We start from the raw sequence: 243,793 nt of genomic DNA on the forward strand, positions 1-243,793 counted from the left end.
CAAAAAGTGGAATTATTTAAATGTTGACATAAATACATATACAGTATAAATGAATAAGGAAATAAATGTATAATTGAGGGGGGGGGGGGGGGGGGGTGGGTAATACGTGTAATACGTGTGCCGCACTGTTGAAGTTTAAGCAAAAGCTGGCACATCGCATCTTTTAAACTTAAAGCACACCAGGTCATGTGGTAAAAATGTTTTGACCCAATCTTCAGTGGCACTTTTTCTTAGATTGGCTGTAGTTCCAAAAAAAGCACAATTTTGGAAAAATGCACTAAAGTCTGCGCAAAGGATTTAAGGGCCTTCAGCATGTTTAAACTCCCGCGTTCACTGACTTGGTGTAGACAATATTAGACACGGGAAAACATGGCCGGTGTGATGTGAAGGACTTACTTCTATCTCGTGTGACGGTGTCTCATTTCACAAAGGAATAAATATGAACGTCTCAGAACAGAGCTCCTGCCGAAAGAAAGGAAAGCCACAGCTGAAGGAATGGCATGTGGAGCATCCACAGATATGTGGACAGATGACCAGAGGAAGGTCAGTTACACCTGCATCACACTGCATTATATAGAAACCTGAAGACAGAACTGCTCAAGCAACTAGGTGAATTTGGTCTGGTCCCAGATGAGATCGACAGGCTTGTGTTTGTCAGTGACCAAGGTGTAAATGTGCAGGCAGTGCTCTCCTGATGGATGCACAAAAGCTGTAGAACACATGTACTGAATACAGTGCTGAAGCACACCTTTAAGAAGTCTAAGGAAGGTGATGAAGAGCATGATGAAGATGAGGAAGAAGTACTGCCTCTGGATTACAGCTATGACTTAAGCAGTCTTTGAAAGAAGAATGTGAAACAAGATGGAATACTAAACTGGAGATGGTCAAATCTGTGCTTAATGCATTTGAAGACATTCAGTCCATTCTGCTTGAATGAGGAGAGATGCATCGCATGAGTCACATATCCAAATACATTCTTCAGATACTCGTCCAATTCCTGTAACCTTTTAAGCAGGCAACTGAAGAGCTCAGTGGCTCAAAATCTAGTGATCCAGTGCTGCTCAGGATACTGAAACACAGGTAAGTGTCTAATAATTACTCTTCTAATTTTCTAACAGATTCCCTGTATATGTACATGTGCTCTCTAAAGAAATTTTTATTATATGATCATTTTATTTTTTTACTGTTTGCTATAGTTGGACCTAATTCAGTGTTTTTTGATGGATTATTCAACTAATTCTATTTTATTATATTCTATTTAATAGGTGCATAGGATTTTTGGCTGAACGGATAGTTCTAGGACACCATGAAAAGCTTGCTGTGCTGCTCTGGCCAAAATTCAAGAAGCTTTGGATGTTCACTGCAAGAGAGAGGGCGCAAACATATGAAAGTGCATGTGGAGAGTTGGCCAGCTTCCCTAAAAGAGCTACAACTGAGGTGAATGCCCATCAGATGCAAGAGGAAGATACAGAGGAGATGTCTGGGCCAGCACTTGGACCAGTGCAACACTTTAGCCAGTGGGACACAATGACTTCGACCGCCAAACCGCGCTTTACATTTTCTCCCATTTTTATAATAATGTATTGATCTATTATAATAATCTATTGGTCACATTCAGACTCGACTCGGGGGAGCAGAGAGCACAGAGATGATAGCAAATAAATAACGTCAGCGAGCGATCGTTGTTATAGTTCAAAAGGGCAAACAGTCGAAGTTATTATGCAAGCTGTGCACAACAGATTTATAGACAAATAATAGACGGGTCCAGGTCTTTTCAAACAATAGATGGGTCCGGTTCAGTTCGCTGTAGTACATTACGGGTCTCTTTCGGTTTTGGGCACGGATTTTTGGACTTGTGAAGACCTAAAATCCAAGCATGTTAACAGAAAGTTGAGTGGAAGGAAAAGTGTGGAAGAAAAAGATGCACAACGAACCGAGAGAACTGCAGCCTTATCAGGATTGTCAAGCAAAATCAATTCAAGAATTTGAGTGAACTTCACAAGGAATGAGGCTGGGGTCAAGGCATCAAGAGCCACCACACAGGAGAAGGAGAAGAAGAACTGTACTGTTGGCATTGGTCCAAAGTCCTCTTTTCAGATGAGAGCAAGTTTTGTTTTTCATTTGGAAACCAAGAGTCTGGAGGAAGGGTGGAGAAGCTCATAGCCCAAGTTGCTTGAAGTCCAGTGTTAAGTTTCCACAGTCTGTGTTGATTTGGGGTGCAATGTCATCTGCTGGTGTTTGTCCATTGTGTTTTTTGAGACCAAAGTCACTTCACCCGTTTACCAAGACATTTTGGAGTACTTAATGCGTCCCTCTGCTGACCAGCTTTCTGAAGATGCTGATTTCATTTTCCAGCGGGATTTGGCAACTGTCCACACTGCCAAAGGCACCAAAAGTTGGTTAAATGACCATGGTGTTGGTGTGCTCTACTGGCCAGCAAACTCACCAGACCTGAACCACAGAGAGAATCTATGGGGTACTGTCAAGAGGAAAATGAGAAACGAGATTAAAAAAAAAAATGCAGATGAGCTGAAGGCCACTGTCAAAGAAACCTGGGCTTCCAGACCACCTCAGCAGTGCCACAAACTGATCACCTCCATGCCACGCTGAATTGAGGCAGTAATTAAAGCAAAAGGAGCCCTACCAAGTATTGAGTACATTTACAGTAAATGAACATACTTTCCAGAAGGCCAACAATTCACTAAAAATGTTTAGTCTTCAGTCTGTGTGCACTGAATTCATTTAATACACAAGTTTCACAATTTAAGTTGAATTACTGAAATTAATTAACTTTTTTACGACTATTTCATTGAGAAGCAACTGTATATAAACAATACACATCATGTCATGAAGTCGGTAGTTGTTATACTGCAATGCTGCTGTTTCTATTTGACATAAAGAAAGTGAGATACATAAAAGTATAAAGGTTTTAAAAACCTCAATTCGAGACAAAGGTGACAGACGCTGTTTGTCGTTGGCTGTCAGACGATCAAGTGATAAACCAGTGACACACATTCATGGTTTTGGTTTAGCACTTCAGTTGAGTTTATCAGTAATTTTATTCAACACCTACAAACCTGAAAACTTTAACTTAAAACATTGTTTAATTTGTAACTTTGTTATATTGAATTGTTTGTGCTATTGCTTATAATTTGTATATGCGTTCTTATTTTTTTAACTGACCTTTTTTTTTTTACTGAATATTCACTTTAATATTTTTTTTAACTTTATATTTGTTAGGCTATTATTTTTCCTGTGGCATCGAAACTGGAATCGAGTATTGTAAAATTATGGTGTCATATCAACTTATAGTGTATAATAAAATGCAAGACAACATGGGTGAAAACAACAATTTTATTTATTTATTTGTTTATTTAGTGCAAAGGCCAGTGAAAATGTTGGCAGGGAGAGTAAAAAATTGTAACCATGGCCCGACTGAACCAGTAGAAATTTTACCATTGAGCCCTGAATATGTATGAAATCTGTAACAATGTTTTTCTTCTTCTTTTCTTTTCTTTTTTTCTGAACACAAACTTACATACAGAAAAAAACAGCATTATATAGAGCAAAAACTAATTAAAGTTACAAAAAAAAAAAAAAAAATCCTTACAAAAAATTGCTTTCCCACAAAATAATATTTTACCATTTTAACAAATATCATCATTAAAACTATAACATTGAGAATTAACCATTAATAAGAATAACGTCTAGAAGTCTTTGACCTCTTTTCAGTTAATTTATTGTTACATACAAAACTATTTTAAAGGCTATTTGCAAATGAATCAGATCAAAAACTTTACATCAGACATGATAACTTAAAAAATGTTTAGGCCTATACAATGAATCCAACAATGATGCTTAATGTGTATCTGTGTAAACTCCTCAGCTGTTTATTTGCACTGGCTGGTAATTGTGGAAATATACAATTTCATTCAAATAATCAATATTTAGTAAAATTTACTGAATAGTCATTTGTATGCAAGTTTTATGTCTATACAGAAATGTTCTAAATGATATATATATATATATATATAACTATTTATTTTTCAGGATAATTCACATCATATAAGAACATGTTATATAATCACACACAGATGCTGTTGGCTTGATGACTATTTTTTATAGTAAAGTCCACCGCGGTGTCCTGAAAGAGTAATGAGGAAAACAGTTAGCATTTCAGCCGCAGTTAAACCAAAATTAAACTGAACAAAAGTCTACTATTGTTTGTTGAACTTACAGAAATAAAAACCATTAGTATTCCTAAATAATTTAGTAATGATTTTAATATTATAACATATTTAGGGCCCGAACACCGCAGTGCGAGGACCCTATTGGAATTGCTTCGTTTTTACCTTATTGTACTTGTAATAGTTTTGGACCTTGAGGCTGATACATAACTTTTGTCTTCAGATCAACATCATGTTTTTCCATCCGTTCTGTTTTTCCAACAGCAAAAACTAAGAATCAAACAGAATTCAGATTCATTATTTTTAAGGTTTAACAATATATATATGGAGAGAGATGCATGCCAAAATAACAATCAAAAGACTAAGTAATACAAAATATTTCCACCTCCGTACTGCAGAAGAGCATCATATTGATATTTTCAAATAACACCACTATTGTTTATTTAATTTACTAATTTGATTTAAGAATAACTCACCGATCAGCAGAATGAGCAGAAGTCCATTCATCAGAGCAGATATGATGATAATAATCTGTGATTGTGTTTGATTCTGATCAATAAACTCCAGAACTGTGTGATTGTGACACTCAGTCAGTTGAGTTTCTGTAATGAAAGTTTCCAGTCTGTTACTGTCAGTCTTTTACTGGAGATCAGTGACAATGATGCAGATTTGGAGAACTGAAGTAAATATCTATATCTTATTCATCTTTATGTGTTTTAATAAAACTGTATTAATAAATACCAAATATAAATAATTACACTGATAATCAGGATGTTTTATTACTACAGGAGTAAATGAACTCACCGGTGAAGTATATTCTGGTGCTGTTACTGAGTTTTGGAGGTGTTTCTGTGTTCATACAGTAATAAACTCCTAATTCATCAGCAGTCACATTATTAATAACCAGACCATGTTTAAACTGCACTGAATATTTGTTTCTGAATGATTTATTGAAGTAAAAAGGTGTTTTTGGTGTCGTATGTTGTATGTTGTATAATGTTCGTAGAATCAGTGTCGGAGGATCTGCTGTTTTCAGTAAAATCCAATAAACCTCATTTTCATCAAGATCACAGTTTATGATCACATTTGATCCCAGATCAGTCAGTAGATCTGAAACTGCAGCTTTACAGCAGATTGATACCACTGTGTGGAAAATTAAACAATTTATTATAAAGTTAATAATAACATTTGCAAAGTTGGTGAATGTATGTTAAAATATTTATAGTATGTAACTTACGGAGCTGAAGCTGTATGATCTTCATGTTGTCTTGATCACTTCAATATAAAATCTGGTTCCCTCCACGCTACATGAGCGAAGAAGAAAGAAAGAAATGAAGAAGAGGAAGTCTTTGACCGCATTGTACACAGGTATTTTTTTTAACGCACAATAATCCACGACCTCAATAACAAATTGCTTCAGTACTTCATTGAACATGTGCGACAAAAATTTAACAAAAATCAGTTACTGAGAGCATAAAAATCTGTGTTCAAAATGCACTCATTGCTTTAACCCTGATTTTCAAGTTCCTTCTTTTTTACAAATCATGAACCTCCATTCTAAAATAAAACACTGGGTTACACTTTATTTTTATACTCTACTTAATATATCCTTCTAACTATATATAAATTTACTTCATAAATTGAAACTACATGTCGACTAACTTTCACTAGAGTATTAGCAGGGGCACATTAACACACGGGCGTCAGCGGGCTGAAGCGCAGGGGCACACACTGGGGAGAGGACTACTGGCTGCAGGTAAATTATATTTGATGAATAATTATTTGTATATTTGGGAGTTTACAGCAGAGAAAACAGCATTCTATAGAAGTTATGATGCTCTGCTCTTTTTAAGCGCTGATCTTGTTGTCTTTTGTATAACTTGTTTGCACATCACTGACATCACTGCGTTGCTGTGGTGCGAAATGCAGATGGAGTGATTTTCTTCATATAAACACTATCACAATCCCAAAATGCAAATGATTCGTGTCACTTGTGGTTGCTTAAATTGATCAAACTGAGAAACCACAAGGAGCTTTTATCATGTACCAAAAGTTGATGTTCATAAGGAGGAAAAAAGGCAAGAAAATGACTGGAACCCACTGGAAAAAAATGAAGTAACACTTTATAATAACTTTCATTTATAAATCATTATCAGGCATTATATTGCTCAACAGATCATTAAATAGAGCAATAGAAATATGAGATAATATTGTTATTAGTGTTAGCTAATGAACTAAGTAAACATTACTTAATTATTAAAATATGATTATTTCAAGTAAACTGAATTGATTACAAATGTCAGCAAACTTTCAGTTCTTCATTTGTTCGTTTTTGTTTGTTGTGTAGACCTCTATTTACACATCTTAAGAAATAATCTGTATATTATTTGTTGTATATTAATGTTTGTTAATGACTTATCAATTGAAGTTATTATAATGTGTTACTAAAATTAAATTCAACAAATTATTAAAATGATGTGGTGTAGTGGGGCCTACAAGGCTGTAGCCCGGGGGTCTCTGCTTATCTTAAGGTGTCCCTGAGTTGCTGATGATGTCATTTGGAGCCAGAGTCTGTGCAATAGTGATCGTGAGGTGAAGCTGCAGAATCAAACTCCCACGGACAACACAGCCAAGACAAGTGCCCTTAAAGCAAGCCATCTCACTCGGCGGCCATCTTTCAAATGTCTCTCGGGCGACTATCCCACTCATGCAAGTAGAGCTCCTATCTCTTTAAATGGGGAAGCATACAATTCTGTTTACCAAGCTTATGATTAAATGTCATATTTAAAATCATCAGGGAGATCTGATGTCTGTTGTTTCTTATGCTTAATAAAAAGTTTATTTTTTCAGGCTAGACCAGCCAAAAATATGAACTTAATGTGCTAAATGTGGTAAAACACTGAAAGCATTCAAACTGCAATGTTGCTCTTTCATTTGAGGTTAAGACGACTGTGAGAACTTAAACATAAAGGTAGAGAAAAACACTGCACTTGTTTCACAGTTAAACCTCCACTGTAGACAAAGGTGAGAGTTGGTTGTCAAGTGTCAAAGCCAGTGGAACATGTTTCTGGTTTGGGTTTAGCACTTCAGTTTAGTTGAGAAAAAAAGAAAACAACAGTTTTGTTTATGAATATTTAAAGATTATGACATCAAAAAAGTAGCACATTCATATTCAAGGTGTGATTCATGCCTGGCCATTTTAATTTGTAATTTTTATTTTTTATTTTGATGTGATGAATATGGAAATGGTGCTTATTGTTTGTTTGTGTTCATACAGTCATAAAGTCCTAATTAATCAACAGTGTGACATTATTTAAACTGATGTTGAAATTGTTTTGGTATTGAAGAAAAATGCTGTTTACATGATTAAGTGTAATATGGTTTTATAATAGATATTCTGTCATTCATTTTTGGGATTTTTCAGATTTCTATTTTAATTTCTATTTGAACACATATTTAAAATTCCGAGCAGACAGACTCTTCACACTTTCATTTTATTAAAACACAGGCAAAGAATATATACACACATGACAAGCCATGACATTTCACACTCTCAGACTTTATTATATTATTCTCAATTAACTGAATATTAAACAAATCATAAACTAACAAAATATTAAACAGTTCTTTATATATAACATCTAGCCTCTTCTTGTTCCAACAGCATGAGAAACTCAACCAGTCAGGCCTAAAAAATATATATATAATTAATTTGTACTTTTCTTTCAAGGTCAAAGTGGTAGAAAAAGAAATGTCCATGTCGACCACTTTTCAGCAGATAAAGATGAATACAGCGATTCCAAAACAAAGTCTTCCAAATGACAAAGAGACCAACTAGGAAACATCAATTTCCTGAACACAAATTATATCTGAAGCAGGAAGGGCAAAATATGATCATAGACTTATGAGACCCACTAAAATACAAAGGCTTTTACAAGAAGAAAAATATAAAATTATAGCTTTTAGTTCAAGAAACTAATAGACATTAATATCATGACTTCCAACTATTCTTTAAAAGCAGAAGAAATAAGTTTCATCATTGAGGTAGGTGCTGTTGATTTGGTTGGAGCTAATATTATCTTATAAAGATCCACATGAAATCCTGAAAGAGCAATATATTCAGCTGCATTTGATCAAATATGAATCAAAATGAAGAGTTATGAAACACTAATTTACAGATCAGCAAGAATCCTCAATAATTATCGAGACAGAAATGAATTTTAGTAATGAGGCTGGATTCACATGTTTTGAAGTGTAAATGCTCCTGATGTTGTTCTGTATCTTGTGTCTGATGCTGATCAGCTTCGAGTCGGGATTGTTCTGCAGAACATTTCAATAAACCTAGAATTGGAGCAGTTTATTAGATTCTGTGTTTTAAAAAGTTTCTAAAAAAAAAAAGAAGTCAAAAGCTTAAATAATGAATATTTACATGTTTTATTCACTTTAGCATACGGAGAAAGCATCATAGTGATATTTTTACAGATGGCTGAAAATAACTCACCAATCACCACAATGATCAGAAGTCCATTCATCAGAGCAGATATGATGATAATAATCTGCCACTGTGTCTGATTCTGATCAATAATCTGCAGAACTGTATGATTGTGACACTCAGTTTGATGAAACGGTTCTGTAAAGAAAATGTTCACAGTCTGTCACTGTTACTGTACTGTAAGTGCAATGGTTGCAGATTTGTAACACTGAAAATACTGATATGATTACATAACGAACAGAACTGTGCTTTCATAAATATTAAAAGATTTAATCAGAAAATGCATCTATGTATGTAAGTAGTGTTCATCAGTGTCTTGATCACTGAATGAATAAATGAACTCACCGGTGAAGTATATTCTGGTGCTGTTGCTGAGTTTTGGAGGAGTCCGTGTGTTCATACAGTAATAAACTCCTAATTCATCAGCAGTCACATTATTAATAACCAGACGATGTTTAAACTGCACTGAATATTTGTTTCTGAATGTATTATTATAGTAAAAAGGTGGTATTGGTGTCGGAAATGTTCGTAGAATCAGTGTTGGAGGATCTGCTGTTTTCAGTAAAATCCAATAAACCTCATTTTCATCAAGATCACAGTTTATGATCACATTTGATCCAGGATCAGTCAGTAGATCTGAAACTGTTGCTTGACAACAGATTAATACATCTGTAAGATAAATAAATAAATAAAATAAAACATTACTCATGTAAACCCCCTGTGATGCATGACCTAAAACTATTTATAATTGTAATAAAGTTAGAAAGCATGTAAATATACTGCTATCATGTAAAAACTCACAGAACTGAAGCTGAATGATCTTCATCTTGTTGTCGTGTTTTCTTCCACACAACACTGAAGATGAATCTAAAGCAGAGACAGGAAGACAAAAGAAGCTCTTCCTTCATCAAGCAGAGGAAGTCAAATCAAATTTGTTCTGAGCACAACAGCTTATAAACCTCACCATCATCACTGCTTTAAGTTCAGCACTCTTCATATTTGATCATGTTAGATAGTTTTTCTAATAGCTTAGTATATTTCTCAGATCACAACACAAATGTTCTAAAGTATTGATGAACCTCCACATCTTCTCTTCACTCTGCTCGTGTGGTGTGTTGTGTGTGTGTTTGTTGAACCTCCACATCTTCTCTTCACTCTGCTCGTGTGGTGTGTTGTGTGTGTGTTTGTTGAACCTCCACATCTTCTCTTCACTCTGCTCGTGTGGTGTGTTGTGTGTGTTTGTTGAACCTCCACATCTTCTCTTCACTCTGCTCGTGTGGTGTGTTGTGTGTGTGTTTGTTGAACCTCCACATCTTCTCTTCACTCTGCTCGTGTGTTGTGTTGTGTGTGTGTTTGATGAACCTCCACATCTTCTCTTCACTCTGCTCGTGTGGTGTGTTGTGTGTGTTTGATGAACCTCCACATCTTCTCTTCACTCTGCTCGTGTGGTGTGTTGTGTGTGTTTGATGAACCTCCACATCTTCTCTTCACTCTGCTCGTGTCGTGTGTTGTGTGTGTTTGATGAACCTCCACATCTTCTCTTCACTCTGCTCGTGTGGTGTGTTGTGTGTGTGTTTGTTGAACCTCCACATCTTCTCTTCACTCTGCTCGTGTGGTGTGTTGTGTTGTGTGTGTGTTTGATGAACCTCCACATCTTCTCTTCACTCTGCTCGTGTGGTGTGTTGTGTTGTGTGTGTTTGATGAACCTCCACATCTTCTCTTCACTCTGCTCGTGTGGTGTGTTGTGTGTGTTTGTTGAACCTCCACATCTTCTCTTCACTCTGCTCGTGTGGTGTGTTGTGTGTGTTTGTTGAACCTCCACATCTTCTCTTCACGCTGCTCGTGTGGTGTGTTGTGTGTGTTTGATGAACCTCCACATCTTCTCTTCACTCTGCTCGTGTGGTGTGTTGTGTTGTGTGTGTTTGATGAACCTCCACATCTTCTCTTCACTTTGCTCGTGTGGTGTGTTGTGTGTGTTTGTTGAACCTCCACATCTTCTCTTCACTCTGCTCGTGTGGTGTGTTGTGTGTGTTTGTTGAACCTCCACATCTTCTCTTCACTCTGCTCGTGTGGTGTGTTGTGTGTGTGTTTGTTGAACCTCCACATCTTCTCTTCACTCTGCTCGTGTGGTGTGTTGTGTGTGTTTGTTGAACCTCCACATCTTCTCTTCACTCTGCTCGTGTGGTGTGTTGTGTGTGTTTGTTGAACCTCCACATCTTCTCTTCACTCTGCTCGTGTGGTGTGTTGTGTGTGTTTGTTGAACCTCCACATCTTCTCTTCACTCTGCTCGTGTGGTGTGTTGTGTGTGTGTTTGTTGAACCTCCACATCTTCTCTTCACTCTGCTCGTGTGGTGTGTTGTGTGTGTGTTTGATGAACCTCCACATCTTCTCTTCACTCTGCTCGTGTGGTGTGTTGTGTGTGTGTTTGTTGAACCTCCACATCTTCTCTTCACTCTGCTCGTGTGGTGTGTTGTGTGTGTTTGTTGAACCTCCACATCTTCTCTTCACTCTGCTCGTGTGGTGTTGTGTGTGTGTTTGTTGAACCTCCACATCTTCTCTTCACTCTGCTCGTGTGGTGTGTTGTGTGTGTGTTTGATGAACCTCCACATCTTCTCTTCACTCTGCTCGTGTGGTGTGTTGTGTGTGTGTTTGTTGAACCTCCACATCTTCTCTTCACTCTGCTCGTGTGGTGTTGTGTGTGTGTTTGTTGAACCTCCACATCTTCTCTTCACTCTGCTCGTGTGGTGTGTTGTGTGTGTTTGATGAACCTCCACATCTTCTCTTCACTCTGCTCGTGTGGTGTGTTGTGTGTGTTTGATGAACCTCCACATCTTCTCTTCACTCTGCTCGTGTGGTGTGTTGTGTGTGTTTGATGAACCTCCACATCTTCTCTTCACTCTGCTCGTGTGGTGTGTTGTGTGTGTTTGATGAACCTCCACATCTTCTCTTCACTCTGCTCGTGTGGTGTGTTGTGTGTGTGTTTGTTGAACCTCCACATCTTCTCTTCACTCTGCTCGTGTGGTGTGTTGTGTGTGTTTGTTGAACCTCCACATCTTCTCTTCACTCTGCTCAGTGTGTTGTGTGTGTTTGAAGTGTGATATCTGGATCTTGAGGCTCCTGTCTGGTTTGGTTTCAGTTCAGTGTTAGAATTCAGATGCTCATGCTCAATATTTAGTTTTGTGTTGTCCTTTGTTTTAACAACACTTTAATGATGTTTAAATCTCAGATGATGTTTAAATCAGTGATCATAAGCCACTGTGTATTTAACTGTGTATTCGTGGAGAAACCCACAGGGTCTCTGTGCATGTAATTGTGAGCACCTAAAAGACAGACGAATCACTTTTTAAATACATTTGTGAGTCCATGTGTTTTAAATATGTGTACTGTTATGATGTAACAATGTGCATGTGTAGCAAATATATATAATTCATGCAAGCTCGTTTATGGATTAAACTCATGGCCAGGAGAAATGGATGTTGTTCCGTCTATATAAGATCTTTAGGCCATGACTTCACATTGCGTGGCCACAACATAAGGATGCTGTTACCTTGACAAAATTATCTCATGGCCACGACACTTTATCACTTTCCCACAAGTTAATATGTCATGAACGTGACAAAACTAAGTAAAGTGAACATGTCTCCTCCTGATCACCATACTTGTGAGTCTGCTACTGTTACAGTTAACACATGAAGGGTTAAAACATTCCAGGCAGAGAGTGGGACGATGTAAACAACACAGCTACAACAAATAAAACTGATAATAAGTCTGTTAGATGTATAATGTATGAATAATCAATAATTGACAATAGTCAATCATGTTGGCAGCAAGCCACAACAAGCTGCCAATTTTTTTTCTGAAAAAACAATTAAATACTTCATAAATGTCTAAAACAACCTGTCATCTGAAATCAAATCTGGTTGTGTTTTGAAGGTAATAAAATTTTTATTATTTTTATTTTGAAGACATGTTGGTGTTGGAAGCAGCATAATAAGGCTTTGAATAACTATAGGGAACAAAGTAATACATAATAATAATAATAATAATAATAATAATAATAATAATAATAATAATAATAATAATAACTTTCTTAAGGAAATTATTAGTTAAGCAAACAATATTTAATGTTCAGAAGAAAACTCCTGAAAATGTGTTGTGTTTAAGAATGTGCAGTAACCCTGTCCAAATAAAGAGATTTCCTCAATGCATCAGTAGTACAGCAGATAAACTAAATATTATACTCTTTTGTCAACATTCTGCAGAGTCGTATAATAATCTCAACCATGAGCACTATGTTTTACCTTTGAGCACACTGTACGTAAACAGAAATAATTAAAGGGATCATATGATGTTGATAAAAAGGACATTATGTTGTGTATTTGGTGTAATGAAATGTGTTCATGTGGTTTAAGGTTATAAAAACACATGACTTTCTACATACTGTAGATTATTGTTTCTCCTCTATGCCCAGCCTTCTGAAACATGTCATGTTTTTACAAAGCTCATGGGTCTGAAAAGCGAGGTGTGCTCTGATTGGCCAAGTGTCCAGCACTGGCTGAATACCTCAAGCGGTATTTGTTACACTCCTTAACATACTGTGATGCGTGTCCCAGTCAGAACACCAGCGCAAGACAAAAACATATGATCCGTTTGTTGCATCCATTGGGAACATAATTACAGATTATAATGACTCATACTGTCTTTTGCATCGCGCCACGTAAACATATAATCACATCTGCATTTGTGATCAGAGAAACGACAAACAAGCTCTACTTTACACTGCTCAAAACTCACGTTTGAATCATCAGTGGCAAATTATTTAAATATAAAAAAAACGTACTTCCAGACTGTGAGTCAGAACAGTCAGCATTGTAGTCTTCTCTCCCAGGATCAGGAAACAGTCCTCCATAAAATGTGCTTCACACATCTGAATTTTTGGGCTGAACTGTTCTGGAACAGTGTTGTAAACTCAAATACAAGATTTGTTTTTTCATACAGCAATTTCTTGTCACATTCAAACTGATTGTCACAGTAATAACACTAATTTCAGCACATTGTGTGTTCTACAAATCTGAATGCATTATTTGTAAATTGACTGATAGGATAAACATTTTGCCCAATTTCTTAGCTGTAATATCATTGTGTTGCCACTAGATATCTCCACAGCCCTATATAACAATCCCTAGTAGCTAAGAGATCGCACATCATTTGCACATACACACATTTTATTACATTTGGATTTGGATAAATGTTTGGATATTATCAGTGGCTACTTTTGTATTTATTTATTTATTTATTATTATTTATTTATTTTTGTTCAATTATTTTGGTTTTTGTTGCTTGAAACATTTATTTAAAGTGTCAGTTATTGAATTATTATTTCAGCCCATCCTATAAAACCTTTTACATATAAAACCCTGATCAGTGGCATAACAGTGATCAATGCAGCTTAATCCTTTGCTACTCATGAACTTCCTCTTTAAATAATGTGACGCTCTGCCCTCTATGTGAATGATGCTGTTACCATTAAGTGCTGTTAGATTAAACTGGACAAAGCAGTTTAATAAAGGAGGTATTGATCTCGTGAATTTGCTAATTTTAATATACCATAATTTTTAATTTGCTGTTAAAGTTTATATGGGAATATTACATGACACACTGATCCTTTAACTATTCATTGGGGCAAAAATGCACAACTTTTGGACAAATCTCGCAACATGATTCATCAACTGCCATGAATACTGCCTAGACAAAATACTGATTTTGTGCACTTTATTTACTGTACCAATATTTAAAATTGGCATTTGAACTAAAAAAAAAAATGAAAAAATTACAAATAAAAATAATAATAAAAACCTTGTCTTGCCAAATCACTGACACAGCCCATTGATCTAATGACACTGATGAGTGCAACAAATGCTCACTTCGCATGAAAAATCAGGCAGAAATTTACAGCTGTCTGGTCCAATGGCGTACAGGCATCGTCAGTTTGACAGTACTCTAGCCCAATGATGTTGGGGGATCCGGTGGGGGCCGCAGGCAAATTTCAGGGTGACCTTTCCACTCTTTAAAACATAACCCTGATGAAATGTAGCTATGTAGTGCCAGGATGAGTGCTAATTGGAATGAGTAAAAATTGATATTGCATCATTTGACCCCTTCAAACTGACTGATTTGTAACTAGGAATTAATGAATCAGATTTGTAACTGATGTGCAGTAATAATATTATCAATCAAGAAATGCATAAAAAATTACTCTGTCAAACACACCTTAGTACTGCTTGTGTAGAATTAAAGCAGCAGAATACTTACAGGATTGACTGCAGTTTTCTTTATTTTTCAGTGTTTCAAAATCTCACACTGTTTCTTTCAGCAACAAGAATGAATCTGCATCAGGAAATGTGACTTTGATTTGTTAACATGGGGGCCAGAAAACGTGGGCTGCTCATATGCTGTAGATGCAGGCAGTGTGCAACAGGACCTAAATTTGAGATTTGTCCTTCTATAAGGGAGCTTGAGCTCTTCTTCTCCAGCGAATCAAGAAATATGCTATAGACAGGAAAATTATTACAGATAAAGCAATGCAAACACAGATTAATAATATCTTCATCCAGTCTGTCTGTGTTTCTGGTACTTGGTTTTCTTCTTCAGTGGATTGGTTTCCAGTTTCTACTGTTGATTCTGCAAAAAAAAAAAAAAAAACAAGTTAATTTAAAATACAATTAAAAAAAATAGTTATTACACTGTTATAAAGACATCAGATCCATCATTTTACCCTATACAGCAATATTCAGAGTATTTTAATGAAAACTTCAATAGATTATTTTTCCACACCGTTAATGAACAGCCGTACAGTTTCCTGTTTAGAATAAGATGTGTGTGTGATGAAGCAGATGAACTGTCCTTCATCAGCGTGAGTGAGATCGATGAGTTTGATGGAGAAGTTTCTTCTCTCATACTCCTCAGGGAAGGTTTCAGCTCTGTTCTTGTACTGTTGGTCCTGTTGCTCTACTAAATCTTTACCGCTAATTATATCATAAACCTTTTTGCTGCCATTGTGTCTCCAGTGCACAGCAATGTCTTGAAGTTCAAGGTCATGTTTAGTTGAAGAACACGGCAGGACGACAGAACCACCGATAAACCCCTGGACTGTGACCTGCGGACAGACTGAAATCACACAAACTTTAACTGTGAACAAAATGTGGGATTAATTTATCCTTAAAATGTAGGTTGTTTTGTGCTTACCTTTATTCACCACCACTGTGATAAATACACAGAGAAAGCAACAACTGCAGAAACAGAAAAAAAAAAATAATAATAATTACCTTTGAGTTTCTCAGACAGTATCCTCACCTCAAGTAAATCATGCATATGAGCAGAAAATATTGTTTTATTTTGAAGTGACTTGTTAAAATGGAATCACTGGGACAAGACACTCATCAGAACTGGGGAAGAAAGTCTTTATAATTTAATCAATAATTGTCATAATTGTAACAAATTATGGAGTTATTAGTTACATTTTAATTCTTGGTTTGTTAATAAAATATTGGTCTTTATACAATACTTATATTTATACAGTATAACCTAAACATCTCTGTTATTCAGTCATTTGTTAGTCCTTGATCAAATACATTTCCAAAACTGGCAATTTACCAAACATACTTCCATTTATTTCTCATAAGAATGTATTGGCTGTTGCATCATCATCATCATCATCATCATCATCCTGCACCAGCTAAACTTATCTCTAAATATGTTACAGTTTAGGAGTAAATGGTAAAATGTCAACACTGAATATGAAATACTAATGGCTAATAATCATTTATCAATCAATCCATGTTTAATGTACTAATTAATAATGCATAAAAGATGTATCAGTAACTGTTTTAAACGAAGTAGTTTAAGTAGAACCAAAACAAACCAGGCTAAAGACGAACTGACGGAGACTGGAAACAAACTAGATAGAGGTCTAACACTTCGCCAAAACGATGTTTGATAAACACACTGTACCTGATGATCATTATGCCTAGATACTATTCAATTATGTTGAATTATTTGAAATATTTCAGGAATATAGTAATACACTACAAACTGTAGAATTAGCGCAGAAATTCTGCGTCAGCATGCGCTTCTCGATGACATTAGGTCACGTGGAATGATCAGACATGCGCACAATGTGTTTGTATAAATTGTCTTTTTTTTTGTCATTTGCTCTAGAGCGAATGTCTGATCTCTTACTCTTGACCTTCTACTGAATCCTATTTATTATACTCTATATATTGTGCATGCTTTGACTAACCTTTACCCATACAATGAAAACTATAGGCTCAAATTTAAAAGAAAGCTGTGCAATTTCTACACCTTATCTTCAAAAAAAAAAAAAAAAAAAAAAAAAAAAACATAAAAGATGGCTGAAGAGAAATCTAGTGGCTTCCTTGGTCAACTAGAATCACAAGAAAGACCGTGACAGTTGCCAGATCCAGTTAAAACCAGACTAACATCAAACCAGCACAAACTAGAAAAAGAAAATCTTACAAACCTCAGATAAAGATGAGAGGGAATCTTCTTTTCATCGATTCCTCTGGAAAAATGTGTTCTTGATATGGATCCTCAAGTGAAATATTTCTCTGAATGATGTCTTGTACACCTGCTATCACTGAGTCTTTACTGCTCTGTCGTGTCCTGACTTCTGCTTATCGTCTGTAAGAGAAGGACGATAATGCAGATCTTACAGTTACACCCATAACCATGAGCTGAGGAGAAATTTAGTTTAATGTTATGCAGTTCTAGACTCTAGGGGCCAGTGGGTGGAAATTAGTGTTGTTCACAGTCAGGAAGAGAAGAGAAGAAACTCAGTGTATCTGAGCAGGGCGTTCATGATAATTTTGTGTCACAACCACACAGAAAACAATGGAAAACATCGGATTTGATATGCATTAACATATGTACAACCTAAAGCTTCAAAATAACTGTGTGCCAACATATATTCGTTTAAGATTTGTCTGTTTTTAAGTCCTTGGCAAAAACCTATTTGTTTTCTTTGTACTGATTACTGTTATATGGTCATTTTTAAACGGGCTGTTTCATACTTTTGTCTGGTTTGCTTTCTGTGTATGCTTTTATTATTTTCTCTTCTGTAAAGCACTTTGGTCAGCCTAGTGGCTGTTGTAAATGTGCTATTCAAATAAAACGAACTTGAACTTTCCTGTGGCATGTTTGTAGGGCTTTGTAATTCCCTGTGCTTTGTTCACAGATGTGTCTAATTCATTGGTTCTCTGTGCTCTTTTGTTCCTTTTATATATATTTTGTTTGTTTTATCAAACACCCATCACAGTCAGATCCTCATCTCTGCTTGCCTTCACATGCTCATCAATGGAAACATTACAGGTTAGAATAATCATCAATCTGAAGAGACATTTAATGCATTAAACGCTTTATCAAGACATTTAATTCTTAAAATATCCCAGTGAACACTGAAGACACATGATTGTTACAGACATATTTATTTAGGAAGGTTCTTGGCTTCTATATTATTCAGTTCATGTACATATACAGTACTGTGCATTTGAGTAAACTTTTCAGTGTACTATAGATTTGCAGCTAGATCTTTCCACAGTTCTTATAGTGTCACGCGTGCCCACTCACTTTGAATGGGCATGACGCCTCTGCACGAACTGTCGAGTCAAGTGCCAGTGCAGGGGAAGATGCGCGAGTGTGTGTGTGTGTGGGATGCGGGAGAACAAAATGTCTCACATAACTACCGAAAATAGAAATATCTAAACATAAAATCTCCAAAAACAAATAAATGGTAATTCATCTATTGCACAAATGCAACATGAACTAATAAAAAATATAAACGATTAACTGCTGCAAGCGTATTTGCAGAGTTCCTATTTCGGCTATAAAACACATTTGCAGTGTTGAGCAATGCAGTGCTGAAATGTGCATGCTCACAAATCCTCTCATTATAATACGCGAACTGTAGACATTATGAAAGATTCATTATGCATATGTTTCTTGTGTTAGAAATGAGATTTGTGAGATTGTGATCAACTGGGATGTCTTTTAGAGATTATAAAAGCAACGCTATTTGTGGGCATTCTGGCATCCAAACCATACACGCAGAAGCCTCTTGCTTTAGTTAAAAATAACTGTTCTGTGAATGTTGATGCTTTAATAACAAACATTTATCAGGAACGTGTATGCTGGAATTTCATAAATTTCTTGGAGAAAAAAAATAAATGTAACAAGTAATGTAACTAATTACTAATTACTTTTGAAATAAAGTAATAATAACGTGATAACTTTTAAAAGGAGTAATCAATAATTATTAATTTGATTACATTTTCAGAGTAACTTGCCCAACAGTGGCCATTAGTCATCTTAAACTCAACACATTTCCAAGAATAGACTGATGGCTTGTCTTCTGAATTCATCAGATAGTTTGCTAAAAATGTACTCTTTTCACAGAAGGAAATATGAAAGGTTCACTTCCTCTACACTTACTCAAGGCATTAAGTAACAAGGGTAATATGTCTTAACAACAATTACAACATTTAAGCCTCATACAAGATGAAATAATAGATACCAGTATGTTTATATATATATATATATATATATATATATATATATATATATATATATATATATATATATATATAAATTTTCTGGAAGGTATACACATTTTTTATACTAGAGAACATGTTAGATTTCCATTCTAACATGTGAGCTCCAAGATACTTCCAGTTTTTCCGGATGCCGGTGCAGAGATCCAGAGAAAGACAAAAATGTTTTACACAACATCACTTCAAGTACTAGCATCAGGTGAATGAATGAAATACAATTCACTGTCCAGAAAGAGAAAACTGTCTTGGACTCATGATCTACATTCCTAAATTAAATACATTTCCTACTTCCCATTTCTGAAGATTACCAGCTCGTCACATTCACATGCTTTGTTGTCGGAAAATAAACCCAGATAACAACATTTCTTCGTTCCAGATCCCGCCCACACTGAATGCGTTAATCAGATGTTCCGATGCCTTTGTTATCCCACAATACTGTGCATTCAATTCCATGATGGATGAAGTAAGAAAAAATAAAATATTTAATTGTTCGTTCATATCTTTGCCAGTTGGCGGCTTTGCCATCTGGTGGAAAGTGAGGGGTTTTTATGATAATGGTATTTCTTTGCAGTTACAGTATATGTCTTGATATGAAACTTGACATTTTTCAGCGCCATCATGAGCCACATCTCATCTGATCTCTTCATTCTGAAGCTGGAAGGACAGTGAGATGTTAATCAGAAAAAACATGATACAGTGAGTTCATATTTTTAGCTTCTGTCAGAACAGTGTCTTTAACACGTTTCGGTTTCTCAAAACATTAGCATAGAAAAAAAAAAGTTATTTATGAATTGTTCATTGAGTGTTTATACCTAAAACTGGATGTTCATGTTGGATGTTCAAATGTTACTTGTTTCAGAAGTACAATTCCCATTATGTTTGAAGAATGGTGGAATGTAATGTACCTTAATGTTCAAATAAGCAAGAAAAAAAAGTTTTTAAACCGTACATTAGGTTTCAAAAAGTTCAACTGAATTAAAACTAGCCATCAAACCTGCATGCTGATACTGTAGTCTGCCTATTAACAAGCCTTGTAAGGCAATTTCAAGAGAAGGCTGTGCGTGTGAGACTCTTGCTCTCTGTGGCGGCGGAGGCGTGGTTCAGCGAGGTCTGCGACGGGAGATAGAGTGAGGAGACGAGCGGTGGTAAGTGGCTCAAGTGAGAAACAAGTAACACCTGCTTCTCGTTGCAGTGATTGGCGTGGGGAATCGGCATTTAAGCCACCCGCGAACCGGCAGAGACCGAGAGAGCTGAGGACTCGTGGGAGGAAGCAGCAGACGTGCGGGAGAGACCGTAACCCAGATTAGTGTTCAGTGAACGTGATTGATGCGCATGTGGCGCGAGTTTTGTTTTCTTTTTGAACTAATAAATATTCCCACGAGCCTCAGAACGCCGACTCCGTCCTCTTTCCTTCTCCGCTGATCCTGAGCTTAATATCTCTACACTGGTGCCGTAGCCCGGGAGGGAAGGAGAATCACCCCGCCATGCAGACTCCGCCAGGAACATCGGGATCGCCGTTTGCGGAGATCATCACGTCGCTCGCGGGCCTGCACCAAGAACACCACCAGGCCCTGCTGGACTTGCGGGCCGACCACGATCGCCGTTTCCAGGCGATGATGCAGGCCCAGCAGGAGGACCGCGAGCTGTTCCGGAGCTTGCTGGACCGGGAGGTTCGGACGCGGCCGGCAAGCCCTAGTGCCGGCCCCGCTGCCCACATGCCTCTCACGAAGATGGCGCCAACCGACGATCCGGAGGCATTCCTGGACTTGTTTGAGAGGACGGCCGAGGCATGTGGGTGGCCATCAGACAGCTGGCCGGTCCGGCTGATCCCACTGCTGTCAGGAGAGGCCCAGAAGGCGGCCCAACAACTGCCCGTCCCGAACCTCCTGGTGTATGCCGACCTAAAAAGAGCTATTCTCCAAAGGGTCGGCCTCAGCCCCGAGCAGCATCGTCAGCGCTTCCGGTCGCTGGACCTGGCCGAAGCGGGCCGGCCCTTTGTCCTGGCCCAGCAGCTCCGGGACTCATGCCGCAACTGGCTGTTGGCCGGAGGAAGCGACGCCGAGAGTATCATCAACACGGTGGTACTGGAGCAGTTCGTCTCCCGAAAAAGACTGCTCAGTGGGTCCAGAGCCACCGGCCGGCATCGCTGGATCTGGCCATCCAACTTGCGGAGGACCAGCTGGCGGCTTGTTCCGGGGTCGGCGAACCCCTTCCAGCTATCTCTCTCTCTCTCTCTTCCCCTACATCTCTCTCTTCCCCTACCCCAAAGTCTGTTCCTTCTCCTAGGACCCGAGTCGGGGGGCCACCGAGGGCCGCGCCGCGTTGGAGGACGGGGACGGAACTGGCGGCCGGGTCGAGGGGCCCTGCCAGGGGGGCGGGGCCGGCACGCTGGGAGGGGGGCGAGGAGGCTCCTGTCACTTCCCCACGCCAATCACCTGAGCCACTTCCGGCCACTAGGGCGGCGGGGAAGCCTGGGCCAGCCTGCTGGCGTTGCGGGGATCCGGGCCATTTTGTGGATAGGTGCCCGGTCATGGAGGTGGGGACGTTGGTCCGGATCCCGGATGACCCGCAGGCTGCCCCCGATCAAGCTGGGTTGTACCAAATACCTGTGAGTATTAAGGGGGGTATCTATCGGGCTTTGGTGGATTCAGGTTGTAACCAGACCTCCATTCATCAAAGCCTGATACAATCTGGGGCATTGGATATGGGCCGCATGGTTAAAGTGAGGTGTGTGCACGGGGATATAGTGGAATACCCCGTAAAAGCCATAGCTATTAAATTTAGGGACCAAAAGCATTACGTGGAGGTGGCCGTTAGTCCGCGCCTCCGGCACCCGCTAATTTTGGGAACCAATTGGCCAGGCTTCGAACAACTATTGGGGGGTTTAACCGTGGGTGCCTCGGGGGATAAGAATCGGCAGGACGGGGGAGCGAGCGCTCAGGTGGGAGAATCTGTGCCAGGACCCAGCGGGACAGCTCCAGGGGAACTGAGCGGCTTGGCGAGCCTGAACCTTGCTAGTTGCAATGACTTTCCCCTGGAACAGTCCCAGGATGAAACCCTCAAACATGCGCTTGAACAGGTCCGGACTATTGATGGACAGGTCCTCCATCCTGACCGTGCGCTCTCCTATCCGTATTTTGCCATTATTAAAGACCGGTTGTATCGCGTGACCCACGACACGCAAACAAAGGAGGATACAACCCAATTGTTAGTACCTCGGAGCCGTCGGGAAATGCTATTCCAGACGGCACATTGCAATCCTATGGCAGGGCATTTTGGAATGACAGCGACACTAAATCGTCTAATGACCGGGTTTTTTTGGCCGGGCATTCACGAGAACGTTCGCAGATGGTGCGCGTCTTGTCGTGAATGTCAGTTGGTAAACCCACCGGCCACCCCAAAAGCGCCATTGCGCCCTCTTCCTCTAGTGCAGGTCCCCTTCGAACGAATTGGCATGGACCTCATCGGGCCATTAGAGCGATAGGCACGCGGACATCGTTTTGCGCTAGTCATAGTCGATTACGCAACCCGATATCCCGAGGCAGTGGCGCTCCACAACATCTCGGCAAAGAGTGTGGCGGACGCCCTGTTTCGTTTAATCTCCCGCGTGGGAATCCCAAAAGAGATTCTCACGGACCAAGGCACCGCGTTTATGTCACGCACGTTACGCGAATTGTACGAATTATTGGGCATTAAAGCGGTACGTACCAGCGTCTATCACCCACAAACGGACGGACTGGTCGAACGCTTTAACCGCACTTTGAAAACGATGATTCGTAAATTCGTACAAGAGGACGCGAAAAATTGGGACAGATGGCTGGAACCCCTCTTATTCACTGTGCACGAGGTCCCCCAAGCCTCCACAGGGTTTTCCCCCTTCGAGCTTCTTTACGGACGCCAACCCCGGGGGGTTTTGGACGTCCTGAAAGAAACTTGGGAGGACGGACGTTCGGAGAGTAAAAACGAAATTCAATATGTCTTGGACCTGAGAGCAAAACTCCATACACTGGGGCGGCTCTCTATGGAGAATTTGCTGCAGGCCCAAGGCAGACAGAGCCAGTCGTATAACAGGGGAACTAGGCTACGAGAATTTGCACCGGGAGATAAAGTGCTCGTTTTACTACCCACCTCTAGCTCCAAATTATTAGCAAAGTGGCAAGGACCCTTTGAGGTCACACAGCGGATAGGGGATCTCAATTATGAAGTAGTACGAACGGATCGGGGCAACGCGCGCCAAATTTACCACCTCAACCTCCTCAAAAAATGGAGTGCGGAGGCGTCAGTGCTGTTAGCGACGGCAGTGAGCGGAGAGGAGGATCTCGGGCCAGAAGCGTTTGTCAAAGAGAAATCCCTCGCCCTGGCCCCAGGGGGGGATCACCTCTCGCCCTCGCAGCTCACTGACATCGGGCGGTTGCAGTCCGAATTTGCCAACGTGTTTTCGTCTCTGCCGGGTCGTACTAATTTGATTCAGCACCATATTGAGACCGAGCCGGGCGTGGTGGTTCGCAGCCGGCCATATAGACTACCTGAACACAAAAAAAAGGTAGTTCAGGCGGAATTAGAAGCTATGCTAGGGATGGGAGTAATCGAGGAGTCCCACAGTGATTGGGCGAGCCCGATAGTTTTGGTGCCTAAAACGGACGGCTCAGTGCGCTTTTGTGTGGACTATCGCAGGGTGAACGCAGTGTCAAAGTTTGATGCTTATCCAATGCCACGGATTGACGAGTTGCTCGATCGGTTAGGCACGGCTCGTTTTTATTCGACACTGGACTTAACAAAGGGATATTGGCAGATCCCCTTATCTCCCATGTCCAAAGAAAAAACAGCCTTCACCACGCCGTTTGGATTGCACCAATTTGTGACGCTTCCGTTCGGTTTGTTCGGGGCACCGGCTACGTTTCAGCGCCTCATGGATCGGGTGCTAAGACCCCATGCTGCATATGCCGCGGCCTATCTGGATGATATTATCATCTATAGTGGAGACTGGCAGCGGCATATGGAGCATGTGAGGGCCGTACTTGGGGCGCTGAGACGGGCGGGGCTAACGGCCAATCCGAAGAAGTGCGCAGTTGGGCGGGTGGAGGTAAGGTATCTGGGCATCCACTTGGGTCACGGGCAGGTGCGTCCCCAAATTGACAAGACGGCAGCGATTGCAGCCTGCCCCAGGCCCAAGACCAAAAAGGAGGTGAGGCAGTTCCTGGGGCTGGCGGGATATTACAGGAGGTTTATCCCTGACTATTCGGACCTCACCAGCCCGCTGACTGACCTCACTAAAAAGGGGGTACCAGATACGGTCCAGTGGACGGAGCAGTGCCAACAGGCTTTCACCCGGGTTAAGGCTGCCCTGTGTGGCGGACCGCTCCTGCACTCTCCTAACTTTTCTCTCCCCTTTTTTTTTGCAGACTGACGCGTCGGACAGGGGGCTGGGCGCAGTCCTGTCCCAGGAGGTGGAGGGGGTGGACCGTCCGGTGCTGTACATTAGTCGAAAGCTCTCAAAGAGAGAGACTAAGTACAGCACCATAGAAAAGGAGTGTTTGGCCATCAGGTGGGCGGTTCTCACCCTTCGCTATTACCTCCTGGGGCGGGAGTTCACCCTCTGCTCGGACCATGCGCCCCTCCAGTGGCTCCACCGCATGAAGGATACCAACGCGCGAATCACTCGTTGGTATCTGGCTCTGCAGCCGTTTAAGTTCAAGGTGATTCACAGGCCGGGGGCGCAGATGGCTGTGGCCGACTTCCTCTCCAGGAATGGGGGGGGGGGGGGAGCTGCAGGCCGGATGGCTCCCCGGCCTGAGTCGGGCGGTGGGGGTATGTGGCGGCGGAGGCGTGGTTCAGCGAGGTCTGCGACGGGAGAGAGAGTGAGGAGACGAGCGGTGGTAAGTGGCTCAAGTGAGAAACAAGTAACACCTGCTTCTCGTTGCAGTGATTGGCGTGGGGAATCGGCATTTAAGCCGCCCGCGAACCGGCAGAGACCGAGAGAGCTGAGGACTCGTGGGAGGAAGCAGCAGACGTGCGGGAGAGACCGTAACCCAGATTAGTGTTCAGTGAACGTGATTGATGCGCATGTGGCGCGAGTTTTGTAGCCTAACTAATAAATATTCCCACGAGCCTCAGAACGCCGACTCCGTCCTCCTTCCTTCTCCGCTGATCCTGAGCTTAATATCTCTACACTCTCTTTCTCTCTCTTTTAGTTTCTTTGTAGATCAGAATGAGGATGTCTTGGCGAGATTATTCTATTTTATCTCTCTCTCTCTCTTTTTTTTTTTTTTTTTTTTTTGCTCTGTAGGTCAAAATGAGGATATTATTGGAGACTGCATTCTTGTGGTGTATTTGTGGTGACAAACTGAATTCAAGACATGACATCGTATTAAAAACTCAGTGACAGCAGGGATATATAAGAAAGGATTCAGAGAAATGTTTGATTCGAAGATCAAGATCAAGAATATAAATTTTCCCAGAGGCGTTAATGAAAGAAGCTTCAATTTCACACTCAAGTAAGTTTGTGTTCATTTATTCATTTGTTTCATTTGCTGCAGTTCATTTCGTTCATAGGATCAAACATCAGATTTAAGGATGGCTATAGCTGCCAGCTCAAAAAACAAACAAACAAAATAGCTTATTTTTTTTATTATATATAAGCTTAAGCTTATAAATAAGCTTTTCTTATGTTTTTTATTGACAAATTAAAGTCTAGACATGATAGACAGGTGATGTGAAAGTTAACTCATCTCTTTAGAGAAATTAATAATCTAATATATCTAAACGCGTTTCTGTTCACCCGGTTACTGTTGACGCCATTTTGAAGACCTCTGCTTCAGAAGCGGGACACGTGGAATTGAATAGGTTCACGAGGTTCAACTGTTCTTTAACGATAAACAGGATTTTTATGTATAACACATATTAATTATATCTGGAGACCATGATCATCGGGTATGTTTAAGATTTTAGAAATTATGTCTTTACAAAATAAGCCATACTTTTCGTCTTTAAACACATTTCGTCTTTAAACGCTACACGTGTAAAAGGTGATCAAGGTTACATGCTCATGTTTGCATTCTTCACTTAAAATAGCATTAACAAACAAACCATTTTAACATCATTAATGCATTAATAATGGTTTGATTAATGAATGAGTTACAGGTTTATACTCAAAGAAATAGCTAAAACTATTCTTTTGATTTAGCCATTAGCATTAGCATGTTGTATTGCCTTTTCTTGTCCCGGTGCATGTGCAATTGTTGTTGTTTTTTGGCAGTAATTTGACCGAACAAGTCTTACAGTGCTATAAAGATGCTCGTCTGAGGATAAAATTTACAGCTAATCATATTTAGAGTTTAGCATCTACGGGATAAATATGCAACACCTAGCATATTATTAAGGGAAATGCATGGAAATATTTGTTTATTTAGTTGATAGTATGCATTTTGACAATTTAGTTGAATGGTGACATTTGACAACAGGAAAATTAAATCCAGTTTAACCTCAATCCCATTTAAAGCTTACCTTGTAAATATATGAAAGAAAGATTGTTGTAATGGCAACAGGCTTTTAATTCAGACCGAATGATTTCACTCAACCGGCCTGAAGAATAATGAATATGCCATTAAACAATAACTGCATGAAATATAATAATTATTGAAGTAAACAATAAAACACCAACAGCAGCTTGCCTCAACTGTGAGGGGGCATCCCTAAACGTCTCACTTTAACTTTCCACATCAAAATAAATGATAATTATACTTTTAAAGTCAGAATTAATAAAGGGGTAATTTTTTTTATAATTGTTTGTAGATTTAGTGACATCAGAGTTTGTTTAGTTTAATAAAGGACATGTTTTCTGTTTCTGCAGTCACTGTTTCATCATTGTGTTTGCAGTGCTGATAAATAAAGGTGAGTATCTGAACTAAAAGATACATTTATGCCACATGTATAAATGCCAGACTGTGTTTTCAGTAAAGTTTGTGTGATTTCAGTGTGTCTGCAGGACACAGTCGAGGGGGTTATTCGTGGTTCTGTTGTTCTGTCATGTTTCTCAACTGAACATGATCATAAACTTCAAGATATTGAAGTGCACTGGAGACACAATGGCAGCAAACAGGTTTATGATATAATTAAAGGAAAAGATTCAGTAGAGCAACAGAACCCACTGTACAAGAACAGAGCTGAAACTTTCCCTGAGGAGTATAAGAGAAGAAACTTCTCCATCAAACTCAACCATCTTCAACACACTGATGCAGGAAACTTCCAATGCCTCATCAAACCATCAAATGAATGGACGACTATAATGCTGATCATCAACGGTCTGTAAAAATATGTTTACAGTTTAAAATTAAACACATGCTGAATTCCTGCTTGAATGCTTCTATATGAAATATGAATTATAGACAGATCTGTGGTCTTTATCACAGCGATGTTGTTGTTTTATGTCTGAACTTGTTTTGTTGCAGCATCAACAGTAGAAAAACAAGAATCCAGTGAACAAGAAAACAAAGGACCAGAAGCACAATCAGAACATGTGAAGATATTGGTCTCTGTTTGCACTGTATTTGTTCTATGTATTTATTTATTTATAATTTGATGGAGAAAATGAGCTCCTGCAGCCTTATAGAACGGACAGTGGCAAACAAAGTTTTAAAAGTTTTATTAGACTAACTTTCCCTCATTTTATGACTATATTAGCTAAAGTTATACAGCTTTCTTATGGCCTGTTACACCTCAGTGGTATCTTTCTTGCACTCATGTTAAGTCATAATTAATTGCATTTTCTGCAGACTGATGTCACTGTCACACTCACACTTGCAATGTAAAACAAGTTCTACACTGTTTTTGTACTGTTATATTATTGCCGTTTTAAAATAAGTTGACAGAAAACAATGTGCACCGCTTGTTCTTATTGTATAACAATGAGATCTTGAAACACTGAAACAGGAACACTTTGCTGTAAATCCTGTCACTATGTTTCTGGCTTAATTCCGATGTTTCTTAATGTTGTTTTTGCATGAATAAATTTATCTTTATGAGAATGTAAAAAGATGCAAAGGAAGCCTCTTTATTTTGATGAGGTTACTGGAACCATTAATCTTTTTAAACTCGACACACTTCCAGGACTGAACAGTTTTCTTCTGAATTCTACATATAGTCTGCTAAACATTGAAATCCTTTTCTTTTGCAAGTTTTCATTGCAAGAATTATGAAAGCTTCTCTTCCCCTGCACTTACTCAAGGCTTTATTACGTTACTCCCAAATCTAAAATGCCTTAATGATTACAACATTTAAACCTTAGTTTTCATCTCCTTAAGAATCAACTAAATGCTTAAATAGATCCCAGTTTATTATTATTATTATTATTATTTCTGTTTCAATACATATTTTTTTTACATAATTGATTTCAGACAAGTGATTTATTTAGAAAAGCATTTATTTAAATATTGATTTTTAAAAAGCAAATAATTATTTTGAGCATTTTTTTTTCTCTGCCTTAGAAAAAATTCTAAAAGATAGATAAAATCATTTATCTGGATTTCTATGACTAAGGAATAGATGTTTTGACAACTTTTCTCCTGTTATTGAAAGAACAGGAACTAAATATGTGGTAACAGAAACTTCTTTCCAAATTTGCTTTCTAAACCTGAGACTCTCGTCTGGTTTATTCTACTTCTCTCTGAAATCAAGAGATGTTGAGAAAAGCTTTCCAGTGCATGTTAAATAAAATAGATATTAAATATAATTTGTTACTAAAATTTAACATTTTGCACTATTTATTGGTGCAGAGATGAGTACAAATAACAATAATAATAATAATAATAATTGTAAAAATAGGGCACAGTGTACTGTATTATTATGACTTTTTAACTATTTTTATCACTTACTTATAAGCTTCTTTTACAAGGAGGTGTCAGGGTTGGTAAACCGTGATCTCGGGTTTTGCATGTGGCTGTGTGTTTCGCGTCAGCACTGATTGTTTCATGTGGGTGTCTCCGCTAATTGTTCATCAGCACCAGCTGCCACTCATTACCTTCCCTATATATTGCCCTGTCTAGTGTCTTGTGTTTGTCAGAGCGTTGTTAGCTATTCCATGTCTCATGGTCTGCCTTCCTTGTGTTTGTTTCTCGTCATTGGATTGTCCTGTCTTCCTGGAACCCCTTCCACTCACCTCATCACTGGATTACACCACTTACCTTCACTGCTCCTTCCTCCACAGTTCCTGTGTCACACTCTCCTGCTGCCAGCTCACCATCGCACCCCGGATCATCTGAGAGCTCTGCCTCCTCCTGGACTATGCATCCCCCATCAAGAATCACCAGTTCCCCTGTCTTCATGTTCATTGTTTGTTTGCCCTCATTAAATACTGTTTTACTCGCAATTGCTTCCTTCCCTTCCTTTACGAATCATTACAGAACGCTCTGACCAACATGGAAGCAGCGAGCACCACTTCTCTCTCTGACTTCATCCACCACAGCGTCACCCGTATGGATCAGCAGCATGAGAGTATTGTCAACACTGGACGCATTGTCCAAGTGCTGGTGACACAGGTGTCCGAGCTTACCCAGCAGATCCACCAACGGAGGAGATGAAGAGAGTCTTCGAACGGGCCGCGGACCTGTCTGTAGCGGATTATTCCTCAAGTTCCGCACCTTGGCGGCTGCGTGCCAGTGGAACGAGGAGGCGCAGTGGGATCGATTCCTGCATGGGTTGGCCGACCGTGTTCATAAGGAGATCTACCTCCTCGAGTAACCAACCAGTCTCAATGGCCTCATCGACTTGGCGCTCCATGTGGACGCCCGGATTAACCGTCTGGGAGCACAGGCCAGTCACTCACATCTTCTCAACTCCCAGAGAGTGGTAACTCGAGTCGAGAGAACATGGTCGGTCCCGTCATCGATCACGAATCCATGCAGATGGGTAGAGCTCGACTATCCCAGGAGGAAAGAGAGAGGCGGAGGTCCCGAGGACTGTGCTTATACTGCAGTGACTTGGGTCATATCCTTCGTACATGTCCAGATAAAAGAGCCAGCCCGGTAGTAAGTTTGAGGCTACTATCGGGTGGGATCTCCACTGGGAAGTCCTCAACAACATCATCAACTCTCTTTCCGGTGAAACTGCGGTGGGGCAACCACACTCACATCTGTTACGCCCTTCTGGACTCTGGAGCCAAAGGTTATTTCATTGACACTGTCCTTGCACGTCACCTGAACCTTCCTGTCCTTCCTCTGTCCCATCAGATCCACATCACCGCACTCAATGGCCAGGAACTGCCACACGTCACCCACACCACTGAACCCATAACCTTGCTCACCTCAGGCAATCACACCAAAACCCTACCCTTTGTCTTAGGCCATGGAGAAATAAATTTCTGATTCTTTGGCATTATTTATTTTTTATTTTTATTTATCAGTTTATTTAATAGGGACCATGCATATTCATGTACATTGTTGTATGAAAATACACCATGTAAATATGCCAGAATTAGTAAAAAGATACTATTTTTCATCTGCAGTCCCTAGGCCGGTGATATAAAAACTAACAAAAAAATAAATAACCAACAATCATATAATATTCATTCACTATGACAACAGTACACATAAATAAAAATATACATCAACAATACAAACAAACAAGACAAAAATGCATAATAACAATGACATTATACATTCACCACTATACTACATTAACAGTGAAAATTGATGACTAATAATAACTAATAGTGCTAAAACAAAACAAAAAATCAAATCGCGGCCAACCGCATCTAAAACAATAGTCCGCGCCCGCACAATACACATGCGTGCACCATTCACAATCATCCCGCATACATAAATACACACACATGCACATACACACTCAAGATCTTCTTATCCATACATAAATTATTCACACCCATATACAACACAAACCATGTATAAATGTACATACAGCATATACATGTAAATACTTATTAAATAAATAAATCCATATGTGTGCATTCATATACACAAAACAACTACACAGAGCACACACACATACACCATGCAAACACAAACATCCACTCCGGACGCGATCAATCGTGACCAATCCCCCCCCCCAGCATTAATGACTAATGTTACAGTTAAAAGTGAGTACATGTCTGATTGTCTAAGAGCAACTGTTTTAATTGAGTTTTAAAGGAGGTGAATGAAGGACACTCGAGTATCACAAGGGGCAAGCTATTCCAAAATTTACCACCTATTATTGATATTACATTTTGTCCAAAGGTTGTACGTCTAAATGGTATCATACAGTCCCCTTTTATAGAGGCCCGTGTACTACCTCTGCTTGCAAGCCTTTGAAAAAAGGCATGCAGTGGAGGTGGAGCAAGATTATTTAACACCTTATAAACTAGACAAATGTACTTGAAACATTTGAAATTGTCAAAACTTAAAAAATTATGTCTCTCTAAAATATCGCAATGGTGAAATGACAATGCCTTTTTATCAAAAATGTTAATGGCTTTCTTGAATTGAATAGATTCAATAGTTTTAAGACTCAATATGCTAGTTAATGACCAATTTATGAAACAATACTCGATATGTGAAAAAAGCATAGTATATAAAAACAACTTGGCTGCTTTGGTGTTAAGAAATGGCCTGACTTGTTTAAAATTCTGCAAACTGAATTTAACTTTATTTGCCACCTTTTTTACATGATATTTGAATGTTAAAGTGGAGTCATATATAACTCCTAAATACTTAAATTCATTGACAACCTCAAGCTCCTGTCCTCTAAGAAACACATTAGAATGTGTCACCTTCATACATTTTTTGGTGAACACCATAAAGACTGTTTTTTTGGTGTTTAAGTAGAGATACGACCTAGTGAGCCAGTCATCAATGTGAGCCATTGCTGATGAAAGTGTGGATGCTATCTCTAAGTAGTTTTTATCATGTGTAAAGATTACAGCATCATCTGCATACATCTGGACATCAACATTTTTACATGCCTATGGCAGGTCATTAATATAAAGTGTGAACAAGATCGAACCAAGTATAGAGCCTTGGGGGACCCCTACTGGACATTCACTAAATGGAGACTTTGAGTCATAATACAAACACATTGCTTTCTACAGGACAAGTATGATTTTATCCAGTTGAGAGCTTGCTCAGAGAAATTAAAATATGCCAATTTAGATAAAAGAACTTCGTGATTTACAGTATCAAAAGCTCGCTTTAGGTCTAGGAAGACAGCACCAACATAAGAACTCCTATCCAGGTAGCCTTTAATCTTTAACCAAAAACAAACAATTAGCTGTTTCTGTTGAGTGATGGGCCCTGAATCCAAATTGCATAGGGTGGAGTAGATTATTCCTTTTATTGAGATGTTGAATCAGTAATTTAGCCACCCATTTTTCAAGGATTTTAGAAAGAACAGGTAGAATACTGATTTGCCGATAATTGTCCATATCCAATCTTTCCCCTGATTTAAAAATGGGTGTGACCAGGGTCGTCTTCCATGCTGATGGCACCATAGTTTGACTTAAAGACTGATTAATCAGATGAGTAATAGGCTGTATAAGGATCTCTTTATTCCTTTTTAAAAAGTTTGTATCAAGGCCATTGATATCCATGGCCTTTGAATTTCTTTAAGTTATTGATAGTGTTTAATACCTCTAATTCAGTTATTTGTTGTAAGTAAAAAAAAAAAAAAATTGGCTGTGCACAACTAATGGAGCGAATACAGTTGCTAGGTGAATTAAAAAGTTTAGTTATTTCATAGACCGAGTCTAAAAAGAAAGTATTTAGTTCAATAGCTATGATAGTTGGATCTGTAACTAATTCATTGTTAATTTTCAACTCTAAAACTTTGTTATAATTCTGTTTTCTGCCAATCAGCTTGTTGATGGTTTGCCATATCCTCTTCCCATTTCCTCTAGCCTCTTTGATAGTATCAATGAAAAAGTTAGCTTTAGCTTGTCTCAGCATTTTTATTACTTTATTTCTTTATGATGTACATTTTTGTCAGTCTGTTGTAAGACCGGATTTTAAAGATTGTTTCAATAATTGATGTCTTTCCTTCATAAGTTTCCTACATTCTACATTTAGCCAGGGCAATGTGTCCCTGCTTTTCTTATGGCTCCGCTTTCTGAGGTAGGGTCCCATAACTTTATTAATTGTTGACGTAAACTGATCACAGTCACTTTCCAGATCTCCTTTAGAGAGGACCCCGTTCCATTCAATCTCTCCTAATGCTACCCCAAGGTTTTCCTGTTGGCCAGTTGGAGCTGATTCATATTTACATATTGTTTTGGCTGAGGGAAGAAAACGATATTTGTTTAGCTTCCTGGCAAAAAAAAAAAATAATAATAATATTAAGATCTGACAGCCCTGTCATTAAATTTAAGGTCTTAGTAATGCTTTCTGGTCTATTTGTGAGCAGTAAATCTATTTTAGTTTCAGATCGATTAGTTATTCTTGTGGGTTGTTCAATTAACGGTGTAAGATTAAAATAGTCTTTAATATTTTTGAGCTTTTTTCTACCACCCTTATCACTCCAATTGACATTAAAATCCCCCATCAATATAACCTCCTTGTTAAAATCCAGACTATGGAGGAGATTTTGTAATTGATCATAGAACTCAAGCTTCGCTGAAGGTTTTCCATATAGACAGATTAAACTAAATGTCATTTCAACTGAAAGTGAAATATTAACACCAACACATTCAATATCAGTTTCACCAAACCATTCAATCTGTTTGCAGTTTATAGTACTTTTCACATATAATAAAACTCCCCCTCCCTTCCCATGATCTTGGTCTTTCCTAAAAACATTATATCCTGGCATAAAAATAAGTGCCTCCGGAGATGAACGAGTTAACCAGGTCTCTGACAGTCCAAGAAAATCAATATTAGAATTTACAAGCAGGTCTTCCGGTTGTTCACATTTGTTTGTCATACTCCTAATATTTAAATGTCCACCAAACAGCCCTTTAACTTTACATCGAGGATCCCACACAGTTCGAGCCTGATTAAGCGTTTGGAAAAACTTTGTGGTGCGATGTTTTTTCATCACAGGATTCCTAGATCTAGTTGAAGGCATAGTCAATGTTAAACCTACATCACGATCCGGAATGTTTCGGGACTCACCACTGGAGATGTTAATATTCCGCTCTTGAAACGAGATGGCCTTCTTCACCTTGCCACTGAAGTTTGTCGAGCTAGACCTAGCCCTCAGCTTTAAACGCTCCGAGCCAGTGGCCAACGCCACCTCAGAAGACTCCATCACAGCCCGCAGCCCTTGGCCGGTTGCCACCGACGGCCCCATCCGAGCAAATCCCGCTAAACATCACCAGCAAGAAGTAACAATATGGTGAGTTGAACGAGCCCATGGCGTGGGTTAGATAACATTTCACGTGATGTAGAAGACACCTTTGGCTTTGAATATCCATTGATGTTAATTCTGGAGTACAACAGGTGCTGGCTGCTGCTAACACAGGTGTTTTCTTTTTTAAAGCAATGTTGCACAGACAGCAACAATAGTGCCACATTGTATGGAACTATGATCCAGTGATGTAATGGAAATTTGGGCTTAGATGGTTTAGACAAACAGCGCAAACAACACGCAGCATCTGCCAAGCTACATGCGTGCACGTCCGAGTCCGCCATCATGCCGTTCATGATCTAGAACACATTGAGGTTCATCCGCCCTTCCTCTTCTCCAGCGGGGGCGGGATTCTTTTTTGTTGGTAAGAAGGATGGTTCTCTGCGACCTTGTATTGATTACCGACAGCTGAACAACATCACGGTAAAGAATACCTATCCTTTGCCGTTGATGTCTTCCGCATTCGAGAGGTTACAGGGAATATCCATCTTCACAAAATTGGATTTATGTAATGCTTATCATTTGGTCCGCAATAAGGGGGATGAGTGGAAAACCGCCTTTAACACCCCTAGAGGGCACTTTGAAAATTTGGTGATGTCGTTCGGGCTCTCCAACTCGCCAGGGGTTTTCCAAGCACTCGTTAATGACGTGTTGAGAGACATGGTAGATCAGTTTATATATGTTTACCTGGATAAAAAAAGTGTAGTAAATGATAATACTGTTTGCAAAACAAACCAGTGAGTTTATAATTAAGATAATAACATAAAATAATATGGTAAGACACAGCAGCTTGCATTATTTAACAGCAAAACCAGCTGTTTCTGCAGCTAAAAAATAGCTGGAAACGAATGGCACTGGAAGCCAGACACATAAAGTAAAATGCCCCCCAAACATTCTTAAGAAAAAAAAAAAAAAAAAAAACGGAGGTATTTCTGTGTTCATACAGTAATGAACTCCTAATATATCAGCATGTCACATTATTAACCAGACGATGTTTGAACTGCACTGAATATTTGTTTCTGAATGGTTTATTTGGGTAAAAATGTAACTTTTTTTTTTAACATGCAAGAAAAAAGAAGAAAATTGTTCGCACAATTTACTAATTCATTCATACATTTATAAACTGGAGCTTGACAACAGATTAATAACAATGTGAAGAATACAACAATTTACGTTTCACATTTGCAAAGTTGTGAATGTATTGTAAAAAATATTCCTAATATATAAACTCACAGAGCTGAATAAATGATCTTCATATTGTTGTCTTGATTAAAGCACAAAAAGACTGCCACATCCAAACAAAGTCTTCTTTTGTTTGTTTTATGGTGGCTTGTTTAAACAGGCAAATAAAAGACTAATAACTATTACTATTCTTTACAATTACACAAAAGTCTTCTTAAGATGTTTACAAATTCATAGAACTAATCTGACTGTTACACGAATCCATTCACATAAAAATTCAAAAATACAATAATTGCTGAATTTCTGGATCTGAAAAATGTCAATTGTTTGTTAATTATTTGAAAAACTATTTCAAAAGCCAGGCCATATTTCTCTGTCTTAAGTTCTCTATTTAATCTTATTTTTTTTTTTTTTTCTCTTGGTCTGAATGAGGGTGTTACTAGAAGCCCTGGATCCTTGTTCTGCTCTTTAAGTGATAAAAAGTGACATCAGCAATATAAGACATGATTAAGAGAAGTTATTCACTTGAGGATCAGGATCAATACAATCTTTTCCCAGAAGAGTCGACTTCACCTTCATACTCATTAACTTCTATTCGTTTCACATCCGATGTGAGGACACCTAAAGCTACCTGCTTTATTAAGATTATTTTATTTATTAAGATAAATCAAATTTCATTATTTTTCAGTGATGGAGAGAGAATGGCTGAAATCAAAAACATGTTCGATACTAATAACGGGGGGAAATTCAGTAGATTATAATGCATGTGAAAACGTGTGAAAGTCGACTTGTCTCAGGAGTCCAGATTATACAGATTTTTTGAGAAAGATCATTATAACATAATTGTTTCTGATCATTATACCTGGTTACTGTTGACGTCCGTATGTCAGACATCGTAGCTTGTGGAAGTGGAAGAGATATGATATGTTATGCTGAAAAATAAGTATTTCACACTTAATTGCAGAAGCATTTATATTGAATATATTCAAATGAAACATTGATAATACTGGGGCACAATGATGAACAGGTACGTTTGATGAAATCTGAATTTAATTCTATTTGGATGAAGGCCTGCTTGTATTTGTTTTGATCTGGTGTCTTTTGGTTGTAAAATGCTTTATTTAAAAGGAAAAAGGAAAAAAAGTGTCAATTTATAATTAATTAATGATTATCAGGTTTATTTGCTGTAACTTATATTTTGATTTAATCATTCGCAGTTCAGCATTTTGTACCCTCATGTAGTGTTGCTTAATATTACTTTGATTTGCCTAGTCTTACGGTGGATTTAAGGTTTTACCAGAAAGGTAGAATGGATGAGAGTAAAACAAAAGCTACAAAAAAAAAAAAAAGTCATAAATTATTTTATGTAATATTTTCCTGTTAATAACTTTAATATTTTTTGGTAAGACTTTCTAATGACTTAATTCAAACCAAGCTTAATATTTTATGAAAAGTAAACTTTTATATCTAACTGTCATTTATGGTCTTCTTATCTGTTCATTTGTTTGTGAGGCAGCTTGTTTTCGTTTTCTCAAGTGAATTATGATTAAAGAGACTATAAGCCCTGTGTGATCCCAGAAGTGTCTCTTAGGAAGCTTCTTAACACGCTGCCTCTTACGTTTGACATTTCACAGGCGCTGTCCCGAGTGAAGGCGCAGGTCTGAGAAGGTCCAGCAGCTCCATAATGAGTTGTCTTGGGAGGCAATTATTTTTTAATATAGCTACGTCAGGCAAAATGTCAAAAGGGCTTAACTTTTGCCGAATTAAAAAACATGGACTAAACGGCTCTGTGGCCGGCACCATGTTTGATTCAATACATGGATCACTGCCATAGTTGGTCGCTCGCTGGACACCACCATGCTTACCCTTTATAGATCTTAGCCATTTAGAGCCAAATTGTTTGCCCGATTGTAATTATCAAAAGTGATTGACAATTTAAACTTAATGACATTACGAAATAGCCTGGCTAATTAACAACATATTAGTTCTGATTCCACATAAAGTCAACTTCATAAATAGGCCTGTATCCATTGCGAACATATTAGTCTTAAAATGTCCATAACATAAAATCATTGTTGAGCCACAACATTGTCAAACATACCATTGACTTGTACTGCGCTGCACTGATGGCGGTGGCGGCGACTAGAGTCTTGAATTTTTAACACTTTCATTTTACAGAGTGTAACATTTACATTATCAAAGAACATTTTCATTCAGTCTAGCCAGAGTTCAGGCACTCTCAAAAACTCCCATTAAAATCACTGAAGCACTTTCCATTACGAAACGAATATCTTACATTCATATGTAACACTTTTTGATGTTTCTGATGAGAGAATTCGCCAAAAAATTCAGTCAGCGAGCAAGAGAACAAAACACCGCGTGTCAGTGATGACTCTTCTGCACGTCTCTGATTGGCCATTGAATCCATGAGCGCAACAGAATCGTTTCTGATTGGTTATCCTGAAGCGTTGCATGAACGCGTCTGTCTCTGGCTCAGTGCCAGCCAGCGAATGCAGATTTGCTGTGTCACACTGTGATTGTATCAAATATATAACAAATATTAATCGGCAATTGTTTAATTAATTAATTAAATTTAATTAATCCTCATGTGTGTTTTTTTTTTTTTTTTTTTTTTTTTTGTGTGTTTTTTTTTTTGGTCGTTTGGAAGCTGCATTTAAAATCCACTTGGCTCAGAAATCTGAATGGGCATGACGCCTCTGCACGAACTGTCGAGTCAGTGCAGGGAAAGATGCGCGAGTGCTGGTGCGAGAGGGTAGACACTCTGTGTGTGTGTGTGTGTGTGTGTGTGTGTGTGTGTGTGTGGGATGCGGGAGAACAAAATGTCGCACATGACTACCGAAAATAGAAATATCTAAACATAAAATGTCTAAAACAAAGAAATAATTATTAATCTATTGCACAATTGCAACATGAATATAAAATATAAAAGATTAACTGCTGCAAGCGTATTTGCAGAGTTCCTATTTAGGCTATAAAACACGTTTGCAGTGTTGTGCAATGCAGTGCTGAAATTTGCATGCTCACAAATCCTCTCATTACGCGAACTGTAGACATTATGAAAGATTCATTATGCATATGTTTCTTGTGTTAGGAATGAGATTTGTGAGATTGCGATCAACTGGGATGTATTTTATAGATTAAAGCAGCGCTATTTTGCAGCCTCTTGCTTTAGTTAAAAATAACTGTTCTGTGAATGTTAATGCTGTAGCCTAATGACAAATATAAGCAGCGTGTATGCTGGGATTTTTTTTGTATTTACTAATTATTAATAACTAAAGTAATCATATAGTAACGTGATCACTTTTAAAAGGAGTAATCAATAATTATTAATGTGATTACATTTTCAGAGTAACTTGCCCAGCAGTGGCCATTAGTCATCTTAAACTCAAAACATTTCCAAGAATAGACTGATGGTTTGTCTTCTGAATTCAACAGATTGTTTGCAAAAAAAAAAAAAAAAAAAAAAAAAAAAAAAAAAAACGTACTCATCACAGAAAGAAATATGAAAGGTTTACTTGTTCTACACTTCAATCAATCATCCTTTATTTATATAGTGCTTTATATAGTATTTATATAGTGCTTTAAACAAAATACATTGCGTCAAAGCATTGAAAAACAGTGTCTCACTAATGCAAAATGATAGTTAAAGGCTGTCAGGAGAAATGGGCAGGATTCAGATGCGGGTTTACACAAGGCTTTATTTAAAGCAGAGGAGGCAGATCAGATGAGTCACGTTCACAGGATTACTCGTAGTGACTGGAAGAATAGTCGAAACAGATGAATCAAACCGATGAGTAACGTTCCACAGTTATTTGTACGACCACTGAGACCGGAGAGATGACACTGAAGCTTCCAAGAGCTCTGCGCTGGGGAACAGGGGGCAGAGAAAACAGCTAAACACACTGGAGCCTGAGGACAAGACACGACAAAGGTGAGTGCTAAGAACAGCTAGAAGATCCGAGCTATTGAAACGAGTAACAACAGTCTGACAATAGGCAGAGAAACACAGGGAATGATAAAGGTGTAAAATTAGAAGAACATAGAAAACAGGTGGCGAGCAATTAAGGTTCACAACACAGAAACAAGGAGGGCGGGGAAAACTCAAACAGGTAGACACGGTGAGCTGACAAGTGATAAACACACACACACCAAAAAGGCAGGTGATTAGCCCCGAGACCCGACAGTACCCCCCCTCCCAGGAGCGTCACCTGACGCTCTAGGAAGGGCCCTACCTCGATGTCGCCGGAAGTCCTCAATCAACGAGCGGTCCAGAATGTCCCGGGACGGCACCCAGCACCTCTCCTCTGGGCCATACCCCTCCCAGTCCACAAGATACTGAAACCCCCTGCCGCGGCGCCGCTCATCGAGTAATCTCTTAACCGTATAGGTGGGAGATCCATCCACAAGACGAGGGGGCGGGGGGGTGGGCCGACTACAAGCAGGATTAAGGGGGGAAGAGAACACCGGCTTGACCCTGGAAACATGAAATACCGGGTGAACCCGACCAAAAGTTGGGGGGAGCTTGAGCCTGATCGCCACCGGACTAACCACCTTGGTGATGCGGAATGGCCCAATGAATCTGGGTGCCAGCTTACGAGAAGGCGCCCGGAGAGGCAGATCCTTGGTAGAAAGCCAAACCCGCTGACCACACACATAGGCAGGAGGAGAGGACCGGCGACGATCAGCTGCGGTCTTGGTTCGGCCAGAGGTTTGGATCAGAATCCTCCTGGCTTTCTCCCAGGTGCGACGGCAGCGCTGGACGAAAGCCAGGGCGGATGGAACCGCTGCGTCGGGTTCCTGTGAGGGGAACAAAGGTGGGTTATAACCAACAGAACACTCAAAAGGGGACATACCTGACGCGGCCACCGGAAGTGTGTTGTGAGCGTATTCTACCCATGAGAGCTGCTGGCACCAGGAACTCGGATTGTTGGATGCTAGACAGCGGAGCATTCTTCCTAGATCCTGGTTGGCCCGCTCACACTGCCCATTGGTCTGGGGATGAAACCCTGAAGACAGACTTGCGGAGGCCCCAATCTGTCTACAAAATTCCCTCCAGAACTGGGAGACGAACTGGGGACCCCTATCAGAAACCACATCCACCGGAAATCCATGGAGACGGAAGACGTGGTCCACCACCAGTTGGGCGGTCTCCCGGGCGGAGGGCAGCTTGGGCAGGGGGATAAAATGAACAGCTTTGGAAAAGCGATCCACCACCGTGAGAACCACAGTGTTACCCTTCGACGGAGGAAGCCCAGAGACGAAATCAAGGGCAATGTGTGACCAAGGACGGGAAGGGATAGGGAGAGGGGTTAGCAGACCATCAGGAGGACGATTGACCGGCTTACTTTGGGCACATGTGGGGCAGGCCAACACAAACTGTCTAACATCGGCAGCCATAGTAGGCCACCAGAAACGCTGTCGGATGGCAGACAACGTTCTCCGAATACCTGGATGGCAGACTAACCTGGATGAGTGACCCCACTCAAGGACCTCAGAGCGCAGCGCAGCCGGCACCGACAACCTGCCCGCCGGGCACTCTCCCGGCACCTGCACCCCTCGACCGGCCTCCTCAACTCGCTGCTCGATACCCCACGAAAGAGCCCCGACCACCACCCCCTCAGGAAGGATGGCCTCGGCCGCAACCTCCCCCCCTGGAGCATCGAACAGACGAGAGAGGGCATCAGGTTTGGTGTTCTTGGAGCCCGGCCGGTACGAGAGGGTGAAGTTGAACCTGGCAAAGAAGAGTGCCCAACGGGCCTGGCGCGAGCTCAGCCTCTTGGCCGAACGGACGTATTCCAGGTTCTTGTGATCCGTCCAGACCAAGAAGGGCTGCACTGACCCCTCCAACCAGTGACGCCACTCACCCAAGGCCAATCGTACCGCCAACAGTTCTCTATTGCCGATGTCGTAGTTACGTTCTGCAGGGCTGAGACGACGAGAGAAGAATGCACAAGGGTGGAGCTTCCCATCGTGGAGGGAACGCTGAGATAGAACTGCGCCAACCCCGACGTCCGAAGCATCAACCTCCACAATGAACTGGGCCTCAGGATCTGGAACCAACAGAACAGGTGCAGAGACAAAACGGGACTTTAAAATGTCAAAGGCTACCTGCGCCTCCCGGTTCCATCTGAAGGACACCTTGGTGGAGGTTAAGGCTGTGAGTGGTGCAGCGATCTGACCAAAATTTCTGATGAATCGCCGGTAGAAGTTGGCAAAACCCAGGAATCGCTGCAGAGCCTTCCGGGAGTCAGGGACCGGCCACTGGGCGACAGCTTCAATCTTAGCGGGATCTGGCTTGATCCCCTCCGTGGAAATAATGTGGCCAAGGAACGTAACTGACTCAGCGTGGAATTCGCACTTCTCCGCCTTGACAAACAACTGATTTTCTAGTAAGCGCTGGAGAACCCGTCGGACATGCTGGGTGTGTAATTGGAGAGAAGGGGAGAAAATCAAGATATCATCCAAATACACGAAGACAAATTGATTGATCATGTCACCCAACACGCTGTTGACGAGTCCCTGGAAAACGGCTGGAGCATTGGTAAGACCAAACGGAAGAACCAAGTACTCGTAGTGTCCCGAAGGAGTGTTAAACGCCGTCTTCCACTCATCCCCCTCCCGAATGCGCACCAAGTGGTAGGCGTTGCGCAGGTCTAACTTGGTGAAGACGCGAGCTCCCTGTAATAACTCAAAAGCAGAAGACATTAAAGGTAGGGGGTACCTGTTCTTAATAGTAATGTCATTCAAACCTCTGTAATCAATACAGGGGCGCAGGGAGCCGTCCTTCTTCTGAACAAAGAAAAAACCTGCACCAGCGGGAGAGGAGGAATGGCGGATGAGCCCAGCTTGAAGTGACTCACGTATATATTTGTCCATGGCCTCTCTTTCAGGACCCGAAAGGGAATATAAACGACCCTTAGGCGGAGAAGAGCCCGGGAGAAGATCAATGGCACAGTCGTAGGGGCGATGCGGGGGTAGCGAGGTGGCCCGGGCCTTACTGAAGACCGCCCGAAGATCATGGTACTCCGCAGGAACACCGGACAGGTCAGAGGGATCCTCCTGAGGAAGACAAGACACAGAGACAGGAGGAAAAACAGCACCCAAACATGACACGTGACAAGACTGACTCCAGGCTAACACGGAATTGTTGACCCAGTCAATGTGAGGATTGTGTTTGTGCAGCCATGGGTGTCCCAGAATTAAAGGGGCCTTAGGGGAATCAATAATAAACAACTCAATCAGCTCGCTATGGCTATCAGCAATATGAAGGTTTAACTTGGGGGTGATGTGAGTGATGGTGGTAAGGGGACGGCCAGCTAATGACCATGCTGATACGGGACTAACTAAGGGGATAAGTGGTATTCTCCATCGTTGGGCAGAAGCAGCATCGAGGAAGTTCCCCTCAGCCCCTGAATCCACAAGGGCGAGTCCAGCGTGAGATTGACTCTGGACGGAGAGTTGGAACGGCAGCTGAGTCCGTGCTGCAGGAGAGCTTGAACTAAGAACCGTGCCCACCAGGACGCTCCGCCTCACTGGTGGCCCCTGGCCCTTTAACGAACAGTGAAGAGCGAAGTGACCTCCCCCGCCGCAGTATAGACACGCCCCCGACGACAGACGCTCCTGCTTCTGTTGTGGTGTAAGCCGTAAACGACCCAACTGCATGGGCTCCTCCTCCGAGGGCTGTCGGTCGGCTGAACTGGCTGAAGAGGACTCTAGGTGGCGCCACGGGGCGGGAGTTTGCCGTTGCTTGCGGCGGCGGCTGAGACGGCCCTCAATACGGAGCGCGAGATTAATGAGGTTATCCAATTCCCGCGGGAGCTCTATGGCCGCGAGTTCGTATGAAATGGCGAAATCCAACCCCTCAAGAAAGCGGGCGCGCAGCGCGCTCTCATTCCAGCCACAGGCCGCCGCTAAAGTCTGGAACTGGATGGCGTAGTCCGTGACAGAGCTCCTCCCCTGAGTCAGACGCGATAACTGGGCCGCCGCCTCGTCTCCCTGAGCTGAGCGATCAAATAATTTTGCCATCTCATGACTGAAGTCCGCGAAGGTTGCACAACAGGAAGCCCGCGATCTCCACACGGCAATCCCCCATTCGCGGGCACGGCCCGAAAGAAGTGTAAGTACGTACGCAACTTTGGCCTCTTCTTTTGCGTAACGCCGGGGCTGCAGAGCGAACACCAGCGAGCATTGGGAGAGGAACGCTTGACAGGCGTTAGGATCGCCATCATAGACCGGCGGATTGTTGGCATGAGGTTCGGGCTCGTGGAACATACCGGTGTGAAGAACGGATCCGCTCGTTGCCTCTCGCCGAAGACCGTCCACCCGTGCGATGAGCTCGGAGACCCGGGCAGTGAGAGTGTCCACTTTCCGCGCGGTGGTGCCGAGCTGGGTGGCATGCTGTCCCAACAAAACTCCCTGCTGAACGAGAGCCGAGCGGAGTGGATCAGATCCCGCTGAATCCATGATCTGGTCAGACTGTTATGTCAGGAGAAATGGGCAGGATTCAGATGCGGGTTTACACAAGGCTTTATTTAAAGCAGAGGAGGCAGATCAGATGAGTCACGTTCACAGGATTACTCGTAGTGACTGGAAGAATAGTCGAAACAGATGAATCAAACCGATGAGTAACGTTCCACAGTTATTTGTACGACCACTGAGACCGGAGAGATGACACTGAAGCTTCCAAGAGCTCTGCGCTGGGGAACAGGGGGCAGAGAAAACAGCTAAACACACTGGAGCCTGAGGACAAGACACGACAAAGGTGAGTGCTAAGAACAGCTAGAAGATCCGAGCTATTGAAACGAGTAACAACAGTCTGACAATAGGCAGAGAAACACAGGGAATGATAAAGGTGTAAAATTAGAAGAACATAGAAAACAGGTGGCGAGCAATTAAGGTTCACAACACAGAAACAAGGAGGGCGGGGAAAACTCAAACAGGTAGACACGGTGAGCTGACAAGTGATAAACACACACACACCAAAAAGGCAGGTGATTAGCCCCGAGACCCGACAAAGGCAGTTCATCATTGAATTCAGTTATGTAATCTCTGTTCAGTTTAAATAGTGTCTGTGCATTTATTTGCAATCAAGTCAATGATATCGCTGTAGATGAAGTGACCCCAACTAAGCAAGCCAGAGGCGACAGCGGCAAGGAACCGAAACTCCATCGGTGACAGAATGGAGAAAAAAACCTTGGGAGAAACCAGGCTCAGTTGGGGGGCCAGTTCTCCTCTGACCAGACAAAACCAGTAGTTCAATTCCAGGCTGCAGCAAAGTCAGATTGTGCAGAAGAAACATCTGTTTCCTGTGGTCTTGTCCTGGTGCTCCCCTGAGACAAGGTCTTTACAGGGGATCTGTATCTGGGGCTCTAGTTGTCATGATCTCCGCTGTCTTTCTGGGCAGTAGAGGTCCTTTCTAGGTGCTGATCCACCATCTGGTCTGGATACGTACTCGATCCGGGTGACTGCAGTGACCCTCTGATCTGGACACAGACTGGATCTCATGGCCACGGTGACCTCGGAACAAGAGAGAAACAGACAGATATTAGCGTAGATGCCATTATTCTAATGATGTAGAAAGTGCAGTGTTGTGTGAAGTGTTTCCGGTTCCAGTTTACCTAATTAATGCATCCTAAAAATCCTTTAACGGATTTGGAAATTAAAAGCATATTAGTATGTTATGTGTATGCCAGGTTAAAGAGATGGGTCTTTAATCTAGATTTAAACTGCAAGAGTGTGTCTGCCTCCCGAACAATGTTAGGTAGGTTATTCCAGAGTTTAGGCGCCAAATAGGAAAAGGATCTGCCGCCCGCAGTTGATTTTGATATTCTAGGTATATTCAAATTGTCTGAGTTTTGAGAACGTAGCGGACGTAGAGGAGTATAATGTAAAAGGAGCTCATTCAAATACTGAGGTGCTAAACCATTCAGGGCTTTATAAGTAATAAGAAATATTTTAAAATCTATACGATGTTTGATAGGGAGCCAGTGCAGTGTGGACAGGACCGGACTAATATTGTCATACTTCCTGGTTCTAGTAAGAACTCTTGCTGCTGCATTTTGGACTAGCTGTAGTTTGTTTACCAAGCGTGCAGAACAACCACCCAATAAAGCATTACAATAGTCTAACCTTGAAGTCATAAATGCATGGATTAACATTTCTACATTTGACATTGAGAGCATAGGCCGTAATTTAGATTTATTTTTCACATGGAAAAGTGCAGTTTTACAAATGCTAGAAACGTGGCTTTCTAAGGAAAGATTGCGATCAAGTAGCACACCTAGATTCCTAACTGATGACGAAGAATTGACAGAGCAACCATCAAGTCTTAGACAGTGTTCTAGGTTATTACAAGCAGAGTTTTTAGGCCCTATGATTAACACCTCTGTTTTTACTGAATTTAGCAGTAAGAAATTACTCGTCATCCAATTTTTTATATCGACTATGCATTCCATTAGTTTTTCAAATTGGTGTGTTTCACCGGGCTGCGAGGAAATATAGAGCTGAGTATCATCAGCATAACAGTGAAAGCTAACACCATGTTTCCTGATGATATCTCCCAAGGGTAACATATAAAGCGTGAAGAGTAGCGGCCCTAGTACTGAGCCTTGAGGTACTCCATACTGCACTTGTGATCGATATGATACATCTTCATTCAGTGCTACGAACTGATGGTGGTCAAATAAGTACGATTTAAACCATGCTAATGCACTTCCACTGATGCCAACAAAGTGTTCAAGTCTATACAAAAGAATGTTGTGGTCAGTTGTGTCAAACGCAGCACAAAGATCCAATAAAACTAATAGAGAGATACACCCAAGATCAGATGGTAAGAGCAGATCATTTGTAACTCTAAGGAGAGCAGTCTCAGTACTATGATACGGTCTAAATCCTGACTGGAAATCCTCACATATACCATTTTTCTCTAAGAAGGAATATAATTGTGAGGATACCACCTTTTGTAGTATCTTGGACAGAAAAGGGAGATTCGAGATTGGTCTATAATTAACAAGTTCTCTGGGGTCAAGTTGTGTGTTTTTTTTTTATGAGAGGCTTAATAACAGCCAGTTTGAAGGTTTTGGGGACATATCCTAATGACAATGAGGAATTAATAATAGTCAGAAGAGGACCTATGACTTCTGGAAGCACCTCTTTTAGGAGTTTAGATGGTATAGGGTCTAACATACATGTTGTTGGTTAAGATGATTTAACAAGTTTATACAATTCTTCCTCTCCTATAGTAGAGAATGAGTGGAACTGTTCCTCAGGGGGTCTATAGTGCACTGTCTGATGTGATAATGTAGCTGACGGCTGAATGGTTGCAATTTTATCTCTAATAGTATCGATTTTAGAAGTAAAGTAGTTCATAAAGTCATTACTGTTGTGGTGTTGGGAAATGTCAACACTTGTTGAGGCTTTATTTTTCGTTAATTTATCCACTGTATTGAATAAATATCTGTGGTTATGTTTGTTTTATTCTAAAAGAGAAGAAAAGTAATCAGATCTAGCAGTTTTTAATGCTTTTCTATAGGATATGCTACTTTCCCGCCCAGCAATACGAAATACCTGTAGTTTTCTTTTCCTCCAGCTGCGCTCCATTTTTCGGGCTGCTCTCTTTAGGGTGCAAGTATGCTCATTATACCATGGTGTCAAACTGTTTTCCTTAACCTTCCTTAAGCGTAAAGCAGCGTACACTCCTACACAAGCGTACACTTATTCAAGGCATTAAGTAACAAACATCTAAGCCTACAGGATGATATAATAGATACCAGTATGTTTATTTTATTTTTATTGTTTTGGAAGGTATACACATTTCTATCGCTAGATAACATGTTAGATTTCCATTCTAACATGTGAGCTCCAAGATACTTCCAGTTTTGCCGGATGCTGGTGCAGAGATCCAGAGAAAGACAAAAAATGTTTTACACAACATCTTTCAAGTGCTAGCATCAGGTGAATGAATGAAATACAATGTACTGTTGAGAAGGAGAAAACTGTGATGAACTCATGATCTACATGCTAGCAGAAATTTCCTACATCCCACTTCTGAAGCTCTGAAGTTTTGTTGTCGGAAAGATAGAAATAATCCCAGATCACAACATTGCTTCCAACCAGATTCCGCCCACACCGGATGCGTTCGTCAGATGTCCCGATGCCTTTGTTATCCCACAATCATGTGCATTCAATTCCATGATGGATGAGCTAAGAGAATAAAAATCTTTCATCGTTCAGTCATATCTTTGCTAGTTGCCAGCTTTGCCATCTGTTGGAAAGTGAGGGGGTTTTATGATAATGGTATTCCTATACAGTTACATTAAATGTGTTGATATGAAAAAAAAATTATATATATATTTTCAGCCCCATCATGAGCCACATCTCATCTGATCACCTCATTCTGAAGCTGGAAGAACAGTGAGATGTTAATCACAAAAACATGATACAGTGAGTTCATATGTTTCGCTTCTGTCAGATCAGAGTCTTTAATACGTTTCTGTTTCTCTAAACGTTAGCACGAAAAAAAAAAAATATATAAAGTTATTTATGATTTGTTCTTTGAGTGTTTAAACCTAAAACTGGATTTTAATGTTGGTTGTTCAAAAGTTCAACTGAATTAAAACTAGCAACCACACTATCATGCTGATACTGTATCCTATAAAAAAAAAACAAGACATGAAGGGTAATTTCAAGACAAGGCTGTGAGTGTGAAATTTTTGCTCTCTTTCTCTCTTTTAGTTTCTTTGTAGATCAAAATGAGGATGTCTTGTGGATCTGAATCAAAACCGCAAAAACACACTATACATTGCCACTTGCCTGCTCATCTCTGGCAGATGCCCACAGTCTGTATGATTTCCTCCTCCCAAGAGAACATCAGTAAATATTACCTTTGTCAAGTCTGTTTTATTGTCAATTCTTCCACATACAGTACATACATAGAGAAATTGTTTCACTCTCAGACCCTCGGTGCATACAGATAACACTAACAGCTTAAAAATCTAGATCAAATACAAAATATAAGATACAACTATACAATAAGCGCATGTAGAAAAGACATACAGTATTATAAAAATAAAAATAAAGTTAAATAAAGCAGCACAAGGCACATGTCAGATATAGTGCAAACCAGTGAAGTGAACAAACAGTGCATATAAAAGATGATGGATGAAACTGTCCTTCAGCTGCTATCACTATGATCCTGACAGAGTGTTCAGCTGCTGTGTGACACATGGAGAGCATCCTGATGAGCTACATCACTGTGTGATACGGCACCTGCAATGCGTCCTGTCAGAAGACTCTGCAACGCATAGTGATAGCAGCTGAGAAGATCTGTCTCTCTCCGCTCCCTCCAGGACATTTATTGAACCAGTCTCATCCGTAAAGCCCTCTCCATCACAGGTGATCCCACCCACCCATCACACAGCTTCTTCAGTCTGAAGGACAATTCAGTCCAGATCTGAAAAACAGGTAATGTTATATAAAAATGTAATCTGTTTGTTTATATATATATATATATATATATATATATATATATATATATATATATATATATATATATATATATATATATATATATATATATAAACATTTAAAAAGCAAATTTGTCACTGTATATTTTCCTGTTTTATTAAATTTTCTCTCTCTCTCTTATTTATTTATTTATTTATTTATTTTTTACTCTGTAGGTCAAAATGAGGATATTATTGGAGGCTGCATTCTTATTATTGGAGACCGCATTCTTGAGGTGTATTTATGGTGGCAAACTGAATTCAAGACATGACATTGTATTAAAAACTCAATGACAGCAGAGATATAAAGAAAGGATTCAGAGAAATGTTTGTTTTGAGGATCAAGATCAAGAATACAACATTTTCCCAGAGGAGTTAATGAAAGAAGCTTCAATTTCACACTCAAGTAAGTTTGTGTTCATTTACTCATTTGTTTCATTTGCTGCAGTTCATTTCGTTCATAGGCTCAAACATCAGATTTAAGGACGGCTATAGCTGCCAGCTCAGAAAACAAACAAACTAAATCACTTAATTTTTTATTATATATATATATATATATATATATATATATATATATATATATATATATATATATATATATATATATATATATATATATATATAAATAAGCTTTTCTTATGTCTTTTATTGACAAATTAAAGAAATGATACACAGATGATGTGAAAGTCAACTCATCTCTCAAGAGACATGAATCACCACAGTCACCACTTAAAAAGCTACTACTAAATATTGTAAAACGTAATTTTCTGTAAAGTTGCTTTGTAATGAATTTGTATTGTAAAAAGCACTATACAAATAACCTTGAATTGAATTGAATGAATAATCGAATATATCAATGCATTTCTGTTCACCGTTTGATCTGTTCTGTTTACTGTTGACGTCATTTTGACGATCTCAGAACCCGGAAACTGTTCTTTTACGATAAACAGGAATTTTATGTACAACACATTAATCTGGAGACCATGATCTTCGGGTATGTTTAAGATTTCAGAAATTATGTTTTCACAAAATGAGCCGTAATTCCCACATTTCGTCTTGTAACTGCCGCTACATGTGTCAAAAGTGATCAAGGTTACATGCTCATGTTTGGATTTGGACTGGTTTGATATGATCACTTAAAATATCATTAACAAACAAACCATTTTAACATCATTAATGCATTAATAATGGTTTGATTAATGAATGAGTTACAGGTTTATACTCAGAGAAATAGCTAAAACTATTCTTTTGATTTAGCCATTAGCATTAGCATGTTGTATTGCCTTTTCTTGTCCCGGTGCATGTGCAATTGTTGTTGTTTTTCTTGACAGTAATTTGACTGACCAAGTCTTACAGTGCTATAAAGATACTCGTCTGAGGAGAACATTTACTGCTAATGATATTTAGAGTTTAGCATCTACGGGATAAATATGCAACACCTAGCATATTATTAAGGGAAATACATGGAAATATTTGTTTATTTAGTTGTATGCATTTTGACAATTTAGTTGAATGGTGACATTTGACAACAGGCAAATGAAATCCAGTTTAACCTCAATCCCATTGAAAGCTTACCTTATAAATATATGAAAGAAAGATTGTTGTAATTGCAGCAGGCTTTTAGTTCAGACCGAATTATTTCACTCAACCGGCCTGAAGAATAATGAATATGCCATTAAACAATAACCGCATGAAATAAAATAATTGTTGAAGTAAACAATAAAACACCAGCAGCAGCTTGCCTCAACTGTGAAGGGTCCATCCCTAAACGTCTCACTTTAACTTTCCACATCAAAATAAATGATAATTATACTTTTAAAGTCAGAATTAATAAAGGGGTCATTTTTTGATAATTGTTTCTAGATTTAGTGACATCAGAGTTTGTTTAGTTTAATAAAGGACCTGTTTTCTGTTTCTGCAGTCACTGTTTCATCATTGTGTTTGCAGTGCTGATAAATAAAGGTGAGTATCTGAACTAAAAGATACATTTATGCCACATTTATAAATGCAAATGTGCGTTTACAGTAAAGTGTGTGTGATTTCAGTGTGTCTGCAGGTCACAGTCGAGGGGGTTATTGGTGGTTGTGCTGTCCTGCCATGTTCTTCAGCTCAACATGATCTTAAACTTCAAGATATTGATGTGCACTGGAGAGACACAAATGACAAAATTGTTTATAGTATAATCAAGGGTAAACAATCAGTAGCGGGACAAGACCAACGGTACAAGAACAGAGCTGATACTTTTCCTGATGAGTATCAGAGAGGAAACTTCTCCCTTAAACTCAACAACCTTCAACACACCGATGCAGGAAAACACACCTGTTTCATCACACCCTCAGACGAACAAGAGACTGCAGTGCTGATTCTCAAAGGTGTGTGAAACCAGTTTATAAATATATGGTGATTTTTAATTTAAAAAGTAAAAAAAAAAAAAAATATATATCAATTCAATACTCATCCAGCAATGACATGTGGGACCCGGATGAGTTAAGTACGGGTTCCATGGTTACTGTGTGGGCATGGGCTTTAACTGGGTGAAATCAGCGGGTCGCATGTAGGTTTTGTAGTTTGAGTCCCACATAGGAAGCCCATATGAGCTGATTAAATGAGCCCCGCAAGGGACAGGCATGGCCAGTTGGGCATGGGTTTGAACTGAGAACACATATATGGATCCTGCATAGCATATTTATGGTCCAAGTGGGCATGGGTTTGATCTGGGAACACATATATAGGTCTTGAATGGCATATTTATGGTCCAAGTGCACATGGGTTTGAACTGGGGATGCTTATATGGATCCTGCATAGATTTTTTTATGGGCCAAGTGGTCATTGGTTTGAACTGAGAACACATATATGGGTCCTGCATGGCATATTTATGGGACAAGTGGCGGATATTGGCTTTAAAATTCAATATCGGTAAATATCGGTATCGGTTTAAAGATCCTTACAGAGCCCACTTTAAGCCCGTATTGTCATTCACGGGTGAAAAAAAAAAAAAACCTATACTATAAAATTACTATAACTATAGCATAACATAAATAGCAATTGTAAGTCGCTTTGGATAAAAGTGTCAGCTGAATGAATAAATGTAATGTAAATGTAAACCCCTTTAGGCAGGTGGGCCCAAATCGGTCTGACATGAATTACCCAGTTAATACCCACATAAGACCCATACAGGTCCCACTTAAAACCCATCTTGGCATTCAAGGCTGGCCCCCGGGTGCAAGCCCATTTTAATTTTAAACGCCCTTTAAGCAAGTGGGGCCCAAATAGGTCTGTCATGAATTGCCCGGTTAAGATCCCACATAACACCCTTACAGATCCCTTTTAAAGCCAATCTGGGTACCATGGCTGGATCCTGGGTGCAAACCCACTTTAGGTGGGGCCCAAATGGGTCTAACATTAATTGCCCAATTAAGACCCATGCAGTACCCTTACAAGTCCCACTTTTAGTATGTCTGGGCTTCCACGGCTTGCCCCAATATGGATCCCGAGTGCAAGCCCATAATTGGGCCCACATTTGCCACCCATGAAGCCATCATCTGGGCCCTACATGTCATTGCTGGCTGGGTAAGTGTTTGATCAATTACTGATATTCCAGGGTGAATGCTGCTGTAAATAAATTATAGACAGATCTGTCATGTTTATCACATGCAGTAATATTGTTTTCTTCACTTTTTGCTGACAGCAGAAACAGGACACAACCCCAGTGATCAAGGAAACCATGGAGAAGATTCAGGAGCAAACAGTGTGGGCAAATCAGGGCCTTTGCTCTGGGTTTGCATTTTAGCTATTTACTACTATTATCCTTAACAGGGCTTATAGTCTGTTTAATCAAAATTCACTTGAGAAAAAAAATTTCATTTATTATATTAAGATTAATTGGGTCTGGTTTATTATTCATTCATTCATATTTTAATATGCTGTATTGATTTTTTATACAGTATTGCAATTCCATAGGCTAATGCAGACGGTCCAGAGTGTCCGGTTCACAAATGAATATTCTTTCGAACTGGTTCTTTTTAGTGAACTAGATCGGACTGGATCAGTCCACAGCTCAAGCAGATGTACAAACTCCCATGTCAAAATTTACTTTCAGATGTGCCACATAGTCGCCTCGACTGAAAATATAAACTATAACAAAAAAAGATAGAAAGTGTGCATGGCCATTTGTCAATTTAATGTGTCTGGCTTCCAGTCTCCTCCACTTACAGCTATTTTTAGATTTACAAAACAGCTCATTTTGCTTCTTGTTCTTGCAAACTGGTGTTTCTTACCATATTATGTTAATGTTTTATCTTAATTATCAACACAGTGGTTTTGTCAGACTCTGCTCCGTGTTTTTCTCCTCGTGTGCCTTCCTTTCCCTTATTTGGTTTTACTGTTCCTGTCCTTGTTCAGTTCTAATTTCCAGGTGTATGTCATTAGTTATCTCATAAGTATCTGTACATTTAAACCCTGTGTTTCCGAGTGTTTTCTGTCGGCTCTTAAATGTCTTCTGAGTTCCTGAGTTTACCCATTGTTAATTAAATTCCATGTTTAAAGGATTGTCCAGCATCTCCTTGCTCCTTGTACCTCGTACCTTCCTCCCCGAGGGAAACGTGACCGGTTTGTAATGAGCCAGAAGTCTCGCACATTCACAGAAAGCAGCTTACCTCCGAATTGAAGAATAAGATGGATAGAGAATGTGAGGATACATCATGCAAGATTGCATGCTGGGACACTGCTACAAATGTTGAAGTGAATACAGATATCTGTCTTTAAATCAAAGAAAGATCGCAGATCACATCTGACCCTGTGTTCACATTCCAGTTTTTGTTCTCTGTTGACATGTCATGACTCAAATTTGTTCAAAATAAAAATTTAAAAGGCAAAATATAAAATAAGTCGGGACCAGCCGAGCTGATTTTATGAGCAGCATTTCACTTGGCCTATAAGGAGAAAACTGTTCAAACGTACTGGCTGTAGGAATCAGTGGAAGTCGTGGCCTAGTGGTTAGAGAGTTTGACTCTTAACACCTTGAAAACCACCAGGCCTGTTCCTTTTTGTTGTCACTTTAAATTGGCTTTCTTCTGCCTCCATTTCAATACCATCCCAAAGTAAATCCGACTGCAAAACATTAATGCTTCCATCATCTCTTTGCATGTCTGTCTTCTTAACAGATTTAGAAATCGGAGTCTTATTGGCTGAACTGCTTTTCTCAACCACAATCTCGAGGTCAATAACCTGAGCTGTTAAACTCTTACTCACAGGCAGACTCATGTCATCTCTGGATTTCCTTTTATCTGACTCTGTCTGAGATGGAGCATTTGATGGTCTGGCCTCAGCCGACTCACCAACATTACTCACACTATCGGCAACCACTGACCTGCTTTCATTATTTTTACTAGGACATGTGCGAATTAAATGGCCCACCTCCTTGCAACTGAAACATTTCTTTTTTCCCATTGTGGCATAAATAACAATCACAATCATCAATTTTAAGATGAAGTGACAAATCGAGTTCTTCATCTTCTTTTAAGATCATGATAAAAAATGGCTAAATGAAAAATAATGTTTCAAGAGAGGGGACTTGCAGCCAGCTGATATCATCTTGATAGGTGACACCAGTTTCCCATATCTAGACATGATTTTTAATAACATTTAATTACTTATGAACGGCAGGACATTAGACAATAACACTTTTTTTAGACGGCATGGAAAGTGAGCAAAGAGCAAACAAAACGGAAGTGAGAGAGAGCGAGAGAGAGATAGAGAGACATGACTAGATATGATAACACACAACACACTTGCCCAGTAGTCTGTTTGTCTGGATATAATCTGTCTTCCGTCATAGATCATTATCCTTGAGTCTCTATAGAGCATTTGAACAGTCTGTCATACTGAAAACAGCAGAAAGGAGCTATGAGGAAGATCTTTCTGGATTGAGCGCAGATATAAAATATAATTTCTTGTTTTAGAATTTTTTTTTTTTTAATAATTTTTAAAAGCTAGGCTGTATTACCTTGTTGTTTTCATTTTTTATTGATTTATATTTTTTCCTGTAGGTCAGAGTGCGGGTGCCATCAATTCTGTTGATTCTGCATTCTTGAAAAAAATATATATATATAAAGAAGATGAAGAAAAGAAAATCTGATGGTATCAGGAATATATGCGACATCATTCAGAGAAATGTTTCACTTGAGGATCAGGCTTTGAGAAGTCACGACAGAAACCTTCACTCTCATACGATTGTAAGTTCATGCTTTTTCTTAACTTCTGTTCATTTCACTTAAGACGTTAGGACAATTATAGCTACCAGCTTATTTGTATTATTATTTAAAACAATCATATATATATATATATAATTTATTTATTATGATGATGATGATGATTATTTTTTTATTTTTTTTGTGCAAAACTGTAACACAATATTTTATAGTCTAAACAATGAAGAAGAGAAATTAAACTAAGCTTTTGCCATGTATTTTATCGAAGAACTAAAGTCCAGATCATGGAGATACAACAACTGAGATCATAAACATGTTCGAGAATACTAATGGTGAACATTTATTAGAAGATCAGAGAATATCCAAAAATAATGTGAAAACGTGTGAAAGTCAGCTGGTCTCTCAGGAGTCTTGAATACACTGAAGTAAATTTCAGAATGTTTAACGAATATCTGGTGCACATGTCTGATAATGTGACTGCTGATGTCACTACATCTGACGTAGTACGTAACGTGGCATATCAAAGCGGAAGAGCTACGATACTTCATTGAAAAGTAGTATTTCAACCAACTTTAAGAGTTCTTTATATTTTATATATTCAAACAAAACATATTGATAATACTTGGACGACATGATTTTCAGGTACGTTTTAGGAATTCTGAATTAAGCGCCGTTTGGACAAACTCCTTAAGCTTCCTTGTTGAAGATCTGATTACGTTTGTTGCTCGTATTTGTTACGGCCTGCTTAGTTAACAAATGCTTTATTTAAACTGGACAATGGGAACTTTTTAAGCATCAATGATGCATTAAACATGAATTGGATAACTATTTATTACCAGGTCTATCTTCATGGTTGACCTGTTATAACTTAGTTTGATTAAGTCATTAGCTATTAGCATTAGCTATTAGCATTAGCTATTTTTATTGCCCTCGTTTTTTGTCCCATGTGTAGTTAGCTTTATTGGATAGTAGGCTAATTTGATGTCCTTAATCTAATTGTGTTTATAAGATTTCACCCATGTAGGGTAAGATAGGGAAGATGCTGTCTTTCAAGAAATATTACACATTTAAAGTTAAGTTAACAGGTAGATGGTCCCCTAATGATGCATCCTGTATATTATTAAGGGCAATAAATAGATACTGAATGATTACTTGTAAACTGATGGATTTTTGTCAAACGATCAATGAGTTCAGATTGAATTATTGAGTTAATGAGTTTATCTGAATAGGTGCTACACACCACATTTTAATAACTAAATATAAAAGGCAAGGCAAGGCAAGGCAAGTTTATTTATATAGCACATTTCGTACACAATGGTAATTCAAAGTGCTTTACATAAAAGAAAGTAAAATAATCATGAAGAAAAAATAATAACAAAAATAAAACAAGTAATTAAAATTTTTTTAAAATGATTAAAACATTTAAAAACAGTTAGAAAATGATTTTACATAAAAATAATAATAATAAAACAATAATAAAACATAAAACAGTGAAAATATAGTGCAATCAGTTCGGACATTGCACAGTGCTCATTCAACAAATGCACAGCTAAAAAGATGCGTTTTGAGTCTAGATTTAAATGTGACTAGTGTTTTAGCACATCTGATCTCTTCTGGAAGCTGATTCCAACTGCGGGCAGCATAGTAACTAAAGGCAGACTCCCCTTGTTTTGTGTGAACCCTTGGTATTTCTAACTGACTCAATCCTAGTGATCTAAGTGCTCTGTTAGGTTTATATTCAGTGAACATATCTGCAATATATTTCGGTCCTAGGTCATTTAGTGACTTATATACGAGTAAAAGTACTTTAAAATCAATCCTAAATGTAACTGGAAGCCAGTGTAAGGACCTGAGGACTGGTGTGATGTGCTCAGATTTTCTGGTTCTATTCAGAATCCTGGCAGCAGCGTTCTGGATGAGCTGCAGCTGTCTAATGGTCTTTTTGGGAAGGTCAGTGAGGAGCCCATTACAATAGTCCACCCTGCTGGTGATAAAGGCATGAACAAGTTTCTCCAAGTCTTGACTGGAAACAAAACATCTAATTCTTGCGATGTTTTTTAAATGATAGTATGCTGATTTAGTTACTGCTTTGACATGACTACTGAAACTAAGGTCTGTCTCTATAATCACACCAAGATTCCTGACTTGATTTTTAGTTGTTTGACCCCTAGAGTCAAGATATGCATTCACCTTGAACACTTCATCTTTGTTTCCAAATGCAATGACTTCAGTTTTTTCCTTCTTTAACTGAAGAAAGTTCTGGCACATCCAATTATTAATTTCATCAATGCGTTTGCAGAGGGAGTCAATGGGGCTGTAGTCATTTGGAGATAAGGCTAGGTAAATCTGGGTATCATCAGCATAGCTGTGGTAGGCAATTTGGTTCTTTCTCATTATTTGACTTAGTGGAAGCATATACAGGCTAAACAGGAGCGGTGCAAGAATTGACCCTTGTGGGACTCCGTAAAAACTCTAGTATCCAACATAACTGACAAATCACTATTATTAACTGACAAAACATGAGATAATTTAACCAAATTTAATTTATAATTTAGTCATATCTTATCTTATCTGTGTGGGAATCAAACTTTGATGTTTTTTATTTTATTTTATTTTATTTGTTCAGTTTCTGCAGTTACTGCTTCATCTGTGTGTTTGCAGCTCTAATAAACAAAGGTGAGAGCAAAACAAGCATAGTTTTGAGAGATAAATTTATGCCACATAAATAAACAAAAATCAGACTGTGTAAAGTTTGTGTGATTTCAGTGTCTCTCCAGGTCACAGTCGAAGGGTTTATTAGTGGTTCTGTTGTCTTGACGTGTTCTTCAACTCAACGTGATCTTAAACTTCAAGATATTAATGTGCACTGGAGACAAAAGGGCGGCAAAATTGTGTATGATGTAGTTGGAGGTAAAGATTTAACAGCAGCACAGGATCAGCAGTACAAGAACAGAGCTGAAACTTTCACTAAAGTGTATGAGGAAGGAAACTTCTCTCTCAAAATCAGCAATCTCACTCAAGCTGATGCAGGAAAATACATCTGCCACATCACAAACTCATCTGAACTTCAGACTGTAGAGCTGGTCATCAAAGGTGTGTAAAACTGGTGAATAAAGTATGATGATTATTGTACAGTCCAAATACAATGCACTAACTACAATGTCCCAGACTGAATGTTGCTGTAGATAAATATATTGTGTTTTTCACAATGTAGTAACATTGTTTGTTATGTACTGTTTTGTTGCAGAGAATGAACAAGAAAAGCCTGATGATGAGGGGTCCACATTGCACTGGGTTTACATTGCTGTACTGTTAATAGTAATAGCTTGTTTCCTCATATTTCTCTGTATTAAAAAAAATCTGTCTGGTGCAGGAACACTGAATGAGATCTTGAAACATCAGTACATTGCTGCCTCAAATGTTGCTTCAAATGTGTTTCTGTAAATGTTATTTCAAATTTGTATTTGAATAAAAACTGCACATTTAACAAATTTGATTCTTTATATATCAGACTTGTCTTTCAGTGAATATACAGATAAAACATGATGATTAGGGGTGAGATCTGCTGTGCAGCTCTGTTATAACACTAACCTCACTAAAGAGGACCTCAAGATGCCTCATGTTGGTTGTACAGTGTGTTTGGCGCCCTCTATTGGATAAAGACATGAACTTTGAGAATTACAGTGACACTTGAGTCAAGACTTTTTTTTATGCAATCCTATTTCACATTCTGAAAGCTTTTTTTAACTCTGAACTATGCAACCTGATTCAGATATTCATGTGCATTACATTAAACCCCATGCCGCGTGCCTATAACGCATATTTTCTGGGATTTGTGATATCACCAATATTGAAGAATGGGACGAGACCTGGTTGAGCTGCACTAGAGAAGGCAATGAGTGTTATCACTTTGTTAGAGACATGCTAGCTTTCCCAAGGCAGCAATCTGGTTACAATCAGGTATAAATAAAACTCAAATTTATTTGATTTTGATGCAATATTTAAAGTGAAGCTCGTAAGCAGCTATAGTAAGTTATGATATTTCCCAACTGGAGTGGCTAACTGGCCCAGCTTATTAACTTATTTTAATATAGATTTCATTTCATGAATGAACATGTGAAGGCAAGCAGAGATGAGGATCTGACTGTGATGTGTGTTTAATAAAACAAACAAAATATATACAAAGGAACAAAAGAGTACAGAGAACCAATGAATTAGACACATCTGTGTACAATGAAGACTAGTCAGCAGGGAGAACTACAAAAAAAAAAAAAAACACCATCAGTTTTGACGGGATGATATTTTGAAGCAGTTTGTTATAATAAAACTTGTGTGAATTTTTAGGATCATCATGGATGTAATATTATTGGCAACTGAGAATTTGTCTAAATGCACACAATTTTTTTTTTTACATTAAGTGTAAAAAATATGTAATGAAACTATTCAGCTTAATTGTTCTTATACTTTATTGTAATGTTTTTTAAAATATTATTATTATTATTATTATTGCCTCATCCAGGAACAGGGGCGATTCTAAGATTTTGATTTTAGGGGGGCTCAGCCCCCAATAAGGGTATGATTAAAAAATATTATTTTACTATTAGGGTAGGGTTGTATACTACTAACCTTATTGCAATCCACTATTCCATTGTATTCCCTGTATTTCATATATGGGAGTAGGAGTACTGACTGAGCCATATACAACACTGTAAAAAAAAACTAATACAGTTTTTTTAGATGTGACCAGTCACTGGAAAATTTTGAATTGGGAATGTAGATTTTTTTTATTTATTTTTTTATTTTTTTTACAATAAAGACTTCCTGATTCAGTATTAGGACATTCATGTTTATCCTTTGATGATACCACTGCTTTTTCTTATGAAATGTACGTGGAAATTGGCAGAAAATTAAAACAACATAAGGGTTCAATGACTGCAATGAATCTTGGGAACACAGTGGTATTGTGTGTGTGTGTGTGTGAGGCTGTCTGTTCTATTCTCACCTGACTGTTGCTCATTTGCAGACCTACTCCCGCACGACAAAAAAAATGTTGTATATCCATCTACAATGAAATATAAATTATTATATTTTATTTGTATTATTATTATTATTATTATTAATTTTTAGCTTTTTAGCCTTTATAATCAACAATATGGTTGGTTATACATCAAGTCAGCCCCTGAACATTTATTTCATTTCAAATCATTTAACTAACCAGCTAATATTCATTAAGAATATGGACAAAACATGTATTAATGTAATTGTCTATTGGCAATATGTTTAATCTGTTCTATATTTATTTATATTTATTAAAAATAACATCATTATCAATTTGCCACTTCTATAAATCAATTACTTAAAAAAAAAAAATCACAGATCCCTTTAGCCTACTCTTACTCTAATATATGTATCATGATACACTAATGATTAATTATTACTTAATACAAAATTATGTTTAATAATAGAAAACAAAATAACTCCACATGATGTTTCTCTCTCTGTGCCATTTAGTACTTTCAGACAATGATGTGTGTCATTAATAATTTATTTTGCATGGCTGCATAATGTAATGCCGAAATACACAATAATATGTTTTCAATTTCAAAAAGTAAATTAAAATAAATCATGATCGTTTTCTAAAGTATGTTTTCATGGGTGTTAATCGCTTCATTTTTGTTGGAAGAAAAAACAAATCTGTCACACTGTGATAAAGGCTGAAAGTGAAAGCAGCGAAGACGTACTGGTATTGGATGCGAGAACAAACACACGCACGCACACACACCTTGTACTCTCTGATGTTCGCTTTGCTCGGCACCCCTGTGGATTGAAAAACGCGCTGAATCCATGCAGACTCAGATCAGGGGAGGAGCCGGAACTTGATGCAGCTTGCCACCGTCTCAAATGAGATTTTAAAGGGGACTGAAGCGATCACTAATTAATTAATCAAATAATTTTTAGGGGGGCTGGGCATAAGTTTAGGGGGGCTGAAGCCCCCCTAAAAAGGGCCTAGCGACGCCCCTGTCCAGGAAGCTCTTTTTTACAGGATAAAGTCTGCGTCATTACACTAGTACGTTTGCACTCATTTACAGATTTTGCCCGTTGCTTGAACACATTTTGAACACATGCAAAACTTCTCTCATTGTGCCAAAACTCTACACACAAGTAAACATGAAACAACACTGGAAAATATACCATTCACATCTGTGTCAAATTGAAGCTCTACTATCAAAACCTAACATTCCTTTGTCAAAATATAACTCTGATGACAAAATGACACATACTTGCATCATATGCATACACTTTCAGATCAGGGGGAACACACTAGTCTACTTTATAGAAAACACTTAGATTTTCTTTGATTTTCACTGTTTATTCAGAAGGAATATTTTCAAACAACCAAAAAAAATAGGCCTGCTCAATATTGTACATTGCAGCACTGTACATTGCAGTAACATGAATTCAGATAAAGCAAAAAAATATATATGATTTAAAAAACACTATACTGTAAACACAGAAAATCATGGCAATTGTGCATTCGTGGGCTCATGGATTCCGCCGTCTGTTGGCCTCATCGACATTGCAAGCAGGCACCGGGGAAAATATCCCGTTGCACGTCGAAACCATCCATGGATTGCTGTCACCTGAATGTCACCACAGGTCCATTACCTGCAGCTTCCCTCAGTCAGGCCATGGTTGATGACATGGTCCACCAAAGTTGCTCTTATATCATCCTCTTCCTCCTCCTCCTCTTCCTGCTCTTCCTCCTCCTCTTCCTCTTCCTGCTCTTCCTCCTCCTCTTCCTCTTCCTGCTCTTGCTCTCCCTCCATCCATGCTTGTAAAGTTCTTGAAATGGCTAAACTGAGGGCTTTTTGTAGCTGGCTGATTGGTGTTCAGTTTTGCAAGTAAGTGCCTTCAGTTGTGTATTTGAGTGGTAGCAATTACCCGATGTGTTTTGTATTTTGGATACATGTGTTTTCCAAACGGCACTCTGAGATTTCATTTTTGAACGAAGTGTCTTATGTATGAAATAGAGTGTAGTATGCAGGACCAAGTGTGTTGCATAAAGGAGTAGGTGTGTTGCAGAATTGCAAATAGAGTGCAAAGCAGTGCTTTTGTTTAAGGTAAGGGTACATGTGTTTGAGGTATGGTAACAAAAGCTTCAAGTTGTGTTACTTTAGTCTAAGCATGGGTTTATAGTGTTCAAGCGATGGGCAAAAACTGTAAGCCAGGGAATGATCGCCCCCTGCTGGTTGGACTAAAACCACCTGCAGCAGCAAGCTACTATTTCACAAATGTTCTCCCATCAGTCGTTCAACCACTACCTCTAACTACCATATGGACAAATAAATGTATAAATAAATGTGAAAATAAATTAACAAAAAGTGAAATTATTTAAATGTTGACATAAATACATATACAGTATAAACTAATAAGGAAATAAATTTATAAATTAAGAAATGTGTGTGTGTGTGGGGGGGGGGGGGATGCAATTATACATAAGGTAATGTAGTTTCCAGAGAAATACTCATTTATTAGTTCATTTATTATTTTAATATTTACTGGGTCTTGATTATTATTCATTCCTTCATTCATATTTTAATATATTGATTTAATATACAGTGTTGCAATTCCATAGGACAGATTAATGCTAATGGTCTGGAGTGTCTGGTTCACAAATGAATCTGTCTTTCTAACCGAAAGGTGTTTTTTTTTTGTTTTGTTTTTTGTGAACTGGATCGGACTGAACCGTCTGAAACAGTCCACTGCTAGAGCAGAAAGTTACTAAATCAAAACTTACTTTCAGAAATGCCTAACAGCCCGAATCGAAATAAGGCAAAAGATAAAATATATAATCTATAAAATATATAATATATCAAAATATATATTTTTTTTTTTTCTCAACTCATTCAGTGCTTCAGTTACTCCAACATTAGTCTCAGCCTCAGATAAACGTCTGATGCATATGGTACACAAAAGTGGAAACACTTCAGGAATTCTGAAGTCATCTTTGGATTGGTTGAATTATACATTATTTCCAGGAGACGTGTATCACGTTCTTTTAATGTCCCATCTGGAAGCAAAGATACCATGGAGTCAAGAAGAAAGGCATCATGTAAACAGCTGATTGGTTGTTTGAGATGTCAGTCAGACGGCCTTATGGGCGGGTCTTGGCCAATGAAAGCTGCCAATAGACACATTTGAGATGAGCAAAATCTGTGCAGAAGTGATTACCTGTGATCACCGCAGACCAGATAATGTGTCTCATATTCCCTAAATGTCTTGAACCTTTGATGGTGTTAAACATAGTGTCATGTGGATGGGAGTATACATGGAAATGATATGCAGATGAGGTTATGCATAATAAAACTAGGTGTTGTAAGCTCCATAAGGTGATTTTGAGGATGAGTCGTGGTGGAGATGCACGTACGCACAATCTTCCCCTGACTCGGTTTAAAAAAGGATTTTTTCATAGTTTCTGGAATAAGCAAAAACCTTTGTGCATACGTGCACTTTTAGAATGAAATCTACAAGAGTTTTATAAATGAAACCCCTGGTGCTTTCAGTAAAATCCAATAAACCTTTTCATCGAGATCACAGTTTCTGCTCATATTCATTTCCAGATCAATCAGTAGATCTGAAACCGCAGCTTGAACTTGAACTTATTCTACATCCCTAATCTTACCCAATAACTAAACCTAACAACTACCTTACTAACTATTAATAAGCAGCAAATTAAGACTTTATTGAGAGAAATGTCGTAGTTAATAGTCAACAAGTGTTACCTATTCTAAAGTGTTACCGAGACTAAAACTACTCTTCCTTTTAATTATACAAATGTCTCATTAAAATGTTTACAAATGTATAGAACTGATCTGAGCTGATCTATAATCAGGTAGACACAGGTTCAGTACTTTGCCGCCGGGGGTGATCTCAGTGATTTTATCATACTTTTTTTCTTCTTTCTTCTTCTTTCTTTATTTATTGTGTGTTGTCTTATTTTAATAGTTCCACTGCTCTAGATATTTAAAGACTTTCACGATGCCAAAAGGCACTTAAATCCCCTTGAATCTGAAATCCATTCACATTATAACTTTGTAAAATAAAATAATATAGCTGTATAAAGTAAAACAAATGTCTGTGTGTCAATAAATTTCAAAAAGTTCAGCAGACTAAAAACAAGCTACACACACAACTGAACTATGTCTACAAACAAACATAGATTGCATGACAAATTCATGACTAGGTTAGGAGATTGAGAGATTTTTTATTGTCTTTCAGTTTTTCTATTTCTGAATGAGATAACTGCTGATAGAAATCATAACTCAAGACATGATGGTGAATTTTTAAGACACCTGGCCACTCAGCGCTCGTCTGACAACAGTCCTTGCACGTCTTGGATTTTCAGAGATCATGATAACTGAGTCTCTATAAGTCTTGCTAGAATGAAAACAGGAGAGAGGAACTATGAAGCAGATCGCTTCTGGACTGAGCCCAGATACATAAAAAGAAAACAGGTATTTATTTATTTTTAATGTCACCTACAGCTATACCTGCTGAAAAGACCAGCTTATTTTTTATTACTATATATATAATTATAGTGTTGTTCAGTGAAACTGTCACATATTTTGGAGTCTAACCAATGAAAATGAGAAATAGATCAAAGCTATGGCATGTTGTTTTCTCATTGATGAACTAAAGTTCAGATCAGAAGAGATACGATGACTGAAATCAGAAAACGGGTTTGATTAATAATGTTGAAAATTCAGTAGAAGATCAGAATACATGTTAAAACGTATGAAACAAAACTTGTGTCTAAGGGGTCGTGAATAAACTGAAGAAAATGTGAGGAAAATGTGTTCTGACCATTTCACCTGGTTACTGTTGATGTCAGTTACAGTATGACGTAGTCCCGTAGTGTCCGTAGCTTACGGAAGTGGAAGATTCACAGTACGTTCTGCTGAAAAAGTACTATATAACCCTGATTTCAGGAATATTTCTGTGTAATATATTCAAAGAAAACATATTGATAATATTGGGTCACCACGATGAACAGGTACGTTTGATGAGTTCAGAATGAGAAACAGTTTGAATAAATGTGTCATACTTCCTTAATGAGGGCCTAATGGTGTGTGTGCTCGTATTTGTGTTCAGCCTGCTGTGTTTCAGTTTTCAGATTCTTTATTTAAACTAGAAAAGGAAACTATTTTACATGTCAAATTTACAGTAAACATGAACTGGTTTATGATAGCTTATCAGGTTCATAGGTAGGGTTTAGTTGTTTTGAATATTATCTTGATTTGGTTGCTAACAACTAGCATTAGCATTCTGGATTACCGTCTTTTGTGTCCTGGTGTTTTAGTTAATAGTAGTTTGGTTTGATTTACCTATAGTCATATGGTGGATTTAAGGTTTTACATTGAGGGTAAAATGGGTGAAGATGTTGCCCTTCAAGAACCTTTAATGGCAAGTTGTAACTTATTTAGATGTGACAAATTTTCTGAATATTTATTAAAACAATAATTAATATATATATATATATATATATATATATATATATATATATATATATATATATATTAAAATAAAATATATACATATATATTTTAATAACACTATATATATATATATATATATATATATATATATATATATATATATATATATATATATATATATATATATATATATTATAAATAATATTTTATAAATATATCATTTCATTTAACTGTATGCATTTATTTATTTGGATTTATTTATTTATTTGGATTTATTTTATTTCATTTATTATTATTATTTATTTGTATTTTTTTCTAATATATCCAGATTGTTGTAGGAATCCATTTAACTGTTCCATGGGATATAAGTATTATTTATATTATTTTAAATTCTGAAAGTATTGCAAAAATAATTCCTAACTTGGATTAACTGCTGACCCATTTCTTATTGTGTTATCACTTAAAAAAAATAATAAAATAAAATAAAAATCATGAAACATAAAAACTATGCAGAATTTTTCTCATTATTTTTCAATTTAATTTCAAAAATAGTAAACAGTGTCCTCATTTAACAAGCAACTACATAAAATGAAAAAAAAAAAAAAAAACATTTTCAGTCAATTTAGCCGCTTAGATATCAGCCCAAAGAAAGGGAAGTTGATTTCTGTAAAAGAGTTTAAATTCAGCACAACACAGGTGAACCAGTTTGGGCAAGCCTCCTTATCTCATCATCATTCATTTTTTTGTGTTAATAAATACAATAATCTTTACTGAATTCATGTCTAACTATATTAATTAAAATTTTTAATTTTTAATCATTTATTTGACATTGACCAGGCAGCAAACAGCTGGCAGGGACTTCTCCTTGACCCTTTTATACAGTACACCTACAATTACCTTGCAGAGTCTGCGTTTAAGCACTTAAATGTGATTATCATTCCTTAAAAGTGTGTGTGTGTGTGTGTGTGTGTGTGTGTGCTGGTATTCACTACGTTATGGGGACTAAATATCCCTACAAATATAGTAATACAAGAAAATTTGAAAATTTTCTTGTATTACTAATAAGATATTTTCCTAATGGGGACAAAAAAAAAAAAAAAAAATATATATATATATATATATATATATATATATATATATATATATATATATATATATATATATATTTTTTTTTTTTTTTTTTTTTTTTTTTTTTTTTTTTTTTTTTTTGTCCCCATTAGGAAAATATCTTGTTAATTATACAGAGTTAAGTTTTTATTTTATTTTGTATTTATTCATTTATTTTTAGGGTAAAGGGAAAGCCCTATATGTGACCCTGGAGCACAAAACCTTAAGGTTTAAGTCACTGGGGTATATTTGTAGCAATAGCCAAAAATACATCATATGGGTCAAAATTATTGGTTATACGAATGTCACAATATTGCTTGAGTTGTGAGAATTTATTATATATTAACATTTGTTGTTCTGTTTCTGCAGCTTCTGCTTCATCTGTGTGTTTGTGATTCCAGTGCTGATGAACAAAGGTGAGCAACTGAACAAACTAAACAAGACTTAAAATCATGCTGTGTGTTTACAGTGTGTGTGATTTCAGTGTGTCTTCAGGAAACAGTCAGGGGGTTTATCGGTGGTTCTGTCGTCCTGCCGTGTTCTTCAACTGAACATGATCTTAAACCTCAAGACATTGATGTGCACTGGAGACACAATAACAGCAAGATTGTGTTTGATGTAGTTGAAGGTAAAGTTTCAGTAGAGTTACAGAACCCACAGTACAAGAACAGAACTGAAACTTTCCTTCAGGAGTATCAGAGAGGAAACTTCTCCATCAAACTCATCAATCTTCAACACACTGATGCAGGACAATACATCTGCTACATCACAACCCCATCTCATTCTACAGAGAAGATTGTGCGTCTGCACATTGAAGGTGTGTACAACTGGTTGCTTAAATTGTAGTGTAATTTGTAGCTTAATTTCATATAAAAAGTTTTATCAAATCTAAATGGAAGAAGGATTGTGATGTTCCAGTATGAATGCTGCTGTTTATAAATTACAGACTGATCTATCGCCTTTATCACAGTGATGTAATTTTTTTTTTTTTTTTTTTTTTTTTTTTTTTACATTTCTGTCGCAGATGCGGAAACAACTCAAAAAGGAAACAACTCAAATAATCCAGAAAACCGAGGAAAAAAAATCAATGTGATGACATCATTTCCTTTGCTCTGGGTTTACATTGTAACACCTGTATTATTTATTTGTATTTTTATAGCTTATATAAGAAGAGTTATTAGAACACAAACTGACTCATTCTCTTCTGTTTCAACTGAAGTAGAAACAGTGCCATAAATGTATATACATAATATTCCCACTATCTATGTTGTTATTATTATTTACTTTTTGCATAATTTAACAGGTTAATAACAGGTTTCATCGGTCCTCTCTGGAAAATACACGTTTTTGTACAAGTATTCACACATGCATTGTTCTTATTGTATAACAGAAAAAGCTGAAGCTAAAGAAAGCTAAAGAAAGCTAGTAGAAATTGTCTGTCAACATGTTGATGTCTTATTCTCTACCACAAGTGTTCTCTCTCATGTTGTTTGACAATATTAAATTGATTTTGTTTCGTCTTTCTTTATATATCCTTTTATGTTTATATTAAAATTATGAAATGCTAAAATGTGCTTAAATGTTGTTAACATGAAAAAAAAAAAAAAATGCACATTCACTAAAAAGAGACGTTGCTCATTAATAAATAAACTCAAGTCCAACATCTTTGTAGATGACTTTTTATTGTAAATCCCATTTTTTCATCTTTGACCAAGAGGAATGCAGCTGCTCAAAACATCAAGATTGTTTTTAACAATTTTATGAACATTTAAAAATGTACATTTAATACAAAACATTTAATACACATTTACAGTTTATAAATGTGTTAATTTATCTCATGATGGTTATTTTCCATACACTGGATGCTGTAACAAATGTAATAAAGTGTTGGTTATTATTATTATTAACTCTCTTTCTGACTCAGATTGCATAGGTTAAAGCTCATGGAAATGAAAGATGAAAGAACGACTAAAAAAACCTGAAGACTCAAAAGAGATGAACTAATTTCAGTACAGAACCTATTGGATGCTGCGCGTGCTCGACTGAATGAATCACTTCACGAGACGACTCGTTCATTCAGTCACATTAAAGATTCATTCAAAATGAACGAATCGTTCAAGAATGACCCATCACTCCAAGTCTGATAGACACAGGGTTAATAAGGTTAACTAAATAAAGGGTTAACTAAATGAAGATCAGCTGTGAATATGTAATAACAGAAATACACATATTCCAAAGCTGAATTGTTTAGATGGATGTTTTACACTGAACATCATTCAGGTCTTTTGCTTTTTTTTTTAAACTTTAGACCAAAAATCTGGAATAAGTTTGAACATTTTTGAACAGCAGTTAATGAAAGAAAATGTAATGCACATTCACAGACATAAAAACTTCATTATCAAGTGTGAAGCTGCTTTACATGTTTTCTAATGGTCTAATATTGAACATGTAAATACAGGTGCTTCTCAATGAATTAGAATGTCCTGAAAAAGTTCATTTTGTTGCAGTAATTCAACTCAAATTGTGAAACTCTGGTATTAAATAATTCAAATGAACACAGACTGAAGTAGTTTAAGTATTTGGTTCTTTTAATTGTAATGATTTTGGCTTACATTTAATAAAAAACAATCTCAATAAATTAGAATATATTGACATGTCAATCAGCTAATCAACTCAAAACACCTGCAATGGTTTCCTGAGCCTTTAAAATGATCTCTCAGTTTGGTTCACTACACAGTGATAGAGAAGACTGCTGATCTGACAGTTGTCCAGAAGACAATCACTGACACCCTTCACAAGGAGCCACAAACATTCATTGACTAAGAAGCTGGCTGTTCACAGAGTGCTGTATCCAAGCTAGAGGTCTTCACAGTGAACACGAGAAACGTCGACCCGGGACCTGTACGGTTCCGGGTCTATATTTTAAATGATCAGCCAGGTCCGGGTCGGGTCCTAATCTATTACTTCGGGTCCCGGGTCTGTTTAACATTGTGTGTAATACCCGTGCGATAGGAGTCATGGGACTCAGAGAACACCTGGCCGTGATCAGATACTGCTTGTCTTTTTTGTAACTTTCAACTTGTAAAATTAGGAAAAGAAAAGTGTGAGCCAAAAAAAGTAAAAAGGGATCTCTCTCTCTCTCTCTCTCTCTCTCTGCCGTTAGAAGCCGAGCGTGCAGACTCAGAGTTAATGTAAGTGATAATGGTAATAATGGATACATTCATGAGCAATGTGCGAAAAAGCTCAAAAACAACGAGTATAAAGAGTTTAAACCTCCGGGCACCTCTTCTGTCTGCATGGGCATCTGTCATGCATATTGTAGACAAACATCAGAAAAAAGTGACACACTGTTGAAGTTTGATTAAGCAAAAACTGGCACATCGCATCTTTTAAAGCACACCAGGTCATGTAGTAAAAATGTTTTGACCCAATATTTTCTTAGATTGGGCGTAGTTCCAGGCTGGGGTCAAGGCATCAAGAGCCAACACACACAGACGTGTCAAGGAATTTGGCTATAGTTGTTGTATTCCTCTTGTTAGCCACTCCTGAACCACAGACAACGTCAGAGACATCTTACCTGGGCTAAGGAGAAGATGAACTGGACTGTTGCATAAGCATCGTGCCATGAAGTATGGCAGTGGTTATACTGCAATGCTGCTGTTTATATTTGACATAAAGAAAGTGAGATTCATTAAAGTTTAAAGGTTTTAAAAACCTCAATTTTTTTTTAACTGACCTTTTTTTTTTTTTTTTTTTTTTTTTTTACTGAATATTCACTTTAATCATTTTTTAACTTAATATTTTTTAGGCAAGTAGTTTTTGCTGTGGCATCGAAATTGTTATTGAGTATTGTAAAATTATGGTGTCATATCAGCTTATAGTGTATAATAAAATGCAAGACAACATGGGTGAAAACAACAATTTTATTTATTTATTTTTTTATTTAGTGCAAAGGCCAAAAAATGTTGGCAGGGAGAGTAAAAAATTGTAACCATGGCCCGACTGAACCAGTAGAAATTTTACCATTGAGCCCTGAATATTTTTTTTTTAAATCTGTAACAATGTTTTTCTTCTTCTTCTTTTATAATGTTTTTTTTTTTCTGAACACAAAATTATATACCGAAAAAAAAAATTCCTTACAAAAAATTCCTTCCCACAAAATTACATTTTACCATTTTAACAAATATCATCATTAAAATTTAACATTAAGAATGAACCATTAATAAGAATAACATCTAGAAGTCTTTGACCTCTTTCTCAAGCCAACTTAAAGTCTGTCTTGACGAACTTTTTTATGTAGCTGTATGATCTTCATGTTGTCTTCAATTTAAAATCTGGTTCCCTCTACACTAGATGTGTGAAGAAAACAAGAAAGAAATGAAGAAGAGGAAGTCTTTGACCACATTGTACACCCCCTTTTTTTAACACACAATGATCTTAATAACGAAGGGCTTCTTCACTTTATAAAACATGTATTACAGAAGATTTCTGGTTAAAATTTAACAAAATTATAAAAGTATATACATACTTATATACCTATATATATATATATATATACCCTAGCAACCATCCCAGATACCATAGCAACCGCATAGCAACACTTTAGCAACCACTCAGGGTACCCTAGCAACCGCATAGCAATACCTTAGCAACCACTCCTGGGGACCCTAGATCTATCTATCTATCTTCTGACTGTGTCTATCTATCTATCTATCTATCTATCTATCTATCTATCTATCTATCTATCTATCTATCTATCTATCTATCTCATCGATCTCAGACTGAATACCATCAAACTTAAAACTTTTCAAACTTTTCTAACTTTTTCAGACTTTCTGGTCAGGCTTTCTCAAAGTATATACATCAAGTTAGTCATAGTATTGCACACTGAGCAGTCTGAGTAAAGTGACTGTCTAGTGCTGCCCATTGACATGAAACATTAAAGGGTACATAACATACACAGTTTCACCTACCATATTTTTCGGACTATAAGTCGCATTAGTCCAAAAATACGTCATGATGAGGAAAAAAAAACATATATAAGTCGCATTCATTTAGAACCAAGAGAAAACATTACCGTCTACAGCCGTGAGAGGGCGCTCTAAGAGGGTAATGTTTTCTCTTGGTTCATTTCTATCGGTTAATGTCAAATTAATTTTGATAAATAAGTCGCACCTGACTATAAGTCGCAGGACCAGCCAAACTATGAAAAAAAGTGCGACTAATAGTCCGGAAAATACGGTAATTACATGTTAATCTTGAGTACCTAAAGAGTAGTACTGCATCCTTCATATATCCCAAAAGTCTGTAGTTTGATCATATTTATTAAAGAAAAATACAGCTTTTCGATTCTCTCCGGATAAAGCCGAGCTGCTGGAGGAATGCCGTGAGCGGAGCTATAATACTGATGTGTCGTGTTGTTGCCATTAACATATATTCACTTAAGTGCTGATTTCCAAAAATAAAAAATAAATACAGAAATCTGATGCAATTGTACTTACATGAATGGGGTCTTTTATCACAGGGATGGCTCCATGTTTTAACAGCAAACGATGTGCAAATCCAACATCGACTTGGGCCTAGTTTACATTCGTTACTCACATGACCAGAACACACAAAGGCGCTTGATACACTTTGTTGCTTCCCCGGAAAAACAAACTGCATCCACTGTTCATGTAACGCTGGGTTCTTGGGGAAGCTGAACACAGTAAACTTTCCCTCACATCCAAAAACGCAAGATTTGGACGCATTCTCGAACAAATCCTATGCAGCGCTGCTGACGATTTTGAAGTGCGTTGATGTGCGCAGTCTTGCTCTCCTCTGGTGAATGTGTGTGCGGGCGCACTTTCAGAGAGAAATACTCATATAAGGAGTTCCGTTCTCATCTACATCATTAGATCCACGATCGAAAAAAAAAAAACAGCCGTAACTTGTACCAACCCAGAAGTAAGATTTTCAGCACAGAAATTTCTCAGTCATTCTTTTAAATTATGTTTTTACAACTTTGCCCATGTTTAGCATGAGAATCCATCTCTTTAACACTGTGAACAACTCTGAATACACGAAACACCATTGTAGCCCCCCTTTATATACAAAAAGTACAAATGTAAATAGAATAAGTGGCAATAGTGAATATTGACCAGATATAGTTTTGTACATTGACATGCCACTTATAGTACATTTATAAAAGTCCTGATAAATAAAGTGACAAGGTGATCATATTGCACATTGATGTTCTGTTAGTTTAATGGAAGCTAGAAAAAACTTTAAGAGCAATGAGAAATATTTTAAGCATTTCAGCTGCAGTTAAACCAATATGAACCAAAATAAAGGTTTGGGAATGCTACCTTTAAAATGCATCACTTCCAATTAAAAAAATACATGCTTTAAAAAGTAATTTATATCTAATTTAGTTTCGATTCCACAAGTTTTGTAACTTAAGAGAAAGAGAAACGTTTCTAAGCAAAAACAGCAACAACAACAAAAATTCAACTCATATGCCCACACTGGATTTCAGAGATTATTGTTATTCATGTGTTTGTTTATATTTTAAGTTATTTAACATTATTAATAATATTATTATTTATATTACAATTAATCAAAATAATAGACAGTTAATTGCTCGAAATATATTTTTTACAGATATACTTCCCTAAATAATAGGCCCTTCTAGAGGACCTTTAATCAAGTGATCTTTTATGTCAGTGAATCTTTGAATGTGGCATGTAAGTGTGATTTTAAGGTGATAAACAGAGATGTAACACCTGAACAAATGAGACACATTATTATTTGTTATATTTCACAAATAATACAAAAGACCCCTCATCCAACCACTGGACTATGTGCTAGCATGACTGTGAAGCCACAACTAACAACCAGAGGCAGACCATAGCGTCAAGGACACATTACAAGAAAAGACTGCTTTTATGGCCCAGTGGTATTCACCTCACCCCACTGGAAGTCACTTTGAAACAGACACTTAGTGCCAATAGGAATGGACTTCTTTCTTTAATTCACAGCCAAACCATTATATGCATATCCCCAGATCATTGTGTGTATTATTACTGTTCTTGTATATTGTATTTTGTATGTGGAATGAAACACTCGTTAAAGTACCCTCACCTATACCATGTTTGGTGTCTATGAATTTGTGTTTTGATGTTCTGAATGGCCCGGTTGATACCTATGCAACATATTAGTATTATAAGAATCTTTAATAGTTTTTCCATTAACAAAATCCAGTAACTTACGCAAAACACCATGTTCAAAGACAAAGAGTCTTTCCCTCCGAAATATACCCTGTTGTAAAACAGCGCTGATTGGTTTCAACCAGTTGGATAACTGACTCCTTTTCAATAGCTCCATTCACTGTTTGTCATGGTTTCACATTTTCAGTTTTTGAATTTAACTGAATTTAACAGAGTTTCTGATTCTGTAACTGCTTGTGGATAGTGTCCCTTCAACGATCCCTTCTTGTTAGATGCTTTAATGCATTAGTACTGTAAGAAAGAACCATTAACAAACCGATCTTTGTCGGCAATCCTCATTTCATCCAGACTCAGCTAGAGATGGCCTTTCTGGACCACAAGAGTGGACATCACACGACCCAGGGAACTCACGGTGACCTTCGTCGCTCGGAGCACAAGGTCAGTGGCGGTTCGGAGTTCCTTCAAAACTGCTGGATCGTGACCACCCTCATGCAGGTCCTTCAGTGCCTTGCTCCTGGTGCACCTGCAGTAATGCCATAGTGTGTAAGGCAGAAGCATCTTCCCCGCAAGCCATATTGGCACTGCCGGTTAGACCAGACAAATGCCTATAGGCCCGGGAAGGAAGCACTGGGTGTCCCCACCAGCAGGAAAACAGACATGGGACACAATTGCGTCGGTACTGCCCGCTCCACTGGGGGAATCAACGAATACCACTTCACTGCACCGCTGTCGAGGGTGATGAGGGAGGAGCCCACCAGCCGGGTTCTGGCAGTAAAAGGTGCTGTCCATGACCTGGTGAGCTCGTCATGCACTTCTAGGAAGAAAGGCACCGTGATGGGGTGCTGAGAACCAGCTCAAGCCACTTCGAGAAACCAATCATCCCGCCTCGAGGGCTCGGGATGCAGTGGAGATTTCCACTCGAGCCCTACCCTCTCTGTGGCCTCGGAAAGCATTGCAGTCATCTCCGGGTCTGATTCAGGCTTTTGAGATCAACATCTGGACGGGGAGAGGCCCACTAGATACCCCTGTTAAGCTCTTTTAAGAGTGCCCAGCATGTTCTGTGAGTTGCTCCACTAGACCTGAGGTGCAAGAGGAGTGATGGTCCCCAGATTCCCTGCAGGGTTTGCCACCACTGAAATCCTCAAACCATCTGTGCTACCTGTAAAATATGTACGAATTGCTGTGAGATCGGGCTGCACGGGCGTCAGCGGGCTTAAGCGCAGGGGCACACACTGGGGAGAGGACTACTGGCTGTAGGTAAATTATATTTTTTGTATAATTATTTGTATGTCTTGGAGTTTGCAGCATTGACAATAGCATTCTATAGACGTTATGATGCACTGCCCTTTTTAAGCGTTGAGATTATTGTCTTTTGTATAACTTGTTTGCACATGACATCACATCACTTCGTTGCTGTGGTGCAAAATGCAGGAAGGGCAGGAAGTGATTTTCTTTATATAAACACTATCACAAACTCAGAAAGTGAATGATTTGTGTCATTTGTTGTTGCTCAAGTTGATCAAACTGAGAAACCACAAGGAGCTTTTATCATGTACCAAAAGTTGTGGACTGAAAACGATGGAAAAAATGGCTTGGAAAAAACTTGCGTTTACGTCTGCGAACAAAATAGCAATGTCACAAAGCAGCATTATCTTTCCCTTGAGCAAGTCATTCAGTGTCCACAGCTCATTACTTTGCTAGGAAAACTCAGGAGAAAAACACTTCGCTAAATATTTGCACTAGATTATAGCCTACAATCTATACTAAATGTGTCATTAATTATCCTAATTTGCTTGTGTACTTAAGTCACCTGGGTATAATCATCTACGTTATGTGTGTTCAACGCCTTATCTTTGTTTTGATTAACCTATATGTGGATTTATTTAAGTTATTTTTTTTACCTAAAAATAAACTCTGTTGTTACTTGCCGGCTTTAATATTTATTTTTATTTATTTATATTTAATATATATATACTGTCTATACCATGACTTCAAAACCTGAACTATCATTTTTTGTGTACTGTTAACCCCTTAATGTTTTTGTAATGTAATGGTTTACTTGTGAAACAAAAAGTAAGTACTCAATAATTTATCAAAACAATATTATATAAACAGACCGAACCGTGTTCCCTTATACATTCTCAGAAAAAAAGGTACAAAAGCTGTTACTGGGCAGTACCTTTTCAAAAGGCACACCTTTGTACCAAAAGAGTCCATATTGGTACCTTGAAATACAAAAGTGTACCTTTTGAAAATATATCACCAAAGTGACCACTTTTGTACCTTTTTTTCTGAGAGTGCATTGATCAAATCGACCCCTGTACACTGTTGACCTTTTAACCCACCCATAAACCTTCCCAAACCACCATACAGCCAAGTATGGTGACCCATACTCAGAATTTGTGCTCTGCATTCAACCCATCACTCAGTTGGGGGTTCGGTGCCTTGCTCAAGAGCACCTCAGTCACAGTATTACTGGCCTGAAATTCCAACCCAAAACCCTAGGGTTAAGAGTCAAACTCTCTAACCAGTAGGACACAACTTCCCATTTTTTGCAACTTACACTTTTTTTGTTTGTTTATATCTCATCGTTTAAATCTGCATCTTACAATAATGCAAAAGTATGACTTTATTTCTCTATCTGTTTTGAGTTTGTATCTCACAATTTAAGTTTAGCCAACATCTCACAATTCAGACCATTTTTTCCTTTTTCTAAATTTAGATCTTTGTTAATTCAAACTGCTGAACTCTGAGAAATAACAGCAGAATTTGAGTTTACGTCTCGCAATTCACATATTAATAAAAAATTGTGAGATTTACACTAAGAACTTTAATTAATTAATTAATAAATTTTTAAATTTTCTTCATGTCAGAATGTGCTTCCACACAAACCAGATTCTGTATGATCTATAGGTGTTCAAATGTGCCAACATTTCTGTGCCCCATCAAGCATGAATGATGGGGCACAGCTGATAGTGCCTGCTGGGCTGTAGTCAGGATTTATTGATTGGGCCCTGGAGAAATGAGGAAGTGTGGATGTTGATAAATGTCCTTAAGGAAGATGATAAACGCAAGAATGGAGAATATTAATTTTTGGGCCTCCTCTGACCTCTGCATCTGCTGAAATAATCAGTACATCCCTGACCCATCTTCTCTTCACTCATAATTATATCCAGATACATTGCTTGTTTGTTTGGAAGAGGCTGTTATCAGAGCAGGCCACATTTAGAAGATGAATGAGGAATAAACACACAAGCCCTTCAGCCATGCAAGTATTCACCAAGATGACCAGTCATGTTTCATCCAAAATCTTTCATCTTGGCATACATGATTCATGATTGGGATTCTGGTTTATGCATGAAAATCTTGCCAATCAGCCCAAGCGCAATCATCTCTGTTTGTGGTAGCCAAGCCAAAGCCCCCTCAGACAGCCATCTGCAATGTTGCTCTTTCATTTGAGGTTAAGACAACTGTGAGAAATTAATCATAAAGATATAGAAAAAACACTGCACTTGTCTCACAGTTAAACCTCCACTCTAGACAAAGGTGAGAGTTGGTTGTCAAGTGCCAAAGCCAGTGGAACATGTTTCTGGTTTTGGTTTAACACTTCAGTTTAGTTGAAAAAAAAAAAAAAAACACTTAGTAGTTTTTTTTTGTTTGTTTATTAATACATAATTTCTAAATTAATATGACATTAAAACAATAGCAAATTCAAATTTGAGGTGTGACTCATGGCAGGCCATTTTCAATGAACCACTTTTTACTTTTTCCTCTATTTTTTATTTTAATTAGATTGGTGATGAATATGAAAATGGTGCTTATTGTTTGTGTTCATAGAGTCATAGTCCTAATTAATCAATAGTGTGACATTAAAATGATGTTGAAATTATTTTGGTATTGAAGAAAAATGCTGTTTTCATGATGAAGTGTAATATTATTTTAGTGGACTTTAATCTTTCATTTTTGGGACTTGTTTTCAGATTTCTGTTTTAATTTATATTTGAACACATTTTAAAACTCCCACCAGACAGACTCTTCACATTTTCATTTTATTCATACACAGGCAAAGAATATAAACACACATGACAACCATGACATTTCACACTATCAGACTTTATTATATTATTGTCATTTAACTGATTACTAAACAAATCATAAACTAAATAAACAGTTCTCTATATCCTATAAAATCTAGCCTCTTATTGGTCCAACAGCAAGAGAATCTCAACAAATCAGGCTTAAAAAAAAGAAAGAAAAAGAAATAATAATAATAATAATAATGAGAAATGTCCATGTCGAATACCACTCATAACATTTTTCAGCAGATACAGATGAAATATACAGTGATTCCAAAACAAAGTCTTCCAAATGACAAAGAGACCAACTTTTTAATTTTTTTTTTTTTTTTATGCTACCGAGACCAAAATATGACCAAAATTTGACTTGTGAGACTTACTAAAATACAAAGGCAGGTACATGAAGAAAAATATAAAATTATTGGTGTTAGTTAAATAAACTAATTGACATTAATCTCATGACTTCCAACTATTCTTTAAAAGCAGAAGAAAGTTGTTTCACTTTTGAAAAAAACGAGTTGAACAAATTTGAACAAATTAATCATAATGAAGAGTTATGGAACACTGATTTGCAGATCAGCAAGAATCCTCAATAATTATCAAGACAGAAATGAATTTTAGTAATGAGGCTGGATTCACATGTTTTGAAGTGTAAATGCTCCTGATGTTGTTCTGTATCTTGTGTCTGCTGCTGATCAGCTTCGAGTCGGGATTGTTCTGCAGAACATTTCAATAAACCTAGAAATGGAGCAGTTTATGAGATTCTGTTACAAATGTATCTGCAAAAAAAGTCAGCCTTCAGAGAAAGATAGCTTCAAATCTCCCCTATTTGTTCTTTCAGCTTGGCAAGACAATGGGGAAAAAATTTAAATATTAATTATTAAATAATTAATATATATTTTTTTTTTTATTAACTACATCTGCCTCTGGAGAAAAGCATCATACTGATATTTTTACAGATGGCTGAAAATAACTCACCTATCACCACAATGATCAGAAGTCCATTCATTAGAGAAGATATGATGATAATAATCTGCCACTGTGTCTGATTCTGATCAATAATCTGCAGAACTGTGTGATTGTGAAACTCCATAAGATTAAATTGTTCTGTAAAGAAAAAGTTCACAGTCTGTCATTATAACTGTACTGTAAGTGCAATGGTTGCAGATTTGTAACACTGAAAATACTGATATGATTACATAATTAACGAACAGAATTGTGTTTTCATAAATATTAAAAGATTTAAGCAGAAAATGGCATCTATGTATGTAAGTAGTGTTCATCAGTGTCTTGATCACTGAATGAATAAATGAACTCACCGGTGAAGTATATTCTGGTGCTGTTGCTGAGTTTTGGAGGAGTGCGTGTGTTCATACAGTAATAAACTCCTAATTCATCAGCAGTCACATTATTAATAACCAGACGATGTTTAAACTGCACTGAATATTTGTTTCTGAATGTTTTATTATAGTAATGAGGAGGTATTGGTGTTGGAGATGTTCGTAGAATCAGTGTCGGAGGATCTGCTGTTTTCAGTAAAATCCAATAAACCTCATTTTCATCAAGATCACAGTTTATGATCACATTTGATCCCAGATCAGTCAGTAGATCTGAAACTGCAGCTTGACAACAGATTAATACATCTGTAAGATAAATAAATAAATAAAATAAAACATTACTCATGTAACCCCCCTGTGATGCATGACCTAAAACTATTTATAATTTTAATAAAGTTACAAAGCATGTAAATATCCTGATATCATGTAAAAACTCACAGAACTGAAGCTGAATGATCTTCATCTTGTTGTCGTGTTTCCTTCCACACAACACTGAAGATGAATCTAAAGCAGAGACAGGAAGACAAAAGAAGCTCTTCCTTCATCAAGTAGAGGAAGTCAAATCAAATTTGTTCTGACCACAACAGCTTATAAACCTCACCATCATCACTGCTTTAAGTTCAGCACTCTTCATATTTGATCATGTTAGATAGTTTTTCTAATAGCTTAGTATATTTCTCAGATCACAACACAAATGTTCTATAGAATTTTTGAACCTCCACATCTTCTCTTCACTCTGCTCGTGTGGTGTGTTGTGTGTGTTTGATGAACCTCCACATCTTCTCTTCACTCTGCTCGTGTGGTGTGTTGTGTGTGTTTGATGAACCTCCACATCTTCTCTTCACTCTGCTCGTGTGGTGTGTTGTGTGTGTTTGATGAACCTCCACATCTTCTCTTCACTCTGCTCGTGTGGTGTGTTGTGTGTGTTTGATGAACCTCCACATCTTCTCTTCACTCTGCTCGTGTGGTGTGTTGTGTTGTGTGTGTTTGTTGAACCTCCACATCTTCTCTTCACTCTGCTCGTGTGGTGTGTTGTGTGTGTTTGTTGAACCTCCACATCTTCTCTTCACTCTGCTCGTGTGGTGTGTTGTGTGTGTTTGATGAACCTCCACATCTTCTCTTCACTCTGCTCGTGTGGTGTGTTGTGTGTGTTTGTTGAACCTCCACATCTTCTCTTCACTCTGCTCGTGTGGTGTTTTGTGTGTGTTTGATTAACCTCCACATCTCCTCTTCACTCTGCTTATATATATATATATATATATATATATATATATATATATATATATATATATATATATATATATATATATATATATATATATATATATATATATATATGAAGAGTTCAGATGCAAAAACCTCTAAATGCCATCTGAAATTTTTCATTTTTACATTTAGAGGTTTTTGCATCTGAACTCTTCATATATATATATATATATATACTGCCACTTCCTTTTCAGAAGAGGGCGGAGCTTCAAGATCTTATGCTCAGGCACAGCACTTAAGAGCGTTAAGAGAGTAACTGACAATATGGGGACACTTCTCTCTTTCAGAAATAATCAAGTGTGAAGAACATCTGGCCAATGATGTTCAAGTGTGTAAAATAGATGTGACTATAGACTGCTATAGATGTACTGAATAGTAATTTCTCCTTAAAGTCAGCTAATGTCTTCACACAAAATTAATCTATCATCTCTTCAACTCGTTTTTTTTTTTTTTTTTTTTTTTTTGTGCTAATAGTTGAAAACTTTGGGTAAAACCCCCAAAAAAACCTGAAGCACTCAGAAGTCGTGGCCTAATGTTTAGAGAGTTGGGACTCGCAATCGACAGGTTGTGAGTTCGAGTCTCGGGCCGGAAGGAATTGTAGGTGGATTTACAGTGCTCTCTCCACTCTCAATACCACGACTGAGGTGCTCTTGAGCAAGGCATTGAACCCCGGGCGTTGCAGCATAAATGGCTGCCCGCTGCTCCGGGTGTGTGTTCACAGTGTGTGTTCATTTTGGATGGGTTCAATGCAGAGCTCAAATTCTGAGTATGGGTCACCATACTTGGATGAATGTCATGTCACTTTCACTTTACTTTTTACCCAGCTGTGTAATCAGTGAGCGAGGGTCGGGACAAATACCACACTGACCAAACCAACTTGTTGCCACCAACTGGCCATTGTCAGAAGAACAGCTGGCATTTTTTCAGCTGGCAAAAATTTTTTTGGTGGACAAGTTAACATGTTAATTAAATATATATTGATAGGCCTATGGTCTATTAGATTACACATATCTATGTATTTGAGAACAGGCTTCGATGTCATTACATCGATTTAAAACAGAAACACAATACAACAATAATATAATCCATACAATACAAAATGATCTTATTTAGGTGCCCGGTATTTGTTGGATTGATAACAATGACAAATAATAGATTTACAACTAATGTGGGCCAAAGAGTTCAATTTGATTAATATAACCACAATGGAAACACACAAAACGTCTCGGTTATATACGTAACCCTCGTTCCCTCCATGTCGAATGACATATGGGGTCTCACTTGGGAGGCTAATCATCTCTGAATTTAAGAGAAAACGCCAATGAAAATTGGCTAGTGGATCAACATACCTGAGCCACTCCCCGTGCCAACGGGTATAAATTGGGGCGACAGGTGCATCCACTCATTATGTTTTACGCTGAGGAGCCGAGAACATGTCCCGGCAACAGCGAATGGTTCAAGGTTGTGGCACGGGGACATAACGTCTCCATTCCCTCCATCAGCGAACGAGGGTTATGTATGTAACCGAGACGTTCCCTATCTGTCGGTCACTACGAGTTATGTCGAACGACATATGGGGTCCTATGGAAAACACCACAACCTGAACACTGTCCCAACCCTGTGGTGCAGCAATTGTCGACAAGCCCTGGCGTGCCACAAAAGCTACGCTTAAGGTCGTAACCTTCCCAAAGCCCCAGCGCAAATTCACTGACCTTGGTACCGAAGGGGCCAAAGGGAGAGTACATCGCAGCTGGAGAAGGCCACGCTGCTGTTTCGCCCACATAAAGTTCATGGAAGGGATTTCAGCCTTCAGAGAAAGATAGCTTCAAATCTTCCCTATTTGTTCTTTCAGCTTGGCAAGACAATGGGGAAGCGAGACTTAGAAAAGGTCGCTACGGAGACCACATCCTACCTGTAGGGAGGTGACATGTGGAGATACTGATATGGACTGACCCAGGGGGCAGTACTACATATGTAAGGGGTCTCTAAGGCAGGTCCTACCTTAGAGTAGGGATGGAACGGCTGCCAGAAGAGACTGACAGAACAGGTCTATCAAGGGAAGACATGGGTTTGCCAAGAGGGAAACCTTACTGTGGAAGAATACACATATGGGGTTACCCGTAGGGAACCAAGCCATATGAACACCTAGCCCAGTACAGGGGCTGACCGGAACTCCGGGCATGCTAACACCAGTACTGGGCCTGGCGACAGACTGCTCCGCCAAGTCTGACTTCCGAGGGTGCTGGAGGATGCTAAACCAGGGTGCGCCAACCGGGGAACTCTACTGGGAGAAGAAAGGCGCTCGCATCCCTGTGTTAGGGGGAATGGTGCAGAAAGCATGACAACCAGCCAGCCCTTCCCGTTAATTACCTGTTACCCAACACACGGGAAGAAACTGGCTCTACACGGAGGTTGTAAAACCTCGCAAAGGTGTTGGGTGTCGCCCAGCCCGCGGCTCGACAGATGTCTGCCAGAGAGACACGGCTCGGCTCGCCTTGGGAATTGTATGCCAAGGCGATGGCCTCCACTATCCAGTGGGCCAACCTCTGCTTAGAGTCAGCCTTCCCCTTCTGCTGACCTCCAAAGCAGACCAGGAGCTGCTCAGAGCTTCTAAAGCTCTGGGTGCGGTCCACGTATATGCGAAGCGCTCTTACGGGACACAGCAACGGCAAGGCCTGATCTGCCTCCTCCAGGGGCAGCGCTTGCAGGTTCAACACCTGGTCTCGGAAGGGAGTGGTGGGAACCTTGGGCATATATCCAGGCCAGGGTTTAAGGACAACGTGAGAGTAGGCCGGCCCGAACAAAAGGCACTCTTCACTTACTGAAAATGCTTGGAGGTCCCCGACCCTCTTGATGGAAGTGAGCGCGATCAGGAGTGCTGACTTGAGAGACAGGAACTTAAGCTCGACTGAATACAGCGGCTTAAAGGGACCCCTCTGAAGTCCTGCCAGGACAATAGAGAGGATGATGTACGAAACAGCCGCGGTGTTGTCCGTGCGGACCAACATGTGCTTGTCCAGCAACCAAGATACGAGATTCTCTGCACAGGGGAGAGCTTGCTCTTCTCCCGGTTGACCTGAAGCCCCAACTGACTGAGGTGCCAGAGCACCATGTCCCTGTGATCGCACAACTCCTCTCGGGACCGGGCCATAATGAGCCAGTCGTCGAGATAGTTAAGGTTCCTGATGCCCTCTTCCCAGAGTGGGGCAAGGGCGCCCTCCGCGACCTTCGTGAAGACACGGGGGGACAGGGAGAGCCCGAAGGGGAGGACCTTTTACTACCATGCCTGACCCTCGAAGGCAAACCACAGAAACGGTCTGTGATAAGGGAGGATCGAGACATGAAAGTACGCATATTTCAGGTCGATCTCTGCAAACCAATCCTGGGGCTGGACGCATTTGATAATGCGTTTCTGCATCAACATCCTGAACGGGAGCTTGTGCAGGGCCCGATTCAAGACTCGCAGATCCAGGATAGGTCGAAGGCCACCGCTTTTCTTGGGCACGATGAAGTAAGGGCTGTAAAACCCTATCCTCATTTGGGCTGGAGGGACCGGTACGATTGCATCCTTCAACAGCAGGACAGCGGCGTCTCGGACTGCCACCGAAGTCTCCAGCACTGGGAGGTCGCCGGGCAAACTAATTCGCGTAGCCCTTGTCGGACCGTCCGGATAAGCCAGCGTGACAGGTTGGGCAGCGCAAGCCACGTTCCCAGACTCCGTACAAGTGGCACCAAAGGGACAGTCGACATACCTGCAGTGGTGCAGCGATGGGGAGTTGTGTCGGAAGGCCCAGAAGGCATTGCGTCCTGAGTCATCACAGCCACACTCCCAGTGTTCCCGGAGGAACTGTCCAGAGATGCGTGGAGAGGCGTTGCGTCTCCGAACCACGACCTCTTGACCGCTGGCGAAAGGGGGCGTCGTGGGTGAGAGTGAGGAAGCTGTGCATCGCTCATTGTCAACCCACGAGCCTTGCAACTCGGAGGAAAGGGAATTTGCTCTTTTATTGAAAAAGTGGGTGCCACTGGCCGTTTGACCAGCGGCGGAACAGAAAGAAACATAAACTGAAGATTTTCCACCCGGCCCTCCTCCAGGGGAAGGAGTGGCGCTGTCTTCGCCAGCTCCTGAAGAGCAGTTCCCCACATCTCCGAGTTGCCCGTGTCAGGGCCGCTTAGTCGACTTCCTTGAGGACTTCGCAGCCGGGAGTGACACGGGGGCGCTGCTCTCCTGCGCATGGCTCGACACACCGGCCTCGAAGAACTCTCAGCATGGGGCGAAGCTGGTGTGGAGGACGCAGGGGGGCGCCCACGGCGACGAGCAGGATGAGGCGCTGCCCGCGATGGAATGGTGGCAACCGGAGGAACACGTCGGGGCAAGATGTGTTGGATGGCCTCAGTCTGCTTTTGCACCGCTAAGAATTGCTGGGCAAAGTCCTCGACAGTGTCACCGAAAAGGCCTACCTGGGAGATGGGAGCATCGAGAAAGCGGGCTTTTTCCATGTCCCTCATCTCAGCCAGGTTCAGCCAGAGATGCCGCTCCTGGACCACCAGCGTGGACATCGCCTTCCCGAGGGACCCCGCCGTGACCTTCGTCACCCGTAAGGTGAAGTCAGTCACCGTGCGCAGCTCCTGCATCAACCCTGGGTCAGTACCACCCTCGTGCATAGCTTTAAGTGCCTTGGCTTGGTGTACCTGCAGGATAGCCAATGCATGCAGGGCGGAGGCAGCTTGGCCCGCAGCACTGTAAGCCTTGGCAGCGAGCGCGGCCGACAGCTTACAGGCCTTGGACGGGAGACACGGACGATTCCGTATAGTATATCTAATAAATATATCATAGTATATCTAATAAAATGGTAAACATGAACATACACAAACATAGACATGAGTGAAAGGCACTAAGATATTAAAGTGCCATTCCACATGCAGAACAATAAACACAGACAGAGTAGTAAATACTAATAAATAAATAGAAATCACACCCGTGATTTTCCCTGTATTGTTATGTTAAAGGGAAATCGTTTCTAAGCATGGTTAGTACACATGTATAAATGAATGCGCACAATTAGTGGACTAATATAATTATTTAGTTGCCTAGTAGCTTTCCTGGCAACCTTTAGTAAATTAAGAGTCTAAGAAAATTAGTCATAAACATAGAGCTGTGTATAAATATCTGCTGGCCCTTTGTTAGCCAGGACAACAGTACATTATTTTTTTCACTGATACAGTTCAAAATGAAAAGACTGCATCAATCAAAGCTGAACTTTGGGAAGGGAATATATAGCTAAAGGGCAAGATAAAGAGACTGAGAGAAAAAGAAAGAGAGAAGATAAGTGCTGTCTGCTGTGCCCAGGATGAAATGTGCTTTATTACAATCAGTTAATATATTAGATTATGATATTAGGATCAATTAAACAACAACATTGTATCACCATAATATGCATAGTATTATTGTATACTTGAAATGTTTAACCTGTTTAACGTCTATTGTGACCCAGAAAGGCACATATATAGATCAGGGAAATCAAATCACATTTGGGATCTCAGTATAGAAACCCTCCATACTCCTCCCAGTTTGCTTGATCACAGTATAGATTATATTCAGTCAGAAACGTAAAGCAGCACTTTGGATCTAAATAAACCACATGATTAAATAATTAACTGAAGGAGAAGATTCAGAGACAAGAGACCAGAACCAAGACTGACAGACACAGAGTTTTATTCAAACTCCTAACTCAGTGAAGATCAGCTTTGAATATGCAACAGACAACAGTTGAAAGGAATATTCAGAAGCTACCTTTACACTAAAAATAAGCAAAAACAAAACAAACAAAAAAATCCAGAATTATAAATAAAAGAAAATGTCACATATAACATGCAAAAGTTATTTAAACAGTCCATTAGCCGTTGCACATTCACAGAAATATAAACTTCAGTAAAAAAAAAGTTGCTTTACATGTCATCTAATAGTCTGATATTAAATATGTAGACATGCACAAACAATAAGAATCATGTCATGAAGTACAACAGTGTTTATGTTCTGATGCTGCTTTTTCTCAGTGAGAACTGAGTTACAATAATGTATAAAGGTTTTAGAAAACCTCTTCTCTAGACAAAGGTGACAGACTCTGTGTGTGAGCAAAGTGAGCCAACAGTGGAAAATATAAACACTTTTTTTTTTTTCATTTTTAGCTAATAATGACATACAACACAAATGTATTGTAATAACCTAAACAGTTAACAAAGTAAAGTAATATGAAAAAGAGGTAAATTGGATGTTCAGAATAACTATTCTTCATATAATAATAGAAAATAGTTTATATGATATTGTACAGATATTGATATCTGCAATTGAACATCCACAAACCTGACAAATGAAAGCATTGTTTAATATATATATTTGTTCTATTTAACTAATTTCTGCCCTTGCTTGCTATTTGTGTGTTTCTTCTTTTGTAATATTGTTCTCTTGTGTTTAATAATGTTTGAACTTTATATTATAGGCTAGGCATTTTTGCTGTATTATTGAAATTTGAATCTAGAATTGCAAAATATAACTGGTATTTAAACTTTTCTGTGTGTGCTAGGGCAAAATAAAATACTTTTTTTTCTGAATACAAAATTACATAAGGCAAAATATATATTTCAGAAATAGTTAACAAAGCAAAATGAAGGAGAAGTATATTGGTAAAATCTTATGCATGAGAACATTCTTGGTTACAGAATACTTTCCCTTTTTAATTCAAAACATAATATGATGTTAAGAATTAGTCACTTTTCTTAATATTTACTATAACGAGGTCTAACCTTTGACCTCTTTTCAGTAAATTTATTGTTACATGCTAAAACATTTTAAAGTCTAAATGCAAATGAATCAGTTCAAAAACTTCCCATCAAACTTGATAACTAGATCGATTTTCATCAGTGAATCTGACAAAGAAGCTTAATGTGTGTCTGTGTAAACTCCTCAACTGTATCTTTTCCCTGGCCAGTAATGGTGGAAATATTAAATTTTATTAAAATATTCAATATATAGGTTAATAGTTTTATGTATTTTTTTATTTGTATAAAAGACTCCAAATTTTATGTCTATACAGAAATTTAGACATATGTTTATTTTATTTTATATTATTTTATTTATTGGAGAAGTATGACAACTAACCCCAGTTCTCACAAATACTTTTGATATTACAGAATAAATCTTTAGGCAAATTCACATCATATAAGAACATGTTATATAATCATACACAGATGCTGCTGACTCGATGACTATTTTTTATAGTAAAGTCCACCGCGGCGAACTGAAAGAACAATGAGGAAACTATTAACAATTCAGCCGAACCAAACTTAAGCTGAACAAAAGTCTACTATTTGTTGAACTTAAAGAAGTAAAAACCTTCAGTATTGTTAAACAATTATAAAAATAATAGTAATGAATTCTATTAAATATTTTAAGATTTTAAATTGTTTAACATATTTACCTGATTATACTTGTGATGGTTTTGTGTCTCGAGGCTGAAACATAACTTCTGTCTGCAGATCAGCATCATAAACATGTTTTTCCATCTGTTCTGTTTTTTCAGCTGCAAAAACTACTGAAACTTCAAGATTCAATATTTTAATATGGAGATTCAATATTTTTATACTGTAACAATATATGGAGTGACATACATGCTAAAATAACAGTCCAAAGACTAAGAAATGAAAAATATATTTTCATCTCCGTACTGCAGAAGAGCATCATATTGATATTTTCAGACAACACCAAGTGTTTAAGTTGCTTTTTTTAATTTTTCTTCAAGAAGAATAACTCACCGATCAGCAGAATGAGCAGAAGTCCGTTCATCAGAGCAGATATGATGATAATAATCTGTGATTGTGTTTGATTCTGATCAATAATCTCCAGAACTGTGTGATTGTGACACTCAGTCCGTTGAGTTTCTGTAATGAAAGTTTCCAGTCTGTTACTGTCAGTCTTTTACTGGAGATCTTATTCATCTTTATGTGTTTTAATAAAACTGTAGTAATAAATACCAAATATAAATAATTACACTGGTGAACAGACTGTTTTATAATTACTACAGGAGCAAATGAACTCACCGGTGAAGTATATTCTGGTGCTGTTGCTGAGTTTTGGAGGAGTGCGTGTGTTCATACAGTAATAAACTCCTAATTCATCAGCAGTCACATTATTAATAACCAGACGATGTTTAAACTGCACTGAATATTTGTTTCTGAATGTTGTATTATAGTAAAAAGGTGATTTTGGTGTTGAGAATGATCGTAGAATCAGTGTCGGAGGATCTGGTATTTTCAGTAAAATCCAATAAACCTCATTTTCATCAAGATCACAGTTTATGATCACATTTGATCCCAAATCAGTCAGTAGATCTGAAACTGCAGCTTGACAACAGATCGATACCACTGTGTGAAGAATAGAATAATTTATGATAAAGATTTGAGTTTGCAAAGCTGGTGAATGTATGTTTAAATATTCATAATTTGTAACTTACGGAGCTGAAGCTGTATGATCTTCATGTTGTCTTGATCACTTCAATATAAAATCTGGTTCCCTCCACACTACATGAGTGAAGAAGACACGGAAGAAATGAAGAAGAGGAAGTCTTTGACCGCATTGTACACACAGTTTTTTAACACAGAATGATCCACGACCTCAATAACAAAGGGCCTCAGTACTTCATTGAACATGTGCGACAGAAGATTTATGGTTAAAAATGAACAAAAATCTGTTACTGAGTGCATAAAAATCTGTTCAAACTGCTCTCATTGCCTTAACCGTGATTTTCAAGTGCCTTCCTTTTTACAAATCATGAACCTCCATTCTAAAATAAAATATTGGGTTACACTTTATTTTTACACTCTACTTAATACATTTTTATAACTATATGTAACATGTCGACAAACTCTCACTAGAGTATTAGCTGGGGCACATTAATGCACGTGTGCAACGCTATCTCACGGCAGTTCATAAGTGTTTTACAAGGTGGCTAATTCGTACAAATTTGTACAACCTTACTTGCACAATTTTATATGATTTGTCTAAATCCCTAGTGTCGGTTAGGTTTAGGGGTGGGGTTAGGTGTAGGTCATTCATACAAATTCATACAAATTGTGCAACTCGTAAAATACGTATGATTTGGTCATTCATTGGGGTTAGCCATGGTCAAAAATGACTGGTGCTAACTTGTTACCGCAGTCGGTAGAGCGATATGAATGTTTGTGATGTACGGCATGATAAATGCTCGTCACTTCTGCTTCCCAAACTTTGTCAGACTGTGGGTCACTTGGTTTATTGTAAAACGATTGCACTGATTTGCGTGTTTCTTGATTATATGCTTTTTTCTGTGGTACTCACATGCACCATGTCGGGACGGGACAGATGCTCAATTTGAATGAGGCGGGACAAAGGGTAAAATTGCTGTACAGTACAAGAAAGCGGGACAGTTGGTCACTCTATTCGCGCCAGTTATTCAGCCAATAAAGTGTAACATTAGGCCTATATATTTCTCAATTGTGTCTAGTTCTATATAAATTACAAAGGTATTTCAAACGACCCGACCGACCGCGACCCGAATATCATTAAAAATATTTTTGGACCATGGGTTACCGAGGGTGACCGCAGGCACCCGCTCAATTCAGATCAACCCGCGCATCACTGGTGTCCACAGCTCATTACTTTGCTAGAAAAAATTAATCTGGAGAAGACCATTTCACTAAAATTTGCAGTACATTATAGCCTACAATCTATTTTTGTAATGTTTTATATAAAGTGTTACTAAATATTCAATTCAACAAATTATTACAATTATCTGGGGTATTGGGGCCTGGCAAAAGGCTGTATCTTAGGGGTCTCTGCTTATCTTAAGGTGCCCCCTGAGTTGCTGATGATGTCATTTGGAGACAGAGTCTGTGCAATAGTGATCGTGAGGTGAAGCTGCAGAATCAAACTCCCACGGACAACACAGCCAAGACAAGTGCCCTTAAAGCAAGCCATCTCACTCGGCTGCCATCTTTGAAATGTCTCTCGGGCAGCTATTCCAGTGATGCAAGTAGAGCTCATATCTCTTTAAATGGGGAAGCATACAATTCTGTTTACCAAGCTTATGATTAAATGCCATATTTAAAATCATCAATGAGATCTGATGATAATTGTCTCAAATAAGTTGTTTCTTATGCTTAATAAAAAGTTTATTTTTTCAGGCTAGTCCAGCCAAAGTACATGTGCAGTCATGAGCGCACATCTCAGAATGATGAGCATTTGATGAATTGATCAATTGAATTGATGTTTTGATTATTTACATGGAGAGAGCAAGTTTATGATGCATACTACGATGAGTCACACTTTGGCAGGAAGATAAGAGCTTGAGATAAACAGTTTTATGTTTTAGATCCGTGTTGTATTGATTTGATTTCACATTTTTATTGGCTGGTCAGTAAACGTGGGTCGTAGCACCAAACCGACCTGACCCCAGGTACGAAACTAAGGATCATAGAGCCAGCCACAGCGAACGACACAGAGACTAGCATTTTATGAATCGCCAAGAGCCATGGTTTCAGCTAAAAATCTTTTTACTGTTCTACTGAAAGAAACAACAACAACAACAACAAAAACATCTTGATTTGCCTGAGTGTGAGTAAATTAACAGTAAATGTTTATTTTTGAGTGAACTAAATGTGCACTAAATGTGTAGAGCTAGTAAAACACTGAAAGTGTTCATACTGCAATGTTGCTCTTTCATTTGAGGTTTAGACGACTGTGAGAACTTAATCATAAAGGTAGAGAAAAACACTGCACTTGTTTCACAGTTAAACCTCCACTCTAGACAAAGGTGAGAGATGATTGTCAAGTGCCAAAGCCAGTGGAACATGTTTCTGGTTTTGGTTTAGCACTTCAGTTTAGTTGAAGAAAAAAAAAAAAAAACGCTTAGTAATTTTTTTTTTGTTGTAATTAATACATATTAATTTACAAATTATGACATCAAAACAGAAGCAAATTCATATTTGAGGTGTGACTCATACCTGCCCATTTTCAAGAGAAGAACCACTTTTGACTTTTGCCTTTATTCATTTATTTATTTATTAGATTTGTGATGAATATGGAAAAGGTGCTTATGGCTTGTCTATGTTCATACAGTCATAGAGTTCCAAATAAAAATAAATAAATAGTGTGACGTTATTTAAAATGATGTAGAAATGATTTTGGTACTGAAGAAGTGTAATATTTTTTTTAGGGGACTGTAATACTCAGCTATCTTATTGATTCATTTTTTAGATTTTTTTTTTTTCAGATTTCTATTTTAATTTCTGTTTGAACACATTTTAAAATTCACATCAGACAGACTCTTCACACTTTCATTTTATTAAACACAGGCAAATAATATACACACACATGACAAGCCATTACATTTCACACTCTCAGACTTTATTAAAAAATGTAGCCTCTTCTTCATAAAAAACTCAACCAATCAGGCTTAAAAAAAGAACGATAAAAAATAAATAAAATAAATACAAAATAATAATTTTCACACTCTTCATTCAAGGTGAAAGTGGTAGAAAAAGAAATGTCCATGTCGACTACCACTCATAAAAATTTTCAGCAGATACAGATGAATACAGCGATTCCAAAACAGTCTTCCAAATGACAGTGAGACCAACTAGGAAACATCCATTTCCTTAACAAATTTAATCTGAAGCAGAATTATTATTATTATTATTATTATTATTATTATTATTATTATTATTATTATTATTATTATTATTATTTTTGATGCTACCAACACCAAAATATTATGATAGACTTATGAGACCCACTAAAATACAAATGAAGACAAATATAAAACTATAGCTGTTAGTTCAAGAAACTAATTGACATTAATCGCATGACTCCAACTATTCTTTAAAAGCAGAAGAAATAAGTTTCACAATTGAACATCAAGAAAAAGTAACTATGTTTAAATGTTCATTACTTCGGTGGGTTTAGAGCAGCAGAGGTGCTGTTGATTTGGTTGGAGCAAATATTTTCACGCAGTTTGTAGAGATCTAGAATGGCATACTGAAAGAGCAATGTGTTCAGATGTATTTGAACAAATGAATCAAAATGAAGAGTTATGGAACACAAATTTACAGGTCAACAAGAATCCTCAATAATTATCAAGACGGAAATTAATTTTAGTAATGAGGCTGGATTCACATGTTTTGAAGTGTAAATGCTCCTGATGTTGTTCTGTATCTTGTGTCTGATGCTGATCAGCTTCGAGTCGGGATTGTTCTGCAGAACATTTCAATAAACCTAGAAATGGAGCAGTTTATTAGATTCTGTATTTACAAAAGTTTCTGCAAAAAATTATGTTGTCGAAAGCTTAAATAATGAATATTTACATGTTTTTTTTTTTTTTTTTTTACTTCAGCTGCCTCTGGAGAAAGCATCATAGTGATATTTTTACAGATGGCTGAGAATAACTCACCAATCACCACAATGATCAGAAGTCCATTCATCAGAGCAGATATGATGATAATAATCTGCCACTGTGTCTGATTCTGATCAATAATCTGCAGAACTGTGTGATTGTGAAACTCCGTTTGATGAAACGGTTCTGTAAAGAAAATGTTCACAGTCTGTCATTATAACTGTACTGTAAGTGCAATGGTTGCAGATTTGTAGCATCAAAAATACTGATATGATTACATAATTTATGAATAGATTTGTGTTTTCATAAACATTTAAAAGAATTAAGCAGAAAATGTCATCTATGTATGTAAGTAGTGTTCATCAGTGTCTTGATCACTGGATTAATAAATGAACTCACCGGTGAAGTATATTCTGGTGCTGTTACTGAGTTTTGGAGGAGTGCGTGTGTTCATACAGTAATAAACTCCTAATTCATCAGCAGTCACATTATTAATAACCAGACCATGTTTAAACTGCACTGAATATTTGTTTCTGAATGTATTATTATAGTAATGAGGTGATATCGGTGTTGGGAATGATAGCAGAATCAGTGTCGGAGGATCTGCTGTTTTCAGTAAAATCCAATAAACCTCATTTTCATCAAGATCACAGTTTATAATCACATTTGATCCCAGATCAGTCAGTAGATCTGAAACTGCAGCTTGACAACAGATTAATACATCTGTCAGATAAATAAATAAATAAAATAAAACATTACTCAGGTAACCCCCCTGTGATGCATGACCTAAAACTATTTATAATTTTAATAAAGTTACAAAGCATGTAAATATCCTGATATCATGTAAAAACTCACAGAACTGAAGCTGAATGATCTTCATCTTGTTGTCGTGTTTTCTTCCACACAACACTGAAGATGAATCTAAAGCAGAGACAGGAAGACAAAAAAAACTCTTCCTTCATCAAGCAGAGGAAGTCAAATCAAATTTGTTCTGAGCACAACAGCTTATAAACCTCACCATCATCACTGCTTTAAGTTCAGCACTCTTCATATTTGATCATGTTAGATAGTTTTTCTCATAGCTTAGTATATTTCTCAGATCACAAAAGAAATGTTCTATAGTATTGATGAACCTCCACATCTTCTCTTCACTCTGCTCGTGTGGTGTGTTGTGTGTGTGTTTGTTGAACCTCCACATCTTCTCTTCACTCTGCTCGTGTGTTGTGTTGTGTGTGTTTGTTGAACCTCCACATCTTCTCTTCACTCTGCTCGTGTGGTGTGTTGTGTGTGTTTGTTGAACCTCCACATCTTCTCTTCACTCTGCTCGTGTGGTGTGTTGTGTGTGTTTGAAGTGTGATATCTGGATCTTAATGCTCCTGTCTGGTTTGGTTTCAGTTCAGTGTAAGAATTCAGATGCTCATGCTCAATATTTAGTTTTGTGTTGTCCTTTGTTGTGACCACATTGGATGAGGAAGAAGTTGGGTAGGGATACCAAGTTCCTTAGTCAAGGATAGATCCTGGAAGTGACCTGCAGCAATGGAATCGACCATGGCCTGCACTGGATACTGGTAGTCTTCCCAGGTCAGAGTGGCTGGAACAGCTAAGACGGTGAAGGAAGAGCTTTAATTTTCCCCATCACAGCCCTCCCGTAGCTGGGCGGGGATAACCATTTCTCGAGAGCTCGGAACAAGTGGAGCGGAAGTAGTGGGAAGCACCACATTAGAGGCAACATCGCACCCTCATCCAGTGTTCCCTCTCATTGGGAGAGAGCCTGGAACAACCCAACTGCATGTCTTACGGGAAATCATGGGGCTGTTCAGGAGCCGAGGATCCCTATATGCAGGAATATGAACTGGGGACACAGAGCTGCTCACAGGAACTTGGGACTGAAATGCCTTGTGACAAGCCATCCTCCACTCTCTCAGGCGATTGTTTAGGCGCCTTGTCTGAGAGAAGGATAATTATGTAAGTGATCTTGGAGTTGTCTGTGTGAAAACTCTAGGTTTGGATCTCGAAGATCGGGGAGCATTGGTTGAGGAAACTCTGGCAGGAACTAGGATCTCCAGCAAAGGGCTTGGGAGGTTGTAATCAAGGCTTTGCAACTGAAGTAGGCCTGTTGCCACTTGGGGATGAAACAGAGGGAGGTGAAGCACCTGGGAGCCGTTCAAAGAGCTGAAGAACCCATCACATCGGCCAGGAGTTGAGAGTGATTGGTTATTCGCTCCTCCTGATGGCTAAGAACAGCTTCATGGTGTTTGAAAGATGACTCATGTTGGGCAATCACTGCCAACAGGTCTGTGAAGGCAAGTGATTCTGGGTCCATGACTGACTCGTTTTTTTCAGGCACAGGTCAGGTTCAAACTCGGGTCTCTCGTGTGGTGGGTGATAGCCATGCGACCACTGAGCCATGGGAGCAGTAACCTTGGAAACCAAAAAAAAAAAAAAAAAAAACCCTTGAGCCAGTTTCCCAGGAAATGTATATTTAATAATAATAATAATAATAATATTAAAAAAAAAATCTTTGCAAGAAAAAAATACATCAAAAATTCTTCTAAAATAAAACCAAGAAAATAAAAACTCCTCTTGGGGAGAAAACAAAACCAGTAAAAAAATTACTACCAAAGAATGGAACTCAGGAAACCTTACTTGGTTTAGCTAGGAAATCTTAAGCAAGACCAGACAGGAAACACAGGGTAAAGACTCAGAAACCAAGTAAGGAGCCAAAGGAAAAATCTTTTTTACTAAAATACACTGGGAAAAACAAGGCAAAGGTTTCCTGGATAACACTAACAAGGCCAAACGAGGAAGAACTAAGGCAGAAGAGAAAACAGGGGACCTCTAGAGGCCTGGAGACAAACTACAGGAGCTAGTCTGTTGTGAGTGCGTTCACGACGCTGCTGAAGTGTTTTCTGGTGCTAGTCTGTTGTGAGTGCGTTCACGACGCTGCTGAAGTGTTTTCTGGTGCGCCCAATAACTAAGATAACACGTCAGCAGTGTTGTACGTCAGCAGTGTTACTACAGTCTTGTGAACGTGCTCACAACAGACCCTAGAAAACAATGCTGTATAAAGTCCTAATTTTTGGACCAAAATGTATTTTCGATGCTCCGGCAAATTCTAACTGACCCTCTGATGTCACATGGACTACTTTGATGATGTTTTTCTTACCTTTCTGGACATGGACAGTATACCGTACATACAGTTTCAATGGAGGGACTGAGAGCTCTCGGACTAAATATAAAAACATTTTAAACTGTGTCCCGAAAATTAAATGAGGTCTTCTGGGTTTGGAACAACATGAGGGTGAGTTATTAATGACATAATTTTCATTTTTGGGCGAACTAACACTTTAATGTAATTTAATGCATCATTCATAGAGTAGATATTTTCCCGATACTTGATTAACAGGAAGTCTTCTGATTAGTGATTGTTTTCTTGAGATGATAAGAGATACATATATAAACCCATTCACAGACTGTAATAATACACACACACATAAACAAGCACACGCGCGCACACACACACACACACACATACATATATATATATATATATATATATATATATATATATATATATATATATATATATAAATAAATAAATAAAGCTAAAGGAATGACAGTAAAGTGTTTAAGAATGTTTATCATTAATCTTGTAAATAGATTTAGGTTTGTTGTTTATTTTCTTTTTATTTATTTTTTTAATTTTTATTTACCAGGAAATAATCCCATTGAGATTCAGAATCTCTTTTTCAAGGGAGTCCTGAAGGTTAGTTTTATTCTGTGTTAAAAAAAAAATCTCTTTCTGTTTCTCAAACAACAAAAACAACAACAATAGGCTAATAATTATAAAATAAAACCATTTGTCAGAGAGCAGAGAGACGTGCATGTTGGGTGACTTAATACAATTACATTTGTATGTCAGTGTTGCTATAGTTAGCTAAACCTTTTTAAAGGCTAAAATAACCTAAAATAAAATTTAAAATAAAAATGTAAATTTAATTTATTAGATTTAACTTAAGCTGCAAAAAAGGATGCAGCCTCGACAACAAAATGAGTTAAATTACTTAAATAACAAAATTAAAAAAGTAAAAAAAAAATCTGTCAAATACAGAGTTTTAAACAGTATAAGCGCCACAAAATATGCTGTTGTGATTACAAACACCGTGAGCAAAAATATGTCAGTGACGCTGTATCTGACAGTGTTTTAGTGTGCATGGAAAACACAGTTTTTTAATCCGTTCTTACACTCTAAAAACTGCTGGGTTGAAAACAACCCAATATGGGTTATTTTGACAACCCAGCGCTGGGTCAAAAAGGGACGAACCCAGCGCTGGGTTGTTTTAACCCAACCAGTTGGGTTATCATATTTAACCCAGCCTGCTGGGTTGCCTTTTTTATGGTTTAAAATGACTATATTGCAGGGTTTAAAAAAACAGAGCGGGTGTTTTTTTATCACTGTATTTCAGAAGGAAAACTACTGTATTTAGAAAATGTTCGATATCATTTCGCATGTGCTTGATAAGGCAGCGTTTGTGAGCTCAGCGCTGCTCCGCAGCCGTTACCGGAGAAACCCTTACCTCTCTCGCTCTTAGCGCCTCCTGCTGGCAGAACATAAACTCGCAGAGTGCAGCCATGTGGGGAAACAATGCATTTCTAGGTTAAAATTAACCCAAATTGAGCTAGGCATTAAACCTACAAATGTTATTCATTTTAAATATCACTTTTACACACAAATAATAATTACCAAAAGGAAAATATTTATTAAAAACAAGAGAAAAGTCAAAAAGTAACATGTTAGAAGAAATGCAGAAAAGGATGGCATTAACAGCTACAGAGTTCATAAACAAAGCATTGAACATTTGATGAATATAACTTAAGATCAAATTGGACTTTGTTCATTTGTATATATTGTATAAAAATATACGAAAACACATACAATAAATTTACAATTAATTAGGTTTTTTTCCAACTATTCTGGCATGACAGTACACAAATAAATCACATTAACTTTGATATTATAACATTTAACAGACGCATGTGTGTGTGTGTGTGTGTGAAAGAATGTGAGCAGGTGTATGAATGACAGAGTGTAAACTCTTCTACTAAACAACACAGAAAAAGCATTTAACTTTTTTTTTTTTTTACAAATTATACACTTACAGTTTGTTTCATAGTCCATGAATACAGATCATGCATCACAGTCAATTTTCATGATCTCTTTAGCATAACTGATGTAATCATGAAGAAACCCCATCAGCACAGCATGTGACATCTTCTACATCATCCAGGGCAGCGTCCTCCTTTAAAACCACCGCTGCATCGGTTTAGGGGAAAGAAGATTCTCCTCTCTGAGCAGCATTCATCCCAGTCACCGCCTGTTCTTCATCAGTGGCCTAAAAAGAGAAACACATTTGAAAAAAGAAAACATTTAATTAAACTATCCATTTTCAGGTAGAGGTGTATTCACATCCATAAGGATAGGTAAATAATCTGTTTTAAAGTTTCAACACTTTGTGCGGTTGTTTAATGTCTCAGTCCACCACAGCGCTCCAGGAGGCTATAATGGCAGCACTAGTGTGAGGGCAGGCGATATTGTTTGAATAAATATTGCTTTCAGAAAGCTTCTTTACTGGAACATTAAAACAGACATTCACATACCTCACAATATTCATGTACATGGAGGGCTGCTCTTCAAACCGTTAGTTCACCAAATAATTAAAATGTTCATAATTTACTCTCCTCATGTTTTTCCAGACTCATACAAAATCTGCTAATTTTTTGGAAAACGTATGAATATATTTAATATTCTCTTTTTGTGTCCTCCATTGCTGGTCTGGGAGACCAGTATTTTATTTTGAACATACATGTTTGCTATCATATAATTTAAGATGTATTCATATATAAATATCAGAATTTACATCTACAATAACTCTATATTTATGAAGCTTGAAAATACTGATTATCTAAACTATAAATGGATTAACAAATATTATGAGAAAACTAAAAATATATTAATTTATGTTGTAAAGACAGACAAAAGTCTTATAGGTTTGGAATGACTTGAGGGCAAGTAAATTATTTTTTGTGTGAACTTTACCTCTAAGAGCGAAGACCAAGAATAATGACTCTCCAAATCAGACAACTCCAAAGTTGGTTTGAGTTCTGCAATAAAACACACAGACATCAATGGTCTTAATGAAATGAGCACGTAATCACACTGTTGTTGCATCAAAATGTGAAGTAAACTGGCAGGAGACGACAGAAAAATTTATTTTCTAAAAATAACTTACATAAAATCTCAAAGGAATGATGCTCTCCCATGTCTCTTGCTTTTAACATCTACAAAAACAAACATTATTTTACTCTTAGTAAAAAAACAACAACTGATAACATGAAATATGAAGTTTACTTGCCTTAAACGATATTTCCCTCTCTTCAGAAGTAGCTGAGAAAACCTCCTCCTCACACAAGCAGACTTCTGTGTCCTTAACTTAGTTTGAGTTCTGCAAAGAGGGACATCAATGGTTTCAATAAAATATTAACATATACATACATATATAAAATCACATTGTTTTTGCATCAAAATGTGAAGTTAACAGGCAGGACACAACAGAAACATTAATTTTCTAAAAAAAAAAGTAATAATTTAACTTACATCAGTCTCAAAAGAATGAAGTTATCTTGTCTCTGGATTGCAACATCTAAAAAAACAACAACATTATTTTAGTCTTAGTAAAAATAAAGATAACTTGATGTTATTCTGAAGTTTACTCTCCTTAAACCGTCTGTCCCTCTCTTCAGAAGAACACCTCCTCCTCATCCTCACACAGGTCTGTGAGTCCTCACACAAACAGCTTCTGTATCTTTAACTCTCAGCGCGAGGACAATGAAGACAGGAGCTGGACAAGTCTGAAATATTACATGTAAAACATACTTTTAACAGTTACCACTTCAACAGCCTCAAAATAATTATGCTAGTCTTTACTACACAATGCCGTTTCCTTTAGGAGACAAACATACATTCAGTTTAACCGCGAAAAAAAAATACAAATTCACATGAGCGTAACCGTGACCATAACCGTCTGTTAACGCCTCAAAGAGAACAGATAATGTAAAATCTTATGTAAATATGACAAAATACATTCACAGACGTTATATTAAAAGTACATCCTCCGTTCAATAACGTTACATGAGGCAGTTAAGACCTCCGTGTCTGAGGCGAAAACCGCGTCCGTTTTTTATATATATATATAACGTTAAGCTCCTTTGTTTCCGCCTTTCATAAAACCTTCCGCCTTTCATACAACCGGGTAAACAATAAAAGATAACTTTACATTTTGAATATTTAACGTTACTTACCATTGTCTTTCACTCGCTTCTCGCTTCTATCACGCTGAGAAAATGGCGGCTGCTCGCACTGGAGACGTACGATTTTGACGTGACGTGCGTGCTCTCCTTCACGTCCGCGTCCTCAACCCACCCCGCTGGGTTAAAGAAAAGAGTTATTTTCAACCCAAACTTGGGTTAAAACATCCCAAAGTCCTATCCAACGGCCTCAACCCAGCAGTTGGGTTGAAAAAACAACCCAGCGTTTTTTAGAGTGTACTGCCATATGACGGTGTAAAAAAAAAACACAGTTTTGGTTGCACAGAGGGCGCGTCATTTATAGTGTTTTGCTAATGGTATAATGAGCCACGGCCACTGAAGTGAAGTGACATACAGACAAGACCCATACTCAGAATTCATGCTCTGCATTTAACCCATCCAAAGTGCACACACAGTGAACACACACACACACCCGGAGCAGTGGACATCATTTATACTGCGGCACCCAGGGATCAGTTGGGGGTTCAGTGCCTTGCTCAAGGGCACCTCAGTCACATTATTGCCGACCCGAGACTCAAACTGACATCTTTAGGGTTAAGAGTCAAACTCTCTAACCACTAGGCCACGACTTCCACTGATTCCTACAGCCAGTACGTTTGAACAGTTTTCACCTTATAGGCCAAGTGAAATGCTGCTCATAAAATCAGCTCAGCTGGTCCCGACTTATTTTATATTTTGCCTTTTAAATTTTTATTTTGAACAAATTTGAGTCATGACATGTCAACAGAGAACAAAAACTGGAATGTGAACACATGGTCAGATGTGATCTGCGATCTTTCTTTGATTTAACACCTTGAAAACCACCAGGCCTGTTCCTTTTTGTTGTCACTTTAAATTGGCTTTCTTCTGCCTCCATTTCAATACCATCCCAAAGTAAATCCGACTGCAAAACATTAATGCTTCCATCATCTCTTTGCATGTCTGTCTTCATAACAGATTTAGAAATCGGAGTCTTATTGGCTGAACTGCTTTTCTCAACCACAATCTCGGGGTCAGTAACCTGAGCTGTTAAACTCTTACTCGCAGGCAGACTCATGTCATCTCTGGATTTCCTTTTATCTGACTCTGTCTGAGACGGAGCATTTGATGGTCTGGCCTCAGCCAACTCACCAACATTACTCACACTATCGGCAACCACTGACCTGCTTTCATTATTTTTACTAGGACATGTGCGAATTAAATGGCCCACCTCCTTGCAACTGAAACATTTCATTTTTCCCGTTGTGGCATAAATAACAATCACAATCATCAATTTTAAGATGAAGTGACAAATCGAGTTCTTCATCTTCTTTTAAGATCATGACAAAAAATGGCTAAATGAAACATAATGTTTCAAGACAGGGGACTTGCAGCCAGCTGATATCATCTTGATAGGTGACACCAGTTTCCCATATCTAGACATGATTTTTAATAACATTTAATTATTAATGAACGGCAGGACATTAGACAATAACACTTTTTTTAGACGGCACGGAAAGTGAGCAAAGAGCAAACAAAACGGAAGTGAGAGAGAGCGAGAGAGAGATAGAGAGACATGACTAGATATGATAACACACAACATACTTGCCCAGTAGTCTGTTTGTCTGGATATAATCTGTCTTCCGTCATAGATCATTATCCTTGAGTCTCTATAGAGCATTTGAACAGTCTGTCATATTTAAAACAGCAGAAAGGAGCTATGAGGAAGATCTTTCTGGATTGAGCGCAGATATAAAATATAATTTCTTGTTTTAGAATTTTTTTTTTTTTTTTAATAATTTTTAAAAGCTAGGCTGTATTACCTTGTTGTTTTCATTTTTTATTGATTTATATTTTTTCCTGTAGGTCAGAATGCGGGTGCCATCAATTCTGTTGATTCTGCATTCTTGAAAAAAATATATATATATAAAGAAGATGAAGAAAAGAAAATCTGATGGTATCAGGAATATATGCAACATCATTCAGAGAAATGTTTCACTTGAGGATCAGGCTTTGAGAAGTCACGACAGAAACCTTCACTCTCATACGATTGTAAGTTCATGCTTTTTCTTAACTTCTGTTCATTTCACTTAAGACGTTAGGACAATTATAGCTACCAGCTTATTTGTATTATTATTTAAAACAATCATATATATATATATATATAATTTATTTATTATGATGATGATGATGATTATTATTATTATTTTTTTTGTGCAAAACTATAGCACAATATTTTATAGTCTAAACAATGAAGAAGAGAAATTAAACTAAGCTTTTGCCATGTATTTTATCGAAGAACTAAAGTCCAGATCATGGAGATACAACAACTGAGATCATAAACATGTTCGATAACACTAATGGTGAACATTTATTAGAAGATCAGAGAATATCCGAAAATAACGTAAAAACGTGTGAAAGTCAGCTGGTCTCTCAGGAGTCTTGAATACACTGAAGTAAATTTCAGAATGTTTAACGAATATCTGGTGCACATGTCTGATAATGTGACTGCTGATTTCACTACGTCTGACGTAGTACGTAACTTGGCATATCAAAGCGGAAGAGCTACGATACTTCATTGAAAAGTAGTATTTCAACCAACTTTAAGAGTTCTTTATATTTTATATATTCAAACAAAACATATTGATAATACTTGGCCGACATGATTTTCAGGTACGTTTTAGGAATTCTGAATGAAACGCTGTTTGGACAAACTCCTTATGCTTCCTTGTTGAAGATCTGATTACGTTTGTTGCTCGTATTTGTTACGGCCTGCTTAGTTAACAAATGCTTTATTTAAACTGGACAATGGGAACTTTTTAAGCATCAATGATGCATTAAACATGAATTGGATAACTAATTATTACCAGGTCTATCTTCATGGTTGACCTGTTATAACTTAGTTTGATTAAGTCATTAGCTATTAGCATTAGCTATTAGCATTAGCTATTTTTATTGCCCTCGTTTGTGTCCCATGTGTAGTTAGCTTCATTGGATAGTAGGCTAATTTAATGTTCTTAATCTAATTGTGTTTATAAGATTTCACCCATGTAGGGTAAGATAGGGAAGATGCTGTCTTTCAAGAAATATTACACATTTAGAGTTAAGTTAACAGGTAGATGGTCCCCTGATGATGCATCCTGTATATTATTAAGGGCAATAAATAGATACTGAATGATTACTTGTAAACTGATGGATTTTTGTCAAACGATCAATGAGTTCAGATTGAATTATTGAGTTAATGAGTTTATCTGAATAGGTGCTACACACCACATTTTAATAACTAAATATAAACGGCAAGGCAAGGCAAGGCAAGTTTATTTATATAGCACATTTCATACACAATGGTAATTCAAAGTGCTTTACATAAAAGAAAGTAAAATAATCATGAAGAAAAAATAATAACAAAAATAAAACAAGTAATTTAATTTTTTTTTAAATGATTCAAACATTTAAAAACAGTTAGAAAATGATTTTACATAAAAATAATAATAATAAAACAATAATAAAGCATAAAACAGTGAAAATATAGTGCAATCATTTCGGACATTGCACAGTGCTCATTCAACAAATGCACAGCTAAACAGATGAGTTTTGAGTATAGATTTAAATGTGACTAGTGTTTTAGCACATCTGATCTCTTCTGGAAGCTGATTCCAACTGCGGGCAGCATAGTAACTAAAGGCAGACTCCCCTTGTTTTGTGTGAACCCTTGGTATTTCTAACTGACTTGATCCTAGTGATCTGAGTGCTCTGTTAGGTTTATATTCAGTGAACATATCTGCAATATATTTCGGTCCTAGGTCATTTAGTGACTTATATACGAGTAAAAGTACTTTAAAATCAATCCTAAATGTAACTGGAAGCCAGTGTAAGGACCTGAGGACTGGTGTGATGTGCTCAGATTTTCTGGTTCTAGTCAGAATCCTGGCAGCAGCGTTCTGGATGAGCTGCCGCTGTTTAATGGTCTTTTTGGGAAGGCCAGTGAGGAGCCCATTACAATAGTCCACCCTGCTGGTGATAAAGGCATGAACAAGTTTCTCCAAGTATTGACTGGAAAAAAAACATCTAATTCTTGCGATGTTTTTTTAAATGATAGTATGCTGATTTAGTTACTGCTTTGACATGACTACTGAAACTAAGGTCTGTCTCCAGAATCACACCAAGATTCCTGACTTGATTTTTAGTTGTTTGACCCCTAGAGTCAAGATATGCATTCACCTTGAACACTTCATGTTTGTTTCCAAATGCAATGACTTCAGTTTTTTCCTTGTTTAACTGAAGAAAGTTCTGGCACATCCAATTATTAATTTCATCAATGCGTTTGCAGAGGGAGTCAATGGGGCTGTAGTCATTTGGAGATAAGGCTAGGTAAATCTGGGTATCATCAGCATAGCTGTGATAGGCAATTTGGTTCTTTCTCATTATTTGACTTAGTGGAAGCATATACAGGCTAAACAGGAGCGGTGCAAGAATTGACCCTTGTGGGACTCCGTAAAAACTCTAGTATCCAACATAACTGACAAATCACTATTATTAACTGACAAAACATGAGATAATTTAACCAAATTTAATTTATAATTTAGTCATATCTTATCTTATCTGTGTGGGAATCAAACGTTGATGTTTTTTATTTTATTTTATTTGTTCAGTTTCTGCAGTTACTGCTTCATCTGTGTGTTTGCAGCTCTAATAAACAAAGGTGAGAGCAAAACAAGCATAGTTTTGAGAGATAAATTTATGCCACATAAATAAACAAAAATCAGACTGTGTAAAGTTTGTGTGATTTCAGTGTCTCTCCAGGTCACAGTCAAAGGGTTTATCGGTGGTTCTGTCGTCTTGCCGTGTTCTTCAATTAAACGTGATCTTAAACTTCAAGATATTAATGTGCACTGGAGACAAAAGGGCGGTAAAATTGTGTATGATGTAGTTGGAGGTAAAGATTTAACAACAGCACAGGATCAGCAGTACAAGAACAGAGCTGAAACTTTCACTAAAGTCTATGAGGAAGGAAACTTCTCTCTCAAAATCAGCAATCTCACTCAAGCTGATGCAGGAAAATACATCTGCCACATCACAAACATCCGTTCATCTGAATGTCAGACTGTACAGCTGGTCATCAAAGGTGTGTAAAACTGGTGAATAAAGCATGATGATTATTGTACAGTCCAAATACAATGCACTAACTACAATGTCCCAGACTGAATGTTGCTGTAGATAAATATATTGTGTTTTTCACAATGTAGTAACATTGTTTGTTATGTACTGTTTTGTTGCAGAGAATGAACAAGAAAAGCCTGACGATGAGGGGTCCACATTGCACTGGGTTTACATTGCTGTACTGTTAATAGTAATAGCTTGTTTCCTCATATTTCTCTGTATAAAAAAAATCTGTCTGGTGCAGGAACACTGAATGAGATCTTGAAACATCAGTACATTGCTGCCTCAAATGTTGCTTCAAATGTGTTTCTGTAAATGTTATTTCAAATTTGTATTTGAATAAAAACTGCACATTTAACAAATTTGATTCTTTATATATCAGACTTGTCTTTCAGTGAATATACAGATAAAACATGATGATTAGGGGTGAGATCTGCTGTGCAGCTCTGTTATAACACTAACCTCACTAAAGAGGACCTCAAGGAGCCTCGAGTTGGTTGTACAGTGTGTTTGGCGCCCTCTATTGGATAAAGACATGAACTTTGAGAATTACATTGACACTTGAGTCAAGACTTTTTTTTATGCAATCCTATTTCACATTCTGAAAGCTTTTTTTTAACTCTGAACTATGCAACCTAATTTAGATATTCATGTGCATTACATTAAACCCCATGCCGCGTGCCTATAACGCATATTTTCTGGGATTTGTGATATCACCAATATTGAAGAATGGGACGAGACCTGGTTGAGCTGCACTAGAGAAGGCAATGAGTGTTATCACTTTGTTAGAGACATGCTAGCTTTCCCAAGGCAGCAATCTGGTTACAATCAGGTATAAATAAAACTCAAATTTATTTGATTTTGACGCAATATTTAAAGTGAAGCTTGAGTGCTAACTGGCCCAGCGTATTAACTTATTTTAATATAGATTTCATTTCATTATATATATATAAAATATTTCATTTTCATCCTACATACTCTATGCACTACTGATATTCAATTAAAACAGACACAGTAATTTCCAAATATCAAAATCTTTATTTACAACATTGAATATTTAAAACTTCTTCAAATTTTCTCCTGTCTTAGGACATTTTGCAGTGCTGTGCATTATGTTAAATATTTTGTTTTATTTATATATTATTTAGTTTTATATATTATGTATGTATTATAAATTATATATATATATATATATATATATATATATATATATATATATATATATATATATATATATATATATATATATATACAGTACAGACCAAAAGTTTGGACACACCTTCTCGTTCAAAGAGTTTTCTTTATTTTCATGACTATGAAAATTGTAGATTCGCACTGAAGGCATTAAAACTATGAATTAACACGTGGAATTATATACATAACAAAGAAGTGTGAAACAACTGAAAATATGTCATATTGTAGGTTCTTCAAAGTAGCCACCTTTTGCTTTGATTCCTGCTTTGCACACTCTTGGCATTCTCTTGATGAGCTTCAAGAGGTAGTCACCTGAAATGGTCTTCCAACAGTCTTGAAGGAGTTCCCCGAGAGATGCTTAGCACTTGTTGGCCCTTTTGCCTTCTGTCTGCGGTCCAGCTCACCCCTAAACCATCTCGATTGGGTTCAGGTCCGGTGACTGTGGAGGCCAGGTCATCTGGCGCAGCACCCCATCACTCTCCTTCTTGGTCAAATAGCCCTTGATGCCTTCAGTGTGACTCTACAATTTTCATAGTCATGAAAATAAAGAAAACTCTTTGAATGAGAAGGTGTGTCCAAACTTTTGGTCTGTACTGTATATATATATATATATATATATATTAAAACTATACATCCTTTACACAATCTGATTCATTAATTTTCTAAAACAAAGAGGTTCTCAACTCTGACCCTTGAGGTCCACTTTTCTATATATATATATATTCAAATTTTGAGGGGATTTTAAGATATTATGCAATATTTATACAATTTTAATTAGCTATTTTCCTACCGCAATTATTCATATATTTTTAATTATTTAATTATTTTTCGATTCATTGATTCCTTTTTTTAAACAAAATTTCTTCATTTTATTAGCTTTTGCTTTTAGATATATATTAAGACATTCTATAGACCACTTTTTTTTATCAAGGTTTAGATAATTTTGTTTAGATAAATATCAGGTTTTTCATTATGATTACAATCAAACATTCTCTCTGTGTGTGTGTGTGTGTGTCTAGACACGCAAACTAAATGAGATGCAACATGTATTTGAGAAACAATCTGATCAGCGTGAGGAAAAAAACATCAGTGTAATTATAACCATACAGAAACACAACAATGATACATACATACAATACAAAATACTCTGCTTTGAATGCCAGGTATCTGTTGGATAAATAATATGATAAACTGATAATTAAATGTTAACATGATAACAATGAAAACGAATAGGTATAAAACTAATGTGTGCCAAAGAGTTCAATTTGATTAATATAACCATAAAGGAAACACACAAAACCAAATATGTGTGCTGATATGTCTATAAACCAATGAATGAAATTTGAATGAAAATTCATGAATGAGCTGCATGTTAGACATTTGTTTCACTTTTTCAGGTCAACATGATGACATCACTGGAAGATCTGCATTCCTGCCGTATCTGACAGTGATGATGAACTAAACAGTGTATTGAGACACGATGACAGCAGGAATGTGAGTTCAGAAAATGAAGTGTTAAATGTCTCGATAAAGTGCTTAATGCATTAAATGTCTCTTCCGTTTGATGATTATTCTAGTCTGTAATGTTTCCATGAATGAACATGTGAAGGCAAGCAGAGATGAGGATCTGACTGTGATGGGTGTTTAATAAAACAAACAAAATTAATACAAAAGGAACAAAAGAGCACAGAGAACCAATGTGAATTAGCCACATCTGTGTACAATGAAGACTAGACAGCAGGGAGAACTACAAAAAACTACAAACATGGCACAGAAAACAGGAAGTATGACAAAAGTCCCAAAGCAACACAAACACAAAAAATAACACTGTGAGGGCGAGTGGATATTATCTCTAATCAAATGTGCTTTAATGTCTTAATTTTCAGTTTTGACGGGATGATATTTTGAAGCAGTTTGTTATAATAAAACTTGTGTGAATTTTTAGGATCATCATGGATGTAATATTATTGGCAACTGAGAATTTGTCTAAATGCACACAATTTTTTTTTTTTACATTAAGTGTAAAAAATATGTAATGAAACTCTTCAGCTTAATTGTTCTTATACTTTATTGTAATGTTTTTTAAAATATTATTATTATTATTATTGCCTCATCCAGGAAGCTCTTTTTTACAGGATAAAGTCTGCGTCATTACACTAGTACGTTTGCACTCATTTACAGATTTTGCCCGTTGCTTGAACACATTTTGAACACATGCAAAACTTCGCTCATTGTGCCAAAACTCTACACACAAGTAAACATGACAAAACACTGGAAAATATACCATTCACATCTGTGTCAAATTGAAGCTCTACTATCAAAACCTAACATTCCTTTGTCAAAATATAACTCGGATGACAAAATGACACATACTTGCATCATATGCATACACTTTCAGATCAGGGGGAACACACTAGTCTACTTTATAGAAAACACTTAGATTTTCTTTGATTTTCACTGTTTATTCAGAAGGAATATTTTCAAACAACCAAAAAAAATAGGCCTGCTCAATATTGTACATTGCAGCACTGTACATTGCAGTAACATGAATTCAGATAAAGCAAAAAAATATATATGATATAAAAAACACTATACTGTAAACACAGAAAATCATGGCAATTGTGCATTCGTGGGCTCATAGATTCCGCCGTCTGTTGGCCTCATCGACATTGCAAGCAGGCACCGGGGAAAATATCCCGTTGCACGTCGAAACCATCCATGGATTGCTGTCACCTGAATGTCACCACAGGTCCATTACCTGCAGCTTCCCTCAGTCAGGCCATGGTTGATGACATGGTCCACCAAAGTTGCTCTTATATCATCCTCTTCCTCCTCCTCCTCTTCCTGCTCTTCCTCCTCCTCTTCCTCTTCCTGCTCTTCCTCCTCCTCTTCCTCTTCCTCTTGCTCTCCCTCCATCCATGCTTGTAAAGTTCTTGAAATGGCTAAACTGAAGGCTTTTTGTAGCTGGCTGATTGGTGTTCAGTTTTGCAAGTAAGTGCCTTCAGTTGTGTATTTGAGTGGTAGCAATTACCCGATGTGTTTTGTATTTTGGATACATGTGTTTTCCAAATGGCACTCTGAGATTTCATTTTTGAACAAAGTGTCTTATGTATGAAATAGAGTGTAGTATGCAGGACCAAGTGTGTTGCATAAAGGAGTAAGTGTGTTGCAGAATTGCAACTAGAGTGCAAAGCAGTGCTTTTGTTTAAGGTAAGGGTTGTGTTTGAGGTATGGTAACAAAAGCTTCAAGTTGTGTTACTTTAGTCTAAGCATGGGTTTATAGTGTTCAAGCGATGGGCAAAAACTGTAAGCCAGGGAATGATCGCTCCCTGCTGGTTGGACTAAAACCACCTGCAGCAGCAAGCTACTATTTCACAAATGTTCTCTCACCAGTCGTTCAACCACTACCTCTAACTACCACATGGACAAATAAATGTATAAATAAATGTGAAAATAAATTAACAAAAAGTGAAATTATTTAAATGTTGACATAAATACATATGCAGTATAAACTAATAAGGAAATACATTTATAAATGAAGAAATAAATGTGTGTGTGGGGGGGGGGATGCAATTATACATAAGCTAATGTAGTTTCCAGAGAAATACTCATTTATTAGTTCATTTATTCTTTTAATATTTACTGGGTCTTGATTATTATTCATTCATTCATTCATTCATTCATATTTTAATATATTGATTTAATATACAGTGTTGCAATTCCATAGGACAGATTAATGCTAATGGTCTGGAGTGTTTGGTTCACAAATGAATCTTTCTTTCTTTTTTTTCTTTTTTTTTTTTTTGTGAACTGGATCGGACTGAACCATCTGAAACAGTCCACTGCTAGAGCAGAAAGTTACTAAATCAAAACTTACTTTCAGAAATGCCTAACAGCCCGAATCGAAATAAGGCAAAAGATAAAATATATAATCTATAAAATATATAATATATCAAAATATATATTTTTTTTTTCTCAACTCATTCAGTGCTTCAGTTACTCCAACATTAGTCTCAGCCTCAGATAAACGTCTGATGCATATGGTACACAAAAGTGGAAACACTTCAGGAATTCTGAAGTCATCTTTGGATTGGTTGAATTATACATTATTTCCAGGAGACGTGTATCACGTTCTTTTAATGTCCCGTCTGGAAGCAAAGATACCATGGAGTCAAGAAGAAAGGCATCATGTAAACAGCTGATTGGTTGTTTGAGATGTCAGTCAGACGGCCTTATGGGCGGGTCTTGGCCAATGAAAGCTGCCAATAGACACATTTGAGATGAGCAAAATCTGTGCAGAAGTGATTACCTGTGATCACCGCAGACCAGATAATGTGTCTCATATTCCCTAAATGTCTTGAACCTTTGATGGTGTTAAACATAGTGTCATGTGGATGGGAGTATACATGGAAATTATATGCAGATGAGGTTATGCATAATAAAACTAGGTGTTGTAAGCTCCATAAGGTGATTTTGAGGATGAGTCGTGGTGGAGATGCACGTACGCACAATCTTCCCCTGACTCGGTTTAAAAAAGGATTTTTTCATAGTTTCTGGAATAAGCAAAAACCTTTGTGCATACGTGCACTTTTAGAATGAAATCTACAAGAGTTTTATAAATGAAACCCCTGGTGCTTTCAGTAAAATCCAATAAACCTTTTCATCGAGATCACAGTTTCTGCTCATATTCATTTCCAAATCAAGATCTGAAACCGTAGCTTGAACTTGAACTTATTCTACATCCCTAATCTTACCCAATAACTAAACCTAACAACTACCTTACTAACTATTAATAAGCAGCAAATTAAGACTTTATTGAGAGAAATGTCGTAGTTAATAGTCAACAAGTGTTACCTATTCTAAAGTGTTACAGAGACTAAAACTACTCTTCCTTTTAATTATACAAATGTCAAAAAATGTATAGAACTGATCTGAGCTGATCTATAATCAGGTAGACACAGGTTCAGTACTTTGCCGCCGGGGGTGATCTCAGTGATTTTATCATACTTTCTTCTTCTTTCTTCTTCTTTCTTTATTTATTGTGTGTTGTCTTATTTTAATAGTTCCACTGCTCTAGATATTTAAAGACTTTCACGATGCCAAAAGGCACTTAAATCCCCTTGAATCTGAAATCTATTCACATTATAACTTTGTAAAATAAAATAATATAGCTGTATAAAGTAAAACAAATGTCTGTGTGTCAATAAATTTCAAAAAGTTCAGCAGACTAAAAACAAGCTACACACACAACTGAACTATGTCTACAAACAAACATAGATTGCATGACAAATTCATGACTAGGTTAGGAGATTGAGAGATTTTTTTATTGTCTTTCAGTTTTTCTATGTCTGAATGAGATAACTGCTGATAGAAATCATAACTCAAGACATGATGGTGAATTTTTAAGACACCTGGCCACTCAGCGCTCGTCTGAAAACAGTCCTTGCACGTCTTGGATTTTCAGAGATCATGATAACTGAGTCTCTATAAGTCTTGCTAGAATGAAAACAGGAGAGAGGAACTATGAAGCAGATCGCTTCTGGACTGAGCCCAGATACATAAAAAGAAAACAGGTATTTATTTATTTTTAATGTCACCTACAGCTATACCTGCTGAAAAGACCAGCTTATTTTTTATTACTATATATATATAATTATAGTGTTGTTCAGTGAAACTATCACATATTTTGGAGTCTAACCAATGAAAATGAGAAATAGATCAAAGCTATGGCATGTTGTTTTCTCATTGATGAACTAAAGTTCAGATCAGTAGAGATACGATGACTGAAATCAGAAAACGGGTTTGATTAATAATGTTGAGAATTCAGTAGAAGATCAGAATACATGTTAAAACGTATGAAAACAAAACTTGTGTCTAAGGGGTCATGAATAAACTGAGGAAAATGTGTTCTGACCATTTCACCTGGTTACTGTTGATGTCAGTTACAGTATGACGTAGTCCCGTAGTGTCCGTAGCTTACGGAAGTGGAAGATTCACAGTACGTTCTGCTGAAAAAGTACTATATAACCCTGATTTCAGAAATATTTCTGTGTAATATATTCAAAGAAAACATATTGATAATATTGGGTCACCACGATGAACAGGTACGTTTGATGAGTTCAGAATGAAAAACAGTTTGAATAAATGTGTCATACTTCCTTAATGAGGGCCTAATGGTGTGTGTGCTCGTATTTGTGTTCAGCCTGCTGTGTTTCAGTTTTCAGATTCTTTATTTAAACTAGAAAAGGAAACTATTTTACATGTCAAATTTACAGTAAACATGAAATGGTTTATGATAGCTTATCAGGTTCATAGGCAGGGTTTAGTTGTCTTGAATATTATCTTGATTTAGTTGCTAACAACTAGCATTAGCATTCTGGATTACCGTCTTTTGTGTCCTGGTGTTATATGGTGGATTTAAGGTTTTACATTGAGGGTAAAATGGGTGAAGATGTTGCCCTTCAAGAAACTTTAATGGCAAGTTGTAACTTATTTAGATGTGACAAATTTTCTGAATATTTATTAAAACAATAATAAAAAAAAAAAAAAAATATATATATATATATATATATATATATATATATATATATATATATATATATATATATATATATATATATATATATATATATATATATATTAAAATAAAATATATACATATATATTTTAATAACACTATATATATATATAAATAATATTTTATAAATATATCATTTCATTTAACTGTATGCATTTATTTATTTGGATTTATTTATTTATTTGGATTTATTTTATTTTATTTATTATTATTATTTATTTGTATTTTTTTCTAATATATCCAGATTGTTGTAGGAATCCACTTAACTGTTCCATGGGATATAAGTATTATTTATATTATTTTAAATTCTGAAAGTATTGCAAAAATAATTCCTAACTTGGATTAACTGCTGACCCATTTATTATTGTGTTATCACTTAAAAAAATAAATAAATACATAATAAAATAAAATAAAAATCATAAACATAAAAACTATGCAGAATTTTTCTCATTATTTTTCAATTTAATTTCAAAAATAGTAAACAGTGTGCTCATTTAACAAGCAACTACATAAAAATGAAAAAAAAAAAAAAAAAAAAAAAAAAACATTTTCAGTCAATTTAGCCGCTTAGATATCAGCCCAAAGAAAGGGAAGTTGATTTCTGTCAAAGAGTTTAAATTCAGCACAACACAGGTGAACCATTTGGGCAAGCCTCCTTATCTCATCATCATTCATTTTTTTTGTGTTAATAAATACAATAATCTTTACTGAATTCATGTCTAACTATATTAATTAAAATTTGTAATTTTTAATCATTTATTTGACATTGACCAGGCAGCAAACAGCTGGCAGGGACTTCTCCTTGACCCTTTTATACAGTACACCTACAATTACCTTGCAGAGTCTGCGTTTAAGCACTTAAATGTGATTATCATTCCTTAAAAGTGTGTGTGTGTGTGTGTCATACCTGTCAAGTTTTGGATTTGAAAATAAGGGAAATTTTCCAGCGCCCATTGCGAGCAGTCCCACCACCCCAACAAAGCTCCAGTATCCCTTACATTTTAAGACAGGTGTTATAGCCCAAATGAAAACACAAAAGGGTATATATGAAGAGCATTTATTTAAAGGCTTATTTGCATATTTTCTGTTAATTTAACATTGATGTCTTTACATTTACATTTTATTTTAATTCCACACATTCTTTTCATTTCATATTGCTTTTCTTTAACAGTTTTTCTTTTCATTTCACATAACTTTTCTTTTACTCTTTTAGTGAGTTGTTGTACCAATTTGTTGCAGACTTTGCATTCTTTAAAAAAGTAAATTCGCTGTCCCATTTATCCTGGTATTTACATATGGGTTTTGGTTCTTTGGCAGGTGTGCCTTCACTCTCTATCGTAGCATCCATCATCCGTCTCTGTTTTTTCTTTTGTTGTTGTTGTTTTTCCCACGTTATAACTCATGTCATCTGACCTCACACACCCCTCGCGACAGGACAGGCTACTACAGGTGGGAGTAATCGCGAGACTAGTGACAGAGCTCAGATTGGGAATGTTTTTATTATTATTATTTTATTAATAACGCAGGTAAAAAAATAAATAAAAAAAAAATACGGGAGATTTACGGGAAAATACTAATACGGGAGGACGGCGGGAAAGAAGGGTAAAATACGTGACTTTCCCGGCCAAAACGGGATACTTGACAGGTATGGTGTGTGTGTGTGTGTGTGTGTGTGTGCTGGTATTCACTACGTTATGGGGACTAAATATCCCTACAAATATAGTAATACAAGAAAATTTTAAAATTTTCTTGTATTACTAATAAGATATTTTCCTAATGGGGACAAAAAAAAAAAAAAAAAAAAAAAAAAAAAAATATATATATATATATATATATATATATATATATATATATATATATATTATTTTTTTATTTTTTATTTATTTATTTATTTTTTATTTTTTTGTCCCCAATAGGAAAATATCTTATTAATTATACAGAGTTAAGTTTTTATTTTATTTTGTATTTATTCATTTATTTTTAGGGTAAAGGGAAAGCCCTATATGTGACCCTGGAGCACAAAACCTTAAGTCTTAAGTCACTGGGGTATATTTGTAGCAATAGCCAAAAATAGATCATATGGGTCAAAATTATTGGTTATACGAATGTCACAATATTGCTTGAGTTGTGAGAATTTATTATATATTAACATTTGTTGTTCTGTTTCTGCAGCTTCTGCTTCATCTGTGTGTTTGTGATTCCAGTGCTGATGAACAAAGGTGAGCAACTGAACAAACTAAACAAGACTTAAAATCATGCTGTGTGTTTACAGTGTGTGTGTGATTTCAGTGTGTCTTCAGGAAACAGTCGAGGGGTTTATTGGTGGTTCTGTCGTCCTGCCGTGTTCTTCAACTGAACATGATCTTAAACCTCAAGACATTGCTGTGCACTGGAGACACAATAACAGCAAGATTGTGTTTGATGTAGTTGAAGGTAAAGTTTCAGTAGAGTTACAGGACCCACAGTACAAGAACAGAACTGAAACTTTCCTTCAGGAGTATCAGAGAGGAAACTTCTCCATCAAACTCATCAATCTTCAACACACTGATGCAGGACAATACATCTGCTACATCACAACCCCATCTCATTCTACAGAGAAGATTGTGCGTCTGCACATTGAAGGTGTGTAAAACTGGTTGCTTAAATTGTAGTGTAATTTGTAGCTTAATTTCATATAAAAAGTTTTATCAAATCTAAATGGAAGAAGGATTGTGATGTTCCAGTATGAATGCTGCTGTTTATAAATTACAGACTGATCTATCGCCTTTATCACAGTGATGTATTTTTTTTTTTTTTTTTTTTTTTTACATTTCTGTCGCAGATGCAGCAGCAAAAAAAGGAAACAACTCAAATAATCCAGAAAACCGAGGAAAAAAAATCAATGTGATGACATCATTTCCTTTGCTCTGTGTTTACATTGTAACACCTGTATTATTTATTTGTATTTTTATAGCCTATATAAGAAGAGTTAATAAAACACAAACTGACTCATTCTCTTCCGTTTCTACTGAAGTAGAAACAGTGCCATAAATGTATATACATAATATTCCCACTATCTATGTTGTTATTATTTACTTTTTGCATAATTTAACAGGTTAATAACAGGTTTCATCGGTCCTCTCTGGAAAATACACGTTTTTGTTTATTTTTATTTTTTAAGTATTCACACATGCATTGTTCTTATTGTATAACAGAAAAAGCTGAAGCTAAAGAAAGCTAAAGAAAGCTAGTAGAAATTGTCTGTCAACATGTTGATGTCTTATTCTCTACGACAAGTGTTCTCTCTCATGTTGTTTGACAATATTAAATTGATTTTGTTTCGTCTTTCTTTATATATCCTTTTATGTTTATATTAAAATTATGAAATGCTAAAATGTGCTTAAATGTTGTTAACATGAAAAAAAAAAAAATGCACATTCACTAAAAAGAGACGTTGCTCATTAATAAATAAACTCAAGTCCAACATCTTTGTAGATGACTTTTTATTGTAAATCCCATTTTTTCATCTTTGACCTAGAGGAATGCAGCTGCTCAAAACATCAAGATTGTTTTTAACAATTTTATGAACATTTAAAAATGTACATTTAATACAAAACATTTAATACACATTTACAGTTTATAAATGTGTTAATTTATCTCATGATGGTTATTTTCCATACACTGGATGCTGTAACAAATGTAATAAAGTGTTGGTTATTATTATTATTAACTCTTTCTGACTCAGATTGCATAGGTTAAAGCTCATGGAAGTGAAAGATGAAAGAACGACTAAAAAAACCTGAAGACTCAAAAGAGATGAACTAATTTCAGTACAGAACCTATAGGATGCTGCGCGTGCTCGACTGAATGAATCACTTCACGAGACGACTCGTTCATTCAGGCACATTAAAGATTCATTCAAAATGAACGAATCGTTCAAGAATGACCCATCACTCCAAGTCTGATAGACACAGGGTTAATAAGGTTAACTAAATAAAGGGTTAACTAAATGAAGATCAGCTGTGAATATGTAATAACAGAAATACACATATTCCAAAGCTGAATTGTTTAGATGGATGTTTTACACTGAACATCATTCAGGTCTTTTGCTTTTTTTTAAAACTTTAGACTAAAAATCTGGAATAAGTTTGAACATTTTTGAACATCAGTTAATGAAAGAAAATGTAATGCACATTCACAGACATAAAAACTTCATTATCAAGTGTGAAGCTGCTTTACATGTTTTCTAATGGTCTAATATTGAATATGTAAATACAGGTGCTTCTCAATGAATTAGAATGTCCTGAAAAAGTTCATTTTGTTGCAGTAATTCAACTCAAATTGTGAAACTCTGGTATTAAATAATTCAAATGAACACAGACTGAAGTAGTTTAAGTATTTGCTTCTTTTAATTGTAATGATTTTGGCTTACATTTAATAAAAAACAATCTCAATAAATTAGAATATATTGACATGTCAATCAGCTCATCAACTCAAAACACCTGCAATGGTTTCCTGAGCCTTTAAAATGATCTCTCAGCTTGGTTCACTACACAATGATGGAGAAGACTGCTGACCTGACAGTTGTCCAGAAGACAATCATTGACATCCTTCACGAGGAGGGTAAGTCACAAACATTCATTGACTAAGAAGCTGGCTGTTCACAGAGTGCTGTATCCAAGCTAGAGGTCTTCACAGTGAACACGAGAACCGTCGACCCGGGACCTGTACGGGTCCGGGTCTATATTTTAAATGACAGCCAGGTCCGGGTCGGGTCCTAATCTATTACTTCGGGTCCCGGGTCTGTTTAACATTGTGTGTAATACCCGTGCGATAGTAGTCATGGGACTCGGAGAACACCTGGCCGTGATCAGATACTGCTTGTCTTTTTTGTAACTTTCAACTTGTAAAATTAGGAAAAGAAAAGTGTGAGCCAAAAAAAAGTAAAAAGGAATCTCTCTCTCTCTCTCTCTCTCTCTCTCTCTCTGCCGTTAGAAGCCGAGCGTGCAGACTCAGAGTTAATGTAAGTGATAATGGTAATAATGGATACGTTCATGAGCAATGTGCGAAAAAGCTCAAAAACAACGAGTATAAAGAGTTTAAACCTCCGGGCACCTCTTCTGTCTGGGCATCTGTCATGCATATTGTAGACAAACATCAGAAAAAAGTGACACACTGTTGAAGTTTGATTAAGCAAAAACTGGCACATCGCATCTTTTAAAGCACACCAGGTCATGTAGTAAAAATGTTTTGACCCAATATTTTCTTAGATTGGGCGTAGTTCCAAAAAAAGCACAGGATGCAATTTTGGAAAAATGCACTGCGTAAAGGATTTAAGGGCCTTCAGCATGTTTGAAACTCCCGCGTTCACTGACTTGGCGCAGACAATATTAGACACGGGAACACATGGCCGGTGTAATGTGATGGACTTACTTCCATCTCGTGTGATGGTGTCTCGTTTCACACAGAATAAATATTAACGTCTCAGAACAGAGCTCCTGCCGAAAGAAAGGAAAGCCACAGCTGAAGGAATGGCATGCGGAGCATCCACAGATATGTGGACAGATGACCAGAGGAAGGTCAGTTACACCTGCATCACACTGCATTATATAGAAACCTGAAGACAGAACTGCTCAAGCAACTAGGTGAATTTGGTCTGGTCCCAGATGAGATCGACAGGCTTGTGTTTGTCAGTGACCAAGGTGCAAATGTGCAGGCAGTGCTCTCCTGATGGATGCACAAAAGCTGTATAACACACGTACTGAATACAGTGCTGAAGCACACCTTTAAGAAGTCTAAGGAAGGTGATGAAGATTGATGATTACAGCTATGACTTAAGCAATCTTTGAAAGAAGAATGTGAAACAAGATGTAATACTAAACTGGAGATGGTCAAATCTGTGCTTAATGCATTTGAAGACATTCAGTCCATTCTTCTTGAATGAGGAGAGATGCATCGCATGAGTCACATATCCAAATACATTCTTCAGATACTCGTCCAATTTCTGTAGCCTTTTAAGCAGGCAACTGAAGAGCTCAGTGGCTCAAAATATTGTACAATCAACTCTGTAAAAAAAAAAAAAAAAGGCTGATGAGACTCACAGTCCCAAGCTGATCCAGTACTGCTCAGGATACTGAAACACAGGTAAGTGTCTAATAATTACTCTTCTAATTTTCTAACAGATTGCCTGTATATGTACATGTGCTCTATAAAAAAGAATTATTATTATTATCCATTAAATGTTTTGCTGCGCTGCTCTGGCCAAAATTCAAGCAGCTTCAGATGTTCAACACTAAAGAGAGAGAGGAAATATATGAAAGTGCACGTGGAGAGTTGGCCAGCTTCCCTAAAAGAGCTACAACCAGTGCAACACTTTAGCCAGTGGCCTGACATCGAGGATAAAGACATTATTAGTTTTTGGAAACAAAACCAAACTATGTTTCCATCAATGGTACAACTGGAAATAAAAATACGTTGTGTGGCTGCATCTAGTGTGAGATGTGAGTCAGCCTTCAGCATCTCTGGTCGCACGGTGGAGAATCGTCGGACCTGACTCAGCACTGCTAGTGTAAATGCTTTGCTGTTTCTGAATAGCAACATGTAGGCCAAGCATTAAAATTAAAGGAGCCCTACTAGACCTCTAAGCACCACATTATTAAAGATAAAGACAAACACAGCTTAGAGCGCTCATGCCTTTTTTGTTTTATTTTGTTGCATTGCATATTTAGCATTTAATATTTAATTTTTTTTTTTTGTTTAGGGCAAGGCACAGAGTGCACACTTCAAGATGTTTTATGTTTGTTTAGTTAAGTCAGATAGCCTGCCATGCATAGTTTTGTGTGCAGTGGGCAATCAGATCATTATTTTCTATATAAGTTTATTTTATTTCTATGTTTTATGTTTTAAGTGTCATTTTGAGTTCCTGTTCCTACTTTGTGACATAGCAGTAAATAAAAGTTCAAATCTCAATAATGCTTGCAGACTTGACACACTCATATTTAATATATTTCAAATCAGCAACAAAATGTGAGGTGAACTGTCACATGAATGTTTCCTATGACTCTCAAATTGTGTTAAATTGTGTTAGATTTATTGACAAATAATAGACAGGTCCAGGTCCAGGTCTATTCAAACAAAATACGGGTCCGCATCGGGTTCGGGTAGCCATTTTTCGGATCTACACGGGTCCGGGTCCAACTTTTGAAATAATAGTTCAGGTCAGTTCGCTGTAGTACAGTTCTCTTTCAGGTTTGGACATGAATTTTTGGACCCATGAAGACCTCTAATCCAATCATGTTAACAGAAAGTTGAGTGGAAGGAAAGAGTGTGGAAGAAAAAGATGCACAACGAACCGAGAAAAACACAGCTTTATGAGGATTGTCAAGCAAAATCAATTCAAGAATTTGAGTGAACTTCACAAGGAATGGACTGAGGCTGGGGTCAAGGCATCAAGAGCCACCACACACAGAAGTGTCAAGGAATTTGCTGAACCACAGACAACATCAGAGGGGTCTTACACGGGCGAAGAAGAAGAAGAACTGTACTGTTGCCCAGTGGTCCAAAGTCCTCTTTTCAGATGAGAGCAAGTTTAGTATTTCTTTTGGAAACCAAGGTCCTAGAGTCTGGAGGAAGTTGCTTGAAGTCCAGTGTTAAGTTTCCACAGTCTGTGATGATTTGGGGTGTAATGTCATCTGCTGATGTTGGTCCATTGTGTTTTTTTGAAGACCAAAGTAACTTCACTCGTTTACCAAGAAATCTTGGAGCACTTCATGCTTCCTTCTGCTGACCAGCTTTTGAAGATGCTGATTTCATTTTCCAGCAGGATTTGGCACCTGCCCACACTGCCAAAAGACCATTGTGTTGGTGTGCTTGACTGGCCAGCAAACTCACCAGACCTGAACCCCAGAGAGAATCTATAAGGTATTGTCAAGAGGAAGATAAGAAACAACAGACCAAACAGGCCACAGTCAAAGAAACCTGGGCTTCTGTAGCAAGTTGGGAAGAGAAAAGTATTGATTGTGTCTTGGGTTTGTATGATGAACTTCCCAAAACTATTTTTCTTTGTGGTTGGGAACTATCGGTTGGGGTGTTTGTTGTGTGAGACATTTATCGGTGTTGCGCGCTATGGTTTGGACTGCGTGAGTTATGTCATCCTCAGTTTGCGGATGGACGCTGGCGAGGAAAGACGCACTTATTTTCTCTCACTCTTCCTACTTAATGTTGGTATGTAAGAGGAGTCCATTCAATTAAAGTTCATTGATCATTGAGTACAACGTTATATTGAATCGATTGTACGCATGCATATTGTGTATTATGAATTTTGTGTGAGCTTTATCGGACGCACGTGGATTGAACTAACTGTTGATTTGTGCACAGTGTGTGATGTGGAAAGAGGTTGGCGCAATGAAAAATATTGATCAAATTGTCCCAAATGTTTCCAGGGCGGGTCAATAAATTCAGCTGTTCCACACTGAATTGAGGCAGTAATTAAAGCAAAGGGAGCTTCTACCAAGTATTGAGTAAATGTACAGTAAATTAACAGAACTTCCAGAAGGCCAACAATTCACTAAAAATGTTTAGTCTTCAGTCTGTGTGCACTGAATTTATTTAAAACACGAGTTTCACAATTTAAGTTGAATTACTGAAATAAATGAACTTTTTTACAACACACACATCGTGTCATGAAGTATGGCAGTGGTTTCAATTTGACATAAAGAAAGTGAGATACATAAAAGTATAAAGGTTTTAGAAATCCTCCATTCGAGACAAAGGTGACAGACGCTGTTTGTCGTTGGCTGTCAGACGATCAAGTGAGTAAACCAGTGACACACATTCATGGTTTTGGTTTAGCACTTCAGTTGAGTTTATCAGTAATTTTATTCAACACCTACAAACCTGAAAACGTAAAACATTGTTTAATTTGTAACTTTGTTATATTTAATTATTTGTGCTATTGCTTATAATGTGTATATTTGTTCTTAAATTTTTAACTGACCTTTTTTTTTTTTTTTTACTGAATATTCACTTTAATATTTTTTTTACTTTGTATTTCTTAGGCTAGTAGTTTTTGCTGTGGCATCGAAATAGGAATCGAGTATTGTAAAATTATGGTGTCATATCAGCTTATAGTGTATAATAAAATGCAAGACAAAATGGGTGAAAACAACAATTTTATTTGTTTATTTGCTTATTTAGTGCAAAGGCCAGTGAAAATGTTGGCAGGGAGAGTAAAAAATTGTAGCCATGGCCCGACTGAACAAGTAGAAATTTTACCATTGAGCCCTGAATATTTATGAAATCTGTAACGTTTTTCTTTTTCTTCTTTTCTTTTCTTTTTTTCTGAACACAAAGTGTTATACAGAAAAACTATATACAGAAAAAACAGCATTATATAGAGCAAAAACTAATTAAAGTTACAAAAAAATCCTTACAAAAAATTCCTTTCCCACAAAATAACATTTTACCATTTTAACAAATATCATCATTAAAAATATAACATTGAGAATTAACCATTAATAAGAATAATGTCTAGAAGTCTTTGACCTCTTTTCAGTTAATTTATCGTTACATACAAAACTATTTTAAAGGCTATTTGCAAATGAATCAGATCAAAAACTTAACATCAGATGTGATAACTTAATAAATGTTAAGGCCTATACAATGAATCCAACAATGATGCTTAATGTGTGTCTGTGTAAACTCCTAAACTGTATTTCACTGGCTGATAATTGTGGAAATATACAATTTCATTCAAATAATCAATATTTAGTAATATTTACTGAATAGTCATTTGTATGCAAGTTTTATGTCTATACAGAAATGTTCTAAATTATATATATATATATATATATATATATATATATATATATATATATATATATATATATATATATAACTATTCATTTTTCAGGATAATTCACATCATATAAGAACATGTTATATAATCACACACAGATGCTGTTGACTTGATGACTATCTTTTAAAGTAAAGTCCACCGCGGCGAACTGAAAGAGTAATGAGGAAAACAGTTAACATTTCAGCCGCAGTTAAACCAAAATTAAACTGAACAAAAGTCTACTATAGTTTTTTTTGAACTTATAGAAATAAAAACCGTTAGTATTCCTAAATAATTTAGTAATGATTTTAATATTTTAACATATTTACCTTATTGTACTTGTAATAGTTTTACACCTTAAGGCCGATATGTAACTTTTGTCTTCAGATCAACATCATGTTTTTCCATCCGTTCTGTTTTTCCAACAGCAAAAACTAAGAATCAAACACAATTCAGATTCATTATTTTTAAGGTTTAACAATATATATATGGAGAGAGATGCATGCCAAAATAACAATCAAAAGACTAAGTAATGAAAAATATTTTCACCTCCGTACTGCAGAAGAGCATCATATTGATATTTTCAGACAGCACCACTAGTGTTTATTAAATTTACTAATTTGATTTAAGAATAACTCACCGATCAGCAGAATGAGCAGAAGTCCATTCATCAGAGCAGATATGATGATAATAATCTGTGATTGTGTTTGATTCTGATCAATAAACTCCAGAACTGTGTGATTGTGACACTCAGTCCGTTGAGTTTCTGTAATGAAAGTTTCCAGTCTGTTACTGTCAGTCTTTTACTGGAGATCAGTGACAATGATGCAGATTTGGAGAACTGAATTAAATATCTATATCTTATTCATCTTTATGTGTTTTAATAAAACTTTAGTAATAAATACCAAATATAAATAATTAAATTGATAATAAGGATGTTTTATTACTACAGAGCAAATGAACTCACGGTTGAAGTATATTCTGGTGCTGTTGCTGAGTTTTGGAGGAGTGCGTGTGTTCATACAGTAATAAACTCCTAATTCATCAGCAGTCACATTATTAATAACCAGACGATGTTTAAACTGCACTGAATATTTGTTTCTGAATGTTTTATTATAGTAATGAGGAGGTATTGGTGTCGGAAATGATCGTAGAATCAGTGTCGGAGGATCTGCTGTTTTCAGTAAAATCCAATAAACCTCATTTTCATCAAGATCACAGTTTATGATCACATTTGATCCCAGATCAGTCAGTAGATCTGAAACTGCAGCTTGACAACAGATCGATACCACTGTGTGAAGAATTAAACAATTTATAATAAAGTTTATAATAACATTTGCAAAGTTGGTGAATGTATGTTAAAAAATATCCATCATTTGTAACTTACAGAGCTGAAGCTGTATGATCTTCATGTTGTCTTGATCACTTCAATATAAAATCTGGTTCCCTTCACACTGCATGTGTGAAGGAGACAAGAAAGAAATGAAGAAGAGGAAGTCTTTGACAGCATTGTACACACTGTTTTGTAACAGAATGATCCACGACCTCAATAACGAAGGGCCTCATTACTTCATTGAACATGTGCAACAGAAGATTTATGGTTAAAAATGAATAAAATCAGTTACTGAGTGCATAAAAATCTGTGTTCAAAATGCACTCATTGCTTTAACCCTGATTTTCAAGTTCCTTCTTTTTTACAAATCATGAACCTCCATTCTAAAATAAAACACTGGGTTACACTTTATTTTTATACTCTACTTAATATATCCTTCTAACTATATATAAATTTACTTCATAAATTGAAACTACATGTCGACTAACTCTCACTAGAGTATTAGCAGGGGCACATTAACACACGGGCGTCAGCGGGCTGAAGCGCAGGGGCACACACTGGGGAGAGGACTACTGGCTGCAGGTAAATTAGATTTGATGAATAATTATTTGTATATTTGGGAGTTTACAGCAGAGACAACAGCATTCTATAGAAGTTATGATGCTCTGCTCTTTTTAAGCGCTGATCTTGTTGTCTTTTGTATAACTTGTTTGCACATCACTGACATCACTGCGTTGCTGTGGTGCGAAATGCAGATGGAGTGATTTTCTTCATATAAACACTATCACAATCCCAAAATGCAAATCATTTGTTTCACTTGTGGTTGCTTAAATTGATCAAACTGAGAAACCACAAGGAGCTTTTATCATGTACCAAAAGTTGTTGTTCATAAGGAGGAAAAAAGCAAGAAAATGACTGGAACCCACTGGAAAAAAATGAAGTAACACTTTATAATAACTTTAATTTATAAATCATTATCAGGCATTATATTGCTCAACAGATCATTAAATAGATCAATAGAATTATGAGATAATGTTCTTATTAGTGTTAGATAATGAACTAAGTAAACATTACTTAATTATTAAAATATGATTATTTCAAGTAAACTGAATTGATTACAAATGTCAGCAAACTTTCAGTTCTTCATTTGTTCGTCTTTGTTTGTTGTGTAGACCTCTATTTACACATCTTAAGAAATAATCTGTATATTATTTGTTATATATTTATAATGTTTGTTAATGACTTATCAATTGAAGTTATTATAATGTGTTACTAAAATTAAATTCAACAAATTATTAAAATGATGTGGTGTAGTGGGGCCTACAAGGCTGTATCTTAGGGGTCTCTGCTTATCTTAAAGTGCCCTCTGAGTTCCTGATGATGTCATTTGGAGACAGAGTCTGTGCAATAGTGATCGTGAGGTGAAGCTGCAGAATCAAACTCCCACGGACAACACAGCCAAGACAAGTGCCCTTCATACAAGCCATCTCACTCGGCGGCCATCTTTCAAACGTCTCTCGGGCAGCTGTCCCAGTCATGCAAGTAGAGCTCATATCTCTTTAAATGGGGAAGCATACAATTCTGTTTACCAAGCTTATGATTAAATGTCATATTTAAAATCATCAATGAGATCTGATGTCTGTTGTTTCTTATGCTTAATAAAAAGCTTATTTTTTCAGGCTAGACCAGCCAAAAATATGAACTAAATGTGGTAAAACACTGAAAGCATTCATACTGAAATGTAGCTCTTTCATTTGAGGTTAAGACGACTGTGAGAACTTAATCATAAAAGTGTTGGAAAAACACTGCACTCGTTTCACAGTTAAACCTCCACTCTAGACAAAGGTGAGAGTTGGCTGTCAAGTGCCAAAGCCAGTGGAACATGTTTCTGGTTTGGGTTTAACACTTCAGTTTAGTTGAGTTAAACACACACACACACTTAGTATTTTTATTTTATTTTTCATTAATACATATTAATTTCATAATTATGACATCAAAACAGAAGCAAATTCATATTTGAGGTGTGACTCATGGCAGGCCATTTTCATAGAACCACTTTTTACTTTTTCCTCCATTTTATTTTTTATTAAATTTGTGATGAATATGGAAATGGTGACTATTGTTTGTTTGTGTTCATACAGTCATAAAGTCTTAATTACTCAATAGTGTGACATTATTTAAAATGATGTTGAAATTATTTTGGTATTGAAGAAAAATGCTGTTTTCATGATTAAGTGTAATATTGTTTTAAGGGACTACTTTCTATTTGAACACATTTTAAAATTCCCATCAGACAGACTCTTCACACTTTCATTTTATTAAACAAAGGTAAAGAATACACACTCATATGACAAACCATGACATTTCACACTCTCCAACTTTATTATATTATTGTCATTTTATGGATTACTAAAAAAAAAAAATCATAAACTAACAAAATATTAAAGAGTTCTCTATATCCTATAAAATCGAGCATCTTCCTGGTCCAACAGCATGAAAAACTCAACCAATCAGGCTTAAAAAAAATGTAAAAAATAATAACAGATACAGATGGATACAGCAATTCCAAAACAAAGTCTTCCAAAAGACAGGCACCAACAAGTAAACATAACATTTCCTAAACACAAATTAAATCAGAAGCAGGAGTGTTTTTGTTGTTGTTGTTGTTGTTGTTGTTGTTGTTGTTGTTGTTTATTTGTTTTTTGATGCTACCGACACCAAAATATGATCATAGACTTATGAGACCCACTAAAATACAAAGGCAGGTACATGAAGAAAAATATAAAACAATAGCTGTTAGTTCAATAAACTAATTGACATTAATCTCATGACTTCCAACTATTCTTTAAAAGCAGAAGAGGTTTCACGGTTGAACATCAAGAAAAAGTAACTATATACATAAGTATATACATATATACATATATATATATATATATATATATATATATATATATATATATATATATATATATATATATATATATATATATATATATATACACACAATAAACCATACTCATGTGTTTATGACTGCGTCAGGTTTAGAGCAGTTTGTAAAGATCCATGTGTCATACTGAAAGATCAATATATTCAGATCAATTTGAACAAATATGAATCAAAATGAAGAGTTATGGAGCACTAATTTACAGATCAGCAAGAATCCTCAATAATTATCAAGACAGAAATGAATTTTAGTAATGAGGCTGGATTCACATGTTTTGAAGTGTAAATGCTCCTGATGTTGTTCTGTATCTTGTGTCTGCTGCTGATCAGCTTCGAGTCGGGATTGTTCTGCAGAACATTTCAATAAACCTAGAAATGGAGCAGTTTATTAGATTCTGTATTTAAAAAAGATTCAGCAAAAAAAAAAAAAAAAAAAAAAAAAAAAACTTAAAATCGAAAGCTTAAATAATGCACAATTACAATTTTTACTAACCTTAGCATACAGAAAAAGTATCATAGTGATATTTTTACAGATGGCTGAAAGTAACTCACCAATCACCACAATGATCAGAAGTCCATTCATCAGAGCAGATATGATGCTAATAATCTTCCACTGTGTTTGATTCTGATCAATAATCTGCAGAACTGTGTGATTGTGACACTCAGTTTGATTAAATGTTTCTGTAAAGAAAAAGTTCACAGTCTGTCATTATAACTGTACTGTAAGTGCAATGGTTGCAGATTTGTAGCAATGAAAATACTGATGACATACTTTACTAAAATGTAATACTTAAAAACAAAAAAGTAATATAATTATCTTAAAAAATTGAGCATAAAATGGCATCTATGTATGTAAGTAGTGTTCATCAGTGTCTTGATCACTGGATTAATAAATGAACTCACCGGTGAAGTATATTCTTGTGCTGTTACTGAGTTTTGGAGGAGTGCGTGTGTTCATACAGTAATAAACTCCTAATTCATCAGCAGTCACATTATTAATAACCAGACGATGTTTAAACTGCACTGAATATTTGTTTCTGAATGTTTTATTATAGTAATGAGGAGGTATTGGTGTCGGAAATGTTCGTAGAATCAGTGTCGGAGGATCTGCTGTTTTCAGTAAAATCCAATAAACCTCATTTTCATCAAGATCACAGTTTATGATCACATTTGATCCCAGATCAGTCAGTAGATCTGAAACTGCAGCTTGACAACAGATTAATACATCTGTAAGATAAATAAATAAATAAAATAAAACAGTACTCATGTAAACCCCCTGTGATGCATGACCTAAAACTATTTATAATTGTAATAAAGTTAGAAAGCATGTAAATATACTGCTATCATGTAAAAACTCACAGAACTGAAGCTGAATGATCTTCATCTTGTTGTCGTGTTTCCTTCCACACAACACTGAAGATGAATCTAAAGCAGAGTTTGTTGAACCTCCACATCTTCTCTTCACTCTGCTCGTGTGGTGTGTTGTGTGTGTTTGATGAACCTCCACATCTTCTCTTCACTCTGCTCGTGTGGTGTGTTGTGTGTGTTTGATGAACCTCCACATCTTCTCTTCACTCTGCTCGTGTGGTGTGTTGTGTGTGTTTGATGAACCTCCACATCTTCTCTTCACTCTGCTCGTGTGGTGTGTTGTGTGTGTTTGATGAACCTCCACATCTTCAATCAATCAATCAATCAATCACCTTTATTTATATAGTGCTTTAAACAAAATACATTGCGCCAAAGCACTGAACAACATTCATTTGGAAAACAGTGTCCCAATAATGCAAAACGACAGTCAAAGGCAGTTCATCACTGAATTCAGTTATGTCATCTCTGTTCAGTTGAAATAGTGTCTGTTTTAATTTGCAATCAAGTCAATGATATCGCTGTAGATGAAGTGACCCCAACTAAGCAAGCCAGAGGCGACAGCGGCAAGGAACCGAAACTCCAATCGGTGACAGAATGGAGAAAAAAACCTTGGGAGAAACCAGGCTCAGTTGGGGGGTCAGTTCTCCTCTGACCAGACGAAACCAGTAGTTCAATTCCAGACTGCAGCAAAGTCAGATTGTGCAGAAGAATCATCTGTTTCCTGTGGTCTTGTCCTGGTGCTCCTCTGAGACAAGGTCTTTACAGGGGATCTGTATCTGGGGCTCTAGTTGTCCTGGTCTCCACTGTCTTTCAGGGCAGTAGAGGTCCTTTCTAGGTGCTGATCCACCATCTGGTCTGGATACGTACTGGATCCGGGTAACTGAAGTGACCCTCTGATCTGGACACAGACTGGATCTGGTGGCCACGGTGACCTCGGAACAAGAGAGAAACAGACAAATATTAGCGTAGATGCCATTCTTCTAATGATGTAGAAAGTACGGTGTTATGTGAAGTGTTCCGGTTCCAGTTTACCTAATTAATGCAGCCTAAAAATCCTTTAACGGATTTGGATATTAAAAGCATATTAGTATGTTATGTGTATGCCAGGTTAAAGAGATGGGTCTTTAATCTAGATTTAAACTGCAAGAGTGTGTCTGCCTCCCGAACAATGTTAGGTAGGTTATTCCAGAGTTTAGGCGCCAAATAGGAAAAGGATCTGCCGCCCGCAGTTGATTTTGATATTCTAGGTATTATCAAATTGCCTGAGTTTTGAGAACGTAGCGGACGTAGTGGAGTATAATGTAAAAGGAGCTCATTCAAATACTGAGGTGCTAAACCATTCAGGGCTTTATAAGTAATAAGCAATATTTTAAAATCTATACGATGTTTGATAGGGAGCCAGTGCAGTGTGGACAGGACCGGGCTAATATGGTCATACTTCCTGGTTCTAGTAAGAACTCTTGCTGCTGCATTTTGGACTAGCTGTAGTTTGTTTACCAAGCGTGCAGAACAACCACCCAATAAAGCATTACAATAGTCTAACCTTGAAGTCATAAATGCATGGATTAACATTTCTGCATTTGACATTGAGAGCATAGGCCGTAATTTAGATATATTTTTGAGATGGAAAAATGCAGTTTTACAAATGCTAGAAACGTGGCTTTCTAAGGAAAGATTGCGATCAAGTAGCACACCTAGGTTCCTAACTGATGATGAAGAATTGACAGAGCAACCATCAAGTCTTAGACAGTGTTCTAGGTTATTACAAGTAGAGTTTTTAGGCCCTATGATTAACACCTCTGTTTTTTCTGAATTTAGCAGTAAGAAATTACTCGCCATCCAATTTTTTATATCGACTATGCATTCCATTAGTTTTTCAAATTGGTGTGTTTCACCGGGCTGCGAGGAAATATAGAGCTGCGTATCATCAGCATAACAGTGAAAGCTAACACCATGTTTCCTGATGATATCTCCCAAGGGTAACATATAAAGCTTGAAGAGTAGCGGCCCTAGAACTGAGCCTTGAGGTACTCCATACTGCACTTGTGATCGATATGATACATCTTCATTCACTGCTACGAACTGATGGCGGTCATATAAGTACGATTTAAACCATGCTAATGCACTTCCACTGATGCCAACAAAGTGTTCAAGTCTATGCAAAAGAATGTTGTGGTCAATTGTGTCAAACGCAGCACTAAGATCCAATAAAACTAATAGAGAGATACACCCACGATCAGATGATAAGAGCAGATCATTTATAACTCTAAGGAGAGCAGTCTCAGTACTATGATACGGTCTAAATCCTGACTGGAAATCCTCACATATACCATTATTCTCTAAGAAGGAATATAATTGTGAGGATACCACCTTTTCTAGTATCTTGGAGAGAAAAGGGAGATTCGAGATTGGTCTATAATTAACTAGTTCTCTGTGGTCAAGTTGTGGCTTTTTTATGAGAGGCTTAATAACAGCCAGTTTGAAGGTTTTGGGGACATATCCTAATGACAATGAGGAATTAATAATAGTCAGAAGAGGACCTATGACTTCTGGAAGCACCTCTTTTAAGAGCTTAGATGGTATAGGGTCTAACATACATGTTGTAAGTTTAGATGATTTAACAAGTTTATACAATTCTTCCTCTCCTATAGTAGAGAATGAGTGGAACTGTTCCTCAGGGGGTCTATAGTGCACTGTCTGATGCGAAACTGTAGCTGACGGCTGAATGGTTATAATTTTATCTCTAATAGTATCGATTTTAGAAGTAAAGTAGTTCATAAAGTCATTACTGCTGTGGTGTTGGGAAATGTCAACACTTGTTGAGGCTTTATTTTTCGTTAATTTAGCCACTGTATTGAATAAATACCTGGGGTTATGTTTGTTTTCTTCTAAAAGAGAAGAAAAGTAATCAGATCTAGCAGTTTTTAATGCTTTTCTGTAGGATATGCTACTTTCCCGCCAAGCAATACGAAATAGCTCTAGTTTTGTTTTCCTCCAGCTGCGCTCCATTTTTCGGGCTGCTCTCTTTAGGGTGCGAGTATGCTCATTATACCATGGTGTCAAACTGTTTTCCTTAACCTTTCTTAAGCGTAAAGGAGCAACTGTATTTAAAGTGCTAGAAAAGAGAGAGTCCATAGTTTCTGTTACATCATCAAGTTGTTCTGAGGTTTTGGATATGCTAAGGAATTCGGATACATCAGGAAGATAACTTAAAAAGCAGTCTTTTGTGGTAGAAGTGATGGTTCTTCGATACTTGTAACAAGAAGTAGAATTTACAATTTTGGCTATATGAAGTTTACACAGAACTAAATAATGATCTGAGATATCATCACTTGGCTGAATAATTTCAACACTAGCAACATCAATTCCATGTGACAGTATTAAATCTAGAGTATGATTTCGACAATGAGTAGGTCCTGAAACATGTTGTCTAACACCAATAGAGTTCAGAATGTCTATAAATGCTGATCCCAATGCATCTTTTTCATTATCGACATGGATATTAAAATCACCAACTATTAAGACTTTATCTGCAGCCAGAACTAACTCGGATGTAAAATCAGCAAACTCTTTAATAAAGTCTGTATGGTGCCCTGGTGGCCTGTATACAGTAGCCAGTACAAACATAACAGGGGATTTATCATTAACATTGGTTTCTCTGGATAATGTTATATGAAGCACCATTACTTCAAACGAGTTATACTTGAAGCCAGCCCTCTGAGAAATCCTGAAAACGTTGTTATAAATTGAAGCAACACCTCCACCTTTGCCTTTTAGACGCGGTTCATGTTTATAACAGTAATCTTGGGGGGTGGACTCATTTAAAATAATGTAATCATCAGGTTTTAGCCAGGTTTCTGTCAAGCAGAGCACATCTATATTATGATCAGTTATCATATTATTTACAAAAAGTGTTTTCGTAGAAATGGATCTGATATTCAATAAGCCAATCTGTATCATTTGTTTATCCATATTGCATTTGTTTTTTATTTGTTGAACCTCAATTAAATTGTTAACCTTAACTTGGTTTGGACGTTTTTTGTATTTTCTAGTTCGGGGAACAGACACAGTCTCTATAGTGTGATATCTAGGTGAAAGAGTCTCTATGTGCTGAGAATTAACTGACCTCTGTGACGGGAGGCATCTAGCAGACGGTCGGTTTAGCCAGTCTGTCTGCTTCCTGACCTGGGCCCCAGTTAGTCAAGTATAAACACTAAGACTATGTGCCATATTTCTAGACAGAAGAGTGGCGCCACCCCAGGAGGAATGAAGGCCATCTCTTTTAAACAGGTCAGGTCTGCCCCAAAAGCTCGTCCAATTGTCTATATAACCTATGTTATTCTGTGGGCACCACTTAGACATCCAGCCATTGAGTGATGACAATCTGCTATGCATCTCATCACCACGGTAAGCAGGGAGGGGACCAGAGCATATTACAGTGTCTGACATCGTGCTTGCAAGTTCACACACCTCTTTAAAGTTATTTTTAGTGATCTCCGACTGGCGAAGTCGAACATCATTAGCGCCGGCATGAATAACAATCTTACATCTTCTCTTCACTCTGCTCGTGTGGTGTGTTGTGTGTGTGTTTGATGAACCTCCACATCTTCTCTTCACTCTGCTCGTGTGGTGTGTTGTGTGTGTGTTTGATGAACCTCCACATCTTCTCTTCACTCTGCTCGTGTGGTGTGTTGTGTGTGTTTGTTGAACCTCCACATCTTCTCTTCACTCTGCTCGTGTGGTGTGTTGTGTGTGTGTTTGTTGAACCTCCACATCTTCTCTTCACTCTGCTCGTGTGGTGTGTTGTGTGTGTTTGTTGAACCTCCACATCTTCTCTTCACTCTGCTCGTGTGGTGTGTTGTGTGTGTTTGATGAACCTCCACATCTTCTCTTCACTCTGCTCGTGTGGTGTGTTGTGTTGTGTGTGTTTGATGAACCTCCACATCTTCTCTTCACTCTGCTCGTGTGGTGTGTTGTGTGTGTGTTTGTTGAACCTCCACATCTTCTCTTCACTCTGCTCGTGTGGTGTGTTGTGTGTGTTTGATGAACCTCCACATCTTCTCTTCACTCTGCTCGTGTGGTGTGTTGTGTGTGTTTGTTGAACCTCCACATCTTCTCTTCACTCTGCTCGTGTGGTGTGTTGTGTGTGTGTTTGTTGAACCTCCACATCTTCTCTTCACTCTGCTCGTGTGGTGTGTTGTGTGTGTTTGATGAACCTCCACATCTTCTCTTCACTCTGCTCGTGTGGTGTGTTGTGTGTGTTTGTTGAACCTCCACATCTTCTCTTCACTCTGCTCGTGTGGTGTGTTGTGTGTGTTTGTGGAACCTCCACATCTTCTCTTCACTCTGCTCGTGTGGTGTGTTGTGTGTGTTTGATGAACCTCCACATCTTCTCTTCACTCTGCTCGTGTGGTGTGTTGTGTGTGTTTGATGAACCTCCACATCTTCTCTTCACTCTGCTCGTGTGGTGTGTTGTGTGTGTGTTTGTTGAACCTCCACATCTTCTCTTCACTCTGCTCGTGTGGTGTGTTGTGTTGTGTGTGTTTGATGAACCTCCACATCTTCTCTTCACTCTGCTCGTGTGGTGTGTTGTGTGTGTTTGTTGAACCTCCACATCTTCTCTTCACTCTGCTCGTGTGGTGTGTTGTGTGTGTGTTTGTTGAACCTCCACATCTTCTCTTCACTCTGCTCGTGTGGTGTGTTGTGTGTTTTTGATGAACCTCCACATCTTCTCTTCATTCTGCTCGTGTGGTGTGTTGTGTGTGTTTCAAGTGTGATATCTGGATCTTGAGGCTCCTGTCTGGTTTGGTTTCAGTTCAGTGCTAGAATTCAGATGCTCATGCTCAATATTTAGTTTTGCGTTGTCCTTTGTTTTAACAACACTTTAATGATGTTTAAATCAGTGATCATAAGCCACTGTGTATTCGTGCAGGAACCCACAGGGCCTCTGTGCATGTAATTGTGAGCACCTAAAAGACAGACGAATCACTTTTTAAATTACATTTGAGAGGCCATGTGTTTTAAAAATGTGTATATAAACTTCCTAATCATCCGGAAGAAGGAAGTGGGAACCAGCTCACAATCAAATTGAAACTTTAATGACAAAAATAAACACCAAACAGCGCATCAGCCCCTCACGGACGACTGGTGCGCACAAAATAAAAAGCAAACATAAAATATTGCCCAGGCCTGGTCCTCTCTCGTCCTTCACGGTCGTCGCTCCAGTTTTATATCCTTCCATCTCCTACGTGGGACTCGAGACCGGTGGTGGGGCGCAGGTGCAGCTCATCTCCAATCACTACACCTGGCCTCACTCCTCGTTCCCACTCCTCTCGGCCCCGTCCCACTCGCCACATACCCCCATCGCCCCTCGAGACTGCACACTACACAACCCTGGACCCTGGAACAACATTTTACTCCAAAAATATATTCTTAACCATATCCCTACACCTAAACGTAACCTTAACCATGAGTAATCCCTAAAATCAGAGGAAATGATAGATGAATGACACTGATGTAAAAGCACCAAACACTGATTTTAAGCATAAACTTCACAAAATCTATAAACTGGTTCTTCAAATCTGATTGGTTAATCACAATGTAGTTCCAGGGTCAACAACGATGTTGTCCCAGGAACATGTCTCACTTGGTAAAATCAGGTTCTGCGTTAATTGCACACCTGTTAATTGCACTCAGCTGTCCCCACTTTCATCGTTTGCACCTGTTTGAACTTCTCTGGAACAGTGTTTTAAATACAACTTTATCACTGATTTCTATATGATTGATTTAATTGTTCTCTTTTGGAAGGCCAAACCAGGGCAATTTCTAGCCAATTTAACGCCCTAGAAAAAATCCCTATTGGCGCTCTCATATGTATATATATATATATATATATATATATATATATATATATATATATATATATTAGGGCTGTTAAATGATTAAAATTTTTAATCAAATTAATGAATTTTCAGTGGATTAATCAGAATTAATAACTATTTGCAATTACACCTGAATCCTAACCATTTTTTTTTCATGTATTGATTCATCAATATGTGGTTCTTTTTTTCTGAATTTCAAAAGTTTAACATTTACTTAGATCAAATTTACCTGAGCACTATATCAAACCATGCCATTTAACGACAGATAGTGTAAGAGTTTTAGGTGAACCAGTGGTTAAATATAGCCACATATCTATGAAATTATGCATAGAGAAACTCGAAAGAATTAACTCAGAAACACAAACATGCGCCCTCTGCACTCTGGGCACTCTTGTTTTTGGGAGGTGTTCATTTGCTCTGCCACAATACTTTAGGATCGATATTTTCACGTTCTGAAGGCTTCAAGTGCCAGTAAAACCAAGTAAAAATGCATATGCTTTTCCAAACATCTTTAATTTTCGCTGCATTGCATGTAGGCGTTCTGCGCATGCGCAGTGTGAAACACAGGACGCTATAACAGGAAGAAGCTCCAGCGTATCAACTACCAAAGTCGTCTCTGTTTATCGAGCTTGGCATGAATGTATTTGAGAGTAACTGGGGTAAAACCTTAAGCTTCTTCGGTGTTTTCGTCGCGGCGCTCGCCGCTGCTTTTTACTATCTTGAGAATTCTGAGATCGAAGAGACTTTCCTGACCTGAATAATTTGTCACACTGCGCATGCGAGAAATGCGTTAAAAAATTTGACGTAATTAACGACAAACAACTAATTAACGTAGTTAACGCGCTATTTTTGACAGCCCTAATATATATATATATATATATATATATATATATATATAATTTTTTTATTTTATTTATTTTTTCATACAGCAATTTCTTTCATTCAAACTGATTATCATAGTAATAACACTAATTTGAGGAGATTCAGCACATTGTGAGTTCCACAAATCTGAATGCATTATTTGTAAATTGACTGATAGGATAAACATTTTTGCCCAATTTCTTAGCTGTAATATCATTGTGTTGCCACTAGATATCTGCACAGCCCTATGTATCAATCCCTAGTAGCTAAGAGATTGCACATAATTTGCACATAAATATATAAATACATTTTATTACATTTGGATAAATGTTTAGATATTATCAGTGGCTACTTTTTGTATTGATCTGTTTTTTGTTCAATGATTTTGTTTTTGTTGCTTGAAACATTGACTTAAAATGCCAGTTAATGCATTATTATTTCAGTCAATCCTATAAAATCCTTTTTTACCCCAAACTACATATAAAACCCTGATCAGTTGCATAATGGATCATCAGTTGTGATGGATCATCAGTTGTGATGGATCATCAATTAAGCTTCACTGACCACATTGCTAGAACTACCCGGTCCTGCAGGTTTGCCTTATACAACATTAGGAAGATTAGACCCTTCCTGTCAGAGCAAGCAACCCAACTTCTTGTCCAAGCTCTTGTTCTCTCCAGACTGGACTATTGTAATGCTCTCCTGGCAGGCCTTCCTGCATGTACTATCAAGCCTCTGTAATTGATCCAGAATGCAGCAGCGAGGGTTGTCTTCACGTTACTCCTCTCCTCATCAGGTTACACTGGCTACCAGTAGCTGCTCGCATCAAATTCAAGGTACTGATGCTTGCCTACAAGACGACCACTGGCACGGCACCAACATACCTAAACTCACTGGTTAAATCTTATGTGCCCTCCAGAAGTTTGCGCTCTGCAAGTGAACAACGCCTTGTGGTGCCATCCCAAAGAAATTCAAAATCACTCTCACTGACCTTTTCCTGGACTGTGCCCAGCTGGTGAAATGACCTCCCAATCTCAATTCGTATATATATACCTGGCTATGTGTTCTATACTAGACTAACTGAGACTTGTCATGACACTTGTATACTGTTGTTGTTCTCTTGTTGACCTGACTGCTTCTATTGTTCTCATTTGTAAGTCGCTCTGGATAAAAGTGTCTGCTAAATGATTAAATGTAATGTAAATGCATAACAGTAATCAATACAGCTACTTATTCCTTTGCTACTCATTAACGCGCAAACTTCCTTTTTAAATAATGTGACGCTCTGCCCTATATGTGAATGATGCTGTTACCATTAAGTGCTGTTAGATGTGAAAAAAAATTAAATAATAATAATAATAATAATAATAAAACCATTGGTTTCCAGTTCCTATAATAATAATAATAATAATAATAATAATAATAATAATAATAATAATAATAATAATAATAATAATAATAAAACCATTGGTTTCCAGTTCCTACTGTTGATTCTGAAACAGAACAAGTTAATTTAAACTAAAATACAAAAATAATTATTACACTGTTATAAAGACATCAGATCCATCATTTATACTCTTTACATCAGATTTCAGACTATTTTAATGAAAACTTCAATACATTATTTTTCCACACCGTTAATGATCAGCCGTACAGTGGGGAGTCGTGGCCTAATGGTTAGAGAGTCGGACTCCCAATCGAAAGGAATTGTAGGTGGGGGGAGTGCATGTACAGTTCTCTCTCCACCTGCAATACCATGACTTAGGTGTCCTTGAGCAAGGCACTGAACCCCCAACTGCTCCCCGGGCGCCGCAGCATACATGGCTGCCCACTGCTCCGGGTGTGTGCTCACAGTGTGTGTGTGTGTTCACTGCTCTGTGTGTGTGCACTTTGGATGGGTTAAATTCAGAGCACAAATTCTGAGTATGGGTCATGTCACTTTCACTTTTTCTTTACAGTCTCCTGTTTAGAATAAGATGAGTTGAGTGATGAAGCAGATGAACTCTCCTTCATCGGTGTGAGTAAGATTGATGAGTTTGATGGAGAAGTTTCTTCTCTCATACTCCTCAGGTAAAGTTTCAGCTCTGTTCTTGTACTGTTGGTCCTGTTGCTCTACTGAATTTTTAGCTTTAATTATATCATTAACTTGTTTTAGTTGAGGAACACAGCAGGACAACAGAACCACCAATAAACCCTTCTACTGTGTCCTGCAGAGACACTGAAATCACACAAACTTTAACTGTGAACAAAATGTGGGATTAATGGATCCTTTAAATTTAGGTTGTTTTGTACATCAATATTGTACAGAAACCTAGTGAGCAAGAACAGCATAGAAGCATTAAGCATTAAATTTCAGGGCATCAGCACATCTCAAAAAAGTTTAGACAAGGCCATGTTTACCACTGTGTGGGACCCCCTCTTCTTTTTATAACAGTCTGCAAATGTCTGGGGACTGAGGAGACAATTGGCTCAAGTTTAAGAATGAGAATGTTGTCTGATTCTTGTCTAATACAGGCTGTCAAGTCTGTCTTGTCTAATACAGGCTCAACTGTCTCAGGTCTTCTTTGATCTGGACTGCAGGCTGGTCATTTCAGTACCCGGATCCTTCTTCTACACAGACATGATGTTGTAATTGATGCAGTATGTGGTCTGGCATTGTCATGTTGGAAAATGCAGAGTCTTCCCTGAAAGAGACGACGTCTGGATGGGAGCATATGTTGTTCTAGAACTTGGAAATACCTTTCAGCATTGATGGTGCCTTTCCAGTGTAAGCTGCCCATGACACACACACTCATGCAACCCCATACCATCAGAGATGCAGGCTTCTGAACTGAGCGCTGATAACAACTTGGGTTGTCCTTGTCCTCTTAAGTCTGGATGAGAGGGCATCCCAGTTTTCCAAAAAGAACATTAAATTTTGATTCAGTCTGACCACGGAACAGTTTTCCACTTTGCCACAGTCCATCTTAAATTAGCCTTGGCCCAGAGAAAACGCCTGCGCTTCTAGATCATGTTTAGATATGGCTTCTTTTTTTACCTATAGAACTTTAGCCGGTAACGGGTAATGGCATGGTGGATTGTGTTCATGACAATGTTTTCTGGAAGTATTCCTGATCCCATGTTGTGATTGCCATTACAGTAGCGTTCCTGTAAGTGATGCAGTGCCGTCTAAGTGTCCGAAGATCACAGGCAACCAGTATGGCTTTCCGGCCTTGACCCTTACACACAGGGATTGTTCCAGATTCTCTGAATCTTTGGATAATATTATGCACTGTAGATGATGATAACTTCAAACTCTTTGCATTTTTTCTTTGAGAAACTCCTTTCTGATATTGTTTGTATGCTGGTATGCTGCGACTCTGAGAGTCTCTTTTTATACCCAATCATGTTGCCAATTGACCTAATAATTTGCATATTGGTCCTCCAGCTGTTCCTTATGTGTACATTTAACTTTTCTGGCCTCTTATTGCTACCTGTCCCAACTTGGAATGTGTAGCTCTCATGAAATCCAAAATGAGCCAATATTGGGCATGACATTTCAAAATGTCTCACTTTCAACATTTGATGTGGTATCTATATTCTATTGTGAATAAAATATAACAAATTTATGAGATTTTGTCTCATAAGATTAGAGTTTGTATCAATTTTCATCTATTGGCAGAAGATACTATACTGTACAATTCAATCTTAAAGATATAGTATTATCTTCAAATTTACAGTAACAAATTGTCACCTTAAAACATGGTGCTTACGAGCCTTAGCTACAGCAAATACTGTCACTACATCCTCCATATCCAAAGACATCCATATGTTCATTTTTATTGAAATTAGTGCCAATGCAGACAGTCTCTCTTTTACTGTTGATGTGTTTTTATCAGCTTTACTAGTTTTATTAGTTGACAACAATTAAGTTAACTAATTGAAAACTTATATTGTGTTTACAGGTCTCCCTACTGTGTGTGATACATCAAAGAGCCACAGTATATGAAAATAACCCATTACCAAGTCTGCGACATTCTGATCATTTTTTAACAGCTCTGTTCAGTTGGTTTTTCTTCTAATTAAGCAGCTATCACTGTGTGTTATGTGCAAAAAAATCAGCAGTTTTCAGCACACAAGAAGGAAGTAAAAGGGGTTAAGTGCATTGTCAGTGACATCTCTCATTGTGCGAGACAAACTGTTTTTGGGTTATTCAAAAGCCCTAAAATACTGCAACACAATTGTGAGACAAATATACCATATAAAAACTCAGACAGATGTTGTTAATGACTGTTAATGAGAAGATTTTTTAATTTTGAATATTGAATATCAAAATCCTTTTTCTAGTTTTGTGCATAAATCCCAGAATATTATTGTATACTGATGCATAAAACTAGAAAAAAATACATTTGTCATTGATTTATTTTCAATTATATTCTCTAAAAACTAGTCGTATAGTGTGTACATTTAGAATAGATTTATTTAAAAAATAATCAATGTTTGCAAATCATCACAACACAAGCAAATTAAGAAATGTGCTAGAAATAGCACTAAACACAATGGAAATGTTTCAAGGGGACCCAAAAAAGTGTCTGACCCAGCTGGGATTTGCTTATTGTGCAGTGGCTACTGGTCAGTGGAGTTGTTGGTGAACTGAAAGAGATATATATATATTTTTTTTTTTTTTTACACCCTTATCGCATGATTGTCTTTTTGATATTATTAGCCTAAATAAGCTGGATAATTGCACAATTAACTGTGAAACGTTATTATATAAATTGACTAACTTAATTTAATATCCTTAACTAAATATAATTTCAAGGTTAATGAAAATAAATTTGTTTCTTAATTTGCATGTGTTGTGAAGATTTGCAGCGCGTTTCTTAATTCGAATGAGTTGTGAAGATTTGCAGCGCGTTTCTTAAATAGCGTGAGTTGTGAAGATTTACAGCGTGTTTCTTAATTAGCGTGAGTTGTGAAGATTTGCAGCGCGTTTCTTAATTAGCATGCATTGTGAAGATTTGCAGATCATTTCTTAATTAGCATGCATTGTGAAGATTTGCAACACGTTTCTTAATTTGCATGCCTTGTAAAGATTTGCAGCACGTTTCTTAATTTGCATGAATTGTGAAGATTTGCAGCAGTTTCTTAATTTGCATGAGTTGTGAAAACTTGCAGCGTGTTTCTTAATTTGCATGAGTTGTGAAGATTTACAGCGCATTTCTTAATTAGCATGAGTTGTGAAGATTTGCAGCGCGTTTCTTAATTAGCATGACTTGTGAAGATTTGCTGCAGGTTTCTTAATTTGCATATATTGTGAGGATTTGCAGCGTGTGTCTTAATTTGCATATATTGTAAGGATTTGCAACACTTGTAATACATTTAAATACAAAATCAAACTGAATGTTTGATGTGAATGTTTGAAAAAAAAAAACGTTACTACACTTTTACTATAATAAACCCATGGTTAATACACATGCATCTCAATAAATTCGAAGGTCATGGAAAAGTTAATTTATTTCAGTAATTCAACTCAAATTGTGAAACTCGATAAATTCAATACACACAGACTGAAGTAGTTTAAGTATTTGGTTCTTTTAATTGTGATGATTTTTGCTCACATTTAACAAAAACCCACCAATTCAACAAATTAGAATCACACAATCTCAACAAATTAGAATATAGTGATGGCGTTCATCACACCCTCAGGTCACTATGAATATCTGGTCATGCCCTATGGCCTATCCAACTCACATTCTGTATTCCAGTGTTTCATGAACGAGGTGTTCAGAGAGTTCCTCCATCAGCTTGTGATTGTCTACATAGATTACATCTTAATCTAATACCAGAACCTGGCCGAACATCGCCACCACATCACGCAGGTCTTTCAGCAACTCAGAAAATACCAGCTCTCTCTGAAATTGGAGAAATGTGAGTTCCATTGCTCCAAGGACTACTTCCTCGGGGACAAAATCAGCCCGGAAGGCATCAAGATGGACCAGGGGAAAGTAACTTCCATCCAATATTGACCGCTTTCACAGTCAGTAAAGAAACTGCAGCAATTCCTAGGATTTGCCAACTTCTACAGAAGATTCATTCACCAATTCAGTCATCATACCTAACCCCTTACCTCTATGCTGTGTGATAAGCCCTACTCTCTATGCTGGATCACAGATGCCCACAAAACCTTCCACAGTCTCAAGAAAGCATTGAGCATGGCCCCCATCCTCCGACATCCAGATCCTCAGGTCCCCTTTGTCATTGAAGTGGATGCCTCGACCGCCAGAGTAGGGGCCGTGCTATCACAGTATCACAGTTCTCCATTCTTGTGCATACTTTTCTCTAAAGCTGAACTTTGGCACCCAGGGGCTACTGGCTATTATGTTGGCTCTAGAGGAAAGGCTCAATTGGCTGGAGAGAGACTCTTCACCATTCACAGTCATAGCCGACCAAAGAAACTTACAATATCTCAGAGATGCCAAGTGCCCGAACCCCTGTCAAGCCTGCTGGGACTTGTTCTTCACACGGTTCCATTTCGTCATCACTTACCGTCCTGGAAACCAAAACACCAAGGCTGATACTCTCTCCTGGTTGCACGCACCTGATTAACCGTCTGATCCTGAACCCTTTCTCTCTCCATTATGTGACGCTTACATGACACCACCCATACCGAATTAGTTCCACAGAGAGGCCCAGAAGGGAAAATGTGTGTACCATTCCCCAATGAATATCCCTTCTGGACTCAGTGCACAAAGTACCGGGCTCTGGACCCCCAGGTAGACGGCGGACCCTCTCGCTCCTTCAATCTTGGTACTGGTGGCCCGGTATGACCAAGGATGTCATCAGGTAAGTCTGCAGCTGCTCAGTCTGTGCCATGTCCAAGACCCCTCACCATCTACCATCTGGCAAGCGGGTTGCCTTACTGGTGCCACGGAAACCCTGGTCTCAAATTTGGGTTGACTTTGTCAAATTTGTATGCCCTCCACTCACTAACTTCCCTCTGTCTTGTTTACTCAGATTTAAGTATTTGATTATGTTGCATGAGTACACACTTCTGGTGGAACATCCTAAACCCTTGATCACTTAAAATCTGCTATAGAGTTGGTTTATTGTTTATATTTGTTCCCCTTTCGATTTTTTTTTGTGCAGCATTCTGTATGTATATAGGTATGCTTGGGCTGTTATAAATGTAAAAAGTGCTGCTTGATTAAATATTTGTAGATTGTCTGGATTATCCCTTTATTTTGGTAGTCTGATTGGACTGATGACTGTGTTTGGACTTTTTTGCCTGCCTGCTCGCCCCTTCCTTTTGGATCATGTAATATGTCACGAGACACAGCATCATCTTTAACTTGCAGGGTCCTTGCAGGTTGCTTTAAAAAAAGAAACATTTGCAGTCAATATGTAAATGCGAAAGGCATTGGGAATTTTATCGCCATGATTCAATTATATATTGGGTAATCATTTCTATATCTATGAAAGTAATAATTAATATAAAATATTTTCTATTTTTATAAATTCATGCAAACCATTAAATGCGTTTTGATCTGACACATAAGGCAAATAACTAAAAGCAATGGAGTACCCTGCACATTGACAAACAACACCAAGGGATCCTGAACATAATGAAGCACATCAATAATCTACAACATTCATTTAAAAACAAGTTTAAACAAGGCTGTGTGTTTGGGACTTTTGCTTTCTCTCTTTCAGTTTCTCTGGCCTGAATGAGGATGTGGCATGAAAAAAAAAAAAAAAAGCAATTTATCACTTGACAAAGTGTTTGCTCATCTCATTTAACAGGAACTGTCTCAGAGTTTATCCTTCCATATAATATAAACATTGAGTCTAACAGTAACTAAATTATCTCTCAGGATGAAAACAAGAGAATGGAACTGTGAGGAAGATTTTTCTGGATTGAGCCCAGATCTGAAAACAGGTAATTTCTTCTTGGAAAAATGTCAGCTGGTTGTTCATTCCTTTTCGAAAACGAAGAATGATGGTTCTATCATTCTTCATTATGCTCATTATGTTATGTTACAGTTAAAAACTGTAATTTAGGTCTTACCTGAAAGAAAACAGCTGAGAAAGAAACAGTGTAACAGTATATTGGATCCAGGAGCTCTTAAAGTGACAGCAGTCTAATATTGCTGTCTGTTATTCATGTAAAAGCAAACATCAAAAGAGAGAAAATCTCTCACTGCTCTTGACTAAACCACTTTTTTTAACTTTAATAAGAATAAACATATATTTTATTTACAAGGTAAAGAAAATGCAGTGTTTTATAGATTTGATTAATTTATACAATGTATGTAGCATTTATTATTTATTTGTAGTTTATTTTCATTTATTTTTTCATGTTGTCCTGTTGCTTGTAATTATTTTCTTATTCTTAGTCTTGTTTTTCTATTATTATTCTGGTAGCACTTTATTTTACAGACCTGTTCCTCATGTACATACTATGTACTTAGTATTGTAATTACAATAATTATGTAATAACTAGTTACTAACCCTGAACCTACCCCTAAACCTAACCCTACCCCTTGTAGTTACCTTGTGTTACCAGAACTTTCTTAGATAAATACACTGCAAGTACACTATAAGTACATTTAAGTACACATACTGTAAAATAAAGTGCAACCATTATTATTATAATTATTATTATTATTATTTAGGCTAGAATTTGTTTTTTTTTTAGTGAGGTCTTGACACTGGTGACAATAATTATAAAAGTTCTATGGCATCATACATTTTGATATCATAAATAGCTTATTTAAAGCAAAAAAAAAAAACTATATTGTGGTATATAATTAACGTCAAATAAAATGACTAATATCGTGTTATAGGATTTTGGTCATATTGTCCACCCCGTCCTAAAAACAAGCAAAGTTAAATTCATTAAAAGTTTGTGGATGTTTTCTTTCTATATCTCTGTCTGTAGGTCTGAATGAGGATTTAACTGTTGGGGAGAGAGAGAGAGAGAGAGAGAGAGAGAGAGAGAGAGAGAGAGAGAGTGAGAGATGATTAGATCATATACACAACATACTAGCCCAGTCATCTGTTTGTCTGGAAAAAATCTGTCTGAATCAAACTAGTCCCACTGAGTTATTTTTCCATCATAGATCATTATCCTTGAGTCTCTATAGAGCAGATAAAAAAATAAAAAATAAAAAAAATAAAGAGGATGATGAAGAAAAAATCTGATGGCATCAGGAATATATGCGACATCATTCAGAGAAATGTTTCGCTTGAGGATCAGGCTTTGAGAAGTCACGACAGAAACCTTCACTCTCATACGATTGTAAGTTCATGCTTTTTCTTAACTTCTGTTCATTTTACTTAAGACGTTAGGACAGTTATAGCTACAAGCTTATTTTTATTATTATATGAACAATAATAATTATTATTATTTCATTTTTTGTAAAACTATAGCACAATATTTTATAGTCTAAACAATGAAGAAGAGAAATTAAACTAAGCTTTTGCCATGTCTTTTATTGATGAACTAAAGATATTGATGAACATGGAGATACAACAACTGAGATCATAAACATGTTCGAGTGTGAAAGTCAGCTGGTCTCTCAGGAGTCTTGAATACACTGAAGTAAATTTCAGAATGTTTAACGAATATCTGGTGCACATGTCTGATAATGTGACTGCTGATGTCACTACGTCTGACGTAGTACGTAACTTGGCATATCAAAGCGGAAGAGCTACAATACTTTGTCGAAAAGGAGTTTTTCAACCGACTGAGTTCTTTATATTTTAAATATTCAAACAAAAAAAATATATATATTTGGCCGACATGATTTTCAGGTACGTTTTAGGAATTCTGAATGAAACGCTGTTTGGACAAACTCCTTATGCTTCCTTGTTGAAGATCTGATTACGTTTGTTGCTCGTATTTGTTACGGCCTGCTTAGTTAACAAATGCTTTATTTAAACTGGACAATGGGAACTTTTTAAGCATCAATGATGCATTAAACATGAATTGGATAACTAATTATTACCAGGTCTATCTTCATGGTTGACCTGTTATAACTTAGTTTGATTAAGTCATTAGCTATTAGCATTAGCTATTAGCATTAGCTATTTTTATTGCCCTCGTTTGTGTCCCATGTGTAGTTAGCTTTATTGGATAGTAGGCTAATTTGATGTTCTTAATCTAATTGTGTTTATAAGATTTCACCCATGTAGGGTAAAATAGGGAAGATGCTGTCTTTCAAGAACTGTGACACATTTAAAGTTAAGTTAACAGATATATGGTCCCCTAATGATGCATCCTGTATATTATTAAGGGCAATAAATAGATACTGAATGATTACTTGTAAACTGATGGATTTTGGCAATTTAGTTGAACAGGATTGTTAAATGATCAATAAGTTCAGATTGAATTATTGAGTTTGTGTGTTTGTTTGAATGGTTGCTACACACCAGATTTTGATAAATAAATATATCCAACATAACCGACAAATCACTTTCATTAACTGACAAAACATGAGATAATTTACACACAATCATATCTTATCCTATATCTGTGTGGGAATCAAACGTTAATGTTTTTATTTGTTCAGTTTCTGCAGTTACTGCTTCATCTGTGTGTTTGCAGCGCTGATAAACAAAGGTGAGAGCAAAACAAGCTTTGTTTGAGAGAGAAATTCATGCCACATAAATAAATAAATTAATAGTAAACAAACATCAGACTGTGTTAAGTTTGTGTGATTTCAGTGTCTCTCCAGGTCACAATCGAAGGGTTTATCGGTGGTTCTGTTGTCCTGCCGTGTTCTTCAGCTCAACGTGATCATAAACTTCAAGATATTAATGTGCACTGGAGACAAAAGGGCGGTAAAATTGTGTATGATGTAGTTGGAGGTAAAGATTTAACAGCAGCACAGGATCAGCAGTACAAGAACAGAGCTGAAACTTTCACTAAAGTGTATGAGGAAGGAAACTTCTCTCTCAAAATCAGCAATCTCACTCAAGCTGATGCAGGAAAATACATCTGCCACATCACAAACATCCGTTCATCTGAATGTCAGACTGTACAGCTGGTCATCAAAGGTGTGTAAAACTGGTGAATAAAGTATGATGATTATTGTACAGTCCAAAAACAATGCACTAACTACAATGTCCCAGACTGAATGTTGCTGTAGATAAATATATAACGTTTATCACAATGTAGTAACATTGTTTTTGTTATGTACTGTTTTGTTGCAGAGAATGAAAAAGAAAAGCCTGATGATGAGGGGTCCACATTGCACTGGGTTTACATTGCTGTACTGTTAATAGTGATATTAATAGCTTGTTTCATCATATTTTTCTGTATAAAAATGTCTGTCTGCTGCAGGAACACTGAATGAGATCTTGAAACACCAGCACATCGCTGCCTCAACAGTTTTGTCCCACGAGTGTCCAATATTGTGTTTGCTAAAATAAAATGTGGGTTACTTGATTTCCTTTGAATATTATTTTAAATATGTACTCAAAATCTTTTTTTTAGGGTTGAGAACCGTTGTGCAGCTCTGCAGATTCATGTTGGAAACACAAGTTGATATAATGTAGCATGTAACACTTATCTCACTAAAGAGGCACTTGAGGAGCCTCGAGTTGGTTGTACAGTGTGTTTGGCTCCCTCTATTGGATAAAGACACAAATTTTGAAATGTACAGTAACACTTGAGTCAATATATATATTTTTTAATTGCAATCCTATTTCACATTCAGAAAGCTCTATTATGATTATTATTATTTATAAACTCTGAACTATGCAATCTGATTCAGATACTGTATTCATGTGCATTACATTAAATTTAACCCCATGCCGTGATTTGTGATATCAAAGTTATCAAAGAATGGGACGAGACCTGGTTGAGCTGCACTAGAGAAGGAAACGAGTGTTATCACTTTGTTGGAGACACTCTAGCTTTCCCAAGGCAGCAAAACTTAAGAGTGGTTACAATCAGGTATAAATAAAACTCAAATTGATTTGATTTTGACGCAATATTTAAAGTGAAGCTCGTAGGCAGCTATAGTAAGTCATGACATTTCCCGACTGGAGGCCGAGTGCTAACAGGCCCAGCTAACCAATCACAACACATCTCGTATTTCAGAAGGCGGACCTTCAGTTGATACAGGAATTATTCAAGCAGTTTATGCCAGACTGGGGAGACAGGAGTTGCAATAAGGTAAATATGTGGAAGATAATGTGTTTTTTGAACAACCTACACTGTTAGACATTTCAAACACTATTGCCTGTTACTGTAATTAAGATTTACAGTGAAATCATTTATCAGTATACTACTGTAATTGACTTATTTTAATAGATTTCATTTGATTTACTTTTTATATAGAATATTTTATTTTCATCCTATATACTCTATGCACTACTGATATTCAATTAAATCACACACAGTAATTAAAAAATATCAAATTCTTTATTTAAAACATTGAATATATAAAACTTAAAAATACAGTCTTCCAATGCTGGAACAGTTCATCTTCACATATTTAGTTTTATTTATTTATTCATTTATTATTCGTTTTTTTTTTTAAATATATATATTGGGGAAGTCGTGGCCTAATGGTTAGAGAGTCGGACTTCCAATTGAAAGGTTGTGAGTTTGAGTCCCGGGCCGGCAGGAATTGTGGGTGGGGGGAGTGCATGTACAGTTCTCTCTCCACCTTCAATACCACGACTTAGGTGCCCTTGAGCAAGGCATCGAACCCCCAACTGCTCCCCGGGCGCCGCAGCATAAATGGCTGCCCACTGCTCCGAGTGTGTGTTCAAAGTGTGTGTGTGTGTGTGTGTGTGTGTGTTCACTGCTCTGTGTGTGTGCACTTCGGATGGGTTAAAAGTAGAGCACAAATTCTGAGTATGGGTCACCATACTTGGCTGAATGTCACGTCACTTTTTTTTTCACTTTCATAAGTGTCAAGACACGCAAACTAAATGAGATGCAACATGTATTTGAGAAACAATCTGATCAGCATGAGGAAAAAAACATCAGTGTGATTATAACCATACAGAAACACAACAATGATACATACATACAATACAAAATACTCTGCTTTGAATGCCAGGTATCTGTTGGATAAATAATATGATAAACTGATAATTAAATGTTAACATGATAACAATGAAAACGAATAGGTATAAAACTAATGTGTGCCAAAGAGTTCAATTTGATTAATATAACCATAAAGGAAACACACAAAACCATATATGTGTGCTGATATGCCAATAAACCAATGAATGAAATTTGAATGAAAATTCATGAATGAGCTGCATGTTAGACATTTGTTTCCCTTTTTCAGGTCAGCATGATGACATCACTGGAAGATCTGCATCCCTGCCGTATCTGACAGAGATGATGAACTAAACAGTGTTTTGAGACACGATGACAGCAGGAATGTGAGCTCAGAAAATGACACTTGTTTAAATGTGTGACACTATTAGAAATGTGGCACAATATCTGCCAATCTACAGTACACTGAAAGTTCCACACCTGTGATTAAATGCCATAATATATATATTTTTTTCAATGATTAACCTATTAACTAAATCCAATAAACAGCGATCACCCTTTTTAAAATAAGATTTTGTCATAGTTCTTATTTTATGACAATACTCAGATTCACAATACTGTAGATTTGCATGAACTGAATAAGACAGAAGCCAAGAACATTAATAAATAAATGTCTGTAACAATCATGTGTCTTCAGTGTTCACTGGGATATTTGAAGTGTTAAATGTCTTGATAAAGTGTTTAATGAATTAAATATCTCTTCAGTTTGATGATTATTCTAGTCTGTAATGTTTCCATTGATGAGCATGTGAAGGCAAGCAGAGATGAGGATCTGACTGTGATGGGTGTTTAATAAAACAAACAAAATAAATACAAAAGGAACAAAAAGCAATGAAACAATGAACAATGAAAACTAGTCAGCAGGGAGAACTACAAAAAACTACAAACATGGCACATAAAACAGGAAGTATAACAAAAGTCCCAAAGCAACACAAACACAAAATAACACTGTGAGGGCGAGTGGATATTCTCACAAATCAAATGTGCTTTTTTGTTTTATAACACTCCACCTGATCTCCGTCCTCAATGTAAAATGTATTTAAAAGAATATTTTGGCATTAGACCTATTTTAAAGACATCAGCTTTAGGTTTTACACATATGTTAATGCACATCAAATCAGATGTTTTCCACAGTCTTCTGGACTGGTTGTGATGCAAAACTATGAACACCCTTTTTTACACAGTTTTTAAACCTGTGTGAGTTTAGTTTTAAGAATTATGAATCTAATTTTTTTACTTATTTAGTTTAAGCATATATTTGCATAGTTTTCATAATAGATATCAGAGGGAATGACGGGATGAGGTTTTGAAGCAGTTTGTTGTAATAAAACTTGTGTGAATTTTGAGGTTCAGCTTGGATGTAATATTATTGGCAACTGAGAATTTGTCTAAATGCACAGAGAATATTTCTACAGAAAGTGTACAAAATATGTAATGAAACTATGCAGCTTAATTGTTCTTATACTTTATTGTAATGTCCATTTTCCCCCCTTTTTTTTACAGGTTAAAGTTCTTTTACACACATTTAAGCCGGGGGGGAATGATCGCCCCCTGCTGGTTGGACTAAAATCACCTGCAGCAGCAAGCTACAATTTCACAAATGTTCTCCCATCAGTCGTTCAACCACCACCTCTAACTACCATATGGACAAAGAAATGTATAAATAAATGTGAAAATAAATTAACACATGTATAAACCAAAAAGTGGAATTATTTAAATGTTGACATAAATACATATACAGTATAAACGAATAAGGAAATAAATGTATAAATGGAGAAATGTGGGCGGGGGTGTAACTTTCAACTTTCAAAGAAAAGTGAGCCAAAAAAATGAAAAAGGGATCTCTCTCTCCCTGCGTTAGAAGCAGAGCGTGCAGACTCAGAGTTAATGCAAGTGCACGCACAGTAATAATGGATACATTCATGAGCGATGTGCGAAAAAGGTAAAAAACAAAGAGTATAAAGAGGTAAAACCGATGGGCACCTCTTCTGTCTGGGCATCCTTCTTGCATATTGTAGACAAACATCAGAAAAAAGTGAGTGCAGTGAAGTGTAATATGCAGGGCCGTGCAGAGACCTTTGGAGGGGCAGGTGCTCAAAGTATAAAAGGGGCACATGGAACAAGGTTTTAAATGGCGCTGTTCAAAATATCAATACAGCAATATATTGTGATGCATTCCTTGCGGATTCACGTATCGATATGGATGGTTATGTATTGATACAGCAGCAAATGCTTTGAAGCATAGAAACAATAGTGAAGACAATTTTAAGTTTAAAATAATAATAGCTCTGGGATTAGAAACTGAAATGCCTTAAGTTGTCCCAACCTGATGGCTTTTTCTTCTCTGTTTCAGCATTAAACTATTATTTTAACCATCACTACTACTCTTGCACCTAATCAATAAGTCCACCTTAAATATTGATACAAAACATAAAAAAAAAACTGATCCACTGGAATATAGTGATTAATATTATTATTACTGTTGTAGTTGTTATTGTCTAAAATTGAACACCTTTGCAATGTAAACAAATGACAGGCTACATTTGTTATTCATATCCTTCACAGTGCACTTTGATGTCAGGTATATCATGCATTTTTTATTGACATTGATATTTTTACATTAATTTCCAGAGAGATATTATTGAGTTTACAGGCTAAAGTGGTCTTGCTGTTGTAAACACTGTTGCTATTGTAGAAAAAAAAATATTTGCGTCACATTTAAAAATATAATTATATATGTGATTATTATTTTTAAGGCACTCAACGTGTTAAAAAATAAATAAGTACTGTAATATAATAAAAGTTTAGTCAAATAACATAAAAAAGACCAGACCCCTCGATGCCTGTGAAACCTTTCTCCCTCAAACAGCACGCTAGTGTTGCTTCTACAGGCTACACACAGCAACTTATCTGCATGTTCTCACATCACATCGTTCTTGTAAAATAATAATAAGTAAATAAACATAAAAAATCACTTCGCTGATTTTTGAAAGGTCATCATATTGGCCATTTTATTTACGACTAAATTATTATTAATAAATTGTAATAATATTATGATTGGGCGTTGGCAGGCATTCACAACAGGGTATGTTATTACAAAAAAAAAAAATTCGAGGAAATTTTGCTTTGACAAAAGGGTACTTTTGGGGCAAAGGAGCAGGTGCTCAAGTGAACCGGTTCTTTCGGACAATTTGATCAAATAAACCAGTTGAAAAAAAAAAAAAACGGTTCACCGGTTCTTTTGCGCTCGATGTAATGTCATTAGCGATGACTGCCCTTAATTCAAGCCTTCAGTTTACCCGCGCTTATAACATAAGCACAGAATCAGTTCAGAATCAATCACCAAAAGAATCAGTTCGGTTCAGACGAGCTGTGAGTTAGTCTGCTTCACACTGAATCACACATGCGCAGTACCATCAGCTCCTCGGTTCTCGACGAATCAGACGCGTCTGACAGAAACGGTTCTCAATGAGCGCTTGAGAACTCCTGACCTGATATTTAGATATACTATTCTTCAATAAATATATTTGTTTGACATGGAAGCTGTGGAATATATATTAATAAAAAAAAAAGAAAAAAAAAAAAAAAACACCCCAGAAAAAAGGGCACTTTCTCTCCAGGAATAAAAAGGGCAGGTGCTCAAGCTCCCTTTGATGTCTATGTGTGCACGTGCCTGGTAATATGTGTGACGCACTGTTGAAGTTTGATTAAGCAAAATCTGGCACATCGCATCTTTTAAATTTAAAGCAAACCAGGTCATGTGGTAAAAATGTTTTAGGTCAATATTTGGCTGTAGTTCCAAAAAAAGCACAGGATGCAATTTTGGAAAAATGCACTAAAGTCTGTGCAAAGGATTTAAGGGCCTTCAGCATGTTTAAACTCCCGCGTTCACTGACTTGGCGCAGACAATATTAGACACGGGAACACATGGCCGGTGTGATGTGAAGGACTTACTGTCACGGTTCGTGAATGCACCGTCTCCAGCTGTAGTCATGTTACGTCATGTTGATTGTTTCCTGTGGGTGTGGCCGCTGATCGTCTGATCAGCGGCAGGTGCGGCTCGTTCTATCAGACTATATAACGCCCTGTCTTTCGTCTCCTGTTTGTCTGATCGTTGTTTGTAGATCCTGGTGTTTGATGTCGTGTTCGTGTTGTTCCTGCCTTGCTTTGTCACCGTTCTGTCGGATCCTGTCTTCACGCTCGGAATACACTCACCACCATTGGATTATCACCACTGTCATCGTCGTCAGCGCACTCTACGTCTCAACTCACCAGTCTGTGCTGCCATCGTGGTTCCTGCGTCACTCTCCGGCCTTCCATCATCATCAGACTATCAATAAACTTCCTTGTACTTGCATTTGTCTCCTGTCCTCCATAACTACCGTCACAGAACGATCAGACCAACATGGAGGCAGTGAGTACTCAATCCTCATCTCTGGAGGAATTTCTCAGCGCCAGTGTTCGGAGGATGGACTCCCAGGAGAGGACTCTTAACGACACTGGTCGTGCGGTCCAAGCCTTGGTGACGCAGGTGTCCGAGCTCACCCAGCAGTTCCATCTTCTTCGAGCACCCACTGCGCCACCCACACCGCCCGCTCTCCCGATACCACCGGTGACCGCCTCCTAGCCGGAACCGGGACTTCCGTTCCCGGAAGCATACTCGGGTGAGCCCAGCTTTTGTAGAGCATTTCTAACCCGATGTGATATGCATTTTGCCCTGCAACCAAGGACATTCTCCAATGAGAGGGCGAAGGTGGCGTTTGTCCTAACGTTACTCTCTGGGAGGGCGGCACTATGGGCGACGGCGGTGTGGGAGAACCAGGACCCATGCTGCGACTCGTTCCTGGCGCTCTCCGAGGAGATGAGGCGGGTCTTTGATCGGGCCGTCGCAGGACGGGAGGTGGCCAGGAGGCTGGCGGAGTTACGCCAGCAGGAGAGATCCGTCTCAGACTTCTCGATTGAATTCAGGACCCTGGCGGCGGAGTGCCAGTGGAACGAGAAGGCGCAGTGGGACATGTTCCTGCATGGGCTGGCTGACCGCGTCCAGAGGGAGATCTACGCCCTGGATCTGCCCCCCTCTCTTAATGGACTCATTGAGCTAGCGTTACGGGTGGATGCCCGCCTCACTCGGATGGAGAGGAGGGGGCTGTTCAACACCCCATCCAGGGGCCCGGCGGACGGGAGATTCAGCGGCGGAGACGTGGTCAGTCCCACCTATGATCACGAGCCCATGCAGGTAGGGCGAGCTCGGCTTTCCCGGGAGGAGAAGGAGAGGCGGAGAACCCTGGGCCTCTGCATGTACTGCGGGGGAGCCGGACATCAAGCCCATACCTGTCCAGTAAAAGGCCAAGCCCGGTAGTACGCATGAGGCTACTATCGGGTGGGATCTCTGCCGAGAAGACCTCACCACCACCATCATCTACGCTCCTTCCGGTAAGACTGCGGTGGTCAGCACAGACACACCACTGTCAGGCACTACTGGACTCTGGGGCAGAAGGTAACTTCATGGACCGTCATCTCGCACACAAGCTCCACATTCCCCTCAAACCCCTCCCGCACCACATCACGGTCCATGCCCTCAGTGGACAGCAACTCCCCACTATCTCTCACAGTACTGAGGACATCACACTCATTACCTCTGGCAACCACTCCGAAACCATCTCTTTTCACATCCTTGACTCTCCCCTGGCACCCATTGTCCTCGGACACCCTTGGCTCCTTCTCCATAACCCCAAAATAGACTGGTCCTCTAATTCCATTTTTTCTTGGTCTCGAAAGTGTCATGAGTCTTGTTAAGTGTCTGCTTGTCCGTCTGTGTCTGTGTTACAGGAGGAGGCGGTGGATTTATCTAACGTGCCCGCTGAGTACCTCCACCTGAAGGAAGTGTTCAGTAAGTCTCAAGCTGCTTCTCTTCCTCCGCATCGTCCTTACGACTGTGCCATAGAGTTATTGTCAGGTAAGTCTCCGCCTAAAGGCAAACTTTATTCACTTTCTGTCCCAGAGAGGGAGGCTATGGAGAAATATATTTCTGATTCTCTAGCTTCCAAATTCATCCGCCCTTCCTCTTCTCCTGCGGGGGCGGGGTTCTTTTTTGTGGGAAAGAAGGACGGATCACTGCGACCTTGTATTGATTACCGAGAGCTGAACAACATCACGGTGAAGAATACTTATCCTTTGCCGTTGATGTCTTCAGCCTTCGAGAGGTTGCAGGGAGCGTCTATTTTCACAAAACTGGACTTACGCAATGCGTATCATTTGGTTCGGATCAGGGAGGGGGATGAATGGAAGACCGCGTTTAACACCCCCAGAGGGCACTTTAAATATTTGGTCATGCCCTTCGGGCTCTCCAACTCCCCAGGGGCCTTCCAGGCACTCGTCAATGACGTGCTGCAAGATATGATTGATCAGTTAATTTATGTCTACCTGGACGACATATTGATTTTTTCCTCCTCTCTCCAGGAACATGTGCAGCACGTCCGACGAGTGCTTCAGAGGTTGCTAGAGAATGGGCTTTTTGTCAAGGCGGAGAAATGCGAGTTTCATGCACAGTCCATTCCATTTTTGGGGTTTATCGTGTCGACTGAGGGAACACGCATGGATCCCGAGAAGGTTAAGGCTGTGGTAGAATGGCCAAGCCCAGATTCTCGTAAGGCCCTACAGAGGTTTCTGGGGTTCGCTAACATCTACCGGCGTTTCATTCGCAATTTCAGCCAACTAGCCGCGCCTCGGACCGCCTTGACCTCCGCCAGAACTGCGTTCAGGTGGTCAAACACAGCGGAAGCTGCGTTTGCGAAACTGAAGAGCCGTTTCATTTCAGCTCCCATTCTGATTACCCCTGACCCTACACGTCAGTTCGTGGTGGAGGTCGATGCGTCAGAGGTGGGGGTAGGAGCGGTGTTATCCCAGCTTTCTCCCTCAGACGACAAGGTCCACCCTTGCGCGTATTTTTCTTATCGTTTATCTCCTGCAGAAAGTAATTACGATATTGGTAACAGAGAATTGTTGGCAGTCAAGATGGCATTGGAGGAATGGCGAAACTGGTTAGAAGGATCGGGGGTTCCTTTTATAGTATGGACTGACCACAAGAATTTAGAGTACATTAGCACCGCCAAAAGGTTGAACTCCAGGCAGGCTCGATGGGCACTTTTTTTCGGACGTTTTGATTTTACTATTTCGTACCGCCCGGGTTCCAAAAATATCAAACCCGATTCTTTATCTCGTATTTTTGACCATTCCGAACGCCCGTCCACTCCCGAGTGTATTTTTCCTGAGACATTAGTGGTCTCCACTCTCACATGGGAGATCGAATCGAAGGTCAGAACGGCCTTAGAAGGGGTAACGCCTCCGCCCGGGTGCCCACTGAACCGCTTATTTGTGCCGGAGGGATTAAGGTCCAACGTTATCCAGTGGGGTCATTGCTCTAATGTGGCTTGCCATCCAGGGGTTAACCGTACTAGATTTTTAGTCAAGCAACAATTCTGGTGGCCACTTATGGCTCGCGACATTCCCAATTTTGTTTTGGCTTGCTCGGTATGTGCCACTGGTAAGGCTTCCAATCGGCCCCCGGATGGGTTACTCCAACCGCTGCCGGTACCTTCGAGACCCTGGTCCCATATCGCACTAGATTTTATTACCGCCCTCCCGCCCTCCCAGGGCAACACGGTTGTTTTAACCGTGGTGGACCGGTTCTCGAAGGCCGCCCATTTTATTCCCTTGGCCAAGTTGCCCTCAGCCAAGGAGACAGTGTTGACCGTCATAGACCACGTCTTTCGTTTACATGGCCTCCCGATAGACGTGGTTTCTGACAGGGGACCCCAATTTGTGTCTATATTTTGGCGAGAATTCTGTAAATTACTGGGAGCGACTGTAAGTCTGTCCTCAGGGTTTCACCCCCAGAGCAATGGCCAAACCGAGAGAGCCAACCAAGATTTGGAAAGGGTGTTGCGATGTTTGGTCTCCAAGAATCCTTCCTCCTGGGGCCAACAATTGTCTATGGTGGAGTACGCCCACAATACCTTACCAGTATCTGCTACGGGCCTATCTCCTTTTGAGTGTAGTGTACGGTACCAGCCACCTATTTTTCCCAGTATGGAATCCGAGGTTGCGGTCCCCTCCGTTCATGCCTTCGTCCAGAGGTGCCACCGCACTTGGACCAGAGCCCGCGAGACTCTACTCCAAGTGGGGGCGCGCACCAAGGCCAAAGCCGATCGCCACCGGTCTAGGCCTCCCGCATACGTCGTGGGTCAAAAGGTGTGGCTTTCTACTAAGAACATTCCTCTCATTTCCGTTTCTAATAAACTGGCTCCTAAATTTATCGGCCCGTTTACTGTCACCAAGATCATTAGTCCGGTGACAGTCCGCCTCAAACTCCCTCCGACGTACAGGAGAATTCACCCCACCTTTCATGTATCCAAAATCAAGCCCGTATTTCATTCTCCCATTAATCCGCCTACCCCGGTTCCTCCCCCGCCGCGTCTCGTAGATGGGGAGACCACTTATTTGGTTAATCGTATTCTGGACTCTAGAAGGAGGGGACGCGGATTTCAGTACTTGGTGGACTGGGAGGGTTACGGTCCGGAGGAGAGAAGTTGGGTACCTGCTAGGGACATCCTGGATCATTCCCTTATCGATGATTACAATCGACAGGTAAGAGAGGCTGGGGACGCCAGGAGGCGTCCTTAGGAGGAGGGGTACTGTCACGGTTCGTGAATGCACCGTCTCCAGCTGTAGTCATGTTACGTCATGTTGATTGTTTCCTGTGGGTGTGGCCGCTGATCGTCTGATCTCTATCGTCTCGTTCTATCAGACTATATAACGCCCTGTCTTTCGTCTCCTGTTTGTCTGATCGTTGTTTGTAGATCCTGGTGTTTGATGTCGTGTTCGTGTTGTTCCTGCCTTGCTTTGTCGCCGTTCTGTCGGATCCTGTCTTCACGCTCGGAATACACTCACCACCATTGGATTATCACCACTGTCATCGTCGTCAGCGCACTCTACGTCTCAACTCACCAGTCTGTGCTGCCATCGTGGTTCCTGCGTCACTCTCCGGCCTTCCATCATCATCAGACTATCAATAAACTTCCTTGTACTTGCATTTGTCTCCTGTCCTCCATAACTACCGTCACACTTACTTCTATCTCGTGTGACGGTATCTCGTTTCACACAGAAGAAATATGAACGTCTCAGAACAGAGCTCCTGCCAAAAGAAAGGAAAGCCATAGCTGAAGAACTGGCATGCAGAGCATCCACAGATATGTGGACAGATGACCAGAGGAAGGTCAGTTACACCTGCATCACACTGCATTATATAGATGATGCCTAGGAGTTTAATACCAGGATCATATGAACATGTGTATTTACATCCGGGGCAAAGAAAATGTCTTTAAACCTGAAGACAGAACTGCTCAAGCAACTAGGTGAATTTGGTCTGGTCCCAGATGAGATCGACAGGCTTGTGTTTGTCAGTGACCAAGGTGTAAATGTGCAGGCAGTGCTCTCCTGATGGATGCACAAAAGCTGTAGAACACACGTACTGAGTACAGTGCTGAAGCACACCTTTAAGAAGTCTAAGGAAGATGATGAAGAGCATGATGGAGATGAGGACGAAGTACTGCAAGAAGTAAGAAGTTGCATTGAGCAATGCAAGACCCTGACAACATTTTTTAAACACTCTGGATTACAACTACGACTTAAGCAGTCTTTGAAAAGAAGAATGTGAAACAAGATGTAATACTAAACTGGAGATGGTCAAATCTGTGCTTAATGCATTTGAAGACATTCAGTCCATTCTTCTTGAACGAGGAGAGATGCATCGCATGAGTCACATATCCAAAGACATTCTTCAGATACTCGTCCAATTCCTGCAGCCTTTTAAGCAGGCAACTGAAGAGCTCAGTGGCTCAAAATATTGTACAATCAACTGAGTAAACCACGCTGATGATACACTGCCAAATCTCACAGTCCCAAGCTGATCCAGAACTGCTCAGGATACTGAAACACAGCTAAGTGTCTAATAATTACTCTTCTAATTTTCTAACAGATTGCCTGTATATGTACATGTGATCTATAAAAAAAGAATATAAATATATAAAGAATATAAAAAGAATAAGAAGTATTATTATTATCCATTAAATTTTTTCACTGTTTGCCATAGTTAGACCTAATTAAGTGTTTTTGATGGATTATTCAACTAATTCTATTCTATTCTATTTAATCAGTGCATAGGATTTTTGGCTGAACAGATAGTCCTAGGACACCATGAAAAGCTTGCTGTGCTGCTCTGGCCAAAATTCAAGCAGCTTCGGATGTTCAACGCAAAAGAGAGAGAGGAAACATATGAAAGTGCACGTGGAGAGTTGGCCAGCTTCCCTAAAAGAGCTACAACCAGTGCAACACTTTAGCCAGTGGGCTGACATCGAGGAACTGGATACCGGGGTCGATGAACTAGAACAATATTTGAAGCACAAGCCCACAATGAAAAATGATAAAGACATTCTTAGTTTTTGGACCAGTGAAGACCTCTTATCCAAGCATGTCAACAGAAAGTTGAGTGGAAGTATAAAGTGTGTAAGAAAAAGATCCACAAGGAACCGATAGAACCGCAGCCTTATGAGGATTGTCAAGCAAAATCGATTCAAGAATTTGAGTGAACTTCACAAAGAATGCACTAAGGCTGGAGTCAACGCATCAAGAGCCACACACACAGACGTGTCAAGGAATTTGCTTGAACCAAAGACAACATCAGAGGTGTCTTACCTGGGCTAAGAAGGAGAAGAACTGAACTGTTGCCCAGTGGTCCAAAGTCCTTTTTTAAGATGAGAGCGAGTTTAGTTTTTCATTTGGAAACCAAGGTCCTAGAGTCTGGAGGAAGGGTGGAGAAGCTCATAGCCCGAGCTGCTTGAAGTCCAGTGTTAAGTTTCCAGAGTCTGTGATGATTTGGGGAGCAATGTCATCTGCTGGTGTTGGTCCATTGTGTTTTTTTGAAAACCAAAATCACTGCACCCGTTTACCAAGAAATCTTGGAGCACTTCATGCTTCCTTCTGCTGACAAGCTTTTTGAAGATGCTGATTTCATTTTCCAGCAGGATTTGGCACCTGCCCACACTGCCAAATGACCATAGTGTTGGTTTGCTTGACTGGCCAGCAAATTCACCAGACCTGAACCCCAGAGAGAATCTATGGGCTATTGTCAAGAGGAAGATGAGAAACTAGAGACTACCAAGTATTGAGTACATGTACAGTAAATGAACATAACTTCCAGAATGCCAACAATTCACTAAAAATGTCATGAAGTATGTTAGTTGTTATACTGCAATGCTGCTGTTTCTATTCGAGACAAAGGTGACAGACGCTGTTTGTCATTGGCTGTGAGACGATCAAGTGATAAACTAGTGACACACATTCATGGTTTTGGTTTAGCACTTCAGTTGAGTTTATCAGTAATTTTATTTAACACCTGCAAACCTGAAAACTTAAAAACATTGTTTAATTTGTTACTTTGTTATATTGAATTATTTGTGCTTTTGCTTCTAATGTGTATATTTGTTATTATTTTTTAACTGACCTTTTTTTTTTTTTTACTGAATATTCACTTTAATAATTTTGTAACTTTTTGTTTGATAGGCTATAGTTTTTGCTGTGGCATCGAAATTGGAATCGAGTATTGTAAAATTATGGTTTCCTATCAGCTTATAGTGTATAATAAAATGCAAGACAACATGGGTGAAAAACAACTATTTTACTTATTTGTTTATTTAATGCAAAGGCCAGTGAAAATATTGGCAGGAAAGTAAAACCATGTCCCGACTGCACCAGTAGAACATTTACCATTGAGCCCTGAATATTTTTGAAATCTGTAACGTTTTTATTTTTCTTCTTTTATTTACATTTTTTCTGAACACAAAATTATATACAGAAAAAAAACAGCATTATATAGAGCAAAAACTAATTAAAGTTACAAAAAAATCCTTACAAAAAATTCCTTTACCACAAAATAACATTTGACCATTTTTACAAATATCATCATTAAAAATATAACATTACGAATTAACCATTAATAAGAATAACATCTAGAAGTCTTTGACCTCTATTCAGTTAATTTATTGTTACATACAAAACTATTTTAAAGGCTAATTGCAAATGAACCAGATCAAAAACTTTACATCAGACATGATAACTTAATAAATGTTTAGGCATGACAATGAATCCAACAATGATGCTTAATGTGTATCTGTGTAAACTCCTAAACTGTATCTTTTCACTGGCTGGTAATTCTAGAAATATACAATTTCATTCAAATAATCAATATTTTTAAAATTTTAAAATTTACTGTCATTTGTATGCAAGTTTTATGTCTATACAGAAATGTTCTAAATTATATATATATTAATTTATATATATATATATATATATATATATATATATATATATATATATATATATATATATATATATATATATATATATATATATATATATATTATAATTTGTCATTCATTTGTTTTTGTTCTTTTACCGGAGAAGTGTGATAACTATCCCCGTTTTCCCCAGTACACATGATAATGTAAACCTATTTATTCTTCAGGATAATTCACATCATATAAGAACATGTTATATAATCACACACAGATGCTGTTGGCTTGATGACTATTTTTTAAAGTAAAGTCCACCGCGGCGAACTGAAAGAGTAATGAGGAAAACAGTTAACATTTCAGTCGCAGTTAAACCAAAATTAATCTGAACAAAAGTCTACTATTGTTTGTTGAACTTATAGAAATAAAAAACGTTAGTATTCCTAAATAATTTAGTAATGATTTTAATATTTTAACATATTTACCTTATTGTACTTGTAATAGTTTTGCACCTTGAGGCTGATACGTAACTTTTGTCTTCATATCAGCATCATAAACATGATTTTCCATCCGTTCTGTTTTTCCAACAGCAAAAACTAAGAATCAAACACAATTCAGATTCATTATTTTTAAGGTTTAACAATATATATATATATATATATATATATATATATATATATATATATATATATATATATATATATATATATATATGGAGAGAGATACAGTATTGTTCAAAATAATAGCAGTACAATGTGACTAACCAGAATAATCAAGGTTTTTCGTATATTTTTTTATTGCTACGTGGCAAACAAGTTACCAGTAGGTTCAGTAGATTCTCAGAAAACAAATGAGACCCAGCATTCATGATATGCACGCTCTTAAGGCTGTGCAATTGGGCAATTAGTTGAATTAGTTGAAAGGGGTGTGTTCAAAAAAATAGCAGTGTGGCATTCAATCACTGAGGTCATCAATTTTGTGAAGAAACAGGTGTGAATCAGGTGGCCCCTATTTAAGGATGAAGCCAACACTTGTTGAACATGCATTTGAAAGCTGAGGAAAATGGGTCGTTCAAGACATTGTTCAGAAGAACAGCGTACTTTGATTAAAAAGTTGATTAGAGAGGGGAAAACCTATAAAGAGGTGCAAAAAATGATAGGCTGTTCAGCTAAAATGATCTCCAATGCCTTAAAATGGAGAGCAAAACCAGAGAGACGTGGAAGAAAACGGAAGACAACCATCAAAATGGATAGAAGAATAACCAGAATGGCAAAGGCTCAGCCAATGATCACCTCCAGGATGATCAAAGACAGTCTGGAGTTACCTGTAAGTACTGTGACAGTTAGAAGACGTCTGTGTGAAGCTAATCTATTTTCAAGAATCCCCCCCAAAGTCCCTCTGTTAAAAAAAAGGCATGTGCAGAAGAGGTTACAATTTGCCAAAGAACACATCAACTGGCCTAAAGAGAAATGGAGGAACATTTTGTGGACTGATGAGAGTAAAATTGTTCTTTTTGGGTCCAAGGGCCACAGGCAGTTTGTGAGACGACCCCCAAACTCTGAATTCAAGCCACAGTACACAGTGAAGACAGTGAAGCATGGAGGTGCAAGCATCATGATATGGGCATGTTTCTCCTACTATGGTGTTGGGCCTATTTATCGCATACCAGGGATCATGGATCAGTTTGCATATGTTAAAATACTTGAAGAGGTCATGTTGCCCTATGCTGAAGAGGACATGCCCTTGAAATGGTTGTTTCAACAAGACAATGACCCAAAACACACTAGTAAACGGGCAAAGTCTTGGTTCCAAACCAACAAAATTAATGTTATGGAGTGGCCAGCCCAATCTCCAGACCTTAATCCAATTGAGAACTTGTGGGGTGATATCAAAAATGCTGTTTCTGAAGCAAAACCAAGAAATGTGAATGAATTGTGAAATGTTGTTAAAGAATCATGGAGTGGAATAACAGCTGAGAGGTGCCACAAGTTGGTTGACTCCATGCCACACAGATGTCAAGCAGTTTTAAAAAACTGTGGTCATACAACTAAATATTAGTTTAGTGATTGACAGGATTGCTAAATCCCAGAAAAAAAAATGTTTGTACAAAATAGTTTTGAGTTTGTACAGTCAAAGGTAGACACTGCTATTTTTTTGAACACACCCCTTTCAACTAATTGCCCAATTGCACAGCCTTAAGAGCGTGCATATCATGAATGCTGGGTCTTGTTTGTTTTCTGACAATCTACTGAACCTACTGGTAACTTGTTTGCCACGTAGCAATAAAAAATATACTAAAAACCTTGATTATTCTGGTTAGTCACATTGTACTGCTATTATTTTGAACAATACTGTACATGCCAAAATAACAATCAAAAGACTAAGTCATGAAAAATATTTTCACCTCCGTACTGCAGAAGAGCATCATATTGATATTTTCAGAGAGCACCACTAGTGTTTATTTAATTTACTAATTTAATTTAAGAATAACTCACCGATCAGCAGAATGAGCAGAAGTCCGTTCATCAGAGCAGATATGATGATAATAATCTGTGATTGTGTTTGATTCTGATCAATAAACTCCAGAACTGTGTGATTGTGACACTCAGTCAGTTGAGTTTCTGTAATGAAAGTTTCCAGTCTGTTACTGTCAGTCTTTTACTGGAGATCAGTGATGATGATGCAGATTTGTAGAACTGAATTAAATATCTATATCTTATTAATCTTAATGTGTTTTAATAAAACTGTAGTAATAAATACCAAATATAAATAATTACACTGGTGAACAGACTGTTTTATAATTACTACAGGAGTAAATGAACTCACCGGTGAAGTATATTCTGGTGCTGTTACTTAGTTTTGGAGGTGTTTCTGTGTTCATACAGTAATAAACTCCTAATTCATCAGCAGTCACATTATTAATAACCAGACGATGTTTAAACTGCACTGAATATTTGTTTCTGAATGATTTATTGAAGTAAAAAGGTGTTTTTGGTGTCGTATGTTGTATGTTGTATAATGTTCGTAGAATCAGTGTCGGAGGATCTGCTGTTTTCAGTAAAATCCAATAAACCTCATTTTCATCAAGATCACAGTTTATGATCACATTTGATCCCAAATCAGTCAGTAGATCTGAAACTGCAGCTTGACAACAGATCGATACCACTGTGTGAAGAATTAAACAATTTATAATAAAGTTTATAATAACATTTGCAAAGTTGGTGAATGTATGTTAAAAAATATCCATAATATGTAACTTACAGAGCTGAAGCTGTATGATCTTCATGTTGTCTTGATCACTTCAAAATAAAATCTGGTTCCCTTCACACTGCATGTGTGAAGAAGACAAGAAAGAAATGAAGAAGAGGAAGTCTTTGACCACATTGTACACAGGGTTTTTTTTACGCACAATAATCCACGACCTCATTAATGAATTGCTTCAGTACTTCATTGAACATGTGCGACAAAAAATGAACAAAAATCAGTTACTGAGAGCATAAAAATCTGTGTTCAAAATGCACTCATTGCTTTAACCCTGATTTTCAAATGCCTTCCATTTTACAAATCATGAACCTCCATTCTAAAATAAAAACACTGGGTTACACTTCATTTTTATACTTAATACATCCTTCTAACTATATATAAATTTACTACATAAATTGAAACTACATGTCGACTAACCCTCACTAGAGTATTAGCAGGGGCACATTAACACACGGGCGTCAGCGGGCTGAAGCGCAGGGGCACACACTGGGGAGAGGACTACTGGCTGCAGGTAAATTATATTTGATGAATAATTATTTGTATATTTGGGAGTTTACAGCAGAGACAACAGCATTCTACAGAAGTTATGATGCTCTGCTCTTTTTAAGCGCTGATCTTGTTGTCTTTTGTATTACTTGTTTGCACATCACTGACATCACTGCGTTGCTGTGGTGCGAAATGCAGATGGAGTGATTTTCTTCATATAAACACTATCACAAACCCAAAATGCAAATGATTTGTGTCACTTGTGGTTGCTTAAATTGATCAAACTGAGAAACCATGAGGAGCTTTTATCATGTACCAAAAGTTGTTGTTCATAAGGAGGAAAAAAGCAAGAAAATGACTGAAAACCACTGGGAAAAAATGAAGTAACACTTTATAATAACTTTAATTTATAAATCATTATCAGGCATTATATTGCTTAAAAAATCATTATATAGATCACTAGAATTATGAGATAATATTGTTATTAGTGTTAGCTAATGAACTAAGTAAACATTACTTAATGATTAAAATATGATTATTTAAAGTAAACTGAATTGATTACAAATGTCAGCAAACTTTCAGTTCTTCATTTGTTCGTCTTTGTTTGTTGTGTAGACCTCGATCTACACATCTTGAGAAATAATCTGTATATTATTTGTTGTATATTTATAATGTTTGTTAATGACTTATCAATTGAAGTTATTATAATTTGTTACTAAAATTAAATTCAACAAATTATTAAAATGATGTGGTGTAGTGGGGCCTACAAGGCTGTATCTTAGGGGTCTCTGCTTATGTTAAGGTGCCCCCTGAGTTGCTGATGATGTCATTTGGAGACAGAGTCTGTGCAATAGTGATCGTGAGGTGAAGCTGCAGAATCAAACTCCCACGGACAACACAGCCAAGACAAAGTCCCCTTCATACAAGCCATCTCACTCGGCGGCCATCTTTCAAATGTCTCTCGGGCAGCTATTCAAGTGATGCAAGTAGAGCTCATATCTCTTTAAATGGGGAAGAATGAAATTCTGTTTACCAAGCTTATGATTAAATGTCATATTTAAGATCATCAGGGAGATCTGATGTCTGTTGTTTCTTATGCTTAATAAAAAGCTTATTTTTTTCAGGCTAGACCAGCCAAAAATATGAACTAAATGTGCTAAATGTGGTAAAACACTGAAAGCATTCATACTGCAATGTTGCTCTTTCATTTGAGGTTAAGACGACTGTGAGAACTTAATCATAAAGGTAGAGAAAAACAGTGCACTCGTTTCACAGTTAAACCTCTACTCTAGACAAAGGTGAGAGATGGTTGTCAAGTGTCAAAGCCAGTGGAACATGTTTCTGGTTTTGGTTTAGCACTTCAGTTTAGTTGAGAAAAAAAGAAAAAAGAAAAAAGAAAAAAAAACACACTTAGTATATTTTTTGTTTATTAATATTTAAAGATTATGACATCAAAAAAGTAGCACATTCATATTTAAGGTGTGATTCATGCCTGGCCATTTTAATTTTAATTTTTTATTTTGATGTGATGAATATGGAAATGGTGCTTATTGTTTGTTTGTGTTCATAAAGTCATAGTCCTAATTAATCAACAGTGTGACATTATTTAAACTGATGTTGAAATTATTTTGGTATTGAAGAAAAATGCTGTTTACATGATTAAGTGTAATATTGTTTTATAATAGATATTCTGTCATTCATTTTTGGGATTTTTCAGATTTCTATTTGAATTTCTATTTGAACACATTTTAAAATTCCCAGCAGACAGATTCTTCACGGTTTCATTTTATTAAAACACAGGCAAATAAGATACACACACACGACAAGCCATGCCATTTCACACTCTCAGACTTTATTATATTATTGTCAATTAACTGATTACTAAACAAATCATAAACTAACAAAATATTAAACAGTTATTTATATATAACATCTAGCAGGGACGTACTGGGACTGAAATTCAGCCCGGGACTTTAAGACGGAGAGGCCTTTAACGCGAGTGCCCTTGGTGCACGAGCAGGATTTTTTGCAGTTATTTTCATTCTAATAGTGTTTTTATGGTATAAAGACAATCAGATTACGCTGAAGACCTTCAAGAAACTTTAGGATAACACCTGCCTCCTCAGGTTGTATAAGCAAGTCCACTGCACTGAACACAACCAGGTCAGCAAAACCTAATCTCAAACACATAAGTCACACAGTATACTGCAAACTACCAGCATGTCATGTGTACAGTCATTCGGAGTGATAAAATAGTTACAAATACTCACACCCACTCATACTCAAAAACTACAATGCAGTCCCATACAATAGAGATTGTGTGTGTGTGTGTGTGTGTGTGTGTGTGTACTCACTTTCAACTCTCCCTGCCTCAGCTTCCCCTGTGCTGGACCCTGCCTCTGCTGGACCCTGTCTCTGCTTACTGATTGTACAGCTACATAACATATGCATGAGAAGAACATGAGTAATAAATATGACAAAGAATAATACATTTTCTAATTCAATCTGTGCTTCAGTCAGGTTATTATCTAGTATGTGGAACTATTGGCATTTTATCCTTTATGTAAATATGTAACATTGTGCTGTATTTTTCTATTTTTTGTGTGCGTGTTCTTAATAAAGCTTTGATTGATTGATTGATATGCCTAATATGATTGCCTACCCAGCCCTGCACACTGCCCCTCTACCTGTCTGTTTCCTGCTCTTCTCCTCCTGCTGCTCCTTCTCCTCCTCTCTCCTGCTGCTGCTCCTATTCCTCTCTTCTCCTCCTCCTCTCTCCTGCTGCTCCTCCTCCTCCTCGGGGTATAAGTCTTTGGGCTTTATTTAAGTCTTTGGGCTTTATTGTGTCATGCATCCCTGACTATTTATATATTTATGTATGTATTTATGTATTTTTAATGTATGACACAGAATACTGTATTCATTGAGGCTTATTTTTATTTTTTTACCAGAGTCTTATCATATTATGTCACCTAGCAGCAGCGCCGCGTCAGACACGTTTCTGGTGTTCAAAGACCAGGCAAAGACATGGACAACGCTACGCAAACACCACGCAGCTTACACTCAACAGAAACACCACGCTCACGCACAGTCAGCCAGCCAGCGTGTCGCTGCCGCTCGCCGGCCTAATCGTGCACCTGTCCTATCCATGCTGCTGGGTCCTTCCTCATCTGCACCTCCTGCCACAGCACCCTTTTCAGTGCGGAAAAGGTCCATTAATTTGGCACATTTAGCTGCCTCTTGTGCCAACATTTTTTTCTTTTTCATTCTTATTTTTTCGGCCCCACCCATTTCTTTCTCTTCTTTCCTTCGTTTCGCCATTTTTACCGTCTGTCTCTGTTTGATTCACACAAACTCAAACCTAACCAAGTAAACTCCTTTGATCGGCGCCTTTGAGCCAATCGGATGTCAGGAAATACGAGGATCAGTCCAAGTTGGGAGGGGCCGCTCGGATCCCCCCTTAAGATTGGAAGTATTGGTTTGGCCCAGTCTGAAACACACACACACACACACACACACACAGACAGACACACAGCTGCGTTCCGCTGCAGCTGAGCGGCCGGCCACGGGCCGGTACGGTAGCGTATCATATAAAATAAATAATAATAATAAAAAATAATAATAAAAAATTTGACCACCGGCCGATTCGGCCTGAAATGGACCGGCCGTTCGGGATTGTTCCCGGTATTCCCGATTGCCAATCCGTCCCTGACATCTAGCCTCTTCTTGGTCTAACAGCATGAAAAACTTTTCTTTCAAGGTCAAAGTGGTAGAAAAAGAAATGTCCATGTCGACCACTTTTCAGCAGATAAAGATGGATACAGCGATTCCAAAACAAAGTCTTCAAAATGACAAAGAGACCAACTAGGAAACATCAATTTCCTGAACACAAATTAAATCTGAAGCAGGAAGGGCAAAATATGATCATAGACTTATGAGACCCACTAAAATACAAAGGCTTTTACAAGAAGAAAAATATAAAATTATAGCTTTTAGTTCAAGAAACTAATAGACATTAATATCATGACTTCCAACTATTCTTTAAAAGCAGAAGAAATAAGTTTCATCATTGAGGTAGGTTCTGTTGATTTGGTTGGAGCTAATATTATCTCTTAAAGATCCACATGAAATCCTGAAAGAGCAATATATTCAGCTGCATTTGATCAAATATGAATCAAAATGAAGAGTTATGAAACACTAATTTACAGATCAGCAAGAATCCTCAATAATTATCAAGACAGAAATGAATTTTAGTAATGAGGCTGGATTCACATGTTTTGAAGTGTAAATGCTCCTGATGTTGTTCTGTATCTTGTGTCTGCTGCTGATCAGCTTCGAGTCGGGATTGTTCTGCAGAACATTTCAATAAACCTAGAAATGGAGCAGTTTATTAGATTCTGTATTTACAAATTTCTACAAAAATTGTAGTCAAAAGCTTAAATAATGAATATTTACATGTTTTATTAACTTTAGCATATGGAGAAAGCTTCATATCAATATTTTACAGATGGCTGAAAGTAACTCACCAATCATCACAATGATCAGAAGTCCATTCATCAGAGCAGATATGATGCTAATAATCTGCCACTGTGTCTGATTCTGATCAATAATCTCCAGAACTGTATGATTGTGACACTTCGTTTGATGAAACGGTTCTGTAAAGAAAAAGTTCACTGTCTGTCACTGTAACTGTACTGTAAGTGCAATGGTTGCAGATCTGTAGCATCGAAAATACTGATATGATTACATAATTTATGAATAGATTTGTGTTTTCATAAACATTTAAAAGATTTAAGCAGAAAATGGCATCTATGTATGTAAGTAGTGTTCGTCAGTGTTATGATCACTGAATTAATAAATGAACTCACCGGTGAAGTATATTCTGGTGCTGTTACTGAGTTTTGGAGGAGTGCGTGTGTTCATACAGTAATAAACTCCTAATTCATCAGCAGTCACATTATTAATAACCAGACGATGTTTAAACTGCACTGAATATTTGTTTCTGAATGTATTATTATAGTAAAAAGGTGGTATTGGTGTTATTTGTTCTATGTTGTATAATGTTCGCAGAATCAGTGTCGGAGGATCTGGTGTTTTCAGTAAAATCCAATAAACCTCATTTTCATCAAGATCACAGTTTATGATCACATTTGATCCCAGATCAGTCAGTAGATCTAAAACTGCAGCTTGACAACAGATTAATACATCTGTAAGATAAATAAATAAATAAAATAAAACATTACTCATGTAACCCCCCTGTGATGCATAACATAAAACTAGTTATGATTTAATAAAGTTACAAAGCATGTAAATATACTGCTATCATGTAAAAACTCACAGAACTGAAGCGGAATGATCTTCATCTTGTTGTCGTGTTTTCTTCCACACAACACTGAAGATGAATCTAAAGCAGAGACAGGAAGACAAAAGAAGCTCTTCCTTCATCAAGTAGAGGAAGTCAAATCAAATTTGTTCTGAGCACAACAGCTTATTAAACCTCACCATCATCACTGCTTTAAGTTAAGCTCTCTTGATATTTGATCATGTTAGATAGTTTTTCTCATAGCTTAGTATATTTCTCAGATCACAACAGAAATGTTCTATAGTATTGTTGAACCTCCACATCTTCTCTTCACTCTGCTCGTGTGGTGTGTTGTGTGTGTTTGTTGAACCTCCACATCTTCTCTTCACTCTGCTCGTGTGGTGTGTTGTGTGTGTGTTTGTTGAACCTCCACATCTTCTCTTCACTCTGCTCGTGTGGTGTGTTGTGTGTGTGTTTGTTGAACCTCCACATCTTCTCTTCACTCTGCTCGTGTCGTGTGTTGTGTGTGTTTGTTGAACCTCCACATCTTCTCTTCACTCTGCTCGTGTGTTGTGTTGTGTGTGTTTGTTGAACCTCCACATCTTCTCTTCACTCTGCTCGTGTGTTGTGTTGTGTGTGTTTGTTGAACCTCCACATCTTCTCTTCACTCTGCTCGTGTGTTGTGTTGTGTGTGTTTGTTGAACCTCCACATCTTCTCTTCACTCTGCTCGTGTGGTGTGTTGTGTGTGTGTTTGTTGAACCTCCACATCTTCTCTTCACTCTGCTCGTGTGGTGTGTTGTGTGTGTTTGTTGAACCTCCACATCTTCTCTTCACTCTGCTCGTGTGGTGTGTTGTGTGTGTTTGAAGTGTGATATCTGGATCTTGAGGCTCCTGTCTGGTTTGGTTTTAGTTCAGTGTTAGAATTCAGATGCTCATGCTCAATATTTAGTTTTGTGTTGTCCTTTGTTTTAACAACACTTTAATGATGTTTAAATCTCAGATGATGTTTAAATCAGTGATCATAAGCCACTGTGTATTTAACTGTGTATTCGTGCAGGAACCCACAGGGCCTCTGTGCATGTAATTGTGAGCACCTAAAAGACAGACGAATCACTTTTCAGATTACATTTGTGAGGCCATGTGTTTTAAATATGTGTACTGTTATGATGTAACAATGTGCATGTGTAGCAAATATATATAATTCATGCAAGCTCGTTTACAGATTGAACTCATGGCCAGGAGAAATGGATGTTGTTCCGTCTATATAAGATCTTGAGGCCATGACTTCACATTGTGTGGCCAGAACATAAGGATGTTGTAACCTTGACAAAATAATCTCATGGCCACAACACTTTCTCACTTTCTCACAAGTTAATATGTCATGAACACGGCAAAATTAAGTAAAGTGAACATGTCTCCTCCTGATCACCATACTTGTGAGTCTGCTACTGTTACAGTTAACACATGAAGGGTAACAACATGTCAGACAGAGAGTGGGACGATGTAAGCAACACAGCTACAACAAATAAAACTGATAAAAAGTCTGTTAGATTTATAGTTTGTGAATAATCAAGAATTGACAATAGTCAATCCTGTTGGCAGCAAGCCGCGACTGTCACAGTAAACCGTCTTGGTTTGAACTGGAGTGGAATGGGTGGAATTTTGTTGGCTGCTAATTTCTTTTCTGAATGAATGACTGAAAATGCTAAAAAAAAAAAAAAAAAAAAGAATGAAATTAAAAATAATTAAATACTTCATAAATAAAAACAAAACCTGTCATCTGAAATCAAATCTGGTTGTGTTTTAAAGGTAATAAAATTGTAGTATTTTTTATTTAGAAGACAGGTTGGTGTTGGAAGCAGCATAATTAGGCTTTGAATAACTATAGGGAACAAAGTCATACAAAATACTTCAAAAAAAAAAACAAAAAACAAAAAAAACAACACCTTTCTGACGGAAATTATTAGTTAAGCAAACAATATCACTCCTGATAATCTGTTGTGTTTAAGAATGTGCAGTAACCTTGTCCAAATAAAGAGATTTCCTCATTGCATCAGTAGTACAGCAGATAAACTAAATATTATACTCTTCCAGCAACAGTCTGCAGAGCCGTATAATAATCTCAACCAGGAGCACCATGTTTTACATGGAACAGTGTTGTAAATACAACTTAACCACTGATTTCTAGATGATTGATTTAAATGTCCTCTTTTGGAAAGCCAAACCAGGGCCATTTCTAGCCAATTTGAAGCCCTAGAAAAAAATCCCTATTGGCACTCTCCCATATATATATTTGTTTGTTTTCATACAGCAATTTCTTGTCACATTCAAACTGATTATCATAGTAATAACACTAATTTGTGGAGATTCAGCACATTGTGAGTTCCACAAATCTGAATGCATTATTTGTAAATTGACTGATAGGATAAACATTTTTGCCCAATTGCTTTGCTGTAATATCATTGTGTTGCCACTAGATATCTGCACAGCCCCATGTAACAATCCCTAGTAGCTAAGAGATTGCACATCATTTGCACATAAACATATAAATACATTTTATTACATTTGGATTTGGATAAATGTTTAGATATTATCAGTGGCTACTTTTTGTATTTATCTGTTTTTTGTTCAATGATTTTTGCATTTTTTTATATACCATAATTTTTTATTTGCTGTTAAAGTTTATATGGGAAAATTACATGACACACTGAATCTTTAACAATGCATTGTTAAAGATCTCGCAACATGATTCATCAACTGCCATGAATACTGCCTAAACAAAATGCTGATTTTGTGCACTTTATTTACTGTACTAATATTTAAAATTGGCATTTGAACTTAGGTTTATTGCACGGCAAAAAATAAATAAAAAATAAAAATAATAATAAAAACCTTGTCTTGCCAAATCATTGACACAGCCCATTGATCTTATGACACTGATGAGTGCACCAAATGCACACCTTGCACGCAACAATCAGGCAGAAATTTACAGCTCTCTTATCCAATGGCGTACAGGCATCGTCAGTTTGACAGTACTCTAGCCCAATGATGTTGGGGGATCGTGTGTGGGTGGCAGTTATATTTCAAGGTGACCATGCCACTCTTTATCATAACCCTGATAAAATGTAGCTATGTAGTGCCAGTATGAGTGCTAACAGGAATAAGTACAAATTGAAATCGCATCATTTGACCCCTTTAAATGTACTGATTTGTAACTAGGAATTAATTAATCAGATTTGTAACTGATGTTCAGTAATAATATTAACAATCAAGAAATGCATAAAAAAAAAAAAAAAATCATTTACTCACCAAACGGCAAACACACCTTACTACTACATGTGTATAATTAAGGCAGCAGCATCTTTACAGGATTAACTGCAATTTTATTTATTTTTCAGTGTTTCAAGATCTCATACTGTTATAAAATAAGAACAATTGTTTTCTTTCAGCAACAAGAATGAATCTGCATCAGAAAATGTGACTTTGATTTGTTAACATGGGGGCCAGAAAACTTGGGCTGCTCATATGCTGTAGATGCAGGCAGTGTGCAACAGGACCTAAGTTTGACATTTGTCCTTCTATAAGGGAGCTTGAGCTCTTTTTCTCCAGTGAATCACGAAAAAGGCTATAGACAGAAAGATTAGAACGCAAACACAGATTAATAGTATTATCCACCAGTCTGTCTGTTTCTGGTACTTGGTTTTCTTCTTCAGTGGATTGGTTTCCAGTTTCTACTGTTGATTCTGCAAAAGAACAAGTTAATTTAAAATATAATTAAAAAATAATTATTACACTGTGATAAAGACGGCAGATCCTTCATTTATACTCTATACAGCAGCATTCAGACTATTTTAATGAAAACTTCAATAGATTATTTTTCCACACCATTAATGATCAGCCGTACAGTCTCCTGTTAAGAATCATATGTGGGGTGTGTGATAAAGCAGATGAACTCTCCTGTATCAGTGTGGGTGAAATTGATGAGTTTGATGGAGAAGTTTCTTCTCTCATACTCCTCAGGGAAAGTTTCAGCTCTGTTCTTGTACTGTGGGTTCCCTTTCAGTTGGTCACGTTCGACGTTATGAATGGGGATCTCGCCCGAGAGCCCAATCACCTTCGAGTGGTACAAAACGAGTCAATGGTACACAAAGTACCTTGGTCTGTGGAATTTGCATAGCGAGCTCCGCCCCGCAAAGCGGGTATATAAGGAGCAACGCGAGCAACTTGCAATCAAGCTTTACTATGTGGGCTTCCCCAACAAGCGAACCTTCTCGGGCCACACCCCTCTCACATACGCCGCATACAGTTGAGTTTTCGGATGAGTTTGCTGGACCCTCTCAGGCTCCTGACATCTCATTCGGGGCTCGCGAAGAGGACCGTATGTCGATCGCTGCATCACAAGGCGGGCTTGAGTCCTCGGGAGATGAGGGTTCGGCTGCGTAGCCTCCCTCAGGAGTGCCAGCGTAGTCCGAGTCTGATCCCAAGATGATGGCCGCGCTTTCCCAGGCAGCGGAGAGCATCGGGCTTGAGTGGAATCATCCACCCTGTCCCGAGTGCTCGAGGCTGGATGATTGGTTCCTGGGGGCTGCTCATGCAGATTGCCAGCACCCCTCTCTGGTTCCTTTCTTCCCCGAAGTGCACCAGGAAGTAACCAGTTCATGGAAGGCACCTTTAACTGCCCGAAACCATTCTGGTACTTCCTCCGCCTTCACTGCCCTCGATGGCGGGGCAGCCAAGGGGTATGCTGGGATTCCCCCAGTGGAGCGTTCTGTTGCGATGCAACTGTGTCCACAAAGTGCCTCCGCTTTGCGTGGTGGTCCCAAGCTGCCATCCAAGGCCTGTAAGTTCTCATTCACGCTTGTGGCCAAGGCTTACAGAGCTGCGGGCCAGGCCGCATCTGCCCTGCATGCCATGGCCTCACTTCAGGTCTATCAGACAAGCTGCTTCGGCAGCTGCACGAGGGCAGTGCTGACCCAGGGGTTTTTCAGGAGGCGCGCACTGCTACTGACCTCGCTCTCAGGGCGACAAAGGTCACTGCGCGATCCTTGTGTCAGGTGATATCCACTTTGGTGGTCCAGGAGTGCCACCTATGGCTGAACCTGGCCGACATGAGTCTGATCGGGCTCAGCTCCCAGGATGGCCTCTTCGGCGATGCGGTAGAGAGCTTTGCCCAGCAGTTCTCTGCCACCCAGAAGCAGTCTGAGGCCATCAGACACATCCTCTCCCGGCGGCCCACTGCTGCTTCCACTCTGCCGCCGGTGCAGCTGCTTCAGCCTGCTCATCGCCAAGGGCGCCCCCTGCAGCCTCCTCCAGTCCCGCTTGGCCACATCAGCAGCCTTCACCCCGGCCGCAGCGAGGAGATGTGGGTACACCTGTAGTCCCTTTGACCTCGCTGGTTCAGTTCCTGGGAGCACTTCCCGCTGGCTCATCAGGACACTCAGGCTCGGCTAAGCAATTCAGTTCGCCCGGCGTCCCCCAGGTTTCAGGGTGTCCACGCGACGACGAACGAGTGCGCGCAGTCACTGCTGAATTGCCTGAGACAATTCGAGGGCAAGAGTGCGGTCCCACTGAAACTGTTTCAGAGGCTCCTGGGGCATATGGCGTCCGCTGCAGCAGTCATACCACTCGGGATACTCCATATGAGACCGCTTCAGCACTGGCTTCTAGACTGAGTCCCGAGATGGGCATGGCAACAGGGCACGCTCCGAGTGACCATCACTCCAGCCTGCCGCCTATACTTCACCCCGTGGTTGGACCCCTCGTTTCTATGGGCCGGCGTGCCCCTAGAACCGGTGTCCAGACATGTTGTTGTGTCAATAGATGCCTCTGCCACAGGCTGGGTTGCCATGTGCAACGGGCATGCTGCGTCGGGCTCCTGGACAGGACCCCGACTTCAGTTGCATATCAATTGCCTCGAGTTGGTAGCAGTACATCTTGCTCTACACCGCTTCAGGGCCCTGCTGAAGGACAAGCACGTTCTGGTCCATGCGGATAACACTGCGACCGTAGCATACATCAACCGTCAGGGTGGTCTACGCTCCCGCCGCATGTCGCAACTCACTGGCCATCTCCTCCTGTGGAGAAACAAGCATCTGAGGTCGCTTTGTGCCATTCACATTCCGGGCAGGTTCAATCGTGCAGCCGACGAGATCTCACGGCAGCAATCTCGCCCCGGGGAATGGAGACTCCACCCCCAGTCGGTTCAGCTGATTTGGAAACACTTCAGAGACGCTCAGGTAGACATGTTTGCCTCTCCAGAAAATTCCCACTGCCAGTTGTTTTACTCCCTGACCAAGGGCACCCTCGGCACAGACACCCTGGCACACAGCTGGTCGGCCGGACCTGGTTCCCTGGAGCTTGTACTCCTCGCGACAGCCCCTTCTTGGCCAATTCCTCTGAGGAAGGACCTTCTTTCTCAGAGACGGGGCACCCTCTGGCACCCACGTCCCGATCTGTGGAACCTACATGTGTGGGTTCTGGAAGTGTCACGGAAGGTTTAGGTACCTTGCCACCACAGGTGGTAGCTACCATCACTTCAGCTAGAGCCATGTCCACCAGACATGCCTACGCCTTGAAGTGGAACCTCTTCCACTTCAAAGAGAGACCCCGGCCTGGGACCATGCCCAAAGTTCCCACCAGCCCTTTCACACACACTTTAACTCTGAACGCACAAAATGTGGAATTAATTTATCCTTTAAATTTATCCTAAAAATGTTTTGTGCTTACCTTTATTCGCCACCACTGTGATAAATACACAGAGAAAGCAACAACTGCAGAAACAGAAAAAAAAATATGAGTTCCTCAGTCAGTATCCTCACCTCAAGTAAATCATGCATATGAGCAGAAAATATTGTTATAGCTCACTTGTTAAAATGGAATCACTGGGACAAGAACTGGGGAAGAAAGTCTTTATAATTTAATCAATAATTGCCATAATTGTAACAAATTATGGAGTTATTAGTTGAATTTTAATTCATGGTTTGTTAATAAAGTATTGGCCTTTATACAATACTTACATTTATACAGTATAACCTAAACATATCTATATCTGTTATTCAGTCGTTTGTTAGTCCTTGTACAAATAAATTGCCAAAGCTAGCAATTCACCATTTATTTCTCTTAATAATTTATTGGCTGTTGCATCATCATCATCCTGTACTGGCTAAACTCATCTCTAAATATGTTACAGTTTAGGAGTAAATGGTAAGATGTCAACACTGAATATGAAATCAATCCATGTTTAATGTACTAATTAACAAAAGCCTAAAAGATGTATCTGTAACTGTTTTAAACGAAGTAGTGTAAGTAGAACCAAAACAAACCAAAGACGAACTAATGGAGACTGGAAGCAAACTAGATGATAAACAAACTGGAGCCAAAATGTTTGATTGATTCAGAACATACTATAACTGATGATCATGATGCCCAAATATTATTCAATTATGTTAAATTATTTTAAATATTTCAGGAATATAGTAATACACTACAAACTATAGAAGTAATGCAAACATCAGCATGTGCTTCTTGATGACATCAGACGTAAATGTCATCAGATGAGCTGGAATGATCAGACACGTGCACAGTCTTTTTAAAGTATATTTGTGAAGTTGACTGTCATTTGCTCTAGAGGGAATGTCTGATCTCTTACTCTTGACCTTCTACTGAATCCTAATCATTATACTCTATATATTGCGCATGTCTCTGCTGTCAATTACTGTGTCTAGAATGATCTGTTCGCCGTTTGTACTTCATTTCATCATAAGAAAAGCACAACATTCAAGACTTTCAGAGATATTGAAACTGATCATTAAATGTATTCAACTTGTGAAAATTCAAATGTAAAGAATTCAGAACCACTGTGTATTGTCATCAATAACTATGTACTAATATTAAAATTAATCCTTCCTTACAATGTCTTTATTTTTTAAATATATGTATTCAAATTGTACATATATTATAAAATGCCTGCATGTATCACAACTGTAATTTTTGTATAGTTATATATAACACTGGTGACCCTTTAACTAACCTTTACCCATAGAATGAAAACTATATTGGCTCAAATTTAAAAGTCAGCTGTGTACTTTTACACACCTTGTCTTCAAAAAAAGATGAAGATAAACCTAGTGGCCTCCTTGGTCAACCAGAATCACAAGAAAGACTGTGACAGTTGACCAGATCTAGTTAAAACCAGACTAACATCAAACCAGCACAAACTAAAAAAAAAAATCTCTCAAAATAAGGATGAGATGAAAGCTTCTTTCATCCATTCCTCTTTGAAAATGTGAAAAGAAAGAAGAAAGACCGTGACAGTTGACCAGATCCAGTTAAAACCAGACAAATATCAAACCAGCACAAACTAGAAAAAAAAAAAAAAAAAAAATCTCACAAACTTCAGATAAGGATGAGAGGAAAGCTTCTTTCATCGATTCCTCTGGAAAAATGTGTTCTTGATATGGATCCTCAAGTGAAATATTTCTCTGAATGATGTCTTGTACACCTGCTATCACTGAGTCTTTACTGCTCTGTCGATTCCTGACTTCTGTTTATCGTCTGTAAGAGAAGGACGATGATGCAGATCTTTCAGTTACACCTATATTCATGAGCTGAGGAGAAATTTCCTTTTCATATTTTGTCATGCAGCTGAACATGATTTTTTTGTTCTTTGACAGATGTACATTTGTTTTGCTTAATGCACCTATTGTTACTCAATCTACACAAATAATATTTGTCTTCAGTTTGAAATACAATTCATTGAAGAAATCAGAGCCATTCATATTGTGTGTATAATAGTATTATATTTTATGGTTGTTTATATTGGCGCTCTTTGAAATCTGCTGTGATGGTGTCCAGTCTTTTTTTTTTTTTTTTTTTTTTTTTGATTATGAATCAAAGAAGCATTCAGTTTTATTTTATGCAGTTCTTGCATATAGACTCTGGGGCCAGTGGGTGGAAAAGTAGTGTTGTTCACAGTATAGAGAATAGAAGAAACTCTGTATCTGAGCAGTAAGTTCATAGTTTTGTGTCAGAACCACACAGAAAACAAAGGAAATCATCTGATCTGATGTGCAAATCAGATAGTGGCTTCCTTGGTCAACCAGAATCACAAGAAAGACCGTGACAGTTGACCAGATCCAGTTAAAACCAGACAAATATCAAACCAGCACAAACTAGAAAAAAAAAAAAAAATCTCACAAACTTCAGATAAGGATGAGAGGAAAGCTTCTTTCATCGATTCCTCTGGAAAAATGTGTTCTTGATATGGATCCTTAAGTGAAATATTTCTCTGAATGATGTCTTGTACACCTGCTATCACTGAGTCTTTACTGCTCTGTCGATTCTTGACTTCTGTTTATCGTCTGTAAGAGAAGGACGATGATGCAGATCGTCCAGTTACACCTATATTCATGAGCTGATGACAAATTTCCTTTTCAGATTTTGTCATGCAGCTGAACATGATTTTTTTGTTCTTTGACAGATGTACATTTGTTTTGCTTAATGCACCTATTGTTACTCAATCTACACAAATAATATTTGTCTTCAGTTTGAAATACAATTCATTGAAGAAATCTGAACCATTTGTATTGTGTGTATAATAGTATTATATTTTATGCTTTTGTATATGGGCACTCTTTGTAACCTTCTCTGATGGTGGTCAGTCTTTTTTTTAAAATTATGAATCAAAGAAGCATTCAGTTTTATTTTATGCCGCTCTTGCATATAGACTCTGGAGCCAGTGGGTGGAAAAGTAGTGTTGTTCACAGTATAGAGAATAGAAGAAACTCTGTATCTGAGCAGTAAGTTCATAGTTTTGTGTCAGAACCACACAGAAAACAAAGGAAATCATCTGATCTGATGTGCAAATCAGATCGTGGCTTCCTTGGTCAACCAGAATCACAAGAAAGACCGTGACAGTTGACCAGATCCAGTTAAAACCAGACAAATATCAAACCAGCACAAACTAGAAAAAAAAAAAAAAATCTCACAAACTTCAGATAAGGATGAGAGGAAAGCTTCTTTCATCGATTCCTCTGGAAAAATGTGTTCTTGATATGGATCCTTAAGTGAAATATTTCTCTGAATGATGTCTTGTACACCTGCTATCACTGAGTCTTTACTGCTCTGTCGATTCTTGACTTCTGTTTATCGTCTGTAAGAGAAGGACGATGATGCAGATCGTCCAGTTACACCTATATTCATGAGCTGATGACAAATTTCCTTTTCAGATTTTGTCATGCAGCTGAACATGATTTTTTTGTTCTTTGACAGATGTACATTTGTTTTGCTTAATGCACCTATTGTTACTCAATCTACACAAATAATATTTGTCTTCAGTTTGAAATACAATTCATTGAAGAAATCTGAACCATTTGTATTGTGTGTATAATAGTATTATATTTTATGCTTTTGTATATGGGCACTCTTTGTAACCTTCTCTGATGGTGGTCAGTCTTTTTTTTAAAATTATGAATCAAAGAAGCATTCAGTTTTATTTTATGCCGCTCTTGCATATAGACTCTGGAGCCAGTGGGTGGAAAATAAGTGTTGTTCACAGTATAGAGAATAGAAGAAACTCTGTATCTGAGCAGTAAGTTCATAGTTTTGTGTCAGAACCACACAGGAAACAATGGAAAACATCTGATTTGATGTGCATTAACATCTGTTCAACCTAAAGCTTCAAAATAACTGTGTGCCAACATATATTCTTATGACGATTTTCTGTTTTTAAGTCCCTGCTAAAAAGTTTTCCTTAGTGTACTGATTACTGTTATACGGTCATTTTTAAATGGGCTGTTCTTATTTTTATCTGGTTAGCTTTCTGTGTATGTTTTTATTATTTTCTCTTCTGTAAAGCACTTTGGTCAGCCTAGTGGCTGTTGTAAATGTGCTATTCAAATAAAATGAACTTGAACTTTCCTGTGGCATGTTTGTAGGGCTTTGTTCATTCATTGGTTCTCTTTTGTTCCTTTTATATATATTTTGTTTGTTTTATTAAACACCCATCACAGTCAGATCCTCATCTCTGCTTGCCTTCACATGTTCATCAATGAAAACATTACAGGCTAGAATAATCATCAATCTGAAGAGACATTATTTCATTAAACACTTTATCAAGACATTTAATTCTTCAAATATCCCAGTGATCACTGAAGACACATTATTGTTACGGACATATTTATTCAGTAAGGTTCTTGGCTTCTATATTATTCAGTTCATGTAAATATACAGTACTGTGCATTTGAGTAAACTTTTCAGTGTACTATAGATTTGCAGCTAGATTTCCACAATTCTTATAGTGTCACACATTTAAACAGTGTCATTTTCTGAACTCCTGCTGTCATTGTGTCTCAATTCTCTGTTTAGTTCATCATCACTGTCAAGTAAATTAGGAATATAGATCTTCCAGTGACGTCCTCACTGTGAGCTAAAAGAAAGAAACAAAGGTCAAACATTGTTCCTGTTTGTGGCTCAGTGATTGAGCATTGTGTTAGCAGCGCAAAAAATTGAGGGTTCATTTCCCAGGGAAATTGATTGGATGATTGTGGTTTGCTACTGGTTGAAATAATTTGAGTGACAGGTTATCCCATCCTTGCCTTTAATGCCTTAAAGGGTTAGTTCACCCAAATAGCAAAATTATGTCATTAATAACTCACCCTCATGTCGTTCCAAACCAGTAAAAAAACTGTTTATCTTCGGAAAACAGTTTAAGATATTTTAGATTTAGTCCGAGAGCTCTCAGTCCCTCCATTGAAACTGTGTGTACGGTCTACTGTCCATGTCCAGAAAGGTAAGAAAAACATTCACTGCAAGCGTTCACTGCAGTGTAGTGATGTCCGGCTCGCGAACGAATCATTCGATGTAACCAAATCTTCACGAGTCAAGAACCGGTTGCATCGGTTTTCGGATCACCAGTTATTCGTTCGGACAGTTCGATTCAATAAACCGGATGAAGAAAACGTTTTTTTTTGCACTCGACATAATGGTGTAATTGGCGATGATTGCCCTTGATTCAAGCCTTCGGTTTGAATGGTTATTCATCTATTGCACAAATGCAACATGAACTAATATAAAATATAAATGATTAACTGCTGCAAGCGTTTCTATTTAGGCTATAACACACGTTTGCAGCATTGAGCAATGGAGTGCTGAAATTTGCATGCTCACAAATCCTCTCATTATAATACACAAATTTGTAGACATTTCATTAATTTTCAATTCATTATGCATATGTTCATTGCTTTAGAACAGAGATTAGTGAGATTGCAATGAACTGAGATGTATTTTTGAGATTATAAAAGCAGCGCTATTTAGCAGCGCCTCTTGCTTAAGTTAAAAATAACTGCTCTGTGAATGTTGATGCTGTAATGACAAATATTTATAAGGAGGCTGTATGCTGGGATTTCATAAATTTCATAGAGAAAAAAGTAACATAACAAGTAATGCAGCTAATTACTAATTACTTTTGAAATAAAGTAATCATAACAGTAACATGATTACTTTTAAAAGGAGTAATCAATAAGTAATCAACATTTTCAGAGTAACTTGGCCAACAGTGGCCATTAGTCATCTTAAACTCAACAAAGGTTCACTTCCTGTACACTTACTCAAGGCATTAAGTAACAAAGGCAATATGTCTCAATAAAAATAGCAACATCTAAGCCTCATACTGTTACGAATGCACACAGGAAACGAGAGATCCAATTGCAGTGTTTTATTGGGGTAATCCAAAAGCAAATCCAAAACAGGCAGGAGGTCAAAAACAACGAAAGCAGTCCAAAAACAAGAAACATGAAAAAACCCACAAGGGACACAAGAAAGCAGGGTGACATAAACAGACCGGTTTATTCAGACAGCTGAAAACGATGAAAGTGGAGACAGCTGAGTGCAATTAACAGGTGTGCAATTAACCTTGATGAAAGGGACAAGGCTTTGTGGGAAATCTAGAGCCTGCAGTGGGGTGACTATGGGGAAGTGAGACCACTAGTGGACACCAAGGGAACACAGACCAGACACTGTGACACATACAAGATGTTATAATAGGTATAATATAACCGATATAATCGGTTCCCCGATAACTCCCACTCTTAGCGTGCTAAGAAGACTCGAAAGATATATCTTACCAAAGTTGTTTATGTTCCTAAATGTGTTCCCCGAAGTGTCCCTTAGGAAGCTTCTTAACACGCTGCCTCTAATGTCCGACGTTACAAGAGCGCTGTCCAATGTGAAGGTGCTGAATTAGTTGGCATCGATCGCTCAGGAAACGATTTTCCACTTCACGCGAAGGTGTAATACAGCGTTAAGAAAGAAAACACTAATTCCTCTAATTATTACAGTAACATTTATTTTTACATATTTCAAGTCATCAGTAGAACATAGACTATAAATTAAATGATCAAATGGTCAGTAATATGTTCACACGATATGTTGTGATGGGTAGACGAACTGGGTATCCCTCGCTAATCATCCTCCTTTCTTATCCTGTTGTGCCACTTGTGCCGCTTCTTGACATGGGTTTAACGACTTATTAAAATTATATAATATACTTTTATATTAATGGTAAGGTACTTTACAATAAGAATTGATTGGCAAGCAGCTGCAGTTACTTCTGTTTAATTGGTTAATGTTTTCAATAAAAAGCAACCTATCTACAATGAACAGAGAGAAAGAGTTAGATACAAAATATGCTGGAGAAGCAATGTAAAAAAGGGCACCAAGCTTCTCTTCAGAGAAACTTGAAGTTTCCATCTGGCTCCGCGTCAGGTTCCATCTTTGATTCAATACAAGGACACATTGGAACTGGACACCACCATGCTTACCCATTTATAGATCTTAGCCATTTAGAGCCAAATTGTTTGCCAGATTTTAATTATCAAAAGTGACTGCCAATTCGCTTTAATTACATCGATCGTGCCATAAGGTTAAGAGAGAGGTTAAGGAATAGGTTAAGAACTACTTAGCGATAAGAACGTTTTGGGGAACCGGGCCCATTATGTTTATTTTTTTATTTTTTTTTTATTTTTTTTTGTGAGGTATAAACATTTCTAATACTAGAGAACATGTTAGATTTCCATTCTAACAAGTGAGTGCAAAGATACTTCCAGTTTTGCCTGAAGTGGGTGCAGATATCCAGAGAAAGACAAATTTTTTTTACACAACATCACTTCAAGTACTAGCATCGGGTGAATGAATAAAATAAAATGTACTGTTGAGAAAAAGAAAACTGTCTTGGACTCATGGTACACATGATATCAGAAATTTCCTACATCCCACTTCTGAAGCTGATTACCATCTCGTCACGTCCACATGCTTTGTTGTTGGAAAGATAGAAATAAACCCAGATATCAACATTGCTTCGTTCCAGATCCCGCCCACACCGGATGCGTTCATCAGATGTTTTGTTGTCTTTGTTATCCCACAATCCCGTGCATTAAATTCCATGATGGTTGCTAAGAAAAAAAAATTGTCTTTCATCATTTGATCATATCTTTGCTATATGTTGACTTTGCCATCTGGTGGAAAAGGGTGAGGATTGTTTTATGATAATGGTATTCCTATGCAGATACAGTATATGTCTTGATAATGAAACAAAGACATTTTTCACAAAAACATGATACAGTGAGTTCATGTTTTTAGCTTCGGTCCGATCAGTGTCTTTAATATGTTTCTTTTTCTCAAAACATTAGCACAAAAAAAGAAGAAGAAAAAGGAGTTAATTATGCATTGTTCATTGAGCGCTTATACCTAAAACTGGATGTTCAAATGTTACTACTTGTGTTCAGAAGTACAATTCCCACTATGTTTGAAGAATGGTGGAATATAACATACCTTAATGTTCAAATAGGCATGAAAAAAAAAACATTTTTAAACCTTTTTAAACCTTTTAAAAACTGTACATTTGGTTTCAAAAATACGACTGAAGGGCAGTTTCAAGACAAGGCTGTGTGTGTGAGACTTTTGATCTCTCTCTCTCTCTCTTAGTTCCACTGTAGATCAGAATGAGGATGTCTTTGCGATCTGATGACCACAAAACAGACTGTCTCTGACAGATGCCCTCAGCCTCTATTAGTTCCTCCTACCAAGAGAAAGTCAGTCAATATTATCTATGAGTCTCACAGCAGCTGAACAATCTGTCAGGATCAAAACAAGAGAGAGGAACCATGTCTGCATGGATTCAGCCCAGATCTGAAAAAAAGGTAATGTTATAGAACAATCTGTTTGTTAATAATTTTTTAAAAACCATTTCAAAAGCAAATTTGTGAAAAAAAAGTCATGGTATATTTTCGTTTTTTTATTCAATTTTATCTCTCTCTCTCTTTTTTTTTTTTTTGCTCTGTAGGTCAAAATGAGGATATTATTGGAGGCTGCATTCTTGTGGTGTATTTATGGTGAAAAACTGACTTTGAGACATGACATCGTATTAAAAAACTCAGTGACAGCAGGGATATATAAGAAAGGATTCAGAGAAATGTTTGATTTGAGAATACAGCATTTCGTCCCCTTGGAATTATAAGGTTCTATCTGCGTTCTGAGTAGTTTTGAGATATTGAGCTTCAAAATTTTTTATGTTCCATAGATTTCTATAGATAGAACCTTTTTGTTTTTTCAATAAAAAATCCCAAAATGTACACAACTTAAAATAAAACATCACGTAATGTAAATAAATTGTCACAGAATAAGAATATGTGAATAACTCAATTTTGACAAAAATGTCAGATAGAACCTTATAATTCCAAGGGGACGATTTTCCCAGAGGAGTTAATGAAAGAAGCTTCAATTTCACACTCAAGTAAGTTTGTGTTCATTTACTCATTTGTTTCATTTACTGCAGTTCATTTCGTTCATAGGCTCAAACATCAGATTTAAGGACGGCTATAGCTGCCAGCTCAGAAAACAAACAAACTAAATAGCTTATTTTTTATTATATATAAGCTTAAGCTTATAAATAAGCTTTTCTTATGTTTTTTATTGACAAATTAAAGTCTAGACATGATAGACAGGTGATGTGAAAGTCAACTCATCTCTTTAGAGACATGAATAATCGAATATATCTAAACGCGTTTCTGTTCACCCGGTTACTGTTGACGTCATTTTGACGACCTCTGCTTCAGAACCGGAAACGTGGAATTGAATAGGTTCACGATAAACTGTTCTTTTACGATAAACAGGAATTTTATGTATAACACGTATTAATTATATCTGGAGACCATGATCATCGGGTATGTTTAAGATTTTAGAAATTATGTCTTTACAAAATGAGCCGTACTTCCCACATTTCGTCTTTAAACGCTACACGTGTAAAAGGTGATCAAGGTTACATGCTCATGTTTGCCTTTGGACTGGTTTGATATGATCTTCACTTAATATAGCATTAACAAACAAACCATTTTAACATTATTAATGGATTAATCAGGGTTTGATTAATTAACGAGTTACAGGTTTATACTCAGAGAAATAGCTAAAAATATTATTTTGATTTAGACATTAGCATTAGCATGTTGTATTGCCTTTTGTTGTCCCGGTGCAAGTCTTACAGTGCTATAAAGATACTCGTCTGAGGAGAACATTTACTGCTAATCATATTTAGAGTTTAGCATCTAAAGGATAAATATGCAACACCTAGCATGTTATTAAGGGAAATAAATGGAAATATTTGTTAATTTAGCTGTGTGCATTTTGACGATTTAGTTGAATGGTGACATTTGACAACAGGCAAATGAAATCCAGTTTAACTTCAATCCCATTTAAAGCTTACTGTGTAAATATATGAAAGAAAGATTGTTGTAATGGCAACAGGCTTTTAATTCAGACCGAATGATTTCACTCAACCGGCCTGAAGAATAATGAATATGCCATTAAACAATAACTGCATGAAATATAATAATTATTGAAGTAAACAATAAAACACCAGCAGCAGCTTGCCACAGCTGTGAGGGGGGCATCCCTAAATGTCTCACTTTAACTTTCCACATCAAAATAAATGATAATTATACTTTTAAAGTCAGAATTAATAAAGGGGTAATTTTTTGATAATTGTTTGTAGATTTAGTGACATCAGAGTTTGTTTAGTTTAATAAAGGACCTGTTTTCTGTTTCTGCAGTCACTGTTTCATCATTGTGTTTGCAGTGCTGATAAATAAAGGTGAGTATCTGAACTAAAAGATACATTTATGCCACATTTATAAATGCAAATGTGCGTTTACAGTAAAGTGTGTGTGATTTCAGTGTGTCTGCAGGTCACAGTCGAGGGGGTTATTGGTGGTTGTGTTGTCCTGCCATGTTCTTCAGCTCAACATGATCTTAAACTTCAAGATATTGATGTGCACTGGAGAGACACAAATGACAAAATTGTTTATAGTATAATCAAGGGTAAACAATCATTAGCGGGACAAGACCAACGGTACAAGAACAGAGCTGATACTTTTCCTGATGAGTATCAGAGAGGAAACTTCTCCCTTAAACTCAACAACCTTCAACACACCGATGCAGGAAAATACACCTGTTTCATCACACCCTCAGACGAACAAGAGACTGCAGAGCTGATCCTCAAAGGTGTGTGAAACCAGTTTATAAATGTATGGTGATTTTTAATTTAAAAAGTAAAAAAAATATATATATATATCAATTCAATACTCAGCCAGCAATGACATGTGGGACCCGGATGAGTTAAGTACTGGTTCCATGGTTACTGTGTGGGCATGGGCTTTAACTGGGTGAAATCAGCGGGTCGCATGTAGGTTTTGTAGTTTGAGTCCCACATAGGAAGCCCATATGAGCTGATTAAATGAGCCCCGTAAGGGACAGGCATGGCCAGTTGGGCATGGGTTTGAACTGAGAACACATATATGGATCCTGCATAGCATATTTATGGTCCAAGTGGGCATGGGTTTGATCTGGGAACACATATATAGGTCTTGAATGGCATATTTATGGTCCAAGTGCACATGGGTTTGAACTGGGGATGCATATATGGATCCTGCATAGATTTTTTTATGGGCCAAGTGGTCATTGGTTTGAACTGAGAACACATATATGGGTCCTGCATGGCATATTTATGGGACAAGTGGCGGATATTGGCTTTAAAATTCAATATCGGTAAATATCGGTATCGGTTTAAAGATCCTTACAGAGCCCACTTTAAGCCCGTATGGGCATTCACGGGTGAAAAAAAAAAAAAAAAACTATACTATAAAATTACTATAACTATAGCATAACATAAATAGCAATTGTAAGTCGCTTTGGATAAAAGTGTCAGCTGAATGAATAAATGTAATGTAAATGTAAACCCCTTTAGGCAGGTGGGCCCAAATCGGTCTGACATGAATTACCCAGTTAATACCCACATAAGACCCTTACAGGTCCCACTTAAAACCCATCTTGGCATTCAAGGCTGGCCCCCGGGTGCAAGCCCATTTTAAACGCCCTTTAAGCAGGTGGGGCCCAAATGGGTCTGTCATGAATTGCCTGGTTAAGATCCCACATAACACCCTTACAGATCCCTTTTAAAGCCAATCTGGGTACCATGGCTGGATCCTGGGTGCAAACCCACTTTAGGTGGGGCCCAAATGGGTCTAACATTAATTGCCCAATTAAGACCCATGCAGTACCCTTACAAGTCCCACTTTTAGTATGTCTGGGCTTCCACGGCTTGCCCCAATATGGATCCCGAGTGCAAGCTCATAATTGGGCCCACATTTGCCACCCATGAAGCCATCATCTGGGCCCTACATGTCATTGCTGGCTGGGTAAGTGTTTGATCAATTACTGATATTCCAGGGTGAATGCTGCTGTAAATAAATTATAGACAGATCTGTCATGTTTATCACATGCAGTAATATTGTTTTCTTCACTTTTTGCTGACAGCAGAAACAGGACACAACCCCAGTGATCAAGGAAACCACGGAGAAGATTCAGGAGCAAACAGTGTGGGCAAATCAGGGCCTTTGCTCTGGGTTTGCATTTTAGCTATTTACTACTATTATCCTTAACAGGGCTTATAGTCTGTTTAATCAAAATTCACTTGAGAAAAAAAAAATCATTTATTATATTAAGATTAATTGGGTCTGGTTTATTATTCATTCATTCATATTTTAATATGCTGTATTGATTTTTTATACAGTGCTGCAATTCCATAGGCTAATGCAGACGGTCCAGAGTGTCCGGTTCACAAATGAATATTCTTTCGAACTGGTTCTTTTTAGTGAACTAGATCGGACTGGATCAGTCCACAGCTCAAGCAGATCTACAAATTCCTAAGTCAAAATTTACTTTCAGATGTGCCACACAGTCGCCTCGACTGAAAATATAAACTATAACAAAAAAAGATAGAAAGTGTGGATGGCCATTTGTCAATTTAATGTGTCTGGCTTCCAGTCTCCTCCATTTACCGCTATTTTTAGATTTACAAAACAGCTCATTTTGCTTCTTGTTCTTGCAAACTGGTGTTTCTTACCATATTATGTTAATGTTTTATCTTAACTATCAACACACTGGTTTTGTCAGACTCTGCTCCGTGTTTTGTGTGTGTTTTGCTCCTTGTGTGCCTTCCTTGCCCTTATTTGGTTTTACTGTTCCTGTCCTCGTTCAGTTCTAATTTTCAGGTGTATGTCATTAGTTATCTCATAAGCTTCTGTCCATTTAAACCCTGTGTTTCCGAGTGTTTCCTGTTGGCTCTTAAATGTCTTCTGAGTTCCTGAGTTTACCCATTGTTAATTAAATTCCATGTTTAAAGGATTGTCCAGCATCTCCTTGTTCCTTGTACCTCGTACCTTCCTCCCTGAGGGAAACGTGACAGGTTTGTAATGAGCCAGAAGTCTCGCACATTCACAGAAAGCAGCTTACCTCCGAATTGAAGAATAAGATGGATAGAGAATGTGAGGATACATCATGCAAGATTGCATGCTGGGACACTCTGCTACAAATGTTGAAATGAATACAGATATCTGTCTTTAAGTTAAATATTATATTTTGTTTAAAATGTTGATTTTTATTACCATTAGGGTTAACGCTAACATAACCCTAACGCTGCACCAATTTGTAAAGGTTAATAAAGAATACAATGGACTTAATATAAACTTTATGATATAAACACTCTGACGACTTACAATGGGTGCATGAGAGTTGAGGCAATGGCCAATGACAGCAGAAGGAGTAAAAGTCATATAGTGTTGTATTAGTAAGCTTGTACAATATCACATAATTTGCTGATGTTAAATTGTATGATTTATTACTACTTCAACATGAGAGATTTTTGGGGTGTTCTTCCTGATGGGGCCCTGGGGTACGTAAACCAAAGTTTAAGAAATAGCACATGCTATGCAAAATGTAACTGCAGTAAAGTTCAGTCAAAGTTCTTAGATCAACACAGACCATCGGAACTGTTTGCCTTAACAGCTTTCAAAAATATTTGAGAGGAAAGAAAGTTATTACTAACACACAAAATAAGGATGCTTTCATTAAATCTAATCGGTCATAGCTAAATGTGTTTAACGTTGACCCTTTGAAGGACTACAAAATAAAAAAAAATACTATAGTAATTTAAATACTAAGTGTATTATGCTGTATATATTATAGTATTTACAACACTTTGTTAATGAATGCTACAGCGTACTGTAGTATTAACTATAGTGAACTGATAAACTGTAATAAATACTGTAGTATTATTTTGTTTTTACTACAGTAAACTACAGTGTAAAGTAATATATACCCTATAGTTGTAGAAAAAGTAGTGCAATATTGGGTAATTTGTTTATATTACTATAATTGTTATATTATCACAGAAACTATAGAATTAACACAACAAATTAATTCAAGTACTTTACTAAAGCATGGTTTAAAAACACTATAGTATTTGTTATAAATTACTAGAATATATATATATATATATTTTTTTTTTTCATGTGCATGGCTACAAATTTAACCAAAAAACCATGGTCGCTATAGTTTAACAAAAGACAATAAATATTACTGTTATAAACTATACTGTTTTGTTACAGAATCAACAGCAGAAAAAGGTAAAAAAAAAACAGAGTGATGACTCCATCCCATTGCGTCATAGGCACAGTTTGCCAGCAGGAGGCAAAGAGGCAAAATTTGATTTATCTGTGACTTGTAAGTCAATAATAACATACTGATCATTGAGACACTTACAAAGTTCAGTCACTATTGCCAAATATCTCAAAATAAATAGTTATTGAACTTGGATGCCCCTTTTTTTTTTTTTTTTTTACACCTGTCATTTGAAATCAATGAATGTCACCATGTAGCTCACAACCAGTTGCACTCTAAAGCGAAGCAGGGTTGAGCCGGAGGTGAATCTGGGTGGGAGATCTACCTGGCTAAATCAATGTTGCTGGTGTGTTGATAGTAAGGTGCTCACATTAATGGTGATATCCCAGTATCCCAATATCCCAGAATGGTCCTGTCCTAAGGGGGAATTTGTGATCTTTATGTTTGTGTGAAGTTCACTAGACATTAGGTTGTTGTTTTGTGACTTTAAATTTCAGAATGGTCTACTTATGTTAGGCCCTTACCTACGTGGTTATCACAGAGGATAAGTTCTTCTGGTTTTAGCTCCAACCCCAATCAAACATACCTGAACTAACAAGGTCTTCAGCATCTTTGGGAGAGACCCAGACTTCTAAAAGAAAATGCTTTTCACTGGGGCAATACCCCAAGCCTATGACTTTGGTGTTGCCAGAACCATGCTCGACTATTTGAGCTGAAGGAACTACTAATATGCACCTTTTAGAAGTAGAAAAGGTACAAAGGTGTTCATGTGAGGGTTCTACCCCAGTGACAATCTTGTGCATCTCTCAAAGTTTGATTTTTTTTTTTTTTTCACATTGTTTTCTGAGAGAGTGTGGTTGTAAAAAATCCCATGGTGAGTAGATGATTGACTTTGGTCTCCTGGCCAAACTAACCTTTGGTTTCAATACAAGTATCCACACAAATGCTATAAAAATGTAAGGAAGCTATTATACCTCTCCTTTCCCTTCCCCTCATCTGATATAGATGTGTTCAAGTCAATTGTGTGTTGTGGCTCCTTGACAGATGGCTGGCATTGAATTTGTTTGCTATGATGGGCATGTCTAGTCGAACAGGAAACAAGTTGAGATATGGATCACATTATGCAGTCTCCAGTCTGCACTTTGGTTACATATCATTTTGGTAATTCATCTGGAAGGCTATCAATGTGTTGCTGTGCTAATGCACAATAAGTAGTTCTGTGTTTACTGATGTTTTAGCTGGTGCCATTTTGGAGTCGAGAGTTTCTCAGACCGAGTTTTGTTCTCTAAGAAGGAACCACTCTCCTCTCGCACTCCTTCTCATACCATGTCAGTCCACTTTCTCACCAATACCACCAACTCTGGGACAAACAATATCACAGCCGTGAGAAGCAGTGCTGTATCAATTTCAGGGGCTCTGATCCTCTGCCTTTTTCTACCAGTTGGTGTCTTTGGAAACCTCTTGGTCATTTGGAGCATCCTGGCTCGAACCCGCCACCGTTCCATCACAACCCTCCTGATTTTAAACCTCGCCTTTGCGGATGGATTCTTGATGCTTTTGATGCCTTTTTTCATTGTTTATTGGTTCAAACGCAACTGGGTTTTTACCCTGCCACTGTGCAAGATTCTGCTGTACCTCTGCAGTGCCAACATGTACGCTTCAATATTTCTGATAACGCTAATGAGTTTGCACAGGATGGTGGCTGTGGTGTTGTGGAACCATGCTGGTGTCCTGACAGACCGGAGGGCGATTATTCGGGTGTTGGTGGGACTGTGGATTTTTGCTCTCGGCATATCAATACCCAACCCTGTTTTCTGGACCACTTTCAGGAGTGAGCTAGAACCAACATTTTTAATGTGTGTTTGTAAACATCCACAGCCACGACATGTGAGTTATGTTTGCCAGATAAACATTTACTAGATAAACTAGTTATATTTAGTAACCATTAAAGAGAATAGTAGCTCAAGTTTAAGCATGCTACTAACTTAACTATGTTAATACCACAGCAGCTCAGAGGTTTACTGTTGCTTTTGCAATATCTAGCTATTTTTTAGTAGTGCTCTAGTGTGTCAAAATCCTTTATCACTGTTTTAACTGAATTGCACATGTGACAACTTGCACAACTGAGCTTTCTGATGCTATGGTCCTATTTTAGCTTCTGTGTGTCAGGGTTGAAGTTGTCATAGAAGGGTATAGACACAAGCTTAAACTGTCTTTTGCTAGTCTAAAGACAAAAAATCATTGTTAATGACACAATGTTAATATCTGCTCCAGCAATAGACACAGAGGACTAATATAGTAGAAATCGGGTGGAAGCAAGGGCATTGTGGTTTATCTATAATGCATCTCACTTTAATTAACTTGAAAAAGTGAAAAGGGTTTGTGATCAAACACAATCTGTAAGAACGTCTCGCTCTTTCAGTTATTAATATGCAAATAATCCATTAGTAATCAGATTGATGGCTCAGTCGGAATAAAAAAGGCTTCATTCAAAAACGCCTCAATAGATGAGATTGAGCTCAAATGGATTTAAATTTCAAATGGATTTGAAATGGTCGATGTAGACCTGAAATCAACAGGAAAAAAAACTGAGCAACTTGTTAAGCATGTAAGAGAAGTCTAAATCAATATCTATTTGCAGGCTGTCATATATGACCTCACTCTGTTTTAGGTGATACTGCAGCATTGTTTGGAAATTGTGCTGGGATTCTTGATGCCGTATGGGCTGATCATTAGCAGTTACATGTGTATCCTGTGCAGAATTCGAAGGACGCGGTTTCGTAGGCACATCCGAAGTGAGAAACTCATAATGCTTATCGTCATCACCTTCGGCTTGACCTGGCTTCCTTTCCACACCATGAATATGGTGGAGGTATGGGTGCAACTCAAATAAAACACAAGCTAGTGGGAAATCATTAAATATTTCTTTTCTGATTTAACTTTCATTTTTCGATGAACTAACCCTTTATGTCATTAATAACTCACCCTCATGTCGTTCCAAACCCGTGTGACCCTCGTTCATCTTCAGAACACAGTTTAAGATATTTTAGATTTAGACCGAGAGCTCTCAGTCCCTCCATTGAAGCTGTGTACGGTATACTGTCCATGTCCAGAAAGGTAAGAAAAACATCATCAAAGTAGTCCATGTGACATCAGAGGGTCAGTTGGAATTTTTTGAAGCATTGAAAATACATTTTGGTCCAAAAATAGCAAAAACTACGACTTTATTCAGCATTGTCTTCTATTCCGTGTCTGTTGTGAGCGAGTTCAAAACACAACAGTTCAATGATATCTGGTTCGCGAATGAATCACTCGATGTAACCGGATCTTCTTGAACCAGTTCACCAAATCGAACTGATTCGTTTGAAACGGTCCGCGTCTCCAATAAGCATTAATCCACAAATGACTTAAGCTGTAAACTTTTAATGTGGCTGACACTCCCTCTGAGTTAAAACAAACCAATATCCCGGAGGAATTAATTTACTCAAACAGTATACTGACTGAACTAATGTGAAGAGAGAACTGAAGATGAACACTGAGCCGAACCATATAATGAACAAAAGATTGACTCGTTCACGAGTCAAGAACCGTTTCTGTCAGACGCGTCTGATTCGAGAACCGAGGAGCTGATGATACTGCGCATGTGTGATTCAGCGTGAAGCAGAGCGACACACAGAGTGTCTGAACTGAACTGATTCTGATGAGCGCAAAAGAACCAGTGAACCGTTTTCTTCAACCGGTTTATTGAATCGAAAATATCCGGAAGAATCGGTTCACGGAAAAGAACCGAACTTCCAATCACTACTGGTGATCTGAAAACCGATGCAACCAGTTCTTGACTCAAGAATGAGTCAATGTTTTTTTCATTATCTGGCTCGGCTCGGTGTTCATCTTCAGTTCTCTCTTCACATTAGTTCAGTCAGTGTCCTGTTTGAGTAAATGAATTCCTCCGGGATATTGGTTTGTTTGAACTCAGAGGGAGTGTCAGCCACATTAAAACAGTTAACAGCTTAAGTAATTTGTGGATTAATGCTTATTGGAGACTCGAACCTTTTAAAACGATTCAGTTCGATTTGTTGAACTGGTTCAAGAAGATCTGGTTACATCGAGTGATTCGTTCGCGAAATGAATATCACAAACTGCTTTGTTTTGAACTCGCTCACAACAGACACGGAAGAGAAGACAATGCTGAATAAAGTCGTTGTTTTTGCTATTTTTGTACCAAATTTTATTTTCAATGTTTCAACAAATTCTAACTGACCCTCTGATGTCACATGGACTACTTTGATGATGTTTTCCTTACCTTTCTGGACATGGACAGTATACCGTTCACACAGTTTCAATGGAGGGACTGAGAGCTCTCAGACTAAATCTAAAATATCTTAAACCTTGTTCTGAAGATAAACGGAGGTGTCACGAGTTTGGAACAACATGAGGGTTAGTTATTAATGACATAATTTTCATTTTTTTCTGTGAACTACCCCTTTAACATACAGGTGTTTCTCAAAAAATTTGAATGTCAAGGAAAAGTTAATTTATTTCAGTAATTCAACTCAAATTTTGAAAAACATGTATTAAATATATTCAGTGCACACAGACTGAGGAAGTTTATGTCTTTGGTACTTTTAATTTTGATGGTTTTGGCTCAAATTTAACAAAAACCCACCAATACACGATTGCAACAAATACTTCATAAAACCAATAAAAAATAGTGACTTGTTGGCCTTCTGGAAAGTTTGTTTATATTCTGTACATGTATTCAATACTTGGTAGGGGCTCCTTTTGCTTTAATTAATGTCTCAGTTCACCCCAAATCATCACAGACTGTAGAAACTTAACACTGAACTTCAAGCAACTTAGGCTATGAGCTTCTTCACCCTTCCTCCAGACTCTAGGACCGTGGTTTCCAAACGAAGAACAAAACTTGCTCTCATCTTAAAGGAGGACTTTGGACCACTGGGCAACAGTCCAGTTCTTCTTCTGCTTAGCCCAGGTAAGATGCCTCTGACATTGTCTGTGGTACCGGAGGAGCTTAACAAGAGGAATACAACAACTGTAGCCAAATTCTTTATGCTTTGACTCCAGCCTCAGTTTATTCCTTGTGATGCTCTCTAAAATTCTTACAAACATTTTTTTTTTCCTTCCATTCAACTTTTTGTTAACATGCTTGGATACAGCACTCTGTGAACAGCCAGCTTATTGGCACACAGACAGAAAACAGACCGGTTTATATAGACAGGATAATGACGATGAATGTGAAGACACCTGAGTGCAATTAACAGGTGTGCAATTACCATGATGAAGGGACAAGGCTTTGTGGGAAATGTAGTGCCTGCGGTGAGGTGCCTATTAGAGCTGTAATCGGGCCTTAAAAGTTAGGCCCGACAGGACCCGAGCCCGACAGGTTTCGGCCCGAGCCCGACAAGTACATTTTGATTGACAGCTTTTTTAAAGCCCGTTCCCGTTTACAGCCCGACATTATTCAAATGTGTGCACGCACACAGCTCTTTTGCCTTTTGTCAACAATGAGTAATTGATTCATGTTTTAACATAATTTACTCATAACTAACGTAGACTAGTCCACTTGGAAGTTGGAATAAAGAAATAAAATAAGTCCTCTGTAACATCTCAGCATTCTAGACATATGGGCTCATTTAACCTATAAATAGACCAACGCACCAATAAAAACGAGTCATTTAAAAATTTTTTAATTAAGATAAATTTTAAATTAAGATGGGTATTTGGCAATAACGAAATTAAGATAAAGGCTCCGCCGGATTTGCTTTATTTTATAAAAGAGTAATGCCAACATTAGCGTAAATACTCTGTCAACATTATGCATTTAAGACTCAATGAATATTTAGTTATCATTTGAAAAACCTTTACTCACAGAGATTAGGCTAGGTCTACATGTTTTTGTTGAGGAAAATGATTTAATCCACTGTAGATGTCTTCAGCGCGTTCCTGCGCTCACTGATGGTGCGTCATTATTTACTCATTATTCTCATTATAGACATGGTCAAAACTTTTCCACACCTCGCTCAGAGTTTGCTTTAGTTGCTGGTGCAACCAAAACGTAATCACCAGAGGCAAGCCTCCATTACACCTGCTCAGCATTCATTTTCGCATCTTTCTCGCGCTAATCGAAACACATCACATGACCGCTCGTTTACCTCGCAAACCGGAGCGCAAGCCCGAGCCCGGCCCGAGCCCGCATAAGATGATATAAATTAAGCCCGAACCTGACCGAACCCGTTGGGTCCCGACGGGTCCCGTCGGGTTCGGGCAAAGATCTTCAGCTCTAGTGCCTATGGGGAAGTGAGACCACTAGTGGACACCCAGGGAAACACAGACCAGACACCGTGACATAACCCCCTCCTCTACGGAGCAGCTACCAGATGCTCCACCCGAACACAAGAACAAACCAAGGAACACAGAGACCAGGAGGGAGGTGGACTGGTGGGGGAGGGACGGAGGGCCGGTCCACAGAGGGAAACAGAGACAGGAAGTGCAAAAAACAAAAACAAAACAACAACAAGGAGACCAGGAGGGAGGTGGACCGGTGGAGAATCAGGGGAAGGGACGTAGGACCAGGTCCACAGAGGGAAACACAGACTAGACACTGTGACACAGAGACCATTCTGAAGGCTCAGGAAACCTTTGCAGGTGTTTTGAGTTGATTAGCTGATTGGCATATCATCATATTCTAATTTGTTGAGATAGTGAATTGGTGTTTTTTTTTTTTTTTAAATGTGAGCCAATATCATCACAATTTAAAAAAAAACAAAGACTTAAACATTTAATTTATTTAATACCTGAGTTTCCTAATTTCAGTAGAATTACTGAAATTAACTTTTCCTCAACATTCGAATTTGAGAAGCACCTGTAAATATTTTCATGATAATGTTTGTTCTTCTATATATTGTATTTATTTAAAACATTATAAGTGTGTCTTTATGGGTATTCATCATAGATCCCTTAAAATGGGATTATCATATCTAAGAGTGTTGATTATGACCTTCCTGCACAGATTGCAAGGACTTTTCTCGCAGAAGATTCCCATGCAAAAGCCAGGTGAGCTTAGCTGAACACACACTGAAAAAAATAATATTCCGAGTTCTTTCATTGTGTATGAAATAAATAATTTAGTATCTACAAAAGTTAAGTGACTAATTTATCCTCTTCCTCTCAGACTAGATCAAATCTGGGTTTCATTCCGAGGCCTTAGCTCCACTATCACCTTCATCAGCAGCTGCATAAACCCTGTTCTCTACACCTTTGCTGGAAAGTCATACATTAAACGTGAAGGTCTGGCCTTCATGGCAAGGCTCTTTGAGGGCTCAAGGATTGAGTCCATTAGAAAGAATCAGCAGAATCAGCAAAATCGGGATCAAGAGGAGAAGGAAGAGGTTGATCATCTAAAAGACATAATCTGATTTAACTTGCTTGAATGCCGATTTAAACATTTGAAAAAGGGGAAGGGACAAGTTGGGCTTGTTTTTGGGTCTTGGTATTTTTCTTTATTTGTACAGTTATGGGTTAGACTGAATGATGCTGTTGATGTCAAACAAAAGGATAAGTTCACTTAAGTGAATTTAAAGAACCACTTTCTTTAAGATACTTTAACTTTGTTTGATAATTTGTTATATAATGCAATTAAATGTTCAACTGGCTCAAGTTTCCAAATATTTTTTTGGGGTTAATGTAAATCTCAAAGAGTTGGTTTAGGTTTTGTCAAGTAGAGGGCACCACACAACAGAGAGACAAAGGCCTATGCAAACAACTCAGAAAGAGTCTAGTAGTGCAGTGGAAATGGTTGTAATTGTTATGACAGGAATGTAAAAATTCATAAATTTTGTTTATTGCTCTAGCTTTGAGCACAAACTACTATATTGTGTAGTTTATGCTTGGAACTATTTGCTAATGACTTCAAATAGTATAACTTCTGAAAACAGGACTTAATTTCTTTGCTACTTTGGTAAACTTACCTTGTCTTAGGGATGTTTGACATACAGATTTGTTAAGAACAGATCTGCAGACTTTCCTTGAGGATTTTGCACATAGAAGTGAATGTGATTTTCATATAGGACTTGTTTGCTAGATCAGCATCCTTTTAGTTCTGGAACAACATACCTATAAATCAAAAAATCAGATTTCAAGGTTGGGTTTAGGGTTAGGCTAGAGTTAAGGACATTTGATTGACTTATCCTTTTCCTCTGGTTTTAAGGCTAGGTTCTTGTTTAAGTTGTTATGGTTGGTGTGGTATTCTTGTTATGAATACCACAACGCTATTTCAGTTCTTTGACTGAAATGTTTGCTTGTTTCATAGTCTGATTGAGAAGTTGTATTTTAAACCATTCCCCGTGTAACTTTGTGTAAAATTTTAGAATGGAAGTTCACGATTTGTTAAAAAAAAGACATCTAAAAAGACTTCACATTTTATTCTACATTAACAATTGATGTAATGTTTGTGCACAGACATAATTTAAATGATGTGCTATTAGGAAATAATGAATCACATTTGATAATGTTGATAAATTTATTCTGCAAACATGAAATACATAAAGAATACAAAATGCATTTAATATTGGAAAACACATTTGAACAGAACACTTGTGATACAGAATTAAGGCAGGGACATACTGACAGGCTTGTTTGTCCTTAAGCTAAATCAAAAACATGTTTTTTTAATCTTTCAGTCTTATTCTGTTATAAAATAAGAACAATGATCTAATTAGACAATGATCAGAAATGTTGCAGAAAGTGAAAAGTAACTTTTGGACCTGTTTTATATCATTGTAGCTTGTTCTTCAGTCATGACTAAAGAAAATTGGGCAGCTTGAATTCTTTCCCTCAAAATATGCATGATAAAACAGGCAATTATAAGTTATGCAAAGGCAATAATAGTAGCATTGTACAATGATAACCTGATCTTATGAAAGTGTGTATAAATAGTATGCCAAATAAAAATGAAAACTCATGTTTCATATGCAAAAATTTATATATGCTTTAGGCTTGTGGGGTAGATCCGTATCATATGTACTCGAAACCTGCATATCATAAAGTCGCATTTCAATAAATTAGAATGTTGTGGAAAAGTTCATTTATTTCAGTAATTCAACGCAAATTATGAAACTCCTGTATTAAATAAATTCAGTACACACAGACTGAAGTAGTTTAAGTCTTTGGTTCTTTTAATTGTGATGATTTTGTCTCACATTTAACAAAAACCCACCAATTCACATCTCAACAAATTAGAATACTTCATAAAAAAAAAAATAGTGAATTGTTGGCCTTCTGGAAAGTAAGTTCATTTATTGTACATGTACTCAATACTTGGTAGGGGCTCCTTTTGCTTAAATTACTGCCTTAATTCAGCACGGCATGGAGGTGATCAGTTTGTGGCACTGCTGAGGTGGTATTGAAGCCCAGGTTTCTTTGACAGCGGCCATCAGCTCATCTGCATTGTTTGGTCTCTTGTCACTCATTTTCCTCTTGACAGTACCCCATAGATTATCTCTGTGGTTCAGGTCTGGTGAGTTTGCTGGCCAGTCAAGCACACTAGCACCATGGTCATTTAACCAGCTTCTGGTGGTTTTGGCAGTGTGGACAGATGCCAAATCCTGCTGGAAAATGAATTCAGCATCTTCAAAAAGCTGTTCAGCAGAAGGAAGCATGAAGTGCTCAAAAATGTCTTGGTAAAAAAGTTCTAGTGATTTTGGATTAAAAAAAAAAACACAATGGACCAACACCAGCAGATGACATTGCACCCCAAATCATCACAGACTGTGGAAACTTAACACTGGACTTCAAGCAACTTGCGCTATGAGCTTCTCCACCCTTCCTCCAGACTCTAGGACCATGGTTTCCAAATGAAAAATAAAACTTGCTCTCATCTGAAAAGAGGACTTTGGATCACTGGGCAACAGTCCAGTTCATCTTCTCCTTAGCCCAGGTAAGATGCCTCTGAAGTCATCTTTGGTTCAGGAGTGGCTTAACAAGAGGAATACAACAACTGTAGCCAAATTCTTTGACACGTCTGTGTGTGGTGGCTCTTGATGCCTTGACACCAGCCTCAGTCCATTTCTTGTGAAGTTCACTCAAATTTTTGCATCGATTTTGCTTGACAATCCTCATAAGCCTGTGTTTCTCTTGGTTGTTATCTTTTTCTGTCTGTTAACTTTGTCACGCCGGGATACGGGAACACACAGAGAGAGATCCAAATGCAGGTATGTCATTTATTAGGGGTAATCCAAAGAGTAAACAGTCCATGCAGGGGTCAAAACCAAACATCAATCCAGACAACATAAACTGACAAGGACACAAGGTGAGAACAAGACGTGAAACGGACGTTATAATCAAACAAGGACTCCGTGCCACATACTAAGACAGATTTGACTGAGTGCAATGATTAATGATTAGTGACAGCTGAGTGCAATGCGAAGACAGAGATCGTGGGAAGTGTGGTTCAGGAAGTGACAGACACCGTGTGGAAGGAGGACATCTAGTGGTTACCCAGGGAACACAAACCAGACACTGTGACAATACCCCCTCACTACGGAGCGGCTACCAGATGCTCCAAGACATGACTGACAAAACAAGACCAGGAGGGAGGTAGACAGGTGGAGGCTCAGGGGGAGGGACGGAGAGCCAGGTATAAAAAAGAAAAAAAAGAAAAGAAAACAGAAACAAAGAACATGAACAAGTTAAGGGTAGCCTCCGTGGCCACAACAGGATCAGTCGGGCGCGCAGAGAGTTCGACTGAGATGTGACGAGGCTCTGGATGTTCCGCTGAGGCGAGGAAAGACTCTGATAATCCAGCCGAGATGAGAAGAGGCTCCAGTAGTTCAGCAGAGATATGGAGAGGCTCTGGTAATCCCATGGTGTTTAGACTGGATTCCAGAAGATCAATGCTGACTTGACTCTGCTCCTGAAGATCATTGGTGGCCTGACTCTGCTCATTAAAATCATTGGTGACTTGCATTTGTTCTTGGAGATCATTGGTGACTTGCATTTGTTCATGGAGATCATTGGTGACTTGCATTTGTTCATGAAGATCATTGGTATCTTGCACTTGTTCATGAAGATCAATGGTGACTTGCCTTTGTTCTTGAAGATCACTGGTGACTTGACTCTGTCCCTGAAGATCACCAGTGACTTGACTCTGTCCCTGAAGATCACCAGTGACTTGACTCTGTCCCTGAAGATCACCAGTGACTTGACTAGACTCTGGAAGTTCCACGGTGACTAGCCCTGACTCTGGAAGGTCAATGGTGACTAGCCCTGACTCTGGAAGGTCAACAGTGACTAGTCCTGACTCTGGAAGGTCAACGGTGACTAGCCCTGACTCTGGAAGGTCAATGGTGACTAACCCTGACTCTGGAGGGTCCACGAGCACCTGACTCGACTCTGGAGGGTCCACGAGCACCTGAGTCGATTCTGGTGGGTCAACCGGAACCTGACTCGACTCTGGAAGGTCAACGGGCACCTGACTCGACTCTGGAGGGTCCACGGGAACCAGACTCGACTCTGGAGGGTCAATGGAAACCTGACTCGGCTCTGGAGGGACAACGGGAACCTGACTTGACTCTGGAGGGTCCACGGGAACCTAACTCAACTCTGGAAGGTCAGCTGTGGCTGTCATCCTGTGCAGAGGCGCTGGGCAAGCAGCCATCTTGTGCCATGACTTTGGACCGGCGGCCATCTTGGGCCGTGGCTCTGGACCGGTGGCCATCTTGGGCATTGGCGCTGGGCTAGCGGCCATCTTGCATCGTGGCACTAGGCTGGTGACCACCTTGTGCTGAGGTGCTGGGCTGGCGGCCATCTTGTGCCATGGCGCTGGGCTGGCGGCCATCTTGGGCTGTGGCGCTGGCTCAGCAGACGTGATAAAAACAGTCTCTGGATCAGCAGATGTGAACTCTCCTGGGAATCTCTAGGATCTTGTTCAGCATGGAGAAATAATCCAATAATGTCTAAGTGGCCATCTTGGGCAGTGGCGCTGGGCTGGCGTCCATCTTGCCTCGCTGCGCTGGGCTTGCAGCCATCATGGGCAGTGGCGCTGACTCGGTTGACGTGCACTCCTTCTCCCTTCTCCGTCCGCCATGGTGAGACGGTGGCTCTGATCCGTCCCACACGAGCCCCGGGTCGAAGGGGGGCCATGGTGGAGAGTGATGGTGAGCCTTCTCTCGACCATTCCCTCCTCGGCGACCTCCCCTGGTCCCGCGAAACACAACCAGACGGGTTCCTTCAAAACGATCGCTTCTCACCCGCTCGGTGGCTAGATAAGAAGCATCAAATGACAAACGGCTGGATTTCGCTGTGACAGAGTCCTTCTGTCACGGCCAGGATACGGGAACACACGGGGAGAGATCCAAATGCAGGTATGTCATTTATTAGGGGTAATCCAAAGAGTAAACAGTCCATGCAGGGGTCAAAACCAAACATCAATCCAGACAACATAAACTGACAAGGACACAAGGTGAGAACAAGACTTGAAACGGACGTGATATTCAAACAAGGACTCTGTGCCACATACTAAGACAGACAGGGTATAAATACACATGAGATGACAAATGCTAATGAGGAATTGACTGAGTGCAAGGATTAATGATTAATGACAGCTTAGTGCAATGCGAAGACAGAGATCGTGGGAAGTGTGGTTCAGGAAGTGACAGACACCGTGGGGAAGGAAGACATCTAGTGGTTACCCAGGGAACACAAACCAGACACTGTGACAAACTTTCTGTAAACATACTTGGATACAGCACTCTGTGAACAGCCAGCTCCTTTGGCAATGAATGTTTGTGGCTCCTTGTGAAGGGTGTCAATGATTGTCTTCTGGACAACTGTCAGATCTGCAGCCTTCCCCATGATTGTGTAGCCTAGTGAACCAAACTGAGAGACAATTTTGAAGGCTCAGGTGCAGGTGTTTTGAGTTCATTAGCTGATTCGCATGTCACAATATTCTAATTTGTTGAGATTTGGTCGGTTTTTTTTAAATGTGAGCCAAAATCATCACAATAAAAAAACAAAAACAAAGACTTAAACTACTTCAGTCTGTGTGCACTGAATTTATTTAATACACGATTAAGCGAAGCGAAAGCTGCATATTATATGCACGCCAAACACACACACACACACATATATATATATATATATATATATTTTTTTTTTTTTTTTTGCATATCAATAACACAGGTTTTGGTTTTTATTTGGGGTACTATTTATACGCATTTTCATGAGACTGGGCTCAACTGTCCAGGGTGTTTACTTACAGCAAGAGATGCAATAGACTCTAGAAACCCTGTAACGTCATGTAAGAAAAGCGGTTTAGGAAATAGATGAATAGAAGATCAAACTTTGTAAGAAGTTTAATAAAATGGCCAAAACATGTGTTGAAATATATTTAGAGTAAACTGCTGTAACATTTTAAGTGGGCTCTTGACATAGAAAATGGCCAAAATGTGGTTAGAGTTCAGTCTGACTTCCTGTAAGTGCAAGGCTTTGTTGTGTGAAGGACAACAACAAGAAAGTTTTGCAGCTTAACTTCTTTGATTTTTACATGTCATTTCATACGTTAATATTGCACAAAATTGTGTTGAACCTTTCAGAGTGTTTGCTTGCTTGTGTTCACATGAAGTGGAAGATGTTTTGCATTTCATAAAAGAAAAGCAACATTAAATCTGTACATGCAAACTTTTGACTCTCCTTCGCAGCAGTGTTTGCAGTGTGGTTTAGCTCAAGTAAAGTGTTAAGTTAAGCTCAGTACTTAAACCATCAGTTCCACTGAATTGGTCACTTGAGAAATAATGACTCATATGGTCTCATCTTTCTCTAGACAGATGGTTCCCATCCGCTTTAGACATATTGCCATAACATGATTTTCCAAACCTCAAATGGAAAAACGAACGTCAGTGCAAGTCAGTGGGGTTTTAACAATTTGATAGAATGATTATTGCTGTTTCTGCACAATTGTTTAGATTTCTACATCTATAAATATATATCTATATATCACTATGTATATAATAATAAAACAAAAAGCTTCATACTGTTAAAGGTTAAACTACCTGGCTTTGCAGTTCACTGGTGATCAGGTGACCATGTGTGAAAAGCTTTCCTGAGCTTAACTGCCCAAGGCTAACCACACCGCCTACATTTGAACTGCAAAGATGTGTCTGGCTAGCCATCATCAAGTAGGTGGATGACTGCATTGTTTGTTTAAAAAAGAGAAAAAAGTTCATTTGTGATGTCTATTTCTTCGTTATTTTTTTATTAATTAAGAAAGTAAACATATGTTATGAAATTATGTATTTAAAACAAAAGTATTTACAACCCGCTGGTCTAAGGTCAGGAACGAGCGTTTCTGTTTATGATTCGTGCTGCAGGAGAAAAGCACCAGTTTTTTTCAAACTCTTCAGACGTCAAGGAAAAGCCCACCTCAGTATACTGAAAGAGCAACAGCATTTACACATATACGTTATGCATCTCTATCTGGTTTATAATAACGAGAAAAAGTAATCTTTGAAGTAATGAATAATAATTTAAAAAAAGATAAACATAATTTACCACAGTTTTTGGCTCTTTACGTTGTTCCAGAGGCATAATCTGAGTCCCCTCTAAATCTTCTTGTCTTTTTAAAATGTTTCTAGAGTAGTAACATACACCTATAAGAGAAGAGAATCGTGGTCATATTTTACAGATAGATTTAATTCATCGAAATTATATTAAAGAACACAACTTACCAATGACCACAAAGACCAGAACACCATGCATCAGACCAGATAAGATAACAAATATCATCCACGGTCTCTGAATTTGGTCAGTACAATTCACCACCATGTGATTCTGCTCAATATTCTCCACCACAGTGTGATTCTGGCATTCAAGTAATTTAGCTGGTTCTGTAAAAAACAGTCCTGTGTTCAAAGCACTGAACATCCATATGGCCTGATCACTGAACGCTCACTCACCAGAGATGTGAAGTCTGGTGCTGTTGCTGAATTTGGGAGGTGCCTCTGTGGTCATGCAGTAATAAACGCCTAACTCGTCAAGAGTGACATTTTTGATAAATAGACGATTTTCAGTTTGCACTGAATATTTGGGTCTGAAACTTGCATCGTAGTAAAAAGGAGTTGGTGACGTTGAAAACAACCGCAATATTATAACCGGACGATTTGGTAGTTCCATCGTTACTAGCATCCAATAGATCTCTTTTTCTTCAAGATCACAGTTTATGAACACATTGTCTCCCAAATGTGTTAGCTGTGTTAATGTTTCTACACCTTGACACCACACTAGAAGACCTGCAAGATAAAAAAAAATACATAAAAATAAAACACACAGAAAAAAGGAATCTTGCGAAACAATATACTTGTTCGACAATAAGTTGTACACTGTATAAAATACTTACAGATAAGATGGTGGATGATCTTTGTGTCATTTCCGCAGTTAAAATACATGGAGATTACGAAATCTGCTTGCATTCAAAAAAAGTTTTAAGAAGGAAATGTAATTCAGAGCTTTGAAACTCAGAAGAGGATGATTCTCTTCCACCCACTGAAAGGAAGTCACGCTCACAAACCGTACCTGATAGATGTTTAAAGGAACAGTTCACCCAAAAATGACATTCAAGATGTAGATGAGTTTGTTTCTTTAGAGAAATTTAGCATTACATCACTTGCTCACCAATAGATCCTCTTGATGAGGAGAAAGCAATATCATGGATGGAAAAATAAATAGACATTAACGGATGGACTGGAGTGGTGTGGATTACTTGTGGATTATTGTGATGTTTTAATCAGCTGTTTGGACTCTCTGACGGCACCCATTCACTGCAGAGGATCCACTGGTGAACAAGTCATGCAATGCTACATTTCTACAAATCTGTTCAGATGAAGAAACAAACTTATCTTTTCTTTCTTTCCTTTTTCTTTTGGTGGGGGGGGGGGGGTCTTATAACAGTAAGATCTTCATTATTATCTATAGTTTACATTGAGTAATGATGGCATCATTGCTTTACTCATTGTCTTTTAACCAAGTTACAGTACAAAAACAGTGTGAAATATTGCCTGCCAACACTGTAGATTTGAACAAAAGACCACTGACTTATTAAGCTATTATTATTATTGTTATTAAAAAAAAAATCTTTACCAAATAATATCCAAATTAAATGAGACAAATGAAATCTGATGTAACGTTTATATATATATATATATATATATATATATTTTAATGGCATGAATAACAAAAATACTTAATTTAAGTTATAGGTTACAGCAGTGAATACACTGATGTGGGAAAAACAATGGATATTAAGTTGTGCCGAGTGTATCATGCTGTTTCCATTGTATATAACAACAGGAACTGAGCCTTACACACTTCTCTCTCTTTCTGTTTCTCTTCATTAAAACCAAGCTTTAATGAAAGTTGCTTTTCCACAAAGTAGCAGAAGTCCACTAAATACTGTTTTGGGGATTTACATTAATGCTTTCCATATAAGGTAACGAGGAGTTTCGTCTTCTAAACGACTGACTAGTAAGATAAACACTGACAGTGATTTACTGTGACAAAGCAACCGGAAATCTTTCAATGTGAACGAGAGCTGTCTATTACCTCTGAGCTGCAGTTTAAATGAGCAGCTACACGTTACAGACAGACATATCGATCTGATATTTATCCACCGACAATGCTGCACCAGCAGGACGGGCTGAGTTTCACGTCCTTATACAGGTAGATACCGAGTAAAACGCCTCCTATAAACATTAATGGTGGGTAGACCTTTCCACAGTCATCTCACTCACTTCGCAAAACATTCACTTTCGAGAGGCGCGCACCCACTCGGCTACGCAGGCCATCTGCTGGTTAAAGCGGGTAACTGCAGTATGTATATATATATATTTTTTTTGCATCTTCTAATTAGAATCTTTATGTTATTGAAAATTAAACAGATTATCTGTATTATATAGAGTATATATATATATATATATATATATATATATATATATATATATATATATATATATATATATATATATAATTTTAACACTTATTTTGTGTTCCAACAATATAACGGTTTATTTTTAAGAAATTAATGGAAAGTTTGATTAACCTGAATCGAGATCAGTTACAATCGTCCTTTAAATAATGCTTTATAACTTCACTTAAAGGTACAATTTATACGATATTTGCAGTAAAATATCCAAAAAACCACTAGGCTAGTGTTATATATTTTGTCCTGCTGATTACTAACAATATCGCTAATTTTTTCAACTACTTGTAAATCATGAGAAAAATCCCATTCTAAACAGTGAAACGGGGCAGTGCAGTCGCCTGTCAATGGTTAGTTACACTCTAAAAACTGCTGGGTTAAAAAAAAAAAAAACTAATTTGGGTTATTTTGACAACCCAGCGCTGGGTAAAAAAGGGACGAACCCAACGCTGGGTTATTTGGGTTATCATGTTTAACCCAGCCTGCTGGGTTGTGATTTTTAACCCAACTATTAGTTAAAAAATGACTACACTGCTGGGTTGAATTTAACCCAAAATGGGTCAGAAATATAAGTGATTAAAATAATGAATCTACAGCAATACTTACTTCGGTAATACAACCCCGCCCACTTCAATTTGAAGTGTGTGCTTCTAATTGACTTCATTTTTATCCGTTGAATCCAATGGGGTCGCAGTGTCCATTTCTTTTACTGTCTATGTGAATTCCCCATACGGGAAACACGGTAGTATATGGAAGCAATTTAGGTGATCTAAATAAAATGTCGTCCTTCGTTTTAGTATTACACGTTTTTTTTTTTTTTTTTTTTTTCTAAAGGATGTCTAGGCTAAAATAGCAAACCTTAAATCTAATATGTCTAATGGACGGAGCAGATTTCGTCATAACAGCATGTAAAAACGCTTGCATTGACAAAAAAACAAACACTTTAATGCTTATTTTGTGATTTTATATTACAATTTTTTTTATTATTATTATTTTATTACCATCGATTTTGAATGCATCAAATTTAAAAGGCACAATAATAATAAATAAAAAAAGTATAAATGTCATTGGACACATTTTCCCCACCTCAGCATTAAGACAATTTCTATGGAAATGTATCAAATATCACAGTAAATGCATCACTGACTTCAGTCAGAAAAATTTACTTTAAGAATACAAATTTAAAATATGAAAACATTTCATAACATTTACATAAGTCTCAATATCTGAAGATATAAGAATCATCAGTAAGAATCAATTGCAATATAATTGCAGAGTGGAAAAGTATGTCGATGTAATAAGGAAACAGCATAAAACTGACTTAATCAGAAAAATTTACTTTAAGAAAATACAAATTTGAAATATGAAAAAATTTAATAACATTTACACAAACAATATTCCCTTGGATATAACAATCACCAGTAAGACTCATCAATTGCAATGTAATTTTAATGTTGTATAAGAAAAATAGAATTAAATATATGAAATATGTAAACATTTCATGTAACAGTGTGCAAGTTAAAGAACACAGAATCCAATAAAGCAGTCAGGTCACAGTAATAAAAAAAATAAAAAGTAAATAAGTTAAAGTCTGTCTGCAAAAATGAATGCTCGCAGAGCTCTTACTGCTGTTGTCTCCTCCCCAGGAAGTCCATACACCACAGTCTGTAGAAATTGCCACACCAGGGAACACTGCTCGGGGTAGTTTATATCAAAGATGTAGAATGCTTTAAAGCAAACATCCAGTGCAGCCAGTAATGTACTTTGCTGAAGTGCTGCTCCATTTATAATGGTGGAGGCTTGAAAGCACTGGTTGTCTCCAAGCATGAGAATGTAAGGGAATTCAACGGACTCTTTTGATCGCAGATACTATCTTTACCCCATCGTAAAGAAAAGGAAAAATAAATAAAAATGAAAAGGATTGGCTTTATTTCACTGAGAATACAAAACTTAAATATCTTTAGAGGTGGATTTAGGATACTTTACATTTTGGATCATTAAAGACTTTAACAAATCAAGCCATTATATGAGGATAAATTACAGAATTAAAATTCTTGTGTAAAATGAACTTTTAAGAGCATTGCGTTTAAGATAACAGAACCTTAAAGGCAATTCAAGCAATAAAAAATAAATAGTTACAATGGACCCCTTTCACATTACTGGGAATCTCAGACGTGGAAGTAGTCATAATTAAAAAAGAAGATTCTATGGGCTGAATGGGAGATAAAAGCAAATATAATTTTGTATTTTCTCTAATAACAAAAGAAAATCAAAATACATATTGCAGTTTCTATGAAAGTTGGTCTGAACATTTTACTTCCAATTTTGTACACGTGTTGGAAGGACTATTGGCAGGACTTGCACGGCAATGTCACTCTGTCTCTCTTTAAAATAAACAAATAAAATAAAAACTGCGATAAAAATTGACAGCTAAATCTGCATACATGACATTCATTCGTAAAATTGTGTTAAAAAGAAATAGTACACTGACAAATGTAGTGGAAACTGTCATTACCAACAGTAATTACAATATTCACAATCTATACTTTTTGGCATTGATGGTAAAGTAATTAATTTTGGACCGTACTCATTTATAACACTGTTTGCTTAATACCCATTACCTGCTGACATCATTTCAATGTTTTGAAGTAGTTCAAGAGCTTGTTTCTCTTTGCCGGCAAACTGTAGAATCTTATCCTTAAACACAGGTACCCGATGAGTTTGGAATCTCAGTCTGGATTCAAAATTCAAAAATCCTTTGATATCTAAAAAGAGCAAAAAGATAAGCACGACAGAAGTTGTAATTTGTAAGAAGTGTCAAGTAGACGTGGATACTCTTCGACTTTTTCCATTATTGTCTTGGATCCATGGTCACATATCCATTTGGCCCTTTGGATCACGGTCTCTTTCATGTACTGCTCAACCTGACTGGCTGGCCAGATATTTTTTTTTAGCCACTCTGTCATTTGAGTTGCTCTTTCTGAGTCCACATTTGACTCTGTTGTGAGAAACATAAAATCACATTAATCATCAATCTTGGTTAATAGGAGTGTAACAGTAAATGTATTCAAACTGAACCTTTTCGGTAAAGGACATTCAGTTCAGTGCACATTTACCAAAAGCAATCTTTGGTTTACATGTGGACCTTAAAATCAGAGTTCCCACATCAGACTGCAAGTTCGTTCAGCTTCTGCCAGAGATTTTAATATAGGGAGATGTGTACTACTGGAAAAGGGTAATGGCTAACTCTGGTCATGTGTGCCTTAATAACCATCACATTACAGCCTTGACGTCATTGAATTTCAGTCAGAGTTGTGTGACACTCAGTCGCTGTAACTGATACAATAGGAATGGATATGTTTTGTAAGCTGAATTCTACCGGTCTCAAAAAGTCAGTGACTCACAAACAGATAGCGACTGACACACACACACACACACACACACAGAGTCACGTCTCACCCATCCACTGGACTGATTACACACGTGGTTCGAGCCAGTCATGCTGAAGGCCTTTCCCAGAGCAGCTCATGTTCCTAAAGAGGAACACTCACTTATATACCAGACAAAGACATACCCACATACCTGACAAAGTAAAATGGCTGCTGTATGTTGGGATTTCTGAAGAAATTGTTTTTTGTCTTCCCCTTCGGATCTTTTTGCACACGTTCCGAAGATGCTCCTCCAGGAAGCCTGTGGCAGGTCTGTGAAATCTACCTGGACTGAACCATACTTCCTTTTGTTTCAAAAAAAAAAAAAAATAATAATAATAATAATAATAATATAAAATTTAGAAAAAGATTAAGAAAATACACTGGCCCCACTTAGATGGTTACATGAATATCTTAAAGCAGTATTTCTCAGCCCTGTTTTTAATTTTTAATTTGTGATTATTTGTAAAAAGTATATCATACTGTAACAAACAAATCTCCATATTCATCGGGAAGAAGGAGGCGGGAACCGGCGCACAATCAAAACTCATTTTAATATTCAAAAGTAAATACAAAACGGCGCACCAGCCCCTCACGGACGACTGGTGCGCATAAATAAAAACCAAAACATAAAGTAATGTCCCAGGCCTGGTCCTCTCTCGTCCTTCACGGTCGTCACTCCAGTTTTATATCCTTCCATCTCCTACGTGGGACTCGATACTAGCGGTGGGGCTCAGGTGTAGCTCATCTCCAATCACTACACCTGGCCTCACTCCTCGTTCCCACGCCTCTCGGCCCCGCCCCACTCGCCACATACCCCCATCGCCCCTCGCAGGCCGGGGGGTACTCCCGAGACTGCGCTCTACTCCCCCCCCCCCTTCCTCCGGGGGGGACCGCTCACGGGAACCTGCAGGAACCTGGGGGTAGGACAGACGAGGCGAGAGAAAAGGAGATGGAAGGAGGAGCGACAAGGACGAGAGAGGGGAGAGAGGAAAAAAAAAAAAAAAAAAAAAATCCGGTTCCCAGACGCACTGCTGCTCGGCCCTCCACCGGCTGGGTGATCTCCTCCACGGTGCCCGGCGGTGGCACTGGACGGCCCTCGGCGGACGGCACGACACTCCTCCGCCGCCCGGTGGACGGCGACGGCTCCTCCGATTTTGGGCAGCGGCAGGAGTCCCCCGTTCCCTGCCCCTCCGGATTCCGTCACGGAGGCGGCAGGCTCCGGCCCCCTGGCGAACGGCGCAGACTCCTCCACTCCCTCACGGACGGCAGCCGCCCCTCCTTGTCGTGGGCGGTCGGCAGCGAGCTCGCCCGTCCCCGGCAACTCGCTCCAGCCCACCGCCTCGAGCGTCCCTGGCGGCACATACCTCGCCAGCTCGAGGGCACCGCGGATTCACCACAGCGGCGAGGGATCCTCAGCAGCGCGTCCCTCCTTCTCCCGGGCTTCGCCACCACTGTAACAAACAAATCTCCATATTCATCGGGAAGAAGGAGGCGGGAACCGGCGCACAATCAAAACTCATTTTAATATTCAAAAGTAAATACAAAACGGCGCACCAGCCCCTCACGGACGACTGGTGCGCATAAATAAAAACCAAAACATAAAGTAATGTCCCAGGCCTGGTCCTCTCTCGTCCTTCACGGTCGTCACTCCAGTTTTATATCCTTCCATCTCCTACGTGGGACTCGATACTAGCGGTGGGGCTCAGGTGTAGCTCATCTCCAATCACTACACCTGGCCTCACTCCTCGTTCCCACGCCTCTCGGCCCCGCCCCACTCGCCACACATACATATAGAAAAATCTTAGACACTGTACTCAGTAGGGCTGCACGATATTGGGAAAAAATGACATTGCGATATTTTATTTTTCTGCGATATATATTGCGTGTGGCCTGGGCTCGCTCTCTCTCTCTTACTCTCTCGATCTCTCTCTCTTACTCTCTCTCGCTCGTGCGCGCTCTCTATCTACCCTGTTAAACTGACAGGACTTAAAAACACATGCAAATGATAAACGTTCACTCTATGATGGTTAAGATGTGCAATTAATCCGCAAATCACATTCGTCAAGGGCCGGCGAGCAGTTGGCCCATACAGTTAATGAATAACGGATCAACTATGACAGCCTACATCGCACATCCTGCGATGTGACTATCGTTGATTCGTACATCGCGATATCGATGCTTAAACGACACATCGTGCAGCCCTAGTACTCACATATCCTTTACCCTGCACTCTAAGAAATATCTGTTTATTTAACAGTTGTATTACTGTGTATTTTTACAGAAATTGTCCATATAAGGTCATTTACGGGTGTATTTCTGTTAATTTACATTTCGAATTGCATTATGGGACTTTGATCTCTCCTGCAACTGCCAACTGCCTTGGACAGAGACGGATCTAAGCAGAACGTCAAAAAAGAATTTGCAACGGTCTGCCTTTCAGTAAGTAAATAGGCAGGAAATAACAGCAGAGAGAGAGAGAGGAGGAGGAAGGACTGATGCTCGAGTTCTTCATCCTTTTGCAAATGTTGGCCAGTATTGTGATGTCAGATATCGAGTTTGTATAATGACTTTGCTATTGTAAACCTTATACGTTATAATTAAAATATGAAATTTTAGTCCTAATCTGATTTGTAAAACAACCACGGAGCTAATATGCACACCTTAGTGTTTGTTTATGTATGGCAAGTCATATCGTCATCTCAATATATCAATGTTATCGCACATCGCAGATTTTCCTTCTATCATGCAGGCTGTCCTTAAACCCTTGCTTACTTCATTCCTCATTTGGTCAGTTGGTTGTTTGCTAGGATGGCTGAATGTGTGATGCAGTGAAAGACCTGGCTTAATTTAACTGAAGTCATAGATAAGGAGGAAGTGAAATGTCATTTATGTTCCAAGTTCATTTCTTGGCATACTATCCCATTTATTTCATTTAGGCACTCAAAATGATGGAATTGTTCAATTGTGTTTTGTTCTTAATAGTGCTGTCAATCGATTAAAAAAAATTTACTAATTAATCGCACAATTTTTAAAAATTAACTAATTAATCGCACAATTTTTAAAAATTAATCGCGATTAATCGCAATTAAAAGACTGAAACTTTTTGGATATGTAAATGTAAAATGTAAATAATCAATGGAAACTTAAGACAAAGAAACTATTTAAATTCAAAATATGATTGTTTATTGGAATTTTTGTTTAACTTGTAACACAGATGTTGAATTCTAAGTGGACTGCAAAAAAATTCCAAAGTATAGTCATTGCAAATATGGAAATTGGAAAATAATAATAATAAAGGAATGAATACAAAAAATTTTACTCATTGTAACGTTGTATTGCTGAGAGTTGAGAACATTAATTATAAAGTAGAAACTATTTTGCTTAGTCCTCCTTTACATTCAGCCAGTTGCTGAGACAGACCAGTCTGTTGACATTATCAGGGGACAATGTGGCCCTTTTCTTTTGAATGATGTGACCTGAGAGTGAGAACAGTCTCTCACAAGGCACCGTTGTATCAGGGGTTGACAGATACTTGCATGCTATTGGTGCCAGCCTTGCATGTGTTGCTTCTCTCTTTTTCCACCACTGTAGTGGACAACCCTCCATGTGCAATTTGGGCTCTGCTTTGTAGCGGTTAAGACACTGTTCTATGGACTCTTCCTCTTCATCTGACTCTGAATCAGAAGAAACCAGCAAGACGGAGATCCTTCTCTTCTTTGGTGGCTGTTGGTCTGTTGTCTCTTTAGACTCTTGTTTTCCAGGACTCTGTGCCATTAACAGCTTGCTTAGTGAAGCCCACACCTCATTCCTTTCATCTTTGGGAAGACACTTTAGGTCTTTAAACCTTGGGTCAATTGCAGTAGCGATCTTCAGCCATGTGAGATTAGTGCTGTCCTTCCTTTTAGATAGGTCTGAAGTAAAATCATTTTTGAATTGAACTACATACGCTGGATCATCCTCTGTGGACTCCATAATTTTGAACAAGTGGCACAAGGCTGGCAATACCACTGAGCAGGAGATGTACTGCTCTCCTCCCAGCAGTTCAGTTACATATCTGCAATGGAAAGCACAAGATGTTGCTATTAAATGCAAAGAAACTAATTTTGTGCCAGTATGTAACATGTACACTTACACTCTCACACTCGCTCATTCTCTCTCTCTCTCACACACACACACACACACACACCCACACATACACACACACACACACACACATACACTATTGTATTTTATTTACATTACATTGTTCAACACCATATTTATTTCTTCTTCACCTTTTTAATAATGTTTTACACTAGTCTTAACTTATTTTTATTTTTGTTTTACGCAGCATGCCTTGGCAGCGGGCACACACGCACACACAGATTGGGGGATAGTGAAAACAGACAAGAGACGGAGAAAATAATATTAATCTACCTGCAAGGTTCAAGTAGTTCCTCCAGCTTTTGCAGTTTGGCGAGCTCCTGTGTAGTCAACATGGCAACATTGCTCTTTTGCTGAGCCAGGGTAGTGGTCAGTGGAGATTTGTTTAGCTGAATTCGCTTGACCATCTCTAGGGTAGAATTCCATCTAGTCGTAACGTCCTGAACGAGAGATTCTTGTTTCTGTCCACATGCAACTTGCTGTTCCATTAGTTCGTGAGCGTTGGATGGACTATGCTTAAAGTGCCCAACAATCTTGCGACATTTAGCTAGGACACTTTCAAATCCACTGCCGTGAATGGAAACTGTGACAGTTCGTTGCAAAATGTGGGCCGTGCAGGGCAGGTGTTCAAATGGAAGTAGTCTCGCGGCAGCAACCATATTACGAGCACTGTCAGTGCCAAGTGTGCTTAACTTGTCCTCAATTTTCCATTCTCTTGCCACATCGAGAAAATGATCCGCACATGCCTCAGCGTACTGTCGTTCCTCAGTTTTAGACACGGTTAGTGCGAATGAATGCAATTTCCATTCTTTATCAACGAAGTGCGCTGTGATGCCTAAGTAGTTGTCATTGCTCACAGAAGTCCAGTGGTCCCCTGTCAGTGCGATGTGTGTCGCTTGCTGTAACGTGTTCATCCTCTGTGCCTTCTCATCGTCATACAAAGTGTGTATTTTTGACATGATGGTTCCTCTTGAGGGCATATTGTATGAGGCATCTCCGGATGCAGTTCTAATGATGTCCCGCAGTCCATCGTCATCTACTATGTTAATGGGTCGGCAGTTTTTAGCTATCCAAATAACCAAAGCATTCATTACCTTATCACTTACAGATCTTGTCATTTTACCACGAACGCACTCCTGCAATTTACATTGGCGAGGCCCCGTAGAGATGGTTTCGGTGGGGTGTTTTGCTTTTAAGTGATATGCTAAAGACGAATTACTTCTGTGGTAATTAAATTCGGCTTTGCAAAATGCACAGATTACTTTTGTTTTATCCACAGAACCATCCGGCAGAGTTTTATACTTAAACTTTCCGTCCAAAAGTCCTTCCTTGGTCTTATCCATATTTCTTTGCACGTTGAAGACACATGGGCCACAACCGGAAATAAAAAAAAACTGCAACCGCGTTAATTGCGTTAATTTTTTTTAACGCGTTAAATATTTCAAATTAATCGAATGCGTTAACGCGCTAATTTTGACAGCACTAGTTCTTAATAGTTCATTACATTTACTGTGATACAACAAACTTTTATAGTACAAACATGTTATTTGGCAGCATATTGATTATTTTTTCGCATGTGCCAACGATGACTTGATATTTGTATGAATAGAATGTTGTTTAAAAGGCCATGAGGTAGTATTTAGTAGTAGGTGTACACAAGCATGGACAATTTGTTTTTGAACTCCCCCCTAACAGCCCCCCCCTCCTAAAATAGCCTGTATCGCAGCGAAATGTAATGGTGGTTCTCATTGTCATTTAACATGTAGAGGGTGGTGATCATCAATGAAGTGAATGTCTACCAAGTCAAGCACAGAAGGAGACACAGAAAAGGCAAAATAATGTCTGTCAAATCCAACTGTGTCCCATTTTTTCACAATGAATTTGACTTTGGAGTCAAAGACCACAATGTTCTTAATGGTTGCAAACTGGGGCTCACCATCAGCAGAGTGAGACACAAAAAGTGCCATTCCTGACCTGTAGGTTGCTCCCTTGTACTTAATCCAAGATGGTAAATAGACATCCGAGAACAATGGAATTCCCTCAAAACCACACTTCACATTCTCAAAACCGTCTACAGATGCCAGGAATGTGGTATATCCTGGACCAACTTCAAAGTCATGTGAGAACATCTTCTCAGACAGCAGGGTGTAGCACAACATCATCTGATGTCGGAAAGCCTGTGTTTTACAAATGTTCCGAAAATTGCAGGTTACATGACTTAGACTTTTGAAAAAAAAACATGCTTTGCCTCAAAACGCATGGACCAGAACTGAACCAAAGGTCCAAGTTTCCTGATGGCCCCAGGATAATGAAGCATGGAGTGGATGAAGCTCCAGAAACAAACCATGGTGTTCCTCAATCAGATGCTGCAAAAATATAACTGCCTCTGCAGTCAAGGCTGGAGAGAAAATCAACTCCATACAGCTGAGTAATGAAAGTAGTAGTTCCCAGTCTTTCTCACCTTCTGGAATAAAATCTCCTATCATAAGAGGGAGCAGCCTTAGAAGGCACCACATCTGTATTTGCTGTTTGTCTCATGGCCCCATCAGGGTTTTTAAGATCCTGAGTTTTGTGATGGCTTATTGCGACTATCAGAAAAACCATAATCAAAGCTTGTAAGTCTATAATTCAGGTGATCAAGTGTCAAGAGTTTTTGGTCAATCAGAGAATTAAGAACAAGCTTGGTTTCGTAACCTCCAACCCCTTCCAAAATGTCATGCATGACATCAGGAGTTACATTGTCAGTTACATGGTAGAACTGAAGTTTATTTAGTGAACACTCTCTTTTGATGCCGGTTTCAGTTGGGTTATTCTGAGGTAGAACAGAGTGGTAGTTATTCCTGTTGCGCATCACTGACAGATCCTCAACTGTCTGTTCTCTCAAAACCTCTCTTTGAACCCAACACCATCGACACACAGTTTTCCCTGAGAAACATTCTGTGTAGCCTAGGATGGAATTAAGACCCAAGTTATCTCCACAAACTTGTGCAACGCCTACTATAATAGTGCCCTTGAAAACATTTTGTGTCAACCTGAACTCCTTTCAATTTCTAGATTCTTAATTTCAGACACAACTGGATCTAAGACAGCATATATTCCATAAGTTTTTATGTCATCTGTCTTGTACACTGCCAACAAGAAGTGAGAGTTTAGGCTGGAGAGATACTCAGGTCGCAAGCACTTAAGAGTAAAATAAAACCTAGCTTGTGACCTGAGGTTTTTGATCCAAAAATTGACCATCTCACATTCATCGTTGTACAGCACAAGATGAATGGACAACTCTTTAGAAAAGAGTTCACTTGTTTTGCAGATTGTGCCATCTCTAAAATCTTCAAGAGCAGTGCTTTCTTGATTTTGCCACTTAAAGATCTTTTCCATTGTTCCAGGACTTTCTAACACCAGCTTCAGCAGAGGCCTTAGAGGAATACGCTGAAAAGTATCTCAGACTGCCACTTGTTTTACAGTCCCCACCAATGTGTCTCTCTTTTGAATGTATGAGACTCCAGGGAAAGGTACAGTACTTCTTCTGGATGTACAAAACATCCAGACTGCGTAAAATATTGCATTTGCTTGTACTCTGACTCAAAGCCCCGAAATGGTTTAGCTGCAAATGCAAAATGGTCTAAAAGATTCTGGCTTTCAGGACTCTCGATGTGGCCTATCTCTCATAAAAAAGAGACAGTTTTTCTTTTGTAGAGAGTCAACAATATCACCCCACATAGCAAAGGTCTTCTGGCCCAGACCCGGGCCACACAATGACTTTTCCCTCGGCCGAAGTACCACAAAGAATGACGGCCTGGAAGTGGCCCAGAACTGGATTAAAGACTCCAGTGGGCCACATAACCGGCCCGAATCTCAGCCAGTTAATCAGCCTTAGCTGGCCCTGATCTGGGCCAAAACAGGATTTATTATTGGTGCCAACTTTCAGCCTTAACTAAACCAGAATCCCCAAATCTGAGCCACACCTGAGCCTCATTTGTATTTTTTATTCTTTTATTATGTGTTTTATGTTCTGTCGCTGTCATTCTGTTGTACTGTGGAGCTTCTGTCACGAAAACAAATTCATCGTATGTGTAAACATACCTGGCAATAAAGCTCATTCAGATTCTGATATAGCCCAGACCCAGCCCAGACACCAACCACTACTGTATATTGCTGTCTGGGAATTTTAATATTTCATATTATTACCTTGTATATTACTATGATCGCAATTTTTCATTTTGTGACATGCTTTAATGTAGACACAAGCATCATGTAACTGTGCAATAAAAAAACTTATTGCTTTGGTTATTCTATCTATTTTTATAAAGAACAAATCAACCATTAAAGAGTGAGTGAATAAAGTATACAGTCTATAAGAGAAACGTAACAGATAGACACATGTAACTTAATCATAATAATTTATTACAGATGTGACAAAGAGCAGTGACACAGTAACCCAAATGACGATGCATTGCAGTTGCAGTCCTCTCAGGCAGAATATAGTAGTGCGAGGAGCAGGACATAATTTAAGTTGTTATACGCTGAAAATACTATCAGGATACACTCCCTCAAGGCGCGCGTTTCTCAATCAAAACATGCATCACCAGAAACAAGTCACGTTGCAATCTCTGATGAAACCGACAAGAGCCAATGAGCGTTTTATGTACATGCAATTGCCGACCTTAGGCCAGCAGTGCCACCTTGAGGCCACATTTGGGCCAAGTCCGTTTGCTATGTGGTAAACTGATGGATGCAAACTTTTGCATGTATTTCCTGTATTAATGTAATATTAACAAAACACCTACACTATAGATGCATATCACATAGAAGTACATAGGTCTAGTATTAAGATCAGTGTTGGGCAAGTTACTTTTAAAAAGTAATTAGTTACAGTTACTAGTTACTTCTTCCAAAAAGTAACTAAATTAGTTACTCAGTTACAAATTTTAAAAGTAACTAGTTACTTAAGAAAGTAACTATTGCGTTACTTTCAAGTAAAATTTAATTTGAAATGCTCAAATGTGACCCCACCTCTACCCCTCTTTAAAGGAACTTAAAATACATGTGCATGTTCAATTATTTATGATAAATCTGAATATTATAATGAAATGGACAATTAATACAATACATTATTAACAGAAACATGAAACATTGTACACACATCTAAAAAAAAATGTTTGCTGTGGGACAAAGTGAGACTAGCCTCCAATCAAATGCCATGTATGTAGATATTATGTTTATATAGTGGATCAATGCAAATAACACGATAGATTTTTGGGAACTTTTGATATTTCCTTTTATTGTTTCTTTAATTTCTTGAAGGAAAAAGTATTGTATATACTTCCATTTAGAGAAGGCTACTTTTGGATTATTTGGGCTCCTTGCCATACCTGTCTCTCGTTGACTGACTGGCTTGTGTTGTTCCTTGTGTGTCCTGTCCTGTCCGACTATGCGTTATGATGGGTTGTTCGCAATTCATGAGCGTTAGTGATGATGGATCGACTCGTTCGCGAATGAGCTTTTGAGGAGTCGTTCGCGATTCGCGAATGAGCCGACTCTAAGAGCCGGCTCTTTTAGTTGAATTTCGGGAGCTGGCTCGCATATCTGAAGAGCCGACTCTATTTTTTCAAATTTAGCCTATAGAAATGAAATAATTATGTAATAAAAATTGAAATATTATAGTCAAAGTCATTTAAAGAGCCGTTTGTGAGCCAAAGAGCCGGTTCTTTTCAGTGAGCTGAGTCAAAAGAGCCGAATTCCCATCACTACTATGCGTGCTTTCGAACACCCGCCCAACTCTACCTCTGATTGGCTTACAATGAAATTTTACTCTACCTCAGCCAATCGACAGCATTTATGCGCTTGTCTCGTGCTCTGCCCACTAACCAAGGAAGAACAGTAAAAAAAAGTATTTGCCTCTCGCTCAGAGATCTAGTTGGTCTGATGAAAAAACAAACAAACAAAAAAAACAGCTTCATCATCAGTTATAGTAACGCGCCGCATTTTTTGGCAGTAACGGTAACGGCGTTATTAAGATGAGAAGAGTAATCAATTAGATTACTCGTTACTGGAAAAAGTAATGCCGTTATTAACGCCGTTATTTATAACGCCGTTATTCCCATCACTGATTAAGATATCGTCTATTTTAATTTAGCCCACCCCTAAATGTCACAGATTGAACACATGTCAGGTTCTTCCTTAAGTAGAGGAACTTTACAAACATTTTTTTTTTTTCAAACAGACCAAATGTATTCACACTATTTAGGCTGCATAAATTAAAATTTGAATACAATTAAATTACATTTATGCATTTAGCAGACACTTTTATCCAAAGCGACTTACAGTGCATTCAGGCTATCAGTTTTTACCTATCATGTGTTCCCGGGGAATCGAACCCCTCTTGCGCTTGATAACGCAATGATCTACCACTTGAGCTACAGAACACTTTTACACAACAGAGTAAACATAACAGACCAGTGCTTGAACAAGTAAAATTCAACAGACACAATTAAATCAAATCAAAGTGTCAAATAAATTTAAACAAATGTAAATAATACAATTATTTTAAATAAATAAATAAATAAAATGCTTAAAGCTAGTGCAAACAGTTTAGTGGCTATAATCTGACCAAGGATATACTATATAAGTTGAATATAGTAATATCCCTCACGTCAAGGCTCACTGTTATGAACTCACACACAGAGCAGAACAGCAGCAGAGAAGAGAGGAACGAACAGAGATACAATCCTCCCGGCTGTGGTTTCAACTCCACCGTTTGAGTTGTGTTTCTCTTTGATTTCTCTTGGTTTTTCTAAAACATAAAAACAATGAAAGAAGAATGAAAAAGACTAGCATGTAGGCTAGTACACACTCAGTAAAAGCACTCAAACTCTACAGGTGAAGTGTGTCATTTCTGTGCCACGAATGATATCAAACGAAAGGGCAAGCATAATCATTTGTTTCCAGACAGGTTTCCCAAATATTCAAACCGCTCCACTCCTGTTTTTCACCTTGAGTTTTTACTCACATTTGGATATCAGATTTAGTTTTGATTGTGTACTGTCACAATATGTAAATTGTTTTTAGTTTGTTAGAAATGTTTGCCAGATTAATTTTTTCTTCATAATTGTTATATATATATATATATATATATATATATATATATATATATATATATATATATATATAAATCAACGTCAGTTATGTTATTTTTCAGACTAATAATTAAAAAAAAATGTATTTAGTTATAGTTTTCTTATTTTTTAACTAGTTATTTTGTTAATTAGATTTGTTGTAGAATTTGTTATTTTGCTTGTCAGACTGCTTATTTTGTATTAACATGTATTTAGGCAGATTTGTTATTTTGTCTTAGAATATATATTGTTTGTCAGACAAGTTATTGTGTATTAAAATGCATTTTTTTCAGGTTTATTTTGTTTTATTGGAATTTAACATTTTGCTCTGTAATCTGTTATTTTGTTTGTCCGACTGGTTATTTAGTTTTAAAATTAAGCCGCATTTGTTATTTTGTTGTATATTATGTTTGTTTGGCAAACTTTTTTTGCATTATTATTATTATTATTATTATTATTATTCATTTATTAGATTTGTTGTTTTGTTTTGTGATTTTCATTTTTTTGTTTTATTTTTGGGTCTAGTTCAAATCGTGCTGTTTTGAATTTCTCGGTCATAGTGCACTTCTTCACTAAAAGGCCTATTACAGGTAGCATTCAGTACATCAACCTATGAACAGCTTACTGTGCAAAATATTTTAACATTTAAAAGAAATACACACTTCACCACACTTAAATATAAATCATTCATTTTTAGGAACAAATTATAGCCATTTCATCACACCTGTGACTTGAAGATTTATGCATTTGCTTTCATTCGACTCAGGCATGAAGCAGCAGTACGACCCTTCATCACTTTTCCGGAGATTCCCAAGCCTGAGGGAGAAGTTGCCTTTCGAGTACTCTGCAGGGAATGTTTCTGTTCTGCCGTTGTATTCTGCGTCCTGCTCCTTCGTCTTCCCTTGGCCATCTAATATGTCGTAAACATTTTTGTGGTCGTCATATCTCCAGTGTGCAGTGATGACTTTAAGCTGCCCGTTCTTAGGATGGCACGGCAAAAGTGCAGAATCTCCGATGAAACCCTGAACTGTGTCCTGCACAGATGCTGAAACGAAAGCAAAGACAGACCAGGAACAAGCAAGAGACAGGCGATGCTGACTCAAAAACTAGATTCATCTGTACATTTTTTTGTTGTTGTTGTTGTTGTGCTTACCTCCATTCAAAAGCAGTATAAAGAAACATACGGACAACACACTGCAAAAAAAACAAACCAAAAACGGTCACACAGACACAATAATCAGCGAGGAACTACTATTCCCAATATTAAAGATATGCCTAAGGGAACTAGTTTCTTCTGTTTCTTAAAAATAGCACATTTGGATTATTATCAATCTTTTAAAACAGATTCTTGCTCTATGTAACATGATTACATAAAAAATATGATGCATTAACCTGAAATTACTTGCAGCAGGTGCAGTCTGCCGTTAGATATAATACAAACACATGAACCATATAATACAGTACACAGAATAGGCGTAAATACATGCAATGACACTCGATTTGCTTTCATGCATTTTCAACGAGTTTTGAATGAACGAGTTGTTTATGTGCAGCAGCCTGACAAGCTATTATTGGAAATAAAAGCTAAAGGTGACCTTACTGCACAACAAACCGGACAGTTTTTCAACGAATTCATTGGAAATTACAATCGTCTGTTCCTAAGAATACCTATGACTCGCTCTCGTCGTAAATGTACATATGTCTGTAGATAAATATAGTGTGACTGAAGCTTAGCTAACACAAAGCCTGTGTTACAATAAAGATAACTGTCTGTGTCTAACGTTAGGCCTATTGCTAGATGACGACAGATTCCGCACAACGTACCTTTTGAGCATGATCGACAAATTTACATGACGATAAACGGACAGTTATTGGAGGAATAAAGCAGAAATTTCAGCTTAAATATTACAGTGAAGCTTTTCCCGAATTTGCATGATGGTGGACAGTAGTGATGTGAGTCCGATTCGCGTCTCCAATAATCTTTTTAACGTGGTTGACACTCCCTCTGAGTTAGAATAAAACAATATCCCGGAGTAATTCAATTACTCAAACAGTAACGTTACACTGACTGAACTGCTGTGAGAGAACTGAAGATGAACACCGAGCCGCGCCAGATAACAAACGAACACGCCCACTATTATGAACAATGCACAGGGCAATAGGTTAAACACCGAAAACACTACACATACTGTGCAACCTACACAAAAAAAAAAAAAAAAAGACATTTAGAGACCCGAGGATAATAACATATTAATTTATAGAAGGGGAGAATTAAAATATATTCAGTTCCTTCAGGAGATTAAATGTTCTTGTAGCCTTCATATTTTGCATGTTTTCTATTGTTTTGTAATATGTTTTTAAAAGTCCAGATGAAATACATTAAAGCTAGGTTGTGAATTAGACCATTTACATTTGTGATTATGGTATTTTCCGAAGATAACAGTTGAATAACAAAAAAATTAATTTTTGGACAAACCAAATAAATAAAAGTATTACAATACATCAAAAATATTTATTCTGATGTTTACATTCAATTTAGTGAGTATAAATATTTCAAATCAGAATAATATATATATATATTTTTGTACGTACAGTGATAAAATAAATGAAAAATATTCTCCCTATTTGATTGGCAAAAGGCACAAGACTCTTCTTGTGATGAAGTTGCTTCATCACAACTACTCTATACAACTGGGCTCATCAACCATAACTCCTTCCAGGACAGCCAGAAACTTAGGAGTTGTGATGGATCATCAGTTAAGCTTCACAGACCACATTGCTACAACTACCCGTTCCTGCAGGTTTGCCTTATACAACATTAGGAAGATTAGACCCTTCCTGTCAGAGCAAGCAACCCAACTTCTTGTCTAAGCTCATATTCTCTCCAGACTGGACTATTGTAATGCTCTCCTGGCTCTTCCTGCATGTACTGTCAAGCCTCTGCAATTGATCCAGAATGCAGCAGCGAGGGTTGTCTTCGATGAGCCACAAAGAGCTCACCTTACTCCTCTCCTCATCAGGTTACACTGGCTACCAGTATCCGCTCGTATCAAATTCAAGGTACTGATGCTTGCCTACAAGACGACCACTGGCACGGCACCAACATACCTAAACTCACTCGATAAATCTCATGTGCCCTCCAGAAGTTACTCTCTGCACTCTGCAAGTGAACGGCGCCTTGTGGTGCCATCCCAAAGAAGTTCAAAATCACTCTCACTGACCTTTTCCTGGACTGTGCCCAGCTGGTGGAATGACCTCCTAATCTCAATTCATACAGCCAAGTCTTTACTCATTTTCAAGAAACATCCAAAGACTCATCTTTTTCACCAGAACTTAACCAACTAACACTAGCACTTTTCCTTTTCTTGTCTTTTCATTTAATAAAAAAAAAAAAAAAACCTGGCTATGCGTTCTGTACTAGACTAACTGAGACTTGTCATGGCACTTGCATACTGTTGTTGTTCTCTTGTTGGTCTGACTGCTACTATTGTTCTCATTTGTAAGTCGCTTTGGATAAAAGCGTCTGCTAAATGATTAAATGTAAATGTAATTTTAAATCTTCTTAGCATATCTTTAACAGGATACATTTGATGTAAAATTTTAAATGAGACTTCTTTTATTTTATAATTAATACAGTATTTATAAATAGTAGTATTTGCCTTTTCCCAATTTAAATCACCCATGGTTGAATACAAAAAAAAAAAACTTTGCAGCAGGTGGAACAGAGCATGAAATTTGATTTCTAATATATTTATTGGTGTATTCTTTCTTTGTAATGTCTGTATCTCCAATAAAAATTCTATTAAATTCAGAACTAATATCTGTGAATGATATGCGTTTTAGAATTTGAAGTAAACCTGTAGGGATTGCATCAAATACAACTGTGTATTCTCTTGGTGTCACTCGGAAGTTAAAGTTCTGAAGAAATTCTGAATATGACATGAGTAAACCATCTTTGTTCAATAACTGTCCTACCAACAGAATTCCTCTATCAAACCATGGCTGACAAGACTTCTTTTTATAAAGAATTTCTTTATTATTCCAAATAAATGTGGATTACAGTTGTGTTTATAGATCAATTTCCAAGATAGAAGGGCTTGTTTGTGGAAGTCAGCTAATTTCACGGGAATTTTATCAATAGTAAAATTACATTTCAGTAGAAAATGTATGCCACAAAGAGTATTGAACAGATATGATGGAAAAGCGTTCCAGATGCTGTCAGGGCTTTTCAAGAATTCTATAATCCATTTAATTTTAAAAGTATTATTTATAGTATGAAAATCCAGCACTTCCAGACCACCTTGGTCTCTACATCCTGTGATAACATCTTTTTTGAGATAATGGGTTTTTTTCCTCCAGATATAAGCATACAGTATTTTATCCAATTCTTTTTTATTGTATTTTTTTGGGATATCCAGCGATAAGGCAACATATACAGAGCGTGATATACCTTCTGCCTTTGATATTAAGACCCTGCCAAATAGAGACAAGTCTCTCATTAACCATGAATTTAGTTTAGATTGTATTTTTTAACAATTGGATAAAAATTCCTTATGACATTCCTCTTTATTTTTACAAATTACAATTCCAAGATATGTCACTTTTTCATTAATTGGTATTCCATCAAAATTGGCCAGATTGCAATTTTTCAGGGGGAACAAAACTGATTTATTCATGTTCATTACCAACCCTGATACATCACAACATTTTTTTATACTATTTACTGCAGTCCCAATTTGGTTTCGGTCACTTAAAAAGACGGCTTTGTCATCTGCAAGTTGGCATATTTTAAACTTTTTACCAACAGCATTAATTCCTGAAAAGGGAGACATTTTTATGTGTGTATCCATTGTTTGAGCAACTAAAAGAAACAAAAATGGTAGGGCCGGGACTTTAACGCGTTAATTGAGATTAATTAATTACACAAAAAATAACGCGTTAACTAAGATTAATTTATTACAGAAAAAAAAAAAATCCTTCGTTTTTAATAACTTATTTTTGCACCGCGGAACGTTTCTCACTGGATGAGTTTCAGCGGACCGATTATACTGGAGCACCAACTAGCGTTCACATATCACTGCAGCACATCGAGCCTCAAGTATCACCTCAACGCAAAACATATAGCAGCTAGCGTGGACTTTACACTTTATGTTGAACTATGTATTATTTTGTTGGTGCAACAGTTTATGTTGAACTCTTTATTGTTTTGGCCAAGGTTATTGAGAGTTGGAATTAGTATGTTATGGCCTCTGAAGCAACCGAGAGATGTTTTCTAATAGTCAGTGTTTCCAATGTTCTGAATGTAATTGACAGTATTGTGTTTTACTTAAAAAACACTTTACAGAAGGTTCCAGCACCTATAAGCTTCCTGAATTTCTGAAATGTAATATTTCTAAATTGTTTCTAAATATGCTATTATTACACTTCATGGCAAAAATTGCACTGGTCTGCTAGACTTGGTTGAACAAAAATAAACAATATTTTGTTGCTTAAGCTTATGTATTCAGTCATTATTCAATGGTATACTATAAATCCATGTGAAAAAAATTACTTCTCACTGTTCTCAGGTCAAATATTTATATGCGATTAAAATGCGATTAATTTCGATTAATTACAAAGCCTCTAATTAATTAGATTATTTTTTTTAATCGAGTCCCGGCCCTAAAAAATGGAGACAACGGGCAGCCTTGTCTAATACCACGTGATATACTAAATCTTTCTGATGTTCCCGTTTTCAGTTTAACAGAACTAGAACATCCATTATATAAGGTTTGAATTGCCTTATGAAAACAGTTACCAAAACCAAAAAAGGAAATAGATTTTAATATAAAGTTATGCTCGATGGTGTCAAAAGCTTTATAGACGGCTGCATATATGAAAATAAAACACCTAACCCTAAAAAAATTCTAACAAAAGGTTTCTCATCTGTTTTTTGTAAGTATTAGGTGTCCTTAATAACATAGTAAAAGTTTACCAAAGTTTGACCACTAGAAAGGTGTAATTTTAAAGATGGCGTCCAAGATGGGCATGGGAGCCCTTAAAATATCCTAACTCCTTCATTATTTGACTTAGTCAAGTAATCTTGGTGTCTAACCCCATGTTTTCTGGGTCTGTGAATCCATTGGACTTGTCTAAATTGCACTGACATGATTACATACTTATGGAATACATGATTTTGTGAGAATACTGTAAGGTTTTATCATTGTTTGGTGTGAACCAGAGATATAAACAATTTAGCCTATGTCATGTAACTTGTTTTGCTTAAACACAGACTTTACATTTGATGTAAACGTTATTGCACCCAAAAGTAACTTAAATCGGAGTTGTATAACTTTGATCATAACTTTGATCATAAACAACCCTGTATTAGCCCGAACCAATAGTATGTTCCTGCACAACCGGAGGCTGCAGATTCAGGACCGCAGATCTGGGCCGCTGTTCTAGGACCCTAGTTTTTCCTGACAGCGCCACCTACCATACTGGACGATATAGCGATGGCTGCAGTTTCAGGACCGCAGTTCTAGTACCGTTGGTTTAGTTTGCAGTCACGTTACTTTGTATATAGCATCAATATATTAATCTCAGTAGCATTTTTTTATTAAATGTGATTTTTGATTCACATCAAGGTTAATGTGATGTGGTTAATTACTAAGTGTGCTTTGAGTCACAATTTTAAATTTAAACATGAATTTACACAAAATATAAATGAAATATCAATTTTGTATCAATTTTAAAACAATTGTAAAAAATTAAGAACCTTAAAAGTCTTAGTCTCTTGAATTATACAGTATATTGATTAACCTACTTAAGGTGAATTAGCTCATTATCATGTAAGTTAAAGTTGGAATCAGCGTAAGGAGTCACTAAATTACTGCCAATATTTTAAAAGTTGTTGAGAGGCAAGACAAGACACAAGAATGATTCAAGAATGTTTATTTATATACATATATTTATACACACACAGTACAGACCAAAAGTTTGGACACACCTTCTCATTCAAAGAGTTTTCTTTATTTTCATGACTATGAAAATTGTAGAGTCACACTGAAGGCATCAAGGGCTATTTGACCAAGAAGGAGAGTGATGGGGAGCTGTGCCAGATGACCTGGCCTCCACAGTCACCGGACCTGAACCCAATCGAGATGGTTTAGGGGTGAGCTGGACCGCAGACTGAAGGCAAAATGGCCAACAAGTGCTAAGCATCTCTCGGGGAACTCCTTCAAGACTGTTGGAAGACCATTTCAGGTGACTACCTCTTGAAGCTCATCAAGAGAATGCCAAGAGTGTGCAAAGCAGTAATGAAAGCAAAAGGTGGCTACTTTGAAGAACCTACAATATGACATATTTTCAGTTGTTTCACACTTTTTTGTTATGTATATAATTCCATATATATTTCCACATGTGTTAATTCATAGTTTTGATGCCTTCAGTGTGAATCTACAATTTTCATAGTCATGAAAATAAAGAAAACTATTTGAATGAGAACAAAACTTTTGGTCTGTACTGTATATATATATATATATATATATATATATATATGTATATATATATATATATATATATATATGTGTGTGTGTGTAATTTTTGCGACAACATCACAACAGCACCAAAGTGAACCCCTTTTCCATCAGTTGCTGCATGGATAGAATGGCTGTAGGCTTCAACTCTAGAGAAAGAGAGAGCGAGAGACAGAGAGATAAATAAGAGACATTTGTTTAACATATTCAACTGGAATATGTATATGAAAAGTGAAAGTCCTTGCAGCATGTGGTGCATCTCTTCAATTCGGGCAGGGATTTCCCTTTTTGGATTGTTATATCTATCTTGAAAAAGAGAGAGTGTACTTGTTAGAATATTTTGAGATCATGAATATATCCCTAGTGCCTTTTTTAATCATCTCTCCTACAATGAGCCTAATCGAATCCATAAAATCACTTCATATTGGCCATGCAGAACATGACAGAAACTAACACATGATAGCAATGTATAACTGTATGTGGAGTAGACCTGCAGATTAGGCCAAATTGTAACAAGCTATTAAAATTGCCAAATGCCTCATTTATCATTGCAAAACAATGCCAAAACAACAGGCTAACACATAATGCAACTAGGCAGTCAGTGCAGTTTAATTATGAAATATATTTTATACATAAATATGGTAAAACAACGACTATTAAGCCAGTATTCACACTAATACATTAAGCTGCAGGTAAATCTTTCAAACCTTACATCAACCATGCTCTTGTCATCTGATAAGTTTAATTAATGTGCAGGCTAGATTCACTTATAATACTTCGTCATTAAAACACAACAAGGATTTATGAAATCATAGCCACGAATTAATGTCGTAGTAATTATAAAACTAGGTCACAAATTCTTAATTTGGTGGGAATTAATTATTAATTCATAGGTAGAAGTTCTCACTATTTAAACTTTGCACCGTTTAAACGTTATAAAATAAAACTTAATTAAATATCGGTACTCACCGTCTGACTGCTGTCCACGTCGTCCATCTTTAATTAGTGTTGATCCAGTACAGCAGGTGGAGCTGTCACAAAAATACTAGGGTCCTAAAGCTGCGGTCACAGAATTGCGGTCCTGTAACTGCAGCCTCCGGTTGTGCAGGAATACCCTTCTCGCCCGAACAGAGGCCTATATGTGAAACCTCTAAAATGGTCACTCTTTTCAGAGTTCAATTAATATGTAATGCATCCTTTATAGATGTTTTAGAGTATAAAGGTGGCATTATACTAAACCCAACAAACCTAAATTCACCATTTTCAGCAATTCAGAAGATGGGAGAATAGAATATTGACATTTGATATTGCGTGACTCATTGTAATGTTGTTGGCAGCACAGTGTATACCATTTTGCTCAAACAAAAGTTCTTTATTTTTTGTAATTTAATTTAAAAAAGTAAACTTTTGTTTTTTTTTTGTTTTAATTCTGTTTGTTACGACTTACAGCTTAGGAAAATAAAAAAATCAGTATCTCAAAAAAATGTAATATTACATTTTGAGTTTTATTAATTATGAGTAGAAATACTGGGTACCTCCTTGGCTAGTTCAGAACATGCAACCACAATTATGGGAAAGACTACTGACTTGACTGTTGTCCAGAAGACAATCATCATAACCCTCCACTAGGAGGTTAAGCCACAGAAGGTCATTGCTGAAAGGGCTGGCTGTTCACAGAGTGCTGTGTCAAAATATATTTATAGAAAGTTGACTGGAAGGAAAAAGTGTGGTAGGAAAAGGGGCATAAGCAACAGGGATGACTTCAGCCTTGGGAAGATTGTCAGGAAAAGCAGATTCAAGAACTTGGGAGAGCTTCACAAGGAGTGGGCTGAAGCCGGAGTCAGTGCATCAAGAGTCATCAAGCTCAGACATCTTCAAGAAAAGGGCTACAGCTGTCACATTCCTAAAACCAAGCCACTCCTGAACCAAAAAAAAATAAAAAATATCAGAAGCATTTCACCTGGGATAAGGAGAAATAGAACTGGACTGTTGCTCAGTGGTTCACAGTCCTCTTTTCAAATGAAAGTTAATTTTGCATTTCATTTGGAATTCAAGGTCTGGAGGAAGACTGGAGAGGGACAGAATCCAAAGTCCAGTGTGAAGTTTCTGAAGTCAATGATGATTTGAGTGTCGTGATGTCTGCTGGTGTTGGTTCATTATGTTTTATCAAGTCCAAAGTCAATGCAGCCATCTACCAGGAGATTTTGTAGCACTTTATGCTTCCATCTGCTGACAAGCTTAATGGAGATGCTGATTTAATTTTGCAGCAGAAATTTAGCACCTATGTCAGGGATCTAGGAGGGAGGACCCAATTTAATTGGGAGGTAATAAGGTTTTATTGACAAAACAGACTGATACAAAAGGGTAGTGAACTGAACAATAGATAACACAACAGGATAACAGTTAACAGGAACAGCTAGGAGAGGCCACTGGGAAAGCTTCAGGAAACAACTGGCAGAATACTTGGCAACAGAGGGGGCAGTAAAACCAGGCTGATGGAGAAGACCACACAAGGCACCGTAGAGCAGATCTCAGACACTTGTTAACCACTGACTCTGAGACAGACCAAGTGCCAGGTAGGTAGAAACAAGGCAGGACACACGGGGACAGGTCAGGAACTCAAAACACAAAACTAGACAGGACAAAGCTCCACAAAAACACAAATTAAACTCAAGACAAGGAAAGACATAAGCCAATGAACTAATAAAAGGTTAAGTAACAAGATAAGAAATTACCAGTTTAACCAACAAGAATCAAGACTAGAAAAGCCAAATAAATGTTACAAATAAAAGCCAAAAGCAAGAACAAAAAAATTACTAAAATAAGGAGCAAGACAAAAACATAGAACTACAAGGACTAGACAAGGGCACAAGACCAACCAGACAAGGAGACACGGGCGCGTATTTAGCCACATACAGAGACAGGTGTGAATGACCATGAACCAGCAAACAAAAAAGGGTAAGGGGCACTATAAATTAGGAGGAAAATACATAAGGGACAGTTGAGCACAATAAGACTGACCAGGCTGACGAGGGGGTGCGGTAAACAGGAAACAAGGAGGAGGGGATAAAGGAGCACATGGCCGAGAAAACAATTAACAAAGCCATGTGCTGATACTAGACACAAGAAACAAAACATAAAACAAAGTGCAAAACCCTCACAACCTACCCATAGTGATTTGCTGACCATGATATTATTGTGCTTGATTGGCCAGCCAACTCAACCTCACAGACCTGAACCTCACATAGAATCTATGGGGTATTGTGAAGAGGAAGATAAGTAACATCTGAAAAACAATAGAGAGGAGCCGAAGGCCCCATCAAAGCAACCTGCAGTACCAAAGACAGTAATTGCAAAAGGAGCCCTAACCAAGTATTGATAGCAAAATTAAACCTACTTTGGAGATCTTGAACATTTCTGTTTTGTAAATCTTTTTTTGATTGATCTTTGAGAAAATATTCTAATTTTTTGAGATACTGAAGCTGTAAGTCGTAACCATCAGAACTCAAACAAAAACACTTTACATATTTCAGTTTGTGCATTTGCAATAAATGTAGAATATACAGTATTGTTCAAAATAATAGCAGTACAATGTGACTAACCAGAATAATCAAGGTTTTTCGTATATTTTTTTATTGCTACGTGGCAAACAAGTTACCAGTAGGTTCAGTAGATTCTCAGAAAACAAATGAGACCCAGCATTCATGATATGCACGCTCTTAAGGCTGTGCAATTGGGCAATTAGTTGAATTAGTTGAAAGGGGTGTGTTCAAAAAAATAGCAGTGTGGCATTCAATCACTGAGGTCATCAATTTTGTGAAGAAACAGGTGTGAATCAGGTGGCCCCTATTTAAGGATGAAGCCAACACTTGTTGAACATGCATTTGAAAGCTGAGGAAAATGGGTCGTTCAAGACATTGTTCAGAAGAACAGCGTACTTTGATTAAAAAGTTGATTAGAGAGGGGAAAACCTATAAAGAGGTGCAAAAAATGATAGGCTGTTCAGCTAAAATGATCTCCAATGCCTTAAAATGGAGAGCAAAACCAGAGAGACGTGGAAGAAAACGGAAGACAACCATCAAAATGGATAGAAGAATAACCAGAATGGCAAAGACAGTCTGGAGTTACCTGTAAGTACTGTGACAGTTAGAAGACGTCTGTGTGAAGCTAATCTATTTTCAAGAATCCCCCGCAAAGTCCCTCTGTTAAAAAAAAGGCATGTGCAGAAGAGGTTACAATTTGCCAAAGAACACATCAACTGGCCTAAAGAGAAATGGAGGAACATTTTGTGGACTGATGAGAGTAAAATTGTTCTTTTTGGGTCCAAGGGCCACAGGCAGTTTGTGAGACGACCCCCAAACTCTGAATTCAAGCCACAGTACACAGTGAAGACAGTGAAGCATGGAGGTGCAAGCATCATGATATAGGCATGTTTCTCCTACTATGGTGTTGGGCCTATTTATCGCATACCAGGGATCATGGATCAGTTTGCATATGTTAAAATACTTGAAGAGGTCATGTTGCCCTATGCTGAAGAGGACATGCCCTTGAAATGGTTGTTTCAACAAGACAATGACCCAAAACACACTAGTAAATGGGCAAAGTCTTGGTTCCAAACCAACAAAATTAATGTTATGGAGTGGCCAGCCCAATCTCCAGACCTTAATCCAATTGAGAACTTGTGGGGTGATATCAAAAATGCTGTTTCTGAAGCAAAACCAAGAAATGTGAATGAATTGTGGAATGTTGTTAAAGAATCATGGAGTGGAATAACAGCTGAGAGGTGCCACAAGTTGGTTGACTCCATGCCACACAGATGTCAAGCAGTTTTAAAAAACTGTGGTCATACAACTAAATATTAGTTTAGTGATTCACAGGATTGCTAAATCCCAGAAAAAAAAAATGTTTGTACAAAATAGTTTTGAGTTTGTACAGTCAAAGGTAGACACTGCTATTTTTTTGAACACACCCCTTTCAACTAATTGCCCAATTGCACAGCCTTAAGAGCGTGCATATCATGAATGCTAGGTCTTGTTTGTTTTCTGACAATCTACTGAACCTACTGGTAACTTGTTTGCCACGTAGCAATAAAAAATATACTAAAAACCTTGATTATTCTGGTTAGTCACATTGTACTGCTATTATTTTGTTAGCTTTTTTAAATTAAATTACAAAAAATAAATAACATTTCCATGATATTCTATTTATTTTTACATGTACCTGCATGTACTTAAGGGAAATTGTACATATTTTCCCCATAAATATGCTTGTAGCCAATTGCTTTAATTTATAATTGGACTTGTAATCACTTATCTATCATGCAAATATGCTAGTTATAATATCACATGGCAAAAACATGTATCAGGCACCAATATTTCTGGTCTAGGAGGAATACAAAGGAGTAATGGTCATTTTAAGGACCTGGCGGCAGCCATTTTGAAAAACGGGGCCTTTCTTGGAGTCAAACTTTGGTAAACTTTTAGTATGTTTTTAAGTACATTTGATACTACTGTAAACCACTGAGAAGGGTTTTGTTAGAATTTTTTTGGGGTCAAGACATATTTGCAGCTGACTATTATAAAAGTCTATGAATAGTATGAAGCTAGCATTTGGAAGGAGGTCACTGTAATCTATCATGTCTAAAATTAAACGTACGTTATTGCTTATGTGTCTTTTGGACATAAAGCCAGATTGTTCTTCATCTATAATTTGGTTCAGGCTATGTTTAAGTCTTTTTCCAAAAATTAAAGTACTTTCACGTTAAGCATGGTTTTAGAATGTCCCAATTATTCATTTGTGAATTAATCTGGTCAAGAAGAGTAAACTTGCAGCAGCTAACATCTCTTGATTCAATAAATCAGACATTAGTGAGTCAAGTTAACAATAAAAAACTGCATTATAGTAAAGGCTTTGTAAAACTGTACGGCGTTTTTAGCTTTTTAAACTGCATTCTCCATCTACACCAACTATGCATTTTCCTATAGATACAGACGGTTGGTCTGGGAACGCCCCCGGGAACGCCCCATCACGTGATGTGAATTTAGCCCGTGGGGGAAAACATTGTCCCGTGTATTTCAATTGGCGCCAAGGCAATCACGCCGAAGAGTTGCTGTGTCGTTTTCTGTACCTCCAAGAAACTGACAAATTATTAATTGAAGTTCTACATCCTTCCTAATAAACATACAGAGCCGGAAAGGATGACAAAATGTGAGGATGATCAAGGGAAGTTGTGTAATCCCAAGACTAAGCATGTGTATGTGTGCAGTCTGCATTTCATCACAGGCAGGCTATATTAACATCATGTTCATTATTAACATTATCAAAACTGTGTAAGGTTGTTTCAGAAAGTGGAATGCATATATAATTAGCCTTATCATTCTACCTGAAGCAAAACTATGTTAAGTTAGTCTAGTGTCGAACAAAAACCCACTTAAAAAAGCGTGTGGACACGTAACAACTTAGTTTTGTGTCAGAACTTTTACACTTTCATTCATAAATTCACCCCGTCTGTGTTTGCTAAACGATTGAAACGCGGAATCCAGTTAAAAATAGAACTTGCTGTATAAAGCAGAACATCACGGAATTTGGCTATTTTTGAATTAATACATATACATTAGGCTGTAAAATTAATCAAATATCGATATGGACTAGTGTATATGAATATTAAAGTTAAAAGAGACTAAAATTGTTCTACATGTCTCTGGGAATGAGTGCTCAATATGTGCATTTTTGTCATTCAAATACACATGATGTTCGCAGTGTTTTCACCCACGCCGACTCCGACACGCCCCCAGCTATGACTAGATGCCGACTCTATCTATCATGTATGTCTTTGAAAGATGATTGAACCAATCAGAGTAGGTGTGGGGCGGGACTGCACGTGCAAGCCCGCCCCAGGTGCAGCCCCGCCTCAATCAGCTGGGTGTACTTGCTCGAGTCAACAACCGGTGGCATCGGTTTTCGGATCACCAGTAAACTGAACTGAGAATTGTTTATGTCGGACGCGTCCGATTTGAGAAATGATGATACTGCACATGCGTGTAATTTTTCAAGTATTTTGTTAAACATCGGAAAGTGTGATAAATAACTATTTTTTTTTTTAAGATGAATGCATCTGATCTGTATATTTTGAATTTTTTTTTTAATTATGTTAGGGATTTTCAGGGAAGTTGGACAATAATTAAGACTCTAAAGACTATGTTTAATAGGAATAAGGGATGATTTATGAAATATCTGTACTGTATTTATAGTTAATGATGACACATTCACAAATTGAGTTTGTAGTAAACAGAACATGAACACGAGTAGAGCAGCTGGTGATACTGAACTGCAGCATGGCGGTTAGAGCGATTCTTGTTCTCGAGTCAAGAACCAGTTGCATCGGTTTTTGGATCATCAGTACACTGAACTGAAAACCGTTTCTGTCTGACGCGTCCGATTTGAGAACCGAGGAGCTGATTATACTGCGCATGCGTTATTCAGCGTGAAGCAGAAAGACACACAAGACTTAAAAGGGTTAGTTCATCGAAAAATCATAATTATGTTATTAATAACTCACCCTCATGTTGTTCAAAGCCCGTAAGACCTCCGTTTATCTTTGGAGCACAGTTTAAGATATTTTAGATTTAGTCCGAGAGCTCTCAGTCCCTTCATTGAAACTGTGTGTACGGTATACTGTTCATGTCCAGAAAGGTAAGAAAAACATCATCAAAGTAGTCCATGTGACATCAGAGGGTCAGTTAGAATTTGTTAGCATCGAAAATACATTTTGGTCCAAAAATAGCAAAAACTAAGACTTTATTCAGCATTGTCTTCTCTTTCGAGAGTTCAAAACAAAGCAGTTTAGTGATATCCGGTTTGCGAACGAATAATTCTATGTAACCGGATCTTTTTGAACCAGTTCACCAAATCGAACTGAATCGTTTTAAACGGATCGCCTTTCCAATACGCATTAATCCACAATTTAGCTGTTAACTTTTTTAATGTGGCTGACACTCCCTTTGAGTTAAAATAAACCAATATCCCAGAGTAATTCATTTACTCAAACAGTACACTGACTGAACTGCTGTGAAAAGAGAACTGAAGATGAACACTGAGCCGAGCCAGAGGAGCTGATGATACTGTTAAATACTGTAATACTGTTAAATGTTTGATAGACTTGACGGCATTACGTCATTGCCAATGACGTCATCACGTTGAGCGTAAAGAACCGGTCCAAGATCTCTGCAAGATTCGGTGGGTGATTCAGATTTCTCTTGGCACAGCGATTAGAAGACTTACAGGTTGCTCACGTGACATCTACGTCATCAAGCTCAGTTTAAGTCTGCGCAGTACGCCCGACCCCCAGGAAGTGTGTGCTTCTAATTGACTTCACTTGTCTCTGTTGAATCCAATGGGGTCGCTGTGTCCATTTCTTTTACGGTCTATGGTTTTTCAACCGGTTTATTGAATTGAACCGTCCGAAAGAACCGGTTCCCGGAAAAGAACCGAACTTCCAATCACTAGTGGACAGGATAGTACGCACCTGAACATGCGCAGTTCAGATTTGTTCTGTTATATTAGCCTATCTAGTGTAAAATAAAACATTTGATTAAAAGCAAGTAGGCTACAGCATAAGTTGTGTACATAATGCTAGTGTGTTTGTTATTTGCATTATTTCAACAATTTTCATGTACGTGCTTACCTTCATCTAAGAACAGCACAGTTCATAACCTTACATACTGCAAAAACGATAATAAAAATAAAACAATAAACCATTAACACTAACCTGTTTCCAACCATGTTTTGTAATTATTGTGCTGCGTTTTACATGTATCTTATTATTAATATATTTTTAATTTTAGTTAAAGTTTTCCATTTTCAGGGGCCCATTTCACAAATGAGGTTAAGTGAATACTCTGAATATGTTAACCCTGAAATGAGGTAAACTCTAGGTTTTCTGTTTCAGAATGGGAGGTTTGTCAAACCCGAGAAAGCAGGGTAAGTCAAGCCTGTTTCTGAAAGAGAGCTAACTTGTACTCAGAGACAGTTACCATGGTAACTTTCTCTATGAACCTAACCTGGTCAGGAGCAGGTTTTCTTCTGATATGCCAGTGTGGTCATAAAAATAATCTTAATGCAAATGGAAAACAACATTTTTCTGAGTGTATATTACTAAGTGCAAATCTACTGTAGCTCCGCCCTCCATCGACACATTATGTTAAATACGACACATGTGAATAACGGCTTCAATGGTGTAGGCAGTAATGTTTTGTGCATGGAAAACTAGCTTGTAACGTGATTTATTGGGTTAGAGTCCGGCTTTTGCAGAGCTCGTTCTTCTCACTTTTCCCATCATGTAACATTCAAATTCATTTTCAATAAAATGAACAAAATGTTCTAAAAGTGGAAGTAAAGTGCCTTACGAGTGTTTAATAATGATACAACTATTTATAATTGTAATAAATATAATAATTTTCAATATGTTATTATTGAATCCTGGTAATGTATAACAATACTGAGGTACAAATATATTTGCCAGTAAAAAGAATAACTAGCATCTAATTATTATTTATACTTAGCCTGTTGCAGAGAACTGCTACTTTTACACAGTAAATGGAATATATCATAATTTTCACTGTATATTTTTTTCTGTAAATAGCATCTAGAGCTACTTGCACTTAGCCTACTGTAGGATCTATTGCTAAGAAAGTATGTTAATTACACAGTGTAAATAGCCACTGCCTTATTTTTCTTACTCTATTGGCAGATCATTTGTAAAATAAGAAAAATGCACTTAAAATATTATTATTAATATTATTACTATTATTATTATATACCGTATATATTTTTTGCTCATGAGATACCATTAAATGATTAGCTATTAGTTCATTAATCTAACATTCTGCCAGTTATCACCTGTGATATTATAACACTGAGAAGAATTGCATTTGTATTGAGTCTGAAGTATGCAGACAGCTTTTTGGCGGGATCTGTTGCCATGGTGAATCGTAATATCAGCGCTCCATCGATAATGGGTTTTTATAGTTGTGGTGCATGCGCTTAACTCAAAGTCAGTCAATTTAGAGTTGATTAAACCAACTCATTTCAGCTGTTTTTTAACCGAAAACTCAGAGTTTCACATCTCAGGGTAAGACAACTCAGAGTTCAATTTTAAACTCAGAGTTGGTTAAACCTCCTTAGTGAAACAGGCCCTGCAAATTTCACATGGACTACTTTGATGATCTTTTTCTTACCTTTCTGGACATGGACAGTATACCGTACACACAGCTTCAATGGAGGGACTGAGAGCTCTCGGACTAAATCTAAAATATCTTAAACTGTGTTCCGAAGATGAACAGAGGTCTTACTGGTTTGGAACGACATGAGGGTGAGTTATTAATTACATAATTTTTAATATTTGGGTGAACTATCCCTTTAAGACAAGCCATTATGCATAGGATTATATGATTCTGAAGTTTATTTTAGAGTCAAGTTTTTGACTTTAGAATTCCATAAACTCTTCATGTGCTACAAAGGCTGGAAAAAAAAAAAGCTTTAAAATGTGTGCTTGCATTTTTATAAGTACTTTTCACATTAAGACATCTAAATAAAAATCTCAATCAAGATTTGTCTCTTGTCTTTATGGGGTGCAAAAAGAAGGATTTCCTAATTTATTTTTCAATTAAATGTTTTAAGTTTAAGAAGCATAAAACAAATTTTATAAATGTATCCATTTCATCTTAACTATTTGGTCAAAATTGAGTTGGACCATCTTGATTACATTTCATTGCATGAATTAGATGTTTTATGAGTTGGGTCTAAGCATATTTATTGGGTGGAAATCCTGCCCTCAATTTAATTGAGTTTGTCCAATGAGTTATTTTTTTGAGTGTACTTATAAAGTGTTAAAATTAGTATTCATTTTACATATTAAAACTGGTGTATGAAATGGCAAATTAAAATTATGTAATTTAATTTTCATTTTACACCAAACGTTGCACAAATGTATTGGAAAATGTAAATGTAAATACAGAAATGCAATGTCATTTTACATATTGCATTGTCATTTTGCATATTACAACCCAAATTGAATATTGCTACCCATATGCTTCCATACATTAAGGGAAGAAACTATGGGCTGCTTTAAATGAGCTATACATTAACATAGGCTACATTACATTTCCACTAATGGACAAAGGCATATTTGAATTATTATAAATCATTTAAAGCAGATTATTGCTCTATGTAACATGATTACATAAAAAATATGATGCATTAACCTGAAATTACTTGCAGCAGGTGCAGTCTGCCGTTAGATATAATACAAACACATGAAGCATATAATACAATACAATACAGAGTAGGCGTAAATACATGCAATGACACTCGATTTGCTTTGATGCATTTTTGACTAGTTTTGAATGAACGCGTTGTTTATGTGCAGCAGCCTGACAAGCTTGGAAATAAAAGCTAAAGGTGACCTGCGCAACAAACCGGACAGTTTTTCAACGAATTCATTGGCAATTACAATCGTCTGTTCCTAAGAATATCTATGACTCGCTCTCGTCGTAAATGTACATATGTCTGTAGATAATTATAGTGTGACTGAAGCTTAGCTAACACAAAGCCTGTGATAGCAGCTACAGGCCAGAGAACAATAAAGTTAACTGTCTGTGTCTAACGTTATTGCTAGACGACGACAGATTCCGCACAACGTACCTTTTGAGCATGATCGACAGATTTACATGACGATAAACGGACAGTTATTGGAGGAGTTAAGCAGAAAATTCGGCTTAAAGATAACAATGAAGCTTGTCCTGAATTTGCATTGTGGACTGGGTACCCATCTGAACATGCGCAGTTCAGATCTGTTGTTATATTATATTGTGCAAAATAAATAATAAAACGTTCGATTAAAAGAATAAGTAGGCTACAGCAAATAATGCTCATGTGTTTGTTATTTGCATTATTTCAAAATTTTTCAACGAGTAGGTGTTTACGACCAACACAATACATATAGGCTACTGCAAAAACGATCATAAAAATTAATCAATAAATCACCTGTTTCCAACCATGTTTTGTTATTATTGATATAAAGCTGCATGACAAATTTTAGACCGTGCTGGTTTTTACATGGATCTTATTTGTTAAAAACACCTAACATCTGGGGCATGTTCAAGTTCAAAACGGTGCGCAACGTTTTGTCGATGCTGAACGC

At 37.8% G+C, this 243,793-nt stretch overlaps 7 protein-coding genes and 2 long non-coding RNA genes across 12 annotated transcripts; 2 read left to right on the forward strand and 7 right to left on the reverse strand.

Moving 5' to 3' along the window:
• Window positions 1-14,931: 14,931 nt before the first annotated feature.
• LOC127942472 (T-lymphocyte activation antigen CD86-like) lies at window positions 14,932-16,700 on the reverse strand. The gene is made up of 4 exons (XM_052538186.1): window positions 16,690-16,700; window positions 15,925-15,968; window positions 15,514-15,846; window positions 14,932-15,360 (listed from the first exon to the last, which is right to left on the reverse strand). The coding sequence occupies exons 1-4, from the start codon at window positions 16,698-16,700 to the stop codon at window positions 15,182-15,184; spliced, it is 567 nt and encodes a 188-aa protein (XP_052394146.1). The 3' UTR covers window positions 14,932-15,181.
• Window positions 16,701-26,072: 9,372 nt separating this feature from the next.
• LOC127943185 (V-set domain-containing T-cell activation inhibitor 1-like) lies at window positions 26,073-190,563 on the forward strand. 3 transcript variants are annotated; one of them, XM_052539422.1, is made up of 5 exons: window positions 26,073-26,147; window positions 187,529-187,612; window positions 188,495-188,535; window positions 188,619-188,945; window positions 190,257-190,545. In XM_052539422.1, the coding sequence occupies exons 2-5, from the start codon at window positions 187,602-187,604 to the stop codon at window positions 190,379-190,381; spliced, it is 504 nt and encodes a 167-aa protein (XP_052395382.1). In that variant the 5' UTR covers window positions 26,073-26,147; window positions 187,529-187,601; the 3' UTR covers window positions 190,382-190,545. The 3 variants fall into 3 exon arrangements, with proteins under 3 accessions (XP_052395382.1, XP_052395383.1, XP_052395381.1); XM_052539423.1 differs by lacking the exon at window positions 26,073-26,147 and having other exon boundaries at window positions 187,250-187,612; window positions 190,260-190,563; XM_052539421.1 differs by lacking the exon at window positions 26,073-26,147 and having other exon boundaries at window positions 187,250-187,612.
• On the reverse strand, window positions 98,192-99,798 carry LOC127943190 (uncharacterized). Its single transcript, XR_008149593.1, has 3 exons — window positions 99,748-99,798; window positions 99,555-99,619; window positions 98,192-98,850 (listed from the first exon to the last, which is right to left on the reverse strand). It is a non-coding gene; the product is annotated as an uncharacterized LOC127943190 (long non-coding RNA).
• On the reverse strand, window positions 99,867-101,059 carry LOC127943192 (uncharacterized). Its single transcript, XR_008149595.1, has 3 exons — window positions 100,817-101,059; window positions 100,113-100,366; window positions 99,867-99,960 (listed from the first exon to the last, which is right to left on the reverse strand). It is a non-coding gene; the product is annotated as an uncharacterized LOC127943192 (long non-coding RNA).
• LOC127942473 (uncharacterized) lies at window positions 126,229-129,089 on the reverse strand. Its single transcript, XM_052538187.1, has 3 exons — window positions 128,726-129,089; window positions 128,316-128,503; window positions 126,229-126,306 (listed from the first exon to the last, which is right to left on the reverse strand). Exons 1-3 carry the CDS (start codon window positions 129,087-129,089, stop codon window positions 126,229-126,231), a joined length of 630 nt encoding a protein of 209 aa, XP_052394147.1.
• An 81-nt stretch (window positions 190,564-190,644) lies between the features above and the next one.
• On the forward strand, window positions 190,645-200,230 carry LOC127943186 (leukotriene B4 receptor 1-like). Its single transcript, XM_052539424.1, has 4 exons — window positions 190,645-191,187; window positions 195,073-195,273; window positions 199,432-199,475; window positions 199,594-200,230. The coding sequence occupies exons 2-4, from the start codon at window positions 195,115-195,117 to the stop codon at window positions 199,835-199,837; spliced, it is 447 nt and encodes a 148-aa protein (XP_052395384.1). The 5' UTR covers window positions 190,645-191,187; window positions 195,073-195,114; the 3' UTR covers window positions 199,838-200,230.
• Window positions 200,231-205,556: 5,326 nt separating this feature from the next.
• Window positions 205,557-208,312, reverse strand: LOC127942541 (uncharacterized). The gene is made up of 5 exons (XM_052538319.1): window positions 207,811-208,312; window positions 207,371-207,703; window positions 207,143-207,301; window positions 206,967-207,064; window positions 205,557-206,846 (listed from the first exon to the last, which is right to left on the reverse strand). Exons 1-5 carry the CDS (start codon window positions 207,881-207,883, stop codon window positions 206,748-206,750), a joined length of 762 nt encoding a protein of 253 aa, XP_052394279.1. The 5' UTR covers window positions 207,884-208,312; the 3' UTR covers window positions 205,557-206,747.
• A 7,613-nt stretch (window positions 208,313-215,925) lies between these two features.
• LOC127943409 (uncharacterized) lies at window positions 215,926-217,340 on the reverse strand. The gene is made up of 2 exons (XM_052539876.1): window positions 217,236-217,340; window positions 215,926-216,873 (listed from the first exon to the last, which is right to left on the reverse strand). Exons 1-2 carry the CDS (start codon window positions 217,295-217,297, stop codon window positions 216,201-216,203), a joined length of 735 nt encoding a protein of 244 aa, XP_052395836.1. The 5' UTR covers window positions 217,298-217,340; the 3' UTR covers window positions 215,926-216,200.
• Window positions 217,341-221,345: 4,005 nt separating this feature from the next.
• On the reverse strand, window positions 221,346-243,429 carry LOC127942506 (myelin-oligodendrocyte glycoprotein-like). 2 transcript variants are annotated; one of them, XM_052538228.1, is made up of 4 exons: window positions 243,295-243,429; window positions 225,231-225,271; window positions 224,802-225,122; window positions 221,346-223,755 (listed from the first exon to the last, which is right to left on the reverse strand). In XM_052538228.1, the coding sequence occupies exons 1-4, from the start codon at window positions 243,303-243,305 to the stop codon at window positions 223,637-223,639; spliced, it is 492 nt and encodes a 163-aa protein (XP_052394188.1). In that variant the 5' UTR covers window positions 243,306-243,429; the 3' UTR covers window positions 221,346-223,636. The 2 variants fall into 2 exon arrangements, with proteins under 2 accessions (XP_052394188.1, XP_052394189.1); XM_052538229.1 differs by lacking the exon at window positions 243,295-243,429 and adding an exon at window positions 225,902-226,202.
• Window positions 243,430-243,793: the final 364 nt, after the last annotated feature.

This window comes from Carassius gibelio, chromosome A22 (genome assembly GCF_023724105.1).
Source record: "Carassius gibelio isolate Cgi1373 ecotype wild population from Czech Republic chromosome A22, carGib1.2-hapl.c, whole genome shotgun sequence".
NCBI lineage: Eukaryota > Metazoa > Chordata > Actinopteri > Cypriniformes > Cyprinidae > Carassius > Carassius gibelio.

Excerpts from the sequence above, each read along its gene's own strand:
- LOC127942472 (XM_052538186.1), bottom strand. Across the intron at positions 15,847-15,924 it reads CACAGTGGTGGTGAATAAAG|TCTGTCCGCAGGTCACAGTC; the intron begins GTAAGCACAAAA and ends GTGTGATTTCAG. Across the intron at positions 15,361-15,513 it reads TGTACGGCTGTTCATTAACG|AATCAACAGTAGAAACTGGA; the intron begins GTGTGGAAAAAT and ends TTTTTTTTGCAG.
- LOC127942473 (XM_052538187.1), bottom strand. The coding sequence starts at position 129,089 with ATGAGTACTGTTTTATTTTATTTATTTATTTATCTTACAGATGTATTA. Across the intron at positions 128,504-128,725 it reads CACAAGAATATACTTCACCG|AAACATTTAATCAAACTGAG; the intron begins GTGAGTTCATTT and ends TTTTCTTTACAG. Across the intron at positions 126,307-128,315 it reads TACTTTTTCTGTATGCTAAG|CTTCACCTCACGATCACTAT; the intron begins GTTAGTAAAAAT and ends TTGATTCTGCAG.
- LOC127943185 (XM_052539422.1), top strand. Across the intron at positions 188,536-188,618 it reads TGCAGTGCTGATAAATAAAG|TGTGTCTGCAGGTCACAGTC; the intron begins GTGAGTATCTGA and ends GTGTGATTTCAG. Across the intron at positions 188,946-190,256 it reads TGCAGAGCTGATCCTCAAAG|CAGAAACAGGACACAACCCC; the intron begins GTGTGTGAAACC and ends TTTTGCTGACAG.
- LOC127943186 (XM_052539424.1), top strand. The coding sequence starts at position 195,115 with ATGCCGTATGGGCTGATCATTAGCAGTTACATGTGTATCCTGTGCAGA. Across the intron at positions 195,274-199,431 it reads ACACCATGAATATGGTGGAG|ATTGCAAGGACTTTTCTCGC; the intron begins GTATGGGTGCAA and ends CTTCCTGCACAG. Across the intron at positions 199,476-199,593 it reads GATTCCCATGCAAAAGCCAG|ACTAGATCAAATCTGGGTTT; the intron begins GTGAGCTTAGCT and ends TCTTCCTCTCAG.
- LOC127942541 (XM_052538319.1), bottom strand. The coding sequence starts at position 207,883 with ATGCAAGCAGATTTCGTAATCTCCATGTATTTTAACTGCGGAAATGAC. Across the intron at positions 207,704-207,810 it reads GATCATCCACCATCTTATCT|GTCTTCTAGTGTGGTGTCAA; the intron begins GTAAGTATTTTA and ends TTTATCTTGCAG. Across the intron at positions 207,065-207,142 it reads TCTGGTCTTTGTGGTCATTG|GTGTATGTTACTACTCTAGA; the intron begins GTAAGTTGTGTT and ends CTTCTCTTATAG.
- LOC127943409 (XM_052539876.1), bottom strand. The coding sequence starts at position 217,297 with ATGTTGACTACACAGGAGCTCGCCAAACTGCAAAAGCTGGAGGAACTA. Across the intron at positions 216,874-217,235 it reads GAACTACTTGAACCTTGCAG|ATATGTAACTGAACTGCTGG; the intron begins GTAGATTAATAT and ends TTTCCATTGCAG.
- LOC127942506 (XM_052538228.1), bottom strand. Across the intron at positions 225,123-225,230 it reads TATACTGCTTTTGAATGGAG|CATCTGTGCAGGACACAGTT; the intron begins GTAAGCACAACA and ends CTTTCGTTTCAG. Across the intron at positions 223,756-224,801 it reads CATAAATCTTCAAGTCACAG|AAAAACCAAGAGAAATCAAA; the intron begins GTGTGATGAAAT and ends TTTATGTTTTAG.